The sequence below is a fragment of the Nasonia vitripennis genome (assembly GCF_009193385.2).
Source record: "Nasonia vitripennis strain AsymCx chromosome 1 unlocalized genomic scaffold, Nvit_psr_1.1 chr1_random0015, whole genome shotgun sequence".
NCBI classification, from domain to species: domain Eukaryota; kingdom Metazoa; phylum Arthropoda; class Insecta; order Hymenoptera; family Pteromalidae; genus Nasonia; species Nasonia vitripennis.
The window spans coordinates 14816-302483 of NW_022279604.1; the positions used below are offsets into that span (position 1 = coordinate 14816).

At 36.4% G+C, this 287668-nt stretch overlaps 10 protein-coding genes across 39 annotated transcripts; 2 read left to right on the forward strand and 8 right to left on the reverse strand.

The window, feature by feature from the left end:
- Window positions 1–24208: 24208 nt before the first annotated feature.
- Window positions 24209–186633, reverse strand: LOC100114823 (basement membrane-specific heparan sulfate proteoglycan core protein). Of its 11 annotated transcripts, XM_031922419.2 has the most exons (44): window positions 186236–186633; window positions 179745–179895; window positions 179464–179588; window positions 179146–179359; window positions 178818–178983; window positions 178573–178733; window positions 176700–176816; window positions 133961–134068; window positions 130837–130950; window positions 124995–125102; window positions 119490–119606; window positions 119137–119301; window positions 106366–106473; window positions 103002–103157; window positions 102098–102172; window positions 95457–95681; window positions 95239–95382; window positions 94188–94433; window positions 93253–94111; window positions 90422–90540; window positions 90087–90264; window positions 82494–82704; window positions 81942–82082; window positions 81568–81861; window positions 81292–81494; window positions 80983–81208; window positions 80534–80904; window positions 80177–80459; window positions 79656–80088; window positions 79403–79563; window positions 79151–79331; window positions 79008–79037; window positions 66526–66795; window positions 59204–59764; window positions 58712–59132; window positions 58411–58624; window positions 58052–58340; window positions 57717–57977; window positions 57350–57619; window positions 57104–57264; window positions 56544–56851; window positions 55975–56444; window positions 33042–33207; window positions 24209–24231 (listed from the first exon to the last, which is right to left on the reverse strand). In XM_031922419.2, exons 1-44 carry the CDS (start codon window positions 186317–186319, stop codon window positions 24222–24224), a joined length of 9675 nt encoding a protein of 3224 aa, XP_031778279.1. In that variant the 5' UTR covers window positions 186320–186633; the 3' UTR covers window positions 24209–24221. The 11 variants fall into 11 exon arrangements, with proteins under 11 accessions (XP_031778279.1, XP_031778281.1, XP_031778280.1 ...); XM_031922421.2 differs by lacking the exon at window positions 106366–106473; XM_031922420.2 differs by lacking the exon at window positions 79008–79037.
- LOC103316735 lies at window positions 29398–33035 on the reverse strand. The gene has a single exon (XM_008212026.3). It carries the CDS (start codon window positions 30428–30430, stop codon window positions 29876–29878), a length of 555 nt encoding a protein of 184 aa, XP_008210248.1. The 5' UTR covers window positions 30431–33035; the 3' UTR covers window positions 29398–29875.
- A 5833-nt stretch (window positions 186634–192466) lies between the features above and the next one.
- Window positions 192467–243258, reverse strand: LOC100113493 (regucalcin). 13 transcript variants are annotated; one of them, XM_032601458.1, is made up of 9 exons: window positions 234338–234547; window positions 232843–233033; window positions 231580–231693; window positions 195884–196071; window positions 195526–195692; window positions 193719–193928; window positions 193425–193637; window positions 193234–193346; window positions 192467–192775 (listed from the first exon to the last, which is right to left on the reverse strand). In XM_032601458.1, the coding sequence occupies exons 5-9, from the start codon at window positions 195680–195682 to the stop codon at window positions 192539–192541; spliced, it is 930 nt and encodes a 309-aa protein (XP_032457349.1). In that variant the 5' UTR covers window positions 195683–195692; window positions 195884–196071; window positions 231580–231693; window positions 232843–233033; window positions 234338–234547; the 3' UTR covers window positions 192467–192538. The 13 variants fall into 13 exon arrangements, with proteins under 13 accessions (XP_032457349.1, XP_032457350.1, XP_032457353.1 ...); XM_032601459.1 differs by lacking the exon at window positions 232843–233033; XM_032601462.1 differs by lacking the exon at window positions 195884–196071.
- On the reverse strand, window positions 212977–216024 carry LOC116416062. 2 transcript variants are annotated; one of them, XM_031922408.2, is made up of 8 exons: window positions 215836–216024; window positions 215327–215595; window positions 215039–215239; window positions 214744–214932; window positions 214327–214665; window positions 213999–214243; window positions 213758–213926; window positions 212977–213680 (listed from the first exon to the last, which is right to left on the reverse strand). In XM_031922408.2, exons 2-8 carry the CDS (start codon window positions 215589–215591, stop codon window positions 213118–213120), a joined length of 1971 nt encoding a protein of 656 aa, XP_031778268.1. In that variant the 5' UTR covers window positions 215592–215595; window positions 215836–216024; the 3' UTR covers window positions 212977–213117. The 2 variants fall into 2 exon arrangements, with proteins under 2 accessions (XP_031778268.1, XP_031778270.1); XM_031922410.2 differs by having other exon boundaries at window positions 214744–214929; window positions 215836–215953.
- Window positions 215914–218720, reverse strand: LOC103316061. Its single transcript, XM_008207665.3, has 2 exons — window positions 216298–218720; window positions 215914–216029 (listed from the first exon to the last, which is right to left on the reverse strand). Exon 1 carries the CDS (start codon window positions 218474–218476, stop codon window positions 216323–216325), a length of 2154 nt encoding a protein of 717 aa, XP_008205887.2. The 5' UTR covers window positions 218477–218720; the 3' UTR covers window positions 215914–216029; window positions 216298–216322.
- On the forward strand, window positions 242781–247279 carry LOC100114637 (integrator complex subunit 5). The gene is made up of 12 exons (XM_008212025.3): window positions 242781–242897; window positions 242966–243364; window positions 243500–243629; window positions 243703–244121; window positions 244203–244338; window positions 244420–245086; window positions 245154–245401; window positions 245475–245680; window positions 245767–245913; window positions 246189–246329; window positions 246429–246689; window positions 246778–247279. Exons 2-12 carry the CDS (start codon window positions 243137–243139, stop codon window positions 246997–246999), a joined length of 2805 nt encoding a protein of 934 aa, XP_008210247.1. The 5' UTR covers window positions 242781–242897; window positions 242966–243136; the 3' UTR covers window positions 247000–247279.
- LOC100114600 (protein transport protein Sec61 subunit alpha) lies at window positions 247013–251795 on the reverse strand. The gene is made up of 7 exons (XM_031922411.2): window positions 251443–251795; window positions 251247–251314; window positions 250929–250994; window positions 250633–250843; window positions 250141–250565; window positions 249571–249960; window positions 247013–249488 (listed from the first exon to the last, which is right to left on the reverse strand). Exons 1-7 carry the CDS (start codon window positions 251447–251449, stop codon window positions 249225–249227), a joined length of 1431 nt encoding a protein of 476 aa, XP_031778271.1. The 5' UTR covers window positions 251450–251795; the 3' UTR covers window positions 247013–249224.
- A 1036-nt stretch (window positions 251796–252831) lies between these two features.
- On the reverse strand, window positions 252832–254374 carry LOC107981807 (protein MANBAL). Of its 4 annotated transcripts, XM_031922414.2 has the most exons (4): window positions 253797–254281; window positions 253687–253706; window positions 253223–253395; window positions 252867–253142 (listed from the first exon to the last, which is right to left on the reverse strand). In XM_031922414.2, coding segments are annotated over exons 1-4 (294 nt in total). In that variant the 5' UTR covers window positions 253799–254281; the 3' UTR covers window positions 252867–253043. The 4 variants fall into 4 exon arrangements, with proteins under 4 accessions (XP_031778275.1, XP_032457357.1, XP_031778274.1 ...); XM_031922415.2 differs by lacking the exon at window positions 253687–253706 and having other exon boundaries at window positions 252832–253142; window positions 254030–254374; XM_032601466.1 differs by lacking the exon at window positions 253797–254281 and having other exon boundaries at window positions 252832–253142; window positions 253522–253698.
- Window positions 254375–254499: 125 nt separating this feature from the next.
- Window positions 254500–271781, forward strand: LOC100114564 (mucin-5AC). 4 transcript variants are annotated; one of them, XM_031922404.2, is made up of 14 exons: window positions 254500–254955; window positions 258254–258407; window positions 258483–260507; window positions 260589–260700; window positions 260852–261005; window positions 261089–261260; window positions 261328–261375; window positions 261462–262239; window positions 262540–263030; window positions 263193–264846; window positions 265811–267562; window positions 267646–267886; window positions 268028–268165; window positions 268625–271781. In XM_031922404.2, the coding sequence occupies exons 3-14, from the start codon at window positions 259027–259029 to the stop codon at window positions 269239–269241; spliced, it is 7638 nt and encodes a 2545-aa protein (XP_031778264.1). In that variant the 5' UTR covers window positions 254500–254955; window positions 258254–258407; window positions 258483–259026; the 3' UTR covers window positions 269242–271781. The 4 variants fall into 4 exon arrangements, with proteins under 4 accessions (XP_031778264.1, XP_032457348.1, XP_031778265.1 ...); XM_032601457.1 differs by lacking the exon at window positions 258254–258407 and having other exon boundaries at window positions 254500–254720; window positions 254802–254955; XM_031922405.2 differs by lacking the exon at window positions 258254–258407 and having other exon boundaries at window positions 261116–261260.
- A 4893-nt stretch (window positions 271782–276674) lies between these two features.
- On the reverse strand, window positions 276675–278256 carry LOC100679646. The gene is made up of 2 exons (XM_003423770.5): window positions 277745–278256; window positions 276675–277121 (listed from the first exon to the last, which is right to left on the reverse strand). Exons 1-2 carry the CDS (start codon window positions 277956–277958, stop codon window positions 276907–276909), a joined length of 429 nt encoding a protein of 142 aa, XP_003423818.1. The 5' UTR covers window positions 277959–278256; the 3' UTR covers window positions 276675–276906.
- Window positions 278257–287668: the final 9412 nt, after the last annotated feature.

Sequence of the window (287668 nt, forward strand, 5' to 3'; positions counted from 1 at the left end):
GTGTGGAATTGTTAACGGATACCTTGTAGGCCCATACTTTTTCGATGAAAATGTAAATGGCCATAATTTTTTACAGTTCCTGAGAGAACGTCTTCCAGTACTTCTTGAAGAAGTAGATTTATACACAAGAGCATGAATGTGGATTCAATTAGACGGAGCTCCTGCGCAGTATGCTCGAATAGTTAGACAATATCTTAATCAAAATTACCGTGACAGGTGGATCGGACGCACTGGACATGGAGATTTGGGTGTTCGATGGCCACCGAGATCTGCAGATATGACATCACCCGATTTCTATTTGTGGGGGTATTTGAAAGATGTTGTGTATGAACATGAAACTACAACAAGGGAAGATATGATCCACAGAATTCAAACCGCTTGTGAAAACATCCCAAGAGCTGTATTACTCAGAACAGTAGAACATTTTCAGCAGCGAATTGAATTGTGTATCCAACAAAATGGTGGTGTCTTTGAGCACCTGCGTTGAATTTTGAGCAAAAGTGAGAGGCAAGGGGACTCACTCTAATCAAGCACCCTAAAGGGAACACAATCCTATTACGTCCACGTCGTTGTTCCTGGGTAACGCTAAAGTTAGGATATAAATATGGACTTCACATAACATTTGATATTGCATTTTTGCACTTTTGACCTTACATAATAGCTTTAAAGTCAGCAAAGCATAATCACATTTTAAGTCAATTATTCTCTTAATGTTTATTACAATACAAAATGATAATTCTACGAAAAAATTGAAGGGAAAACAATCTTAGGCTGATACTTCTTATTTGACCTTGAATTGACCTTCTCAAGGTCACCAAAGCAAACTTAAAATATCCTTTGCGACGTAATTTTTTCCGCTCTATCCGATTCCAAGGTCTAAAATAGAGGTTCCTATTTAAAAAAATCACAATTACCCTCAAATGACCATGAAAATCGAGTTCAAGGTCATAGGTGTTTGTGTCATTCGATGGCCCCCTTTACTCCCTTCAACTTTTGTTAAGGTAATTTTTCGTTAAAATTAGTTTTTCCATGGTTTTATGTCGTGGTCGGATTAAAATGAAACACCCTGTATATACGGGGTGGACCATTTTAATCTATTATGGGAAATATCTCAGATTTATGGTTGGATACAGAAAAATGTTTTAGACAAAAGTTGTGGGGGTCAAAGGGGGTAAACCTTTGGTACCAACAACTGTGACCTTGAACTTGTTTTTGAAGGTCATTTCAAGGTCGAGATCATTTTTTTAAATAGGAAGACCTACTTTTGACTCCGGATTTGAAAAGTGCAGAAAATTTTACGTTCCAAATGATATTTTGAAAAAGCTCACGGAAGGTCATATGAAGGTCAAATTTACGAAAATTGTTAAATAATGCGTGTTAGCTCGGAATAACGGTAGGAAACATCAAAATGTTTTTAAAAAACGTTGTCAAGGGTGGAGAGTTTCACTTTGTGGTTGCAATAACCTTGACCTTGAATTTGGTCTCAAGGTTATGTCAAGGTCAAAGTGATTTTTCAAGCGAGAACACCTGCTTTTGATCTCCGATTTGGTAAAAATAAGAGAATGCCCATTGGAAATGCTAATCAAGGTCATGGTAAGGTCGTGTCAAAGCCAATTTACTGTGCACTTCAAATGTTAAAAAGAAATATTTGAAGGTCAAAAGACATCAAAGACCTTAAACATCTGTCTAATTTTGAGGTAAAATTAGCCTAAAATATCAAAAAATTACATGAAATCCATTTATTTTTTAAGACAAATCTTTTTCACTTGGTATTTTACATTTTTTAAAAGATAGAAAATCAGCCAAGTACCTATGACTTTCTCAAAACTTTTTACTTCCTATTTTTAACGTTACCCAGAAACAACGACGTGGACGTAATAGGATTATGTTTCCTTTGGGGTGCTTTATTACAGTGAGTTCCCCTTGCCTCTCACTAGGGTGCTTATTTAACGTGAGTCCCCTTGCCTCTCACTGGGGTGCTTGTTTAACGTGAGTCCCCTTGCCTCTCACTTCCAACCATTTAGTATGTGCTCAAACTGATGACCGTTTGCGTCGATACAAAGTTGAATTCTTCTAAAAAAATGTCTTACCGCAGAAAGCAAGACATTTCTTGGAATTTCTGCACAAGCTGTTCGTATGCGTTCCATCATGTCTTCTCGTGTCGTTGGTTGCTGTTCGTAACAAGTGTTTTTCAAATATCCCCAAAGGTAAAAGTCAGGTGAAGTTAGGTCAGGCGAGTTAGGAGGCCATGCAACTGGACCTCCACATCCAATCCTTTGGTTTGGGTACCGTTCGTTAAGAAAGGTTCTTACAATCCGTGCAAAATGTGGTGGTGCACCATCCAATTGCACCCACATTCTTTCCTGGTCTCTAAATCGACATCTTCAAGCGAGCCAGGTAAATGGTCTCTCAAAAATTGTGTTGGTTGACATTACCGTTAAAAAAATAAGGACCAATTACATATCCATTTACAACCACCTGAAGATCTTATGTAATACTTGAAAATTGATAAGGTTGAATATAATTATAAAAGATATCAAAAATTTGATACTTTTGTTTGTAGTCACCTCTGTCTAAAATTTGTATGCGATCGACTTGGTGACGCAGAAGATTTTCGTCTATATAAGAAGTATGTATGTAAGATCGATAAACTATTAATATCTTACTTCCATTCAAAATGATTGAATCGCTAACTTTGAGCCTGTCAGGCACTTCGTTTGTTCTGGAAACTCAATATTTTAAACCGATTGACATGATTTAGATAAAATGTACGTTCTTGAATTGGTTGATTTACTAAATTTTAAATCTATACTTAATGTGGACTTCAAAAGCAATAAATTTTATGTTGAACAAGAAATCATTGAATTACCAACTAGTCGCTATGGAATAGAAGATATCGAACGTACTCTGCAGGAAATTCTCATCCTAAAACATATCACACTAAGTATTAAACCTGATAATAATACATTGAGAAGTGTCATTACATGTTGTCATGAAGTAGACATTCGCCCCAAAGACTCGATAGATCGACTACTGGGTTTTACTCCACAACTGCTGAAACCCTATATAACTCACAACTCTGACTTGCCTGTAGCCATTCTAAAAGTGAATGCCCTGCGAGAAGAGTGTAATTCCACCAAGTTATAAAATAATTGAAGTTGTTTATGTACGTTTCGAGTTTAAAACGAAAAAAATATACCTGCTGATACATCAGTATATTGTTTACTTATGCATGATTGCATTGTCAAGTATAATTCTATAAGTGGAGATGTTAAGACAATTATTTAATTAAAAAACTTTTCCCCACCGTCTTTTTCTCTATATAAAGCTGTGCAAATAACCATAAGATCCTAGTATGAATACGACTTTCTCCAAAATGAGTTGATATAAAGCTTCATATACATCTCTGGTTAAAGATAAGAATGCTAGAAAAGTACAAGATGATAAACAATGTAATACATATCGAGGCGAGCCTTGCTCTAAGCCTGCTGATGTAAGCTAAGAATCGAAAATATGTTTCGCAAGTATTCCAGCAACACGAATTCTATGCCAGAACATCAAGGTTACAAGAGGTTCTGAGATAACTGTTACGTCCAGCGCATCCGCTAAACGTAATTTCTAACCGAACGGTTACCCTCAACTGGGATTAACACCGGAGGTCAAATGGATACTATATTATCTATATATATTATCTACAACATGATTATCGTCGTGCCGATAACCAGCAACTTCCTCTACAACTCCGCTATGGGGTGAATCGCCTAAAACACCCCTGGAAAGACAGGTGTCAAGAGCCATCAAAACGACTCTAATGGCGGGTCGCAAAACACCGAAAAGGAACCTCCCTCGTAACAATACACCTATCCCATAAAAATCCCATTGGCTTAACCCTTGTCCCTAGATAACTAGCTAAGGGCGTACACCGAAAAGCAGACTGCATAAATAGGACCTGGAACATACCGAGGTATGCTCTTTTCTCGCGATTCTCTTAGACAGCAAAGCTCCGTCTGTCAATAATTGTCTTGTATTGAATTTCGTAATAAACTCTTTTTGGCTTATTCGTGCTTATATTCATTTGTAACTCTGCTTCCGCCCTTATGATTACAATTACTAATTTATTATTGATTGTTGAGGAAACTAACTTAATTCAATACCTAATAGGGTACGACTGCTCGACTTTCGTTCGCTATCTACAGGTACATGAGAACAAATCGATTCTTTGGCGGTGCGAGACTCTCTTACTACCTTTGGTCCCTTTGCGATCTCGACCTGGCCTGACGAGCATGCTCTCGGCCAGTAGGAAGCAAAGTTGCTAAGAAATAAATTTATTTAATATTTTTAACGGAAAGGGTACGACAACGAAAGTTTAATTACTTCTCGAGTATCATATTCTGAGTCTGAACTTGCAACAGCAGTATCTAGCCACCAGTGCTGGAGAAGGGAGCCGAGACTACATCCTACATGCCTGCTCCGAAAATCCGGGTCAGGCGCCTCATATTTTAATTTTTGTAGCTACGCAGGTGAGCAGCAAGCTTCGTAAACAGGCGCTTGGTGATGTGGTAACGCCTACTTTCGCATCACACTAACCAGCTTGCATAATTTAATAAATAATACGCATCAGACAAGTACATCACATGTTGTTCTCGTTTATATATGTATTTTCTTCTCCGGCTAATGTAAAATCACTATCGCGTCCTGTCATAGACTATATTGGCTCTTCGTTGCAATATATTAATAATCTTTGGTTTAAATCGTATAAGACCTGTTTGAATACCAGGCATACACTTGTATCGCAGGCAACATCTAACATTGAATTATAACGGAAATTCTCTTTAGCGCAATACGCTTTGTAAATTTAACTTTCATCGCGTCAATGTACTAACATAATCGTAATTCTCTTATATTCATGACCAGAAATGCCAGTTCATATCTAGCAGGGCACAACGTATATACGCACTGCGTATCTCTACCTCTTTGTACTCGCGCCCTTCAGGTCACCTTTCGCAAGGAGCAAATAGTGTGACCGGTCGGTATTTGAATTGAATAAGCCTATTTGTAAATCTTGTCCATTAACTGACTAATAGTTTGATGTAATCTCGCACATTGGTATTCTAATCATCCAGGTCAATAAAATAAATAAAGGCTCTGTGCCACTATATATTGTTAAATATAAAAAAAGGAATTATAATTTTAATTTCGCCCTACCCTACTATCCTGCTCTGTACCACAAGTTACCCAATTAATTATTAAATTATTAAATAAATTCTATGACACAATAAATCCAATATTTTGCCTAGTTTTCAAATACACAGTAACTGATAAATTTCAAAATACATAGCCATCAGCTTGATATACACCTTAGTTCATCCGTTATATTAATGATATCTTAGAAAGGCAAAATAAATAAACTTGCAAACTTAATTCAAATTTACCCCCGTTGGCACCAGTCAGTAACAACCGGTCACGGACACGCAGACTCAGCGACGTCCACAGCATTTATTAAACAAAGTAAGTGACAAATAATAACGATAGCTTGTACTAATCTGCGCGTCGTCTGAATTAAGCACGGTATCCCTTCCTTGGCCTAGCCGCAATAGAGACAATAAAAAACATCACACTAATACGACGTAACATAATATAATACATATCGGTTACAAATAATGCTCGTATTGGGTTATAATTATTAATAATCTTTTTTTTGTTTTTTCAAAATAATTTTGCATAAATTTATTTATTATTTCTTTCATTCATGTTTTCATAATTCTTATAAGTAGTATAAGTCTTACTTATTTATTTAAACTTTCTCTATACGTATACATAAGCAGATAATTATTCACAAAAAAAAAATTATATTTTATCATATGTGTGCATCCTATGGTAGAATCGGTAACCCACTTAATGGTATCCTTTTCAGCCTGTAAATCTAAGAACAATCTGTTTTCATTACCATTATGCCTCATGTCTCGTTCTTCGAACACTAAGTAGTACCGCTAGTGTAGGCAGATGTCGCCACAAGCTTCAGCGTCTCTAATTTTTTTAACTCACGGTGCGCTCGGTTGCCGGCTCATGCTCCCGTCGCGCTCGTCATACCCCCCCCCCCCCCCCAGCCTACGAATTTTGGATATATATATATATATAAATAAAAATACGTATAGATGTATTTTTAATAGCACTTCTCAAAAATATTAATTATATAAATAGCACCCCCGTAGTTTATAAATAAAAAATAGGTAAAGATCGTGCATCTTATAACCTCGATATCTCTTCAGATACCTACAATTCGTTACTTCTTATAGTCTAAAAAAAACTGCACCATAGCTAAAAATCCATAAAACGCAATATTAATTGCAAAAAGTTAATAAAACCCAATTTATCTATCGCCGAACTGCACGGCGTCTTGGCGCATGCGCGTCGTATATATTCTAGGGTTTTTATTTTGGGATCATTGTTACCAATGCTGTCTTGAAACTGATCGAGAGAGAAAGAAATGGAGAAACAATAAACACAAGATTAGTTAGTGAAGTTATTAATTGTTATGTAGAACAAGGCCTAAATGAAGAAGATCCAGGTGCTAATAACATGCTCAAAGTGTCCGAGTACTGTTGGAATCAAGGAATTTATCATACAAGATATTATTTTCTCCAAAGATTCTATGATCTGGATTTAAATATGACACTGCAAGAAATTTCAAAAAACAAGACTATAATAGAGGTTACAGTAATTTACGTAGCTGTTAAAGATCATTGAGATACATAGGAATAATGGAGATATTTATATATACCAGATTATAACGAATAAGAAAAATGTAATAATGACGACTGCAAAGAGCTTTTAATATTTATTTATGAATTTTTATTCTAAATACATTATTTTTCATGGCTACAAGATCGAACTTTTAATAAATACTTTAACATCAAATTAAATTCATTATAATACATAGTCTATTGGTTTCTCTTTTAAAGACATTGTAATCACTTCCCCTCAAAACATTGACACTACACATTCTCCTAAAATTAATTTTAAAATAAGCTAGTATAGTAGCATTTATAAGCTTGTTGACGAGGAGCTTAAGCTCACTGCTAAGCTGTTTTTCGTTACAAATCTGCAGTTCCTCGATGCTCTCCACACTGATGCTGTCAATTATGAATTTGAGGATACGTGGATGTAGCAGCAGGTAGCAGCAGCTTAACCGTACTGTAATACAAGAGATATATGCATTTCTAAAACAAGAGATATTTATGTTAAAATTTACTACCCACCACGTATAATGAATCCTTGAGACTGTTCCTAATATCCTAGCATCTAAAACATCAGTTTTTAGCTACTTTTTTGCATCGGGAGCACTTTTTTGAATCCACGATTTCAAGTTTATCAAAATCATAAGTTTTAATTACAATTTGGGCCATACTTTTTGTATGCTTTATATCTTTTGAAAGCAGAGTTTAAGCTTGATGTTCAGCAAATGAAAAATTCAGCAATCCTTGAGACTGTTCCTTATATCCTTAGGTGGGATAAGTCCCAGCCACACCTTGGCAATCGCCTCCTTTTTAACCAGTGGTTGTCTCATGATACATATAATACATATCCAGTTTCCAAAAGTGCAGAACTATAAGGGAATGATCAGATCACAGTTCCAAGTATATGCTTCCTGTTGCCTCAGGTGTTGTATGGCTCATTGATGCATAACAATAGTTTTATCTTGATGTGTTTTAGCCTGCTATAATGACTGCAAGACCATGCGTACGACTGTTGCTCTCTGATTCACGTAAAATGAAAATATAATATTTAATTATGACACGTTTATAATACGGCAAAGTATACAATTATAAACGAATAAAATGTATTAACTATAGAAAGTTTTAAAAATAACGTTGTTAATATAATTACCATTGTATGTGCATCCATTGTTAACTTTAAGTTTTATTTATTTATATTCACTATTATTATTTATTTAAAAAGAAAAATGTATAAGTTAACTTCTTATACAATTTTTAATCATCTGCGGGACTGCGGGATTCGCTTTAGCTCCCAAAATAAAAACCCTAGATTCTAGAATATCTGCGCCGTGCATGCGCCAAGACGCCGTGCAGTTCGGCGATAGATAAATTGGGTTTTATTAACTTTTCGCAATTAATATTGCATTTTATGGATTTTTAGCTATGGTGCAATTAGATTCACGCATGGTGCTGTTTTTTTAGACTATAAAAAGTAACGAATTGTAGGTATCTGAAGAGATATCGAGGTTATAAGATGCGCGATCTTTACCTATTTTTTATTTATAAACTACGGGGGTGCTATTTATATAATTAATATTTTTGAGAAGTGCTATTAAAAATACATCTATACGTATTTTTATTTATATATATATATCCAAAATTCGTAGGCTGGGGTAGGGGGGTGCTCATCATAACGCTTTTTGTGCGCGAAGCAAATGGACACAGCCCAGCACGTGAGAAGTTTTTGAGGTTATCAATGGGAAAGACCGAAGAAGGAAAGAATAATAGGAGAAAGACGTTGAACGAAAGAAGTTAAACGCTCAGTTAAAGGAGGTCCAGGAGAATATTGCAAAAAAATTAAAGAATGATGTCCTAGAGCCTAATGTCGGTGTAAGTGAGAATGCGGAATTAATCAACGCATTACTCGAGGATGAGCCCGAGGAGCCGCAACCTCTGGCGGGAGATGATTATGATTCAGGTAAGCTAAATAATGCTCAGAGGCATTTTGTTAGTGAAGGCGATGAGCTCACACGAGAGGTGAGACATATCGTACAGTTTGCCGACGAGCCCGCACACAATGTGAGATAATTATGACATTTACACTCGGCTTTCGTAATAACCATGTTGTTGATGTTGGAATAGTGGTTTAAACAATAACACTGAGGTTAGATAATAAGTAATGATAATATATTGAAGTGATAAAGTTATGACAAAAGCCAAGTCGGCACATCCGTCTACATCGGAATCTTACAGTAGTGAGAGTATACAGTGTAGTGTGCGCTTAGAGTATATACGCGAGGCATGCGCACTAAGCTCGTGTTCGCTTGAGCTAATCTCGTTGCACGAAATGGTTGTCAACCAGTAGATGGCGCGACGTGTATCCTTTTGTATATTACGACTGTGTAAATTCACATTAGATCTAGAGGAGGACGAAAAGGACAAAGAGACTCGTCGAATGCAGTGGAGGTAGACGAAACGCTCGAGGAGTCAGACAAAGGAAATAAGATTGATTTGAATCCTAAGCTAGCCACCACTTGGCGGAAAATTTTATTAAAAGGTTTGAAGAAAGAGAAAAAGATGGCGCTGCTGGACAAATCCCCGAAAACGGGAAAATGCCCCTTCCAGACACGCCAGCTCAACACTGAGGTTGCAGCGAGTATCAAAGAGCCCAGCTTTAAGAGAGATACATTTTTCGCAGCTGATTTGGATTTGTGTGGTTCTAGCCTGCCAACCTTGGGATCTGCAATGTCTATGATATTCAATGGCTCGATACAAGAAATAGACACCAAGGAAGTTTTAGCAAGACTAATTGATGCAGGCAAATTGATGTGCTAGTTGCACAATCAATTAATAAACGTACGAAAAGCCTTTCTCTACCCGAGTATTGAAAAGAAAGCTCGGCTGGCCTTAGATAAAACACAGTCTGGAGAATTCTTATTCGGCGCTGATTCATCACAGAAAATCAAAACTGCCAAAGCTGTAGAAAAGTTGGGATTGTCATTAAAACAACCACTAACAGAGAACAAGCAGACGTTTGAAGCATCGTCATCTTTAAACTGGCGGGGCCCGCCTGCACGAGGCCGAGGCAAGGCGTGAGTCAGGCGCTTCAACCCTCAGAGAAGCTTCGGCCAGTACGGATACAGCGGGGCGCTCGCCAAACGAACTACTCGCAGAGAAAACCAGACACAGCAGAATACAACCAGCACGTTGAACTTCAAGAAGAAGAAGCGATAGGTTGTATAGCGGGACGATTAAAACAGTTTGTGCCTGGTCTAATATAACAAATGACTCATTTAATTTGCAATGCCTGAAAGGGTATAAATTAAAGTTTAGTTCGAAACCTTCTTGAAAGAGAATTCCGAGATGTAATTGTTTGAATAAAAATGATGAACCCCTTATGGGAGAAGCTATATCGAATTTATTAAAGTTAGGATCAATTAAAAAGGTTTTAAACTCAAATAAACGATTCGTTTCATCGTATTTTTTAGTGCCGAAGGCTAATAAGAAAATGAGATTTACGTTGAATTTGAAAGAGTTAAATATGTTTATTCTTTTAAGATCATTTTAAAATAGAAGATTTTAGGACAGCTGCAAAATTAATTTCAGAGAGATGATTTATGGGATCTATAACCTAAACAACGCTTATTTGCTAATTCCATTGCATAAAGCAAGTCAGAAATATGTATACTTTGAATGGAATAATGCTAGATACGAATGCAAGTTTATCCCTTTTAGACTGTATATAGCCACCTGGTAATATACAAAAATTATGAAACCAGTAGTAAATTTTTTGAGAAGCAAGAATTTGTTATTAGTAGTGCATTTAGACGATTAGTTGTATTTTGGAGATACATATAATAATTGTTTACAAAACTTGAATTTTACTGTATGAACGTTAGAGTCGTTGGGATTTATTATTAATAAGCTGAAAAGTAGTTTGATTCCACAGAATAGGTGCCAATTTCTAGGCTTGATTTTAGATTCAATAAATATTGTTATGATCAGGTTCGGGTAATGAGAATAATAAGTCGTATTTATAGAAAAGCACACTTGAACTCGCACTCTTTAATTCAAACGTAAACACAACTGTTTTTAACAGCTGATAGAACCAGACTGAACATAAACAATAACATTCGCGACGCCGTTGTTCACGTTGCTAAGGGTCGCTATGCGCGATTCTTGGCGTTTGAATCGTGCAACATTCAGGCTTGGTCACAACAATATGTCTATCGAATTACCGGAGATTAAAAGAAAGCAAATTGTCGGTTTAATAAGAGGACTAAGAGCTAGGAGAAGTTATTCTACAAGAGAGTTTTGCGAGACTAGTCGGATGTATTGTCGCTGCGTGTCCAGCTATACAGTACGGATTGCTCTATTCTAAAAAGTTAGAAAGGATAAAATATCAGCCATGATGGTTATCCTGTAGTCCTTATCAGTGGATTTGGATTGGCGGGAAGAGAAAATTTCGTTAGAAAGCAATAGAATCCTCAAAAATAAATTCGAGCTAGAGATATTCTCTGATACTTCAAGCTCAGGCTGGGGCATCGCTTGCAACGCAAAAGTTGCGTTCGGTTCATGGAATAAGGAGAAAATTTAAAATCACATTAATTATCTCGAATCATTGGCTGCATTCATAGGATTGCAAATTTTTTGTAGAGACAGATGGGATTACGAATTACTTCTTCGGATTGACAATACTGCAGCAATCTCTTATATAAACGGAATGGGCGGCATTCAGTACCCAAGATTAAATCAAATAGCAAGACAAAATTTGTAATTTTGCGAACTAAGAAATATTTAGATTTTTGCGTCTTACATCGCGTCTAAAGAAAACGTCAAGGCGGATTTAGCATGGCGAGCAAATAAGGTACATACAGAGCAGAAGCTAGCACAATGAGCAGTCGACATTATTACTGAGAAAGGCTATAGCCGGGTTACTATGGTGAAATGGCCCCCTTGGAAAATGTATATATGTTATATACCATTCGATGGGGGATAAAAAAAAACTCCCATAGCCAAATTTTTAGCTCTCTGCCTAGTGCGCATGCGCAGTAACGTCGATAAACGTGTTTTTTTGATTTTATTTTTTTCTGAAGTCCCTATAGGATAAAAATTTTTTTAAAAATTCACATTGGTGTATTTTTATGTCATGAATAACTGCAATTTTTTTGGGATTACATAACCTCAAATATCGGATCTAAAAAAATTATTAAAGTTTTCAATCGATATTTTGACCCCCTTGTTTTTGAGGTGCAACTTTTTAAGTAGACTTTTTTTGTGTACTTTTTCCCGTTCTTTACGATGGCACTAACGTTTTTTCCTTAAAAATGGTGGCACAACTCGATTTGAGCCAAAAACTGATTTTTTTGCCATTTTTTCACGTTTTTAGCTGGTTATGTTACAATTTAGTTACTAAAGTGACTCCTTTTGAGTAGTTTTGCATATCTTCCCATGAAAACATAATAAAAATGAAATATTTTGTTCGCTCCAAGCCGTATTTTTTATATTATCTTACGTTTTCAATGATGGTCTTATCAGAATTGTGATATCACCTTATTATAAAACTGATGGCTAATGTTATGTTCTTTTTAAACGTTCTGTGATTGGTCGAAAGTATTGTCTCTGTCGCACTTTTTTGTTTATTGTTTATTTTTATTTACAATAAAAGGTTATGCTTGGCCGCGCGGTTGACGCGGCGGCTGCAATGCAGACGATCTGCGTAGTGAATGGTCAATCATAAAATTAAGAATTATCAGGAGCATAAACAAATAAAGTATTTTGATTTCTTAATTAATTAAACGATGCGCAAACCAATGGCCAACATTGTTTTTTTCAAAACTAATTTTTTTTTTTCTTACAATTGTCTATATAAGGGAGAAAGTACAATACGTCCCGTCCCGTCCCGTACCGACCCCGGGACATACCGTCTGAAATAAGTCACTTTTATATTATTGGCTAATTCTGTTCGATAACCCAATCGACGGTACAGAATTAGCCAATCCCGTAAAAACAGCTTATTTCAGACGGTATGTCCCGAGGTCGGTACGGGACGAGGGACTCAATTGTACTTTCTCCATAATATACTAATACAAGTGAATTTTGAAAACGCTGTTAGTATAAGTTTATAACTTTTAAAGTAAATTAAAATCTAGCAAATAAAAATTGTTTCGATTTTTCTTTTTACTATTTCGGCTTTTGACTGATAATTGATAGCAATACTAGAAAAAATAATAAAGTAGTTAAGTATTTATTTTCAAATACATTGGAGTTAGTTGGAACCGAAGGCTGACGCGGCTACTTTAAATCTTTCTGCTGTTTACTTCAAAACTAACAATCTTGTATATTTAAAGTGAGTACTATATATTTTACATATCTTTTAAAAAAATGAAGATTTAACAAAGTTTTTCAAAAGTTTTGACATCACAGATTATATGCTTTGATATTAGGGTTATATGTATTTCTAATACATATTACACAATAAATTAATATTTTGTTAAATAACTTCTTTAAAATCAAAACCTATTATTAATATCTAAAATGTTATTTTTATGCCGACACTTAGAGTTTTGAAAAAAATACTGTAACCAACCTACTGATAAATAAAAAATCTCCCATGTATTTATAATAAATACACTTGTATTTTACCGGTATATGCAGAGTAAGACTTATTAATGGGTAGAAAAATAAAATTTTTATTATAAATTCTGTAGTATTAAGAGTAATTGTATCAAAAATAATGACAGATAATATAGTAATATAATAATATGATATAATAATATAATAATATAATATAATAATGTAATAATAATAACAGATAATTATTAGACCTTTTTATATGCTAAATAAGAAAAACATGTTGTGTACGTTATTAAATTCTTGCATAAAATCAAAAGTTTAAACCAACATTAAATTATAAACTGTTTTAGTACTCGCATAAAGATCCGATCTTATCCTAAAACAAAAATAGCAATCAGATTTTAAATCAATAAGCTAACAAAAAAGTAATTAATAAAAATGAATCTTCAATCCTATAGATATAGATATACGTACAATGCATGTAAGGGGAACGAGTCTTTATCTATTTAACTTAACCAATTTAGGCTAATCACATAAAGTAAAATGAGAAATTAGTTAAACATAAAGTTGTTGAAACTATTAACTAAATAAAATTAAGAAGGAAAAACATTTGAATAAAATATGACAATAAACTTTTGCTAGAAACGGATTTGACGATTGATGAGTTGCATGTTTTGATGTAATGCGGTATATTAATTATACAAGTATGATTAAATTGATAAAATATAGAAAGTCTTGAACAATAATTAATTTGTTTATGTATAAAATACTGTCAAATTAATAAAAAATGCACATAAATATCTGCATATGACTATATATGATGTGATTTTTACTATAGTTAATTATTATGAGATGAGAAAAAATATTTGGTTTTACATAAAAACAATACATGAGAAATAATAAAAATGAAAAATAGAACTAATAGGATGCGAACTTATTAATTGTCAATTAACTTTTAAGTTAAAAAAATGTAAAATGAATAAAGTAAACACAAGCTAACCTATGCTTTAAACACATACGTATATGAAACATCATTAAAAACAACATTATTTATTTATTTTAAAATACACTATTATTCATGTCTAGATACAAGAACATATTTTTACAAAAAAAACAAATTGAATATAATAATTTCATAGGTTTGTTGATTTTATAAAATCACTAGGTGCAAGCACTTCAATACAGTTATGACAAAAAAAAATTATTTGCTTAAAAAACTTATAAATGAAATACAACTTATTTCACTTTTACTAGGCAATATTATTTTTTTACTTTTCATGTAAAGCTACTGAGAAAACTGGATTATACAAGAACTTAGATTATAATATTTTTGTAATATTTATTATTCATTCTAGTTTTTAATTTAAAAAAAGGCAAACAATTTTTTTAGATTTTTAAAAACTAACTAACAGCATTTTTAAATGTATTGTAAAATATTTATATTTTATTATTTCAGAAGTGATCTTCTTGTCTAATGGTTAAATAAATATGGCATCTAATAGTAATGAAGAGTCAGATAACATCAGGAAACGCGATGATCGAAGATGTGCCATGTGTAATATTTATATTAGAAAATCAATTGGTCGAGAAAAGGAAATCGAATCTGAAGTTGAAATCGAATATGCTAAACAATTATCAAATAAAGATATTTACATCCATGATGTAATTTGTGATTCATGTAGAAAGCGATTAGCCAAATACATATCAAGCTCTAAACCTAAAAAGGTTAATGTTCCAGCAACTGCTTCGTCTCAAGATTCAAATGTTTCTGAATCATTTTCTCAGCTAACTGCCACTTCATCATCTCAGGAAAGTACACAATCATCTGTATACACAATAAAGGAACAAAAAGTACGAGCAACCACGGAATTACTTATTCAAAGGACGATTGCGACACATAAATATTGCTTTGTTTGTGGGTACCAAAAACAGACTAATAATATATTAGTTCCTTTAGAGGCCCGAATTCAAGTTTATAGTAAAATGAATGTTTTTATTCCACATGGCAATAGATGCTGTTGCACACATTTAATTAAAAAAAGATTTTATGAAGATGAACTAAATAAAATTAATATTTTTTCCACTACAAGTACGGTATATATTGATGAATTACTACAATTTTTGAGTCAATTATCAATGAAAGCAGACGAAACTTTATTAGATACAGTAGCTGAATTTTCCATGCCTGAAAAAAAATTGAAAGTTTTTACGGGATTAACGTGGGAAAATATTAATTATCTTAAAGATCAACTCACTTCTCTGAAGAATTCCTGTGTAAGGACAGCGACACAAGCCATTGTCGTATTTTTATTCAAAATGCGCTCTGGGAATTCTAACTCGCTCATCTCTACAATATTTGACATTGAAAGCGAACAACAAGTATCTCGTTTTTGTCAATCAGTATTATTATCTTTCGAAAAAGATTTACTACCAAAACACTTTGGATTAGAAAATGTAGACAGAAATGAAATGATTGAAAATCAAACTTCTAATATGGCAAAGAAATTACATCCTGGTAAACAACTTATTTTGATTGCTGATGGTACTTATATAAGGCATGAAAAAAGCTCTAATAACGAGTACCAAAGAAAATCTTATTCAGGCCAAAAAAAAGTTCCTCTGACTAAACCATTTACTATATGTACTACTAATGGTTATGTTGTTGACCAGTTAGGTCCATATCTTGCAAATAAAAATGATGCTACAATACTGATTGAAATATTGGAAGAGAAGCAGAATATTTTACAGAAACTTCTTCGCCAAGGGGACATTTTTATACTGGATAGAGGTTTCAGGGACATTAAACAAAAATTAGAAAATATGGGTTATATTGTTTTGATGCCTGCACTCAAAGGTTCAAAATCTCAACTTTCTACGCAAGAATCAAATGAAACAAGATTCACGACAAAACTGCGATGGGTTGTTGAAGCAGTGCACGGAGTTCAAAAGAAAAAATATAGGTTATTAGATCACAAACTTGATAATAAAATGGTGAAAAATACTGGATCTTATTGTAAAATTTCTTGCTACTTAAATAACTTGTTTGGCAAACGCCTAGATTCTGATGAAGACATGCAAGATGAAATATTTAGTGCTATGCAATCTAGAAAAAATGTTGAAAATACATTAGCAGTTTTAGTAGCAGACAAAAGATGGAGTCGTCGGAAACTACCATTTAAAATAATAACTTCGGATGATTTACCAGACTTTCCTGAATTAACAATAAAAGATTTGAAAATTCTGTTTACAGGAACATATCAGCTTAAACAGACAATATCTTACTTAGCGGAAATGCTTGACGCAGATAATAATTTGAAGATTGGATATTCAAAAGAGACTAACAATATTCTCAAACTTGAAGTGCAATCCAGGCATATTAACAGAAAACAATACAAATGTTTCGTTGAGTATAAACCAAATGGTATTGGTTATTCTAGCATCTTAAGACACTGTTGTGATTGTGCTAGCGGTAACCGTACTATAGGATGTTGTGCGCATATTGCTGCCATAATCTATTATCTTTCACATGGAAGATATTTATCAAAAATCATACGACCAGCTGAAATTCTGTCTAAAATGTTTCTTAATGATCAAATTGAAGTGTGTATTGATGAAGATAGTGACAATGATGAGTGAATCATTTTTTCTATTGTGAACATTCGTTATTTTTAAAAAGCTACTTGTATACGTTCCATAATTTATTTTAAATAGCCTATGAAGATAATAAATTATACTTTGTACGAATTGAACATACTTAACTTCAATTCCTTTTTACCTGATAATTATTACTGTCAATAGATTTTGAATAATCAATTAAGTAGAGGCAGATAAGCCAAATATGGCCTTTTTAAGACCACAAGACGCCAAAAGTACCCTCAAACGATCGATTTCAAGGCTATGTTTAGCTAAAAACAGGCTTTTTTGCGTGAAAACCCTTGCATTATGACATTTTTAGGTTAGTTTTGGGTTACATGGTACCAAAAATGGCCTTTTTCGGCGTTAAATCACTCAAATGAGGGCATTTTTAGGTTAAAGAGAAAAGCAGACACTGACAGCGGCGATATTCTTTTTATATATAGAGAGAAACCCTTTATTACCTCAAATTCTGATAAGACCATCATTGAAAACGTAAGATAATATAAAAAATACGGCTTGGAGCGAACAAAATATTTCATTTGATTATGTTTTCATGGGAAGATATGCAAAACTACTCAAAAGGAGTCACTTTAGTAACTAAATTGTAACATAACCAGCTAAAAACGTGAAAAAATGGCAAAAAAATCAGTTTTTGGCTCAAATCGAGTTGTGCCACCATTTTTAAGGAAAAAACGTTAGTGCCATCGTAAAGAACGGGAAAAAGTACACAAAAAAAGTCTACTTAAAAAGTTGCACCTCAAAAACAAGGGGGTCAAAATATCGATTGAAAACTTTAATAATTTTTTTAGATCCGATATTTGAGGTTATGTAATCCCAAAAAAATTGCAGTTATTCATGACATAAAAATACACCAATGTGAATTTTTAAAAAAATTTTTATCCTATAGGGACTTCAGAAAAAAATAAAATCAAAAAAACACGTTTATCGACGTTACTGCGCATGCGCACTAGGCAGAGAGCTAAAAATTTGGCTATGGGAGTTTTTTTTATCCCCCATCGAATGGTATATAACATATATACATTTTCCAAGGGGGCCATTTCACCATAGTAACCCGGCTATAGCCTTTGGTGAAATGAATATAGGCCTATTTGCGCCTAAGACAAATAAAAAATGCGATCGGTATTGCTCGCAGGCATTTTGCGTAGACGCGTTCACAATAGACTAGAGAGATAAACAAATTTTCGCATTTCCTCCAGTAGCGCTTATTTTAAAAATCACTCAGAAAATAAAGAATGACAAGGCTATTACGTCATAAGTTAAATAAGAAACTAAGAAAAATTTAAATAAAATAAAATAACGACGCAGCTGCATGCAAAACAAAAAAAAAATATTTTCCGTAGAACTTAAGAGCAGGCGAGCGTCCGGACAGCGCAACTAGGCAGACCGAAAAAATAGCCATTAAAAGTGTGCGTAGGTACAGCGATCAGGATTAGTATACCCCAGCTGGGAAAAATCCAAGCGTCTGGAGAAATTGCGAGCGAAAATCTGGTGCCTCGAACTTTGTTTGTGCTGTGTCGCAGAATACGAAGCCGTGCAAAGCACATTTAGAATTTTTAAAGTAGAATATGTTTAATAAATAAAATAGAAAATTAGATTCATATGAAGTATAGACAGTTTGAAAGTATTAAGTTGCAACTGTTGCAACGTGTAGCCTGTGCGGCTACACGCGTACACGAGCACAACACTAATTGTGCCACACAATGTTGTTCTCTGCTGCATTTATGCATGCAGCAGAGGAACAACAACACTGTTTTTCTTTGCGCCGAGGAAGCTAACCTCACCTGGCAGCTGCATGGAGCAACGGTGGCTCCCCTGCAGGCTCGGCAGGTGACTATGCCCTCACTGTAGCGCCTCCGCGGATCGCCAGGTGTTGTCGTACAGCGCTGTACCGACGCAGCCGACATGCACCTACTCCTGCTCGCACCAGGAATCGCGTCGTGAACCGTAGAAGCGAGATCGAGACATAGGCGAGAGAGAGAGCGAGAGAGAGAGAGAGAAAGAGAGAGAGAGAGGCTCGCGCGCGAAGCCCGCATGCCGACGCGGAGGCAGCGCGTACACCACTAGCGCGCACCACTAACTGAGCCATACCACCGCACTGGCGCAGTCTAGTGCACTAGCGGGAGTCCCGTGCACCACAATTGCACGGTGACTTCAACTTAACTATCGCGCCAGATAACGCGTCAGAGCAAGCTGACGTGTTCGCGCTATCTCTCTCTCGCATATTAGGCGTTGATGGAAGAGACGTTCGTGCGGTTGACGCTAGCGGTGTCGCGCCGCCAGCGATTAATATAGACAGCGCCGATTCGGGTCTCCGGGTACGCGCAGGACCTCGAGGACGAGAGAGACATCATCCTCGTTTAGAATAGTCTCAACCTTCCGAGCGAGTAGACGCCTCTAACCAGCCCAGAGCAACCACCGATTCTCAAAGTACCAGAGAGTAAGAGAGAGAGTAGACAAGCTTGGAAAGGAGAGTTGAAGTTCCGAAGAAGAAAATAAAGTAAGTCGTCGCATATTCGGCACGGTTGCCAATAATTCGTGTATCAAATTTGGTTTTGGGAATAATTTAATTTATTTAATTTAAAATAATAAGATTTAAAATTTTAAATATTAAGTTATAATAAATTTGAAATTGATCACAATAGTAAATTAGAATTATAGTTGATAATTGTTATTATATATAAGCAAATAATGTAAAATTTACAAATAATCATTACATAACAAATAGGAAAGTTGAAAATGGTACAAGGAGGGCCATCTAGCGGGAAATTGGCAAGGCCAGGAAAATAGCGTGGGTGGGTCCGAAGGTGAAGCGGAAGAAGATCGGAAGAGGCAGTAGCTAAGCGCAAAGGAGCGATGCAATAGGTCGATGACTGATAAAGAGAGACTGATGCGGACCCAAAGGGATGGGCCTGTGAGAAAAACCGGTTTGGAAAGGGAAAAGATTCGACGCGGGCGTGAAGGTAGGAAAAGCGTGCGGAGAAAAGTCTAGTAGAGAAGTCTCGTCGAGGAGTTCAGCCGAGGTGGCTGCTCCCAAGTAACATCTAAGTTTAAAATTTTGTATTACAAGCCGTGGTGGCTGAAGTGTGGACAACGATTTTTAGTGATTTCAAAAATATATACATTACCTAAACATACTTGTAGTGAAGTTTATTTAATTATTTTTTGGGACATACATCAATCACTAGAAAAGTAAGTGAAAATTATTTAAATTAGGTAGGCAAATATTTAAGGGTGGTAATTTTTCGCTGCCACTCATTTTACAAAAATAATTTTGGGAGAACTTGTCGAGTTGCCTGGAGGGTTGACTGGACTTCGCTTGTCGGAGACCTTTTGACCTACAGACCAACGAGACCTGTTTGTTAATTTGGGTAGGGAATCATAATAAATTCACGCGGGTTGTCAAAATAAACAAGGGAGCGACCGAGTTCAGCGGAAGCTATCTCAAAACGGAGAATTTTAGATTGTGCACCGACGTTCGGACGTAACAAGGCACACAAACGTGCGCGCGCGCGATTCCTCTAATCGAGCCACGCGCAGCTCTTAGTCAGATCGGCGATCCGGCTACGATTTCCTGACGCTCGCGATTCACACTTATCCACGGCACCGCTAATGACGTTCTCTCTAGCTGTGTCCACAATCACCTAAATTCGGTCAAACGAACGTATACGGTAGCGAATTTGCTAGTGCTGCCAACCTAATTCGTTTTTTGCAAGCGGGGTGTACCTAACCTCAAAATCTAAAATAGTTTGGCAGCACTGTCTAAAGAGCTACCGTCTACGAATACGTTAACGAATTCGGCCAATTGCGGACACAGCCTCTCGCTCTTACTCACTCGCTCAACTTCTCGCACTCGCGTACGGGCTCTCCCGAAACACTCGCGACCTCAACACTCTAGAAACTCGCGATGTAACAATGGAAAACTGCGTGCGACTGTCACTCAGAATATATGCGTCTCATGCAACGGTCAAACAAGAAGTGGCGCGCCGCGCCGGCCACCGCGGCGATGCGTGCTTTCTCCGCTCCAGCTCGGCCAATCAGCGCTCGCGAATCAGCCAGTTTTCACGGCCGCGCTCAACTCGCTCCCCGACTAGCCTGAAATCGGGCGAGTCGCCGTCGATGCGGCCACTTTCTCCGATGGCTCGACTCTCCGCTCACGCTTGACTCGCAACCAGCAATATGCTCCCCTGTGACGCTCGACTCGCTTTCCCGCACATACACGCTCATGATTTCGGCGAATTCTCTGGACGCAGCCGGAGTTACAAGCTTCCGCGAAGTCTCTTGCACACTCAGTTTTCTTATTCCCGAATTCTTCGCTTCCTCGAATCCCCGTCGTGGCTTCTTGTTTCTCCAGCTTCTTGGACTTCTCTCATAGGCACTTGCGCGAAAATAAGAAAACACGAGTTAGAAATAAGTCGCACACATAATCGAGCACACCCTCGTCGCAAATGGTATTTATAATAATAAATTAGCAAAGCCCAAATACAATAGAATATATGATCTAGATCCTGTGTTATTAAACTAAGAGAAACTATATCTCTTGGAGAGTTTGAGTCTATCAGAGTTGACTGATAAATTAGTTGTCTTGTTAGCATTAATCACTGCACATAGAAAACAAATCTCATTGATCTCAATAACAAATATAATGAGAAAAGTTGCAGGGTATGAAATAGAGATACCACAAAGAGTTAAGAATTCTAGATTAGGAACTATTCAACCGTTACTTCTTTTACCAGAGTTTACGGAGAAACCCGAGTTATGCGTTGTTAAAACTCTAAATAGATATTTGGAAGTTACAAAAGAATTGCGTAAAAAGTGCGATAACTAAATTATTAAAACAAGAAAACCTTACAAAAAGCAATTCAAATATACCCTAAGTAGAATAAATTCAAATATACCGTAAATAGAACCTTTTTAGAATACGGAATAGGCAAAGAGTGTGCCCCGCACAGGTCTGATAGGTCTAATCTTTTCAAAAGTTTTTATAACAGACCAATTGTATCCGATAGAAACGCATTTGCGGAGACAGTAATATTAAGAAGAGAATCAATAACAAAAAATAGCTTGTACTTAAAGGTACAAAAGTTTGTCAAAAATCTGTTCGATGATAAAAAAAAATGGATTTTTTAATTGTACGAACGTTTTCTGAACATATATCTAGTTATCAAAGAACAAGACACAAAGCATAATAGATGGATCAAGCAAGCCTGCCGAAGGTGGGCGAAGCTTGATCACGATTATGCTGACGGTCTCGTTCAAAAGATCCCTCCCACCCTTGAAAACATAAATCAAGTATATGCATACACAAAAAAAAAAATTTTCTTTTTACCCAAGATAAGATTAGCAATAATAACGTCTGCAAGCATAAAAACTCTGAACTCATGACGAGCGCTCGCAGGAGCATGAGCTTGCAAGCCGCCGTAAGTTGAAAAAATTAAAGATGCTGAAGCGACATCTGCGTACACTAGCGGTACTACCTAGTGATCTTTTAAACGAGACCCTCAGCATAATTGTACCTTCGGCAAGCTCGCTTGATCCATCCATTTCTTAGACAGGCTGAAACGCCTTTTAACCTACTTAATTAGTGGTTCTTGTATTCAATCTACTTACCTTGTTGCTGAGTACAAATTGCCATTTACAGTTCGTGGAGTAACGCAAATAATTACACGTACCTTACCGGGGTTTAAGGTTAAGATAGGAAAATCGTTGCTACACGGAGAAAAATGGTTGGTTATGGTAACCACGTACTTGATTGGGATAACCACATTCCTTGGGGAAATACGCACCAACTAGAATATGTGTAAGTCTATCCAAGTAGACTTAGTTAAATAATATTGATCACTGAAATCAAGCACATGGTAAAATTTCCTTCGTGACTTCGTAAAGACAACAAACACATTTAATTCTCCTAACAAAGTAAATAGTTTTTTTTACGAGATTTCTCGGGCTTGCTGTCTGTGTGCAAAAGACTAGATTTTTTAACTAGTGCGCGAAACAAATAATATGGCGCAAAACATGCCGTTGCTATGGAAACGTTGTTTCGCATACGCTACACGAAAAACGAGCTCCGTGAAAACCGCGTTTTTCACGCACGTCGTGTTAAATAATATAGTATCATACAAGTGTCAAAATATACTATTTTATTCTCGCAAATAAAAAAAAAATGTTTGTTCGTTCATCTGCGCATTTATTTAATTCTTGTTATATGATGTTATTTATTTATTTATTATATACCTACACGGACAGATCGCGTCTTTTAGGGTATTTTTACAATTTTTCACAATTTTATTCGCACGCTTACAAGTTAACAAATATACATATATAAAGAAAAAACTCTTCCTCGGCCAATAGAACCCACGTCCTTCAGATCCACAAGCGAAGACTCTGTCGTCGCGCTAGCGTTATAGTTGGTAAATAAGAAAACTTTTTGGATATATAAGCTGCAACTTGAATTGACCAAAAAACTTGGGAGACCATTATAAAATGGTGCATTTGACCAACTTCGAGGCCAACTTTAACAATCAATTGGTTCTAAAAATAATAAATCTTTGCCACTGTGAAAATTGATTTAATGATAATTCCATGAAATATATTTCTCTTCCATAAAAAATGGATAGTTATTAATAAGTTTAGGGCACAGAAATGTGAACTGTTTTATTTATTTTAAGTGCCCAGTTCTTAGGTTATTGTCCATTCTAAATCAGCGCATTTTTACTAGAGTACTTTTGTGTTTTAATAATGTTCATTATTCGAAATTAAGAATTGTACAGAAACAACTTTCTTTACTTAATTATATTACTTAATTCAATAAGATTTGAATATATATTTAAATGTAAAATAATTTATGCTGTAAGAGATGTGTAAATGTGTCTGGTGCAAGTATGTATTAGTGTACTTTTATGTAAGTACATCTAATGTATACCTAATAATTATAAATATTGATAATAAATACAAAATATTTAGAAATTATAACAAAAATGGATTTATATATATATATATATATATATATATATATATATATATATATATATATATATATATATATATATATATATATATATATATATATATATATATATATATATATATACAATATTCGATAATAAGTGCATATATAATAACTCTCATTCTCAAAGGCACAATTTTTAAATAGAGTTTGTATCTTGCAAATTGTGAAATTGGGTAGTGATTTTGATATCCAATCTGAAACTTTAAGCAACTTCACGTGCAATTACTATAGTACATGCTTCGTTTTTATTTTCTTTTTGTAGTTGTTTATCCAGTCCTGAAAATAATTTTTTATTTAACTTTAATAAAAGGAAAAAACTTAAACAAATAAAAAGTAAATTAATCAACTAATAACTAATAAATTAATAATAAGTAAAATGAAAAACTATAATATGCATACTTTAAACGTCGATTATGACAAAGTTTGAAAATACCGCAATATTTGGCTTTTTATTGCCATGACCCTGTTGAAAAAAATGGTGTCATTAAATGACGTTATTGGGCGTGTCACAAATTGCAACAAAAAATGGCGTTATTTAATAACGTCATATACTAAGAAATTACGTTATTTTGTTCAAAAAGAGCCATCTTTCTTTAATCTTAAAATAACGTAATTTTTTGTCATTTCACGTGTCAAAAATTTAAGCAAAAAACAGCGTCATATTTTTACTGTTTGTTCTAACCTAAAAACTACGAGAATGACGTCATTCTCTGAGGAAGCTAATCCTATTAAAAATTAAGACATACAATTAATATACTAGTAGTAGTGTTCGAATATTAGTTTAATATGCAAAGAGAGTGTATCTAAAAAAGCATAAAATTGCCTACATTTTCCCGCAAGATTTTCCAGATTGACCGTTCCGTACAATCTTTAGACACGACCGCGACACGGAAGTGTGTGAAAAATGTGTGAGATGCGATATCCAATAAAATTTTGGAAGGAGTATCCTCTAGTACAAACCTGAAAACTAATTTTTTTTATCCTGATGGTCTACGTTTTTTTAAAATACGGACACAATTTGTTCAAATTTTGCGTGTTTTTTTAATAAAAATTTTGGTGTCACACGATTATCTCTGAGATACTTTTAACAATCAGGTTAAAAATTTGTTTGCAAACTCCCCTCGTAATAGTAAGGTGACGAATTTATTTGGGGCTTGATCCTGCATGTATACGCAGAATGTGGTCACATCCAAAAATCGTTAAAAACAGTTTTTTGCTGTAACTCAAATTCTATGCATTCTACAAACAAAAAAAAAGTTAAATAGAAAAGTTATAGATCTCAAGGAAAAAAACTCTTTCCTCTAGACACTTAAGCGTGAAAATGCTTTTAATTCGAGTTAACAGGGCAAAATCGATTTTGTTATAGGAATAAACTAGTATACATTTTACATAAAAACCTTAAACGTAAAAGTTGTAGATAATTTGAAAACACAACTTTTTACCATGACAAACATGTGTTCAAAACGCTTATACATAAACAACAACCCTAGAAACGATTTTTGGTACATATAATTGAATAACAATTTCGGTGTGACACGCCCCATTTGGCCCAAAAGCTTTAATTGATTACCTCACGTTCGAGCGGAGTGCGACCATCAGGCAATATCGAGGCGAGCGCCGGTAAGGCCGTGTGTCGCGCGCTAGTTATGATTAAAAAGGTGATGTAAAAAAAAATGTAATATAGAATTTGATGTTTTAGGTATGGAAGCAGGTGTGCGAAGCCAGGTAAAATAAAGTCACTCACTATCTCTTAAGAATATATTATCTTTAATGAATTTGCGACTCAATTACACTATGAGTATTAGGCGATCGTCCGAACGCTTCGGTGGTTATCCGGGAAGAGAGAGAGAGAGAGAGTAAGAATTTAACGCGTTCTACCGTACCTATGATTAGACGCGTTACAACTACTCTGATCAATAGAGAATCTAAGCGGCAATTCGAAAGCTCGAATAGACAATTATATTAGTTGTTTCTACAGAATTACATCACGCTCCTCTCAACTAAATAATTGTCATTCGCAGTACAATATCACAATTACTAATACTCGGACAATTACATTATAAAAATTTTTTTTTTTAAAGGTTCAATCGAATAAAATATACATTTATAATCTATCTTCAGTCTTGATCACTTGTTATGACCTTGAGATTTCTTCTGCTCTTGATTTGTCTTGAGTCCCACTGCACCGACAAAATCTTGAATTTTCCTGGGAGTAGCTGCCTTCGTTAGAGAATCAGCTAGAATATGAGATGAACTCGCGAATCTTACCCTTATCTGTTTGGTTTGAATGATCTCTTTTATAAAATGGTGTCTCACGTTTATATGCTTGGTACGTGGACTAAAACGAGAATTGTTGGAGAGATCGATTGCACCTTTGTTGTCACAGTAAACCAAAAAGGCTCTTCAGGCTGAATCGACAATTCTATACTGAGTCTTCTCAACCACATTGCTTCTTGAGTCGCTGCAGACAGAGATAAGTATTCTGCTTCTGTACTTGAAAGTGCCACAGTGGCTTGCCTTCTGCTGTTCCAGCTGATCGCACTCCCTTGACAGGTAAAAACATAGCCAGATGTATATCTTGAGTCATCTGGGTCCGTAGCCCAGCTGGCATCGCAGTAGCCTATAATACTTGGATTATCTTGCTTGCTGTACCTAAATCTTAAGTCCTTGGTGCCTTGGATGTATCTAAAAATCCTTTTGACCACATTCCAATGTGACTCATTAAAGTTTTGGTTGTACTTACTTATAGTGCTGACAGCGTAGGCCAGGTCTGGCCTCGTAGCTTGTGCCAGATACAGAAGCGATCCCACAGCATTCTGGTAAGGAATTTGGTTCACTGGGAGCGATTCTTCAGAAAAACTATTTTGAGCTTGAGTATGGTTGCTGTCCATGGGAGTGGTAGTTGGTCTACATTCGTCCACGCCAAAATTCTCCAGAAGTGTGGCGATGTAGTCCTTTTGGGCCAACTCAATTACACCCAGGGTCCTCTCATGGTGAATATTGATTCCAAGGCATCTACGGACAGGTCCCAAGTCCTTTATTGTGCAGACACTCTTCAATCCATCCTTGAGTATGTTGAAGAAATCTGTGCTGTCTGTAAAAACTAAAATATCATCGACAAACAATGCCACTATAATGGATTTATTTACTGTTTTATATGTATAAACACATGAATCATAGTTGGATTGAACGAGGTTGAGACTTTTGAAAGCACTGTCCAGCTTCAAATTCCAGTTTCTGCTTCCTTGTTTTAGACCATACATAGCTTTCTTCAATCTGCATACCTTAGTTTCGTGTCCTCTCTTAATAAATCCCTGGGGCTGCTGAAGAAAAACCGTCTTCCCCATCTCACCGTGCAAGAAGGCTGTCTCCACGTCCAAGTGAAAGATGTCGAAGTCCCTTCTGGCTGCATAGGCAAAGAGCAGTCTCAGTGATGTGTAACGCACCACTGGAGAGTAGGTCTCATCGTAGTTTATTCCTCTCACCTGGGAGAAACCTCGTGCCACAAGTCTAGCTTTATATGTTGTAGTTAAAATCCATTTGGATCCGATGACTGGTTGTCCATGAGGTAAATCACATAATTCCCATGTAGAATTCTTTATAATTGACTGGTATTCTTCTCTCATGGCATTTATTCACTGCTCAACCTCGGGTCCATTGATTTCTTGTTGATAACTCTGTGGTTCTCCTGTCTCGCTAATAGCTGAATATGTCACAAACTCATCCAGATGTTTTGGCTTAAGCTTCCTGCGCATAGATTTGCGAATAGGTACTGATGAGAAGTCTTCATCGGAGCTTCCTTCATCCACTGACTTTGCCTGTCTACCAGCTGATCTGGTGTTTGGTCTTTGTGTGCTTCTGCTACACTTTTCTGCTGCGGGATTCAAGGTTAGGATGTCACTGTCAGTCTGCTTAGTCCTCTTGATCACTGGTTCTGAGCTGTGATTTAGCCCTTGCGAGTCTCTCTTTCTATTTTCTTTTTCAGGTACACATCTAGTTTCCTCTGATTCTTCCACAGGTACATTCTTACATATAATTTTATTTACAGGTTCAACAATTTTCTTCTTTACATGTTCGACAATTTTCTTCTTTACGGGTTCCACAGCAGGTTCTACATCTTTCTTATTTACAGGTTCAACAATTTTCTTCTTTACAGGTAAGTCTACATCAATTGTCTCCTTTTCAGGTTCAACAACATTCTGCGGTATCGTGCTTTCATCTAAGTTCTCTGACTCTACAGGGAAGTATACTGATTTAGACTTCTGGGCTATGCCGTGTGGCTCTTCAAAAAATTGAACGTTGCAAGAGGTAAAAACTTTTCTTTCTGACTCATTCCAGAGTCTGTAGCCCTTTTGATCTTCGCAATAGCCTAGTAGAATAGCTGGTTTAGATGTGAGATCAATTTTTGATCTCTGATAGCTTGGCACGTAGGCCCTGGCACGACATCCGAATACTCTGAGAGACGACAAGTCTGTCTGGCTTCCTGGCCAAACTTCTTCAGGCGTACGTCCGTTCAAGCATCTTCTGGGGCTTCTGTTAGAAATATAACAAGCTGTAGAGATAGCTTCTGCCCAAAACATCTTTGATAGCTTGGCCTCTGCCAACATGCACCTCATTTTTTCTAATAGGGTCCTGTTGACCCTCTCTGCTCTCCCATTTTGCTGAGGAACATACGGTATGGAGGTCTCGTGTTTAACACCGAGCTGCTCCAATGCTGCTTTCAGTCTCTGGTTGACATACTCTTTACCGTTGTCGCTTCTAAATATCTTGACTTTCTTCTGGGTTTGATTGTTGACTAGTTTAATAAAATTTTGTACCACTGCTGGAACCTCATCTTTAGTTTTTAAAAAATAAACAAACGTCTTTCTCGAAAGATCATCTAGGAATGTAATAATATACTTGGCCTTGCCCATTGACAGGTGATCTACTGGACAGACATCACTATGCACAAGGTCCAATATACTGTTGGTACTTTTATTGTTTTGATGAAAAGGCTTTTGCACGAGCGTTCCTGTGACACAAATTTCACACTTGCCAACCTGGCTCTTATCAAAGTCAATACCTGTGGTTACCTGGCGAAGCTGATTTAAATATTACTGATTTAAATGCGCCATTCTTCTGTGCCACAGATCTATGCTACACTTTTCAGTGACCTTGAGAGCTATTACTGACTTGGTTGCTTCCTGGTGTGAATTTGGTCTAAGGTTTATCTTGTAGATGTTGTTGTTTGTTAGTTGGCCTTGGAGCACAACCACGTTGTTCTTGCCTATCACCTCACACTTAGTATCTTTAAATAAAACTCTAAATCCTTTCTTGACTAGGGCACTGACTGATATCAGATTTGATGTTATGTCAGGTACGCAAAGCACATTCTCAAGACGCACTTTGGAGTATTTGTTGTCATCATAATACTGTAAGACCAATTCACCTTCTGCTTTTACTGGCACCTTAGCTTTGTTAGCTGCTGTAACTGTAGCAGTCTTTGGTTTTCGCACGTTAGACATATGCGCGTCACTTCAACACATGTGGATTGACGCGTCGGAGTCTAAAATCCATTCTGATTTGCTTGCATTACTCACTAGATCCACTACAAACAACGTCTCCACAGGTATCGTGGTTTGGGCTTCAGCATCGGCAAGAACAGTGTCGACGACGGCTGAGTGAGTATCACGCATGGTTAACGTGGTCACACAGTGTCCTCACATTCGCTCTCGTCAGCTGATGTAGCTACTGTGCAAGCTTTTTGGGATTTGCGATTCTGGACTGTACATCTATTCGCCAAGTGACCATACTGATTACGCTGCTTTTGCTTGGATGGGTGGCGCCCTCTGTTGTTCGAATTTCGAGACTGGAAGCTTGAGTGATGCGACTGGTGCGTGTAGAGTCCGAGCGTTTCGGAGTCGCTTTCACGGACGCCATTTTAGTTTTCTTCTAATAATTTGTTTTTGACCAAATCGGCCGTTATTTCTGCTCCGGAGCTTCCAAGCGCCATTATCATAGGCTGATATGATGACGGTAAACCCGACAGCAAAAGCGCACCCACTAAATCTTCTTGCAATTTTGTGCCACTTGCGCTGAGCTTTTTAGTAGCAGAAATAATATTTGATACGTACTCTTCCATACATCTGCAATTTTTCAGTCTAGTCGTGGTAGTTGCTTGTAGAAGCGATACTTTTCTGGTCAGTCCCTTATCATCATAAGTTTTTGCCAACTCATTCCAGACCTCTTGCGGTGATGTCGTATTTTCGATGTACGCGTATACTTCGGATTCCACTGCAAGAATTATGCGCCCACGCGTTTTCTGCATCTTTTTCGGATCTGTAGACAGGGTGCCGTCTGTGCGAGCTTCTATGGTGTCCCATAGATCTTCGACTTCCAAGTAAGCCCTCATGGCTACTGACCACTGTCTATAATTTTCACGGCCAACTAATTTGTCGATGAGTTGGTATGTACCGTTTGAACTGCGACTCGCCATTTTCAAATTCTGCACTCTAACTGTAGTGTTGCGTAATTCGCTATATTTATAGCCGGCACTGTTCGACCTCGGTTTCGCACATATCACGGCAAAGAAAACTTTTTCGGAGTTCTTTGAATGGGGCAGGGCCCATAACCTGATGCTTTAGGTATGGAAGCAGGTGTGTGAAGCCAGGTAAAATAAAGTCACTCACTATCTCTTAAGAATATATTATCTTTAATGAATTTGCAACTCAATTACACTATGAGTGTTAGAAAAAAAGTTAAATAGAAAAGTTATAGATCTCAAGGAAAAAAACTCTTTCCTCTAGACACTTAAGCGTGAAAATGCTTTTAATTCGAGTTAACAGGGCAAAATCGATTTTGTTATAGGAATAAACTAGTATACATTTTACATAAAAACCTTAAACGTAAAAGTTGTAGATAATTTGAAAACACAACTTTTTACCCATGACAAACATGTGTTCAAAACGCTTATACATAAACAACAACCCTAGAAACGATTTTTGGTACATATAATTGAATAACAATTTCGGTGTGACACGCCCCATTTGGCCCAAAAGCTTTAATTGATTACCTCACGCTCGAGCGGAGTGCGACCATCAGGCAATATCGAGGCGAGCGCCGGTAAGGCCGCGTGTCGCGCGCTAGTTATGATTAAAAAGGTGATGTAAAAAAAATTTAATATAGAATTTGATGCTTTAGGTATGGAAGCAGGTGTGCGAAGCCAGGTAAAATAAAGTCACTCACTATCTCTTAAGAATATATTATCTTTAATGAATTTGCAACTCAATTACACTATGAGTGTTAGGCGATCGTCCGAACGCTTCGGCGGTTGTCCGGGAAGAGAGAGAGAGAGAGAGAGAGAGAGAGTAAGAATTGAACGCGTTCTACCGTACCTATGATTAGACGCGTTACAACTACTCTGATCAATAGAGAATCTAAGCGGCAATTCAAAAGCTCGAATAGACAATTATATTAGTTGTTTCTACAGAATTACATCAGAATTTATGAAAAAATTCTGAAATAATTCATGAGATCCTTGGAACACTTCGGGAATACATTCCCACAGTTTCAAGATAAGACAATATGTATACTTGAACAACATTTTATGTATTGGAACAATATTGTATTTATAGGAATTATAAATTTGTTGGAGGAAGCAACGTGCCAAAGAATTGACAGCGGTTTTAGACATTTTTCCACCTAGACCTATAGTAACATGGCTATTTGTCGATACCTTACTATTAATCGCAAATACTTGGCATAGAAAATATTTTTTTTGCCAAAAAACTAAGTCCGCTCTATTTAACTCCCTTTAATCGCTAGGATGGTGACACGACGTTGATTAGCTATAACTATGGACTCCTCCCCGGTATCAGATCCCAATAGCTGAAGGCTACACGTATACTAATACTGAGATTGCATAGTCACGCATAAATACTGTATAGGACAATAAACTAGATAGTAACGGTCAACAAAGAGCACTAGAAAAGTAAAATTATGTAGCAACGAGTACTGAGAAGTTTGCAATAATAATATAAATTTCACATAATTTAATAGATAAATACGATCATAATGTTATTATATTGTAAATATGATATTACTATAAAATTAGAATGAAATTGACTAAATTAAGTAGTAACTAATTATTGGTAAAAAATTTCACAGATATATTTTCCTAACTTTACAATACCATTTAATTTATGTGTCATTAATGGAAGACAGTATACATTAAACTTTTCAAATGTAGATTTACGAGAATAAAAAAAATTTTTATGAAATAATAAAGAGGCTATATTTTTAAAGTTTTGTACGGTTATTTTGTATACCATTGTTAGAAAAATTTAAAAATCTGACACGATGGCAAATACAAGAGTCAATATACTTAGAACTATATTCATTATCAGTTACAATATTTTTCATAACACGTGCATCGAAAATACGTGCGCACACGACTTCACCGTACCGAATGAATTCCTAACCTCGAAATCCGTCATCGCCCCCTAACACCGCCACCGAACCGACGAACCGATGCCGCGACCGTAGAATTCCGATTGTAGCGAAATCATAAAGCCGTACTTGAAATTTGTTAACCGCGTTAGTTTAAACAATACCATTTGTAAAGGCAAAATATTCTTAACAAAGCCCGTAATTGATTTCTGTTTCAGACGGGATTTAACAACTTACTTCCAATACTTTTGTTTTGTTACCAAATCTACTTTATGATTGTTAAAATATAGAAACAGACTCATTAATTTTCCTTTCCCTTATCCAGATCCTGGAACCGACTGACTATCCAGTCTCTCGGGGAAAGTCGTACCGTTTGTGTTGTGTACAAAGAAATATTTTAATATTTTACTATATAATTAAAAAAAAAAAATTATATAATCTTTATCATTCTTATAAAACATATTTATACAAACAAATATATTTTATAAATTTTTACTTTTTTATAACATGCTTCGCAACAAAACATGTTAACTACGAGCGAAGCGAGCGTTTTTTGCTAGTTAAATGTATTAAAGTTTTTAAAATATCATCTTCTAAATAACTAGATAAGCATAAATTAATAAAACAATTGTTCGAATGGAATTAATGGATTACTTTACCTTCTTAATGATTTCGGCGTTGGGTATGCAAGATATGACTTAGGATGACTCAGTTTTGGCGAACGAATCATTTGAGAATATTGACAATTTGGACCTGTTTTTCCGACAGGACAGTTGCAGACATATCCATCATCTGTTTCACTACAATGTCCATCTCCACAGATTCCTGAAATAATATCACAGACTCTCTACAAAACAGTAATAACATCAAAAGAAAGATTTCTTAAATTAAAATCTATTCTCTTAAATGTGACAAGTGAGAAACGCTTATGAGGTAACGTTGTAAACTCGTTATCATCTCCCAAGCATATATGTAGGAGGAGTAGATGTATTTACAGAGAGAGAGAGAGAGAGAGAGAGAGAGAGAGAGAGAGAGAGAGAGAGAGAGAGAGAGATTGGTAATGTTTATTAACGCCAAGGTCAAGGACCGTATGGCGAACTCGAAGTACATACAGAAAAATACAGGTGTTAGGGCGAAGAACGTACATAGTATAAAATGATAGCATAGAATATACAGAGTATGAGACTATTTTGCTCTCTCTCTTTCGCATGTAGAGACAGAAAAAGTACAATAAAAATGACGGCAAGAAATTACAGGAAAAACCAAATGTTATCAGATGAAATCGTGAGTAGTAATACAAATGAACACGCTAACTAAACGCTTAACGCTTATCCTACATAGTGTTGTTCGAGGCTTAATAGATACTCGTATAAGCGAACTTTAAAGGTTTCGACGGTGTTTCATAATTTAATTGAGAGAGAGAGAGAGAGAGAGAGAGAGAGAGAGAGAGAGAGAGAGTCTGCGAGGGACGGATATAACGAAACTCGATCGCCACGTGGTCGAGTAAACCTAACCTACACAGCCACTTAAATTCATGCACTAATCACTCACACTGCCGGCGCTAATTATCTGACAACTACCACGATATTTAACGCACAATAATAATGGAAAAATTAAATTTCTAGTAATTAGATAACTATATACACAAAAATTACACTAAGCATATGAGCTGATATAAGGTCAGCATGTATTTTGCGCAAAGTTAATTTAGAGCCACTTCACAACACACAAACTTGAGACTAGGGTAGGCAGGATCGCTGGACGATGCTGGGACAGGAAGAGCATCAAACAATCCTGGTCGCAAACACGATAGCAATCAGTCCAGGAAGAAAATGCCACGATGTCGAGTGAAGCGAAGATGGCCGCTAGAGTCTCACTCGCTGCTACCTTGCTGATGCGAATAATCAAATCGAGTTCTCTCAGCAAGCACCGATCCCAGGCCAATAAATAATAGCACACTCGGAAGCTTGCAAAAAAGCGCATGCAAGGGTCTGCAGAAAAAACGCCCGGAGGCAAATAAAGGCAGACAAAATCTAAGCTTTAGGAAGAGAGAGAGAGAGAGAGAGAGAGAGAGAGAGAGAGAGAGAGAGAGAGAGAGAGAGAGAGAGAGATAGTCTACGAGGGACGGTTGTGAGCACGAGGATTAGAGCGTGGGACGGATTAAAACCATAAAGCAAACGGTTCGAGCGAGAGGTTTTATGAGTGAACGCCGGGCGAACGTTTTATAGGTTTATGGCATTAATGACGGTCTGAGAGAGCATGTCCGAGAACATGGTGTACACGTGGTGAAGATGTGAGGCCCAACTGAGTCCCGAGAGCGCACGAGTGAGGGGTGAGTGAGGGCAAGTGGGAGGGTCAGGTATAGCCGTGTATGCTGACCGGCAGCCCCGAGAAGCGCCAGATCTAAGTCCGCCACCGTAGTGAAGTCACTCACCTGAAAGACGAAAGAAGCCAACGACGAAACCAACGTCGAAGACGCAGGAAGCCTTGGACGAGTGCGACCTTGAAGACGAAAAACCAAGCCGAAGACGCGTGTAGCTCAAGACGAGGGCCACACACTCAAGACGTAAGAAGGCGTGAATACGCAGCCGAAGATGACAAGACGAAGCCGAGGAAGACGCTGAGACGACGCACAGAGACGCTGCTTAATCAATGACGCTAAGATGAAACCACAACGACGTAAAGTAAAGGCGAGTAGACGTGAAGAAGTTAGCCATTTAAGACGTTTCAAAATAATTCAAGACGGAGACTTCCAAAGAAGCGCGCTTATGTAAGAAGATCCCGAAGCTACCGACGCGACAGCAACCGGTAAGAGCTGGAAATAATACAGTAGAAAATAAGATTTCCGAAAGGTCTACTAGACGAAAGACCGTAGAGATGACGAAGAATAGCGAGACGGCAGTAGGAGACGAACTAAATGAGACGGTTGTCAAACAAACGATGGCTTCACAACTCGAGGATATGCGGAAGCAACTTGAGAAGATGAAGCGAGCAATGAGCACCGCGCGAGCCGCAAGCTCCGCGAGCAACAGCATAGCCGACGACATAATACCTTCCCCGTAGCTAGCTCCTAATGCTGACAATGAACTGCTACGGCGTGAATTAGAAATAACTCGACGAGAGTTAGCATTCGCCAATGGCCAAAGACGTAAAAAGCCAAGAGCGTACAAACAAAATACTATTGCGAGACGTAGAGGGAACGCTGCCACGATTCTCTGGCAAAGATTTGGCGTGCCCCGTGTCGATGTGGGCAAGTAGCATGGATCAGTTGGCCACAGTGTATGGATGCCCTATTGAAAAACTTTAGATGAAAATCAGAGGAGAATCAAATGTTTTTTTGGCGTGATTTTTAGATGAGAGTCAAGTGAGTCTCGTTTGATTCTCACTTGATTCTCATATTCTCATCTAATTCTTATTTGATTCTCATCTTACCGAAATGTCGAATAAGTCGAATGTTATTTTGTTAAATCTTGATTTAGATTGGTAAGGAATTCGTGAGGATTTATAAGGTTAGTAAAAAACAAATGATGATGAGAATTGGATGAGAATCGAATAAGAATCAGATAAGAATTAGATGAGAATGTGAGAATCATATGAGACTCACTTGATTCTCATGTCGAAATGACGCCAAAATCACTTTTGATAATCATCTGAGATTTTTCAATAAGATGGACACATCTAGAAACTCTCGTAGCCGCGAAGAAGTTGCTGAACGGCCCGGCGAAGATCTGGCCAAAGAGGCATGGCCCTGTTTCTCGGGTTGACTGACGAGCTTGCGACCAAGCTTGATCGCTGCAAAAACGCCGCAATGCGATTCGTTGAGGGGATTAAACGACATTATCACATCTCGCCCACTTACAAGAAATACGGGATTGCATCGTACAAGTGCAGGCTCTGATTCTTAACCTTGAACCTGTTGGCTACCACCTTGAGATCAAATACTCCTTTTTATCTACGTAATCACTTTAAATTCCGGGACACAGAGTGCCCTGGTTCCGAAAGAGCCAGTGCACTTGACCTCTGTATTCTGAAATTCGACACGGAGACGTTTGCCAACCCTTTTCGTGTTGGAGCGGCGCAGCTATGGAACGAACTACCCAAGGAAATCCGCGAGTTGCATAAAGCTAAATACCCTCCGTCTACCTGTAAAGCGCATCTAGCTAAACGCTCTACCCTTGCCGATCCTCGACTTCAATAGTCGATCGTAGCTCTAATAAATTTTTCTTTTAGCAGCCTGCGCCTATCTGAACACGTGTCTATTTTTCTCCGTCTATGTCTATATTTTATTCGTTTATACTACTAAAATATTTTATTTTACCTGTACATACGTGCAGTCTTCGATATTATTTGTAAATAATAGAAATGCGCAATTTTTATTTATTATTTATTGACTATTTTAATCTCTCGTTTTAAGTTTAATTTTAAACACTCTGTATTCTCTCACATTCCGTCAAACTTTGTAAGGACCTTAACGCTGGTCCACCTCGGCAGCTCTTCCAGAGCATATTATATCATATTGTATCACTGACTATAACGGACCCTGAGTCCCTAGTCGCTTTGTGAAAATAAACTCTACTCTACTCTCTCTCTCTCTCTCTCTCTCTTTCTCTCTCTCTCTCTCTCTCTCTCTCTCTCTCTCTCTCTCTCTCTCTCTCTCTCTCAATGTCATATTGCGTTATTATTGTATACTGTATATTTTATCAGCAAGTAGAAAAAAGAAAAAAATTTGTCGGGTATAGGACTCGAACCCGAGTGCATAAAATAAAAGATAACGACGTAGACCGCGCCGCCACAATCATCGTTCCTATAGAAAAACTGAAAGCATATATTTATCGGAAGGCTAGGGCGACTTATTAGTTTATTTTAATTTTGTTTAAGCTTAAGCTTAATTTTTTCGTTTCAATGTGATTGTGAAAACGTTATCGTACTAATACAATAATGTAAATTTATTTAAAATTGTATTTTTTCGTTACGCATAAAACTATAAACAATGGTAGTTACTGAGACGGCGGGCCCACCTGACAGGTAAGAGAGCAGCAACGGATAACTTGCCGATATCGGCAAGTTACCGACCATGTGGCGCTAGCGTCGACTATGTATTAATCTACCTGAGTGCAGGTAGATAGCGTGCGAATATAAAGCATTGAGGAGAGGCATAGCCCCGGGTATTTAAGGAGCTCCGCTGCGTTGGCGGAGTCATTCGCTCTCTGATGCAGCAATCAGGCCGTTAGTATGAACTGCGGATCTTATCTATCGATCAATCGTCCGGATGCTTAGTATGTAACGAGCATAGTGCTCTCGAAAGGTTATCCGGAGGATTATCCCTCTCTCCTAGTGGTATATCAGATTGCGATCTTCTGTACAGTATGCTTAAATACATGAATGATTATCTTCTTCAATTGAAATCTGTTCAACCTTATTTTATCCACCTTCCACCACCTCATCTTTCTCTTTCATGGACAGGACTGCGGATCCCTGCCTTGACTGAGCCGGTACTAACTAGATGTGGAAGTGAGATAGTGGTTCCTACTGAAGCATCTCCTAATTGCGTAGACCACTGATCATCACCCGTAGTATCGCCAGAGATTAGAGGAGAGATTGCCGATGAGCATAGGCGAAAGCGTGCCGTGCGATATGCAGTCGTAAGCTAGCGCCGCCCTGCGGTTTTCGCTCCGAACTATACGCATCTAGAAGCAGCGGAGGATAAGTAGGGGCGGCCGTACGCAACTAGCTTCCCCACCAGCAGCAGCGGCGAAGAGGGAAGTAGAGAGTACACAATCACATCGCGGCGCGGCAGAGCATAGAGGAGAAATGACATAAGCGGCGGTAACTGTCAAGGATTCGCGCTTATGCGGTGAATATGATTCATAAACAATGATATATTTATAACCAATCATCGGAAAACTCTATTACAGACTAAACTCTAAGCCCTTAATGTCAGTGGCCATGATCGTCTTTATAAAATCAACCCTCATAATTGAAAACTTTAATTTTTTAGAGGGATTATGGTTAAACCGACACAAACAAGTTAAGCTTAAGCTTAAACAAAGCTAAATTGAACTAACAAGCCACCTCAGCCTTCCAATAAACATGCTACTTTCAGTTTTCATACACCAACGACGATTGTGGCGGCGCAGTCTACGTAGTTGCTTGGTATTTATATGCACTTGAGTTCAAGTCCGACTCTCGGCTAATTTTTTTCTTTTTTTTATTTGCTTATAAAATGTTTATAATGCGTAAAAACAATAAGAAATATATATTATTATTCTTTTGGTACGTAGGGGACGTGCAATGTGTAACTATCATTATTTATAGTTTTATGGGTAACAAATTTACATTATTTTATTAGTACGATAACGTTTTCACAGTCACATTGAAACGAAAAAATTAAGCTTAAGCTTAAACAAAATTAAATTAAACTAAAAAGCCACCCCAGCCTCCCGATAAACATATGCTACTTTCAGTTTTATCAACGATAATCGATAATTGTGGCGGCGCGGTCTACGTTGTTACTTGGTATTCTTATGCACTCGGGTTCGAGTCCAAGTCACAGCAAATCTTTTTTTTTCTACTTGCTGATAAAATATACAGTATACAATAATAACGCAATATGCCATTCTGCTTCTGCAATTATATTTCAATTTAGGTAGTTATACGGTGGGCCTGCAATAAATATAGGTATAATTTACTTCTTAATAGTTTATGAAAAAAAAAGTATATTAGGAATACAAATTAATAATTTTTTTTTTAATATCAATGTAATTAATAAAACGTTATCGTACTAATAAGATGATTTAAATTTATTTAAAATTGTATTTTTTCGTTACCCATAAAACTATAAATAATGATAGTTACACATTGCACGTCCCCTAAGTACCGTATACTTACCTAAATTGAAATATAATCGCAGATGCAGAATGACATATTGCGTTATTATTGTATACTATATATTTTATCAGCAAGTAGAAAAAAAATTTGATGAGACTTGGTCTCGAACCCGAGTGCATAAGAATAACAAGCAACAACGTAGACCGCGCCGCCACGATCGTCGTTAGCATATGAAAACTGAAAGTAGCATATGTTTATCCGGAGACTGGGGTGGCTTATTAGTTTAATTTAGCTTTGTTTAAGCGTAAGCTTAACTTGTTTGTGTCGGTTTAACCATAATCCCTCTAACAAATTAAAGTTTTCAATCATGAGTTTTCAAAAGTTTTAGGTTCTAATTTTTTTACACTTATGTTGTTGTTTACTGTTACAATGCCGCTACCCTAAGCGGGTCTTGGGCGTTGTCGTCCAGATCGGACGGGTGGGTGCCTATCACTACACAGCGCGTCCTCAGATTGCGGATAGAGGAACAGCCCCTGAGAAAAAGGTTAGCTCCTAATAAATTGAATAAGCAGTCGCGGACAGCCGATAGGAACAGGCGCACAGTGGTCTCAAAATCAAAAAAATGGGACAAATTCAGTCTTAGATCGAGTATTCAGTAAAATTCATTTTAAAAAATTGAAAACATATCTTGATTTACCTAGGAATGAAATAGGATACCGCTTTTTTTTATTATAAACCCGCGTATAAGGTTAAAAAATCGATAAGGTAATCAAAAATGTAATTATTATTTCCGCAATTTATAAAATGATTGAAAACAAAAACTAACTCTCCAAATAAGTGCAGATATATGTTTTCGGTGTATTTTTTGACGCTGAACCCGAATCCGATGTCGGAGATGCAGTAAATATAAAATCAGCCCCTAAAATACGGCAAAAACCGCCCTGTTTTCCATAATATCGACTTATTTTCGAGAGGCGAGTAAAGATACGGGTTTTCGATGTACTTTTCGACGCTGAATTCGAAAATGCAATAAATTCACAATCAGCCCATCAAATAGAAAGCTTACTGTTAAATTATTTAATAGTTGTTTCAGTATGCAGTATTTATTATAATTTTTGTTATCACGAATCAATTAAATTAATTTTATGCAGTGATCATTAAATTAAGTAATCATGAAATCAAGGCGGTTTTTGCCGTATTTTAGGGACTGATTTTTTATTTACTGCATTTCCGACATCGGAATCGGATTCAGAATCGAAAAATACATTGAAAACCCGTATCTCTACTCACCTCTCGAAAATAAGTCGATATTACATGAAATCAGGCCGTTTTTGGCCCTACTTTATGGGCTGTTTTTTTATTTACTGCATTTCCGATATCGGATTCGGGTTCAGCGTCAAAAAATACATCGAAAACCCGTATCTCTACTCACCTTTCGAAAATAAGTCGATATTACATGAAATCAGGGCGTTTTTGGCCCTACTTTATGGGCTGCTTTTTTATTTACTGCATTTCCCATATCGGATTCGGGTTCAGCGTCAAAAAATACAACGAAAACCCGTATCTTTACTCACCTCTCGAAAATAAGTCGATATTACATGAAATCAAGGTGTTTTTGGCCCTACTTTAGGGGCTGTTTTTTTATTTACTGCATTTCCGATATCGGATTCGGGTTCAGCGTCAAAAAATACAACGAAAACCCGTATCTTTAGTCACCTCTCGAAAATAAGTCGATATTACATGAAATCAAGGCGTTTTTGGCCCTACTTTAGGGGCTGTTTTTTTATTTACTGCATTTCCGACATCGGATTCGGGTTCAGCGTCGAAAAGTACATCGAAAACCCGTATCTTTACTCGCCTCTCGAAAATAAGTCGATATTACATGAAATCAGGGCGTTTTTGGCCCTACTTTAGGGGCTGTTTTTTTATTTACTGCATTTCCGACATCGGATTCGGGTTCAGCGTCGAAAAGTACATCGAAAACCCGTATCTTTACTCACCTCTCGAAAATAAGTCGATATTACATGAAATCAAGGTGTTTTTGGCCCTACTTTAGGGGCTGTTTTTTTATTTACTGCATTTCCGATATCGGATTCGGGTTCAGCGTCAAAAAATACAACGAAAACCCGTATCTTTAGTCACCTCTCGAAAATAAGTCGATATTACATGAAATCAAGGCGTTTTTGGCCCTACTTTAGGGGCTGTTTTTTTATTTACTGCATTTCCGACATCGGATTCGGGTTCAGCGTCGAAAAGTACATCGAAAACCCGTATCTTTACTCGCCTCTCGAAAATAAGTCGATATTACATGAAATCAGGGCGTTTTTGGCCCTACTTTAGGGGCTGTTTTTTTATTTACTGCATTTCCGACATCGGATTCGGGTTCAGCGTCGAAAAGTACATCGAAAACCCGTATCTTTACTCGCCTCTCGAAAATAAGTCGATATTACATGAAATCAGGGCGTTTTTGGCCCTACTTTAGGGGCTGTTTTTTTTTATGATTCGGCACCTGGTCTAATGCGGTAACGATGCCACTGAAGGCACGCTGCTTTGCAGGGGGGCGTTAGGATGCGAGAATGGAACCGTAGTGTGTCTAACGACGAGTATTATTATTGTATTTATTAATGTGCACTGTCCTATGGAGGACAAAGCAAAAGAAGCTAAAGATCTCTATTACGAAACTTTACAGCAGGTAATCGATCAGTTCGCGTCTTACGATACAAGAATAGTATTAGGCGATTTGAATGCTAAAATAGGTAGGGAGGAAATGTTTAGGCCTACTATAGGTATTAGGGTCATAAATTTCGCGGCAGGAAAAGATCTTATAATCAAAAATACGTGTTTTAAGCACAAGGACATACACAAAGCATCGTGGACATCGCCGGACGGGGCCACACAGAACCAAATTGATCATTTTCTCATTGAAAAAAGACGCCATACTAACGTTCTCGACGTAAGGGCTCATAGAAGGGCAGATAGCGACTCGGATCACTTCCTAGTAGTAGCCAAATTAAGAGCTAGATTAGTAGCGAATCAGAATAGTAAGCGAACAAACAAGGTAGAAAGCTTCGATATTGAAAAGCTACGAGATAGAACAGAGCGAATTAGGTACCAGATAGAAATTAAAAACAGGTTTCAGGCTCTTGAAGAAGCAAACACATCGCCGGAGGGGAATGACGAACCGAATAGCTTATGGGGGGACGTCGAAAAAATGGTAAAAGAGGCCGCGAACAAAGTACTGGGTAAAAAGAAAAAGCCAAAGAGCAAACCATGGTTTGACGAAGAGTGCGAACTCTGGTTTGAAAGGCGAAAAAATGCTAAATTAGATAGCTTATACCATAGAAGCGATAGGACCGTAGAAGAGTATTCTAACGTAAGGAAACAGGCGGGCGCGATCTACAGAAATAAGAAGCGGGAGTATCAAAAGAATCTTATTAGGAGAATAGAAACTAACAGTAAGGAAAATAACCCCCGCGAAATGTACAGAGCGATTAACGCCATCAGAAAGGGTTTTAGGAGTAGAGCGCAATTGATGAAGGGCAAAAACGGCGACCTCGTAACAAATGACAACGAATTACTGTCGCTGTGGAAAAACTATTTCGATAAATTATTAAACGTACACGAAAATAGCGAAGAATTAGGGAACGAAATTCACACTGCCGAACTCCACGTGGAGGAACCGAGCTACCAAGAAGTAGAGACCGCGATTAAAAAACTAAAAAACAACAAAGCAGCGGAAATGACTCTATACCAGCTGAGTTACTTAAATATGGGGGCGTCGAGCTTACTTTTAAAATCTATAAACTAGTATGTGCCATCTGGAAAAAACACTATTGCCTCAGCAGTACCGATCGCAATTTCACTAGGATTTAAAATTGAATTAGCGTAACACAACTGACTTGCTAGTATCGAACACGTGGCTAGTCTCACCTAACCTCAAACCGTGCAGTTACACTATAAGCAGTTGCACTAGAACAGTTTATAAACTAAAAGCCAATTGCAAAACTGACATCAAATCGCATTAAACAAACTATTACACTCATCACGCATCACACATCACTCAAATTCACACATAGGCCAGTCAATAGAGATTTTTTGTTTGACAAAAATATGTTCAGCAATCTGCCTATGCGATCATTTAAAATACAGTCCGTAGATGTTTGCTGATGTAATTTTTAACTCGCAACTCGCAGTAATAAGTTTGTTATTAACAATTTAGTGAAAAAACGCGTTTTTTTGAATTTTTTGCTTATAAAACGAAAACTACTTGATCAGTATAAATTTTATGAAGAAAAAAGTTGTAGAGTATTAAATTACGAAGAGAATGAGACGTCGAACAATCCGATCGGTTGATTAAAACCGAAAAAATTCCGGAAAACCGGAAAATTCAGTATTTTTTTCAAAAATTCGTAACTGCCATTTATAAAGATTAAGAGCTGAAATATGGCACAAAAGTAGATAGTTATATTAACTTCAAGTATGCAAAAGGCAGGCACTGTCGGACCAATAGTTTTTGCGCAATTGCAATTTCAATTTTTTTATGCATTTTTTTGTCGGGAGCCTTCTTGCGTTACAAATGGTCAGATTTTAATTCTAATACCGGCATTCAAAAGTATAAGTGAAGTACTAAAAGATGTATAATCCAAGTTTTTGTAGAAATGAATCGAAATGGTCGAAACATGCAGTTGAAAATCGGCGAAAGCGGTCGGGCACGCGCCAGCGTGCGAGGAGTAGGGGGAATGAGGAGAAGCGCGCCTATGTAGATATACAGGCGCGCTGGGCCAGAGATTAGAGGAGAGATTGCCGATGAGCATGGGCGAAAATGTATCATGCGATATCAGAGATTAGAGGAGATATTGCCGATGCCGTGTTAAAAATGCGTGGCGAATTCGATCATGACGCCAGTTGCGGCCTGCCATCGAACATTACGCATCTAGAAAAGGAGCGTAGGGGAAGTATACGCATCCAGCGGCAGGAGAGGCGATATATATTCTTAGGACCACCGCGCCTGACGCTGCAGAGGAAAAGTGACATACGGCGACTGTCGAATTTGCGCATCCACACCTCGTGGTAGTTTCAACCATCGCCAAATAACTATTCGGGCATATTATTGGACTAAAAAGAATGTTTAAACAATATTTTTTTTTTAATGGCATTTGGAACTTGAAAGTTCATCGCCTTATCTACGCAAGCCTTCCACGCTGCCCTGTCTTGTGTCAATCCCACCCAAGATGCACCCCTCCGTCGACACCCACCTGTGCTATTTCTACTAGATCCGCTTTTACGTTGTCCTCCCATCTGCGTCTAGGTCTACCTAGAGGTCGCGTTACCATCGGCCTGCCTTTCATAACACGCGCTGCCGTAGGGTCGTCTCCCATTCTTGCTACGTGCCCTGCCCATCCCAATCTGCGTGATTTTATTATTCTGTTAATATTTGGTGATGCGTACAGATTGTGTAACTCATCATTGTGTAGTCTCCTCCATTCCCCGGTTTCCTCATCTTTCTTCGGTCCGTATATTTTCGCAAGACTTTATTTTCAAATACCCTAAAACGGTTGTCCGCCTGCTTAGTGAGAGCCCACGTTTCGCACCCGTACAGAAACACCGGCAGTATTACTGTCCTGTATATTCTTATTTTAACGTTTTTAGACAAGAGCCTCGACTTAAGTAAATTACTCACGGCGTAGAAGCTAGCATTACCCGAATGGAGTCTCTTGTTTATTTCGACATTAATCTCGTTTCTATCATTTATGGTCGTACCCAGATACCTGAATTCGCTAACCTTTTCAAAAGTAAAATTCTCAGTATATCCAAATCATCTGCGTAGCCTAGTATCTGCATTGTTCCATTAAGTGTTGCGCCCAGCTGGCTAACCTGCATTTTTCTAACGACATACTCTAACGTTAAGTTGAACAGCACCATAGAGAGCCCATCCCCTTGTTTTAAACCATCGCGTATCGTGAAGGGTTCTGATACATTACCGCCTACTCGGACCTTTTCCGTGCTTCCGTTCAGACATATTTGAATCAATCTCACGAGTTTTTTTGGTACACTGAGAAGTACTAGAATTATATGTGCCATCTGGTGGAAGGACACACAGATCCCAGGTGCAGTTTCGGTATATTGAGTCCATCTCGCTGTCCATGGCTTGGCTCCATAAATGTGAATCCGGGCCATCTGTGACCTGAGTATAATCCTTGGGCTCTAACAATTTGCCCTTGAATTTCTTCTCAGGAACCTCTATGGAGTCTGCCAGTAGTGCTGTGCGAGAGTTTTGCTTTCTGTTTTGGAGGTACTCCTCGTATTTTGGCGTTGGTTTCGCTACTCTTGGTGTTCTTCGTGTCTCCCTTGCATGTACATGCTCAGTGCTTGGTGGTGCTTGGCCTTCCTTGTTACTTTGTAGTAATTTGATGGTACTGGTTGTGATGCCTTGGTCGATTTCCATATCTGAGTCATAAATAGACGTATTCTCTTCTGGTTGCTCTTCTGCGCTCTCATCTGAGCTATCTATAAGTGGGGGGCTAGAGGTGTTCCTTGTTTTTTCTTTTGGAGCTACTGGTGAGTCGCAGTTTTCATAGAAGGTCACGTCTCTGCTGACTGTGACCTTTCTTGCTGACGGGTCCCATACTCTATAGCCTTTTCTGTCAGAGAAATAGCCGATGAATATGCACTGGGTAGCCTTCGCGTTCATCTTATCTCTCTTTGTCTGTGGTATGTGTACCATAGTTTTGCAGCCAAAAATCCTTAGGTGTGATAAGTCTGGTTTGTTGCCTGTCCATAGTTCGTGTGGAGTCTTGTCGCCTATGCAGCGTTTTGGAGTGCGATTATTGATGTAGGCAGCGGTTGCGACGGCTTCAGCCCAGAAGGTTTTTGGTAGTCCTGCATCCAAGATCATGCACCGAGCCTTTTCTTTCTTTTAGGGTCCTATTAATCCTCTCAGCTCTTCCGTTTTGCTGAGGGTAGCCTGGTATGCTGAGTCTCTGTTGGATACCTGAATTCTCCAACAGCTGCTTCATCCTCGAATTTTGGTACTCCGTTCCGTTATCGCTCTGGAGATACTTTATCTTCTTTCCCGTCTCGTTCTCAACGTAGTTTTTGAAATGTACGAAGCTCTTGTATACTTCGTCTTTACTCTTCAAGAAATAGACAAAAACTCTTCTGCTGTAGTCGTCCAAAAACGTTAGGAAGTATGTGGCATTTCCGTTCGATTTTGGGGTTATGTAACACAGGTCGGTATGCACTAACTCCAATATCTCACTTGCTCTCTTCTCGTTTTCTCTGAACGTCTTTTTACACATTTTTGCCAACGCACATACATCGCACTGTTTGGTTGTTCCGGGTTCTATTTTTATGCCGAATGCCGCTCCGTAGCTGAGTTACTTTACACTGTTGAAATTTAAATGCGCTAGACGCCTGTGCCATAGGCGCATGTTTTGAGTTCTATCAGGTATTACTAGTGCCACCTGGTGGTTGCAGGGGGAACTCAGCTTTTTGTTCGGCTGCCTCTCTTCTTTATCGACTGTCGGGTTGTTTCGAACGTAGGGCACCTTATACACGCCGTTTTTCATTTCTGCGTTTAGGATCACTTTTCCTTTATTGGTCTTGATTTTACATCCGGATAGCGTGAAGTCGGCGCTATACCCATTTTTGTGTATTGCACTGACGGAGATGAGGTTTGCGGCGATGTCGGGGATGAATAAGACATTTAGTAGTCTTATCGGTGTTCCGTCCTTCAACTTCATGACTACATCGCCTTCACCCTTTACAGTGACCTTCTCTCTATTTGCCACGGTTATACTTGCCAGATGCGAGTTTCTAATTTTTACAAACGCACTGCGATCGTGGCACATGTGACGAGAGGCTCCGGAGTCGGCGATCCAATCGTCTAGACTTAATTGATTTTTTGCGGTAAGTCCGACAAAGGCAAAAGCTGCAACTTGGTCGTCGTGCTCGTCGCAGCTATCCTGGTCGTCATCATGGCTCGCGTGATTTGCGTGATGGTTATTTTGCTGGCGCTTATCTGGCAAGGTACAGTTCCTTGAAATGTGGCCACGTTGATTACAGCGATAACAGCGTACATTGCTAAATTGGGATTTTGAATTCGTTTCTCTCCTATATTGACTGCCTCTGCGGTAAGCGTGTTTGTTTTGATTGTGGGTATAGAGTCCTACCTCTTCGGGTTTAGCTTCTTCGTTTTACCACTTGACCTTGAGAAGTATTTTTGCCTTGACATTTTCCGTTGTGATTTCTGATTCTGGGAGGCTTTCCATGGCCATCCGCATAGGCTCGTACTCTTCGGGAAGTCCTCCGAGCATTATGCAGGCTGCGAAGTCGTCCCCTAGATCTTTTCCAATGTCTTTCAGCTTCTGATGTACTGTTGTTATACGGTCGATGTATTGCTCCGTGGAGCTACAGTCTTCTAAACGGATCTTTGTGTATTCAATTATCAAGCTGGTTTTTCGGTATAAGCTTTTGCTCGCGTAGGTCCTTTTCAGCGTCTCCCAAATTTGCTTCGGACATTCCAGATTCTCTATTTGACTTAATACCACACGATCCACCGAGAGAATGATTTTTGTTCGCGCGAGTCTTTTCCTAGTAGCGTCGGTGCTGAGAGTGCTGCCAGCAGGTGCCACTATTACATCGAACAGATCCTCGTGCTCCAGGTAAACCTTCATCAGAACTGCCCAGTCGTGATATTTTTCTGCACCGGATAGGCGTTCAATGCTCTGGAGCAAGGCCAAATTTTGACCTCTGTTGGCCGCCATTTCGGTCGCACTTGTGTTCGAATCTTGAGTGCTTTTCGCAACGGTTCTGCCACTGTCGGTTCCACTTACGAACGCTCAAAAACTGCGTTTTATTCGTAAACTAGCGGTACACCCTGTTTAGTCGTTGGGACCCTGGGCCCATAACCTGTTGTATTATTATTGGAGGGTGTAAGTGGAAAGGGCGAGAAATAAAGACACTCGTATATACAATTATATCTGGTATATTTAATGTTCTCTCTATTAGGTGCGAACGGATACTCATAGAGAATCGCGCGCGTCGTGCGCTTTAATACCTCGCGCTCATAGCACCACACACACACTCATACGTAATATATATATATATATATATATATATATATATATATATACATGTATACGTGTATTTAAACACTGTTGCAACAGTTACTTTATTGTCTAAAATTCAATACATAAAGATATTTTTCAAGTATTAAGGTCTATATATATTTAGGCAAGTTTCTATTAGTTTCCAATAGTAGGTTACGATACCTGTGATTTAAATGGTTCTTTTTTACACGACGCGTAATTAGCATCCGAACGAGCGAGAGCGTTTAGCGCCGTGTAAAACTAAACCATTTGAGTCACAGGTATCGTATGAAATTTTATAGCACAGACTGCTAAAGTTCGCAAGTCACGCCTATTAGTTTATCACACTCACTAAGCTTGTGCGCTAACCTCACGGTGCAAATATGGATTACCTTAGTCACAGATAGGCGTGACTTAACAGCGGATGTTAGCCACACTGTGTCATAAAATCGAGGAGAGTGGGGTAAGAGGGTTTAAACATTTTTTCTTGACGTTTTTAGATTACACATGTTATTCAATGTTATATTATGTTATGTACAAATGTTATATTATGTATGAATTCATATCTGAGGCAAAAGTAAAATTGACATTTATATAACAAATGTAAAAATAATTAGCTTTAGAGAAGGGAATGAAAATATAATTTAAAGCATGTATTTTCCAACTGCACATATCTATCCAAAATTATGTAGAATATAATATAATATAACTTTATTGCAAATTTCACGAAAAACGCACACTTTTTACTTTTCAAAGGTTAAAATTACAATATCGTTGTTAAATTTTGGCGTTTAAAGATTAGATTCAAAATGTACTTTGAAAAATTTTGTTATAAATATGTCCATAATATGCTGAATTTTCTACAAGCTTGTGCTTTTCTAAATAATATTTAAAATTATTAACTGTACATCTTTTTCAGAGTCGAAACTAATACAGATATGTTTCAAAGATTATTCTTGAACTCTGATCCATATTTGTCTCTCATTAATTTATCTTCAAGTAAGAAGTCGAAAAAGTTGAACATCAGTATGAAAAGACTCCTTATTATTGATTCAACTGAGGAAGAAAGCGATGACAGCAATAGTGAAAGTAAAAGCGAGAGGGATAATGGGGGTGACAGTGAACTAGACTAATTTTTTCCTTATTAATTGTCTTACTGCTACTTATTTACATTTGTGTGTGTATATATATATATATATATATATATATATATATATACACACACACAAATATATATATATATATATATATATATATATATATATATATATATATTTCATTGATTTATTCGCTTCTTTATTTTATTATTTGTTTCTTATTTATATATTTGTTTGTTTGTACAAATTTTTTATGTCTTTATACGTTATTGACATTGTCTTGTTATTTACCTATATTTAATATAATTTAATTAATTATGTATGAATTTCGAATTCATTTAATTTTCATTTTTTAATTTATTAATATAAAAAGGCCATTTCCTTGGTAGTCTATACTTCAGAAAACGTATGATACCACATGAAAGAAATCGAGACTTGAAAATTTGTAGATTGAATTTCTTGTGTACATATATTATTGCAATAGAAAAGTATTTACGCTAAAAATAGAGTAAATATTATAGAAATAAAAAATGAATATCATATTAAATATTATAAAAAGCAGTAAAGAAAGTAAAAAAAAAAGATTGTTTTTAGAGATTGTTAAACAAATATTTTAAATTTATTCGAATTTCTACGCAAATTTCTAAGATATAGAGATATACCTGTTAGTGACTATTTCTAAATCACAACAAAGGGTACGGATTATTTAAATATGCCATAATACCATTCAAGCCACAACTACGTGTTATAATTTAAAAACACCTATTAAAAATAATTATACTTTGTAAATGGCTTATCTATTAATGTATATGATTTAATGTATGTGTAAATGTTCGTTCCCGTTTCTATATTAACAATATTATAATAATTTCTTCTTGTAACTATTGTAATCAGCATTTTGCAAGTATTTTCGGATCAGCAAATTTTTTTACCAATATTTTTCACGGGAAAAATTGACCAAACATAATCATTCATTGTTTCCAAATTATTCAACTACTCTATTGGGAAAAAAATCAAAGCATCGTAAAAAAACCGCAAAAAATCTCAGATTTACAATTTAAGGTACACATTGCTGAAATCAAATGTTTTAGTCAAAAGTTATCAGCAATTTTTAATTTTTGTATGTTTACGAAAAATTGTTAAAATTTATACGTTTTTTTTCGCTTAGCCGTTTTTTTATTAGAATCGGTATCACCGTGAGGGACTTGGATTCGTAAAATACATACAAAAATAAACATTTTTACCGTTTTTGAAGTTATTGTAAGTGCAACCACTCTTCAAGCAAGACTTTTTTTTTTCATTTTTTTTTTCCATTTTTTTTTTGGATTCGGTCCCACTGTGCGCCGTCGCTCCGCCTTGGCCTCCGGCGCACCGTACCTTGTCAAGACATGTTTACTTTCGTATAATAGAGATGGTTTAACTGTAAATGTGCAAGTTTTTGAATTGTCGGGGTATCGATGCGATTTTAAAAGTTTGATGCTAATACTAAATGAACTGTTACCGAAGTCATTAATCATTAATCATATAAAAACGCTGTTTATTAAAAATCACATTGATGATGATGTTGATTTAACTCAGAAGATATTTTGCCAGCTGAATTCTAAAATTAAGATGCCTCTCAGAAATGCTATGAGAGATGAAATAATGAGAGAATTTCCAAAAATGGAAATAATCTTATAAAAAGTTTTACAAGAAAATAACTCTAAGTTTTCATTTACAGTTGACGCTGCCACTGTAAAGAATAGTTGCTCATATTATGGCATAACAATTCACTTCATTGATAACAATTTTTATACTCAAGCTTTGAGTTTAGATTTAGTAGCTTCTGATGCTAAACACGCAGGAAAAGACATCGCAGAACTTTTTTATTAAACCGTACGCTACGGTATACAACACAAGATTCAGGGAATCACAGTTGATAACGTGGCGTCGAATACCACGTTTATAAAAGAACTCTCTATTATATTAAAAAAAGACGATATTGCATTCGATGCCGAAGATCAACACTTCAGGTGTTTTGCGCATATCCTTAATTTAGGCGTACAGGACATCTTGAGTATGATAAAAGTGAATGTTAATCCGGATAAGCCCTTGAAATCTATGATCGATAAAACATATAAAGAAGAAAATTTAGACGATGTTTCTGAAAGTGAAGATGAAAATTTTAATGATGAGCAAACCATCTCAGAAAGTCTTGTTAAACTCCGATCCATTTGCAAAAAAATTCATTGCGCTTAAAAGTTAAACATTCACTTGAAGTTATGTTGTACTGGTGTAAATGAAAAATATGTTAAAGTAGTATTAGATGTGAGAACGCGCTGGAACTCTACTTATGACATGTTGAACGCAGCTTTTAAAATGAAGAAAGCTTTAACGAAGCTCTGTGAAACCTTTCCGGGACTAGAAAATTATAGGCTTGAAGAAGAAGAATGGGATTTTTTAGAACTTATTAAAAAATCATTAGGATATTTCAAATATGTTTGTGTAATTGTCTCTTCTGAGAATGAATGCACATTACCTTCTGCTGTAATATCGTTCAATATGCTCCTTGACAAAATAGAACAGATCATTTTTCAGCTGGATGATAAAATTGATAGAAATTACAACGATGAAAAGTTACTCTTCGCTATTCAGAACGGTCGCGATAAAATACTAAAACGTTATAAGATGTGTAATTGGGTTTATTGCGTATCGCTGATATTCGATCCAAGACATAAACTTTCAGGATTCGACTTAACAACTTGGAGTACAGCAATGAAAGAAGAATCGCTGAAAAAATTTGAGGAAATATATCAACGAGATTATTTTGTTCAGTTACGGCCAATTTCAGAAAAACCTAAACAGATGTCAAAATCAGTTGAAGATTCTTTCGACATTGAGTCTCTTTTCGATGAAAATGAGAATGAGGAGGCTGAGCAATAGCGAAAAGAAATCAGCAAATATTTAGGATCGCCAAAAGAGCCGAAAAGTACCAACGTTCTAGATTGGTGGAAGACTAACTGTCACATCTATCCAACATTAACCAGGTTTGCTCGCAATGTACTGTGTACACAAGCATCCTCAGTTTCTGTGGAGAGATTTTTTTCTGAGAGCAATCTCGTTATGACAAACAAAAGAGCATCACTGAAAAGCGATATTTTTAAAGCCCTTGTATTGATTAATTCGTGGATGAAATCAAAGTTGAGAGTCGAAATTTGTGAAATCAATTTTTAATTGAAAAAGTTTTATGGAATTGTTATTTAAAATCCTATTTATAATTAAGAAATTAATGATAATATAATTTATACTAGGATAATGTATAATTCTTTTTAACTAGTTCATTTTTCTGAATAATCATCTGATACGTATAAAATTGTTTTTATTTAAATATTAAATCTTTTACTTAAGTTATTACGATATGTTGTACATGAATTCGAGATAGATAATATCGAAAATCTTGTACCAAAAATATCGATATCGTCTACATTTTTTTTGCTGAATATCGTATCGATATCGTCTAGAAAATCGATACGATATGATACGATATCGATATTATATCGTAATATCATGAAGCTCCAGAAAAGTCTCCTTAGTTCCGGTTACACCGGCACACAAAATAAAAAAAGATGTCTGTACAAAAAATCAGACCCATGTATCCTTATGTTTTTCGAGTCGCTAAATCCAAATCCGGGGTCAGTTTGACCCGATCACGTCATGGTCAAGGTCAGTTCGAGGTCAAATTGAGAATAAACGGTTAAAAAATGAAAATACCATATATTTATGTTTTTTTGGTCGCTGAATCCGAATCCGGGATCAGTCTGGCCCCATCACGTTAGGGTCAAGGCCAGTTCAATATCAAACTGAGAAGAAACAGTTTAAACCGATAAAAATGTGATATAAAACTTTCCAAAAATGGAAAAAGATACCAAAAATTGTAAAAAGTCTTATTCAAGAGATTTGATCACTTAATATCTTCCGTGTGTACAGAGCAAAGTTGCTTTCGTTTATATTTTTTTCTTATTTTTTTTTCCATTAGTTTAGTAATTGTCGATGTCTTTCTTTACTCCTTTTTTCTCTTGTAACGAACTCTTTTCTCTTTAAATGACCTATGCAATGGGTTTCTTTTTCTCTTTTTGTTATTTGTTTTAATGTCTCTCTTCAGCGTCCAGCAAAAATCTGCCATCATGTTGACATTCCATCTTCCTTGGTATCGATTCTCCATAACACTTATATCTTGATGAAATTTTATAACTCATCAAGCAACCCAAATTTTTGAAATTCTCCAACATTTGTGCAACTAGTTCCTGATAGTTCTAACTCTTTTTATTTCCTAAAAAGTTCTCACGAACAGTTTTGAAACTTTGACATGCAGCTTTTTCTGTGTCGTTCATTTTTGTAATAAATGTTTCGTCTTCAAATAGAGTACGAATTTGAGGACCATCAAAAATACCTTCTTTTAATTTAGCATCACTTATTGCGGGAAACTTTTCTCCTAAATACTGGAAACAATCGCCATCTTTATCCAGAGCTTTGACGAACTGCTTCATGAGGCCAAGTTTGATATGAAGTGGTGGTAGCAGATAGTTTGATGGGTCAATCAATGGCGTACGTATAATGTTCCTCGATCCTGGTTCAAAATGTGTTATAGTTGGCCATACTTTCTTAACGTAGTGATTTACCCTTCTCTACTATCTCATAAACACAAGAAGCAGGGATTTTTAGTAAAACCTGATTGTTGTCCTAAGATCATGGTTGCAATTTTAAGATCACCACAAATTTTCCATTGATGTTCCAAGTACTTTATTTTTTCTAATACAATTTCTAAATTTTCATAAGTTTCTTTCAGCTTAGTCGAGTGAGCTATGGGAATAGATGCAAACCTGTTTCCGTTATGAAGCAGAACAGCTTTCAGAATTCGTTTTGACGAATCAATAAAAAGTCTCCATTTCTCGTCTTTATACGTATTCGGTTTTAATGCATCGACTATCGGATTTGAACCTTGACCTCCAGCTTGACAGTCGAGTACACTAACCACTCATCCAAACAGGACTCATGTGTACACAGACTTTCGGATCGAATATATCAACTACTTTACATATTAACTAAAGTTCCGATATAATATAACATCCGATTATTATAGATAAGTCAATTTATACCTTTTAAATTTACATTATTCTCCGTGCGACATCACTCCAACATCGAGTGATTAAGAGCAGGAAAATTTTATCAATCGATTACTTTGAGTCATATAGCTAGAGTGATAGAAAACCGTTCTATAAGAGTGATTTGGATCATGTTATAACTCAAACTTGAGTGATCTTACTGATCACTTCTTTTTAGAGTGAAAAAATCACTCTTGGAAATTTAAAGAGGAATTCCCATAAGAGACTTTCTACTGCCTCGCAAAAAAGTTTGGCAAGCGATCGGCGATGCACGCGGGTATTTTCTCACTTCAGATGGCCCAAAAAACCAAAAAAAGTTGGTCTAGCATTCAAGTCGCGCGCAATAGTTATTTTTTGTGTTTCAAATTGAATTTTAAAGAATTTATAAAATTTGAAAATACTTAAAAGACACTTATTTATAGCGAGGAAAAATGGCCTATTTTGGCCTATGCGAGCAAACAAACGCCCGCCGGGCAAAAAAAAATTAATAACGCCCGCTAAAATTTTTTAAAGAAAATGGTCAGTAGTTTACATCAAATATGTGTGTGTTTATATGATTATGTACATATATGTGTGTACGTGTGCGTAGACGCGGAAATCAGTACATGCGAGGGTGAGATGTTCAGGACTAGTCGGAGTCAAGGGCGCCGAAGGCGCTCGAGACATATACGAGTGCTAAAAACACATCACCCGAGTCCGAAATAGCCTTTTTTCCCATGGTACACACCGTATTCTTACAACGAGAACATGAACGGGCCTTTTTAATGTCAGAAAGTAGCTTAGGTAATCGTGCATTTCAAATCGTGCACAATAGAGTTGTTATTTTTTGTCTTTCAAGTTCAATTTTAAAAAATTTAGAAAATTTGTAAAAACAAAAAACCCGTATTAATAGTGGGGAAAAATGGCCTATTTTTCCTTGCTTGAGTTCGAGCTTTTTTACACGCGCTTGGAATGAACGATTTTCTACGATACTTTTTGGCATAAAAAGAGGTCCATTTCTGGTCTATTAAGCGGGACTGCAGTAACTTTTTTTCAGACCGGGGGACAAAAAAAAATGCAAAACACCCGCTGCTCGAGTATTGAAAATTTTTCGATATATATACACACTAAGACTGTTGTTCCGCATCTGAAAAAAGTTGCGTCAATCCCACTCAATATGTCAAAAAAAAAAAAAAAACGCATAAATCCATACTTGTGTTACACAAAATATGGTGTACACCAAGGGCTAAGTGGGCTTTTTGACCTTGTGTTGTTGTGGTACTCGTCTGCGGCTCGCAAACCACGTGACGCGCAGCTCTATTCTTTTAGGCGTTGGTATTCCCCTATTTTTTTTTTTCAGTGTATATATACTACTTATTTTGACCCTAAGATTAAAAACTACTATTCCTATTTATAGTACAATAATAACTATCATACAAAATAAAATATTCAATTTACCTGGTTGGCACGATTGTTTAGTATTTTCACATCGACTGCCGGTATAACCAATATTACATAGGCACTCATAGCCATCCTTTGCAGTAGATTCTTGACAAACTCCATTTGCGCAAGGATTATCAAGGTGTTCACATATTTCACAATTTGTAATCGATTGGCTCATAACCATATTATTCATTAGATTTATTGATCGGCCTCCTATTAGTAGCCTATTTATGCATCCGACGAAACCAATATTTAAACCAGCACTTTCTGGAAGTTGGATATTTTCTGATATACCACCAACGTAAAGAGGAGCGTTAACATCGAGCCCATCCTTTTTGCCTCTCGAAGTGGATGAATAGGAGCCTGTTTCATCAACTAACATTGTTCCTTCCTTACGACTTCTTTGAATGATAATCGTGTGCCACTCACGAAGTGTAATATTTTTATCTGCTTTAATCACAGTAGTACCCGATCCAAGATCGAAGCTATAAAACAAGTTACTCACATAAGTTTATCATTCAACCTTACTATATTTCGTATGAATACATTATTGTAAAATAAATAGCTACTGCAAAAACTTTTACCTAAATACTGGGTAAGCATCTTCCAAGGCCAATTGAACGAAGTCACCAGTTTCTTTTGTTTTTTCACCAGTGTAAAGAAGAATTCCATTAGGACTTTCTGGTCTAAATGAAATTTCAATATCAAATTTCAAATAAGCATCCATAAGCGGTGCAAGTTCAATAAAACTTAAAGGTGCTTGGCTGAAATATGGAACTAATCCAGTAACAACTACAGTAGTTAATGTTTCAGATGTATCTTCTTCATTGTTTCCTCGGCATGAATATACACCAGCTGCATCTTCCTCAACTTCGATTAATCGCAATATATTCTAAACAAGAAATACAATGAAGTGATTTAATATAACTGCCAAAACAACATCCAAAGAAAATATATACATGTTATTATTAAAGCAATAAAAAACGATCAAAAGATTAAGAATTATAAAACTTGTTCTTCACGACAAATCTAACTATGGCTTAGCCACAACCAATTTAATGATTTACAACAAATATAATTGTGATCATTTTTGCAAAATTGTCCTGAATAAACACTATTTAATGAAGAAATAATTTCAACTTACGTAAATTGTTTCATGTCTAATAGGTAAAGAGCCATTAATTTTAGTCCATCTATATCTTCCCGGTTGTTGTAAACTTTCGCGACAAGAAAGTTCTACATTTTTTCCTAGAGGTACATGTTTTACTTCAGTTTCTAACGGCTCCTCAGTTGACGCTTCATCTTCTGAAAATTGCATGTTATTGCGGTTAAATAAAACATTCATTACAATTTATTTATTGGATGCTAAATTAAAATTTTACATGGTTACCTAAAACATGAAGATCAATATCATTTTCTGCAATACCTTCGTCGGAGTCAATGGCACATCTGTATATACCTTTGTTACCGGTATTTATTTCTGTTATACTCAGAATGTTACCATTTTCTCTTGCATTCCATGGTAATTGAATTTCATAAGGTCTGCTCCAAACATAACGAGGATTGACAATTCCTGATGCAACGCAGTGCAAATCAATAGAATCTCCTATATTAACTGGATTTTTCGATGCCTGCACTCTCACTATTGGTGTTGAAGATGCTTTATTTGCACATAAAAATGAATATGTTAAATCAAAATTTCATGTTGCAGTATTACTTGTGAAATAAATTTAAAAAATTTTGAATAAATTTCCTACCTTCAACGGAAACTTCGGCTACAGATTCTGCCGTGCCCAATTCGTTCCATGCTTTACACACGTACTTTCCAGCATCAGAGAAATCTATTCCTTGGAACTGTAAGACACCATGTGATTGGCTGACTGACGTTGGTAGTGGCCGACCGACAGCTTCCCATTCGACATTCAACGGCTGCTCCCCAGTTGCGATGCAATGTATAGCTGGATTTTCACCAGGCCTGACTGTTTGCTTTATCGGTCTTAATTCAACTTTAGGAAAATCTGTAAACAAGGGTATATAATGTTCGTTATTTCGAGTTAGTTTCAAATATTTATTTTTAAGTTTTTATACTTACCAACAACATGGAGTTGAGTTTTTGCAGAAAATACTTGTTTGCCATAAGCGTCCACGCCGAAACATGTGTATTCGCCAGAATCTTCTTTTTTGAGATCGTTAATATATAGAATGCCATCACTAACTGTACTTTCTTGAGGCATTAGTCGACCATCTTCTCGCTTCCAGTCTAAATAAATATTCTTATCTTCAGGATAGGGAAATAATTGGCAGCGCATAGAGACTTTGCCACCAGATGGAATATTTGACAATCGATCTACAAGAAGTCCACTATGTTTGCTTGGTTTTTCCTAAATAAAAGTTTCGAAAATGTATAATTAAAACACATTTTTAAAAAACAAAAACTTATGTAATAGATACCTCTGTTGGAACGTATCCACATGCTGTATCACCTCGGCAAATTTCCGACGACTCTACTGAATTTATATCGTCTTCTATTCTTATTTGCACATAGTCATCGACTATCCCTGCACTGTTACTTGCTCTACAAACGTAAGTACCTTCATCTTCTCTCGATACAGAATTGATATCAATAGTAGCTGATGGGCCAAATTTGCTTGACTTGTACGGATCTCTGGAAAAAGGCATTGATTTTAATTTTTGCATAAAAAATGCTAACCAACCCTATGAAAAAACGTAGACTTTGAAAATTACAACTTACATGACTGGCTCCTCATTATGATCTTTACTCCAAGACACAACAGGCTGGGGATATCCTATAGCACTGCAAATTAAATGTAATTTTTCGCCTGACCTTAAATTGAGCACACCGCTTTGAGGAGAGATCCTTATACTAGGAAATGAATGCACTTTTAAGCTAGTTGTAGCACTTGTAACACCAACTGAATTTTCAGCAACACAAACGTAGGATCCTGCATCTGAACTAGTTACGTTATTAATTCTCAACATTCCTCCAGGGTATATTTGTGAATCTGGACTAAGAGGTCTGTTATCTTGACGTGACCATTTGATTTCTGGAGATGGAATGCCAGCTATTGCACGGCAATGGAAATCGGCAGTGCCGCCTTCTAAGACTGTTTGTGATTCCATCGGGTGAAGTTGCAAAACTGGCATCTCTCGTGCTATGCAACAAAGAATGCGATACATAATCGAATATTAACAAGCATATTTCATACAATCGTACGATACTTACGTTCAACTTCAATGATTGCACTAGCTTCGTAGCTTTCTTGTTCATTGGGACTGATTCGACAAGTGTATATACCTCTATTCGATACTTGTATGTTTGTGATGCGTAGTATATTACCTATTGTTTGAACATTCGACCCGAGAGTGGATTCTCGATTTTTAACCCATCTTATATTTGATTCGTCGCCGTCAGCTCTGCAATGTATCGTTGCGGTTGAACCTTGAGGTACTTTTTGTCTTTGTGGGTCTATTAAGACCATGGGCATGTCATGCCGAGGACTGATTGATATTGAAGTTGTGGTGCTTTTTTCTGATCCATCGTGCAACGTTGCCGTGCAAATATACCAACCAGCATCGCTCAGAGAAGGATTTGAAATAGTTAACACGCCATTACTTTGTGTGGCTGTTGTAGGTAATAGTAAACGGTCTGTCCTACTCCATATTATCTTCTGTACAGGCTGTGACGTGTTACAAATTAATCTAACAGTATCCCCACTGTATCCAGACCATTTTGATGGAGAAATAAGAGCTATGATGTCTGGTTGATTAGGATCATATTTTGCTGCTGCAAACGAAATTATAAATTATTTGCAACTAGTGTACTAATTATAAATTTTATAATATTTACTAATTATATATAACCAAATGGTTAATTTTCTACCAGGGTACCATAGTTTGTTTCTAATATTTTCTCTTTGACCTTTACTCAAAGCATTTCCAAGTTAAAATTGATATTATTAGTAATTCTAAATATTTTCAAGTGTTAAATTCAAACGTTAAATAATCAGCATAGCGCAATCTTATAGTAAAACACATTTTATACAGGAAAAAATGGCTAGATCTGTATTGAGACGAAGGGTCCATTTACTTAAGGTGATACGGCAAAATAATGTAAAATATTTCCCTAACTTGTTAAACTCATTGAACTTATCTGCGCGCGAACTGGCAAGAAACAAATATCTATCGACACCGACAAAAAGTGAAAATACCTTGGTAGGGGATTGCCTATAAGTAATGTGGTGTCTAGAATAGCTGATAACGGAGTCCAGGTAGTACGCAACGTACTTCTTGGTGCGAAAATGTTCAAATCACATATACGTGGTGTCCATGTTCACGGGGTCAAGGTAGTGCGCTTCGTAACATTTAGTTTTTGAGTTTAAAAACTGATTCTAGACACTAAAAGTTGTGGAGAGCACTAGCGATCAGAATCAGTTTTTATTCTTAAACCTGGACCCGTCATCGGCGACCCTATGCACTTATACACAAAGGTGGGCCGGAAAAAAAAACTTTTAATCTAGCCTTTTCTCTGAGCGATTTTCTGTTTCTACACATGAAATAAGAAGTTTCTTGCAAGGAAGGGTATTTTAAATCATAATTTTTTTAAGTTTGAAAGATTATTTTGAATGACTTCTTCAGTTCGACTTATATTCACTATAAAATAACTTGAGATCATTTGTAATTAATGCTTGTCATTTTTTACTCCAAGTATATATCAAAAACAATGTACTTATCTATTACCAAGCCTTAAGAAACATTTGCGCTAAGGGCAAATGTAACTCTCACAAAATACGTAAACATCGACGCATCTCCAATTACAACTATAAAAAAATGATTTTAACATATCAGAATATTACAGATAGTTTAGACAACATAACGAATGAAATAATAAATACCTGCATGGTCAAAACTACAAAAAATAAAGCAAATATAAAATTCATTAATTTCGTAAAAGCAACTGCAAATGAATGGGATGATAACAAAAACGTAAACACTGAAAAATACAAACCAATAGAAATGGTCCTCTCTATGATAGATGAAATGGCTGAAGAAAATAGCAACAAAGCAAGGAGTAGAGAAGCGACAGCCACACCGGGCCTAAAAATCACAGAATCAGCCAGTCTCAGAATGACGTATGGCGATATCAACTATCTAGGATTCAAAAAAGCTTTTTTCTATTTTGATAGAGGAATACGAGGAAAACAGCTTTTTAAGAACTCAGTGTCCTCACTTAAATTACAATCACCCTACAAAGACATAGTAATCATAGATGATATTGTTTTTACATCAGACTGTAAATGTGACTCATCTAATCAGCACAAAGAAATGTTTCCACACTATAGAGTTACATGTGCTGTCGGACTCACATGCCCGGCTAGGCTCACCTCTACAGAGAAACTGTCATACATAAGAGAAAAAAATTCAACAACGGACAGTTTTATGACAGCAAGACAAATGTTAGTTCGGAACTGGTGAAATTGTGAAAGCTGTGAAAAGTGCCATGATACAAAGTAGAAATTTTAATCTTTAAATGTTTTTACCGTTAAACAACATCAAATTATAACACAAAAATATAGATTCTTAGAATCGTGCAGTATAATCTTATTTAATGTGATATTTAATGTCGTCGTAGCATTACTGGTTTAAAAGACAAAAATATAGAATCATTTACGAACACTTTAGAAAATACCAACTAATAACTTATTTTTTTATATACAACTGTTAAATTGATTATATGTCATTGTTAATTTTTTATGTAAATACTAATATTATATACTGTTATCAGAGTTGGGCGAATAGAGTCCAGGGACTCCTGTAACCCAACCTAGGTTAAGTGTGAATGAAAAGGATGGTATGATCTGCGTCTGGAAGTCCGACAAGGATTTATGCTATTCCTACGTATGAATGGAGGCTGGACTGTATGTAGTATGACTGGAGGTTATTGCTGTAAAGGAAAAAGAGGAAACTACTGCTTTTATTCCAAGAATTATTTTAGACACCGGTGAATATACATCTTTGCCTTTCGTATTATTCCGTCGACAATTTCCTCCAATTTTGTCTTTTGCCATGACTATACATAAATCGCAAGGACAAAGTTTTGACACAGTTGGTATATATATTCATAAGCCACTTTTTTCTCACGGTCAGTTGTATCTTGCCCTTTCTAGTTGTAAAAATGAAAATCAATTGTTTATTCAAAATGAAACTGATGATACCCAACTTATAAAAAATATTGTTTGGTCAGAAGCGTTTAAATAAGTGCAAATGTCTGTTCTCCGATGATAATATCCACTTTAGTAATTGTCATTTCACAGAAATTTTTTTTTAGTATACTTAACATCTTTATAAATTTGAACACAATGTTATGAGTATGAAAAATATAAGTATGAAAAAATACATGCAAACTTGTTCAAACTTATAAGTTTAAACATTTTTAGATTCATTATTTTTATGCATATTGTGGATATTGTCTTACAAAAATTCGAGATTGCTAAACAAAATTTAACATACTAAGTTTTGTTTTCAAATCCCAATTGGAAGTTTTTATTCATTCAACAAAAAAGGGAATCAGATCCTCTTCAAAATCAAGAAGACTCACATAGGATTTAATACATTTGTAGAATTTGTGATTCGAGATTTAATTTCAAGAAAAATTATTTAGGGCACATAAGAAAGCATGCAGCCATTAAGAACATGCCACACTCCTGTTTTATCGACCTACCAACCTAAATTCAATTTCACTTTTTGGCAAAACAGTTGTTCGGAATGAATTTTCCTTTTGGAAATCGCATTCTGAGGGCGTTGGTCGCGGTTGCCATGTTGGTTACTATGGAAAACAATAAAAATACCGGTTTGCTCATTTGTATTCAGCAATAAATTTACTTTTTGGCAAACAAATAGCATCACAGCAGTTCTCCGCCCTTTATTAGACCCTCAGAAAATGTTTCTCAAAAGAAAAATTCATTCTGAGCAGCCGTTTCGTCGAAAAGTGGAATCTAAGTTAGGGTCGATAAAACAGGACTGTGGCATGCCCTTAAAATCTTTCTTTGTCACAAATGCGGGATATTATTCAAAAAACATAATCACCTTATTCGTCACTTACTTTTACATGGTAAAAATATACAAATATGTAATTATTGTAACAAAAGATTTTATAGAGATGACAATTTAGGAAGACATATGAAATTACATAAGTAAAATTGTGCTGTAATCATGTTATTACTATATTTATATTGATGTATCTAATTTTTTTTTAAATTATAAAGTAGTATGCTCATATAGGTCCATAGAAAAGTAATATATATAAAACATGATCAAAAAATGTACATACATGATTTCATATTGGACAAATATGAGAAAGGTTTTTTTTTTTTGAACAAAAGTATATTTTAAATGCAAGCAAAAGTTTTATAATGCAAATTATGAGAGTCTAATAGGTCTACTGGGGATATCACTTTTTTTGTTAATAAACGTTAATAACAAAAATTAAATAAATTTGATACTAAAAAACATTTTACTCTAATAATAAGTCTAATAAACATTGAAGAAAAACACAAATTAAATGTGAAAATATAAATATAAAGAGACTTATAAAAGACTAATAAATGTTAGTAATGATATTTAAGAAAAACACATTGTTGATGTTTATTAAAAGCATATTATAAAAAAAACGCACTAACAGCATACTGCACTAAATTTACAGTATGTTCATGGCAGTACCCCTTGGGTGGTGTGGAAATCTGTCAGTACTTTCTGAATTGCATATTCAGTAAATTAATAGATAATAATTAATCATAGAATATTATATCCAAATAAGTTTAAATCGGAACAAATGTAGGAGGATAACCCTTGGTTTTTCAGAAAATAAACACACAAACTATTAATGTATAAACATTGGCAACGTTTCGTCCAGGGTACGTAACGTTTCGACTGAGAAAAAGTATACGACTATCGAGACGCTTTCGTCTCGGTTTGTGATATTATATAGTTTATTATTATGGCTTGAAGAGGTCCTCGCCCTGGACGAAACGTTGCCAATGTTTATACATTAATAGTTTGTGTGTTTATTTTCTGAAAAACCAAGGGTTATCCTCCTACATTTATTTCTATTTAAACTAATTTTACATTATGGAGAGGAGTTCTAATATTTATATCCAAATAAGGCATTGGCGAGCGAAGCGAAAAAGAGTAAATTATATATCATGGGCCGCCCAAATAAGGGGAAGTTATAATAAAGACAAGCCAAAATGAAAGAGAGGCCCAATGAGGGGGCGCCAAAATGAGGGGGAGCTACTAACCAAAAATAAGAGGGAACCAGAAACAGTAAAATTACGTAAAAATCATTCATTATTAACCCAATAACGAAAGTTAGGTTTTTTAATAAGATGAAAAGGCATAATTTTAACCCAATAACCCAAATTGAGGAGGAGCTTATTTCTGAAACGGCGAAGATTTTTTATTAATATAGAGAGATAATATCATGTATTCAGCTTCCAATAACAGATAGAGCTACTTTAGGTCAGTTTTTTCGTATATGTTTGTGGTCTAATGAACATACTTATGTACCGTTATTTTAAATTCATTACAGCAAAAGTTAAAAGGAAAATAAGAAAATATGGATTTCAAAAGTGTAAAGAGTTATTTCACTTGTACTTTTTATATTGATGTCGCGAATTAACTATTGCACAAAACATCGAATCGGGAAAATTCCTAATAAATAGTTACAGCCGAAATAGTTAAAATTATCCATATACATACTGGGCGCATGTTTTCGAGATCTCGTAAATTGCACTTTTTATTGTAACGCGGATACATTTTTTTAGTGGCGACTTTGACTGGCACCCGCCCAGTTCCTCGTAGAAAATGGAATAGAGAACACGGTGAATTCGAATATTTATTGCGTCGTTTAAAAGTTATGTCCGAAATAGCTAAGGGTATCCGTACTGGGCGCATTTCTCTTAAACATTTATTATTTTTTTTAGAGCCTGCTTCCGAGTTCTATTATACTATAACAAAAATCAGAGTAAATAGAGTACAAAAAACTTTTAATTAAAAATTATTTTTCTATGTAATATATAATTTTGTCAAGTTTTGTCAAATGTCTAAGAATGTTTGTAAGTGTGTGTGCGTATGTGATGTTGTTATCGCGTTGATAATAATTCTGGTTATTGTTTATTACAATAACTTGCAACTTTATTAATATCAACAGCTACTCGCAGTATATAAGGACACAATTGTCCATGAATTGTAACAAGTGTTCGTGGTCGAATGGTAAAGTGCCAGCCTGCTAACCGAAAGGTTCAGGGTTCGATCCCCGCTCGGGTATAATTTTTTTCTTTTTTCTTAATTTAAGTGCCGGCACGATGCTGGCACCGCGACATCATGTTATCGGGGCGGGGTTATCGGGGACAACATGACACAGTTTGGCACAGTGTGGAAAATTTTGGCACAATGTGGCACACTATAGCACAATTTCCATTTTCACTAGTGATGGTCTAGTTTATGTAACAAAACAGTTAGCGACATTATGGTGCGAAAACTGAATTTTACGGTAGTATTTTCGACGATTTTTTCGGAAAATAAGTAAAAAAACGGGTAAAATTTGGGACAAATAAGTCCATATCTTAGCGAAAAAAATTTCTTAAGGCTTGGTAATGGATAAGTACATTGTTTTTAATATATACTTTCAGTAAAAAATGACAAGCATTAATTATAAGTGATCTTAAATTATTTTATAGTGAATATAAGTACCCAACTGAAGAAGTCATATAGAAAAACCTTTTTTGAGGAAAACTTCTTATTTCATGTGTAGAAACAGAAAATCGCCCAGGGAAAAGGCTAGATTAGAGTTTTTTTGCCCACCCTTATACTATCCATGAGAGATATTGATATTCCCTTATGCACTACCTGAACCCTATCATCGGCGACTCTAGACACCTAGACACTATCCATAATCGATGTTGAGCGATATATCTATTACGGAGAGCACGTTCCTGGACCACGTTATCGGCGAGTTCTATACTTGATTCTCACACCTAGAGGATAAGAGATACAAAAAAACACTTTACAGACGCTATTATATTAGCGTTGTTAGAGTATAATAAACAACTTATTATTCCTTAACGATAATCTACCAAGAACGCCATACAAAATGCATATGACCACTCATGGGGTTTATACCCAGATTTGAAACTCAGAATCTACCGATATTTGAAAAATGTTATCGGTTTCTACTGATAAACCCGGCAATTTTTCTACTAGAGTAAATCTTTTCCTATAACTTTTTTTCCGCTATAACAATACTTAAGACTTCCAAGTATAACTTTTGAAATGTGAAAGATCAGAAACTAATGGTTTATACTCGAAAACGTTCCGCGGTGAGCTTATTATCTCTATAAGCACAGTGTTACATGGTACACCAGTATCCCGTAGTTGAGTTTCTCGAGGGTTCCTAACGATTCACTCATGTAAATCTTATAAAACTCTACGAATCTCTGTTAAACACTATCGCATCGGTTTCTCATACTTTAAACGATGTAATACTCTTACCCTTAACGTGCAATAGTGCTGATTTTTCAGTAGAGCTATTGTCACGTGTAACTATACATTTATATTCAGCAGCGTCAGTACGCGAAACAGATGGTATTCTTAAAATTCCACCACTAAATGTTGCGTTTGAATTCATATTGCCATTAGGTCGAATCCATTCTACTAACGAATTTGGTGATCCGATTGCTTCACATTGAAATTCAGCAGGTTCTCCTTCAGTGACTTTCAAATACGGTGGATTTATATTAATTATTGGCGTTACATCAGAGTCTGAAATAAAATATAGAAAACTTTAGAACAAAATTTTCATAAAATGTCTGAAGGAAGATGGTACATTGAAAAGTAGCACCTATAAACAGTTTTTTGAAAAGTAGTACCTATAAACAGTTTGATTATATACTATTTCACTTTATTACGAAAAAATGATAACATAAAAATATATATATTTGTTTATAAAAAAATAAAATGTTTACTTTTTTATTAAAAACTGATTTATATGTAACTGTGTGTAATGTAATGTTTGTTAAAAAAACTCTTTTACTAATGGATTAAGTTACCCGATCTAATTATTGATACTTGTTAATTATTACGTAGTAGAATCTTTATCTGACATAGTTAGATTTGAAAAAGCAATTATTCATATTTGTTCTTATTTAATTAAACGTTTCATTTTTCAAATTAGGTTCTAGTTATGAATATTTTCAATCTCTAAACTTTTGCTTCCTCCCAGAGGAAGCTTTGTAATAGTAAAATTTTCAGTTTCGTTAAAACTCCATAGAAACGCATTTGTAGGTGTTTAGAGTTCGAATCAAGCGTTTTTAGAAAATGTCCGTGTGGATGGATGTGTGTGTGTGTATGTGTGCGTATGTACGTATACCGTTATGATTCTGGAACTACGCGACTGATCGTAATAAAATTTGACATGCATATATGTTTTCTGATTCTGAATTCAGTAAACATTTTTTTTATGATTCTGGCCATTATATGGTCGTATTGTAGTCATTTTTCGATTTTTGAACAAATATTTTTGCTTTTTTTTATGATATGATTTATACAATATATTCAACAATAGTGTATCTAAAAAAGCATAAAATTGCCTACTCTTTCCCGCAAGTTCTTCCAGATTGACTGTTCCGTTCATTTTTTATGATAAAAAAGGTGATTTAAAAAAAAATTTCATATCTCCAAAACTAAATTGTCAAACGTTTTGAAAAAATGTATGACAATAAGAAACGATAATATCTATTTGCTGTACAAATTTTAAACCATTTTGATAACTAGTTTTCGAGCTAAAAATTGAAAACTGAAATATATGGGGTTTCTATGTCGTACGATTACGGGAGTAAAAAGGCTTTATTTAAGTTAAAATTTTGGGGAGAAAACGATCTTTTGATCATCTCGTCTAACCCGTTAACTAAAGTTCAGAATGTTTTGAGAAAATTCATGATTTTATGAGGTTATGAGGACTCTATGGTATTTAAAATGAGGTTTACATTCTTTCATGAAAATTATATGATTTGATATTGTGACGGGAGATCCTTCAGTAAAATAATTGAGATTGAAAGTATTTGAAAAATCATTAATATACTGTATATTTGAACAATATTATATCTATTGGAATTATAAATTTTATTGGAGGAAGCTACGTGCCAAAGAATTGACAGCGGATTTTTTTTCTTTCTTAATGAGTCATCGGCTCCAAGCTATATACTAAAAGTCTCTAAACTTCTTGGAAATTTGAAGTTGTAATGCAACACTAGCGGCCACTAAGAGAAGTAAAAAAACATGGCGTCAACAAGGTCTATTTGCATTAGTAGTACATGGGAACGCAGTATGTTTAATTAATATTTAAATAATAATTATTGAAAATATGAATTCAATTAATCTAATTCTAGATAAATTCTAGATTCAAAACATGTTAACTATTATCTACGGAAAAATAGATTTTTAATATAACTAGCAAAGTCCAGTTTTGTTGCCCAGTTCGTTACTTGACCTCTAAAACTTTACTTAAAATTCTTCAATCCTAAAAAAGTGATACGGGAAAAGTAAAGTCGCTGAAAATGCTAAATTCAAATTTCTGATTCAGAATGATTTGAAAATAATGATTTTATTGTTATAATTGAAATTACATTTTAAATTTTGGCACCATTTAACACAGACGTCGCTTCATAACCAATAAACCCTGGCAACCAATCAGAATCACGTATTAAATGCTTCACAATGAATGCTTCAAAACATAGACCATTACTTTTTTCAGAGGGGAATACAAAAAGCACAATATTATTTTTTGGGAAAACTAAGTTTAACTATAAGAGTGCTCCACACCTCAAGTGACCCACCACCTAACGGAGAAAATCTTTTATGTTTATTATAATCAATTGACTAACTTTATCACCGTCAATCTTTCAGCACTTGCAATAAATATTAAGAGTGCTCCACCTTTATGCTGGAAGTTTGAATTTTTAGCAGTGCCTTCACGTTACACCTGAAGAATCCTTAATTATTTACAGGCTTAACAGTAAAAAAAATGGGTGTAAGTAAGTTTCAGCAAGTGTAGTAGGTATCAAAGAATATTACAAAATTTAGTTTCTTAGATAAAAGTTTAAATTAACATTTTATTTCGTAGGACAAATTTTAAGAAGCAGTAGCCATTTTGCAAACTACAATTTTACTTTTTACGACGAAATACGTCGTTATTAATTAATACTCTACTCAGATGCCATAAAGTACTCTAGACCAACTCAGAAAAAAGTTCCTAAAATATCCGTAACAGAAAACAACAACAATATAGATGTCATGAAGTCAGTTATTGAATGTCTTACAGCTGAAAAAAACATCCAAACAAAAAACATCTACGTCAATGACAACGAAGAAGTCATTATAATCTGTCTTAATGATAATAGTGCGGTATTGATAGAGACGGTACTAAAAGAAAAACCAATGTAACGTCATGAAAAATGAACTCAACAATCCGAAAATCAAGATAGTAGGTATAGATAATCACTCAAACATGGAAATCAAGGATATTGAAAAGGACATCAACGAAAGGAACTTCAGTAGTTTTGAAAAGGGAGGACAAGTTTTACACATGTATAAGAATAATCATAACAACCTGAGTACGGTCCTAATGGAAGTCCCAGCTGATATCTACAAGCATATAAGAGAAAATAAACGTTTGCCTATGTTTCAAGTGCGGTAGATTTGGACACGGTGCCAGGAAATGCCAAAATGAGATTCTGTGTTTGAAATGTTCTGGAAAGCATAATACGAGTAATTGTGATAAAGATTATGTTAAGTGCATTAACTGTCACTATAGTAACACAAAATACAAGTCAAAGTTAGACACAAAACGTCATACTTATGACTCAAACTCGTGCAGCATCTTGAGAAAGAAAATTGATAGATATATGGACTTTATCGATTACCCGATAAAACCTACTCTACCTGCAACTGAATCGATGTACCACAGCATGGAAGAATTAGCAAACAGTCGTAAAGTACCCACTGAGGCTAATAATGCCGTAGCTAGTGAACAATAGGAAAATGACACTCCACGTAACAAAACAAAGCCAGAAACTGAACACAACCGAAAACCACTCACAAGACGTAATCTACAAATTCCACTGAACCATCTGAAGCCGCATCGTGCATCGTCTCTGCATCGTCACCAGTCAACAAGAGTGATAAAAACAAGATCAAGAAATAGGTAAAAATGAATATTTTTTATTATTTGGATAGGTTTCAAAATGAATCGATGCAAAAAGAAAGAACATGCGGTAATATTGAAAATTTTAACAAAGCTATAAACAATAATAAAGATTTAATCATGCATGTAAACATTCGAAGTATGAATGCAAATTTCGATAAAATAAAAATCTTAATAAAAACTTTAGCTATCAAACCAGCGATTGTAATATGTTCAGAAGCTTTTGAGCAAGTTAATTATAATTTGTATCAACTGAACGGTACAAATTGTGAATATAAAACTTATTATAACGAAAATAGGATAAACAGGAATGATGGAGTCTTTGTTTTTGTTAATATCAAATCTACGATAACCTTAAATGATAAAAGCGGTCTTGAAATATTAGCCTTATATAGGTCACATGGGATACCGAAAACAGAGTTTATACGAGATCTTAATAAGTATTTAATTTATAAGAAAAATGTAAAGAATCACTTAGTCATAGATGATTTTAATATTGACCTGCTAGACTGTGATCACTATAGTCAAGATTTTCTATGTAATTTACTTGATAAGGGATTTATTCCGGGTTTTGTTGGTATTACAAAGCCAGCTATCGGTAGAGCTAAAGGATCATGTATCGACAACATTTTCATTAAATCTCATAACATTAACACAACCACATACAAGCTTAAGCATGATTTAACGGATCATTACCCGATTATCATTGCAGTAAATAAGCTGAAGACAGTAACTAAAGAACCGTATGTTTTCTTAAACTACAAAAAACTAATAAATAATGATAATTTTAGAAACTGGGATGAAATTAGGTCGATACCTGATCCAAATTTGGCTGTAGATAAATTGTTAAGTTTGATCAACCTATGCGTAAAATTGTCAAAAACAACAAATAAGGCTAAAAGACAAAATGGGAGCAGAAACTGAATTACAGACACAATAATAAGATCATGTGAAACCAAAGAACTTTTGTATAATATATAGCAACTAGATGTGCAGAATCAACAGCTAAAAATACAGTATAAAACCTATGCTAAAATCTTGCATAAGGTAATTACCGATGCCAAAATGGAATATGAATTAAACCTAGTGCAAAATAATTCCAATAACCCAAAAAAAACTATAGAAAATAATAAATACAAAAATCGAGAAAGTTAAAAAATCTAATGATGCCATAAATTACATAAAAGTTAATGATAAGAGAATTACAGACAAAATCGAAATAGCACAAAACATGAATACTTTCTTTCGCGAAATTGGGAGAAAACTAAGTACAAATATCGCGAATCCTGTAAACGCAGAACTTAGGCTGCATGACATGAACCCTATGTCGATTTTCTTAAAGCCAACCAGTATGCCAGAAATAATAACTATAATCAATACGCTAAAACTGAAAAATGGGGGCGTTGATAAGATAAATGCCAAGGCTTTAAAACTGCTATGTAATCATATAGTAGGTCCTCTGACCCATATTTTCAATATGTGTATTGAAAAAGCGGTATGGCCTGATGTTCTAAAGAGTGTCAAAGTATAGTGCCGATTTATAAATCAGGCGAGAAACATAACATCACGAATTATCAACCTATCTCTCTCATATCCAATGTTGCAAACATTCTTGAGCAAATTATGTATAATAGAATTAATGATTTTGTAGAAAAGAGCAATATAATTTTCAAGCAACAATTTGGTTTTATGAGATGGATTGGTACGAAGGATGCTTTGAACTACTTAACCAATGTATTATATAATAATATTGATAAGAGTAAGCCTACGATAATAACCTTTCTTGACCTGGCGAAAGCTTTTAATACTGTTGACCACAGTATACTCTTGCCAAACTATATTGTATTAGAATCGGGGGTCAAGCGTTGGATCTCCTTTCCAGCTGCCTAAATGACAGATATCAAGTAGTCAAAATAGACGTAATGAAAGTGATAGAATTTTAGTTAACACCGGAGTCCCACAAGGAACGATTTTAGGACCGCTACTTTTTATCCTGTATATAAATGATATCTTGAAGGAGGTCCTCCCTAAGTCCATAATTTCTTATGCATATGATACTGCTATCATAGCTACAGGTAATGACTGGATAGAAGCCCAAGTTACCATGAACAATTTTTTAAGTATGATTGCCGAGTGGCTGGCAGTAAACAAGTTGTCCTTAAATGTAGAAAAAACAGTGTGCATGACTTTTGTAAGTAGTATTGGAAGCGTACCAGCTCAGATAAATGTCAAAATTCTTGATAAAAGTATAACTAAGGTTGAAAACTTTAAATATTTAGGTGTTGTTTTTGATAGTAATCTAAAGTGGGATAACCACATGCAATATATAATTGGAAAAACTAAATACCTAGTATATATTTTTTATAAAATCTCTAAATCAATGCCAATAGAGACACTCAGAATAATATACTACGCATTTTTTCATAGCATTATAACCTATGGCATCATCGCTTGGGGCGGTGCATATAGAAATAGTCGAAACCAAGTTCAAAAACTACAAAACAAAATTTTAAAAATCATCAATAAAAATAACTTTTTATTACAAGACAATCCATTAAATATAGGACAACTGTTTGCTTTCGAAGCTCTAAAACTACACTACCATGATCTCAAAGAAATAATCTTAGCGTCAGATAGTGTTACTAAGGATATAAGTATTATTATAACAAAAACAAATAAGAGAACTAGCAATAAGAACAGCTATATGAAAGCAATTAATGTATGTAATGCGTTTTCTAGTCATAAAAGACTGGATACAATCCAACTGTTAAACAAAACAAAACAAAAATTCTTTATGCAATACACGCAAAATTGTTATTAGATACTAATCTTAAATGTATATATCTTAGTTTTAAATTTTAATTTTAAGTTTATATTTTTCTATTTCTTCGTTGTAACCAGACTGCAAACAGGTAATTTCATTTACCTCTGCGGGTTTCCAGATATGAAATACATACCTTGTAAATTTCTTCTGGTAATAATAAAAATTTTAATCGCTTAATTTTTTTTCAAACCTTCCTTAATACTTATTGCAAGCGCTGAAACTCGATTTACAGTGATAAAGTTAATCAATTAATTATAATAAAGAAAAAACGTTTTCTCCGTTAGGAGGTGCGTCACTCGAGGTGTGGAGCACTCTTAAGGAGGTTCTACCAGTACTGATCTTGTCAAAATGTATGACTTTTTTATTTAAGAGTAATGATTATTGAGGTGTAACGTAGGGGCGCTGCTAAAGATTCAAATTTCCAGTTAAACAAAATAATTATTATACATTCCATTTATACAATTGTATTTATCCTAATTATTTATGAACAGTTCCATACGGACGCAGATTTGACAAATTTTTTTAGGTTAAATATATGATTTTTATATTTAATGAACTTCTACTATATGTCAGAGCCTCTGCAAAATATTTTTGAGGAATGAATAACACAGCCCCACAATAAAAAAAAATTGTAAGTCCCAAAAACTTGACCACGGTACTTATATGTTTTTGGGATCGCTGAATCCGAATCCAGGGTCAGGATAGTCCCATAAGGTTATATTTATGTTCAGTTCAAGGTTAGTTCAAGGTCATGGACGTAAAGAGAGTGAAAAAAAATAGTTATAAACTGAAACAATGCAAAAGGTAATGTAAACCATAAAGCAAAGAACAATATATATGCAAGTACAATCGTATCCTTTAAAACTATATCATAGTTTGCTGCTCCTTCATTTGCTTTAAATTTGTTAGAAGTATATGCAATTCAATAAAATACCCGTAAAAATATTAAGCCCATTACTCTTTTTTATGGTAACGAACTATTTTATTATCAAATGATCTAAGAAGTGGATTACGCTTCCGCTTCTCCGATGTTGATCTTCCTGCTTCCTGATCTCCCTGCTCTTCGCTGGAATCACCTAGGTTTTCTGGAAACTCATCAACATGCGAATATAAAAAGTGTAATTTTAAATTCATTAGGCAGTCTTGATTTTTGTAACTATTTACTAAATTTAAAACTATTTGTTCGTAATTTGGGCTCTTATGATTTCCAAGAAAATTTTTAATTACGTCCTCTAAACATAACCATGCTTCTCTCTGTATGATTCATTTTCGTAACAAAAATTTCATCATTAATCATCTTACGAATCTGAGGGCCATCGAAAATTCCTTCATTTACTTTAGCATCACTTAATTTGGGAAACTGATTTCGCAGATACTTAAAGCAGCTACCATCTTTGTCTAAAGATTTTACCCATTGTTTCATAAGTCCCAATTTAATGTGCAGAGGTGGTATAAGAATTTTTGATGGATCAACAAGTGGCTTTTCTTTTATATTCTTAGAACCCGGTTCGAACTTTTGTCTAAGGGGCCAGACACTCTTTATGTAATGATTCTTTCTATCCCTACTATCCCATTCACATAAATAGCAAGGATATTTTATGAATCCCGATTGTTGCCTCAGAAGTATTGTTATGATTTTAAAATCCCCACATATTTGCCATTTCTAATCATTGTATTTTATTCGGTCTAATATTACTTTCATGTTACAGTACTCTTCATTCAGTATTACCGAATATCCTATGGGAATGGCTGCATAAACATTTGTATTGTGTAACAGAACGGCTTTTAAACTTCTCGTCGACGAATCGATGAACAATCCACTCGTTGGGGTTGTAACATCCATGTTTAAAGCAATTCATCAACCCAACTATATCTTTGCAGTAAACTAAGGAAAATTCTTCATCTTTAGCGAAATAATCACGATATTTCTTATCTCTGTCTCGGTAATAAGAAACTTGAATTTTTCCAGCTTCATTAGTATTTTCTTTTAGCCATGAAGCCAAGTACTCCGCCCCATCCTTTGGTAGGCCCAAATCGCGTATGAGATCATTCACTTTTTCTTGTGTAAGTGGACCTTTCTCCTTCTTAGCATTATAGGGGTATTCCTCGTCACTTGTATCACTTGTACTAGCGATGTCATTGTCTTCATCAGACGATTTTTCTTCTTCCGCAATAACATCTCCTTCCTCCATTTCTTCTTCTATCATTTCATCTTTATCATGTCTTTCTAAATTTTCCTCAAGATCCATACTTCCACTTACGTACGTACCCAGTGGATCTTCTCTTTTATCAATTGACGATTCATATATAGGTTTCGCGACACTTTCAACGTTAGCGTAATTAATGTGCGACTTGATTTTACTATTAACTCCATGCAAATTCGTATTACAAAAATAACAGTCTTCTTTCCTTAAAGGTTCCATATCGTAGGCACTTTCATTTTTACTTCAGTTTTACCATTTATGCCTTTCTGTAGCATTTTCCTACATATTCCGCATATGATTTTAGGAACCTAATCAAATTCGTCAGTTTTCATGTCTAAGTCAAACATGTTCTTGTACTGCTCTTTAATATTTTGATTGATTTTTCTTCTATTTTTTGGGGTCTCATACTTGCCACAAATGTAACAAAAACTATCCCGTTTTGCTATAAGGCATTCTTAGTCACCAGACCTCAAGTGATAAATTCTTGTAGTATTATACTCTTCAAAAGCCAAGTTTCCCACTAACAAAGAGCTGCGGTCGCTCGATGACGACGCCTGCGGACCCGCTTGCTCACCCTGACCAGCCGCCGATACTGGGGTTCCGAATCCCTGCATCGTAATTTTTTGCTGTTTGTCTGCCATAACGGCTGTAAAGCCTTCACCCAGGGGTTTAGCCGACCGAAAAAAAGAATCGGTCGTTTCCCACCGTCACCACATGGAGGTACCCTGGGGGCAAACAAACAGCATATTCATATCCGTTCGTATAAAGTAGGAAATACAAGTGATACAAGTGAGATGAAGATTACTGTAACATGACTTTGGAAACCTTTTGGGAAAGAAGACCTTAACACAAACCCAAGATAGTCAACATCAATCGTCTTGGGACTTACACTGAGAGAGACACCCGATAATGAAGACTGCCTAATGAATCTAAAATTACACTTTTTATATTCGCATGTTGATGAGTTTCCAGAAAACCTAGGTGATTACAGCGAAGAGCAGGGAGAGAGATTTCACCAAGATATCAAGGAAATGGAGCGCAGGTACCAAGGAAGATGGGACGTAAATATGTTAGCAGATTACTGTTGGTCGTTAAAAAGAGATCTACCATCAACATCGGAGAAGCGGAAGCGTAATGTCATGGTATGATTTTACTTTTTATGAATCTTTATGATTTGACCTTCAACTGACCTTGACCATGACCTGATAGGGTTGTAATAAGCCCGGATTCGGATTCAGCGCCCGAAAAAATCACAAGATACCATGGTTTTAGTGTATTTTTCATGTATTTCGATAATTTGACCTTCAACTGGCCTTGAGAAAGTTCTGATGGGGTTAAACTGACCCCGGATTCGCATTCAGCGACCCCGAAAACCCCAAGATACCATGGTTACGACTGGTTACTGGTTTAGTCTTTCCTTAATGTATTTTGATAATTTGACCCCTATTTGACCTTGACTTAAGATCTGATGGGGTTAAAATGACCCTGGATTCGGATTCAGCGATCCCAAAAACATATAAGTACCGTGGTCAAGTTTTTTGGACTTACATTTTTTTTTATTGTGGGGCTGTGTAATGTTTCTTATGCCTTTATTTACAAGTACGATAAATTTAACCTATATGCTCTGTAGTCTTCTGAAAATTTATATGGGCGTTTCTGAAATCTATACCAACCTGTATACGAAATTTCAATAATATCTCATTTTTAATTTTATTACCGGTAGGCGGTAGAACCTCTTTAATGCGTATAGAAAAAAAAAAAACATTAACTTGACATTTTTTTTAGAAATTTAACTACTTTTATTAGTCTTCGTTCTTGCTAAGGTTTTTACTATTATTAAAAGTCTTTTCAGAGAAATTCAAATTAACATTAACAACTTTACAATTCTATTCACGCACTTTCTAATTAATAAATCCAAATGTATTTAAACAATTGTAGAAATATCTAAAAGCAACCCGTCCATGTAGGTGCCTAATAAATAAATAAATAAATAAAAGAACATAACAGTAATAATTGATTAAATAAACAATAAAGAAAGAAATAATAAAAATTAAAAAAAATAAAAGAATCATTGATCGAAAAATGAATTTTGATCTTGACGTAAAAATGGATTATTTTCAGTATAATACCGCTAAACATATCTGCATTTGCAAGTAAGTATTTTTATGCTCTATAGAAACATATTTTCCTACACACATATATTCAACACGAATATTCTACTACACTGCAACACTCTACACAAACGTATAACCTATTGTCGTAACAATGGCACAACAATAAGTTATGTAGAGTACTATTGTATATTTTGTTGCAGTGTAATAAAATGATAAAAAAACAAATATAGGGAATATTCATGTACAAAACATCTGTGTAGGAAAATTAATTTGTGTAGGGTATTTTTGTGTGCAGTATGTTCGGTGTCGACTAAAACGTATATATTTACTTCAAAATAAAATTTTATATAAGCATAATCTGGCTTAATTTATATTAAAAATAAAGTATAGTAGAGAAAGTTATTTATTTGAAAAGCATTTGTTTACACGAAAAATAACATCGAATTTAGTTCTACTTACAGTTAAATTATCCTTTAATTCATGTTCGAAATTTTCATTAAACGATAATATTCTTAGATTCTTTTCGTATTATTTCAAAAATGTATCATAAAAATTAGAGATCTTCTTTCAAACATTTACATCTGGATTTAGCCCTTCTTTACTCCGTTAATACGATGTATGTACTCTCTTAAACAAAATCAGTGAATTTTCCACTAATTTATGTAGTAAATCTTTTTTTATAACACGTGCATAAAAAAGACCATTTTCGGCGCCTATAAAGTGGACAGAAAATAGGGTTTTCCGAGCGTCAGGCAAAATGTAGAGCAAGAGTCCCTGGTCATAATACATGTATAAATTAATCCATTTTCGCTCCCTATAAGGTAGAACGAGCCTAAAATAATTTGAGAATCGGAAATCGAGAGGAGCGAGAAAGGTCGTTTTCGCTCCTAGGGGCGAAAACGACCATTTTCGCTCCTCTCGATCTATCTTTTTCCATCTCCTTACTAAAGCTTTAAATCGTTAAAAACTTTTGAAACAATTTCCAAAATTTTCCAAAATTTTCCAAATTTATATATATATATATATATATATATATATATATGCATCTATACACGCACACCGTAGTGGACGACTCGAAAAACTCTATTCTCGATCTAATTCATAGGCGACAAAAATGATCTTCCTTATACACTTGTTATAAAAAGCACGGTGAACAACGAGGGGCGAATGTGCTTTTCCAGACTCGGATGATGTTTGAGCACTCGTGCTCAAAGATCATCCTCGCTTGGAAAAGCCCATTTTCGCCCCTTGTTGTACAATGTACTATTAACTCGTAAAATAGAGAAATATTTACTGTCAGAATAATGAAAAGGAATTTCTTTATCCAGTGAATAGTCATTATTCGAAAAGTGAATAATTCACTATTTTAGAATTCCACTCATTTATCCAGTGAGTAGTCACTATTTGAACTTTAAGACTAATTTATTAAAACAGTAAGTTTTTTTCACTAGATTATCTAGTGAATAATCACCATTTCCTAGTGACATACTTTTGACTCGTTAAATGATAAATATTCACTGTGAAATACTTTTCTCTGATTATTTTATGAGAGTACATGTACTCAAAAGCTTAAACAAGGACACGCATTTAAAAAAGTGTTTTTTGGTAAAACGATTATTATAAATACTTACATTTTATAGGGATTACTGACTGAGGAAATGCTGCATCCAAGTATTTCATAAGTTTTGTTAAGTGTTAGTATATAATACATATATGTATAAATAGTATTAGTATTAAATTTTGCAATATTATAACTCTTTTAAATTCAACATACCTCCAACGTGAAGAGTAATTTTTTCTCTAACAACATGGACGCCATCAGTGAGAATGCAAATATAATTTCCACTGTCAGAAACTCTTACTTCTTTTATGATTAATACGCCATCCGAATCGTCAACGTGCCTCCCAGGAATTAGATACCCTCCCTCCTTTTCCCACTTTACGTCAATTCGTTTCTAAAAGAAAAGGAAACGCTAAATTAACTGTTCATAATAGCAGTAAAAGTTTCAACTTTTGAAAGACTTACATTATTTAATGATTTACCAGCGCAATGATATTGAACATTATCACCAATCTTTACAATTTGAATTTTTGGTTCTTTAATTGTTGCAACGATTGGTATTGTTGGATCGGGTTCGATGGCTGTCCAAGTCGGAACTGACGTAGTAGGAGGCTGAGTATTATCCACTGTAAAATTTAATTTATGCAATCACTTGTATGTTTTCGTTGCGGTCATGCAAATTTAATTTTTATGGTAATAAAGCTACGTTAACAGCTACCTGGATCTTGGCAGGAACGACCAGTGTATTGAGGGAGACAATTACATTTTAGTTGACCCGACCAATCTAACTCACAACTCTGTTCATTTCCACTGCATAAACAAGGATTGCATGATCCTAATATACTAACAGTTTGGTCGTTAACATTTCTATAATATCCTGGAGCACATGTTTCACACGAAGTTCCAGCGTACCCAGCGGGACATCTGCAAGCCTCAACTTGGTCGGCGCGAGGAGTTCCAGCCATTTCTACAGCAGTATCCAGACTAACATCGCTTATGTACGTAGCCATCATTTCATCACAATATGATGCTCTGACTAAAATTGCATCCACATTCGCAAGAACTCTCAATAAATCTGATCGAGTTGCAACTCGGAGACCACTAGAGGAAATGTGCCGCCATTCAGTTTCTTTTAGCGGAACTGCATACTTCTACATAATAACATAATATTGTCTATAATTGATAAAAATAATTTATACGTCAATAAAAACTATAGTACTTAAAATTCATGAAACTCACCAAACTTGAGCCTGGATTAAATTTTTTTAGATTTGTCCAATAAAGAGTTAATCCGTTTCCAATTATAATAATGTCTTGATCTGGACGACAATTTGAGTTTGGGCGGGCTTCGATATGTTGAGTGAGTTTTAAGTAACCACCATAACTTTTAATTTTGTTTCCTGTAAATGCACTTGGCAAGGACCAGAATAATCTCATGTTACGATCACTAGAATAGTGGTAACCGATTTCATTTACAGGTACATTCAGTTCAAATCCATTACTAATGACTATGCGTCGAGACCTAATTCATCATATCAATGCTTATTATAAATTAACAAAACTGGTAAAAATGCAATCTCAAAAATTTTTACTTACGAATCAGTAAGCGTGAATCCATGATTATCGTCCAATAAAAGCAATGGTATTTCTTGGATATATAAAGAACTTTCATGACATTGATTGGTTACGCCACTGCAGAAACATTCATTACAGCCATCTGGATTATTCTTTGATAACCCAAAGGTTGAGGGCCGACAACGGTTACATTCGGGTCCTTCGACATTTTTTTTACAATAACACTGACCATTACTGCAGTTACTAGATGAAGATCCAAGTGGATTGCAATGGCATGGAATGATGGAACCACTTTTGACTCGACAATCATAAGGAGTACCACGAGTGGCATTGCCTTCGTACCCAGATTCACAAATTTCACAATTGTCACCCGTTGTATGATCGGCACAATTCTGGAATGTATAAAAGTCAAATCAATAACAAAGTTATACTAAGTTTAACGTTATTTTATCAATTTTTTAATTACTTACCTCACATATACCAGTTTCCGGGTCGCATTGGTGAGAATGACTGTTGCATTTACATGGTTCACATATACCAAGGTACAAGCCTTCTTCTGCTCTGGTATAACCAACAGCGCAGTCTTCACAAGAAAGGCCTTGATAGCCAGGTGGACAGCTGCACTTTTCAACTTCAATGGCACGCTGTTTTCCAGTATTATATTCTTCCGCAATGTCCAGAGACACAGATGATAATCTATCCAATTAAAAACAAATTTTTGACGTAATAGAATTTTATCGAAAAATAATTAAGCCTATATTTAAAAAAACAAGACTTACGCAGCTACGTAAGTATGTGTTGTGTAGGTTGCTTTGATCCGAATCGCCTTCACGTCCGCAAGAGCCATCAAAAGATGCTCTCTATCGGCTTTAGTCCCATCAGATCTTTGCCAGTATTGTTCTAATAAGGGAACTATAAATGTCTTAGGAGTGTTCGGTTCTGGAAATTCTTTTGAATAATATAGAAGAGTAATATCATTTGACTGAAAAATAAAAAAAAATATGAAATTAATTATTGAATAATATTATTACAAAAATATAGTTTAGAAAACTTACGCTTATTAATTCAACATCTGCTGCGCTATTTCTTGACGTTAATCCGCCCGGAGAAGGAACATATCTTACGACATATTTTAAGTTACCTCCGTATGCTGATATTTGATTACCCAAAAACAAGCTCGGTACTAACCAATAATAGACATTACCAGCACCTCGGTCAGGGAAGTCATTAAACACGATTTCTCGGCTCTTAGGTTTTAAATTAATACCAGATGTAATGATTTTGCTATCTTGAACGTTAGAACCAACAAGACTAAATTCTCGTATTGAATTAGTAAACGAAACACGAATCTATAATTAATATTTTTTACATAAATTATCAATATTAAATTTGTATAACAAAATGAAAGAAGCAAGCTGAAAGAACATACTTCACTTCTATACCAGTTGGATGATACACAAGTACTGGTGGTACCCATGCAGAAGCAGCGTATACATCCAAATTGATTTGTAAATGCTAAGCTAAATGTATTAGCTTTACACTGATTGCAAGTTGGTCCTGTAACATATTCCTGAAAAAAGTCATGATTTTCGCGTGTTTGACAATCTCTTTTATGTCTATTCTAATTAAAGTATGCTTGCGAAAATACGCACAAATTTTTGCAATGGTTGATTTCTTGTATAACGCTACGTTTTTTAACTTTCTGAGTATAAGATATTTCAATTAAACATGTACACCCAGCGGTAAAAATAAATTTGAATTTATCTTAAGACCTTTCTGATTTCATGATCGTGTGAACTGAATGTTACGTTAAAATAAGCCGCGAACAAAAAAGGAACAAACAATTTTTATGCTACAATGCTTTAAAAAAACTATTACGTTCTTTCGTGTGTCTATCAGCATCTTTTTAATAATATTGTAATATTTTTCCGGGTATCACCTAACAGAAAAAGAACTTTAAAAAACAAGATTTATGTTTTACCTTACACTCACATCTTCTGGTATAAGGATTAAGTTCAGAACTCAGACTGCCACTACGATCACATTGATCATAAGGTATGCATTCATCGCCTAACATAGGATTGCCTCGATAGCCTTCTGCACATCTTTCACATCGTTTGCCTTCGTAACCAGGCGGGCATTCGCATTTTGCATTTCTGCCATCAGTATCAAGATAGCAAGTACGATCGGATCTGAAATCGCATTTAAAAAATAAATGTTTAATCCATTAAAATATGTCTTTACGAGCTGTTTTAAGGGCCTTCGGGAACATAGAAGTAGATAGAATTTATGTACATAGTAAACGAGACAAATAGGGGTTCCTTGCATCCCAACTTGTAAATCAACCGCTGCACCGATTCCGCTGAAAATGATTTATCTCATTGTTTGATACACCTTTTCTGCGGGGAAGCGAGTTTACAAACCTTCGTGAGCCCGGTCAATCAAAAATGAACATTAAAATTTTTCTAAAATATGCCTTTCAGATCGAGCTGTCCCATCTTCAAATGTTTACTATTCTACCTGTAACCCCAAAAGGAAGTAGAAATCGCTCGTTGACTGTGGCACGCTTACCGGTTAGAGAGCATGAATAATATTTTATCGTTATAATATTGCTGCAAATTTGAGTATACAGATTCTACAACTTAAAATAGATAATATAATAAACTTAATCAACACAATAGCGAAATTGTAATATAATACTTGTTCATACAATATTGAATGCGTCTATCTGCATAGCAATTGAACCAATAACCGTGCATTCACGCAACAAACATTTCTTTTACAAAACTAAAAACCACGCATGACAATAATAGTATATTGTGCAACTAAGGGGGAAACGGGCTCAAATCCCACCCGAGGTAGAAATTGCCCCCTCTCCTTGTTACACACTGTACTTTTTTGACAAGTGCCTGTAAGGACTCGTTTTCATGCATATAGATTGAATGGTAAGTTGCGCATTTTGAGTCGTAAGCCACTCTCTTTCAAAAATTTTCAAAAATTTTCCAAAAATTTGATTAATTTTGAGTGTTTTTGTGTAGCGGGAGGGAATAGCCATTGCTGCAGCGGGAGAGAATGATTCCTTCCCGCTGCAACAGGAGGGAATGGTCTTTTTCATGCACGTGTTAAGAAAATGTGTTTATTCACAAAGAAATTGTGGGCAGTTTAAATTCTCTTATGGGAATTTAACACGGGGAAAATTATCGAAAACAAGCCACGATTCAACTTTACCTACTACACTCAGTGTATGAAGGTGCAATCCAAAAATGTCTATTACTAGGATCGAAGTATCAGGAGAGAGCTTTAATCTGAGGGCTGGTGAGTTAGAAATGGTTGCCTAGGGAAAAAATTGTCTAGACTTGAAAATAGCGAAAAATCATGAATTCTTGGATTTTTTACTATAATCGGCGATTTTTATTTATTTAGTTTTTTAAATCCTTATAACTTTTGATCCCAGAAGTCAATTTCGACCATCTGGGGCTCAAATTGTAGCTCTTTCCTTCTGCTTTCGCTTTCAAATAAGATTCGCTTTAAAATAAGATTAACATTTTTATTTTGCGATCAGCCATATATATGCCCATCAATTATGGCTGTTTTTTTATATTTTTCATTGCCATATATATAGCTGATAAACCAGTAAAATGTTTAATCTGAATTTTGAAAGCGAAAGAGAAAGAAAAGAACTACAATTTGCCGGGTGGCCGAAATTGGCTGCTGGGATCAAAAGTTATAAGGATTTTAAAAAAATAAGAAAAATCGTTGATTTTCGTAAAAAATCGAGAAATTGGTGATTTTTTGTCATTTTCAAGCCTAGACAACTTTTGACCTAGGCAACCATTTTTAACCCACCAGCCCTCAAATCAATTCTTTTTTTTTACTTTTAATACTTCGATTCTATTGAAACACATTTTTAAATTGCGCCTCCAGACAAAAAGTGGCATTTTCCTGATTTTCGTTAATTTTCCCCATGTTAAATTCCCATAAGAGAATTTAAACTGTTCGGCAAAAAATAGATATTTTTTAATCTTGGGAACCAAAGGTTTTTCGGGTTCTATATGACCTAAAGAACGAAAAAAAAAGTGGTCGGGTAGGTGTGCTCTCAAATTTCAAATTTGTTCACTCAGACCTCCTGAAGTGTCTGGTTTTCTGTGGATTTGCACATATGGTCCCAAGGCCTTAAGGACATAAAATTGGTCTTATTTGCGGCGAAAATTTTGCGGCTACTACTTTATCAAAAATAATAGTTTTGTTCCACACTCAACCAAAATGGCCACTGTTTGCGGCTGAAATACGGGGCGAAAGTAGAATATTTTTCCTGCAAATTCTTCATATTTCATAGAGACGAAAGTGGATTTTCCCTCGGCTGATTGCTGCCCTTATGAGAATATTTTTCCCTCGGGAAAAACACACACCCTCGCGAAATATCTACTCGCTCGAGCAGTAAACCCACCCGCGGGAAAAATATGCTACTTTCACCCCTTGTTGCATAATGTACTATAGCTTTGTGTGTAAAGCCGTATACAGGGTGTCCCAATTTGAATGCCCACCCCATATATGACAAAAGTTATAGGATATCGAGGGCAAAGTCAATTAGTGACCTTGGATTTGACCTTGAATTTGATTTTGACCGAAAACAAATGGAGAATTGAGGACTTTACAGTGTATCCAAAAAAATTACATTTTAACGTTGTTTTAACATTTTTCAAAATTTTTTAACATTTTTTAACATTTTGTAACAATTTTCAACATTTTACTACGCTCCGTGAAAAAATCGAGTTTTTATTAATTTTTCTTGCATGAAAATAGGGCCTTTTTTATGCACACTTTGGAAAACCTTCAAAATACATAAAATTATACTTTCGAAATTTATAACAATTTTACTTATATTTGCGTACCATTTAACTAGTATTTTATCATACATAAAAAGGTTTGCACTTTCGAAAATTCGTCCATAGATTTATCAAATGTCTGTATAATGAAAATAACGTCGATTAAATCGTCATTCGAAAATATGATATTCGAATAAATCAATTTCTATAATTTGACAATGAGTTATTCATGGCGATCATACACGGAAAAAAATGGTTGGTAAAGGTACCTAAGTAAAACTTGGTTAACTCCGAAATGGTTGTGACAACCAACCGTAATATAAATCTGACTACCCCGGCTTTGTTATATTGTTAATTAATTACATTGTTAATCAACTTTTATCGGAGGCACAAATTTTATGAGTTAATTGGTAGCATCAAAAACGAGTATTAGTTAATGGAAGTTTTATAATGGTTTACTAAAAATTTTGGTAAAGTTACGCAGTTTTTTGGTCAATGCAATGCCTGGTCGGGGAAGAGTTTTTTCATTAAATATGTTTAAATTTGTTTCCGCGAAAATGAAAAAAAAAACTAAATTTTTAGTTGAAAAAACGAATTATTTAACATTTTACCATAGACTTGGTTTCAGTGACCAATATTTTTTAACTAAGACTACTTGGTAAAAAGTACTAATAAAATAGTTGGCGCTTATTTTCCCCAGCAATGTGGTTATCCCAAACAAGTACTTACTACAAGTATGCGCCATCTAATTAAATTTTAAAGAAAATATGAAATTCGATAAATAATAAGTCGTACACGGAAAAAATGGTTGGTTGTGAGAACCAAGTACTTGGTTGGGATAACCAAATTGCTTGAGAAAATACGCACCAACTATTTTGTTGGTATCATTTATCAATTGTACTTAGTTAAGAAAAATTGGTAACCATAACCAACTGTATGGTGATATTTTGTGTAGTCGCGAGGCGACAAACACTATTTAATCTTGGTTATCTCAATCAATATATTGGTTTGTAATACTAAAAAAATATATCAACAATGATAATTTTTACATTTAATTTACATGTTTACAATTTTATAATATAATTAATATTTCTGAAAAAAATGTCTCCTTCACTGGGTATTGAACTCGGGTCCTTCAGGTCCAAAGGCGGAGACTCTGTCGTCGCGCTAGCAATGCAGTTGGTAAATGAGAATTTTTGAAAATATAAGCTGCAATTCGGATTCCAACTAATATCTTGGTAATTACAACAAAAAGTTTGGTTAACCCACTATAAAAACAGTGATGTACCAGAAAAATTGTTGTCCTTACCATGTAAATTGGTTAGTAACCCATAAAGTTGACTTTTTCATTGTAAAAAAATTGGCTTGGTTAAATTAACCAAGCACATAGTTCTCATAACCAATTTTTCACTAACCAATTATCACTTGTTTACCACAACTAACCATTTTGCTTCCTCCTAGAGGAAGCTTTTTAATAGTAAAATTTTGAGTTTCGTCAAAACTTCTAGAAAATACTTTTTGGTGTGTTAGAAGTTCAAATCAAATGTTTTTAGAAAATGTCCTTATGGATGTGTGTGTGTTTGTGGGTGGGTGAATGAAAGGTGAACGAAAGGTAAAATTTTAAGTCCCAGAATATTGGAAAGATATAATTTTGAAAATCTATATTTGGAAATTCCTAAAAATATCGCTTTTGCAATATTTTAACTACAAATATCACCTTTCGCAATATTTCAATACAACATTTTTGTTTTATAAATTTTTTAATTTCAAAATCTCAGTTTATAAATTTTGAATTTGTAATCTTTACCCTTTCTAATTTTTGTCTTGGTAAGGTTAACCAAAAATATAGTTGGTGCGTATTTTGCCAAGCACTTTGTTACCGTTACCAAAAATTTTTTCCTGTGTGCAGTATACATTAGAAAGTTACGTTCAAATTCATAGTAAACTATCTATTTATTGGACCCCCCCCCCTTACTAAAAATATCCCTTTCGCAATATTACAATTCACCATTTTTGCTTTATGAATTTTTTCATTTCAAAATCTCAGTTTATAAATTTTTAATTCCTAATCTTTGCCCTTTTTAATTTTTAATTTTTCAAAATGTTACCCTTAATCACTTGCGTCCTGATTAATAGGTACAAAATTAAAAACGGTACGGTGTGCAAAAAGGGACGAATGACATTTTTAGACACAGGTGATGTTTTGCAAATATACTATTATTGCCCGCTTTTATAACTTTTTCTTCCTATGTTTAAAAAAATGTTGAACTCATTATATACTTGTTATATATTCCAACAAGAGAGTGGTTGTCATGTAAAAAATAGTCACGTCAGACTCGCGTAATAAATACAAAAAACGCGAAAATACGTTCACGCGTTATATAAGGGCTGAGTGAGCTTTATGACCTCGTGTAGTTGCAGTACCAAGGCGTAAAGTAGGCTTAGGGGTGAGGGCAAAAATTTTGAAAAAAAAAAAATTATAAATTCAAAATTTATAAACTGACGTTTTGAGATGAAAAAATTTATAAAACAAAAATGTTGAATTGAAATACTGCGAAAGATGATATTTGTAGTTAAAATATTGCGCAAGGGATATTTTTAAGAATTTCAAAATTATACCTTTCTAATATTTTGGAACTTAAAATTTTACATTTTATTATAAATCAATTGGTAATTTTCTCCTTTCAAATCTTTATTTTTTAAAATTGTTACCCTCACCCGCTTTTTAGACCGAGTGTAGAGTTTGCAGTACGAATTGAAGGCAAATGCGTCTCGGAGTCGAAGATAAGTGCTGGAAACCACAAGAGATCCAAAAGACTATCCATAGATCCAAATAGCCCTTTGTGCACACCTTAATTTTTGTCACGCATATATCGTCGGTCCCTACGAAGAGTAGTAGATTTCAGATCTCGCGTCGAAGACTAGCACTTTTCACTTGTCGCCGCGAAGAGTAGCACGTTTCATGGCTCAAACTAATACTCTTTATAGTATGAGAAAAACGTATGATAATTTAATAATTTTGGTACTAGCCGTCTCTTTGCATGTGAATGTAACTATGTACCACTTTGGCGTTCATAAATATCATCAATTGTTGAAGCAGTTAAAGCCCCGAAACCGCAAGGGTTTTCGTAAAATGTGCTAGTCTTCGCAGCAAAGACGTGAAACGTGCTAGTCTTCGCGGCAAACGAGTGAAAAGTGCTAGTCTTCGCGGCGAAAAATGAAAAGTACTACTCTTCCAGAGGGATTTGGGACGTGCTAATCTTCGTAGGGACCGACGATATGAACTAAAAAGTAAAAAAATGTTTAAATTTTCGAAATTTTTTTAAATATGACACAAAAACTAAAAATTTGCAGTTTACGACAAAATTTGGTCAGTAGACAACAAAAATTTTACGGTCGCTGATTGTGCCCTCTTCGGTTTAAAATTTTTGAACGCTTTGCAAAATATGATAAACGTAAACCAATATTATTTTTTGCATAACTACTACGAGTTTTGCAAAATCCAAGGCATTTTCAGCATCCGTACACTGAGAGAAAAGAATCCTTGACACAAAGAAGAATTCTTAACTGTTAAGAAAATTGGATTAAAATTTAAAAAAAAATTAAGCAATTAAAATTAAATAATAACGACGTATTTCGTCAGAAAAAGTCAAATTGTAGTTTGCAAAATGACCACTGCTTCTTAAAATGTGTCCGACGAAATAAAATGTTAATTTAAACTTTTATCTAAGAAACTTAATTTTGTCATATTCTTTGATACCCACTACACATGCTGAAACTCACTTACAATCACTTTTTGACTGTTAAGCTTGTTTAAATCATTAATGATTCTTGTGGTATAACGCGGAGGCACTGCTAAAAATTCAAACTTCCAGCATGAAGGTAGAACACTCTTAAACAAGTATTATTACTGAACAAATTGTTTATTATAAGATCATAAACATTCATGCAATGTGATATTAGCCCTAGTGGAAATAATTAGGTGTGCGAAAGGCATATAAACTACATCTGGCTTGATTATAATACGTCCTTTTTCTATTTTTCTCAATTAATAACGCAAAAAATATTAAACAGTTATTTAGGAATTTTAATAATTAAATGACTTTTAAATGCATCATAAACAATTAGCTATGTTAAGGGGCGCCAACGCTTCCTCAGTATAAGCAATAGCTGACAAAGCTATAAACCTTGTGTACCCTCAAGATAGAGATTTAAAAAAAGTGCTTTGAAGGTTGAAGCCAGCTATACACCCAAATATATATATATATATATATATATATATATATATATATATATATATATTGAAAACACATAAAGATCATTTTTTGCTATTAGTTATTAAGTCCTTTTTACTTTTTTTTATACAATGGTGATTATATAACATTATCCGATTAACGAGTTTAAACTACGTGGAGGGTACACAAAGTTTCTAACTTAGTAAAAATAAATAAAAGTTTCGTCAAAGGCGCGCGCCTGATGTCCCTAGCTAAGGCTAAAATGAGAGAGGCAGAGGCAATTTAGACTGTGAGTGTGCTGCGAGAGGTGTTGCATTATTTTTCATAACTCAACACTCTCTTGCCTCTAACGTATCCAGTAATACAATTCATTGTTGCAAGATGAGTTTTGCAGCAATATCCAAGCACGAGTGATTTAAATATATTCAAAATTAGAAAGAACAATTTTGATAGGAAGGTTATTTTTTTCCGAATCAAGCAACAAATTTAAATTAATATGCTAATTCTACTAACTGATTTGGAAGAGGACAGGGGCATCGTTCGCAAGGGATTCCACGTGACGGATCGCCGTAAAATCCTCGTGGACAAACCTCTGGTGGTGTAACTTCTTTGTAACACTGTCCAAGCCATCGACCACTCTTGCGTCTCGCATATCCAGAAGCACATTTGTCACAGGACAAACCAGTGTATCCTAAAAAAGCAACAAAATATTAACAAAAATCTTTGATAAACAAGACATTTTTTATAAGTATGTAGAGTGTATGTAAGTGTGAGAAAATCAGGGATTAATTTGAAGAGAGAAGGAGGAAAGAGCTTCTAGAACAATTAAAACTATACTTTATTTTTACCTGATGGGCAACGGCACTCCTCTACGAATGGCGCTAAATCTGCCCCACTTTTGTCAGCTGAATCCAACATAACGTTTGTTATGGAAATATTTAATGGCGTCTCGTTTTCATATTGTGCTCTAAAAAAATAATCAAATTACCACTACCAGACTTTGTAAATGTAAAATTAATAATACTAGTGACTTCTTGTTAGAACAACGCAAAATTGACTAAATTATTTAACACCGAACAAACTGTACACATAATACATTTTTAAAATTTTCAAAATTTTCAATATACTATATTGTTTTACTTCGGAAAGTCCTCGAATTTCCCATTCCTTCCATATGCATGATAAGTGACCTATTCGTGCACTTATCATAAAAAGTACGGTGTGCAACAAGGGGGTAGTGGCTTTTTCTAGCGAGGGTGATGTTTTGAGCACGAGTGGGAGTCGAGGGCGCCGTGGGCGCCAATTTTCCCCCCTAGTTGCACAATATACTATTTCTACACGAAAAAATTCTACACGGATATTTTCTATATATTTTTTTCTGTATATTGCGTCTTTTGCGTGGCGGTCAAAGCGGAACTGAAGTGTCGAGTCTCGTCAGTTTGTTCGTGTCCAGAGATAAGAAGAAAGATTGTGAGAGTTTTCCTAAAATTTGTAATGAGGTTTTTCGTTGGCCGAAGTGTATCGTAGGCGTAGGTGGAAAGGGATGCAGGGGGCGTACTTTTGAAAATGAGTAATTAGGCGGAGAACTAGGCACGAAAAGAGACGCAGGAAATGTTTGCGTCAATAAAACGATTAAAGAGGGTCTGGAATAGTGTCATTAATGAGAGCGTGCATAGGTTCGCGTGTCCGGGCTTATAGTAATAAAGTGTCGCACGCGTCTAATGCTTAATAGCGGTCCATATTGGTTTCAGTCTCATATGCTGGTATGTCTGTAGGTCGTTATTACGAGTACCGTTGGGGAAAACCCAGGTGAAAATGTCCGCGCGGCAGACGTACAAAGCAATCAATGGTACTGTATAAGAGGCTCTGTATAAGATCATTAGATTTTTTCGGCCTGTTCTGAGGGTTATAAATTCTACGGAGCCGCTGCTAATATACTGTACTAATCTGAGCGTGAAAAATGATATTTGCGCAAATACATGCTAACTTATTCGAGAAATGTACAGAAAAATATTAATCGTATAAAATTTAAATAAAAATTATAACTATACACGTCATTGCGGCATAACAGTATTTATGTGTAGAGTTTTTTCAGTGTCAATTATTTTCTTAGTTTTTGTTTAATAGATACTTTTCTTACAACCATAAATACTGGGAGAACTTTTTTGAAAACAGCTAATATTGATGATTTTTAAGATTGCACGGTTAAAGACATTATCGGAATTTAGTGAGATATGGCCTTTTGCATAGATTTTTGTGATGCCAACATTATTCATGCAAGTTTTTCGCTATACATAATACTTTTTTGAAGCGAGTCAAAAAAACATTTTTCACAATTTTGAGATTTAATTGTAAAAATATGCCGAACTTTTTATTTGTTGCTTTTGGGTTTTATCTCCAACACCTTTTTGAACAATATTCCGCAGTGATATATATTCATTCAATAACTTTCGGGAAAAAAAGCTCTAATGACTAGACAACAAGAAATTCATCTTTATCAAAGATATTCGAAAAAAAAATAAACAAAAGCTTTATTTTCTCAACACTGGTTAAACCTGGTTTTAAGCACGACCGCGACACGGAAGTGCCTTATAGTTTTGTCATCGAAAAATGTGTGAGATGCGATATCTCACGCAATTTTCGACCGATCAGGCTGAAATTTTGGGAGGAGTCTCCTCTCGCACAAACCTAAAAACTAATTTTTTTTTATCCCGATCGTCTACGTTTTTTTAAAATGTGGGCACAATTTGTTCAATTTTTGCGTGTTTTTTTAATAAAAATTTTGGTGTAACGCGATTATCTCTGAGAGACTTTTATCGATCGGGCTAAAAATTTGTGTGCGAACTCCCCTCGTAATAATAAGGTGCCAAATTTATTTTGGGCTTGATCCTGCATGTATACGCAGAATGCGGTCACATCCAAAAATCGCTGAAAACGGTTTTTCGGCTCTAACTCGAATTCTATGCATTCTACAAAAAAAGTTAAAGAGAAAAGTTATAGGTCTCAAAAAATACCACTTTTTTCTATTCAGACTTAAGCGTGAAAATGCTTTTAATTCGAGTTAACAGGCCAAAATCGATTTTTTTATAGCAATAAACCACTATTTATCATAAAACTTTGAGGCTATACATTTTACATAAAAACCTTCAATGTAAAAGTTGGAGATATTTTGAAAACACAACTTTTTACCGTAACAAACATTTTTTCAAAACGCTTAAACATAAACAACAACCATAGAAACGATTTTTGGTACATATAATTGAATAACAATTTCGGTGTGACACGCCCTATCAGGCCCAAAAGCGTTAATTGCGAAGCGCGAGCATTAGCGCATATCAGGCAATATCAAGGTGAGCGCGGAGCGCGAGCGTCAGCGGTCGTGCCTTACACGCAAATCGCGAAGCGATGCAAGGCGACAAGCCACCGCGGTCGTCAGGCCGCGCGTGGCGCGCTAGTTTGTCCTGCATTGATGATAGTAATTTTCTGCTGAATAATTATTACAACTAATTTTTAAGATTTTCCAATAATATTATTCAAAATATGTCGAACGCATTTGTCGCCATTTAAACAATTTTGATTTTTGAGATTTGTAAATCAATTTTGTTTTTACAGAACTGATTTACATCCTTAGCATTATAGAATAAAGTTACTGCATTCAAATTTAGTCTAATAAACGTACTTGATGAGAATGTTATCGATGTTTTGCAAAACCATCATAATATCCTCTCTTGATGCTAAAGTTGGTCCTCTGCGATTGTTTTTATACCATTCTCCGTAGATTAACCGAACTCTTTGTTTTGATTCTTGATTTGGTAAAATTTGTGGCCCATTGTGAAAAAGTAGACGCTGATTTCCACTAATTATTACAGTCGGAGCATCGTTATTTATTCCGTTTCCATCGTATCTGACGTCATAGGATAAGTAACCACCATAAGATTTAAGTTGATTTCCGTTAAAATGTTCGGGAAGACCAAAAAAAATAACGTTATTTTTATTGACTTCATTGTTCGGATTGTGAATGTTAATTCCGTCATTCTCTACAAATACATCTGAGAAGTTTGCTTCAGTTCGTATTCTTATATCAGGTCTTATTTCTACTGGTATAACTTTGTAACGATCTATTGGTAGTGGAATTTGATAAGTATATAAATTCGCACTCGTGCATTCAGTTGCTACGCCAAAGCAAAAACAAGAAATGCATTCTTCAGGTCTTTTAGCCTCCGAATTGAATCTTCCAAGTGGGCAAATACTATTATTTTTAACGACCAGAATTGTATCGGGGACAGCAATGACGAAACCCATAATATTAATTCCTTCGCACGAGTATGCACCTTGATCTTCCAACTGAACATCAGGGCAGTTTAATGTTCCAGTTCCGTTGATTGAAGTAGTCGAACACTTATTTGATATGTGACCCCAGTTCAACCGCCAATTAACTTCAGGTATCGGTACACCAATCGCTGTACACGTCAAGGATAAAGTATCGCCTGGATCTAGTACCACCATTGGTGGTGGTGGTTTCACAATGTAAACAGGTACTGTGAAAATAACAAATGTAAGATAAGTAGTTTAGTAATATAGAACGGCAAATAAAAGAAAAGTTCTTTTACTTACAACAACCAATTTCATCGCTGCCATCAAGACAATCGCGTTCATGATCACAATGATAACTCTTTGGAATACATTGATTATTGCCACACTTAAATTCCCCATAGTTGCATGGCGCATTGTATGGCAAGGAAGAGCAGCCTTCTTCGTCACTTCCATCTGAACAATCCTTATCTCCATCACAGCGCCAAACTTTGCTTACGCACTGCTTATTCGCACAACGGAATTCATTTGGTTCGCATCCATGATGACCTTAAAATGAATATTTTTCAAAAATAATTCAACAAATTTGATACTATAACTAGAAGCATCTATACAATCTTAAAGATCTACAGGTTTTGAGCGGGATATTCATATTTTTCATTTTATAAGCATAGAATCTTTGAAACTGAATAGTTTTCTCTAAAAGTTAAAATAAATGCCTAAAATAAATAAAAAATTCTGCTTAACTTTGATACGACTCATCATACGATCAGTATAGTGAAAACTCTATTAATTTTTTGAAAGAATATTTCTAGTTCTAATTCAGACGTGTGTTTTCTTTTACCAAAAAGCCATTTGAGAAAATAAGTAAAAAATATTAACCATAATTATGAACATTTTTCAAAATAACAAATTGCAATTTCTTTTAACGTACTTGACCAAGCAGAAATTATAGGAATACCATATGTTACTCATGTATGTATATATAACAGAGCGAAACGATTTGCACAGAAAATTAGTCTATTAAGATAACCCGCGTAAAAAGAGGTAATGCGTCGATAGAAACAGCAACATTTTGTAGCGGTTCACTGATACGATATTTACATGAATTTAATGGATGTCCCACGTATAGGCATTGAGTAGACAACATAAGTACGTTTTCGATATACAATACATTCCACATTCATGTTGTATCAACTTATAACTTGAGTGATTTGATATATCAAAATATATTATTAATAATAAAATTGTCAAACGGTTGCTACTGTAAGTTAATCGGAGCAATTACGATAATGGTCTGAAAAATGTTTTCATTCTTTTTGAGATATGCTAAATAAAACTCAAAATAGCTTACCACATCGCAATTCATCTGATCCATCAGAGCAATCAGATTTACCATCGCAGACATAATGTTTAGAAATACATTCTTCATTGCTGCACGTTGCTTCGTGTTCATTGCAAATTCCTGAAGATGTCGACTTTAGCCATGACTGATCAGCTGAAAAATTCAGCTTATTAGTTTTTAAATGTAGTGTCATGAAATTCAAAGACAATGTACAACATCGATTATACTTTTTTCAACTGTGAGTAAAGCGGTGACTTGAGATCCAGGTAAATGGGAATAATTTTCAGTCTCACATACGTAGCTCCCTGAATGTTCTAACTGAATGTTGGGTATTTCTAGACGTCCATTTACAATACGACTGTTTGGAGGAAGCGGATGACCATTATCTCGTAACCACTTCACCTGTGCCCGAAGAGGTCCTTCATCGCGACATTGAAACACTACTTCAGATCCTAATATTAAACATGATATAATAAGTATCAGATTATATTCAATAAATCTATGTATATATAAGTGTGTGTGCGTGTAGGCTTTTAGGCTCTTGCGCCATAGAAGCTTGGTTTTCTTCTCTTTATCAAATCAAGCCCTGGTAAACCAATTATACAGTGTTTATCGTAAACGGAACAAAAATAGTTAGTTATCGTAACCTAGTACTTGGTTGTGATAACCAAACCCCTTGGAAAAATACGCACCAACCATAGTATTAGTGAGTTTTATCAAGTGGACTTAGTTTCAGTGATCAATATTTTTTTAACTAACTGGAGACTTTGTTTCAGTGATCTACATTTTTTAACTAAGTCTATGGTAAAGTTTCCTTCTCCACTTGGTGAAGACAACTAATATATTTCATTCTCCCAACAAAGTAATTAGATTTTACAACTACAAATGTTGTCCTTTTTATTCTTGCGAATAAAACAAAAATTTTTGTTTCGTTTACCTGTTCATTTATTTAATTATTGTTATATTATTTTATTAAGTTAACAAATTGAAATATATTTAATGAAAAAAAACTCTTCCTTGGTTAGGAATCGAACCCGCGTCCTTCTGATCCAATAGTAGAGACTCAGTCATCGCGCTAACATTGTAGTTAGTAAATAACAAAATTTGGTACAGTTGGTAATCACAACCACTGAGTTAACAAAATTTCACTTGCCCTGGTATAGCGTTAATGGGTTTCATCCGTTAACTTATTAAAAATTAGCTAGAAACAGTAGCTAATGGTAGCTAGAATTGTATTATACTAGAAACAGTAGCTAATGGTAGCTACAATTGTATTATACTAGAAACAGTAGCTAACGGTAACTATTATTTAATATGACGTTCAATACTAATTAGTAAAGTTGTATTCTCATTCGCGCCGGTGTGCTGCCCGACACAACGCAACGTGCTCTCTCTCTCTCTCTCTCCCCTTCTTCTCCCCCCCCCCTCTCCCTCACACTTACACGCACATACACGTGGCATTGCCTCCCACTGTTTTTTTAAGGGGTCAATCCTGAGTTAAATCCGCCAAAAAATGTGTGATTTGATGTAATTTGAAAAAAAAAATTCTATTGAAAATATATAAAATATACACAATTTTTATCGAAAAAAAAACATGTATATAGCTTGTAAAATCATTGACCAAAATTCATGACATTTCACTATATAAATAAGTGTTTTTAGTCACTTGCTACGGCTTTTTGAAAGATCCGGACCGTCTTCTTTACTCTATCTCTAAAAAATATAAATCAAATACTGCTGGCAACAAATTTTATTATCTAAAAAATATCAATTAAACATTGCTAGCAACAAAATTTGTTGCTAGCAGTATTTGATTTATATTTTTTAGCAATGTCTCTCGATCGGTCCGAGGGGGCATGTTTAAGGTACATTTTAAGCCCGGATAGATCAGTAAAGAAGACGGTCCGGATCTTTCAAAAAGCCGTGGCAAGTGACTAAAAACACTTATTTATATGAATTTTGGTCAATGATTTTACAAGGTATATACATGTTTTTTTATTCGATAAAAATGGTGTATATTTTATATATTTTCAATAGAATTTTTTTTTCAAATTGCATCAAATCAAAAATTTTTTGGTAAGAAGAATATCTTTTTGTTTTTTTTTGCAGGATTTAACCCAGGCTTGACCGCTTAATGTTATAATGTTTTTGTAACACATGCACGATTTCTGAGTTTTTTAGACCTAAAAAGCAGCCCTAAAGTGCCCTTTTTTGCCCGTTCTTTGAAAAATTCGTAAAAATAATTAAAACCTGCAATAACACATATAAATATAGGTAATATACATCATATACATGCGTTACAAAAACTATGGTGTGCACCAAAGGCTATGCTAGTCCGATCAAAAAAGCTATTTATGGTTACCAAAATTCCAACAAGAAGGGTTAAGGGGCTAAATGGTTCGGAAAAGAGTATGGAACAATAATTTAACAATGGCAACCAAAAATTTTGTAAAGTAAATTAATTATTAACAATTAAAATCATATTTCAGCATATTTTCTGGTATCTAACTCTGCGGTTTAAAAAAGTAATGATTTTAGCGGAAAAAAGTTAAGCAGGCTGCTTGACCTTGTGTGGATATTGCAGTAATCGTCTGCGGTTCGTAAACAGTGCGGGTACTCGTCTCGGCTCATACTGCAATTTCCACACTCCATCTAAAAAAGCGCTTTACGCTCTTGGTACACAATATACTGTTTTTGAAGATTTATTAAACGCTAATGATATTAGAATGCCCTGGAAAAGAGAGAAACTTAGATTAAGTATATGAATCGGAAACTTGTACACACATCGGGAGGTTAGATCAGGCATCTACGCTGTCGCTGTGTTTCGCGCACGGCACATGCGCCGTATACTTATATTTCAGTATTAGCAGGTTTCACAGGCTTTAAATAACTCACTTTCATTAGCATGTTTCTAGCTCAAAACCCATTAAAATGGTCTCTCTGTAAACAGATTTTAGCTACTTTATGTTAATTTTTAACGGATCTCGCATATTTCTAGCTGGAAACCCGTTAACATCTCTACTAGGGTGGTTACTTTTCCAAGGAAAAAAATAGTTTGTTTTGGTAACCAAGTGATAATTGGTTAATCAAAAATTGGTTATCAGAACTAAGTGCTTGGTTAATTCAACCAAGCCGACATTTTTACAATGAAAAAGTCGACTTTATAGGTTACTAACCAATTTCCTTGGTAAGGACAACAATTTTTCTAGTACATCACTGTTTTCATAGTGGGTTAACCAAACTTTTTGTTGTAATTACCAAGATATTAGTTGAAATCCGAGTTGCAACTTATATTTTCAAAAATTTTCTTATATATTAACTGCATCGCTAGCGTGACGACAGAGTCTCCGCCTTTGGACTTGAAGGACTCAGTGAGGGAGAAATTTTTTCAGATATATTAATTGTATTATAAAATTGTAAACATGTAAATTAAATGTAAAAATTATCATTGTCGATATATTTTGTTAGCATTACAAACCAATATATTGATTAAGATTAAATAGTGTTTGTCGCCTCGCGACTACATAAAATATCGCCATACAGTTGGTTATGGTTACCAATTTTTCTTAACTAAGTATGATTGGTTAATGATACCAACAAAATAGTTGGTGCGTATTTCCCCAAGCAATTTGGTTATCTTAACCACGTACTTGGTTATCACAACTAATCATTTTTTTCCGTGTACCGACCGTCTCAAACAGTGAGTCTATCTCGTCCCGGGATCCCGCGCGTGCGCAGTAGCCCGCTTCATTGCCGCGCGCCTATTGGTTCCCCGTGCTCCCGCTCCGTTCAAACAAGATGAGGGGAGGCAGCTCGGAGAATCGATATTGCAGAGAGTCGGGGTTCAAATCCCGTTCACGGAATTTTTTTTTTTTCACTTTAATTGTAAGATTATGATTTATTAAGTGTAATAAATCATATCTTATACAAAAAGTTAATTATACCGTTTTTTTTTTTTAAACAAAAGTGAAGAAATTAGGACAAAAACTAGAGTAACATCTAAAACTAAAATTCTAAAACACATCTACCCCACGCACCGCAATTTTTAATAAAAATATATTTATTAATAAATAAATACTATGACAAATTGGAGTACGGCAAGCGAAAGCAAGTAACAAATCGAAAATCAAAATGCATAAACCGAACTGCCTCACGCGTAGCAACATGAATAATAAAATACCTCGGCAAATCGGAGGAAGGCGAGCGAAAGCGAGAAATAAATAAAAAAAAATGAGGAAACCGAACTGCCCCACGCGTAGCAACATGAATAATAAAATACCTCGGCACATCAGAGGAAGGCGAGCGAAAGCGAGTAATAAATAAAAAAAAAATGCGGAAACCGAACTACCCCACGCGTAGCGACATAAATAATAAAATATCTTGACACATCAGAGGAAGGCGAGCGAAAGCGAGTGAAAAATCAAAAACGTAAATGCTCAAACCCAACTACCCTACGCGTATAGCAAGTAAATAATAAATACGTCGGCACATCGGAGGAAGGGGAGCGATAGATCAAAAACAAAAATGCGTAAGCCTACCTACCCCACACGCAGAAAATTAATGAGAAAATACTCTGGCACATCGAAGGAAGGCGAGCGAAGCGAGGATCAAATCCAAAACGAAAGTGCGTAGGCCCAACTACCCCACGCTCCCCGAGTTTTACAATTGATTTAAACTACTACCCGGCAAATCGGAGAAAGGCAAGCAAAAGCGTGACAAACCAAAAACGAAAATGCTCAAACCCAACTACCCTACGCGCCGTAATTACTAATGAGAAAATATTTATTAAAAAAAAACTTTGGCACATCGGAAAAGGCGAACGACGGTGAGCCAAAAAACTAAAAACAAAAATGCCTTAACCGAACTACCCCACGCGCAGCAATAATTAAATAATAAAATACTACGTCACATCGGAGGAAGGCGAGCAAAAGTGTGTGTCAAATCAAATGTCAGTTTTTTGATCAGTGCAAGTTGCAGCATATATATCCAAAAATGTTGTTATTTACTAACTGCAAAGTTAGCGCGACGACAGTCTCTGCTTTTCGATCTAAAGAACGCGGGTTCAATTCCTGTCTGGGGAAGAGTTTTTTTCGTTAAATATATTTCAATTAGTCAATTTGTAAATTAACTTAGTTACAAAAAAACTTGATCACCAAAACTAAGTCTCTATAGTAAATTTACCAGTAATCACTTGATAAAGACATCCAACATATACTTCTTAAAAATTAATTAGTTTTTTAACTACAAAATGTTGTCCTTTTTATTCTAATAAATCTTTTTTTTACTCTATCACTTATTTATTTATTTAATTACTTTTTTCATGTTTATTTACTTATTTGTTTATTAAGTATCTACATCGGTACATCGCATCTTTTAGATATTTTTACAATATTCTACGCGGAAAAAAATGGTTGGTAAAGGTAACCAAGTGAAACTTGGTTAACTCCGAAATGGTTGTGATAACCAACCGCATTATGAATCCTACTACCCCGGCTTTGTTATGGTAACTAAGCCAACATTGTTAATCAACTTTTATCTGAGGCACACATTTTATAAATTAATTAGTAGCATCAACAACGAGTTAATGGAAGTTTTATAATGGCTTACCATAAATTTTGGTAAAGTTACCAAATTTTTTAGTCAATGCGGCTTTTGCAAGTTGCAGCTTATAATTTCAAAAATTTTCTTAGACACCATTTGCAACGCTAGCGCGACGACAGAGTCTCTGCATTGGAATCAGAAAGAAGCAAGTTCAATTCCTGGTCGGGCAAATTTTTGTTTTCATGTAATGTATTTAAATTTGTTATCTTGTAAGAGGGCGAATAAAATTGTAAAAATATCTAAACGACGTGATATGTCCGTGTAGGTACTTAATATATAAATAAAATAATATAAATAATATGATTAAATGAATAAACAGGTGAATAAACAAATTTTTTTTCATTCGCGAAAATGAAAAAAAGAACTAAATTTTTAGTTAAAAAAACTAATTATTTGGTCGGGAGAATGAAATATGTATTCAATTAAAAACTTTTTTGTAACACATGCACGATTTTCGCGTTTTTTTTACCTAAAATTATGGACAAAGGTAGTCGTTTTCCGACCAGCGGTCACAAAAGTACTTTTGCGCCCGCTACTCAATTCATTGGAAAATCTTCTAAACTCGCATGAAATTCAACAAGTGCAGTTTGAAACGCGAAAATCAGTACATGCGTTACAAAAAATATGCTGTGCACCAAGGGCTAAGCGGGCTTTTTGGCCTTGTGTGGTTGCAGTATCCGTCTGCGGCTCGTAAACGCCCTCGCCTTCGACTCGGGCTAACTCGCCCTGACGCGTACTGCAAACTCCACATTCGGCCTAAAAAAGCCCACTTTACGCCCTTGGTACACAATATACTATTTCTTGCCGGGAATTGAATCTGTGTCCTTTTAATCCAAAAGCAGGGACTTTGTCTTTGAGCGAGAGTTGCTGTTGGTAACTAATTGAAAGAAAATTTTTGAAAACATAAACTTTAACGCAAATTTACCAAAAATTTTTGTAAACCATAATAAAAACGTTATTTGTCTAACTTGGACGGCAACTGTAGCAAATCAATTAGTTCGAATAATAACAAATGTTTGTTGCTGCTACCAAGTAATACATTGTTCAAACAAGCAATACTAATTGCTGCTGCTTCTATTTAATTTATAAAATTTGCGCAGCTTTCAATAATAGTCGATCAACATCATTGGCTTAATTACTACAACAAAGCAGGGTTTGTCGGATTTATAAAGCAGTTAGTTGGTGCCCTTCACCAACCATTTTTTTTATCTATTTTTATAATCTCTCTACTTAAATAAATATACGATATGAACGTTAAAATGCTTACTTTCTTTAATTATTTGCTCACTCGGATAAACTTTAATATTAAAGTTAGGCCTCCTATTACTATCTTCACCTCGATCTGAAACATAAATAAATTTAAAGAGAAATAGAATACATCGTTATGAATACTTTCATACAATATATACATGTATAGCAGTGCTTGCCGCAAATTCGCTCATACCACACGCTTTGCCGTTGCGTGAGTAACGCAGCGCAGACGACAATTCTGCTAGGTAACACGCGCGTATTTCACACTGGTGAAGTACTATGTGTACTTTTAAACACGATAATCTACTAAACAAGTAGATATGTTAATGAAATATGATTATATTATAGTAATATTAGATGAAAATACTTATAAAGTAACAAAGATATGTAGGGTATTAGTATAAGCAATAAATCAGAATTTTAGGCCAAGTTTTTATACTACGAGATATTGGATCTTCTGAACACACTGATCTGGAATTTGGCATGGAGGTTTATTTCATTTAAAAATACAATAAAAAAACACTCTGAATAAAGTGTTCTAACCTAATTTCGGTTAACGACGGAAATGATGCCAAAACTGTTCTGATGCCGCTGAAAATATTTTTTGAATTCAAATAGCAGGTGCAATAAAAAAAACTTTTCAGACAATCAAAAAAAGATTTGACGTCTATCGTATTTTAATTTTTTTTTTTTTGCGAATTTACGTCACGTACTATAAAATAGTATACGATACGCGCGGCGTAAGCGACACTTAAGGCACAGCGCCATCGCTACGCTCGAGTGCTAACCTCGCCGTGCCAAAAAGTTTCACTTACGCCACTTGTATCGTAATGTAGTATTTCATTCAAACGAGTGTGCGTAGCGCGCCTTAAGTCTGTAGTATATTAAACTGTAAAATCAACTGCAGGTGCTAAACTTACGGACTTGTGGAGGACAACTTCTTTCATCGCTTCCATCTGGACAATCTGGTCGACCGTTACATACATCCAATTGATTTATACAGTTTCCAATTGAACATTCAAATTGATTTCTTCTACAGCCTGCATAACTTCCTTGTGAAGGAGCACTTTCCAGAACTGCAACCATGAGAAAATTATTGAACGCTACTTATATGCAGACGTTTAGAAAATCCACAATTATAATACGATTTCGCACAAAATAAAAATAAAATTGCTTTTTCATTTCTTGATGCATAAGAAATCATTTTGATGGTAATAATACCTTAATTCGATCAAGAAATAGTATATTGTGCAACTAAGGGGGGGGGGGGAAGGGCGATTTCTAACGAGGGTGAGATTTGAGCACGAGTTGGAGTCGAGGGCGCCGAAAGCGCCCGAGACTGAGACGAGTGCTCAAATTTCACCCGAGGTAGAAATTGCCCTCCCCCCCTTTGTTGCACACTGTACTTTTTTTGACAAGTGCCTGTAAAGACCCGTTTTCATGCTTATAGAGTGAATGGTAAGTTGCGCATTTTGAATCGTAAACCACCCTCTTTCAAAAAATATCAATATTTTTCAAAAATTTTCAAAAATTTTCAAAAATTTGATTTTTTGAGTGTTTTTGAGTGTTTATGAGTAGCGGGAGGGAATAGATTCCCTCCCGCACGCTCGACATGAGCGGCTTACCATTCACTTTAGAGGTATGGAAACGGGTCTTTTTCATGCACGTGTTAAGAAATAGTATATTGTACAACTAGGTGAAAAGGGGATGGCCATTCCTAGCGTGGGTGAGATTTGAGAGCAAGTTTTGAATCGTGCACACAACTCTTTTCAAAATTTCAATCGCGATACAAAAATACAAAATCTGTGAATATTTAATTAATTTTAACTAGCGTGAAAGAATTATTACCTCCTTAAGGAGGAAATAGCCATTCCCTTCCACGAAAAAGGGTATACTTAGTGCAAGTGTTAAAAAATATAGCTTAAGAGGGACCGTAAAGCAATTCAAATCTAGATTTCGCGCCTCAAAATAAAAGACAAAAGCCAAAACTAATTTGCTTATATTAAATAATAAAATAGTATATTGTGCAACTAGGGGGGGGGGGGGCGGGCTATTTCTAACGAGGGTGAGATTTGAGCGAAAGTTAGAGTCGTGTTCTCAAAAATAAAATCGTATCCTCCTCTTAATAAACTAAACTTTGCCAAGACAAGATCAATATTTGTACCTGTAGAGTCTTACGAAAGCCTTAATTTAAAAATCATAAATATTAGTTGCACGTACGAAATTCAACACATACGAATATTTTTATCATGCAGCAATGCTATAAGCTATATGTGCGCGCGCGCGTGTGAGTGTGTGTGTGTGTACTCGTATAAGTACTCGATAGTATTGTGTTTAAAAATATGAGTTTTTAATTTATTTAAAAGATCTTGGAAAATAGTTGCTTATACAAAAAACTTTCTGTGTCCAAAAAAAAGAGAAAAATATATTCATGCGAGCAGTAATTTAGAATGAACGCTTATCGTTTTATATACATTTTTTCATTTGTAATAATTTTATTATAAAGTAATAATTAACGTAAATGAAACGAACTTCAATCTAAGACGTGATTCTTATATTAAAGATTATGTTAATTGGTATATTGTGTACCAAAAACGTAAAATGAACATTTTTAAAGAGAGTGTTGAGTTTGCAATACGAGCCGAAAGCAAGTGCGTATCTGAACCGAAGACGAATATACTGCAAATCACATAAGATGAATAACCCCACTTAGCCCTTGGTGCACACCATAGTTTTTGCCTCGCATGTGTGAATTTTAAGTTTTAATATTTAAAATTCTTTAAATTGTTTAAATACAACACGCGAAAAACACGAAAATAGTACATAATATGTTTCAAAAAAATATTGGACAACATGACGCAAGTGAACAGATTTAGTACAGGTTGGAATGCTTACACGACATTTTTCATAATGTTTCCATGATCCGATCTACAATACTAATAAAAGAGTAGTAGCTAGTCTTTTTTCGAAAATTCTAAATCATCTGTCATTATCTGAGAATAACACATATATACCCTGGTAGAAAGTTCGCCAGATTTTCTGGCCGCGTCAATTAGTGCCCAGAAACTTCTGGCGACAGATAGTGTGCAGAATTCTGGCATACTTCTGGCAAAGGTAGAAGGAGGTTAAAAACATATTGATTTGCGATAACTACATTTATTTCATAATTTCTGCTAATAAATCATCGATTCCATCAGTTTCATTTATTTAATACATCCCTACTCTACAATAACTACACATATTAAGTGATGCGCATACAACTACACTCTATTCCAACTATAAGTGAACCAAATTATCAACTTTTATTGATAAGTCATGCTATCTGATTTATTAGCAGAAATTATGAATAAATCTAGTTATCGAATTTTTAAAAAATCAATAAGTGCCTTGTTATCCTAAACTCTTAACCTCAAATGGCCTCTTTCTATCTCTGCCAGAATTTTCGCCCGAATTCTGGGCAATATAGACTCAATTGTCTACCAGGGCAATCACACATATATTTATGGACTAATAGATGTGACAACCAATAGAATATACATAGAGTAAGTAACATGACTGATTCCTATTGCAGTTATCCAATTGTGGAATAATTAAACAACAAAAGCAAAATAAAAACATGAAATGGAATTACAGAAGTAATTTGCGGTAAAACATATTTGAAATATGAGATTGTTTTTAATGTTCTTACTATAAAAAGAGTTCGACAACATTAACTTATACAACAATAGGTTTCCAAAAATTGTATTCGTTTTAACAAATTTGTGAGCCCTTAAATGTCCATATCCCTGCTACAAAAAGTCAATATAGATCGATTAAATTATCAACGAATTCTATACTAATTCTGAATCCCATTTTTTCTATAAAAATTCGATTAAAACTGATTTCAATACGGTAAACAACAATTAAAAATGATGGTTAATACCAAATATTCGTTTTTATTAACTTTCCTAGTCCTATTTTGTATGGTATTTCATCGATTCCTATCGATTTTTATCAAGTTCTTATGCAAAAAAATGGGATTTAGATATAGCTTAGAATTCAATTAATAATTTAATCTATCTCTATTGACTATTTTTAAAAGGGATATGTTATATACAAAATAAAACATTAGCAAACTTTTAAAAATGAGTTCAAGCTAAATACCATAGCTGCGTGCTCGAATTATACAATATAAAAAATTGTCGATCGTGCTTAGACATTATTTTACTAGTCTAAAAGATGAATAAAAATCAATTATGAATAAATAATGCAACTTGCTAAGGAATTATTAAAATTTAGTCATACTGCAATTTTGCTCATCGCTGTTATCTAAACAATCTTTGTTTCCATCACAGAAAAAGTCTTTGCTAATACAAACTCCATTTTCACACGGCTTTCCTCCAGGTCCGCATTCTGTAAAATATTTGTAAAATAATTAAGCGTATGAAGTATTTGAAATACAGTTACGTTAAGCTATTAGAAAATGTTTGATACCATTATTTGATTTGATTCTTTTTCGTAGTCATGAGAGAAAGATTTTTATAAACGATAAAAAGACTGCAATAACCAACCATGCACGCAATATTGTGCATATGTGCATTTATATAAATAAATAAAAAACAATAATTGAATTTGATATAAGTACAAGTAAAATCGTGTTTAAAATGTTTAATAGAAATATAGTTGTATAGATTATAGATGTACTTCTATAGATCATAGATAGCATTCATTATGTGAATCATGCAGTTATAAATCTTAATTATATTTACATAATAGTTACATAATAGTTACAGAATACGTTATAGAAAGAATATTTGGAGTCCTCTGGACACTAAAACTAAGTTCAAACATTCTGCGTATTAAGAAGTCATCATAATACTTCTTTGTCAATAAAATCTCTGTAACGATTGCAATCTTCCACAAGACTTCCGTATTCTAATTTCCTTAGTAGAAGATTAACGGGCTTCAGATACGTTGAATTATTAAATATTAAACAAAAACTCCAATAAATACCATGTACTATTTGAAGTTGCAGCTTATATTTTCAAAAATTTTCTTAGTTACCAACTGCAACACTAGCGCGACGACAGAGCCTCCTCTTTTGGATCAGAAGGAAGCGAGTACAATTCCTGGCCAAGGAAGAGTTTTTTGTATTAAATATATTTAAATTTGTTAAGTTCTAAGCGTGCGAACAAAATTGTAAAATATTTTTAAAATATCTAAAAGATCGATATGTCCGCGTAAGGTAATATATAAATAAAATAATATAAATAACATACATTAAATAAATAAACAGATGAACGAACAAAAATTTTTTTCATTCGTGAGAATAAAAAAGAAATAATTTTTAGTTGAAAAAACTTTGTTGAAATTACTTGGTTGAGAGAATGAAAAATATATTGGTCGTCACAAAGTGACAGAGGCAGTTTTACCACAGACTTGGTTTAAGTGACCAATATTTTTTAACTAGTCCACTTGGTAAAACTTACTAATAAAATAGTTAGTACGAATTTTATTAAGGAATGTGATTATCTCAACCAAGTACTTAGTTACCATAACCAACCATTTTTTCCGTGTACTTTCTGTATGAATATCAAGTTGTTTCACTAATTATTACCTCAGAGAAAAACCGAAAACTAAAAATAATTTCGTTAGTACTATATACATAGTTGGCATGGTGAGTACTTTCGCCCCTAGGGAAAAAACACTTTCGCCTCAGATATATGTATATGTGTACAACAGAGGAGCCAACGACTCGACAGGACGCTCAAGTAACGGCACGTGCATCATAAGGCGTCGTACGCAGATGGCGGAACCCTGTTATAAATGATAACGTTAGCCTGCGGCGCCCTCGACTCCCACTCGTGCTCAATCATCATCCTCGCTTGAAAAGACAACTAGTTGTGTAATGTACTATTGTTTGTTCAGCTATTTGTTCATTTAATTTTTGTTATATTATTTTATTTATTATATTAAGTTCCTTATATACGTTTCCTTATATTTTTCACAATTATATTCGCACGCTTACAAGTTAACAAATTTAAATATATATTTAATTTAAAAAACTCTTCCCCAGCCAGGATTCGAAGCTATATAAGCTACAACTTGCATTAACCAAAAAACTTGGTAAATTTACCAAAAATGTTAGTAAACCATTATAAAAACGTCCATTCGTCCGACTTCGAAGGCAATTTTGACAAATCAATTGGTTCTAATAATAATAAACCTTTGTGACTGTCACCAAGTTATAGAGTTGCTCGAGCAACATATACTCGTTGTTGATGCTACCAATTAATTTATAAAATGTGTGTCTCCGATAAAAGTTGATTAACATTGTTGGCTTAGTTACTACAACGAAGCCGGGGCAGTCTATATGCCGGAAGAATGAGGTCAGGCGAGGGTGGCATTCCTGTCCAAACCAGGTAAGACACACAGTCGCAAGGGACTTCAGGCCAATCAGCATGACCTCGTTTTTACTCAAAACTCTGGAAAGGCATGTTGACAGATATATTAAAGAGTTATCACTGGTAGAAGCGCCGCTGCACAGTAAGCAGCATGCCTACCAGACAGGGAAGTCGGTGAACACAGCGCTGGTGGACGCGGTTTACTTCATTCAAAAGGGCATGAAAAACAGGGGTTTGGTATTGGTGGCTTTCCTAGACATCAAGGGGGCTTTCAATTACACGATCGGCGAGGCGGTTTCGGCAGGCATGGAGGAGCACGCAGTACCAGCAACTGTCGCTAGGTGGATCAGCTTTATGTTGAGAATCAGGACGATAGTGGCAACCTGGGGAACGTACTCTAGCAAAGGAGTGGTGAGGAAGAGATGCCCACATGGAGGGGTGCTGTCACCGACACTATGGTGCCTGGTGGTGGACAGCCTGCTCCGTATCCTGAACAAGGCGGACATAAACGCACAGGCATATGCAGACGACATCGTCATCCTGATTAGGAGAGACGACAAGGACGTGCTAGCAGGCCTAATGCAATTCGCACTGGATCTGGTGGAGATATGGTCTAATCAAGTAAAACTGGGGGTTAACCCCAACAAAGTCAGTATACTGAGAAAACTACATATTAAAATTTACTACTTATGCAGGAAAAATTACTATATTATATAGTAACGGGCGGTCATACTTGCTTTATATTAAATTTTACTATCTCAGATAGTAATTTTTATACTGAAATGAAACTAAAAAAACTTAACCAAAGTAAAAAGGTTAGGCGCGTTTGAGATTTTGCGTATCATCATGAATGACAATAATTATTTTTACTGTGAAATTACAAATTAAAAAACAACTGAAATCAATGAAAACAAGTCAAGTTTACAATCATATTATTTTATTTATAATACGACTAACAAAAAATCATTATGTTTAATTAACTGTGAAATTACAAATTAAAAAACAACTGAAATCAATGAAAACAAGTCAAGTTTACAATCATATTATTTTATTTATAATACGACTAACAAAAAATTATTATGTTTAATTAAGGGCTCAGTCAAATGATTAGTAATTTAAACTTAAGTAATATATTTATCAATTACAAACAACTCTCAAGATACTTGTTATGTAACTTTGCCATGCCACTTACATTTTGTTCATGGTGTTGTCTAATTGTAACTATCCGCATATTTCATTTGTGTACATAAACTTATAAAATTGTTATTTCAATAAAATTAAATATTTTAAATGTAAAAGTATGTACCATGAACAAAATACCAATCATTTGACTGAGCCCTTAATTAAACAATGATTTTTTGTTAGTCGTATTATAAATAAAATAATATGATTGTAAACTTGACTTGTTTTCATTGATCTCAGTTGTTTTTTAATTTGTATTTTCACAGTAAAAATAATTATTGTCATTCATGATGATACGCAAAACCTCAAACGCGCCTAACCTTTTTACTTTGGTTGTTTTTTTTTAGAGATTTCATATCTTTTTAAGAGAACTTATTGAAGTATGTACCTTAAATTTGTTCTGAAAATAAAATATGTGATGATGGGGTTCGGGTAGTGCACACTGAAATTTGTATTACAAGAATATCGATATCTCTCGTGGATGGTATCCAGGTGCATGGGGTCGCCGATGACAGGGTCTTGTTGATGCGCTTCATAGCTTTTGATGTCTAAAATCAGTTTTTACACTTAGACAATGAAAGCTATGGAACGTACAGCCTCGATCGCGTCATTGTCGACCGCATGTACCTGGACAGTAAATATAACTGATTTGAACATTTTTGCACCAAGAAGTACAGTGCGCAATGACTACATTATCGGTCACCCTAGACCGCATTCATGGCCGATATTGACACGTGAATACAAAAATCTACGGCGTGCAATATTTATCGACAGCCTCGTCATCGAAGACCCTTGGCACCTAGACATCGAGCATGACCGGCTACCGTGAAACGATATTTGCATGTATGCACAAAAAGTCACGAAATCAACTTCCTGGGCCCCGTCATCAGTGACCCCGAATACTCAGAAAGTTTGTGCAGCGACAGTGCGGCAGCTGATCAAAAAAATAACATTAAATTCAAGCGGACAATGTAAACACATTTACTCTGCGCAACTTATAGAAATCTGTGGGAAAGCAATACCCTACTGTATTCGCAAATTAAGGCGCCGCAAGAGGGTGCTGTCGTCGGCTCTGAAAGTTATACCTTATCACGTAATCTTTAGAGGCAGGTTTGAACATGATTTTACTAGTTTAAAGATATAGAAGTTAAGAACTAAAATATTATGTAGCGTAATGGTTTATATAGTAGACATTTTTTAATTAATGTCCTATATTAATGGGGGTACGAGATCTTTTGAAAACGGAAGCAGAATTGTTAATTCTAATCACATATTATTATTTGGACATTGTGGAATCAAGCAAAATCCACAATCTGACAAATATTTTGAAACAGTAATAAATGTAAACACATTGTAGGAGTACTGTTAATTTTAAATAGGTTCATATGTATATATATTTATATATATATATATATATATATATATATATATATATATATATATATATATATATATATATACACATACCTTTTCGAAGACTAATATATGAATAATAAATATTGATTTAATATTTATGATTAGGAACACAAAAGATTCTATAGAAATATTAGGATGTACTGATTTACGCCAACAGTGGGGTCAGATCAAAGAAATGACTGTATCATTGCGAGGTTATGATCACTTGTTTTGGTATAACTTTCAGAGCTTCCGAATATATCCGCCAGGTGTGCCACTTTTGCCTTAACTTGCGAATTACTTATATAAATCTGTGGGAAAGCGATACCCAACTGTATTACTTATAGAAATCTGTGGGAAAGCGATACCCTACTGTATTACACATATTAGCTTGTGCGGCCAACTTCACGGTCCTACCACTTTTAGGCAAGAAAGTCAACTTCACGGTCCTACCACACTGGAGAAAAAAGTAGAGATACTGTTTTGAGAATTCGTGATATATAAACTCATTTATTATTAAACGAAACGGCTTTTTAACAAATATTTTCATTGTAAACCATAGTTTAGCTTAGAAAACATACTGATAAGCCAAAAAAACTCACGAACAGTAACGATAAGCATTCTTTTCTGTATCATGAAAAATCCGAACACCAATATAGAAGTAAATAGTGTCACAGGCGCCGCGGCTTCGTCTGCTTCTTAAACTTGCCTTCGCGGAGCTACCGCGCTACTTGATATTTTTAAATTTAATTTTTTTCTTTGCTGGTCAATTTTACGCGCTTATTCGATTATTATTATTATTATAATTATTATTGATATTAAAATGTTATAAAGTGAAAGAAATAAATGAAAGAAAGAAATTTTTTCGCGGTGACGGCAATTGAACCTGGACCTCAGCCATGGGAGTCGAGCGCGTTGACCACTTACCCAAACAATACTGTTATGTACCGAATTTCAAATCCGATATATTAATCACATTTACTCATGAGTTAATATTAATAATTTACCAACATTAATAAACAATAGCAGCGAATGATATTTTATCACTTAATAATACCAGATAAACAAAAGATTATAGATTTTGGACTCTGATTACTGCTTAAATCAACTTTATAACCTCAAATTCTGGCACACGGAGAAATTCTTAAAATAATTTTTACTATATAATGTAGTAATTTCTAATAAACATGTAACAATTTTTAATATAAGTCTAACAACTATTACTATGAATATAATAAAAATCGTCATGGAGCAAGTATGACCTGCGGTCACTATATAATATAGTAATTTTTCCTACATATTTAGTAAATTTTAATATATAGTTTTCTCAGTGTATCATGCTGTGTACGAACAGCTGAATCACTGCGTGATTTTCAAATACGACTTTACAAGGCATAAAAGTAGCATAGTTTAGAAATGCCGCCAAGGGTAGCACAACTCACGCATTTCCCGCAAAGACTAGCACAACTCGTGACTTTATATTACTTAAAATGTGAGTATTTTACATTTTTATTGGGTTATTGAGTTGGTTAAGTTCATGAAAACCTTGGACAAAGACAGACAAACCTCAGAGTTTTGAAAATTTTCGGAAATTTCTAAAAAAAATTCTTGTAAAAAATTATTGTATTTGTGAAAGCAATTTTAAATTCGGTAAAAAGTTGTAATTGTGAATATTTAAAATGTTCATTAGGGATAGTTTTGCAAAAATCGGGAAATTTTTATAGAAAATCGTTGTTGAAAGTTTGAGTTGTGCTAGTTTTCGCAGCAAATGCGCGAGTTGTGCTAAGTCTAGCGTGCGTCAAATGAAGTGTGCTACTTATGACGGGAAATTTGAACAGTGCTACTCTTCGTAGGGAGCGACGATATAAGCATTGGCAATGAAAAATAAGTAATTCTGATTTTCTTCAGAATTTTTTACGCGCATTTTATGCCTTGTAAAGTCGTATTTGAAAATCACGCAGTACTGCCACTAGAAAATTTGAGAAAATAAAATCTCGTTTGAAATAGGTCCTTATCGGAGAGGTGGCCGGGATAGGGCGTTTTCGGAGCAGCGGCCAAGATAGGTCCTTATTTGAGAGGCGTCCGGAATAAGGCGAATTCAAAGCGGCAGCCGGGATAGGTCCTTGTCGGAGCGGTGCCCGAGATAGGTCCTTCTGCCTGGGAGCCGTCGATACGATCTTACATGAATCAGAATTATTTTAATTTTTCAGTAAGCTAACTGTTATACAATATGATTGCATATGTCCTTACATGAATACACGTGTTTATATATCTTCATATCGTCGCTCCTAACGATAAGTAGTACATTTCAGATTTCCCCCAAAGACTAGTACATTTCATTTTTGCCGCGAAGACTAGTTCATTTCAGATCTTTCCACATGAAAATATCCAACTGTTTTGAAGAAAAGCAAATAGTTATTTTGATTAAAACTAATAAAATTGCAATATTTTTAAAGTTGCCAAATAATTTTTCAAAAATTTCAAAATTTAAAAAGTTGTGAGATTTAATATTGATTTTTTTTTTAATTAAAGTTTTTAATAAAAATTTTTTTAATTTCGATTAATTTTTGAAAAATTATTTGGCAACTTTAAAAATATTGCAATTTTATTAGTTTTAACCAAAATAACTATGTATTTTTCTTCAAAACAGTTGGATATTTTCATTTGGAAAGATCTGAAATGTACTAGTCTTCGCGGCAAAAATGAAATGTACTAGTCTTCTTAACAAATCTGAACTATACTACTTTTTGTTAGGAGCGACGATATGTAATCAAGTTACAGATCATACACTGAGAAAAATGATATAATAAAAATTAAAATAACTTGAATAGAAATTGCTATAATCTTAAGTAATAACGGGACATACTTGCACATAAAAATTAGTAACTGAGAAAACTATATATTAAAATTTATTGAGAGAATTAACTTCATTGAGAGAAAGGGTCTTGAGTTCTGAAAAGAGCATCTTGAGTAGAATTTGAGAACTGATGACCTCTTTACCTTATGATATTCAAATAATACCAACAGATTTTTACGAGTGGGATAATCACCGAGTGCGGAATCGATCTTAGTTAAATTCCCTCAGTTCCGACTCGATATACTACTAATGCGATATACTTATTAAGTGAGGAAAACTACGGTCTTGTTACTCCATTGATTGTCGGCAAACATTTACGAACTCAGGTTTTAATTTAATATTTCCTCAATTTAATAGAACAAATTTTTAAAATACATAAATATTGATTGATCAACAAAGTTAGCTGTCATCATAAAATAGCTACCAACACGGCAAACTTAGCTTCGTTTTTAATCGGCTTTTTGTAATCGTCGTATAAATTTTCTATCGTGCTTGAATTTAAGTCAATTAGTTATATGTTAATACAATGCATCAAAAAAGTTGAAAACGCATATACTTCTAATTTCATACATGCAAGCAAATAAAAACTGTCAATCTTTTTTTACAAATATCATGTAATCGATACTATATTGAAAAATTCTATCAATCTGAGAAATTGTTAATAAAAGAAAAGGCTTTTTCGTACAATTTAACATGAACTGTTTACTCTATCTCGAATCTTCGGGTGGATTAAAAGGGTTCTCCTTACGTAATTGTCGGTCATGTAGAAATAATTTTACCATTAAAAAAAAATGAATCATAATTTAATTTATAAAAGAAAATAAATTACTTAAAAGTTCAGTGTAATAAATTGTATTACACATACCTTAATATGTGCCTATGCTATGAACATATGCAACCGTGTCAAAAATGTTATGCATAATAATTGAACTAGTTTTGCATATTGTAATTTCATTAAAGTTATATAACGATGTTATATTATGTACGATTCAATTTAAGCTTAGAGACTTTTTTACGTGAATTATATATGAAATTTGCTTTATCTTGAATCTTCGGGTGGATTAAAAGGGTTCTCCTTACGTAATCGTCGGACATGTAGAAACCAATATTTCCAGTTGTGAATTTTTAACTCTGAAGATAAATAAATTTATGGTACGCAGTTCTTATGAGGAAATATCGACACAATTCTTTTCATAAGATATGCTGTTTGATTTTAAAAATGTGAGTTTTTTAAAAAAAATTCTTTTACATAATAACAATCTACTAATTCAGTTCCAAAGCCCTGGTAACTGATTTCAACATTTTTTACAAGAAAACTTAAAAAACTACTAGTAAAAAGTTTCTTTCAGGTGAAAGCAAAACAGTCGGACAAGAGTAAAAAATAGTATCGACCGTACATGACTGATTAAACTGACAAATTGATGAACCTCAGACAAGTAATTTCTAATTACTCTGATCGTAGATGTATCAACAATGAATGTGTAGGTCCCACTTTTCGAGACAATAAAGTGGCTACACAATTAAGTCGTAAATAAAGTTCTATATGCAACACGGAACTAAAGTAAATCATTCCCTCGGGTGATTACACGGAAAAAAATGGTTAGTTGTGATAACCAAGTACTTGGTTGGGATAACCAAATTGCTTGGGAAAATACGCACCAACTATTTCGTTGGTATCATTAACCAAGTGCACTTAGTTAAGAAAAATTGGTAACCATAACCAACTTTATGGTTGTATTTTGTGTAGTCGCGAGGCGACAAACACTATTTAATCTTGGTTATCTTAATCAACATATTGGTTTGTAGTACAAACAAAATATATCGACAATGATGATTAATTTGTCAGTACAACCAAGATAATTATTGGTTCAAGAAATAATTTAGTTCTGATTACTGAAAAAAATAGTCAAGTTTGTTTCCAGAATGATGAAGAAAAAAATTTGTTTCTGTTTTTTTTTACTTTTTTTTTATTTATTATTTATTGTTTATTCATTTATTATTAATTATTGTTATTTATTTATACATGCAGATTAATTTATAGACCCGTTTCAAGTGTGCTATTATTTTTTACATTTAATTTACATATTTACAATTATATAATACAATTAATATATCTGAAAAAAATTTCTTCCTCACTGGGGATCGAACTGGGGTCCTTCAAGTCCAAAGGTGGAGACTCTGTCGTCGTGCTAGCGATGCTGTTGGTAAATAAGAAAATTTTTGAAAATATAAACTGCAACTCGGATTTCAACTTTATAGGTTACTAACCAATTTACTTGGTAAGGACAACAATTTTTCTGGTACATCACTGTTTTCATAGTGGGTCAACCAACATTTTTGTTGTAATTACCAAGATATTAGTGGAAATTCGAGTTGCAGCTTATATTTTCAAAAATTTCTTATTTACCAACAGCATCGCTAGCACGACGACAGAGTCTCCGCCTTTGGACTTAAAGGACCCGAGTTCGATCCCCAGTGAGGTAGAAATATTTTTCAGCTATATCAATTGTATTATAAAATTGTAAACATGTAAATTAAATGTAAAAAATAAGAGCACACTTGTAAACGGGTCTATAAATTAATCTGCATGTATAAATAAATAACAATAATTAATAATAAATGAATAAACAATAAATAATAAATTTAAAAAAGTAAAAAAAAACAGAAACAAATTTTTTTCTTCATCATTCTGGAAACAAACTTATTAAACAGACTATTTTTTTCAGTAATCAGAACTAAATTATTTCTTGAACCAATAATTATCTTGTTTGTACTGACAAATTAATCATCATTATCGATATATTTTGTTTGTACTACAAACCAATATGTTGATTAAGATAACCAAGATTAAATAGTGTTTGTCGCCTCGCGACTACATAAAATATCACCATACAGTTGGTTATGGTTACCAATTTATCTTAACTAAGTCCACTTGGTTAATGATACCAACAAAATAGTTGGTGCGTATTTTCCCAAGCAATTTGGTTATCCCAACCAAGTACTCGGTTATCACAACTAACCATTTTTTTCCGTGCACGCTTACAACTTAACAAATTAAAATATATTTAATAAAAAATACTCTTCCCTGGCAAGGAATCGAACTCCCTTCTTTCTGATCCAAAAGCGGAGACTGTCGTCACCCTACCGTTGCAGTTGGTAATTAAGAAAATTTTTGAAAATATAAGCTGCAACTTGAATTGACCAAAAAACTTGGTAAATTTACCAAAAATGTTAGTAAACCATTATAAAAATTCCATTTGTCCAACTTCAAGGCTTCGAGTTGATTACCATTGTTGGCTTAGTTACTATGACAAAGCCGGAGTAGGCAGATTTACGAAACAGTTGGTTGTAACAACCATTTCGCAGTTCACCAAGTTCAACTTGGTTACCTTTACCAACCATTTTTTCCGTGTAATGAAAAAAACTCTTCGACCAGGAATCGAACTTGCTTCCTTCTGATCCGAAAGCTGAGACTGTCGTCGTGCTAGCGTCGCAGTTGCTAACTAAGAAAATTTATGAAAATATAAGCTGCAACTTACATTGACCAAAAAACTTGGTACATTACATGCATGATCTTGGTAGAATGCGATGCATTTATCTGCAATGGTCATCGTTCGAGTTATTGTATACAGTTTTATATATTTTAACATAATGACTAATCCAGAATTCCTATGCAAATCAAGTTCTAAAGCACAATCATATTTAGTAATGAGAGTAGTATCAAATTAGAACTGTTTACTACTCCGATTAGGATAAACATTGGGTTTAACCTCAAAAACGCTACACTGAAAAAAAACTTAGCCATTTTAACTGAAATCGCACCAGTAATCCGTCATTGTACGAAGACTCGCCAAAATTACCGTAGAGTTCAGTAGTTTTAAAGAATCAGTTCGGTCGTCTTTGTTGGTGTCCCGCGTAAGCGAGCAATTTTACGAGTCGCGACTCGCCAAAACTACCAGTAGCACACCGTTGTTCTTACTGAACAGTCGTTACGGTGACAGAACGGTTAAAACTACCGGACTTTACAGCAGCAATGACTGTGTTTTTTTCAGTGTATACACTATAGCTTATTATTGTACTTAGTCACATCTGCAAAAATCATACGAAGTTACTTTTGGAGGTCACGTGACCGGATGATCACTTAAAAGAGAAGAAATGGACACTCTGAACGAAAAGTAATATATCAAGCTGAATTTCAACCCGCAATATTTTACTAATAAACTAATATTTATAGAATGAGTCTTTTTCTTCAAGAAAGATTAGGTGAATAGCTTTTAACTAGATAGCGAGAAAACAGATATAGGTGCAACAATAATAATATAAATGCATTTAGAAAATGTTCGTTAAGGTTAGACAGGCAAGTTTCAAAGTACATAAGGGCCACGATCCGAGCCGTCACCGTGTCGTATACTTCGTATACTTTTATTTGCCAACGCAGCTCTATCCCCCCTTGATAAGTTAATGCTTTACATGAGCACTTGAAGAAGAAATAATGAATCATAATTTAATTTATAAAAAAAAAATAAATTACTTAAAAATTCAGTGTAATACATTGTGTTGCACATACCTTAATATGTGCCTATATACTATTACTATGAAGTTTTACAATAAATGCAACAGTGTAAAAAATGTTATGCATAATAATTGAACTAGTTTTGCATATTGTAATTTCATTAAAGTTATATAACGATGTTATATTATGTAGGATTCAATTTAAGCTTAGACACTTTTTTACGTGAATTATATACGAAATTTATGTCTACAATTAATTAAAATTATAAAAAAGCTCAACAGAGTGAAATATATAAAAAAAAGGATTCCACTTGATCTACAAAGTGGTGTTCATTTTTGCACTACACAAAGTAATAAATTTGTTTAATTACTTTTTATTTATAGCAAGATAAACATATAAGAATAAAATGTGCGTATATAATAAAATATTAAATGTTGAAAGTTAAATGATAGAACAGAATCTAGAAGTAAAGACTGAGAATATAATATATACACTGCTAGTTTTGGAATTTACAGCGTCTGAGATTAGACATATACATGTTAATACATGCAAGTCAAGATAGTAAAATCGACGTTATTATTTTTCAATAATAGAGATTTCATGCTATTAGTTCGAGCAGAATAGTATAATTTATGCATACGTGTAAGTACTAAAGTTTAAATATAATCTTGTTAATCATTAAGAAAGTATTTTGAAAAAGAAAAACAAACGAAGTTATGCCATACTAGTTCTTAACGGCGTTTCGAGTTTTATAGATCCGTTTGAAAATCCATCGTAACAATCTTCATCACTCCTATCAGGACAGTCTGGGTGTCCATCGCATCTGTAGATGCGCTCTATACATTTGTTTCCACTCACACATTTGAATTGGATTGGCGTACAGTTTTTTGCTAATCAAAAATGTAGAATTAAACTAGATGAATTAAAAAAATTACATTCATAAAAGGTTCCACTCTAATACATATTCCAACAATTAGTTTGACAATTAGTACTGACATTAATGAAAGAGAATTAAAGTATTGAGAGTCATATCGAAATTTCTAAACGTAAATATTAATTTGCATGAATAAGTATGTACCACATTCAAGCTCATCTTCTGCCCCCAAACAGTGGTCTATTCCATCACATACTAATTTCTTAGGTATACAAGAACCATCACCGCAAGTAAACTCCGTAGAAGGACAAGGGGCAATGTCTAAGAATTAAAAAGTATAAGGTAAATTAGCAGATAAAAATATATTAAAAAATTCTTAAATCATTTATACTATAGAAACTGCTTTTAAAACAAAGATGATTTCACGCTTTCCTTACGAAACAAATTTTCAGTTAACTCTATAGCCTGGCATGCATATTTTCTCCATACTTTTTGCAGAACTTTCCTATAGACTTGCAACATTTCTACAGCTTTTCCTTCAGCGCTTATGTAGACTTTTCACGTCTGCTGAAGCGGACTTAAGTTTTGGATACGAAAGTAAATATCATAGTATAGCGTTTACTGTTACTGCTGCATGCTGTTTACTTGTAAAATGCGAATGTAGAATGGTTATTAGGGCTCTAGTAGTATGTACATTGCAATACATGTGATCTAAATGGCACTTTATTACACCGCGCATAGTTAGTTAGCAGCGATACCACAGCGCCGTAAAAATGCCGACTTAGGTTACAAGTATCGCATACTATTTTACAGCACCAACCTGCCCTAAGTCCTATCACGTTTATCTTTGACATGGTGGACTTGGGGCAAGCAGATGCTATAAAATTTTATTTGATTAAATATGTAGGCGAACACATTGAAAACACCTTAAGGGGATGGGAGCTGAAAACACTGTTTTTCTGTTCCATATATAACTTTTTAAATAAAGCTTTCAATAAAAACCAAGACCAGAGCGCCATAGTGTTGAGTTTAGTGAATCATTCTGTCGAAAAAAAATACCAATCGGACTTTTGGTTTTTGTAAAAGTTGTGTAATACAAGCGGGTGTTTACGCGTGTTCATGCGATTACAGCACCAACCTCAAATACCAATTTCACTTATTAACTTTTTTTAATTTGAAACTTCATCAAGATAATGAGCAGAGCGCCATAGGTTTGAGATAAGTGAATCATTCTACCGATAAAAAATGTCAATACGGCTTTTAGTTTTTTTGGCATTTGAAATACTAAATACCCCGTGGCGAATTTGCGAAGCTATAGTTCCCACCTCCCCTTAAGGCTGTGATGTGTAACTCAATGCCGCTGATTACGGGCTTCTGGATGCTGCCCAAAAACGCGCAACGTTGTACATGTCTACGCACGCACTGTATTCGGGAGTTCAAGCTCCGTTAGAGGGCGCTGATACGAGCGCTAAGAGTTATACCGAAGTCACATGATATGCAGTAGGAAATTTAATCTTCTAAGAAAAAATATAAAAATTTTGCTAAACTTGATAGAAAATTATTTTTTTGTTTTTTTTATTAGATTCTAGACAAAATATTACACACAAATATAATATTGTTTCATTTTACTATTGTATACCCTGTGAAATAAAAAATTAGTATTTACCGGAATACTGAAGGGGTAAATGACAATGTGCAAGACGGTTCTCAAGATTAGTATATATGTGTATAGGTAAACGTGGCGGTGCGTTTTTTCCCGGCTGATGTGAAACGGACGCACTGATGAGTTGTCGAGACCTAAAACCGCGCACAATAAACCCTATGTGCACCAAAATTTAGTAGTAAAAAAATTATTACCTAATATACTGTATTCGGGAGAGGTAAGTAAACAGATGTACACACAAGAATGGTTTTAGAGGTACTGATTTTATTCGCTCTTCGTTTATGTGGCTTAAGGGGGTGTCGTCCCAAAAAACACTGTTTTTCTATTACATAAAACTTTTTGAATAAAGTTTGCAAATGAAAAACCGAATCTGTTGGGCCGTAGTGTTAAGTTTAATGAATCGTTCTATCGAAAGAAAATTTTGATCGATCTTTTTGTTTTTCTAAAATCTTGGAAATGCGAACAGATGTTTACGCGTACTTCGTCGTACTCATGCGATTGCAGCGCCAATCTTAAAATCTAATTTTACATAAAACTTTTTAAATAAAGCTTGCAAATGAAAAACCGAGTCTGTAGCGCCATAGTGTTAAGTTTAATGAATTATTCTACCGAAAGAAAAATTCGATCGGAAAAATCGACAGAAAGCTGTTTTTCTAGAAGTTTGGAAATACAAAATCCCGTAGGCCGTGGTGCATTTACGAAGCTTTTGGAACGACATCCCTTAAGAGTTCTCCACTCCTCGAGTGACCCACCACCTAGCGGGGAAAACTTTTTTTGTTTATTATAATTAATTAACTAACCTTATCACCGGAAATCGAGTTTCAGCACTTGCAATAAGTATTAAGGAATGTTTAAAAAAAAATTAAGCAATTAAAATTAAATAATAGCGACGTATTTCGTCGGAAAAAGTCAAATTGTAGTTAGCAAAATGGCCACTGCTTCTTAAAATTTGTCCGACAAAATAAAATGTTAATTTAAACTTTTATCTAAGAAACTTAATTTTGTTATATTCTTTGATACCTACTACACGTGCTGAAATTCCCTAATACCCACTTTTTGACCGTTAAGCCTATTTAAGTAATTAATGATTATTGAGGTGTAACGTGTGGGCGCTGGTAAAAATTCAAACTTCCAGCATAAAGGTGGAGCACTTTTAAAATAGGGTTTGTTTACGGTATACTCTCAGCAGTACCGAGCTCAACCGCTAGGTGTGCCACTTTTGCTTCAACGCCCAGATGTGCATTGTTCTTCGAAGAATTTCAGCGATTTCGGGCTGCTGAGTGCTGGAGTCTGATACTCGTGACTCCGCTGCATGAAAATCTAGGGGGCACTGGATGCCCGTCAATCGTGCAGGTTATGCCCTGAGGTGTTTTTAGTGCATTTATGCAGTTTACCTCATGAAATAAAAGTAAAGACTTTTACTAACTATAACAACATGAAAATCCAATGCTTATGATCATGATTAACTGGCCAATGTAGTATAAATTGTAATCGCTATGTGACTGTATAGTCCATACTGCATTTGTACTTGTACATTTTACTCGGTGAGTTCAAGTTAAAACAAGAAAAACAAAAATAAATAATTGAGTAACTCATTAAAAATTTAGTGATCCAAACATAACGTCATTTGGAACGCGCAAACAAACGTGGGTAAGGGTAAAAATTTTGAAGAATAAAAATTATAAAGGGTGAATATTAGAATTTTAAAATTTATAAACTGAGGCTTTAAATGAAAAAATTTATAAAATAAAAATGTTGAATCGAAATATTGTGAAAGGGATATTTTTAGTAACTTCAAAATTTAATTTTTCAAAATTCTACATTTCAAATATTTTAGGACTTAAAATTTTATTGTTCGTTATAAATCAATTCGTAAATTCTCCTTCCAAATCTTTATTTTTCAAAATTTACATAATTTTAATATTTAATTTTAGAATTAATTGAAAAAATGTATGTATGTTCCCTATTATAGGGAAGATGCACCCAATGTGGAACTACTTAGCGAATTTTACTATAACTTTTCCTCTTTTCCACTTTTCCTCAAGGAAATTCCACGTTATAAACAATACTTTTTTGGCTATTGTAAGCGTTTGAAAGTCTTACATTGAAATATCAAACAATCCGCATGACCTACTCACAATCTCATGCTAAAACACGCCCGGCTGAAAATAACCATGCGAAAATTGTATGAGTACTCATATAAGACTTATATTATACTCTCAATCGAATCCTCATATGAAAATCATATAAATGCCATATGATATATCGCGAACTCTCATAAAAATAAAGAATTATACTACATGCTCTTCCGTTATCTGAACGTGGACTCGTGGAGATTTTAACCCAGAATCTCAAGATTATGAAGTAAGCCTTTTACTACCGAGTCATCGTGACCTTTTATGTCGATTACTTTAGTATAGTAATTATAGCTTACACGTTCTTGTATGTTTTATTTATTATTACTCAATTACAATCAGTGTGTCTCAATAATAGTACATTATAGCACAGCCTACCTAAGCCCGATGTCACACTTATCCGTGTCATAAGCAGTCCTATTTTGCACCGTGACTTTAGAGCACGAGCGTAGTAAGTGTGATTAACTCGGTGCAAAAAAGGATTACTTAGGTCACGAATAGGCGTGACTAAAAGGCGGACTTAGGTTACAGTGTGCTATAATAATGAATAAAGCATACAAAGATGTGTTTGTTAAAAAACGATTATTTCATTCTACTAAATTTTTATTTCATATTAATATTAATATTTTATTTAATTCTACTAAAGTGATCGAATTGGGTGGTAACAACTGGGGAGTCCGGATTTTTTCAATGCAATATTTATGTAAAAATAATTTTCTCGATATATCTTAACAAATTAAGAGTCCAGAGAGAGAGAGAGAGAGAGAGAGAGAGAGAGAAAGCAATTTAAATAAGTATCAGGATAGCGTTATAGGGTATGTAGCATGATATGTATGCATATTTTTATGAGAGTTCGCAATATAGTATATGAAAATAGTATATAGGAATTCGGTCAAGAGTATCATATGACCCTCATATGGGCACTTTTACGATTCTCATTTAAGTACTCATACGATTTTCATACGATTACTTTCAGCCGGGCGATCCATACTGGAGATAAATGCTTTGTTTCAACAAAATCAAACGTGTGATTACGCCTTGTTGTTCTTCGATCGAACGATGCAGGATAAAGGGCTAACTCCAGACTTTTTCGAAAGTTCAAAGTTCAAACTATTCTTCTATGAAGGTAAAATTCATTGAACTTGCCTAATATTGATTTTCCAAAGAAGTGAAAATTATCTTTTAGCAGCTTTAAAAATGAGAAAAACAATACTTTCCAATCAACTTTGTTCCTCTCGCTCGAGTAACACGGCCTTGAATCCGACTTTTAAAACGTTAAAAACTACGGACCTACCTACAGAAGCTGGCAACTAATGGCATTCCACGCTAGTTAATGTGCATCTCCCCTATTTATTTTTCTCCCTCTGATAATATTATTCATAAATAATAATTTATACTACATAACTTAAAAATCACACATTTAAATTGAGTTTTAGATTCTCGTAGTATGAAATACGTTTCTCGACTGATGCGTAAGGTGATTTTCACCTCATTTGACTTTTCTTACTCGCTACGCTGGTGTGAAAAACGTCGCATGAGGCAAATAATCACCTTCCACACCCGTATCGAAATGTACTATACACGTGCCATTAGTTATTCTTCATGGCACTCCCTACGGTAGGGTGCTTATACACGCCGTGCTGTAAAGTATGACTTATGCCATTAGTATCGTAATGCATTATTATACTATTATAATAAAGCTGCAGACATTCTGTAAAGATAATACTGCAAAAAGTATAATGTAGAAAATATGCATGTCATTCTGCAACTGCGATTGCAGACTCTTTCATAAGGGTAAAGATTTCCTTGAATTAATATTCCAGCAAAGTCAAACAAAATTATTTATCGTGAAAAAATGATTCATTTAAGAATTACTACATAAATCACTACTTTCGGTGATAATATAATTACCACAATCTCTTTCATCAGAACCATCTCTGCAGTCTTGAATTCCATTGCATAAAGAACTATAGGAAACACAGTTTCCATCTTCGCAATAGAAATCGTCAGGTCTGCAATCTATTTCATGTAAGAAATAAATGTTAATGAATTTTGATGAAATATTATTTGAGAAAAAAATTCACGTATGAAACATTTCAAGTTAATCAAATCGTTTAATAGCAACCAACGCATTCACATTTAACTCTATCTCACCTTTCCCCCTCTCGCATATCCGCATATATATATGTAAGTGTGTGTGCGTGTGTGTGTGCCCCTCTCCTAGCGTTGATAAATTTTACATCACCAAAGATATTTTTTATATCATTCTTCAAAATGATTACTTAAAAATATATTTATTTATATGCACGAAAGCAATTTAAATTTTAATCTTTTTTTCTTGCAACGCGTGCTCTGTCAATTCTGCTTCTTTAATTTGAAGTACGTAACAGATAATCATTACATAGTTGTGCAACGTAACAGATACGCTAACACTTACATTTTTTTTAAAAATACTATTTTATTTCTAACCACTTGGAAATGCATCCCTTTTTGTTTTTAATTCGGGCGTCCAAGCAAAATTGGCACACCTAGCGGTAGAATTTAGAAGCACTGAGAGTTATACCAAAACAATCATCAATGTAGGTACCTTAACCTCTTTCACAAATAAAAAGCAACTTTTCAATTTCAATTAAATGCATCAATTTCCCATTTACTTACCGATTTAGAAGTAAAAAAACACCTACAATGTGTTTGCACTGCCCAGAATTTCCTGCCTGACAACTACAATGAGCGTTCAGGGTCTTACTGTTACCATTATTAGTGGTGATTTGAATATTCATTTCATGTAAGTATTCATCCACTTGCACATTTTGAACATTTGAAGTACTACAAAGCCCACATAATAGAATATGATTAGAATTTAAGATTCTGCAACCTTCCTCAAATGATCTACTTCCCCCATTGATATATTTCATTAACTCAAAAATTTCAACAATTGCACTGGTCATTGCGAAATAACTAACGAATTGCAACTAAATAAAGAAAATGATAAATAGAAACGTGACGTGACTTTGGTATAACTCTCAGCTGCGACACCAGAGCCATCTCACGGGGCTTGGACGCCCAAATTATACTTAATTATTTTTACTCGCAGTACACTCCGAGGGGCACTAAGGGGAAGAATCTTAAAAAAAGTGATGACCAGATGTTTTGAAGTCATTAATAAGGCAATTTGATTGGTTAAGAAACAAATATTCGGTCTGAATACGATTCTAAGAAAATTGAGCGCATGAAGCGCGCGCTAGATTCAGTTAGTAAACTTTAAATATTCTGGTCCGCCAGCCATGAGACTTTTCGGCAGTGTTAACTGGATTGCGCACAAAATTATTTACAACCCAGTAAGCTCTGCGAAAAAAATGTCATGACGGGTGGACCAGGATATATAGAAGGATTTTGTCCCTCGAGTGTACATCAAGCTTCCTCAAGAACTATGCGAAAATCGGATCCTTTATTATCAGAGATCTTAAAGGGTTCCCAAAGTCAATTAAAAATTCAAATTTCTCGCTACAAAATGGCAGACTGAAAAACCATTAATTTACTGATAACAATTAATAAAAAAAATTACGAAAAACCAAGATGTAGTTGCTTTCCGTTATGTAATGACCGATCATTTTCCGAAGTTTCAAGTTATTTCAACAAAATGTCGTCGAGAAAACCTTGAAAAATGCAATTTTTTAAATATTTTTCAAAGTTTGGACTTTGGGACCTCCTTAAAAGTTCTTATAGCTAGCTAGCTAGCTTTATATCTTCTAAATTAAAAGACAAACATTAATTTTAGAAGACTTTACACATATCTACGTTGATTCGAGGAGGTGTGCGTGTGTGTCTAATGTGTGCACTGAGAAAAATGATCTAATAAAAGTTATTATAAGTTCAGGAAAAATTACTATAATACATAGTGACGGCGGGATATACTTGTATTATATTAAATTTTACTATATGTAACGTAGTAATTTTTGAGGCTCATGAAATATTTTGAAAATTTTTATTTTAACCCCTTTTACCCTTTCTTAGTCGCGTATTTATACCCTGGTAGAAATTTCCCCAACCAAAATGGCCAATACACCAATTATTCGCCAATTTTTTACACCAATATGCTTGGCGAAAGTTTAGCCAACAAAAGAGCAACGGTTGGCGAATTCTATATTAATGTTATATTATTTATATCCCGATTGTAGCTTATGTCAGCAATATAGTTTTCGGTGCTTAGATGCGAATACCGACATTGTCAATGACGATGTCTGGGATGTTTACTTGGCCGTTTTTTGTGCGTAAATGTAAATATCGGTTTGAAATAGTTTCTATAGGTGTATATGGGGAATTCTACGAGGAAAATGCCATTTTCTCATTGCAGAAGCGGAAAAAGACAAAGTGCCTTGTAACACTGTTTTATAGGCCCCTAAAGTTTGTCGAAAAATAGCCATTATTCAATGGCATGTACCTAATGCATAAGGGCACAAACAGAAAATGTATTAGGGTAGAATGAACGAACGGGAAAAGAGCTTCAATAAAAAAAAAAAAATGCGTTAAAAATGCTTGATTTTGTCAAAATTTATGCACAATTGAAAATGCGGAAAAATCATGAAAAAAGATGCAAATTTCTCGGCTTTTTTTTAGATTTAAGCTCTTTTCCCGTTCTTTCATTCAAGAAATGTCCTACCTAATAATATGGCACATATATAAACATTCTTTTATGTTTCTTACATTATACCTGAATATATTTAATAGTTTAATTCATTTTTTAAACAATTTAGGAAAAATATAAATAAAAAATTGAATTTTTCATTTTTTGACAATTTAAGGTGTATCCGTCCCCTTAATCAAAATTATTAAGAAAACGTAATCTCAGAAGTATATTTTGAAATCCTCCATATTCGTTGGGCAATAAATGCTGAAATCCGTGGCGAAATACGGGGTCTTATTGGGAAACCGATACTTAAAAGGGGGAAAGCTTTTTGAATTTCGCCAAGTGATGGCAAATAAATGGGGAACGTTTCTACCAGGGTGTATTAGAATAAATTAATGAAGAAATTAATTTTTTTTTCGGCGGTGACGGGAATCGAACCAGAATTTCCGGGATGGCAGTTAAATGACCACTTACCTAAACAAAACTGTTATGTACCAAATTTCAGATCTGACATATTCAGCACCCTCACTTATGGGTTAACATTAATAATAATAGAACAAAAATTAATAAATATTAGCAGCAAAAAGTAAATAATGGTTCGTTAATATTATATACACGTAAAATAATTGAGTTTAAGAAACATCGATTACCATAAATTAGGTTTAGGAAGACATATAACCTCAAACTGGGACGCAGGAAAGAATTCCTGTATAGTATAAATAGAGACAACCATTTTTACTATGTTACATATTAAATTTTACTGAAGCCAAATCCATACTATGTACTATAGTAATTTTTTTCACAAATTCGTAAGAATTTTTACTATGTACATAATAAAAATTACTAACATATAGTAAAAATCTTCAGAATGCAAGTATATCCCGCCATTACTAGAAATCATCGTAATTTTTTCTGAACTTATAGCAACTTTTATTACATAATTTTTCTCAGTGCGTGTGCGTGTGCATATAAGCTTCAAAAATAAGGTAAACAAATTTTTCCTCTCATTTGATTGAGTAAAAAAGTTCTATATCATTCTACTGATAGTAGAATCAAAAATAAGAGGTGTACAAAATCCACGTATGAATAGTTTGATCTACATAGGATAAAAATGGCTTTGAAAGTTAATTAAAATGAACATTATGCATAATGCCCTACCCTGGTAGAAAATAAACGAGACCTGCTGGCTAAGACATTGAGTAATCGATTATTTCATATAAAAGAATTTCAACTCAAACATGCCTGATTTCAGGCTGAAAACAGACTCATAGCTCTTTGCCCGTATCTGCCGATACATATAAGAAACGTGATCGACCGAGATTATAAACATATGTTAAAGTTACTGCTGGTAAAAAGAAAAGTCTTACGAAATATTAACACTTCCGTCTAAGTTAAGTACTAGACGCGAAAAGAAACTTGTAGGCGACGCAGCTCGGCATGGAAAGTTAAGCTGCAGTTCCCGTCGCACACGTTTACTCCCGACCGGCGCATGAGTACTAGAAAATCGCGCAAAATAATTAGGTTAACCACGTATTAACCAGTTCTTAAGTAGAAAACGTCACCAGGTGTCGAGATTCTTCGCTAATTTCTTATCCATAATCTAAAAAGCTTTTTATTATACTGTGTAATAATAAGAATTTACTTAAATTACAGGCCCATAGTAAACTACAATAAACACTAAAAACATTTGAGGTATATGTTTTTATTGATGCAAATAAAAGAAAGATGTAAATGCCCCTGAAAATATCCTCGAAGAAAAAACTTCTTCTTATCATTTCAATATTCATAAGTTTAGTTCAAATACAGTTGTAGAATTTGAATATTAATTGATTAAGACATCTTATTTCGTTAAATCATAATTATATTAATTCTTATTAAATTAGATAATAGTTTAAAATTATTTACAGAAATTGTACGTATTACTCTCCATGTTGATCAAAATAATAGTATATTGTGCAACTAGGGGGGAAAATTGGATTTTTCTAGCGAGGGTAATGTTTTAAGCACGAGTGGGAGTTGAGGGTGCCGTAGACGCCCGAGACGGACACGAGTGATCAAAACATCACCCGAGTCTGAAAAAGCCACTCCCCCCTTGTTGCACACCGTACTTTTTATGATAAGTGCAGGAATAGGCCACTTATCATGCATATGCAAGGAATAGGAAATTCGAGGACTTTTCAAAGTAAAACAATAGTATACTGAAAATTTTTAAAATTTTTAAAATTCTTATATAGACACACACATTCATCGGATAGGCTGTAGGGTGAGGAAACAATTCTCCCTTGGGAGAAAAAAGTTTTTTCCTCCCAAGGGAGTAGTTTTTTTCCTGCTGCTGAGAAAAACTCGATTTTCCATTCATTCTACATGCATGGAAAGTGGCCTTTTCAGTGCACGTATCATGAAAAATTATTTAATAAAGTGTATTGGTTTGAAATTGTTTTTTCAATTATTTAATAAGAAAATACGTTTTTGTAATTTATTTAAAACTGAGTTTTTTAGGCCCTTGCTTTTCCCCATATTTATTATTTAATGCAATAAACATTGCAAATTGATAATGCAGGGTTTATGTCACACGGGCTATAAAATAGTATATATCGTGATATACTATAACGATGTTTGGACTAATCCTAAAATTATTCAATAAATACTTAAGAACTGGTTAACATTTCTACCAGAGTAATGAAAAATCTTTATAGGAAAGATATTATGCCAAAATCTCAGCGATTGCAAACTGCAGTAAAATTAGTTTAAATGCGTCCTTATACGATTCTTTTAGCGATTTAAAGGTACGATTTAAACTTTTATGATTGCAGATAATATTTTAAAAGAAAAATTCGCTCATACTTTAAATTAAAAAAATCTCAACTGACTAGAGTTTTTACAATTTTTTTTTATCATATGAAGTTTTGGCATAGGGCCTAATCTGATTTTTCAGTAAAGCACCGTAAAAGACTTAAATGTTTTCGTCAGTCTCGTAGTCACGAAAAAAAATGACTTTGAAATGATATTTTACCTTGATGTCAAACTGATGTGTATTAATATCAAGATTAAAATATTCACCATAGCTTCGAAAATTCAGTTTTATGATTATTTGTGATAAATGCCAAGATAAAAAAGTATATTTACCACATGAATCTTCATCATCGCCGTTTCTGCAGTCAGCATATCCATTGCATCTTTTATCAATACTGATGCAAATGCCTTCCAAACATCGATACTCATCACTACTGCAAGTCGTTACTATAAACAAGAGAATAACATATAGTAAAAATCTGTAAAATTCTGCTAGTAGCGTACAAAAAATTTGTTATATTGAAGTTAAGTTGAAATCTCATCTGGCTCTTTCTATTCCTCTTGTTTCGCAACTCTCCTCCATTCCCAAGGTAGTACTACCAAAAGTGATTTAACATTCAGATTTTTCAGGCTTTATTATAAAATATTATACGATATGCGTGTCTCCAGTGACATTTTCTGGCATGGCGTAAGCGCTACGCTCGGGGGTTTGACTTGCCGTACCAGAAAATACTATTTGTAAATAATCGCAGTTAATAGAATTGCTTACAAGAACCCCCCCCCCCCCTCCTAACCCGACCTCATCGATTTTAATAAATTTTTTATATATTGTAGTATTCAAAAAATAAGGGTCACGTATTTTTTTTATGTGCCGACATCCACTTTAAAGGGGTGAAAACCACCTCCAAATTTAACTGATTTTTCATGATTTTCATGCGCTTTATTACTTTAAGGAGTAGTTTGCAGTATTTGGGAATAGTTGCAAAAAAAATTCTAAAACACGTCAACTAAAATATTTAATAAAGTATACGAAACGCTTTTCTTTATTTTTTTGAGCTCATATCGTCGCTCCCTACGAAGACTAGCACAGTTCAAATTTTCGAACGAAAATTAGAACAACCCACGATTTGCCGCGAAGAGTAGCACAGTTTAGAAATGCCGCCAAGGGTAGCATAACTCACGCATTTCCCGCGAAGACTAGCACAACTCGTGACTTAAAATGTGAGTATTTTACATTTTTACTGGGTTATTGAATTGGTTAAGTTCATGAAAACTTTGGACAAAGACAGACAAACCTCAAAGTTATGAAAATTTTCGGAAATTTCTAAAAAAAGTGAATAATTTAAAAAAATTCTTGTAAAAATTATTATATTTGTGAAAACAATTTTAAATTCGGTAAAAAGTTGTAAATTGTGAATATTTAAAAATGTTCATTAGGGACAGTTTCGCAAAAAATGGAGAAACTGGTTGTTTAAAGTTTGAGTTGTGCTAGTTTCCGCGGCAAATGGGCGCCGAGTTGTGCTGCTCTTCGCGGTAATCTAATCTCTGGTGTGTGTTAGTCTAGCGTGCGTCAAATGAGTTGTGCTACTTATGACGGGAAATTTGAACAATGCTACTTTTCTTAGGGAGCGACGATATATGAGAAATTCTAGGGGATATTATTTATATCCCGATTGTAGCTTATGTCAACAATATAGTTTTCGATGCTTAAATGCGAATACCGACATTGTCAATGACGATTTCTGGGATGTTTACTTGGCAGTTTTTTGTGCGTAAATGTAAATATCGTTTTGAAATAGTTTCTATAAGTGTATATGAGGAATTCTACGAGAAAAATGCCATTTTCTGGTTGGAGAAACCGAAAAACCAAATGTTGGGGCACGCGCCCGCAACATTTTTTTTTATTGTACATATTCAGAACAATGCAAATTTAGAAAATTTTCGGTCGCACAATTCATGAAATAAGGCTTTTCAATGTATTCTATTGTTCAGGCGGTTGATTTTGTTAATTTATTCACCGGACTTTGTTCGTTGTCAATTTTCGCTACTCATATTATTATGACTACTCTTTTATAACTACCGAATTTATAGCAGCCTGCAGGTTTCGCGCCTATACACGAAATAAGCGGCGAATATCGATGTTGTTATCGCGTTGATAATAATTCTGGTTATTGTTTATTACGATTACTTGCTACTTTGTTAATATTAACAGCTACTCGCAGTATATAAGGACACAATTGTCCATGACTTGTAACAAGTGTTCGTGGTCGAGTGGTAAAGTGCCAGCCTGCTAACCCCGAAAGGTTCAGGGTTCGATCCCCGCTCGGGTATAATTTTTTTCTTTTTTCTTAATTTAAGTGCCGGCACGATGCTGGCACCGCGTGCCAGAATTGTGCTGAGCACAATGCCGTCATTTCCGTGTCCCGGAGCAGGGGTACCTGGATATATGTCACGCGTGGCCCATTCCGGAATATGGGCCACGCGTGACGTCCAGGTACCCCTGCTCTATGACCCGGAAATGACTGCATTGTGCTGAGCACAATGCCGGCACGCGGTGCAAGCATCGTGTCATAATAATATAATTAATAAAAATTGGCAAGGAACAAAGTCCGGTGGATAAATAATAGCCCAAATTAACAAAATTAACAGCCTGAAAATATAATACATTAAAAAGCCTTATTTCGTGAATTGCGCGGCTGAAAATTTTCTAAGTTTCGCAGCCAAAAAAGCCAGCATTCTGCGGGAATTTCGTTCCGACAGAATACTGTCATGGCGAGCAGCACTCCCAGCAGGCATTCTGCTAGCACTCTGACAGCGCCAAATGTTAATGGGGCGGGGATATTATGTATAGCTTTGCCTTCTTATGACAAATATTTTCCACTTTGTTTTATTATAAAATATTAATTAAAAGTAGAGATAGGGTAAAAAACGCTTTTTAGGGATAAAATTTGCCGGTAGTTTCCACTCCTTTAAAGTGGATGTTGGCACAAAAAATAAGAGTCCCTTATTTTTTTTAGTGCTACAACATATCAAAAACTTATTAATATCGGTGAGGTCAGGTTGGAGGCATTTCTTTGTTAGTAGGAAAGCACAATCATTATCTCGCTGGTCCGTACAGAGTGTAGCACTGTTTAAGCTTTACTAGTTTTGTTATAGCATCGTGAATATGTGAATGTTATACAGATTGCATTACAAGACACAGTACAAGATTGATGTTTTCGTTATCTTCGCTACACTTGCATCTAGGAGAGTCAATAAGGTTTATTTGCACCAGCAGTAAGCTAAGTTGTAGTATGGTTTGCTCTAATTCGGTTTATAGAAACAATAAAATATCTAGAGAGATTTTTGTGATAGGGCCTCCTTAATTTAGGGACAATAGATATTATGTGTCTGTGTGCGTACGTTTGTGCATACATACCTGTGTATTATAAAAAAGTTCAAAACTTCTAATACTTACAGCAGTTGATTTCATCGGAATTGTCTTCACAATCTGGATGATTATCGCAAAATTGACTATCTTTGATGCACTGACCGTTGTTGCATATGAAGTCATCTGGCGCACAAGCTAGAACAAATATGTTATTTATTCATATTACCTTCGAAGCATTTTAATTATACTGGAGCAATATATGAGCAAATTCTACGAGAAGTCAGACACTTCTCGGTCTTTAAATCAAGGCCTTGTCTTTTTGAGAGCACACTCACTGAACCAAGTTTTCTACAAAAATGCGAAAATCTGGCGAAAAATGAAAATTGCAACGTTTGAGTCATTTTTTTGCTTTCTCAACGAACTTCAACCTATTTTAAGTGCTCCACATTTATGCTGGCAGTTTCAATTTTTAGCAGCGCCCCCACGTTACACCTCAATAATCATTAATGATTTAAACAGGCTTAACAGTAAAAAATGGGTGTTAGTGAGTTTCAGCACGCGTAGTACACGGAGAGAAATGTATCACTAAATATTCCTACAATTTTCATAAAAAATTACTATACTGTATAGTAACGAGGAGACAAAAAAAGTTACTTAGTAAACATACATGAAGATGAACATTTTTTAAGACAGATAATTCCTAAGTTGCAACAGTTTTATTTTTGTTATTTCTTAACGCTATTATACGTAAATAATCAAAATAATCAGAAAAGCCAAAGTAATGCAAAGAAACAAAATAACCATCAAAATAATGAAAACAATTTTAACAATAACATTGATCAAGAAAATAACCAAAACCGAGCAAATTGATTTTAAAAATCAAGTAATATTGTACTTTAAATTATTTATTTGAAAAATTTTAATTTTAATGACAAATATTTATAAAAGTTTATATTTATTCTCAAAATTTAATGTAACTTGTCAAACAAAAGTTAAATTTTTGCAATGTTCATATATTACTGTAATATAAAATAAATGTTTTAGAATAAAATTCTAATGCCGTATTTTTATCATTTATTCAAATTAATTAAAATAAATTCATTTTTATTTGTATTTAACACTGAACACGAATATCGTGACGGAAATACTCTCAGAAGTACCTGGTGCCCAGGGTAGACAGTATTAATGTCGTCACCTGGAGTTTTGTTAGAATTTGTAACACAATTAGTCGAAACTTGTTACTCGGGGGTTTTCGAGGTCGCTAAATACGAATATCGTGACGGCAACGCTCCCTGGGGTACCTGGTGCCCAGGGTAGGTAGTATCAACGTCGTCTCCTGGAGTTTCATGGAAAATTAATAACATATTTCGTTGAGACTCGCTGAATGTAGCGACGTCAACGCTCCCTGAGGTACCTGGTGCCCAGGGTGAATAGTAACAACGTTCTCTCCTGGAGTTTCGTGGGAATTTGATAGTTATTGAGTTAAATACGTTACTCAGGAATTTCTCGGGCCACGGAACATGGATATGGTGTTCTACTCAAGATAATTCTAGGAGACGACATTGATACTGTCTATCCTGGGCACCAGGTACCCCGAAGGACCTTGTCGCTGCGATATTTGTGTTCAGCAACCTCGAAAACCCCCGATTAACGAGTCTCAACCAAATATGTTGTTAATTTCCTGTAAAACTCTCGGGGGCGACGTTGATACTGGCCACCCTGGGCACCAGGTACCTCGGGGAGCGTTGCCGTCGCTATATTCGTGTTCAGCGACCTCGAAAACCCCCGAGTAACGAGTCTCAACCAAATATGTTGTTAATTTCCTGTAAAACTCTCGGGGGCGACGTTGATACTGGCCACCAGGTACCTCGGGGAGCGTTGCCGTTACGATATCCGTGTTCTGCGACCTCAAAAACCCCCAATCAGCGAGTCTCGACGAAATATGTTATTAATTTTCCATGAAACTCTTGGAGACGACATTGATACTGCCTACCCTGGGCACCAGGTACCTCGGGGAGCGTTGCCGTCGCTACATTCGTGTTCAGCGACCTCGAAAACCCCCGAGTTAAGAGTCTCGACGAAATATGTTTTAAATTCTATCGAACCTCCAGGAGGAAACTCGTTTTAATTAATGTATAACCTCAAAATCGTTACTATTATTTCGCTCGCCACCAGATTCTGGCCGAGTACCGTCGCCACTGGGAGTAGATGCTGCCCAGATTCTCCAAGATATTCTGGCCACCCAGCATAAAATTCGCCAGATTCTGCGCAGATATGGGGCAAATTTTCTACCAGAGAAGATCTTTTATTAAAACATATTATACTCTAAAATCTCGATGCGTGAAGTAGATGGGTTTTTGCTTTAGATTTATTCCACGCATTCACGCTAGCCTTCGCCCGATGTGCAGACGTATTTTTTAAATAAATATTCTATCACATTAAATAGCGACGCGTGGGATAGGTGAGTTTACGGCTTTTGCTTTTAGATTTATTTCCCGCTTTCGCTAGCCTTCTTATTCCGGTGTGCCGACGTCTTTTTTAAATAAATATTCTGTCATTTAAAATCTCGACGCGTAGGGAAGCTGGGTTTGAGAGTTATCATTTTAATTTTTTTCTTTGCTTTCCCTTGCCTTATTATTCTTCGATGTGCCGATGTATTTTCTAAATTAAGCTTCTTTCATTAAGAATCGCGACGCCTTGGGTAGCTGGGTTTAAGCATTTCGGTTTTAGATTTATTCTTCGATTTCGCTCACCTTATTATTCTTCGATGTGCCGACGTATTTTCTAAATTAAGCTTCTCTCATTAAGAATCGCGACGCCTTGGGTAGCTGGGTTCAAGCATTTCAGTTTTAGATTTATTCCTTGATTTCGCTCGCCCTCCTCCGATGCGCCGGTTGCATATAAAAACTTAATTGATAACCATGACCGATATGTTACCGACTAAGCTGCACTCTGTTACCGTCAGAACGCAAGAAACTAGACTGACGCGCCGCGGTGGTCGGGGTGCTTACTAACTCTCGGGGTGCCTCACTTTAGGATGGAGCTTTGCACTTCTATTAAAAACGCACTGCTCTTACTGTTCTCGTAACTGCAGTTGTGAATCCCAGTTAGAAAAGCGCGCTACATTTATGCTCGTCCGCGAGACGGCCTATTTTCAGGGTTACACTGTAAAAAATTTTGTCGTAATATTACGAACTCAGTAGTAAACCAATCCGTCCTACGCCCAACACAGTAAATTTACAACAGTACAAGTAAATTTACAACGGTATATAGTAATTTTACTATTTTGCGCGCTGTAAATATACAAAGGCGGTAGTATTTTCACACTAAACGCGAGAATCATACACTGAGAAAACTAGATATTAAAATTTACTACATATGCAGGAAAAATTACTAGATTATATAGTAACGGGCGGTCATACTTGCTTTATATTAAATTTTACTATCTCAGATAGTAATTTCTATACTGAAATGAAATTTTTAAAAATTTTATTTTTTTTTTTTTGCTGGCCAATTTTACGCGCTTATTCGAATATTATTTATTATTATTATTGATAGTTAATGCTGTCAAGTGAAAGAAATAAATGTAAGAAAGAAATTTTTTGCGGCGACGTGAATCGAACCTGGACCTCCGGCATGGAAGTCGAGCGCGCTGACCACTTACCCAAACAGTACTGTTATGTACAAAATTACAAATCTGATATATTAATCACACTTACTCCTGAGTTAATATTAATAATAAATTGACCAAACTTAATAAATAATAGCAGCGAAGGATATTTTATCACTTAATAATACCAGATACACAAAAAATTATAGATTTTCGTCTCTGATTACTGCATAAATCAACTTTATAACCTCAAATTCTGGCACACGGAGAAATTCTTAAAATAGTTTTTACTATATAATGTAGTAATTTCTAGTAAACACGTAACAAATTTTAATATAAGTCTAACAATTTTTACTATGAATATAGTAAAAATCGTTATGAAGCAAGTATGACCTGCCGTTACTATCTAATATAGTAATTTTTCCTACATATGTAGTAAATTTTAATATATAGTTCTCTCAGTGTACCCCTGTAAAATTACTACGCTAATAGTAGTAAACTAATCTGACCTACGCTGGGCGGAGCAATTTTACTACATGAATAGTAAAATTGCTAGATTTTTGTAAATTTACGTAGCTGAGAGTAATAAAATTGCTATACGTGGGGTTGGAACCTCATGTAATTTTACTACATTTAAGTTTAAAAAATCATTTTTTGTAACACATGCACGATTTTCGCGTTTATTTTTACCTAAAATTATGGACTAAAGTAGTCGCTTTTCGACCAGCGGGCGAAAAAATGCAGCAGCGGGTGTAAAAGTACTTTTATGCCCGCTAATTTCGAGTAGCGGGCGTATAAGTACTTTTTCGATACAGCGTGCGTAAAATGCACTTTTACGCACGCTCCGCGTTCAAGCACATTTTCCGCCTCTGTATAAAAAAATAACTTTCGATACACGTGCGAAAAGTTGTATCAAAATATATTATTGCGCCCACTACTCAATTCATTGGCAAATCTTCTAAAAACGCGAAAATCAGTGCATCCCTAGTGGAAAAAAATGTAATAAATTGTAATAAATTGTAATAAAACGTAAAAAAATGTAAGAAAATGTAAGAAAATGTAAGAAACTGTACCTTTTTGTTGGTTTTCGGATCTTTTTTCTCATACGTTTTTGTACATTTTCAGATTTGTTAACTTTTTTTTACATTTTATTACATTTTATTACATTTTATTACATTTAATATTTTATTACATTTTATTACATATGTTATTTTACCGCCTAATATAGTCAATATATTTTTTTTAATTATTAATTTTATAATAAAATGTAACAATGCATAAGAAATTGTAAGAAAAAGTAAAAGAATGTAAGCAGAAGTAAGAAAATAAAGTCGCCATTTTCTTATATAATATTACGCTTACAGACAATCTTTTACATTTTGTTATACTTTTTTACGTATTGTTCCATTTATCATTTCAAAGAAGAGACCCCCATGAAATCCTGGATCAATGGATTTGTAATAAATTGTAATAAAACGTAACAAAATGTAGCAAACTATAATAAAACGTAAAAAAGGTCCGAAATCCAACAAAAACGTACAAAATGGTACGATTTGTTACATTTTCTTATATTTTATTACACTTTATTACATTTTTTATTTTTACTAGGGTTGCGTTACAAAAAATATGGTGTGCACCAAGGCTGTTGCTAAGCAGGCTTTTTGGCCTCGTGTGGTTGCAGTACTATATTATATAGTAATTTTTATGCTGAGATGAAATTTTAAAAAATTTAATTTTTTTTCTTGGTTTATACATTTTACACGCTGATGATATCAAGTGGCGCGGTAGCGCCACGAAGGCGAGTTTCAGAAGCAGACGAAGCCGCGGCGCCCGTGACACTATTTACTTATTGGTGTTCGGATTTTTCATTATAAAAAAAAAAAATACTTATCATTACTGTTGATAAGGTTTTTGGGCTCATTAGAATGTTTTCTGAGCTAAACTATGATTTCCAACAAAAATATTAGTGAAAAGGCTGCTTATTTTTATAATATGTGAGTGTATAATCCACAAATGCTAAAATCATCTCTTTCTTCTTCAGCCCGAAAAGTGAAAGGACCGTTAAGTTAGCCGCAAGAAGTATTAGGACCGTGAAGTTGGCCGCAAAGCTATATACAGATGAGGATTGCTTTCTCAAGAAAATATAATACTTAATATATTACGATATTTAGAATTAAGAGGTTGCCGGTGCATACTCTGCGTTCCGGAGCTGTAACAGTAACTAGCTTGCCAGGGTAGCCGATGACAAGGTTCAGGATGTTTTCAGTTGGTATAAAAATCATTCAAGTACTGTGTCTAGGTGTACAGGGTGGCCGATGACAAGGTCTAGGAGGCGTGCTCCGTGGTTTTTTGTGTCTAAGTGTAAAAATCATTTGAACGTAGTGTCCAGGTATACAGGGTGGCCGATGACGAGGTCTAGGTGGTACGCTCCGTGGTTTTTGGTGTCTAGGTGTAAAAATCATTCAAGGGCGGTGTCTAGGTGGTGCGCTCCGTGATTTTTTATGTCCAGGTAAATACATCATTCGAGGGCGGTGTCTAGATGTACAGGGTGGCCGATGACGACGTCTAGGTGCTGCGCTTCATGGTTTTTGGTGTCTAGGTAAATAAATCATACGATGGCAGTGTCTAGGTGTACAGGATGGCCGATGACGAGGTCTAGGTGGTGCGCTCCGTGGTTTTTGGTGTCTAGGTGTAAAAATCATTCAAGGGCAGTGTCTATGTGTATAAGGTGGACGATGACGAGGTCTAGGTGGAGCGCTCCGTGGTTTTTGGTGTCTAGGTAAATGAATCATACGAGGACAGCGTCTAGGTGTACAGGGTCGCCGATGACTAGGTCTGGGTAGTTCGCACCGTGGTTTTTGGTGTCTAGGTGTAGAAATAATTCGAGGGTGGTGTATATCAGAACAATCAGTGATTTCATGTTAGTGATAAAAATGTTACCAAAAAGCTGTGGTCGAAAGGTGCTAAAGATGCTTATATTTTATTTTTACTACATTGAATATGAAATACTCAAAAAAATGTACTAAAAAGGATTGAAATCTCTAAAAAAAATTAACTTTTAAAAAAGTAAAAGGTTAGGCGAGTTTGATATATTCCGCAACAAAATTACAGATAGAAAAGAACTGAGATCAATCAAACAAAGTCAAGTTTATTATATTTAATCGTAATTAAGCAAGGAACAACTCTCAAGATAATTACTACGTCACTTGCCATGCCCGTTTCATTCTGTTTATTGGTGAACAACTAAAATTTTCTTTTTACATGTTAGAACGTCATACAAACACCATAAGTACAATGAAACGGGCATTTTTAGAGATATTATTATTTTATTATTATTGTTATTTTGTTTAATAGTATATAGTGAAAGAAATAAATGAAAGATAGAAATTTTTGCGGCAACGGGAATCGAACCTGGACCTCTGGCGTGGGAGTCGAGCGCGCTGACCACTTACCTAAATAGAACTGTTATGTATCGAATTTCAAATCTGATATATTAATCACTTTTACTTGTAAGTTAACATTAATAATAATTTAACGGAAATCAATAAATAATATATTATGACTTGATAATATCAGATAAACGAAAAATAATATATTTTGAACTCTAATTACTGCATAAACTAACTTTCATAAAGACACATAACCTCAAATTCTGACACCTGGAGGAATTCTTAAAATGATTTTTACTATATAATGTAGCAATTTTTAATGTACGTATAACAATTTTTAACACGCGTCTAACAATTTTTATGACCAAGGATGTTAAAAAAATTAAACTTATAATAAAATATCTCATAGAGCCAGTATGTCCCGCCATTACTCAAGATTATAGTAATTTTTATTTATCTATTTGAAATATATTAACCTAATCTTTCATCTTTGGAAGGATTCATTCGAAAATATTACGTTATTAACTTAATATTGCAAGTTGAAAATTTGCTCGGTGAATTTCTTTTAGTCAGAGTTTCCTCTCCCGATATTTTGCTAGTCAGTGACACGCGATTGTATTATTATATATTATGTACATATAATAATGCTATACGATTATATGCGCGATGGGATCAATGTCTAAAACAATAGTAGCTTATTGTCTATCGAATAGATCAAGATTTCAAGGAGAATATGCTTTGTAAAATATGTGAAATCTCCCCCAAAAAAAAACTTTTTTCAAAAGTAAAAACCTTGGCAAGAAAAATTAGTGAAATCTAGAAATATAAAAATATCAAGTAAATGTTTGTTGTGCTATACGCATTTGGATATTTTTTGGGAAAGCTGATTTTAACTTTAGTATTATCTTAGCGCGTATAGCAAACAAAACACCATTTACTTAATATTTTTATATTTCTAGATTTCACTACTTTTTCTTGCCAAGGTTTTTGCTTTTCAAAAAAGTTTTTTATTCAAATATGTTTATTCTTTTAGCTATGATTTATAAAATGATTGTTTGGTTTGCAGATATTTTAGCTTTTGATCGATATTATTATATTTTCTAATTGTAATATACATAAAATACATTGTAATCTACATTTTTTTTAATAATGCCACTACTTATGTTTAATTGGTCAATGTACTACTTTTTATAGAGGAATTCACTGATCGCGTCCTGGATTTTACTAGCCCTGCAAAGGGCTAGTAAAATCTGTAATATGAAAGTTTTGCTACTTGATAACTGAACTACTGATTTGTCGATTGACTAGGAGCACACTTAAATTTTATAAAATGTAGTAGTTCGACATGACCGGCAGGCACACATTCTCTTAAATAGCGTGACAAAAATTTGTGAATTATATTAAGAAGAATTATATCAACGTTAGCGTTTATGCACACATTACACATATGTGCATACACCCACAACTCTTACGACTGCCAGTGAATCCTGACTTCTGTAGGATCTCAAGTAAACATTCTATGACACAAAATTTGATAAATTTAAATTTGCTCTTTGAGAAAACAAAATGTAACAAATTTGACTTACCATATATTAATATGCTCACAATGAAAAATCAGATTTAAAAACAAAAAATTAAAAGAATTAAAAAGCACTTTATGCTTTGTAACCTTCATTATTGGAAAATATGACATATACGAGAGGATATTACTCGTATTTACGTATAAATACAGGGAGGAAGGATGTTTCATATCAATCAAGAACGGACAGATGAGGGGCTGTGCCGATGTGTTGTAGAAAGCCGATTATACATGACTTAGGCATTGAAATTTACGGCTTTATTGGTTTTTTCACACTCATAATTACAATCAATATTATATTATAAAAATAAAACGAATATAGTATTCTATAAATATATTTAATTATTTTGTAAACAATCTACATCCTAGATGTCCGACGAAAGCGACGGCTTGATGCCACGTCCAAAGAAAATTGTTTACAAATGTCATCCAGAGCAAAAAGTTAAAACCGTCATGTGTTTAAGAGTACTCCACACCTCGAGTGGCCTACCACTTAGCGGAGAAAACGTTTTTTGTTTATTATAATTAATTAACTAACTTTATCACCGGAAATCGAGTTTCAGCACTTTCAATAAGTGTTAAGGGGGATGTCGTCCCAAAAGCTTCGCAAATCCGCCACGGGGGATTTTGTATTTCCAAATTTCTAGAAAAACAGAAAGTCCGATCGAATTTTTCTTTCGGTAGAACGATTCATTAAGCTTAATACTACGGTGCTACAGACTCGGTTTTTCATTTGCAAGCTTTATTTAAAAAGTTTTATGTAAAATTAGATTTTAAGGTTGGCGCTGCAATCGTATGAGTACGACAAAGTACGCGTAATCATCTGTTCATATTTCCAAGATTTTAGAAAAACAAAAAGCCCGATCGAAATTTTCTTTCGGTAGAACGATTTATTAAACTTAACACTACGGCGCTACAGACTCAGTTTTTCATTTGCAAACTTTACTCAAAAAGTTTTATGTAATAGAAAAACAGTATTTTTTGGGACGACATCCCCTTAAGGAATGTTTGAAAAAAAATTAAGCAATTAAAGTTAAATAATAACGACGTATTTCGTCGGAAAAAGTCAAACTGTAGTTTGCAAAATGGCCACTGCTTCTTAAAATTTGTCCAATGAAATAAAATGTTAATTTAAATTTTTGTCTAAGAAACTTAACTTTGTAATATTCTTTGATACCTACTACACGTGCTGAAAATCACTAACGCCCACTTTTTGACTGTTGAGCCTGTTTTAATTATTAATGATTATTGAAGTGTAACGTGGGGCGCTGCTAAAAATTCAAACTTCCAGCATAAAGATGGAGCGCTCTTAATATGTGAAAGCGTGTATAGAATTTGAAAAAACTAAAGGTGTAAAGTGAAGTGCTAAGAATCTGTTTGGAACATGGGGACCTAAACGCAGGGTAATGAGGTAAAGTTTATAATTACTTAAGTCAAGTCTTCCGAATAACAAAAATTATGACGTCAAGTATTAGAAGAATTCGATAATGAACTCAACGAGAATAAAAATGAGATTCTAGATGGTAGCTTGCAACAAGAGAATGCAATATTAAGAGAATTAAACAAGAAACTGACAAAAAAAATAATCTACTAAGAGAACTATTAGAAAAACAGAAGAACGCGAAGCTGTTTGTTAAAACAAAAACTTTTGCAGAAGTTACTTCTAATGACAAAAATTACAATAAACCAAAACGTGTACCTAAGATCATAATAAAAAAGAATGCAGAAGATCAGACCATCGAAAATGTGAATCAAATGATCAAATGATCAAAAACGTAATCTAATTATAAATTGCTCAAACGAAGAAAATGTCAGTAAAGCACATAAATTTAAAACTACCAGATATATGTGAAGTGAATAAAAAGCAAATAGTAAACCCGAAAGTTAAAGCAGTGGGACTAAATAATCATGAATATATGGACGTCTGCAGAAGTATCGAAAATGACATCAATGATAGGAAATTCAGCAGTTTAAAAAAAGCCCTATTTTGAACTCCTACGAGAATCGTAGGACTAACCTGCAGAGAATAATATTACACTGAGAGAAATTTATAGTAAATTTTACTATACTGGATAGGAAATTTTAATAAAAAGTTTGGTAATCCACTCACAGACTGACAGTCTAGTAATTTTTACTAAACTGTATAGTAAATTTTATAAAACTATAAATTTTACTGAGTAGTAATTTTTACCCTGACTAAATTAAATATAAAAATGCACATAGTGGAAAAATTATTGTCAATTATTATATGGCTCTAAATTTTTATGGTTATGGAGGGTTACTCTTCTAACGCACTTCATTCAGAGAACATTATCGATTCACTCGCCGCAGTTGATTTTTAGAGACATTAAACTAACCTAGATACATTTCCTACAACTAAACGCTTAATTATTATACATATTCGCAATTCGCAGTACATATGCTTATACGCTCGCAATTGTTACAACAGGGTTGCTAAACGGACTTATATACTAACTGAGCTAACTTCTTACCGCTTGCGGGTTTTATTTCCCGTGCACCCCCTAGCGGCAGCACACCAAACAGCCATGTTTGCTAAACGCGCATGCGCATAACGCGTCAATACGCATCAGTTCCGATTTGCAGGTGAAAAGTACTATACGTTCTATTAAAAATTACTATACTGTCAGGTAAAAATTCATACATTGGCGATTTTCACTATAGTTTCTGTTAATTTTTCCTATTGAGTATGGTAAATTTTATATGGAAGTTTAGTAAAAATTGATATAAATCTAGTAAAAAGGTCAGTTTTGTCAGTCTGTGACGAGATTACCAAACTTTCCAGTAAATTGTCATGAACATATAGTAAAATTTACGCACTATTTCTCTCAGTGTACTGTAACCACTGGTGTATAATACCAAATATACTCACCGGAAGTCACGTGACCGGAGGAGACGAAAAATATCGGGAGAGGATGGAAACTCTGAACGAAATGAAATATACCGAGCAAATTTTCAACTTGCAATATTAAGTTAATAACTTAATATTCTTGAATGAACATTTATACATGAAAAATTAGGATAATATATTTAAGTAGATACCAATAGATTGCGCATACGCGCAATAATAATGATTTGAATGCAATCGAGATTTGTTTTAAGGTTAGCAACACCTAATTTCAAAGTATATAAGGTCGCGCCGTCGACAAATCGTACTTCGTACTTTTTCTTGCCAAAGCGGGGCTACCGCGCCCCTTGATTACTGTAATATCAGACCTTGCTATAATTGTAGTAGGTTTGGCCACAAGGGAGTATCAATATACTAAAATTAAATATCCTGTAGCTTTGCCTTTAGTAATAGCAAATATAGCTCGATTACGCCAGCGCCTCATGGTACAGTTTCCGATCGAGGTTTCCTGTTCTAACCATATTTCATTCGATTCATTATGAAAAAACACATCTGTCAATACTTCTTTATAAATAAAAAGCCATATAATTATTTACAAAAACTACACAGAAAAAAGAAAACAATAATTCAAATCTGAGACATTGGCACGCTTGCGCGTAATCAAACCCTAGTGGAGACAAAAAAGGTTGAGTTTTAGGTTCTCGTTGTATAAAATACGGTTCGATACTGGTGTGTAAGGTGATTTTCTTAACACGTGCATGAAAAAGACCCATTTCCATGCATCCACAGTGAATGGCAAGCTGTTGATTTCGAGTTCAAATTTCGATTCAAAATTAATCAAATTTTTGAAAATTTTTAAAAGAGAGTTAAACTTGTAAAAAAAAGTACAGTGTGTAACAAGGGGGGAGGACAATTTCTAACGAGGGTGAGATTTGAGCACTCGTCTCCGACTCGGGAGCCCTCGACTCCAACTCGAGCTTAAATGTCACCCTCGTTAGAAATAGCCCTTTTCCCTCTTAGTTGCACAATATACTATTTTACCTCGTGTGACTTTGCTCACTCGCTTCGCTCGTGCAAAAAGCGTCACATTAAGTAAATAATCACCTTCCACACCCGTAAGTAAAAATAGTATATTGTGTACATATTGGCGTAAAGTGGACTTTTTTATACGGAGTGTGGAATTTGCAGTACGAATCGGAGGCGAGCTAGCACGAGCCGAAGACAAGCGTTAGTGAGCCGACGACGAGTACTGCAACCACACGAGGTAAAACAGTCCACTAAGCGCTAAGTGCACACCATATTTTTTGTAACGCATGTATGAGAAATGCATTTTTTGTGGCTACAAGCGGCATTAAGGTGACCTTTTTGAAAGTGCTTTTCCCAGTATTCTATACATATATACAAACATTATTATTAAATATGCTTTCACATATATATGGGTGGTTCTCTGTGAAATCAAAGATGAAAATTTTAATTTTTGCCAAAACTGTGTATATGTATATATATATATGTGTGTGTGTGTGTGTGTGTGTGTGATCTATATGTTGTACCTGACTTCCAAAAAAAATTTCAGCGAGATTCTTTCATTTGGCTTCGAGTTCTTCCTAGTCAACGTTGAGGTTTCAAGCAATTTTTGCATTTTTTGCCTATTTTCAATAATTTGTAGCTCATAAGGGATGCATTTTTAACTAAAACTACCCAGATACTTTTTTTGTGAAATTTTCTGAATTTTTTAATAAAAATACTTTGAAAGCCCTATATATATATATATATATATATATATATATATATATATATATATATATATATATATATATATATATATATATATATATATATATATATATATATACGTGTGTGTGTGTGTGTGTGTTAAGGCTACCTTATTTTCATTTTAAATCTTAAAATTTGAAAATCTGAATGTTCGATCCGGACTCCGACCACCTCAATACAGTATAAAAATACCTTTCTATAGTAAAAAAGTAGCTGCAAGTTTCAGAATGGGCCTGACCATTTCATGTCTACCGATACGTATACCCGATACGTATCGGTAGACATGAAATGTACTTTACGTTTATGATTACAGTTATATTGCGGGTTCATTCTCCTGATTGTATAATAAGAAGAGTTTCATTAAATGTGTTTGAAGTTTAAAATTTAGGATGACAGTTTTCCACACCACCTAAGAGGTTACAGTCAGAAGCACACTATATTAGAATCATAGTACAATGTAACTTTATGCGGGTTGATTTTTTTTTGTTGTTTTATTTTTATTTTATTGTATAAAGTCACCAATAATTTCATATAATTTTATGACATGATCAAATTTTATAAAATTATGGTTATTGACAAAAATAAATGTTGTTCTAAAGTTTACGGAATTTCTAAACGAAAAGATTTTATCTCTGATCCATTTTTATCCCTATTGAAAAATCTCACGTGAGATTACCCCAGTAGAAATAATTGCGTGTGCCATTATATTCCACAATGTGCCAAAGTGTGCTAAAATGTGGCAAAGTACACTGAGAAAAATTTGACAGTAAAAATTACTATCTCGGATAATAATTTGCTAACAGACTCGGAAGCTAGTAATTTTTACTATCTTTTATAGTAACTTTAGACTTTGAAACCGTCAACCAAAATTGCATGGCAACCAGAAAAGTTGAGTTGATTGGCAACCAGTGAAATTTATTCACAAGAAGATCTTCAAAAACTACAGCAGCATATAATGTTTCCGATGGAAAGAGCATCCTTACTTAACACGATAGCCAAAGGAATGCAAGGAGAAGTAACAGTTCAAGGAGGTTTAATAGCCAATCTATTAACCGAAAATACGTTGATGAATATTGCTGAAAGCACCTGGAATCGATTTATAGACAAACTGGTCAAATTTGGATCAATCAGCTCAGCAATAATAATGATATTTATTATCATCTATATCTGCAAATTGACAATAGATATTATAATACGAAGATATACATTACATGCAATGTACGGATGGACGCTTCATCTGCTAGGAGCTATATTCAGCTCTATTACACATTTATTAATTGTAATGAAAAAAAAAACGATAGAATACTAAATGACGATAAAAAGCGGACACCAACGACAAATTCTCAAGATATCCAGCTACAAGAAATAGTGGTGAAAAATCCTATTAGCCTGAAGAAAGAAATATCCCCACCTATTCCTATCCATCCACCCAATTCAAAGACCTATACAAATCAACCAATAGAATCAAAAGTATAATCCAAACCAGAATCGAATATATCATTATTTTCATTAAAGCCATTCTAGAATAGGCAGCTGTAATTATAATTGGTAAATATTCAAACCCTTTACTGTTATTCTACATAAAAATTATGACATCTATATTAATGTTTGATATATTTATATCGCTAGGATTTTAGGTAATAGATTAGGGTATAATATAAATTTCATTTCTAATTTAAAATAAACTAATGTTGTTTTTAATTCAAGTTATGTAATCACTAAGAATAGTAGATTTAATAATGTTAATGTAAATGAAATTCTAGAATATCCATACAAGTTGATAATAAAGTAAATAAAATAATACGAGCAGAAACAACCACGTCAGAATTCAAATAGAATATTCTAGGATTTTATGAAAATTAAAGGCTGTTGCTAAAAACTAAATAAGTTGGGTATTTAAATAATCAAAATTGTTTGTTAATCTATTGTATAATTAAGTTGCTATTGTACGTTGCATTGCCAATACAAATTCAGTTGCAAAATTTTAGCCCTATAGGTATGATAGTTTTCAAATGAGAGTGGAAATTTGATTTTGCTCTCATTTGAAAACTATCATACCTAGAGGACTGAAATTTTGTATCATAATTTGTATTAACATGTTGAGTAAAATTCATTATAGTTGAATTCATTATATCATTATTATTGAATTCATTATATTGAGTTGAATTCATTATAGCTGATATGAATTCAACTTTCATGTATAGAGCTACCTGCATTTTTTGACGCCGAAGCCATAGGGTTCAAGGTGATAAGCCCAACCAAGACTGTTAAGTAAAAACTGATATATCAGTCTGTTTCTAAATAATTGAACAAGACTTAACGCAAAAGAAGAGACATCCACCTTCAATATCATGGTTTTAGCATGATTATGAGAGATTCGGTGGTTGAGAGTAACTGGCTCACATACTGATGAGATTGAAATACCTGTGCAAACCTTATTATTGGTGACTTTGAGCACATCGATGACACTTTCTACACAGTAATTGCACTTTAACATCACAAAGTCAGCCAGTACAGCATGCTTGTACACACTGTCATGTATGAGAGTATGCATGTGTAGGGTTAGGTTTTCACTCTTAATGGGCACTTTGAAAATCATATTTCCCTTTCAAAAAACATTCTAGATGAATTTATAAGGTATTTATCATTCAACATTGACTGAAACTGTGAGAACTGTAGTTCTGGTCTGCTATCCTATTCTGCTGTATAACATAGCAGACAGCCTCTACAATACGCGTCAAATACTTCTTATAGTATATTTCTCGACGGATTCTGAGTTTCATTTCTACCGAGTCGCTAGGGAACGGGCCAGAACTTATCGGCTATTTACTCAGGATGTGATTTATTAATTTTTATTTCGAAAGCTAATATAATTGGAAATTGTTTTCTATAAAGAGTAAATGGAAATAAAGAATTCTCTCCAGTATCTAAAGTGATTATGGGTATAAAGACTTTATTTTCTATATTTTCTCTTGTTATTACTGCTTCGATATTGTATTCATATAATTTAACGATTTTTAAACGAGTGCCATAGCATAGACCATCTATTATACTTCAATTTTATCAACATTAAATCAACATTGTTGTTGCATTTAATTTCAAGTATAATTTGTGAGGTGGAAGACCTTCTCTTATTTCGTTTAACATTTCACCGGATAATTCAGATGAATATTTTTGTCGGTTTGATCTACACCCTTATGTGTTGCGTAATCTATGCTGTAATATGTATTTGAATCGCCAAATAACAATTTTAATACTTCGTATCGTCATTATAAGGAGCTAAAATAACAGAATTTATGAACATATTTTAATTAATACTAGCGTGATTCACCTCACTCCTATAACGTCGCTCTGTTAAAATATATATTGCAATAGTGATAAAATTCGAGTTTTAAGATCTTTTTTCGCAATGTCAATTCCTGACAGGAGGGAAGGGGGGAAAGTAAAAATTTTAAATAATAAAGATTTGAAACACGAAAATGACGCATTGACTTATAATAAAAAGTAAAATTTTGAAACTGGAAATATTAAAAAACTATGAGTTAAAAAAATAAATTTTAAATTCTAAATTTGAAACAAAAATACTCTAAACTCTTGTTATTTTATATTTTCTAATATTTCAATTCACCATTTTCGTTTTAGAAATTGTTTAATTTCATAATTTCAGTTTTACAATTTTTGCCTTTCATGCTTCAATTTATTTAAATTTTTATTTTTCTAAATTTTTGCCTCCAAGTTAAATTGATTATTCAATCACTGATTCGTGAAAACAAAGACGCTAAAATTTTAGTAAACAAATAGAAAAATATAATGTTTCAGTATTATTAGGAAGCAACGTGAAATTTTTATGTTATTTTATATAAAATTTTATAGTTTTCTACGTCAATTCGTCACTGTCGATGTGACATAATAAGAAAAATTTATACTGAAAATCACTTAAACCAATTAATTAGTTCAGAAATATCTGATAAAAATGAAAATAAAAAATAGATTATTTGCTGTTGTACGGCAATTTATATTACATTAATTATACTATAGATGTACTTATTTTAAAAGGAATTGGAAATTAATCTAATTCTAAAAGTCAATTAAATGATAACCATATCCTTGAATTCAACAACATTTTAAAATTTTACTCGATTTTTTATATGCAATCTACAGCTAATTTTTATAGTTTGTCTAATATTCAACCTATTGATAGACATAAAGAATATATCCAAATACTTTGTTCTTGTTTAAGTACAAACAGACACTGGATTTGTTTGTGGTACAAAGACAATGTAATACGAATTTTTGATAGTATTAACAAAAAATGTCTTGATGATGATCATAAAATTTGTACTGATAGGCTGTTTCAAAATAAAGATTATTTACGCATATCTTTTGAACAAGTACAGTACATAACTAATTTTTATGATTCGGTGTTTTTGTTATAGCATTTGCAGTCGCTATTGTATTTAATATTTGCCCATGCAATGTTCAATTTAATATTAGTAAAATGCAAGAGCATTTGATTAGAATATTAAATTTATCATTTTTTCCAATTTCAAAAGATTATCAAAATAAAATTTATTTTCAAACAATTGCTGAAATTCCAATTATAAGAAACATTACTTACGCAATAAAATTTACGCAATACATTATTACTCACGCAATAAAATTTGATGAATTTAAATTAGATTTTTTTAAATTAATATTAAGGAACTTAAGGTATTATACACAGCAATTCTTGCCTATTTTCAATGATTTGTAGCTCATAAGGGATGCATTTTTAACTAAAACTACCCAGATAATTTTTTTGTTAAATTTTCTGAATTTTTTAATAAAAATACTTTTAAAGCCCTATATGTATGTGTGTGTGTGTGTGTGTCAAGGCTACCTTATTTTCATTTTAAACCTTAAAATTTGAAAATCTGAATGTTCGATCCGGATTCCGACCACCTCAATACAGTAAAAAGATACCTTTTTATAGTAAAAAAGTAGCTGTAAAGTTTCAGAATGGGCCTGACCTTCTACTAGAAGTTATGTAGAAAACAAACATGATATAATGGCTAATAAGTGGTTTTACATGCAAATCTGACACTTATAACCTAGTACATTTCATGTATACCGATACGTATACCCGATATATATATATATATATATATATATATATATATATATATATATATATATATATATATATATATATAATTTTTTTTTTCTTCAACCCACGGTAAAGATGTTTCAGAAACAGTTTCCAATATAACACTTATAACCTAGTACATGTCATATATACCGATACATATATATATATATATATATATATATATATATATATATATAACATTTGGGTGGGTGTGCGTGTGTATTTTACATGCAAGATTATTTTTCAAATAGATTTCCCTTGTTATTATTTGCGGTGTCTTAAAAGCGGAATTTCAGTCTTGTGTGAGAATTTAACGTGAATGATCGTTAAAGCTTTACCATCGTATCGGGTTAACTAAACGAGCAAGTATGCTTTGATACGAGAAGCTGCAATATAACGATACTACTTGACACCGGCATGTCACCCATCACGCACAAAACCAACAAATTCTACAACACAATAGAAATTCCTTTTGACTTTTAAAATCTGAATATCACCTTTATCTACTTTCGTTTTGTATTTTTATTTCTAATAAAACACTCGCATATTAGTTATAAAAACTCTGTAAACAAGTATTACTTTACTTATTCTTTTACTTTCTTATAAAATCTATGTAATGTTTGGACTGATATTAAGATTCTTTCAAGAAAATGAATTTGTTTACCAATGTAAACTATAAGTATACAGTGTATATACTTTGAGGTACCGTGTCAAAAAAGGTCACCTTACTTCCGCTTATAGGCACAAAACACGCGAAAATCAATACATGCGTTACAAAAGCTATGGTGTGCACCAAGGACCAAGCAGGCTTTTTGACCTCGTCTAGATATTGTAGTACTCGTCTGCGGTTCGTAAACGCCCTCTCCTTCGGTTTGGGCTATCCGCCTCGACTTGTACTGCAATCTCCACACTCGGTCTAAAAAAGCCTACTTTACGCTCTTGGTACACAATATACTGTGTTATACAATGCTGGCAAAGATAACTGCTTTGGATAAAAGCGTACGAATTAGCGCTGCGATCATCTACTTATTTATACTTTCGAAAAACTATATGCAGACTCATTTGTAACATTTTTTTTGTTTTTAATATTATTCGCGCATATTTTATTTATTTATTATTATGAAATGCAACTTAATGTACAACGTGAAAATGATTAGCATAACAAAAACCACGCATCAAATTGTCGGTCTTAAAAGCAAACACGAAAAAAAGTAAGCATCGCCGGCTAAATCGTCCGTGCAAGCTTCTAATGGACTGCACCACGCAAAAATATTGTCGACTACGAGATATAAGATTTTCCACTGCTTACGCCTTTTACTTTCCATTCTCTACTTTCGTTACGTAGATCATAAATTTACCCCAACCTTTTTATTCTTCTAAAAAGCAAAGCTTTGTGCAATTTTTACTAATAGATTAAGCATCGGTCAGCCTTATTCACTGCGCAAATAAACATCTGTGAATATACCTGTAGATCAAAGCTCTATATTTAAAAAAAAATGTTTCTATCTAAAATAATTTTTTTATAGTTATTTTTCCATACGCTGTTATAATAACTCAACTTGAAATTTGACCAAAAAAAAAACATTATTTAAATTTTTTATTTCGTTCGAAATCGAAATTCTTAATCTATCTTTGAAATTTTGGAATCTACGAAACTCGTCCTCGCAATTGATGTAATGAATAAGCAGATTTAAGATTTATAAAAAATGAAAAGTGATTTTGTAAACAGTACCTGAAGATCTGCGCTTGTGACGCAGCGAGCATAAACCAACCAAAGGAAAAAGCATTTGGTCGCTGAAGAATATTAATAAAGAAAAAATAATAAAAATGATACTGATACTCTTCAATTCTCGCAATAAATTTTATAATTGGTCAAACTTTCTTCTCGTTCAATTTATGACAACCGGAGAGTAATAGCGTGTACAGTAGGGGCTATCCTTTCGTATCGTCCAGAACATACTTGCTCAGACGGGAAGTGGTACGTCATTGCTGGCTTGTACATCCGGTTTGTACTTGAATAGCCGCTTTGACCCGCCTTTATAGAGGAATCGATAAATTAATATTTCGATACATCCAAACCGATTCGAAGAAAGCTTTGAGCCTTATTCACCAAACAATTACTCACAATGTTGCATTTCTAATGTATACAAATAAATGCAATACATTATCTTTACGAAATAGTGATTGCTAAGCAAACAATCTATTAAAAAAGATTAAATTTAAGCATGGATTCGATTTCTGAAGATAATAATTGCTTATCAAGCGTAGATTGTGCAATATAATTATAAAGAAACGAAAATTTTGGCTTGAAAAATTGTAGAGCTTGATTAAAAATTGTAATCGTCCGTTCCATAAAATGATGTCGGTCAAGAATAACCCCTGATAAAAGCCAAGTTAAAGAGGCAACTAATAAGCAAAATTTCATTCATCAGAAAGATGTTGAGAAAAATACTTGTCATAGTTCGCAAACGGTGCTATGCGTTGCGTTCGGAAATTATAATGTATACAAAATTTCAATTCGACGTGTAAGATGTAGATTTATCAGGGGCCATATACATATCGACAATATATACTGTTCTATTTAATACCATAATTATTAATAAAAAGTTTTTAACGGAATATGTTTTCACTCGTTATTTTGATGTTAGTTATTTATAACATTTTCCCAGCGATCCGAAGCTTCATCGAATTTTAATCGACGAGTCTTTCTTTACATATCTACCTGGTAAATCTCTTTGGTACAGTACACGTACTACCTTAAGGGGTCAAGCCTGGGTTAAATTCTGCAAAAAAACAAAAACATATTCTTCTTACCAAGAAATATTTGATTTGATGTAATTTGAAAAAAAAATTCTATTGAAAATATATAAAATATACACTATTTTTATCGAAAAAACATGTATATATCTTGTAAAATCATTGACCAAAATTCATGACATTTCACTATATAAAAAACAAATTTTGATATCTAAAAAATATCAATTAAACATTGCTAGCAACAAAATTTGTTGCTAACTATATTTAAGTCATATTTTTTAGAAATGTCTCTCGATCGGTCCGAGGGTGCATGTTTAAGGTACATTTTAAGCCCGGATAGAGTAAAGAAGACGGTCCGGATCTTTCAAAAAGCCGTGGCAAGTGACTGAAAACACTTATTTATATAGTGAAATGTCATGAATTTTGGTCAATGATTTTACAAGGTATATATGTACATGTTTTTTTTCGATAAAAATGGTGTTTATTTTATATATTTTCAATAGAATTTTTTTTTCAAATTACACCAAATCAAAAATTTTTTGGTAGGAAGAATATCTTTTTGTTTTTTTGCAGGATTTAACCCAGGCTTGACCCCTTAAAATGCACGAATAAAAAATGCTTGAACTACATTTACCATTTAATTATTAGCAATTAATTTTAGTATCTGGCGGAAGCCGATTTGACTCATTTTTTGAGATTACAAGTGTGCCTTTTTTAAATTTCATTTGTTTATAACTGTACGCTTATATATAGGCTCCGAATTCTTGCCTATAAGCACTTAAACTATTTGTTAGTTGTTCAATTAATAACTACAAATGTAGTTGTATTGTTTAATTAAACCTACAAAATCTCCATACAAAGTCTTCATTCTAAATGCCCAACAATTTCATTAATTTCATTCTCTCACTACGATCTACTTGTATATACCGAATTTCAGGTATTTCTGGACCGTCAATCACTTTGGTGTGTAGTACTCCCTTAAAAGTAGATAATGCGCAGTTTAAGTATACTGAAACGTTTAATATATGCGTTCGTAAATAAATCTAATTGCAATCATGATCGTGTAGAAATATATTCAATCAGCTCCTTCCCCTATATTATATTGTATGCATGTATGCCATCAACAAATTAACAGCAATTTTTTTATTTATCACACGAATTAAGAAATGGTTTTTTGATTAGCCTCTGTGCCAATTGCTTACCATTTTACATTTCATCAGGTCCTTTCGACCTAAAATTGAAATATTTACAAGGATTCCAGTCATCCTTGGGTAGATAATACAATAAAAAATAATTAGTTTATTTTTCAGAATTGACATTTTATGCACTCGTATAGAATTTATTTTTAAATTGCATACATGCCATAATTTTAATTTATAGAAACCCTAAACTATAAATAATAGAACCGTGCGGACTTATAATACAAAACTTTTTCGATTATTTTATATCATCCTGATTCCTGATGATGATAAAAAACTTCGATTGCAACGCAAACTCGAATGACGACCCGCTTTGGCGGTGGTCACATATCAATTATTATGTCTATATTCACGAAAAGTATATAAGCTTTTCATCAACGGCATGCATGTACATTGTACATAGATATACATACTTAATTAATTTAAGGTCAGGTGCAGGGTTAAAAGTTGTTGCATAGATCAAAAGTTGCAGGTCTACCTGTGAAAAAATCAAAAAATCACAAGAAATCTTGATGCTGGAAATCAAGCTCGAAGACCAGCATTTTTTCAATATATTTTTAAAATTCCTGCAAATATATGTGACTATCATGGGTATATAATGGTAAATAAGCATCTCTCTCTCTCTCTCTCTCTCCTTCTCTCAAAATGATTAGCTCTACTGTCTCGGCGTCATGAATGTTCACAGTATAAATATCAATATCTTGAAATATAGTGTTATACTGTGTTTCAAGATATTGACATTTATACTGCGTATATAATAGCCACCAAGACAAGATTCACGAGTAGAGAGAGCATTTACTATGGAATAGTGTAAGTAATTATTAAGTTCAGCCGTAAACATTTACTATAATGCTTATATAAATGATGGGGCATACTTGCGGATTCTGATGACTGTCTGCTATCTATAATAGTAATGTTCATTCTATGAAAATGGTAAAAATTGTTAAAAATCTGTCTTGAAAATTTCTGCAATACGCAGTGAAAATTTGGTTTTAGCAAAACTTAATATGTATAAAATCAAGTAAATCGAAGTAAACTAATTCTACAGTATCTAATATGCAGTATGAAAATTGAAGAACCAAAATGTATGTTTGATATAAAATAAAATGTAAATCGAACAAATACGCAGATACATGTATGGCATGCGGCGCAGTGAGTAAAAAGTCACCTTTATGCACTGCAAGTGTGAGATATACTACATCTATAATTAAATTGATGCGTCTATAGCAGTAATGCTCGCGGAAAGCCAAGAGACATTCCGCATATTGACAAACGCTACAGTACGACACATAATGCCATTAAGTACTCAAGCATAAACTGGATTTTATTTTTGATAAAACATCACTTCAATATAATTCCGCTTTTGCATAGATAAATTCTATATCAGCCCTCCTGCCGACTATATTCGTGCAGATTTTTTAGGCATACTCGAAATAAATCAAAGAGCGATATAAATATCATGTTATTGTTATGTATCGACGGAGAAAGACATTTTCATGTGTCCTGAATATCAATTTTCGTCTAAACGTTCATTTCTTGGTCGACTGCTTCACTAGCCACTGCTTCGCGTATAGCCGCTCGTGTGGAACAGCTATATGAGAAATGTATGCGCCCGTTATACACACACACACACGCGCGCGCGCGCGCGCGCACACACACACACACACACACACAAATACGTATATGTACAATGTACATGGGCATAAATAAGTAAATAAATAAGTAAATAAATAACTGAATAAATGTGTGTATGTATAAACGAAATACGCATGATGCGGCTTCTCGTACATTATTGTTGTCATTTGTTTGCCATTCGCAGAGAGCATAATAGAATGATATTGTGCACCCGCAGCTATTTATAGTCGCGTGTCATCTGCGCGTCGGAAACAAAATGAATTTTCTACCACACGATGAACAAAGAATGAAATTAAATTTCCAGCGCAGAGGTGATGTTATTCGCATAGGTATATAATGTGTGTGACATGTTTATAAATACCTCGCTCGTCGTACGTTCCTCTATCGGCGTAGGTTTCGCTGATGACGATCGTGAAGAGGAGCGAAAGCGCCAGCAGTCGCAGCCCTGGGCATCTCATCTTGATTCGAATAGATCTGCAGTCGTTTCGACGAGATGCGTGTGTAGGTAATTAGTTATGTATGCGCGTATGGGTATAATGCCGCGAGCCTCGCGGTCACAGTTGGCCAGCCGAATTCGTGCCGAGTATTCGAATTACATAGACGCGGCGCGTGCACACGATAGAAATGTTATTCTTGACATGCCGATGCCGCCTATGGGGGCAAGTCGCGAGCGCATCCGGCTATTTATTTTATTTATTTTTGACGCCGCGGTGCGCGCTGCTGCAGTGCAGCCCGCAAGTACGCAGGAGCAGCTGTATAGTGTGCGGGCGCGCGAACGAAAAATAAAAGCAAGCGCGGGAAACCGGCGGCGCGCACGGAGCCTGCTTCGATTCCGAAGAAAGGCGAAACATATTCGGCTGCGCTCATTTCGAGGCGCGCCAGCTTAACCAATCAGACTTGGCTTATCTGCTCTTCACGGAATCCTGCACAAAGTGAAAACCAATGATGGCTCCGCTCGCTGCTGAAAGTTCGGCGCTGCCGAGAGCAGTGTTTCCTTACATGCGCGCAGATAAATGGCCGGGCTCACGCGAACTTCTGTGACTAACTGGATGCGCCCGCGGGCCGCGAGGAAGAATTAATGCAACCGCAAGAATTGAATATAGCCGTAGCCATGCGATACAGGTCCCGCGCGTCCCGCGGAAGCATGAAAAAATCGAATCGCTCGCGAGAGTCGGAAGCTTCGAAATGTTATTATACAGTCCGACCGGGCGGCGCGGCGGGAGCGCGATTCCATTGTGCGAAAAATTAAAGGCCCTTTTCACGCGGCGCATAATACAGGCTTTTGTGCGCGCGGCGGGCAGCTCGACAGGCTCGGGGCGAGGGAGGAAAAAATTGCCGCCTCGTCGTGCGATCTATAGAGCGCCGAGTCGGGCCTCGAAACGAGTTTCGATTGTTTTCCCGTACACAGGGCGCACGGCCGCGGGTCTTGGCCGCAGCTGCAGCGCGCGGGAATACGAAACGGAGCGCGTGGCGAGCTACGTACGCCAAGCGGCGGCTCTCGCGGCAAGCAGGAGCGATGATAAAAGGCTTTACCTCGAAAGATAGAGAGCGCGTCGGGAGAGAAGGCGGCGGCGCGCTTCGCTATTCGAAAAAATGCCGGCAGCTGAGTCGATTACCAACTCTTTTCGTGCTACATAAGTGTGTTACCGAAGAGCGCCGCGGCGGCGCCTCTTTTATGGCTCGGCCGGGTAAAAGCGTCGGCTGTCCTCTTATTCCCTGGCTGCGTGGATGCTGGTGGCTAAAAGCGTGCGCGCCCGCCTGCCTGGCTGCTCTCTGTCCCTCTTTCCCTCGACGAGGAGAAATAAATCGTTGTCGCGCAGCCCGCTTACACGGACGAACTGGTGTACTGGCTGCTGCTGCTGCTGCTGCTGCTGCTGCTGCTGTTGCGCGTGGACGACTAAGTATCGCCCCACCTTCGCCCGAGCTCCGAGCTGTGCGAGCCGCGCGCGCTGTCAACGGACCGGCAGCACCGGCGTGGGAGGCAGCGAGCCGCCGCGCGCCGAGCTCCCGACTTCTCTTGCCTGCGTAGCTGTTTTTCAATTCCTTTATTTCCTTTTCTTCGCTCTGTGTTCGCTTAACCGACTCACTCGAGTCTCGGCGAACTCCGCCAATTAACCCGCGCCGCTAAATTAATGGCGCGCGTCTGCTGCTTTCGAAAATTCGAAACTGCGGCCGGCGGCGTTTGTTTATTTGCGGTAAGAGCCCAGTGAATTTTTCGCTGGCAAGTATAATGAGGGCTCGAGCGCGCCATTGCAGAGCCATTCCTGCCGACACGTGCTTCCTCAGCGAGCCACCGCGCTGACTGCAGCGTCCCCGCTGCAGGCGCGGCGCTACTTATTACGCGCTAATGGCCGACGCGAATCCTGATCCTGAAACGATCGAGGAGGCAGCGTCGAGTGTGAGGCAGGTGCCACTCTCGCTCGGTCGGCATATCAGTGCAACGGAGTGGGAAGGCCGTTTGGCCGCGCTGACTTTCCGCGAATTTTAACGAACGGATCGCCGAACAGCTGCGTTGCTTCCCGGCGGCGCGGGGCGAATGCAGCGCGGAACACGCCGGACCGTAATCGCGTTATCGAATAATATGCGCGACACGTGGACGAAAAATCCCGGCAATTCGATTAACTGTCCGCGCCGCTCGCTCTCTTCTCGCATGAGGCAATGAGGCATGCGGAGATCGAGCGCATTTATTTTCCAGCCTTATTGATCTGTTGCTCCAGTTGTCGCAGTCTGCAGGACTTCTTTGGAATTTCGAGCGTGCATGTGCCTGTTATACTTAGTTATGCGACGCGGCGCGAGCTTCATTATTGTATCCATCCCTCTCGTCATGCAATCGAAATCGATCGAACGTACGAATAGCGCGGATGCCATATTTATAGTTACAATCGCCGCGGCTCTGTTGCGGCAGCTATTAAACCGCGATTCAAATTTCAATGCGGATGCGATAACTAGTTTAGCGCGCAATTATTTAAAAGCCATCGCGCTTACAATGGACTCGGTGTAACGCGCGCGTAAACTTCGAGCGTGCGGGCGAGTCGAGTAATTTGCCGCCGTAATAATACTTTATCTTTACTCCTCGTAAAAATGTCATCGGGCCGCGGTCGCGCGCCTCGAATATTAGCTGAGAGAATTTCCGAAATGGAGAATCGACTGACGCAGGCGACAACAACATGTGCCTATATCCAACTAAGAGAGGGCAACTAAGCGCGCTCGCGGCCGCAGAGTCAGAGGCGGCACTGAGATCGTGATACAGACATCAGAGAGCGACAGAGTTGTCAGTGTGTTGAAAAGCTACGCCCGCGGCACCGCGAGCGCCCTCGAGATTCGGATTACCCTGCTGACGCGGAAATATGCCGCTCTGTAAGTGCTTATGCTCGCGAGTCGCGAAACGAAACGGAGAGCCGAAGACAAGAAGCCGTTGTATTCAAGAGCCCGTCCGATAGACGAGCGGTCGGCCGGCGGTTTCTGCGACGCTCGCAATCGTTATCTTCCCTCGCGCGCAGGAGTACGCGATACCATTGGACGCAATGTAGCAACGTATGGCAATTAGCGAGCGTGTACAGATGAGGCCGCGCGCAGGCGCGCGAACGAGACGAGATTCGATGACCCAAGCGCCGCACTGCGATGCCAGCTTATTCTCTCCTCTTATACTCGTGGCGCGCGCCTTCATTCCCGGCATGTAAATCTTCGTCGACCCCCGAATCCCCGTTGCACTTGTATTATAACATTACGAGCAATTCCTATTCCAGTGCGCAGAATGGAATGGCACGGAACGGAATAGGGACCGTGCGTTTGACCTTTGACCGATCGGCCACGACTCGCCGATGGTTAACGCATTCAATAAAATCAAACGGCGCGACTCGCCGCCGCAGCGAGCGGGCCGAGAGAGCGCTGAGTTGGGTCGGGTATTAAAAATAGGAGGCCGCCGCGGCGCGACGATTTACTGCTGCAGCGGGACTTCCACGAATCCATAAGGAGCGCTTTTACGGCGCCCGCAATGAGAAGATCGGCCGAAAGTCGAACCGGCAGAGGGAATTACAAGGCCAAAGAGCCCAACGTCAGCTCGGAATAGCTCGCTGCGCCTGCGATGCGGATCTCGCAAAATCGTCAAGCAATAGCGGAGGCAAGCATAGCTAGAACTATATTCTATATAGTAACATGGCCGATGGCGACGCGGCGCGGTTGCTCTCTATATTAATCAAGCCGGCCCGCGCCGCGGCTGGTATATGTAAGTATAAAAAGCCGTCTAAAAGCAGTCGCGCGGAGTCTTCGAAATCCGCTGAGAAAGCTTATCTAGCTAGCGGACGTGGAAAATGAAGTAAGTGACAATTGGATACAGTTGACGTTTGCATAATTGCGTTTGCCCTTTTAAATATAGAGCCCGCTCGCGCGCGCTCTAATGAGTCTCTCGGAATAAGCGTTGTCTGTCGCTCTCGTACTCTTGAAATAAATATCTCTGATGATGCGCTCTCCTATATACTCACACACAAAGTCCGCAAAGCCTGTTTATAAAGTCGACTGCCCCAGACTTGAGTCTCGAGAAACTTATTTACAGCCGCCGTATGGCGAGCTGTCAAGGATCAATTAATATCAATTGGATCGAATGGATAGCCTAAAATTCTTCCAGTTTAAACGGGGTTGTTATTATACAAGCGCGCGCTCTCGTGTGATGGCCATGAATTTAAAAAGAAATATTGTGGAAACGAGCATAACGATAGCGTTACTCTTATACTGTATACGTTTTATTTGATATAGGGGCCTGATCTATGCTACGCCAACTCTATATGTAGAATTGATATTTATATTGTAAACGAGAAAAACGAGGCCGTCTTATTGCGCCATCGGATTTCCCTATTGGAGGCGTTTTTGCACATGCTGGGGATTAAAAAAATACGAGGCAATGCTTTAGCGCACGCGTTTGGCTGAGAAGTGGGCTCAAGTCGCTCGATCCTCCCTGTTGTTTCTCGATAAAAACTCGTTGAAAATTGTTCAACGTTCATTTTCCCTGCTCGAGCCACAAGAAAACATTTGAAGTCGCGTCACCGATATAGATGTAGTAGCTATGTTATGCAAACGTCGATAAAATTGAAGGTTACGTGTCTCAAAGTCGTATGTTGCATTGATCTCGATTGTTTTCAACGGCATGAGTGGATGAAATGTTTGCAATTCTGAAGGGTGTTTTTTATAGGAAAAGCGCAGGCATGAGCGACTTGAGCCCACTTTCCAGCCAAACGCAGGTACAAACGTCGGTGTAGCGGCCCATTAATTTTTCAGTATACAATTAGAGAGTGGAGGGTATTGTTTTGAGATACGAAAAAAATCCGCCATGTAAGAACAGCAGCGCTTTGGAATAAATCATCGCTATTAATGAAAGTTACGCATCATTTGCACTGGTAGAATAATCAAAGAAACACTGCAGTCATTGGCAGCAGTGTATTCTGCTTCCGCCTTCGTAGCTTCGCTTTGCTCAATCGACGTTATTCCACCGCCAATAGGTTTACAAAATTAATAACCATTTAAAATTCGTCGGAGGAATGAGCATATAGCGGACTAAATCTTACTAAGTATAGAGAAGAGTCCCGCACAGAATATATGACTATTTATGCGTTCCCGGCGGCAAGCAGAGTGTGACTTTGCCAAGGTGATCTGACGTAAATATAGTTTGGTATCGATTTTTTTAAATTTTTTTTAAAAAACGGATGAGGGTAAACATTTTTAAAAATAAAGATTTGAATGGAGAAAATTACGAATAAGGTCAAATTTTATATTTCGATTCAACATTGTCGTTTTATACATTTTTTCATTTCAAAATCTAGCAGTTTATTCTGAATTTTGAATTTCTAAGATATCTTTACACCCTTTGTAATTATTGTAGCGCTTCAAAAATTAAGCATATAGTTACATTAGACATGCAAACTTCACACCATCATCATGCGCGAGTAATAAGGACGCGATAGAAATCCCGATCTATTATTATATATCATACTTTTTTCCCGCAATTTTTCTCATTTTTTCCCTTAATTTCGGCCGAGTGTGGAAAAAAATTCCCAAATTATATTGACTTTTTTCTTTCCAAGAAGGTCTTCAAGCCGATGAAGCAGCTCAGTTTGCTAAACTCGAAAAAATAATAATTTCCAAGAACTATTAATAACTGTTAGTAACAGATTAGCCTACCGCCATCGGACATTCTACCCTCTCTCGAAAATCGCGTTCAGGAGGAAATAACGCATAGAAATACCTTGGTGCGATCTCGAAAAATGCATTATATATATATAGGAAGCTTTTTCCCTCAATTTGCAGCTTTACCCTAACGAGTGGGAAACAGGCCACTTCTGTGCAATTTGTGCATTGCAATTAACGGGCTAAAAAGAGTCTCGTTTAGAACTGTTATTGCAGCAGTTGTTAATTGTCGCCGGTTTTATTAGAACATATTCATAAAAAATGAACTGATGCGCATATCGACCGCAGCTTTGTCTCTGGCCTCTTTATGTATATCAGCGGAGCGTTCAGCTGTGTTCCACAAGATTCGCAGCTTGCTATTATTTTCATTAGATTCGGATTAGAGTAGAAGTTCGGACCGGATAAGAGCATGCAGAGGAGGGGGAAATGATCGCCGGGTATCGAGAGGTCAATCTTCGCGGCCGCACGAAGCTCAGACTCGAAGAGACGTGCGTGCGCGAGAGCATTGGAGAAAAAGACTTTATTAGCATGGTGATGCGATGCGCGAGTTTTGCCTGAATAAATAAATGCCGGCAGTGGCGCGCATCTCTGCAGTCGCCTCGAAATTACTTTCTCGTTGGCGGCGTCGCCTGCAGGCCTGAAGCACAAGGCCGCGAGCGCGCGCGGTCACGGTGTACCGTGCACACCACTACACAATATACACACTAGCATCGCGTCGCGCCATTCGAAACTTATTTTATTCCAACTTTTCTGATTTGCAGCCGCGCGCGGCGCTACAAGCTGATATCATAAGGTGTAAACTGTAAGCAGCGCGCGTCAAAGCTCGCGATCAGCCGCGTGCGCCCTGATGTGCGAAAACTACGACTAAACTACGCCTGTATATAGGTAGGCGCGTATAATGTATAGTTGGAGCACAGCGACGGATAGGGCGCAGTCTCGCGAAGATTAAAAAAATTCCAAAGATCCGGATAAAAGCCGTCGGCGCAAAAAGCAGCGCGCGCTCAATAATGCAGGGCCGCGGCGACGAGGAGAATCGCCGGATCGCGGAAAATTCGCCCGCGCGCAAATTGCAAAAAATCAGTAATAACAACGCAAGCCAGGCAGCGTAACGGGGATTAAGGGGATGCGCCCGAGCCGGCCGGTCGCGCCGCGCCAACTGCAGCTGTACGTGTGTAAGCCTGTACACAAGCCGCAAGAGCCAGTAACGCCCACCAATCTGCCTTTTACTCTCGCCTCCCGGTGTCATTCCCGCGGCAAGTTCTAAATATTCCGGCGCTCCCCCTCTGCGCGTACTCTACGCAGGGCGTACGGGTATACATACATATAGGTATCGCGCCTCTATCATAATTATATATATATATATATATACACACACACACACACACACACGCGCGCGCGCGCAAAAATAAAAATTCAATTCGTATTCGAGATTATCGGCTCTGCTAATGAGAAACCTTTCGTATTAGACCGGGTACAACTCCGAAGTGAGCCTCGTCGTCGACGACAATTTTCACTCGCCGCGCACACACACACCGATCCGATTTCTTGTTAAAGGATAATAAGCTACTCTCTCGTCTGCTCGTTCTCTCTATTGTCGTCTGCGGGTATACGGTCTCGATCCCTCACTGCCAAGTCGTGCATTCTAATATTTATTTCACTGAGCCGCAGCGCGCAAGTATATAAGCGGGAAATCCAGTATTCGCGCGAATGCGAGTAACGAAAGCCAACGGGAAAATCTCAAAACGGACTTTCGAGCCCTGATGCACTTTTCAACGTGCGCCTGATAAAACATTTGGTTTGCGAGTTATCTTTGAAATTCAGTCTACATTCAACGAGTTCAAAACAAGCATGTTCCATGGCTTGTGGTAATCGAAAATAGTGGCATGAAACGCCAGGGTCGTCCGTGCTAGGCGCATCTCCCGCGCATATATATTAGGGTATCCCAAAGAACACGAACTTTCGAGTAGCAAAAATCTTGATACAGTTTTACATTCCGGTATAGCAATAAGTTGGTCTGCATTTTTTTTTTCAAAATTTTAAATTATTTTTAGGCGGCGCTTAAGCTGTTCAAAAGTTGGTGAAAGTTTGTACACTTGAGCCTTCAGCTAAGCAAGTGTTTTCAGGTGACGGCAATAATCACCTTCTCCTAATCCGACCCTTGGAATGAGTCTTCGGCTCTACCGTGTACAAATAATTTACGGCCACTCACTCCTTTTCCAACCTCCTCTCTAGTCGACAAGCCAAAATAAGATCTTTAATTCTCGTATTTTATTTTTTTTTTAACTAAATTATAACAAAGATATTTTTACTTTTACTATTTTACTTTTCTTGATACCGATCTTTTACCGATACTAGGAATGAATTAGGCGCGCTTCGCGCGCTCTTGATTCTATCTCTGTCTAATAACACTGGTAGAAAATCTACCATAAGTGTTGGGCGGCACACTAACGTCTGCTAATATTTTATAAGCATGTAACATGTTACTAAATCCCTCAAAACTATTTTTTAATAAATATATTAATAATGCTCAATGTCGTCATCATTGGTTTGAATAGTGAATTTGAAGAAAAGTTCAGTATAAGAGTCAGTGGGTTTGTCTATCATTACAATGCCATTTATTTGCATTATAAAAAAGCTATACAACTGAAATTTTACACAGATACTTACTATGCTACCTAGAAAACATGTAACCTACATGATTATGATTTAACTGTTTTCATTCATATTTTCACATCGAGGCCCATATGAATTTTTTAATTTAGCGTATCAAATTTTGCTTGTAGACGGTTACACAGAAACTACCATCTCTAGCACATTGTATTTCTGATTTCCAGTATATTTTTACATGAAGAAAGTGATAAGCATTTTAGCTTTTTTATCAAGGCATTAATTAGAATTTTGACTTTTAACAGTTGTGAGAGATTTTGAGACCGATACCTGTTTCTCCATTTTTGCATTTTTTCTCATTCGAAAACTAACAGGTCTAGAAAGCTCATATTTTGCATATAGATTTCTTTTGTGATTGTGGAAAGATATTTAAAGTTGAATCAACGTTAACTGAAATACTTTTGTGTTCGACTACAACACCCATGATAATTATTTAGTCGTATAGCATGAGTTTGCATTCACATCAGTGTCAAAATCTCTCACAACTATTAAAAGTAAAAATTCTAATTACCTAATACCTTGATAAAAAAGCCAAAACATTTATCACTTTCTCCATGTAAAAATATGCTAGAAACCAGAAATACAATGTGCTAGAGATAGTAGTTTCTGCGTAACTGGATATAAGTAAAATTTGACCTGCTCAATTAAAAAATTCACATGAGCCTGGATGTGAAAATATGAACGAAAACAGTTAAATCAGAATCATCTAGGTTACATATTTCTAGGTAACATGTCTAGTAGCCTTTTTACAATTCAAAGAGCATTGTATAATGATAGACTTCAACTTACTGACTCGGATACTGAACTTTTCTTTAAATTCACCTCTCAAACCTCGCCGAGGGCGACTTTAGGCACAGAGACACAGTATATCTTCAAACTCTTTATTCTTTTAATTGAACTTCTCACTGACATTTAAAAAAAACTAAATAATATTCATACACTTTATTACTACTTCAAATAGGGTTAGGGTGCCACGTTTCAGTACAAATGTTGTAATACTACACACTCTTGGTAATGATTAATTTTTACTAAAATTTCTTGCTAGTTATATTACATATATTTTATCTGTTAACAAGGTTTCCACATCTCATTTTAAACACCTCAAACATTTCTACTAGGGTTATGAGTTATGACTGTTTTGAGGGTTATGAATTTAAAGCGCGGTTCTGATCTCGTTGCCTAGGTAACCAACCAGCAACCAATCAGAATCACGTATTAAATGCTTCACAACAAAGGTCATCATTTTTTTAAGAGAGGATTATCTTGATGCCGATCCACAATTTTGGAATGAAAGAGATGATCTGAGAAACCATCATTTTTGGGGACACCCTAATATATGTGCAAATCCAGAAAAAACCGGACACTTCAGGGAGTCTGAGTGAACAAATTTGAAATTTGGGAGCACACCTACCCGACCACTTTTTTTCGTTCTTTAGGTCATATAGAACCTGAAAAACCTTGGGTTCCCAAGATTACAAAATACCTATTTTTTGCCGGGCAGTTTAAATTCTCTTATGGGAATTCAACACGTGGAAAATAACAGAGAATCAGAAAATTGCCACTTTTTGTCTGGAGGCGCAATACAAAAATTTGTTTTAATCGAATCATCAGAGTATTAAAGAAAAGAATAAATTTGAGGGCTAGTGGGTTAAAAATAGCTGCCCAGGTCAAAAGATGTCTAGGCTTGAAAATGTAAAAAATCACCGATTTTTTACGAAAATTGACGATTTTTCTTATTTTTATAATCCTTATAACTTTTGATTCGAGCGGTCAATTTCGACCATCAGGGGCTCAAATTGTAGCTCTTGTCTTCCGTTTTCGGTTTGAAAATTTACGATGAAAACGGCCAAAAAAAACGGCCATAATTGATAGGCATATACATTGCTGATCGTAAAATTAAAATGTTAATCCAATTTTGTAAACGAAAATAGAAGAAAAGAGCTTTAATTTGAGCCCTTGATGATTAAAATTGTCTGCTCGGATCAAAAGTTATAAGAATTTTAAGAATAAGAGAAAGATTGCTGATTTTCGTAAAACATCTTACTCTTCGTGACTATTTATTATTTTCAAGCCTAGACAAATTTTTGCTCAGGCAACCATTTTTAACTCACCAGCCATTAAATTGAAGCTCTCTTCTGATACTTCGATCCAAGTAACACACGTTTTTGGATTGCACCTTCGTACACTGAGTGGGTAAAGTTGAATCGTGGCTTGTTTTCGATAATTTTCCCCGTGTTAAATTCCCATAAGAAAATTTAAACTGTCCGGCAAAAAAATAGCTATTTTTTAATCTTGGGAACCCAAGGTTTTTCGAGTTCTATATGACCTAAGGAACGAAAAAAAAGTGGTCGGGTAGGTGTGCTCCCAAATTTCAAATTCAGACCTCCTAAAGTGTCCGGTTTTTTCTGGATTTGCGCATATGTATGGGGAATTCTACGGGAAAAATGCCATTTTCTGGTTTGCGAAACCGAAAAAAACAAATGTTGGGGCACACTCCCGCAACTTTTTTTTCTTATTGTACATGTTTAGAACCATGCAAAACCACGTTCCAACATGGAAAAAGTGCCTTGTGACACTGTTTTCTAGGCTCTTCAAATTCGTCGAAAAATAGCCATTTTTCAACGGCATGTACCTAAAGGATTAAGGCACAAACAGATAATGTATTACGGTAGGAAGAGAGCTCGGGAAAAGAGCTTGTATTTAAAAACAATGCGTTAGAAATGCTTCATTTGGTAAAAAGTTACGCACAATTAAAAATGCGAAAAAATCATGAAAAAAAGATACAAATTTCTTGCCTTTGAAAAATCCTGCAATTTTCATGATTTTTCCGCATTGTCAATTGTGCGTAACTTTTGACCAAATCGAGCATTTATAACGAATTTTTTTTTTTAATTGAAGCTCTTTTCCCGTTCTTTCATTCTACCGTAATACATTTTCTGTTTGTGCCCTAATGCATTAGGTGCATGCCGTTAAACAATGGCTATTTTTCGACGAATTTGAAGGGTTTCGAAAACAGTGTCACAAGGCACTTTTTCGATGTTGAAACGTGGTTTTGCATGGTTCTAAACATATACAATAATAAAAAAAAAGTTGCGGGAGTGTGCCCCAACATTTGTTTTTTTCGGTTTCTCCAACCAGAAAATGGCATTTTTCCCGTAGAATTCCCCATATACTTACGCAGTAAAGGCACTTTACGGTGGTACGAGAACTGACGGGAGCTATAGGGGAGAGGGAGGAGAACTTGAACGCTTTTTTTGTCACTTAATATTTTAAAACTATTAAAAGAAAATTAACAATCAATCAATTAGGTTTCAAGTACTTGAATTAAAGTTATTATTCAAAATTTTTCAGCTACCTAAAAGGCCACTGTAAAAATCCGTCTACAACTTTAACGAAGCATAACTTTTATAAAATTGCCCCAGGGGTGGGGCAATCCTATAACGGTCTCGGGACAATATTATACAGATTTAATTTAAATATAGAATGGGGTGAACATATTAATCAGAAAATTGTACACATAATGTTTCAAACTTTATTTTTTTATTTTTGTATGTGCTGTGACGGAGATGAAGCTTTTCTATCATATTGGCGACCTATGTCGCTACTATAGTAGTATGACTTATAAGTCAGTCATCCCTTACCACAGCTTATGCGGCATTTGACAGCATTTTTGAGCATACCGCATTTTTACTTATCTTTTTTTAGAATCTAAGAACCATTTTAAGCTATAATTAAAATATTAAAGGCATGTTTTTATAACACGTGCATAAAAAAGACCATTTTCGGCGCCTATAAAGTGGACCGAAAATAAGGTTTTCCGAGCGTCAGACAAAATGTAGAGCAAGAGTCCCTGGTCATAATACATGTATAAATTAATCTACTTTCGCTCCCTATAAGGTAGAACGAGCCTAAAATAATTTGAGAATCGGAAATCGAGATCTATTTTTTTTCCATCTCCTTACTAAAGCTTTAAATCGTTAAAAACTTTTGAAACAATTTCCAAAATTTTCAAACTTTTGATTTATATATATATATATATATATCCAAATATATATATATATATATATATATATATTTGGAAACTGTTGTTCCTATTCTTGTCTTTGACGCGCGTAGAGGAAGGTAGAGCCGGGTTAAAATAACTTCTCCGAGGATGTTGCGAATCGAGAAAGTAACTTTATTAAAGTGCCTAATTAGGCCTAAGATTACAGTGCGACTAGAAAGTTCGGCGGCCGAGCCCAGAATGACGAACAGGTGCGCGCTACCTGCTCGCCACGGTGTGGCATCGGCCTGGTGGCGCTCTCAGCTCGATGACGGCCAGACTCGTTACGAGAAGTCGGGCCTGGGCTGGAGCGTCTGTTTGCGCCGGCGCCGATGCTGCCCAGCGCTAACCGCCACACACACACACACACATATATATATATATATATATATATATATATATATATATATATATATACTTTACAAAAAAATATATGTATATGCATCTATACACGCGCACCGTAGTGGACGACTCGAAAAACTCTATTCTCGATCTATTTCATAGGCGACAAAAATGGTCTTCCTTATACACTTGTTGTAAAAAGCACGGTGAACAACGAGGGGCGAATGTGCTTTTCCAGACTCGGATGATGTTTGAGCACTCGTGCACAAACATCATCCTCGCTTGGAAAAGCCCATTTTCGCCCCTTGTTGTACAGTGTACTATTATAAAAAATGGATTTCGAGTCCATATTCTTCTATGTTAATATTATGTACAGTATATTGCCCCGTACCTGATGTACAAACTAGCCCCCAGGATTTTGAAAAATTTAATTGTCAATATCTAGCCTCAAAACTTACGTACAGCAAGCGACCCGGCGTCAAAATCACCCTTTTAACGTGTACTTTTTCATCTCACAGGCCGAAAATATTAATTTTTAGACACACTGGCGTGTTCACACTTTTCCTGGCTTTTAAAAGTTACAGTGTTAAAGTGTTCAAGAATTTTTGATTCGCTGGCCCTGCACGCACAACCGCTGCTTACAGAAAAGTCCGACGGTCCAAATGTTGGTTCTGATGAGATATGACATATATGTTACCGGGGGAGCGTAGGTGTGCTTTACTCAAAAGTTATACTATTGCCCCGCGCTCAAGTTCGCCCCCCCTCTCCCCTAGAGATGTGTATTTGTTTAATTTTTTTTTTTTTTACCAAAATAACAAAATGCAAATACAATCAAAAATTTCAGGATTTTTCGAAATTAAGAAATTTGTACATTTTTTCTTGATTTTTCCACATTTTCAATTGCAGATAACTTTTGACCAAATCGAGCATTCTTAACGCATTTTTTTTTTTAATTAAAGCTCTTTTCCCGAACTTTCATTTCACTGGTACACATTTTTCGTTTGCGCCTTCATAGATTCAGGACAGACTGTCGAACAATGGCCAGTTTTCGACGAATTCGAGGGGCCGAGAAAAGAGTGTCACAAGGCACTTTTTCAGTGTTGGGACGTGGTTTTGCATCGTTTTAAACATGTACTATTAGAAACTAAGTGCTCCGGGCGCGTGCCTCAACATTTTTTTTACCGTTTTGGGAATTCAAGAAATTGTCATTTTCCCGTAGAATTCCCCATTATATCATCGCTCCCTACGAAGAGTAGCACTGTTGATGCATTTCCCGTCATAAGTAGCACAACTTATTTTACGCACGCTAGACTAGTACAACTCAAAATTTCCCGCTGAGACTAGCAGAGCTTAAGCTTTAAACAACGAATTTCTATACAAATTTCCCGATTTTTGCGAAAATGTCCCTGATGAACATTTTTAAATATTCACAATTTACAACTTTTTACCGAATTTAAAATTGTTTTCACAAATACAATAATTTTTTACAAACATTTTTTTAAATTATTCACTTTTTTTAGAAACCTTCCGAAGATTTCCGAAACCTTTTTAAACGTTGAGGTTTCTCTGTCTTTGTCCAAGGTTTTCATGAACTTAACCAACAAAATAACCCAATAAAAACGTAAAATACTCACTGACCGCATTTCTGAACTGTGCTACTCTTCGCGGCAAATCATGAGTTTCGCTAGTTTTCGTTTGAAAATTTGAACTGTGCTAGTCTTTCGTACGGAGCGACGATATAGAGTGCATCAGTAACTTTTCCTTTTATGATGTCATTTACGGAACGTAATAGACTCTTCAAAAGCTGCCTTTCTTATAATACATAGTTAAGCGGTGCGGCGAGCGTTGCCACAATGACAATGCCATGAACTAGTTCGACATTAGTCGAGGAATCCCGGACAATGAGTGACAATAGTTTCAACCAATCCGTCACTTTGTACTCTCCATTTAATGGAAAATCTTCCAGCTCGAATTGATCTCATCGAAAATTCATAAAAATGGTCATGGTTCACATAAAAATGAAGCTATAGAACGCTAATCTCCCTTGCATGACTAGCTTATTTACATAGCTTTACACCTCCCTATCGTATACCACATGACTTATTCCGACTGTAATCTACCGTATATTTATATTTCCGTGCAGTATTAATACTACATACACGTGTTTTTCATGTGGGATTTTTTTTAAATAGACTATTTTCACGCAAGTTAACAAATGTTTGGAAATGAATATATAAATGCGCGCGCGCGTGTGTGTGTATGTGTGTGTGCATCGTACAACAAAATCACCAAGGTATTAGATTGCACGCACACTTGAAAAAATATACGGTACAGAATGAAAAAAAGTTCAACAACACTGGCATATTCTCAATGTTGAATTCAAAAGTTGCTATTTAAAATAATATCTATTATTTATTGGGCGAGGGCTAGCCTAATAGGTGGTTCGGAAGGCCGTAAAGACTGAAATTTTCAGGTTGAACGAACCCTTGACCCATTAGACATTTGGGATATTAATTAGACAAGTACGGATGTCGCGAAAAGCTCAACGTCTTATCGATCGGAGTTGTGCACAACACACGATCGTTAGATATTATAGCTTTTAAGACTCGGTGCGTGACGACTGAAATTTATAAATGTAGGGGAGAAAAACTTCCGCGGATCATGAATTTCTCTTGACAAACAGAATAATGCACTAAATAACAAATTCATCACTATTCAACTTTTAATGTGTCAAATTTAATGAAGTATACTAAATATCAAGATTAAAAAATCAAAAAATCTTTCGTGGCATATTATTATTTATATTTCTTTTAAATAAACGAAGCAACTTGGCATTCACAAGATTCTTTTTCACGCGTAGAAAACTGAGAGGGGTCGGCACATAATGCAGATCGATCGACTTCAAAAAAAGAGATACTCTAGCGTCGTTTGCCACATCTTTTACAGCAGCGGCAGCTGCATGGAACCGTAGATGAGGACAAGATTGACAAAAAGCTCTCGACATTTTTGAATATTCATTAGAGTCTGCATTCTATGCGCAGACTGCTGCTGACCTTATTTTTCGCATAATGCAGATATCAACTAATAAAGTTACACTCTTGCATAATGCATAATAATTTTGTTTATTTTTCATATACAACCCATTTTTTCGTAAAATCATTATACTTATAATTTTTAAGTATTTAAGCAATTTTTGCACATGTCTGCAAATACGTGCTTTCATTGGTCGTATGATTTATATACATATTTTACTTTATTATTATTGTGGCCATTTATTGAAAATACCTTTGGAAAAAATTTGCGATGGTCAAGGCAATATCTCACACACACACACACACACACACACACACTCACGCGCGCGCGCGCGATAACGACTACTTCTTCAATTATTATACTGTTTTTACATGCGTGAATATATGATTTAATTATAAATATTTAGCATTTCATGAACTGTATAATATAACCTCGACGATAAAAGTAACATATAATGCTGGCAACGCTACGGCCGAAGATCATCCCCACGAGCTACGTTATTTCTGGAAATAGAAACTATAAACAGACTATTCTAGTTCCGACAGCTACTTAGGCATGTCAGCAACCTCTACGCTTTTAACAAAAAACACGAGTATCATTAGATAAGCTACATGATAATAAATAAAGAAATTATTGATTTGTGCTGCTGTAATCTCAAAATAGAAAATTCTAATCACACGAAAAATAATTTTCAATTCAATTTTTTTTAATCATACTTCGTTCTGCAATCTAATAGTTTATATTAATATTTATTTGTTTGTTTTATTGCAATTATGAACATTTGCTGCAAGTTTTAGATCATACGATAGCACTGTTTAATGCCTTCAAAGATATAAGAATAAAACTCAATAACAACAAGAAAACAGCGCATAAATTATTTTGTAAAATATTTTGGCACTTGTAAATGAGTAAAATCTACACTGTTTTCCATGTTACATTCGATACATAACGCTATCAATGTCTAATCGATTGTAACTCTTGTCTATTTGAAATATGTATAGTGCCCTACAATATTTTATAATATTTTGTAAAATTCCGGTAATTTAAAAATCACGTATCAATAATAAGAAAATCGCTTTAATGAAAGTTGTCGGCGTTTTCTTGGTATCGGCTAATGAATTTCCTACGTTATCGAAGAAGAAAATCAATTTTCGGCTGCCTGAGGGTAATCGCTACGTTACCGACCATCTATCTGCATCATCCGTCGCTGGTACAGTTTGATCATTTTTGCTACAACAGTTTATGGATAACGCAAAATTTGGAAAACATTTTCTTTTTTTTTTGTGAACGAATCCAGCTTATATACCGTCGGTCCCTACGAAGAGTAGTACGGTTCAGATTTGCCACGAAGACTAGTACGGTTCAGATTTGCCGCGAAGACTAGTACATTTCAGATCACACATGAAAAAATCCAATTGTTTTGGAGATAAACAAAAAGTTGTTTTGGTTCAAACTAATAAAATTGCAATATTTTTAAAGTTGCCAAAAAATTTTTAAAAAATTTTGAAATTTAAAAAGTTGTTATGAAATTCAATTTTATTTATTTTTTTTTTTAATTGAAGTTTTCAATAAAAAATTTTTAAATTTCGAAACTTTTGAAATTTTTTTGGCAACTTTAAAAATATTGCAATTTTATTAGTTTGAACCAAAATAATTATTTGTTTTTCTCCAAAACAATTGGATTTTTCATGTGGGAAAGATCTAAAATGTATGTATGTATGTTTGTTTGTTTATTGCACCTTTGGGTTGAATCCCATCTGGTGTGAGGAAAAATAATACAAGAGATAAGTATATAAGTCACCGATAAACAATTTAGTCCGGGGGTCCACAACACCTGCCGTGGCCATTTCGAGCCCGCCTCGAGCACCAAGGTTTTTTATGTATATATTTATAAATTGTTAATGACTTTTTTCTGACCACTTTTCAGCAGATGAAAATACATAAAAAGACCTTGCTGTTCGAGGCGGGCTCGAAATGGCCACGGCAGGTATTGTGGACCCCCGGACTAATTGATTATAGCGGAGATAGATACGGTGATAGACAGTAGTGTTACAAATTTGGTTGAAGTACATAGATTTTAGATCGGAATAGATTCGATTTGATAGATCGTTGACGTATAATCGAGACAATAAGATGGCTAGACGCGTAAGTAGGCCCTCTCGCTCGATGCGCTGATTCCAGTCTTCAATGTCACGCAGGACGAGTGAGTTTCGCAGAGAATCTTTGAAGGAACCTAGGAGCGGGGCCGAGTAGTTCGAATGTACTAGTCTTCGCGGCAAATCTGAACCGTACTAGACGTACTAGTCTTTGTAGCAAATCTGAACCGTACTACACTTCGTAGGGACCGACGATAAGACCTCTACCTTGGGAAATAATGTTAAATTGCAGACTTCACATAATAGTTAAGAACTAAATATGGCCCGCGACTGAAAGCTTTTCAGTAAAATCTACTGAAACGCTGGCATACGTGCGTCCATTAATCTATACTGCAGCAGACAAAAACAATCTATTTCGATTCAAAACATTATAAAGAGCCTTTCTAATAAATACATACTCCACCGTTACTGGCAAGATGTGCTTTCGATACTTATTATTATATATTACTAAAAAAATCAACAACGTTTCTTACCAGGATATTTGCAACCAGCTTCATCGCTGCCATCCTCGCAATCAGATTTGAAATCACACTTTTGGGTTTGCAAAATACACCTCGAAACGTCACAAGCAATTTCCCCGGCTTGGCATTCTAAAAAATAAAAAGTTTTGTAATTTTACAAGATATTGTTATTTTTTGTTCTATTTAAATTATATTAAAATTATGAGAAAGTGCCATTTACGTAAAATGGGCAGAATTTGTTTGAAAAAAGTTTACGAACATTCAACTTACATCTCGCGATAAAATATAAAGCATGATAAGATATCCGAATATGATGTAAGAGTTATAATGATTGAAAAAAAGGAACCGAGCTTGTGACATATCTAAACTTAGGTAATCGAATTCAATGATATCGGAGAAAGAAGAACAAATAATTTTTTTTTTATTTCAAGCATACTTGTAAGTATTTTTGGTTTAAAAATTCTAAAAAGGGGCAATGATTCTCCGATTAATGAAGCTAATGCATTATATTTAAAGCCGCAAAGATTAACACGTCTGAACTTTCTTTTTTCGCACAGAACATTTCACGCCCCTCTTAAAAAAAAATGTTGTGAAGCCGTTAATAAAGCTTTTTGATTGGTTGAGAAACAAATATCTGATTTGAATAGAGTTACAATGTTGAACTTCAATCACAACCTCAAGAAAATTGAGCACGCGCGTAGCTAGTATCCATATGGAAAAAATCCATACATACATATATAAGGGTGCATCGAATTTTTGTACGCACTTTGGCGACTCGCAATGGTGCGGAAATTTTAGTAATAATAGAACGTCTGTAAAATTTGGGCGCATAAGGTCAATCGCTTCCGCTCTGTCTGAAGTCGACAAGTCCAAAATTACCACATTTCCGCCTAAAATTTCTTTTTTTTTTAATTCTTCAAACAAATTTAAAAGGAAAATGTTCTAATACGTTTTTTTGTGAACATGCATTGCTTCTTGTTGATAAATTATTGAAGTTTCGGAAATTTATAAGTTGAAAATATTGAATTCAACACTACAATGATGTCTCAACAAAAAGGAATGCATTTTAAAAAATGTATAAGAACATTTTTCTCTTAAATTTGTATGAAGAATCGAAAAAATTTTTTTTCAAACGTAAATGTGGTAATTTTAAAAAATTCATCATCCTTGGCGACCTTATATCGTCGCTCCCTAAGAAGAGTAGCACTGTTCAAATTTCCCGTCATAAGTATTTTTGCGAAAATGTCCCTGATGAACATTTTTAAATACAATTTACAACTTTTTACCGAATTTAAAATTGTTTTCACAAATACAATAATTTTTTACAAACATTTTTTTAAATTATTCACTTTTTTTAGAAACCTTCCGAAGATTTCCGAAACCTTTTTAAACTTTGAGGTTTGTCTGTCTTTGTCCAAGGTTTTCATGAACTTAACCAACCAAATAACCCAATAAAAACGTAAAATACTCACATTTTAAGTAATATAAAGTCGCGAGTTGTGCTACTCTTGACCGAATTTCTGAACTGTGCTACAGTTTGCGGCAAATCGTGAGTTGTGCTAGTTTTCGTTTGAAAATTTGAACTGTGCTAATCTTTCGTACGGAGCGACGATATACATCCATACATATACACACACACGCACACACGCACGCACGCACACACAAACAAACATACATACATATATATATATATATATATATATATATATATATATATGTGTGTGTGTGTGTATTTGCCGAGAAGCGCGCGCTATAAATAAATAAAGTAATATCAGTCGTCGTGCGGCCATCATCAGAGCTGCATTCAAATCTCGCGCGTATTACCTGCACACGCGTGTTAAAAAAGAAAACGGCTGTAATATGTATTTTACGAATTATTGCTCACCTAGAACAGCTCGCAACGTGAATGTGTTGGGATTGACCGTGAATTTTCCAAGGGAGTAGTAAGTATTTAGATGGTTTTCCAGAATTTCACGAACATCCGTTTCGCTGCTCATTGTGTGTATATCAAGATGAACGTGCGATTCGAATGGATCTGGAGCGTTCCTGCGAAACAGTGTCAACGTATATTTCCATTATTGATTAAATAATGAAATAATCTCAGGTATACTAGCAAAAAATATTACTCACTCCATTTTGACAAATGTAACATGATGATCCCTTCGTAAGTGTTTGTTTAAAATATCTTCGACGCTCCTCGTAAGGTTTTCCGCGAATTTCTGAAATTTCTCACCTTCCCGTCTTTCAAACTCTTCTCGGTATGGCTCCTTGATGGTTACCGATACCCTGAAAACATCTAAAATGAAAGAAAAAATCATTTGGAGTGGTTCCGATTTGAAAAGTGCAGCATATAGCCATATATACCCAGTTAACCACTATTATACGCATGGTCAATTCGCCATTGTCAATATATCAAGAGCGTCGAGAATATTGATAGAAAATAAGAGCATGTACATACTTTGTTCGTCGAGATCGACAGGTTTGTCTACCATATTGGATTCAGTGGTGGGATTTGTAGTGCTAATGCTCGAAGAATGACTACTGTACAAGTCGACACTATTCGCAAGACCGTCCGAGCCTCTGTCCGATTCAGGTTCCCCAGAACCTACATCATCTTCATCATCGCCCTGTCGGTATTTCCGGGATAATTGTGGCTGCAATGAACTGTCAGCCTGCGAGGACAATTCATCGTAGATGAAACGGTGTGTCAGAGTTAAACATAATATGAGTTCGGCATTTCGAGGATTGCACTTGATTGAAAAAAAATTCTGCTTGCCTTTTTTGAGAATTTCATTGATTTATATGCGTCGTCGCTAGTGATTTCGTTGTTTCCTTTCACTTCCCTTTTCTTCCGAGCATCAGATGCCGATACCGAATTCGGATCCGCTAGTTGAGATTTACCTGAGGCATAAGCAGTAGGCATGTAGCAGTTGGTATGAGAACGGGATCATGAGGAATTGTTTTGATTAAAAAATTTCCAATCGTTTCAACGATGCAATAAATAGTATAATAATAATAGTAATGCGGTTTTTGCAATTTTCAATATATGTAATGTACCTGCCGATCGATGTGGGGACGATGAAAAAATATCTGCGTCAAGCTTGAACCAACTCCAAAAGCTGTGGAGCAGGGATTCTCGGTGTTCTAGCTCTGCGGATGAGTCTGCGGCGGATACTCTACTGTCATGGTCAAAGACCAAGTCGTCATTCTGAAAGCATTGAACGCAAGTTAGCACTCCGGGCGCATTTGCGAAGTTGGTCATTTGTTAAGTAAGTCTGGTTTTGGACTTTGGTCGAGCTTTTAGATTTTGTCGCCGCGGAAAAACGGTAAAAAAGCAAGAGGCGCGGCTTTCATCTATTTTTACGGCGGAAAGTTAGTCGTACATTATACAGAGAGAGAGAGAGAGAGAGAGAGGGGGGGGGGTGGGGGGGGGGGGCTGAGCAGCAGCGAATGCCGTTAAAATGCAAAGACGACGTTAAACGAGGTCTTTTTCGAGAGATTTGGCGATAGATCGTTAGTATTCCGTCGACGCGGCCTGCTCTCCTCTCTTCGTTGTTCGTACTTGTAACATGTTCTTCACATTAATATACCCTCGAGGCTTAGGACAAAAGACGATCGCCAGCGCCGACACAGGCGGCGCTTCTCTCGCCTCTTTTCTCCCTCTTCTTTTTCACGCCCTCGCACTTCTTCATCCCAACAGGCTCCACGAGACTAGCGTATATTTTCGTTACGTTGACGCACTCGAGAAGTGCCTTAAATAGAGGATTATTCTATGTCTTTTTCCTCCTTTGCTGCCCGATAATAGCTCGCGAGAGGAATGGGCGCCACGATTCGCTCCGTCGAAGAGATTCGCGTCCAAGTGGAGGAGCTGCGATGAAATTTTCATAACGGTAAATAAAAGCCAAGGCCCGAATGAAGGAAAAAACGAAACGAGGAGGGGAAATCTGAAAGACGGGAAGCTGCAGGAGCGCATACACGTTGGGCGGGCAGTATGCGGACAGTCACGGAGCGCGGATTACGCTGGAGATCTGCACTGCAGAATGGTGCTCTGATCCTGAATTTATATGGTGTATTAGATAAGAATTGCTTCTTTATGAGTCAAACGTGAGGTTACTAGAGAAAGGCCGAGAAAAAGGCCAGGCGCGAGCTATCGTGCACCGCGGTACATACGCGATTGGCTCGCGAGTAGTTGGCAGTCAACCCATGCCCCCGGCAGCTCGGCCCGCGCGCAGGGCTTAACACTTGTTGTTCGTATATTAAACTGTTATGGACTTGCCGCCCGCGTCGTGCATTTTGATAGCGAGCGAAGCACGACGGCCGCTAAACGGCTGCTCCCCCGCCCCAATCAATAGCCCTGTCAACGCTGCCCGAAAGCAGCGTTTCTCCGGTGACATCCACGCGTCACGGCGTCCGCACGGCGTCTTCCGCTCTCGCACAGCGCCGCGGGCATCGCATGCGCTCAATGCGCTTCCGATTCGACCGAATCTCCCGCGATTGCGTGCGCCGACAGCTGCTCTCCCTCTCGAGGACTTTCGAGCGCGCGCTCAAAACTGCGATACATGTATCTCGATCGCGATCGCTGAATCGCTCATCCAGCTTATAAGCTCCAAACTATAAGTAAATTGCGCCGATAGTCGTTTAATAGGGGCTGCCGATGCTCGCCGCCTGGGCATCGAAGCACCGAATGTATCGGATGCGCCGAAAGTACGCGCATAATTGGAGCGTAATTGGTAACCCGACGCGCAGCACGTATCAAATTCATTCCGGGAAGGGAGCCTCGAGGATACGTTAATGCGTGCGAGAGAAGCGCAGCGAGAATGCTCCGAGTCTTATAATTGCCGGCTTTCGCCGAAGAAAGCCTTTTCTGCTGTAGCAATTTGAAGGAGAAAACACTCCGACAGCGATCGAGGTCCGTTCCGTTTGCAAAATTAACGCGAGATGCGAGCGTCGAGAATTTGCCAGCCTCGGCATGCAAAAGCTCGCGCGTACTCGCAATCGGCGGCTGCAAAGCTTCTGAAAGAAATCCGCTCGCATTGAGCAAACTGCGCGTTCTCGCGCGCATGTCGCCGCGCTGCACAGTAGACGCAGCGAGTGAAAAGGGCGGCAGACGCTCGTTTCTCGTGTCTCGCTTGCTTCTGGCTGGCAAGCGGCTCGTTTAAAATGTGCTCCAAGTATAAAGGCCAACGCTCGCACTGTGCGCTTATTACTCATCATTGTGAATGAGCATGCCTCGCTTCAGCTTTAGAAATGCGCGCGCAAAAACGCGTGCGGATAACTGTGCAGCGCTGCGAATTCGAATCGAATCCGTCATGACGAACCATATATAGGTGAGCGCGCGCGCGCGCGCGCGAGACCGGCTTGAAATTAGACCGGCTTTGACGAGCCTGTCCCCGAATTTGAGGGTGCTGAAACGAGTCTGAAATCGTATGTATGTATGTATGCATGTATGCCTGTATGCGCGTGTGTGCGTGCGTGCGCGCGCGCGCACGTGTGTGTGTGTGTGTGTGTATATAGGGCAAGAGAAAAATCAATCGCCGAGATGGCGAGGAAAAGTCAGTGCAGCGAGGCTTTGCCGCTCGAGTCGCAGACAATAGACTATTAGGACCAGTTCGAGCAAGAGGGGGAGAGGTGCTTCACTTGATCCTTCCTCTGTCTGCGCCGCGAAATCTGCAGCGCGCAAAAGAGCTTGAAGCTGCAATGGCTGCGCGGGCGGGCCGCGAGTCGCGACGGATCTGCATGCTTGCGAGCACTGATGGAAAATTAAGAAAGAGTTCACACGCCAGAGGAAGCACGAGGCAAGAATTGCAGTTAGCGCACATAATAAGTAGCTATAATAAGAGGAGAGCCCGCTCGGTGAGTCGGCCGGGCGCGCGAGCGGTAAGAGGAGCTTTACTACAATTCAGAGCGGATGATCTCTCAGATGAACTTTCACATCTCCGCTTGCTCGCTCGCAGCGGTCAAATAATACCCTGGCAGCCAATCCTCGGAGCCGGAGCCGGAGCCGGAGTCTCGGCCTATAGCAAATTGAGGAAGCGACTATACACCTCGCGGCGCACACGCGCAATATCGCGCCTTTTTGACCTCCCGAGCTCGCGTCAGTCGATAAGTCGTTTCTTCTCGTCTGCGCGCGAATCCGTTGCGCAAGCGACGATGACGGAACCGTATCTATACGCGAGTCCGGAGCTGAAGAGCGAGCGATCTTCGAGGCGCGCAAACAGAGCCAGGGGAACATAATACATCTCTACGGAGAAATTCGAGACGCGACGAGTGCGGCAGAGTCAACAAATTGGGATGTCCGATCGCTTGACGAGAAGAGCGCCGCTTTTTTCCAGCCGAACGGCAAACATGGGCCTTGCTCAAAGATTGACTCGCTGCCTGCGGGCTGCGGCATTTGTGCAGTTTCCGCGCGCATCCCTATGCGTATTACGCGCGCCGCCTTTTAATAAAAGCCACAGCCAAAGCCGCCGATCGGCCGTGTTATATCTTAACTGCCCCAATCTTGCTCGGCGGTGCCGGTTTATTATGAGCCTTGATAGAGCCGCGCGCGAATGGCGATTCGCGCGGTCCGAATCTTCGTTCCGAGGCTCACTCGTAATCTCCGAGCTCTTTTTATTGGGTCATCGCCGCGTCCTTATAAAAACGCGCGTTGCGTCAACAGCACGAGCGATAGGCATTATCGAGCAACCGTCCGCTGCTGCTTGAGCTTCGTATACATGCGTGCCGGCGCAATATACATATATATATATATATATGTGTGTGTGTGCGTGTGTGCAAACGCACAACGCACACACGCACAAGTATAACTCTGTCTCTCTCGGGCCTCGGCTCGCTCTTTCATTCGCCGCGCCATCCTGCCGAGGCCCAACGCGAGAAGCCGAAGCGTGCGGCAAATTAACGGCCCGATATATAAGCGCGCGGCAGAGATGAAGAAAATTCGAAGAAGCTGCCGAGGGAGGCAGCGAGGCTGCGGGCCGATAAGCGAGCATCGGCGCGGATGACGGAATTTCCGACGGCGGCCTATATTATATTGCACTCGGACGTAGCGAGTGTGCACTTTGTTCCCGATCAGGATCGCGATCGCGATCGCGGCATCGTGCCGCGCAGAGAGTGGCGAGTTTGAGGAATCATGTTGCGTTTCGCGCGCGCTCCAGCACTGCACATATATTACGTATGCAGGGTACATGGGCCTCGGTGCAGGCCTCGTCTCGTCGCCTCGTCGCTGCCCGAGCGATAATGCCGCGTATGCTTGACTGGGCCCGTAAAGCCAGTTCAGGAATTTATGAGAAAAAGATAAAGAAGAAGGATTCGCCCGGCCGGCCCCTCTCCCCTTGTGCGTATTTTTCTTCCTGCCAACTCTGCCGCTATAGGTTGCGCGCGCGTGTCTGTGTGCTGCGCGAGCATAACGCCCGCACGTACGCGGCGCCCGGCTAATTCATAATTGTGCGGCCGGTAAACTCATGCGCGCTATGGAAAATGCACGATCGCTCGTGATCGAGGCTCAGCTGTTTCTGCAGAGAGGCGGCAACGCCCATTTTGAACGCGTGTCCAGCACAGGTGTGCGCGAAAGAAACAATGTCCCGCGGGCGCGCGCTAAGACGGCTGCACCGTACCCGACCGGGCGTCGAAATTCCTCGCGGAAAATTATCGAAATCCTCGCGGCTCGGCTAGCTCGTATCGCAGTCTATGTGTATGCGGGCGTACACTGTATAGTGTATACTATAGACTGTATACGTATAAGGCAGACGCGGGCGTAAAAGAAGCCGGCCTTCATAACCGAAAATTGCGCCGCGGACTTAGCTCACTTTCATCCCCGCGCGCTCGTTAGTTTCATGCTCCGGCGAACAATCGATTATCAGATTAATTCATTAAAAGCGCGGGATGCGCTTCGAAAGAGTTGCCGCTCGCTGCCCACTTTCTACGTATCCCCTTCTGCTCGCACCGACTCGTCCGAAATTTCAATTCCGAATTACTTATACGAGGAACTATAAATAGACGACGGCTCACGCCTCATCGCGACTTGCTTGTGCGCGCTATGTATATTGTAATATTCACGCCGTGCTCAACCTGACTAATAGTCTACTCGATTTATGTCTCTGTTTACGTATTAAAGGAGGAGCTAATTGCATCCACGTCACCGGCAGCAAGACGGCCACGCGAATCCAATTGTCAGACTATTCGTTCGACGTCCCAATCAATGAGAAACGCGGCGCTTCCTAAATTTACACGGATTATAACGCACCAGCTGACGTTTTAACCGAACGTACGAGAGAAATTGACTGGCGTCAATCAGCTTCTCATGCCGATTTATAACAGTCTCGTGATTGCGCAGTTCATATTCTATGCGTCGTTGCACGTTTACTTATAATCCGCCGCGGTCTGCTTATAGGTATATATACTCGATTAAATCGAGATTAAGGCCACCGAACCCGCCGCTGGCTTCACAACAACGAAATTCACGCGCAAGTGGAATTAGCGATTCTTGAAAGTATAGGAAACAGCATTAACGTTTTCCGCTGGGAACGAGACGAGAGATCGGTATCGAGTGCGAGGCAAACGGCTAGCAGAATAGAATAGAATAGAATAGAATGGAATGGAATAGAACAGAATAGAATAGAGCAGAGCAGAGCAGGAGCGCGCGCTCAAGTGACCTGATGAGCCCCAAGCTAGACTTTTTCCGTTAAGATTTTTACCTCGATTTTCGCGGCGCGGCACGCACAACATCCATATACTATAGTCACCGTAACGCTGCGGCCAAACAAGTGAGGAGGCCGAGAGACTCGCGATTGAAGAAGCTTTAAAACCGCACGCGGAAACTCGAAATTACTTGTTTGACTGATATATCCAATGACGCGACACCGCGGCTCTGCGTGCCGGGCGAAGCTAATTAAAATTCGCAACCCTGCAAATGTGTGTGCGCGCGTGTGTGTGTGTGTGTGTGTATATATATATATATATATGCGTATAACCACCTGCGAAAAGCGAGGCGCCAGATTGTCCAGGAGGAATAAGCAATTATCCAAATTGAAAGGCAACGATATATCGCGATAATATCAACGATGGGACCCGAGTAATCACTCTGCAGTTCGCAAGATGCATAATCCATGTGCAGCGGAACTGCGGCTGACGAGCGACGCGTTGTGTTCGCTCGCGATAATGGAAAGCGCGTAATCCAGTGTCCGGTGCGCCTCATTATTAGCTGGATTACGCGCACAAGTACGAGGATGCTGGCATTAGCGTCGCTGCGGACAGGAAAGAATAGGCAAGACGCAGGGGGACTGCAGGGTGAGGGCGCGTTATTGGAGTACACGGCGAGAGGCGATAGCGGCAGTTATCTGGCAGAGAGAGAGAGAGAGAGAGAGAGAGAGAGAGAGAGAGAGAGAGAGAGCCGAGGCGGTGCGAAGCGGATCTCGCTATCTGCGGATCGCTGCGGGAAAAGTGACGATCCAGGCGGCCGCGCGACACTCGATAAGCCTGATGAGTCAATGTTTCGAGAAAAATAATGGAATGTCTCGCATTCCTGCCGGCGGCGTTCCGCGAAGCGCGCTTACCTCCAGGCCGGCTACGAGGGCTGCGCCGACGACGACGCAGGCGAGCAGCGGCAGCAGCATCCACGACGTCCTCTTCTCGGCCATGACGCCGCTCGCGCTCTCGTCGGATCGGTGCGGTAGCGGCGATGCGTGCGGAGTTGCTGATCGGACGATGAGGATGGCTCTCAGCGAGTGGCGGCGCACATGTGCTCGCTTGGCTGCGCTTCGAGAAGTGTACTGGTACCGCTCCCGGCGAATCTGCGATCGCGCGAAAAAATCGTCGCCGGCTCTCGCAGCGAGCCCCTCTCTCTCTCTCTCTCTCTCTCTCTCTCTCTCTCTCTCTCTCTCTCGCTCGCTCGCTCGCCCGCCTGTGTGCGTGTGCGTGTGCGCGCGATACACCTCGGGACGGTGTTCGGTAGCGTCTGACTCTGAGAGGCCGGGCGTGCCGGTAAGATAAAACTTTTTCAAAAGCCCCGTGCTTTTCCCTCTCCGCTGCTTTCCTCCGCATCCCTACTCCTCGTGCATTTCTCCCGCGCGCCGATCCCTTCCGCAGCAGCGACGATATCTCGCGCTCTCCGCGCGGGCGCGCATGCTTTCTCTCTCGCTCGCTCTCGGCTCGCTCCCCCCCCCCCCCCCCCCCCCCAGTCTCCCGCGCGCCGCTCGCCGAGCATCGGCCAACTCTTTCTTTCTCTCCGCAACGGCAGCAGGGGCAGCAGCCCAGCATAGGCAGGTCTCCCCCCGCGTCTGCCGCTGCATCTGTGTACGCGCGTGTGCGTGATGCAGCGATCTGCCTGCCTCGTCCTCCGACCGACGTCTCCGAATCGAATCGCGTCGACTACTTCACACTTGTATACCTATACAGTCTTGCGAGTTGCACGACACGCCGCGCGCTCGCACCCGAATTCATTGTATTTATTGCTAGCCGTCGCCACTTGCTCAGCATAGATTTCAGTGCAATCGTCTCGCTTCGCGCGAATTGATAATTGAAAGCGGCCGGTCAATTCTAATCAATTGAGTGATTCGCGAAAGACCGACTCGTCGCTGACACATTTTTACTTTCCAATGTCGTACGTGGCGCGGCTGCAGTACAATCATTGGTTGCCTCTTATACGTACGATGACGTCGATCATTATACACTGCTCGCGAAAAAATAGCAAGCTCCCGAGATATAATGAACATCGTCGCAATCGAATCAAATACTTATTATGGCTAATTATCGGCCCAAGATGCCTATATAAATTCATCGTTTATTTCCATACATCGACGAAGTTATCGACTAATAAACAAAAGACCAAATAACCATTATGCATTTATACTCTCACGGCCGAATATTTCGTATATAAGAAATTCATACACACCGCAACTCCAAACTCGGATACCTGCAAGTATTCGCGTGAATTTGCCATGAGTCAAAACCTAACACGACGTAATATTCGTATATACTATATCGCATTATGCTGCGGCATGCGTTGTAAATTAGTGGCAGCGCCGTACTCTTTTGACACGATTCTTTTTCAACTTCAATGCTGCGCCTCGTTACGCAACGCACTACTTATAACTTTCAGTGTGCGGCTAATCTTCTACTTTTGACGCTACCGGATCTCCGAGTTTTCGGGGGATTTCATAACTGATGCTCCTTGCTCATATCGACAGAAGACATATAGGATGTCGCGTTTTCGGCTTGATGCAACTTGAAGGCGAACCGCTGATTCTGTCCTCGGCGAATAAATCATGCACATTTTCGAGGCGTTATTCTGTTTCCAAATAATCCGTCAAACTACGCGTGACATCTAGAGGAATAAACTTTTTTTTTGTAACACGTGCATAAAAAAGACCATTTTCGGAAGCCTATAAACTGGGCCGAAAAATGAGGTTTTCCGAGCGTCACACAAAAAGTAGAGCGAGAGTCCCTGATTACAATACATGTATCAATTAATCCATTTTCGCCCCCTATATAGGTAGAACGAGCCTACAATAATCGGAGAATCGGAAATCGCCTCTAGAGGCGAAAACGACCATTTTCGGTCCGCTCGATTCATTTTTTTTTTGTTCATCTCCTTACTAAAGCTTTAAATCGTTAAAAACTGTTGAAACAATTTCCAAAATGTTCAAATTTGCCAAAATTTTCAAAATTTGCAGTTTATTAAAATTTTGATTTACTAAATTTTAAAAGCTTTACTAAAAATATATTTAAATAAATAAAATATATATATATACACAGAGATATATGAATCTATACACGCCCACCGTAGCGGACGACTCGACAAACTCCATTCTCGATCCACTTCATAGGCGACCCAATATGTCTTCCTTATACACTTGTTATAAAAAGCACGGTGAACAACGAGGGGCGAATGTGCTTTTCCAGACTCGGATGATTTTTGAACACTCGTGTCCGTGTGAGAAAAAAAAACATCACCCTCGCTTGGAAAAGCCCATTTTCGCCCCTTGTTGTACAATGTACTATTATTTCGCCGCTTTAATGCTGTATCTGAATTATTATATTTTGTGCCAAGGGCGTAAAGTGGCCTTTCTAGACCGAGTGTGGCGTTTACGAGCCGAAGACGCGAGTACTGCGAACACGCAAGGTCAAAAAGCCCGCACTCAGCCATTGGTGCACACACCATTGTTTTTGTAACGCATCTATGAATTTTCGCGTTTTTCATCACTACAAGCGGGAAATTTCAAAATTTTTAAAATATAACCCATAAACTCAAAATTAACAGTTTCCCCATTATACACAAAAAGAGCCTATTTTTCTTACCGCTGTTAAAAAAACTACGGTATGCAACAAGGGGCGATGGCTTTTTCAGACTCGGGTGTACGGCACTCTCGACTGATCACTCGTGGTCAAATCATCACCCTCGCTAGAAAAAGTCAATTTTTCTCCCTAGCTGCACAATATGTACTATTTTTGCCCGCTACCAAATTTTTTTTGCCCACCGGTAAAAAACACTAGTAGTTTTTGCCCGCTTAATAGGTACGAAAAACGTGAAAATCATGCAGGCGAAAATCGTTCGTGTGTCATAAAAAAGACTCTTTTAGACTGCATTTGGAAAAATTTTTAATTTATTGTATAGCGGAGATGCGCCCAGTATGAAACTACTTAGCGAATTCGACCATAATTTTCGATTACGTCAAACCGTAAAAGCTAATTTTTTTTGGATATCGAAAAAGTGTCGCCCATAATGGAATTGATACTTACAATAATCACGATACGTATGCGCATTGTAAACGCTCAGAAACTATTGAAATTGTTTGCTTCATGTGAAGAAATTTCGTTTGAGTCGATTCACCCTTGTTTGCCGTCGATTTTATCAATATTTTCAAAATTTATCCAAATCGATCGCAATTTTTCTTCGACCTTCCCACAAGGCATTTCGAGGCTAAGCAATGCTTTTTTAAAGCTATTGTAAGCATTTGAAAGTCTTACATTAGAAAGTCTAAAAATCACCGTAGCAATCCTATGCTAACCTATAGGTTCCATTATACTAGGAAAACATGTCTCGGTCCATATTGGGAAAAAAGTGCGGTCATTAAATTCACAATTAAACTTGCCTAACATTGATCTGACATTTAGAAGCGGAAATTATCTTTTGACAATTCCAGAAACAACAATGCGAAAAACAGTATAGTTTTCAATCAACTTTTTTCCCTCTCGCTCGAACAATACAGCCTCAGAGTACGACTTTCAAAAGGTCACAAACTACTAACCTACCGGACGGCAAGTACCGTAATTTCACGCATCTCCCCTATGTGTGATATATATTCCAACAAGAGCGTGGTTGCCGTGTCGAAAAATATTCACGTCAGACCTGCTTAATAAATAAAAAAAAAAACATGCGACAATACGCCTACACGTTATTTAAAATATGGTGTGCGCCGAGGGCTAAGTGGGCTCTTTGATATCGTGTGGTTGCAGTACTCGTCTGCAAATCGTAAACGCCCTCGCCTTGACTCGTACTGCAAACTCCACACTCGGCCTAAAAACGTCCTATAGCAATATTTCAAAAGTCAACACGCAACAACAAATTTTTTTCTTTATAACAAAAGGTAAAACCTTTCAGTTGTTTATATACGTCATTGCGCTGAATATTGAGCCTGAAATAGTCAACTGATGATTAATATTCTGTCGCTTCTGGTTATCTGCTGCCGGTGGAATTTGGATTCCATCGAAGGCTGCATTGCATCATAGCTTATTAGCACTTAACAAAATTAAACTAGCAAAAAAGAGCTTGTGCGTATAAAAAAACTGCTGCCAATTCTTGGGCACGTAGTTTCCGCCAACTAAATATATAGTTGCAATAGATCATACATTGCTCAAATATACAGTATATTAATGTTTTTTTAATATTTTCAATCTTAATTATTTTACTGAAGGAGCAATTTCAATTTACATTATTTTAAATACCATAGGGTCCTTATAACCTCATAAAACCATGGATTTTCTCAACACATTCTGAACTTTAGTTAGCGAGTTATAAAAGGTTTAAGAAAAATAGAAATTTTCAGTTATGCAGGGTATACAGGGTGAGAGACAAAAAATTTGAATCTTAATTTTTTTAACTGATCGGTTTCATAGGCTGTAAAAATAACTTAGCCGAGGTAAGCAAAAGATCTATCTTTTCCCCAAATTTCAACTTAATTAAAGTCTTTTTACTTCCGTAATCCTACGACATCAAAAACCCATTTTTTTTTCGATTTTAAGCTCAAAAACTAGCCGCCAAAATGGCTTAAAATTTTTCAGCAGATAGATATTATCGTTTTTTATTGTCATACATTTTTTCAAAACGTTTGACAATTTATTATTGGAGATATTAAATATTTTTTAAAAATCATCTTTTTTATCATAACAATTGAACGGAACGGTCAACCTTGAAAATCTTGCCGGAAAAAGTAGGCCATTTAATGTCCTTTTAGAAACACTATTGCTGAATTTATTGTATAAATCATATATTAAAAAAAAAGAAAATATTTTTTTTTTAATTGAAAAATGGCCATAAAATGGTTATTTAACGGCCATTTTCATCATAAAAAGAAATTTTTCCCGAATTTAGAATCAGAAAATATATATGCATGTCAAATTTTATTACAATCAGTCGCGTGCTCCCAGAATTATGACAGTACACACACATCCATCCGCACGGACACTTTTTAAAAACGTATGATTTGAACTCCAATAAACACCTGCAAATACGTTTTTATGAAATTTTAGAAAGCACAATAGTTGTTTCAAACAGTTTTGATTGCTGAGATCGATGAATCTTGTATGGATTGTAATTGCATAAATATCGTTATGCAGCTGACAGCCAAAATGATACATAATCCACTTTTCGTTTTTTCGAAAAAAAAAACAGGTTTATAACGTTGAGACTTATATAAAATGTAAGATTGTATACAAGTAATTTCACACACTCATTACACATATTTGTTACTTTATGCAATATGGCAAAAGTATTGAGTTATGTCGTTACGTCGGAAACTTATGTCTATGTAAGACTATTTTGCAAGGTCATCGGCACGTTATCCATGCATTATTATACTCAATCCAAATAATAAATTTCGAGCCTACAAATCCATGACTCCAAAACTAAAGGACATAAGTCCATTATTGTTTTTTTTTTCAAAGTATTTACAGGAATCAGATCAATCATTGGTTGTTTTTCCGAAGTAACCTCTGGAACGTCTAGAAACGGGATTAAGGAATATATTTTATTGCCAAAACAAATTATTAACAAAGCCAAGTCCCAGTTGAGATGGTACTAGCGCATACAAAGCTCATTTGGAATGAACTCGTGCCGTTATTATGTCGAGCATAAAATCTAAAAACCACAGACTTATCAACTTATTTTTTGGCGCATCCTTGCTTTAAAGCAACGTCCAACGACATTTTTGTATGGAAAAGGCCTATTTGAAGTTATATAATCCATATAGTTGTTTTTAATTTACACGAAAAGAGTACATTTGGTAGATAGATTATAAGATTTCGACCTAGTTCACCCAGTCGATAAAAGCTGACTTTGATAATATGGATTGTAAAAATTACATTTCAGAGATTTATGATTTATAATGAGAAATATATTCTCGCATATATATAAGACAAAGGTATAACTTGCATACAGCCTAACACACAGGAATCATTAAATTATTGCAAACGCTTCTAAAAATTATCTAATGATTGTTTCTACAAAGTTGTTCCAATAAACCTCTTCTTAACATAAAAAATCATTGACGAAAAAAATAACTCGCAGGTTAGGCTGAACTTATTTTTCTTTATTAAAGAGTACATATATATGTACAGATAATGTTAATAACAAATATTTGTCAATAACTATATTTGAAATTTGTTGGAGGACAACCTTTAACACCAAGACCTTTAATTGCATAAAGACTTCCAGAGTTTGGCTTACTTTTTTTCTCTTCAGCAGTCATACCAACATGTGCAGTAGTTACATATAATGTATCAAACTGAGGATCCCCGAACGCGACACTGGTAATCCTGTCAACTGGTAATTCGACCTTTCGCAATAGCTTACCATTTTTTGGATCTATTTGAATTACCTGCAAAGTAAAGTTTTATTATTGATCAGATCGACATTTCGAAACTTGCTCATATGTATACAACTTGAATAATGAAATTTAATTAAATTACGATGAATGAAAAACGTACTCTAATGATTATTTTAAATTAGTATTCACAACTTTTTCAAACAATTTTTTCTAGTATTAATAAATAGAAAACTTCGATAATAGTACGAAAATGTAATTTAACCTTGTGTGAACGTTTGTGAAAATGCCAAAATCAAATATTCTTGCACATATGTATATCAAACGGCATGTGCCCATGCTTTTATCGTTTATGCTACATTTATCGTTTTATGAATTTTATTCAAACAATATGGTTTATTATAAAATCAATAATTGCTGGTTCAGATAAATAAATTAAATTTCAATATTGCATACGATTACGAAGAATTAGATTTTTTTAATTTTTGCATAAATAATTAATTTAAACTTACAGCGCCTCCATTAAACAAAGCAACCCATAGATTACCATCAGCATCTATCGTCATTCCGTCAGGTAATCCATTAATATTGTTTTTCTTCAAATCGAAAATAACTCTCTTATTATCTAAAATTTAGAAAATGGAATAAAGTTCACATAAGAGGCATCTATAAGTATAATTGTTAGATCAACGCAAATATTCACTTATTGCTCCGTCTTTGTGATTATAATCGTAAGCCCAAATTTGATACGACATTGAATCAATATAGTACATAACATCGTTTTGTAAACTCCAGGCCAATCCGTTACTAATGGAAACTGGAGAAATAATCTTCCTTAAATTCAGATCTTGATCCACTGCATAAAAAGTGCCGCGGTCGGGTTCAATAGCATCATTTACTTCTAGCGCCATTGTGCCTAAAAATAAAATTTCCAATGATGAATAATTAAAATTATTTTCAAAATATGCGATTAATCAGATATTGGTAAAAAACAAACCCAGCCAAAAGCGACCAGCGGGATCACATTTCCCATCATTTATTCTTGTGTCCGTGCGGTCAGTATCTAAAGATAAAAGCTTTTTGACCGGAGGACTAGTTGTATCATTTTCTCCGTCCCAAGTTACCAAAACTACGTCTCTGCCGCATCCTACAACTAGTTTATCCGTAGTACCCTCCACTGGAATAACGACACCGACTGGCCCATCCTCTGAAAAAATGGACACACGCGGTATTAATCAAAAATATCAATCATATCATAGAGGACATATTTATAAATCGCAAGTTGTTTGTCTATAGTAATTTATTGACATGAGACATGGAAATCCAAGCGAGTATTTGAAGAGAAGAAATGGGTATTATGATGAAACTGTTACATAAAAATGGAAAAAATGTGACTTTCATATAATAATACAGTGAGCTTTGTTGTAGTTGGAACATTTTTTAATACTTTTATCACATTTTATCGGTTCGTTTGCATCATTATTGTAACACTCGATCCATGTTAACATATTACTTAAAGCAAAAATCTAATTTTAATTATTATACCCTATAGATTCATAATCTTTTGAAAAAAGTGTTATCAAATTGTATGCAAGTGTTACGGAAGTTTTAATAGTTATATTATTCAACAGGTACAGAAAGTCTGCACTTTCAAAACGAGTTTTAAAAATGTAATCTTTATGCACGCGTTACATACCATGTTTTATACCACGAGAGCCGAAAATTCACATTAAAGATATGATTTTGATGTTAGAGTGGTGTAAAAAAAATTATTTTTAGGTGTCATAAATCGCAGATCATACATTCCCTTCGTAATTTTATACATTTTTAGTAAAATTGGTAGTGGTAAACCACCTGACTCACACACAAAGGGTCGTGGGTTCGAATCTCATCATCGTGATCTGATTTTTTCAGATTCGATAAAAAACGTTCGTCACCGTCTTTGAGAAGGGTCTTGGTTTGATAAGCCTACCCAGGAAACTTTCGAAAGCTAGAATTCATGCTAAATCCTTCTCCAACCCTGACCAGGCTAGTTTGCTGCGGCCCAAAGAGTTTAGCCTTGGCTTGGTAGCGCAAATAAGATCATTTTCAAGCTTTAGTCAGGGTCGGGACAGGGTGTCTGGCTGCTAGACACTTTCACTCTAAACTTGCGAACGCACAATTTTGTTCTTAAATGTTTTCTCATTTGTTTTTCCATTCTCGCACTTTCTGAAATGATTGTCATAGCACGGTGTGGCTAAAATCCGCTTTTAAGTCACGCCAATCTGCGACTAAAGTAGTGCTTTCTTGCGCCGTGTTTATCGCTCTCGCTACGCTCGTGCGCTAACCTCACAGTGCAAAAAAGACTATAGTTATTTAGACACAGATAAGCGTGACTTGCGGTTTTTAGCAGTCTGTGCTGTACAATTTTATGCGATACGTGTGACTTAAATGGTTCAGTCTTGCACGGCGCTTAGCTCCTGTGTAAGACTAAATGTAACTAAAATGTACTATAATCTTATAGTTCATAAAAAAGGTTACAATGACTGCATAATTGTTCAAATAATTAAACAGGAATAAATCATAAAGTTATAATCGTGATCTGTTGAGCATATGGCTACACGTACATCCAATAAGCTTTACACGTCTGGCCAATTAAGCCTGGCCAGGCACCCCTTGGGCAGGCCCTAATGTAACGTAAGGGAAGCCGTAGGACTTTTTACTCGGGAACTTTCGAGTTCGGAAAGGCCACTCATTTATTTTTATTTATTTTCTCGCGTAAAAAACAAGCGAAAATATAGCATTTTCTTGAAATTGTAACTCACTCAAATAAGCGGATGTGATATTTCCAGTGACAGGATCTAGTCTCAAAATTTTTTGAGCATTTATATCTACGTAATACAATTTATTGGTTTTAACATCCCAATGAGGACCTTCGCCAAGTTCAATAGCTGGAGCAACTTTTTCCACCTTTACTGACATCTTCGATCGTCTAAAAAATAAGTAAAAGCAATATAAATGTTGTGTAAGCATAATGTAAATAATTAAACTGATCAGTTTAAACTTTTAATTGTGGAATTCGCATGCAATGGAAATATCATGAATTATTCGTAAATTTAAATGCTTATTTTTTATAATACACATGAAGTATTGTGAAAGAAGAAAAGCGTATAGCGTACGCACTTCTAAGCTGTGATGTTAGCAAGGCAGTAGTTCTGTTAAGACTGGTCGGTTTCTTGCCAATGACACAGACACAGGCAGTATTGTGCGTGCACGCGTGCCGGATAAGACATTAATTTGAATCAACGCCAGCTCTGTTTGCTTCTGAGCATGCCAGATAAACTGCAAGGGACGCCTTGGCGATACTAGAACTATATAATATTCTTCACATTGACTTTTATATTATAATAACAAGCGATAAACGATTATCTTTAGATAATAGTATTAAAGTGTATATGTTTCTTTCGAAGGCTGCGTGATAGTTAGAGGTAAGTTAACAATAATAGTTGCAAATTATTTTTTCCGCGCAGTCAGTATAAATGTTTGTTATTGAAATTCAGCAATTTGATCAATACTTAATAAAAAATATACCATTATTTAATAATAGCTTCGACGTAAATAAAATATATATAATACGCGATATATGACAATTTTGTGGAAAATAAAAAGATTCGACAAGCAGACAGCGAAAACCATTATAAACTTCAGCTTGGTCGATCCACGCATTTCTCTGAAATATCTCTCACGAATTTCGCTGGAATGAGAAGTCATCGAATCCTCTACGTATCAAACATTGATACCTTCAAGGTTATTTAAAAATCCGAGTACATTGTTGAAATATCTTTTACTATCAAGGTTTTTCAATCATATCGCACAAAAAAATATGCCGTGACAATTTAAAGAAAAAAGTGTAGCGTTATAAACATGCAAACACACACGCACACAAACGCGCGTAAATAAGCTTGAATAAGCTTATTGCAAAGCGTTACAGTACATAATATGGAGCAATAAATATCTGAACAAAAATTATTTTACGCGTCACTCATAGCGATAAGAGCAGATATTTCAATATAATCAAGTACCTGCATCAACAACAAAAAAATTAGTGATATCCATTATCGAATAAAACTTGTGCACTACTACACCTTCATGAATTTTATACATAATATTTATAATGCATGCGTTACAAAATTTTCCAAGAGCTGCTTTGCCGGTTAATTTGATAAAACAGTTATATTTTATTGATATGATTGATGTAAATGTAAGTTTTATTAAAAGATCCAAAAACTTTGTCTGAGAAATTTCGCGTTTGCACGGAAAAAAATGGTTGGTTGTGATAACCAAGTACTTGGTTGGGATAACTAAATTGTTTGGAAAAATACGCACCAACTATTTTGTTGGTATCATTTACCAAGTGGACTTGTTAAGAAAAATTGGTAACCATAACCAACTGTACGGTTGTATTTTGTGTAGTCGCGAGACGACAAACACTACTTAATCTTGGTTATCTTAATCAACACGGAAAAAATGGTTGGTAACGGTAACAAACCGCTTGGCAAAATACGCACCAACTATTTCTTTGGTTAACCGTACCAATAACTTGATAAATGTTACCAAAAAAGCAGGTAACTTACCAATTATTTTATTATACTTACCAAGTTACTTGGTAAGGTTAACAAATAGTTGGTGCGTATTTTGCCAAGCGGTTTGTTACTGTTACCAACCATTTTCTTCCGTAAAGGAGTAGATTTCCTAGTATAATACAATTGATATTTCTGAAAAAATATTTCTCCCTCACTGGGGATCGAACTCGGGTCCTTCAGGTCCAAAGGCGGAGACTCTGTCGTCGCGCTAGTGATGCAGTTGGTAAATAAGAAAACTTTTGAAAATATAAGCTGCAACTCGAATTTCAACCAATATCTTGGTAATTACAACAAAAATGTTGGTTAAACGACTATAACAACAGTGATGTACCAGAAAAATTGTCCTTACCAAGTAAATTGGTTAGTAACCTATAAAGTTGACTTTTTCATTGTAAAAAAATCGGCTTGGTTAAATTAACAAAGCAGTTAGTTCACATAACCGATTTTTGATTAACCAATTATCACTTGGTTACCGCAACTAACCATTTTCTCTGTGTGGCTTTATATCTTACATTATATTATAGAATCGGATGGAATTGGATTTCTAAGGCAATAATTGTATCATGTGAGAAAAAAGAACAATTATATATTAAAATGAAAAAGGAACCAAATAATGATAAAATAAAACTAGAATATAAAAACTACGTAAAGCATCTTGATAAAGTGATTGATGAGGCAAAAATGAATTATGAAAGAAAACTATTTAAGAAGAACATGAGCAATTCAAAAGAACTTTGGAAATACATAAAAAATAAAATGGGAAATAATTTGCGAACTGAAAATACTATAAGTAAAATTGAAATAAGTAATGATAATATAATAGATAACCCAGTTCAAATTGCTAATAACATGAATTCCTATTTTTGTAAAATTGGACAAAACTTCCCTGGTAGAATCGGTAACCCATTTAATTGAACGATCAAACAAACTTACTTGTAAGTGAAGTTCGATCGCAATTATATGAAGAAGCCTCGTTCGAAGAGATTACATATGTAGTACGCCTTCCGTGCCGCCAAAGGTCACTACGTTTAGAGTAAAGGACGAAAAACGGAACCCGAAGGGGCTCGGTGTTCCCGCTCATTTCTCCAAGTCTCATATTTTCAAAGAAGATATTTAAAATTGCAATTATTATGGGTGGGAAAAGAAAAGGAAATTTTAATTTCTTACAGGGTGGGGTTGTAATCTCTTCGAACGAGGCTTCTTCATATAATTGCGATCGAACTTCACTTACAGGTAAGTTCGTTTGATCGTTCAATTATATTTCATTCGCCTCGTTCTCGAGATTACATATGTAGTTGTTTAAAGACAATGGCAATTTTAAATATGTATCGCATCACATCATTAATATTCAAAGAACTTTATTAACCAATGGAACATAAATAATGAACAGTTTTATCACTTAGAACTATTAATAATTGCTTCAGCAAATTCGTAATTATTAGACTGTATTGGTCTGTTATAGAACTTAGCGAAGGTTTGCGAGCTTTCGGACCAACCTGCTGTCCTTCTAATCGTCGCTAAATCAACTCCCTTAAGAGCCGCTGCAGACGTGGCAGCGTGTCTCGTAGAATGTCCCGAAAAGACTGACGTGTCTATTCCGCTCTTTGACAAAACACTTTTTACCCATCTACTGATCGATTGAGATCCTACCGGACTATGTGGTTTCCTTAATGCTAAAAATAATTTATTAGACTTTTCCCTTAAACTACTAGTTGCGTTTAAATAAGTAGATAAAACCGTCGCTACACATAGAGTAGGTCGGTCATTAAACTTCGGTAGTACTAATAATGGCTAATATCTGTTTGGACCTGAAATCTTAATTATGTCCGGAATTTTGATCTCTATGCCTCTATTCGTAAACGTAATGTTATTAATCTCAATAGATGCTAACGTCTGTGCTCTATGCGCAGTAGTTAAAGCTAACAATGTAACTGCTAACAATGTAAAGCTTTCTAGTGGATGTAACTTACTCAAGTAAGATAATACTACCGCAATATCCCAAGTCTGATTGTACTTGGGCTTCGTAGGTTTACACCTAAAGACTCCTTTCATAAATCGCGAGACCACTAAATCCTCACCTATTTTATTATCCGAAATTAGTGAAATCGCTGATCTGTATGCATTTAATGTACCATATGACGCCTTCTCATTGAAACATCTTGTTAAAAAACTAATGACTCTATTCCTTGTAGGATTATAAAAATCACAGCGGTCTTCTTCACAGAATAGCCACCATGCTTTTAGGGCCGATTCGTACTGCTTTTTGGTGCTAGCTGCTAAAGACGATAAAACAATGTCTAATGCTGATGCAGGGACGTCTTTCTTTAGGAAAGCTTTCTTGATACTCTCGCTGCTATCAAACGCAAGTGGCTTGCTTGTGGATGAGTGAACGACCTACAGGGAGACAGTAAAAGATCACTTCTCGGTTCAAATACAATTGGTGTATCAGTCATTAACTCTAGTAATAATGGATACCACGTCTGACTAGGCCAACAAGGCACTATAACTATACCTGAGCTCTATCTCTCTTTATTTTAACAAGCATTTTTAAGATTAAATTAAACGGTGGAAACGCGTAGAATTTAAGATCTGTCCAGTTTACCGTAAACGCATCTACACTTAAAGCTCCTTGAGATGGCATCCAGGAGAAAAATCTTATACATTTGGCATTGTTTTCCGACGCAAAGAGATCTATTTCCGGAATACCAAACCTTTGTGTGACAATATTATAAGCTATTCCGTTTATCTCCCACTCAGTGTCACTGTCTTTTAACCTGGATAAAAAATCAGCGTCCTTGTTATCCTCAGAAGATATGTAAGATGCCAGTAAAAAGATTTTTCTCTTCTCTGCCCATTGCCAAATTTCCCTAGATAGATTGTTGTATACCGAGAAACGAACACCACCCATTTTATTTATATAAGACAGAGCCGTGGTATTATCAATTCTTAAAAGTATTTGACAGTCATAAAATTCATTCCCTAATGCAAATAAGCTTAATTTTACAGCGAGTAATTCCTTATAATTGATACGGTACCTCCTCTGCATATCATCCCAAAATCCATAGACTCTATTCCGACCATCTGAACCACCCCATCCTGTATTCGATGCATCCGTAAAAATTTCTGCTGCAAAATCAGTCGTCTTAATACAATTCATAGCACCCGGTAAATTATCTAACCACCATTCGAGATCTGGTCTAATGGACCTTGGCAATGACATCCTCTTCTCATAACAATCATTGTTAAGTCGTAATGCCACTCTTTTTTCTTTTTCCAAGATCTTAGTATATAAAAAACCGTATTGTACCCCCGGACAAGCTGAAACTAATTTTCCTATTAATTCAGCGAACTCCTTAATAGAACAAGATTTCTTTTTTAAAAAGGATGTTATAAATTGTATCAGTCTCTCTCTCTCTCTCTCTCTCTCTCTCTCTCTCTCTCTCTCTCTCTCTCTCTCTCTCTCTCTCTCTCTCTCTCTCTCTCTCTCTTCTCAGTCGTTAATTCTACTGCATATTTCTTAGAGTCTAACATGAAGCCTAAGTACTGGCATCTTGTTGACGGAATTAGACAACTTTTCTTATAATTTATTAAAAAACCTAATTTTTCTAAAATTAAAATTGTTTCATTAACATTTTTACTACAACTTTCATAGTCTTTCCCAATACATAGAATATCGTCCAGATAAATTACCGACATGAAACCCCTCGATCTTAGATAGTTTACTACCGGCTTCAAAAGCTTTGTATAGATGTATGGCCAAACAAAGGCCAAATGGCAAACACGTAAATTGATAAAGTGAACTTAAAAATTCAAATCTCAAATATTTCCGATACGACTTGTGAATTGGCACCAAATAAAAGGCATCTTGTAAATCAAGCTTACACATGAAGTAACCCGGGAACAATAATTTTGAAGCTGTTCGAATGTCCTCAATCTTAAAGTGATTATTACTAATAAATTCATTCAAGTCTTTTAAATTCAAAATTAACCGGTCGGATCCGTCAGCTTTAGGAATTAGAAAATAACTGGATAGGAATTGGTGTTTTCTCGGCATACAACGTTCGACTGCACCCTTCTTAGACAATTTTTCAATTGCTTCCTTACACCTATTAATCTCCCCTTGTGATTCAAACTTTACCTTTGGACATCGTCCTTGAACTACTTTAGTACAAAACTTTAATTTATAGCCCTCAATACAACCTAATATAAACTTGTCTGAAGTGATTTCTTTCCAACTCTCTAAAAAATATTTCAGCCTGTCTGCGTTGACACCTACTTCTATCTGAATCTCGACTGGTTCCTTCCTCTGTTGTTGTTGTACCCTTGAAATTGGCCCTTCTGGTTGAATCCCTGATAGGGGCCTCTGTTGCTGTTGTTGTATCCTTGATATGGAGCTCTGTTGTTGAATGGTTGCTTTGTCCGGAAAGTCAGTCGTTGTCTGTTTTGGCCTTGATATTGGTATCCTTGATTTGAATAGCCTGCTTGGTTGGAAAACGGCTTCTTTCCTGGCAGGCTTACGCAGTTTAAAGCTGGCTTAAATGGCTTCTTAATGGAACTGGCTACTTTTTCTATCGTTTGAGCTTGCTTGAACTTCTCAGATAGATCTCCGCCGAAAAGGAACTCTTCTGGCTTGGTGTCCTCTAGGACGCCTTTGGAGTCTTTATCTAGTCCAGCAATAATAAAAGCCGCTCTTGATTTGTTTTGACTATTCATCATTTCCACAATTAACTTCCCTACGTCGTGTAGTTTCTCCATCATCTCAACCCTATCAATACTCTCTTTCTCTTCTATCAAAGCTGTCATGACTGACCCTATTGCTGTTAAGGCAGAGCCCGCCAACTCTTGTCGTTTGCACATGTGAGAATCTCTAGATTTCGAATGACTCGGTAATTTTCGCAGAATTTCTAGATTGAGTTTTGGTACATTTAAGCCCTCTGGGTTGTTATATCTTACTAATAAATTCTCCTTATCGTCTTTATCGATACCATTCTGAAACCAATATTTCCATCTATTATGAATACTAGAGTGCAATCTTATCTCCAGAGCTTTAGAAGCCTGAGGATCGTCCCCTACAACTTCAGCCAATTCCGCATCAATTTCAGCTTCATTTTCTACATTGGCAGCTAATCCTTCTGCCTCCTTCTGTTTCTTGGCCGACTCTTTCTTTTTTGCCTCATCTTCTATTTCTGAAAATTATCGAAATAGACTAATATACTCTCTTTGTCTAACCATTTGAATATATGTGCTCTAAAAATATGGCCGCCTAACGGACCAGATCTATCAAGTGACAACAAGTACAGCGAGCAGCAACACGAGCGTCATCTGCACGAGTGTAGAAATCTCCGCCGGTATGCATGCACCCATATATATGTATATGAGCGGCGAACGACATGAGGCGAGACAAAGGAACTGTGGCCTGTATTCGAGCTTTTTAAGCTTTAAGCTTTTGTCTAAGCGTCGTGCGAGCGCTTATTTTTGCGGTTTGTGTATGTCATGTTATGCAAGCAAGATCCATATACACAAACCGAAAACCCCGTCCTGCGAGCGGGCAAAAGGAAAACTTCCTCTTTCTCCTTACGTCAACTCTTTCTCTAGTCCGTCGTGCGAGCGGACCATCTAAGGTTACTTTCCTATTCAATTTCCTGAATCAGACTCCTCCGTTGACGATGGTACTCCCCTGGGACTCCCTTCGCCTGACCCGGACTTTCCATCCTCCGTCGATGCCTCGTCGCTCGCTTGTTTGTCCGCATCCCTTGAGTTCGATTCTAACCTTGCTTTCTTTATATTAACCATGTCAAGATTGTCCCAAATGAAATCGCGTAATCCTTCAACTACCTCTGATAATTCTTTTATCTTTACCGCCTTCTCTCTACCTCTCTTACCCATCTTACTTCTCAACTCGTAACCAGGTAGAAAAAACGTGTTACCTCCAGCGCACTACGAAAGAATATGAGACTTGGAGAAATGAGCGGGAACACCGAGCCCCTTCGGGTTCCGTTTTTCGTCCTTTACTCTAAACGTAGTGACCTCTGGCAGCACGGAAGGCGTATTACATATGTAATCTCGAGAACGAGGCGAATGAAATATAATGGCCAGTTCTTGGAATGGAATCTAAGAACTAGGCAGTTTTCTTTGTCATTTCTTAGGCAGAATGTAACGCTTTTTCTCCAACTTAATGGGCAGTTCTTGGATTCAATCTGCTTACCTTGTTCTTAAGTACAAACTGCCCATTATAGTTGGTCGAGTAACACAGCTGGGTTACACGTGTTTATCACAGTTTGAGGTTAGAAATGGAAAATGGTATCTAGCAGGCTTGGATTCGAGTTTTTAGTTCAAAGGAAAGTATAGAATAATGTTTTGCATCAGAAAAAATTCTGTCTGACCGGAGACTTGAACCCACACCCTGCACGAGGCCAAATAAGTACTGCCGTGCGCCTTAGCCGACTGAGCCACGCAGACGTTGTTCCACACAAGCCCTACGAGCTTCGCCATATGTTTGAATTATTCAAATTATTCAGCTTACGCCTAAATATTAATAATTTTGTATTTTACATCCGAAAAATTAATTGATTTATTGATATTTTCATGAAATATAATTCTCAGCCATAAAAAATGCCCAAGATATCACTACTTTTAGGAAATTTAAAATGTCCAGTTTTTTCACATTTTACTTAGCCAGTTTTTGCCTTTACAGCTATTTTAAATGGGTGATTCTCTACCAGGGTTAAGTGATAAAATAATAAACCCACAGGGTAAACATTTAAAATTGCCACCTATTAACACACACTCTATATTTATAGAACCGACTAGTAATTAAAAGATACTCCAAATAATTGAAAATATGAAATTAAAGAAGGGGGATTGATAATATTACAACCAAATCCCTGAAAACAATATCATATATTATTGTTAATGCACTGTCTCAAATTTTTAACTTATATCTTGAAAAATCTGTATGGCTCTAAAAACAACAGAAGTGGTTCCAATCTATAAATCTGGCGCTAAAACTAAAATATCAAACTATAGACCGATATCGTTAATATCTAATCTAGCTAAAATTTGTGAGAAAATTATCTATGCAAGACTTCACTCATTCTTTGATAAATATAAAATATTAGCACAGAATCAATTTGGTTTCATGAAAAATAAAGGCACTAAAGATGCGCTTAGCTATATAATGAATCTACTGTATAGCAAATTAGATAAAAGTAAACCAACAGCCATTACTTTCCTTGATCTGGCAAAAGCTTTTGACACTGTTAATCATTCGATTCCGTCTGATAAATTATATAATTATGGTGTCCAAGGGGAAGCCCATGAACTAATATCAAGCTACCTAAACAATAGAAGGCAAAAAGTAAGGATAGGAACGACTGAAAGTTGTTATGAAAGTATAACTACGGGTGTACCTCAAGGCCCTATTTTGGGACTACTCCTGTTCATTATTTTTGTCAATGACTTATTAACTGATCAGAACGAAAGTAATATCTCATACGCTGATGATACAGCTATTATTGCAACTGGTGACACTTGGGAGAAGGTTGAAAGTAAAATGAATAAGTACTTAGAGAATATAACTACTTGGCTGGAACTTAATAAATTATCTTTGAATGTAACAAAAACTATATATATATATATATATATATATATATATATATAAAACATTTGGTAATTATAAAGATAGTGTTCCAGTTGATCTGGATATTTATATACAGGGTAATAGATTAAGCAGGGTCGAATCGTGTAAATATCTGGGTATTATATTTGATTATAATTTAAGATAGGATAAACATATTGAGTATCTAATAAAGAAAACCAGATATATAATATATATATATATATATATATAATGTATAAAATGTCGAAATATATGCAAACCGATACTCAAAATGATATATTATGCATTCTTCCATAGCATCATAAGCTATGGAAACATAGCATGGGGTGGTGCTTATAAAAATAAGCTCGACCTACTACAAAGGGCACAGAAAAGTATTTTAAAACTTGTAAACAAGAATAAATTCGATGAAGAAAATCCTTTGAATGTGAAACAAATTTTTGCATATGAGTGCGTAATATACCACTATGTTGACCTCAAGAAATTATATGTAATGTCTAGCAGTGTAACTAGAAACAAACCGCCTAAGAGCTCTAAAGCAGTTAGTGATAAAAATAACTACATAAGAGCGATACAAGTATACAATTGTCTTTCAAAGAACAAAATTAATCTTAAAGTCCTAGATATTAGCAAAAAATATAATAAGAACAGAATTAAAAAATGGATTAAGACAAATATATTATAGAATTAATAGTACATTACAAGCAATATTTCAATAATTGAATTATAATCTGTTATGGTTTTGGGTTTTGTTAAAATTGTTAATTCTGTTCAAGATTTTTTGAAGATCTTGGAATCTAGTTTTAAGTAGTTCTTAAGTAGTTTTAAGTAGTTTGTATCATACTGGACCTATGTACAGGTAGCTGTGTCTACCTCTATCGGATGTTTTAGCTGCCTCGGATATATCAAGTACGTCCGAAGGTTAGCAAACATGAATTACCTGTATTAGTCAATACTCATGTATTACTTGTATTACTCTGGTAAATAAATGAATAAAATAAATATATAAATGGAAATAATTATTGTATATGTTATCGAAGAGTATACAGAAAGGAAAGATAAAAAAGCTTATCAACAATAAAGATACTAATTAAATTATACACCAGAATCAATAAGGTTAAAGTAAGTTTAAGTATAGTACACCAAAGAATTCTTACTTTTGACTGCAAAAAACTTGATGGAGAAATGGGCACCACAATATAAATAGAGTAGAGAAGATGCTCCCAGTATGGAACTACTTATAGCGAATTTGACTAGAAATTTCTATTACGGTCATATAAATTGCTCAAACTGGAGGTTTTGCTTGCTGTTATAAGGGCTTATAAGGGCAAAATAACCAAATGGGAAGCCAAACCGTAGAAACTAATTTTTTTGGATATCGAAAAAGCGTCGCCCAGTATGGAACGCCATTGATATTTACAATAATTACGATACATTCTGACGTTCTTATACGTTCATGCAAAATAAATGAGCTTCTAAAATTTCCTCAAAATCTATCCATACACTGGGCATTTTACTTTAGTAAAAAATCCTCTTGAGAAAGATGTGTTTAAGTATGTGAATCCCCACGCGCGCGCGCGCGCGCGTGTGTTAATATATGCACACCTAGATACAAAGATACAGCTCAACATAATCGACATCCGACGTTTTTGAGCTCCAAGTATTTTTTTATTACTAGGAAATATAAGTCTGCTCCTCGCACTCTAATCATGTCATCACTAGATGCTGAGCACTAACAGCAAGCAAATCATGCAGGTTGTGCGATTTTCATCGGTTAATCAAAAGTTATAGTCAAATTCGCTAAGTAGTTTCATACTGGGCGCATTTCTCCTCTACCATGCCATATTATGGTAAAACCTGCTACAGCCGTGGTAAAAAAATTGATCCTATTTCTGGGAAGAATTTCTGGTCAAAATTTGTCTAAATAAAGTACTTTTAGAAATTCGTTTCAGAGTATTTCGAGTAATTTCAGATAAACCTTATTTTAACACGCGTTGGCTAGAATCCGGCATAGAAATAGGGCCAATTTTTCACCAAATTATTTTATTTTTGATTTTAATTTTATATTTTACCAAAATGTGTGAAACTGTGTCATACTGTGTCAAATTGTGCAACAATGTACCAAACTGTGCAATATTATGCTAAACTGTACCAAAACTTAAACAGAACGAAAAAAACAATATTTTTATTTTGAATAATTAGAATTGTACCACTCTGTGCCAGGCTGTGCCATAACTATGCCAAGCTGTGCCAATCCGTGTCAAATTATTAGCAAGTGTTCGAATGGGTATGTGGCACAGTGTGGCACAGCTTGGAACAATCTTGTACAGTTTCGGCAATGTACGGCACAGTATGGCACAATTTCCATTTTCACTAAGACAGCGTATAACCAGTCATTTTTTCTGTGCATTGTCTCCTGCTTGCGCTATCCAAATTCTTTTCTTTCTATAAGTTCGTAATACATGTACTACTACATATATAATTTTATAGCACTGCGTGGCATAAATCCGCATTTATGTCACGCCTACACTGAGAAAAACGTTACAATAAAGATTAAAATAACTTGAATAAAAATTACTATAATCTTGAGTAATGGCGGGACATACTCGCTCTATGAGATATTTTCATATAAGTTTATTTTTTTTAATATTCCTCGGTCATAAAAATTGTTAGACGTGTATTAAAAATTGCTACATTATATAGTAAAAATCATTTTGAGAATTCCTCCGGGTATCAGAATTTGAGATTGTGTGTCTTTATGCTAGTTTATGTTAGTTTATGTTAGTTTATGCAGTAATTAGACCCTGGTAGAAATGTTCAGTAGTTTATTAGCAGTCACTGCCCAGTTCAGATTGAACTGGCCAGTGCATTCAGCAGTGACTCGCCAGTCGCTGTGCCTATTTCGTCAGATTTTTGACACAGTCACTGGCCAAGGACTGGGGAATCAGACTTGAAAATAGAACTAATAACAATTGTGCGTTTCTTACTATTTTTAGCATTGGAAATTAATAAAAATGACTTAGAATCAAAAGAAATAATCAAAAATATGTTTTTTGACAATTTTTCAATGTCAACTTTTAGTATAAAAGGTATGTGTCAAAAGGGTCAACCTAACCCTACCGATGCATACACTCATATATGAAAGTATGTACAAGTATGCAGTACTGACTGACTTTGTGTTGTGTAAGTGCAAGTACTGTGTAAAAAGTGTCATCGATGTGCTCAAAGTCACCAACGATGAAGTTTGAACAGATATTTCAACCTCATCAGTATGCGAGCCAGTTTCTGTCAATGTCCAAATACTATCATTATCATGCTAAATCCATGATATCAAAGTTGGATGTCTGTTCTTTTGTGTGAAGACTTGTTAAATTATTAAAAAACTGACTGTCATGTCAGTTTTTACTTGACTGTCTTGGTTCGGCTTTTCACCTCGAACCTTATGACTTTGGCGTCAAAAAATACAGGTGGGCTCATACATGAAAGTCGAATTCATATCAGCTAGAATGAATTCAACTCAATATATTGTTTGAACATGCCAATACAAATTAAGTTGCAAAATTTTAGCCCTCTAGGTATGATAGTTTTCAAATGAGAGTGGAAATTATTTTCTACCAGGGGAGTTCATAATCTTTTTTTTTTTTTTTTTGTTTATCTAATATTATAAACTTATAATATATTATTCGCTGGTATTATTTATTGATTTCCGTTAAATTATTATTAATGTTAACTTATAAGTAAAGGTGATCAATATATCAGATCTGAAATTCGGTACATAACAGTTCTGTTTAGGTAAGTGGTCAGCGCGCTCGACTCCCATCTCAGAGGTCCAGGTTTGATTCCCGTCGCCGCAAATAAATGTCTTTCTTTCATTTCTTTCTTTCACTATATTGTATTAAATAAAATAACAATAATATAATAATAACATCCAAAAATGGTGTAAAATGGATAAACCAAGAAAAAAATTAATTTTTTAAAAATTTCATCTCAGCATAAAAATTACTATATTATATAGTAATTTTTATAACAGTGCAAGTATGTCCCGCTATTACTTAAGATTATAGCAATTTTTATTCAAATTTTTTAAATTTTTATTGCATCGTTTTTCTCAGTGTATGAGTGGCATAAGTAGTCCTTTATTGCACCGTGCATATCGCCCTCACTATAAAATTATATATAAGTACATGTATTACGAACTTATAGAAAGAAAAGAATTTGGATAGCGCAAGCAGGAGATAATGCACAGAAAAAAAGACTGATTATACGCTGTCTTAGTGGAAATGGAAATTGTGCCATACTGTGCCGTACATTGCCGAAACTGTACAAGATTGTTCCAAGCTGTGCCACACTGTGCTACATACCTACCAATTCGAACACTTGCGCGGGGCTAATAATTTGGCACGGATTGACACAGCTTGGCAAAGTTATGGCACAGCCTGGCACAGAGTGGTACAACTCTAATTATTCAAAATAAAAATATTGGTTGTTTCGTTCTGTTTAAATTTTGGTACAGTTTAGCATAATATTGCACAGTTTGGTACATTGTTGCATAATTTGGCACGGTGCGATATAGTTTGGCACAATTTGACACAGTATGGAACAGTTTCACACATTTTAGTAAAATATAAAATTAAAATCAAAAATAACATATTTTTATTTTTACGAAATCAAACACACCCTGGTGGAAAATTGACCCTATTCCCTATGCCGAATTCTAGCCAACGCATGTTAAAATGAGGTTTATCTGAAATTACTCCAAATACTCTGAATCGAATTTCTAAAAGTACTTTACTTAGACAAATTTTGACCAGAAATTCTGCCCAGAAATAGGATCAATTTTTTACCACGGTTGTGGCAGATTTTACCATAATATAGCATGGTATAGGGGAGATGCGCCCAGTATGAAACTACTTAGCGAATTTGACTATAACTTTCGATTAGCCGGTGAAAATCGCACAACCTGCAGGATTTGCTTGCTGTTAGTGCTCAGCATCTAGTGATAACATGATTAGAGTGCGCGAAGCAGGCTTATATTTTCTAGTAATAAAAAAATACGAAGAGATTTGGAGCTCAAAAGCGTCGGATGTCAATTATGTTGTATCTCGTGACCTAACTCACACATGCAAGAGCGTGTCCGTGTGCATATATATATATATATATATACATTTAACACGGGTTTGGGGGTGGGAAAAAAGACGCCCTCTGGGCTGAGCTTGCATGTCAATATTCTTAATTGGTTTATTGCAGTATCTGCAGCGTTAGCTCGAAATAGGATTTCGAGAAAAGGAGTATATTTTAGCAATGGAGGAGTATATTTCAAATCAGATTTGAAACTTATTATATAAATAAAATTATAGAAATGAATAGAATTATAGCAATAATAAAATAATTAAAATCGGAACAAATAAAACATTATTATTTCCTGAAATTTCAGTAATGCGTATGCAATTGAATGAATTGATAAATGCCCTGGTATAAATTCGAATATTTAAAATGGGCTGGAAACTATGAAATGGCTATGAGAAATAGCCTAGGCATAACTTGTGATGAAACGCTTTTTCTCCCATTTCTTGAGCATTTGTTGGAATCAACATAACCTTAAATCTTTCGCATTGATATTAGTCTTTGTGTCGTACACTATTTACGGATTTTAATCGATTTCCAAACGGTTTACACAATTAACAGTCAATTAGAGTTATACAAGCACGACATACGAAGATATTGGTGATTTTCTTATTTTTTCACTTTTTTGACCCGACTTATTTTGCGTAGTACTTTCGTAGCCATCAACTAGCTATCACCTGTGTTTGGCTTTAGGCAATGAAATCTATTTTTACAAGCTTGAAAATTCCTTGTAATACGGCATGACTCTATTCTTACTCCGATAAATTGCGCAAAAAATGTCCGAAAAAGCGTTTCATCGCTGGTCGAAAAATTGACCTATTTTTTGCCCATCTCTAGTAGTAATACGTGGTATGTTGTAGCTTAACTGATATAGATTTCTACCAAGGTGTATATAAGCATTTTATTCTACAAAAACGAGAAATAAACACGTTTTGAAAAATATTGTTAAGTCAATAAATAAATTAATTGGTTCTTTTTATTGAAAGTAATTAATCAAAATAGTTAAATATTTTTCTGTCTTTTATTCGTCGGTTCCAACGAAGACTATAGCACGTCTCAAAATACTCACAAAAAGTACGTAGCACATTTCATTTCCCGCCGCAAGGACTAGATCAGTACAAGCTTCTGCCGCAAAGACTAGCACTTGTCAGAAAACACTAGATAAGAAATATTTACACGGAAAAAAATATCCTGCAAAAATTACTAAACTGGCTAGTAATGCGAGGACAAACTCGACAAACATATGATTTTTCTTATACTTTTAGCAAACTTTACTTAACTTTCTAGAAAAATTTACCACACGTTTAGCAAAAAATGTCATTATCAATTTTTACAATTTAAAAGAAAATTTACTAAAAAGTATAGTAAAAATCCTCTTGAGAAAGATGTGTTTACGTCTGTGATTCTTTGTCAAAGTTATCTGACGGTTATAACTATGTATTTAAAAATTGGTAAATAAATTGAATTTTGAGTTCCAAATCTCTTCATATTTTTTTATTATTACGATGGAGCACTCGCTAGAATTTGGTTCACCCGCCAGATAGGGTGACAATAATTATTTAAATAATTCATAAAGGTTATATTAATTTTACAAAACGTAACAACATTTTGAGTAGCGGAAAGATTAGTACCTTTTACCAACGTAGATGGCTCCAGCGACAGACGCGCTCCCGTAAGTGGTGAGAATTCAGTTCGGTTTCATAAGACCAACGAGAAGATAAGCTTCACAACAAATTGTATCATAGCGTGCAGGTTAGGTCAGCGTATAGGGAATTGCGAATGCGTAAATGCGGCGGTAACAACTGTACTTATGTTCATAAAATCGTCCGGAACTATACGGAAATATAGAGGTGGATATCTATATGAATGCTTCATGTGGATAATCCATATGGATTATCCATATGGATAACCATCTAGTTTTTTGAAAATTTCAAAGTTTTAAAAATTACTTATGCGCCTTTTATGTACTTTTATCTGACCATTAATGGAATTACCATCCGGATGATAACACCAAAACTGGGGTTGTGAGCTCCAAAATTTTCATTTTCTAATTAGTTTATAGAGATAAAAGTTTTTTTTATGTCGAAAGAATCAAGCTTTTGGAGCTCATAGGCCCAGTTTTGGTATTATCATCTAGTGATTCTGGTGGACCATCCGATGGTAATTCCATTGATGGTCAGATAACCTGCATATAATAGCCCTGGTAGAAATCCATTTCATTTTCTCGCCATTTACTACCAAGTGCACTCTTGTGCAAGCTATGAACAAGCCAGCGTCAGTAGTCAGTTCTTAACCCCCGATGAAACGCTTTTTAACACCTTTTTTACCCATTATTTAGGTACAGTATTCATAGATATTTCATAACTATTTCTTAGACAGTAAAGTTAGATACAGACAAACGTAAATTTAAAAAGACCATAAAAACAAGGTAGAAAATTGCTAGTTTTAATATATTAGGATAAGTGTCCAAGTAATATCTTTTTTTTGGATATTTCATTACTATGAAATGAATAGTTATTAGGCATGTTTTGGAATGGAATACGCGCTGTACATATATATATATATATATATATATATATATATATATATATATATATATATATATATATATATATATATATATATATATATACACACACACACACACACACACACACACACACACACACACACACACACACACACACACACACACACACACACACACATACACACTGTATTTTAGTTGCAGGAGATTTGCAAGTTATATTAATCAAATTATTATGAAGTGTTAACAACACTATAATTTTGTATTTTTTGTATCAGTGAGACGAATAGTGATAGTTACTGTTAACACTTCATAATAACTTGATTAATATAACTTACAATAATAATAAATTATAATTCTTAAATTTACATAAATTATTATGATTCTTTATTTATCAAAACGTGGCCTAGAGGTAAGTTTTTATAAACATTATATAAAACTACAAAAGCAATGAAATTATAAATCCATACTATCAATTTGAACCTTTAAACAGTAGTACAAAATTTTACTTTTGAAATAAATAATTTTCATCAAATTCATCTTCGTAAAGTGAATCTTTGTAAATCTCTATCCCAGCAGTAGAAAAAAGAGGATCAGTATGGTCAATTCCTAGATCGACTAGTGGATTTTTCTCTTGTAAAAGACTTGGATCCACTTCAATTATCGGCGATGACTGGCCATCGTCATTCAAGGTATTATTAGGTACGTTTAATGGAAATGAGAATCGTGACCTTTTGAATGCTGGCTCGTCGTTATTTTCGGAATCTTGTGATGCTACACTGCTCTCATCATCTACTTTCTCATAAGATTTTTGATGTTTTGAGAAGACGCCACCAGTCTCATGTGATTCATGATCGGAATCAGTCAAGCGGTCACTTTCTTCATTCTCTTTTGGCATTTTATTTTTCCTAGATTTTTGTCTAGGTCTCTTTGACGAAGTACTCGAGGTATCAGATTTTCTTGATGTATACCAGCTTCCAGAATTGCTCAAAACAGCGCTCAGAGCACTTATCACGTCTTTATCTGGTGTATCCATGTTGTATATCAAACGTCGTTCTTTGATAAGGCCTGAAAAGTAAATAAATATTTAATTTAGTGTATATTGTTGTGAACGCAGTATCATTCAATATACTGAATAGTGATACCTTCAATACACTGAAAAAAAGGGGTATTTTTCATGACTTTTTTATCCTTTCTGATTTTTACGGCTACATATTGAGCAGCTACTGTCTTTGTTAAGAATAATTTTAACATATTCACAATGGATCTCGACATGACTAAAGTAGGATCCAGACCAGTTTGTAGCACAGTAGACTACACAAAAATATAAGAATTTACATATAATAATAATTATCATCAAATTTCCATCCAAAATTGTTGTCTTACCACTGCTTCGTGTAACGCTTCGTCTTGTTTCAATTTAATGTTGAAATCCTCAAATTCTTCTACAGTTTCAAACGGTATTTTGAACTTAAATTTATTACAGAGCTGCTGGATAGTTCCAACAAAATCTTTTGCACCAATTATTTTATTTTTTATCAGAGCATTTTTTAGAGTTTCAATGTCACTTTTCATTTGTTTAACATCGTTCTTCATATCTGAAATATCACTTCTTATATTTTTCAATTGATCTGAAATAATTACAATTATAATTATAATGAAGAAAAATACATAAATTTCAATAAAAACAAACAACTAATAAAGTAAGTATTACCTAGTAGCATTTGATAAAGACTAACTTTAACGTTTCTCTGGGCTGAATCAGAAGTTTGTTGAAGATTGTCAGGAATGTTCGGTGAGCCAATATTTGTTTCAGTCGATTGCTTTGATCCTCTATGCAGATCAACATTTTCTGTACGAAGGTCTTCCAATGAATCTTGTATCGGTGCAGTATTTTCATCCACCAGAGCCTCGGGTGATGATGCACTCACTTTTGATACAGAAGTACCAGATCCAGTTTCATTCGGTGAAGAAGTGTCATTATTCATCAACGGAATCCCAGTGCGAATTCCTTTATTTTGATATGTACGAGGATTTCTTTGTTCTTGAATAGCTATAATAGAAATAAGCCCATTAGTCATATAAATAGAGTCACAACTAAAATGGTGTAAAATAGTATTGTTCAGCTTACCCTTTGGTGATTCAGATGAATCAGAATGATTTTCTTTGCCTTTAGCTTTAGTGTTTGTAATTCTTGTACTGTTACTAATTCCTGTAGAAGGCTGTGTAGTTTTATTAAGAGAATGGTTACTCTTAAGGATTTTTAAAATAGGTGTTTTGTGCATTTCCAACATACTTGTAGATTGTTGGAGTTGACCTGCTAATAATACAAAATTAAAAATTTGAATGAAATTCACATGAGCAAGTTGGAGAAACAAAAATTTACTGGGCATAGTATGATGGTTATTCAATTTAATAACAGTTACCTTTCTCATTAATTTGGCTGGATGGAGGAGACTCTGACAAGGCAGACATAAATGAAAAAGCTTCTTTTCGTAGTCTATGTTGGCGTAACAGTTCTGTACCTTTCTTCTCAACTTCTGCACAACTGTCATTCGAATCCATCGTATAAGCTGTTTCTTCATCCTTCAACAAGTTCAATTTTATGAAAGCTTCTTTTAGATTTCCTATAATGAAAGATAAATAATTAATTATTTATTCCTTGCTTGCGATAAAATATTAAAAGTTGGTTTATCTATATAGTGTACACATACTCGCTTTTCCTTTTAGGTGAATAGTATAAGTTTGCCATAAACTTGGAGCATCCGATAAGTGATTCAAGGCTGCGTCCAACTCATTGCGAGTAGTACTTGTGTACGGTGGTGGTGGGTACTTGACAAAAAGTTTCTTCTTTTTGTCATCAACAATGATCCACTTTGATGCCACAACATCCACATTGCGTACTTTAGGCTTCTTTCCAGGATGAATAAACTCCACAACATGATACGGGTAAAGCTCCTCCAATGATGAAGTGGCCATCGCACTATAACAATAAAACCAAATCAGGAATAAGATGTGTGTATAGTTTTTATATATTAACAAGTATAAATAAAATCTCTTTATTGACACCCATTATTTACAACTAACCTAACCTCTAAACAACTAGACTCGAGAATTTGTATGAAAATTTAACAAAATTAACTTGTATATACACACAGAAATTGATCATAAAGTAAATTTACCTTGCCAGCAAATAAGTAAATAAAAATTTCATAGTTCATACCTGTTACAATAAACAATTTCTCTCGTCCCGATTACAGATGTCAATCTTCTTTCAAAGTCCAACAAGTTCTAATGGAAAATCATTGATAGTCATCCCATATCTATTTCTTGACCATTTTTCATGGTTTGAATTTCGCGGAAAACGATCTTTTTGTTTCCATTTTCTGTACAGAAAATAGATAACCTATATTTAGACTGCAATAAACAAAGGTAAACAAATCTTTTGTTAATAATATAACATTATTTTTTACAATAATTTTTACATAAAATTTTATAAAAAATTTATAAATTTCGATTTGATCAAAAATATACTCATTAGAATTAATTTTTTAAGGTTAAGTTTAAATGTAATTTGAAAAAGTTTTATTTTTGTTTAAAATAAGTTCAAATAAAAAAAAAAAAATAACCAAGTAATTAAAATATTGTGTAATTACAATACTTTTATCTTTATTATTTTACTTACATTTGTTGAAAAGGTTATATGTTCTTTAGTGGAGCAGTGGTACCATAAAGCTCCGTTCTCTATCCTCTGGAGAATAATTCACTGATATCTTGACTAATTTACATAAAACTTTTTCAAGTTGTACAATTTTCAAATTAGGATGCGCAGTCTCACTTTCTATTTCACATATATTCAGCATGGAAGACTCACAAGGCTGTGTATACACTGGTTTTTTAATTCTATACTTTTTAACTGTTAGAAAAATTTTGTCCTCTTTTGAAATCATCTTCACTATTTGTACAACATCTCCATTTTCCAGTAATGCTGAATTGTCTGGATGTTTTGTACTGAAAAACTGTTGTTTATAATTCAAGCATGTAATATTTTCCTTATATTTTTTAAGAATAACTACTTCTTTCGGTAAGCACGCCACTTGATCAAGTATTTCTCTCTCCTCATGAACACGTCGACAATACTGTGCTATTGTCCTGTTGGGAGATAGTAAAATGTTTTTTATTTTACCTAATTCACTTTCATAAGGGAAAGCTGAAATGTCATTTAAATTACACTGCATGTTCTCCACGTCGTCTGCTAGGTGAGATAGATTGTGAATATTTAAAGAAACAAATGTTGGCCCATACAATGCTTTCGCATCTTTCACAAACTTTGTTAAATAGTCTCTTGATAAACGTATAAAAGACACTGCTCTCTTGCTTGATAACATACGACAAGCCACATGAAAGAGTAAGAAGTGATTATACAAATCTTGATTTAGAAGCTTCTTTAAAACAATTGGCCCGCAATACAAGACAAAAAATCTGTGTTCAACAGCTTTATATTTGTCATAATAATTGGTTGACCTCATCTTTCTAGCAAATTCTCTTGGTATATCTTCTTTTAACTTTGATGTGCGACGGTTCAATTCACTTTTTTGTGTAGCACTTAGTTTCACATTGAGATCTCCAGTCATCCAGTTCTCAAATAACCGTAACATTGCACCTAAATATAATAAATGCATTGAATCCAGAATAAACTGATCAATAAAATTTATTTCTGGTACAATGGCAAGTAGAGGAGATGCTTCATTATGATGATCCACGTCACTGAAAGCTCTGAAATCTGCATTCGTTCTTTTTTGTCCATATTCTGTATACACTGTCACACCATCAGTTTTATGAGCAACCACATCACATCTTTCACAACCGTTAAAACTTGCGTGTGACTTAGTACCTTTTACTTGTGATCTTGCAGGTGTATCACAGATCAAACTTCTTATGACGATTCTAAATTGATGTGATTTAATAGAGACTCCATTCAGCAAAAGATTATTCACCTCACGCACAAAAGGTTTAAAAAATTCAAAGTTGTTCTTAGGTTTTCCATTACCATAAAACACTGATACTGCAAAAGGCTTATAAATTTTTGGTATCGGCTTGTAATACACTTTACACAGAATAGGCCACATAGTTTTAGGGCTTGATTTTTTTATCTTCACACCATCAATATTAAAATCAAGTTCAATTATTTTATCTTCATGTAATGCAGGATTAATGCACGCTTGAAGTCCTTTTTCAACTCCTAAGTAAGAAAATTCTGCTTGCAATCCATCCGCATCCAACATTTTATTAATTTTGTATTGCGCAGCTGAAGTGAACAACAAAGTTTTTGAACACTGTGGTATTTGCGGGATAAGTCTTTTTTTCAAGATTTTTAATAACTTATCCAGATGTATTGCAGGGCATCTCGACTCGACAGCCCAGATTCGTAATTCATGAACTTCTGGAACTTCATCAATCTGTTTACCATCACATCTAGCATCTTCATTATCAGCATCAGCATCAGATTCATAATTCTCATCGTTAACAGCAGCAAAATCTTCATGATCGACTAATTCATCCCATTCATAATCACTACTCATTACGTTGTCACTTAATTCGTTGTCACTACACCTTACACTCACATCAAGATCAACATCCTCATGCAGATCATGACTGATATTGCAATCATGAAATGAATTACTAAAATCATTTGATGATACTTCTTGATTTTCTGCTGAAGTAGAGGAATGACTTGGCACATTCACAGTCACATTATCAAACAGAAAGTCTAACGAATCATCAAGATTTGCATCTAATGTTTTTTTCATTAGATGATTTAAACGATGCTTACGTACGCGCCTGGTGCTTCTACACTTACTCATTGTTAATAATATTATAAATAATCAACAAATTGTTACAGCGGTTACTCTATGTTTTGGAGCAGCCTCACGCATTTCGGAGTCGATTTGAGAGGTTATGATTCTACCTATAGTCAAGCTGATACTAGCAGACTATTTCCTGTCCACTAAATAGAGCGCGGGCTTTTTTAAATGTATATTTTTTTGTTTTACACCGTATTGTAAATAAAACCCAGTCATATAAACATTTAGTGATAACATAAACAAAATCATATAGTCATTTGATGATTTCATAAAAATATAATACTTTTTATTGTAAATAATCAAACCCCAAATCATGTAAATTGTAATAATTTACTGACTAGCTACTAGCTAAGAAATAGTACCGTACTTATATAAATTCTCTTGTTTGTCAAATCTATGAACCATTTATGAACTGACAATTTTGTGGATTATACGGCAACGTACATATCATTAAATTATGTTTCCATAATTCATAGATAAATACACGACATTTCCTGGATATGAAAAATGTACACAGTCCTATCTATTTTTCATAGCTAGTTCCTAGTTTTTTGGCCATTAAAAATATTTGGATTTCTACCAGGGAGGCGCATAAGAAATTTTTAAAACTTTGAAATTTTCAAAAAACTAGATGGTTATCCATATGGATAATCCATATAGAATATCCACATGACATCCATATGGATTATCCACATGGATCATCCATATGGATATCCAGCTATATATTTTTAACAGGATGTATACGGGTTATTGTGGACGCAGCATAAGTATACGTTAGTACCTACGTTGTATCCATTCGGTTAAAAGTTTCAAATCCGTCAATGATAGACTCTCGTACATAATCATCAAAGGTGAATGGTATAGATACGTATTTATTAATGTACACTGTCCTACGGAGGACAAAGAAGAAGAAGCTAAGGATCTCTATTACGAAACTTTAGAGTATTAGGCGATTTCAATGATAAAATAGGTAGGGAGGAAATGTTTAGGCCTACTATAGGGAAGGAAAGCCTGCACGAAGCCAGCAACGATAACGGTATTAGGGTCATAAATTTCGCGGCAGCAAAAGATCTTATAATCAAAACTACGTGTTTTAAGCACAAGGACATACACAAAGCAACGTGGACATCGCCGGACGGGGCCACACAGAACCAAATTGATCATTTTCTCATTGAAAAAAGACATCATAATAACGTTCTCGACGTAAGGGCTCATAGAGGGGCAGATAGCGACTCGGACCACTTCCTAGTAGTAGCCAAATTAAGAGCTAGATTAGTAGCGAATCAAAATAGTAAGCGAACAAACAAGGTAGAAGTCTTCGATATTGAAAAGCTACGAGATAAAACAGAGCGAATTAGGTACCAGATAGAAATTAATAACAGGTTTCAGGCACTTGAAGAAGCAAACACCAAAGTGTACCAAAAAAACTCGTGCGATTGATTCAAATATGTCTGAACGGAAGCACGGGAAAGGTCCGAGTAGGCGGTAATGTATCAGAACCCTTCACGATACGCGATGGTTTAAAACAAGGGGGTGGGCTCTCTACGGTACTGTTCAACTTAACGTTAGAGTATGTCGTTAGAAAAATGCAGGTTAGCCAGCTAGGCGCAACGCTTAATGGAACAACGCAGATACTAGGCTACGCAGATGATTTGGATATACTGGGGGATTGTAGAGAAACGGTAGCAAGAAACGCGGAAATCCTCATAAAAGCGGCGGAGTAAACAGGGTTAGAAGTGAGTGAATCAAAAACAAAGTACATGATTATGGATAAACTAGGCATCTGCAGAGTGGAGGGAGAACTCAGAGTTGGGAATTTTGCTTTTGAAAAGGTTAGCGAATTCAGGTATCTGGGTACGACCATAAATGATAGAAACGAGATTAATGTCGAAATAAACAAGAGACTTCATTCGGGTAATGCTTGCTTCTACGCCGTGAGTAATTTACTTAAGTCGAGGCTGTTGTCTAAAAACGTTAAAATAAGAATATACAGGACAATAATACTACCGGTGGTTCTGTACGGGTGCGAAACGTGGGTTCTCACTAAGCAGGCGGACAACCGTTTTAGGGTATTTGAAAATAAAGTCTTGCGAAAAATATACGGGCCGAAGAAAGATGAGGAAACCGGGGAATGGAGGAGACTACACAATGATGAGTTACACAATCTGTACTCGTCACCAAATATTAACAGAATAATAAAATCACGCAGATTGGGATGGTCAGGGCACGTAGCGAGAATGGGAGATGACCGTACGGCAGCGCGTGTCATGAAGGGCAGATGAGAGGACAACGTAAAAGCGGATCTAGTAGAAATAAGACGGTTGGGTGTCGATCGGAGGGGTTGACACAAGACAGGGCAACGTGGAAGGCTTGCGTAGATGAGGCGATGAACTTTCGAGTTCCAAATTCCACTTAAAAAAAAAAGGTTAAGTAGAGTTTTTAAATACGTATGCATTAACACACGCGTAAACGACTTATTCAGAAGAATGAGGTGCAGACTATCCTTTTTGGTATAAAAGTGAAATTTTTATTTGCTCAGAGGTTCTTTGTGGTTAGAAATTTATATATCCAAGTTTCGTAGGTTATGTCATGCACTACCTGAAGTCGTAAAATTCTAAATATCAGTAACTGTTTGAATATAATAAGATACCATCCTAATATCTCATTTTATTGCAAGTATTATTGCTTTACTTATAGAATTTTAAATATAAAATCGAATTCGAAATCGAATATCAAACGCGTCCTTTTTTAAGGGGATGATGGCGCAAATCCGCCACGGGGTATTTTGTATTTCCAAACTTCTAGAAAAACAGAAAGTCCGATCGAATTTTTCTTCCGGTAGAACGATTCATTAAACTCAACACTACGTCGCTACAGACTCGGTTTTTCATTTGCAAGCTTTATTTAAAAAGTTTTATGTAAAATTAGATTTTAAGGTTGGTGCTGCAATCGGATGAGTACGACGAAGTACGAGTAAACATCTGTTTGTATTTCTAAGATTTTAGAAAAACAAAAAGTCCGATCGAAATTTTCTCATGGTAGAACGATTCATTCAACTTAACACTACGGCGCTACAGACTCGGTTTTTCATTTGCAAACTTCATTCAAAAAGTTTTATGTAATAGAAAAACAGTTTTTTTTGGAACGACATCCCCTTAACTGACCTATCAGACGACAAATAGAACTCCTTCAAGGTGGAGGGATCGCAATTTTTAGGTAGGATTTTACCGGCGTTTTTAGTAGTGAAGTGTATAAGTATTCGCAGTTTGAAATGCAGAACCAAATCAATGCAATGACTTCCGATATCGGGGGGCATACTATCAAACCTACAGACTTTGTAAATTATAATTATAAAACATTTTAAAAATTTGAAAACCTTATAAAATTTTGAAAATTTTGTGAAATTTTTTTTATTGACTATATACACTGTAATATCCCCAATTTCCCATTCGTTTTCGATGAACAGGAAAGAGCCAATTCATGCCCTCATTGAAAAAAGCACGGTGAGCAACAAGGGGGGATCGGATTTTTCAGACTCGGATGATGTTTTGATCATCATCCTCGCTTGAAAAATCCAATTTTCCCTCCTAGTTACACAATGTACTATTACTTCAGTTGTAAGTTGATTGTTGTATCTTTAGAAGGCCTTTTTAGTGTTCTTGTGTATATATGTACATATAAACACACCCAAACTCACACAGAGCAAATCCACGAGCGAGTGGAAACAACTTGGGTGTTGGAAGTTGAAAATTTCAAATTGAGGGCACACCTACCAGACCAACTTTTTTTGATTCTTTGGGCCGTCTGGAGTGAGAATATGCCCGAGTGCATGGCCGATCGCTTGCCAAACTTTTTTGCGGGGAAATTGAAATTCTCTTATGGGAATTTAACACGGGGAAAATTAACGAAAACTAGCCACGATTCAACTTTACCCACTCAGTGTTTGAAGGTGCAATCCAAAAACGTGTGTTACTTGGATCGAAGTATCAGAAGACAGCTTCAATTTGAGGGCTGATGGGTTAAAAATAGTTGCCTAGGGCCCTTTCTTTGTGCTGTTTACAATAGGTACTAGAGTTTGAACAGCGCACAGGATCCGGTCATGACTTTTTTATAGGTACTAGACGTGGCGCAGTGCGCTGCGCGCACTGTAGTAGACTATAATTTCATTAATTTATTAAATGGAATATAAATACTTGATTGATATTTTTAATATTTGTTTTCTATCACGGAAATATATCAAACTTTACAATATATGATTCATTTCGCGCTCATATAAATTTCAAAATTGCCGCGGTTTCGTCGCCAACTTCCTTTTAAAATTTTAAGGTTATGTCCAGAGAGTAGAATGTCTCTAGAATATTATAAATACACAAATTATAATTTGATATGTATTATAGTATTATATTACATTTTTAATATTAGAATCAATTTTAGAAATCAAAAAATTCTAACGATACTTTTGACGCATGCGCACTACAAGAACCAATCATATTGACGCATTCTTGGCTTCACTTCATCCGGTCATGACTTTTTTATATATACTAGGAATGAAGGCGCGCTTCGCGCGCTCCTTATTCTATCTATGTCTAATAACCCTGGTAGAAAAAACAACATAAGTTTTGGGTACACTAATTTCTGCTAATATTTTTACCATATTACCTACCATATGTTACCATATTCTGTAATACTTTTAATATAAATATATTAACAACGCCCAAAGTCGTTGTCGTTAAGGTCTGAGAAGTGAATTTGAAGAAAAGTTCAGTAGAAGAGTCAGTGAGTATAAGCCTATTATTACAACCCTATTCATTTGCATTGTAAAAAAGCTAGGCAATTGAAATTTTACACAGATACTTGATATGCTACCTATAAAAACATGTAATCCAGATGATTTTAATTTAACTGTTTTCATTCATATTTTCACATTGAGGCACATGTGAATTTTTTAATTTGGCGGGTCACATTTTGCTTATAGGCAATTACGCAGTAAATACTATCTCTAGCACATTGTATTTTTGGTTTTCAGTGTATTTTTACATGAAGAAAGTGATAAATATTTTGCCTTTCTTGTCAAGACATTAATAAGAATTTTAACTCTTAACAGTCGTGAGAGATTTTGAGATCGATGCCTATTTCTCTATTTTTGCATTTGCTCTCATTCGAAAACTAACGGGTCTAGAGAGCGCATATTTTACATATAGATTTATTTTGTGTCAATGAAACAATATACAAAGTTCAATTAACCTTAACTGAAATACTTTTTATTTCGATTCCGACACTGATGTGAATAACTTATACGACTAAATAATTATCATGGGTGTTGAAGTCGAAATCAAAAGTATTTCAGTTAAGGTCAATTCAACTTTAAATATTTTCACAACTAAAACAGAAATATATATGCAAAAAATGAGCTCTCTAGAAATTAGTTTTTAAATGAGAGCAAATGCAATGCAATGGAAAAATCTCAAAATCTCTCACAACTATTAAAAGTAAATATTCTCATTAATGCCTTAACAAAACAGCCAAAATATTTATCATTTTCTCCAGGTAATAATACACTGGAAACCGGAAATACAATGTGCTAGAGATAGTAGTTACTGCGTGACTGTCTATAAGCAAAATGTGAGCCGCTAAATTAAAAAATTCACATTGCCGTTGGTATGAAAATATGAATGAAAACAGTTCAATTATCTAGATTACATATTTTAAAATTTAAAGGGCATTGTAGTGATAAACTCAAATTCACTGACTCGGATACTGAACTTTTCTTTAAATTCACTTCTTAAACCTCACCGTGGGCGACTTTGGGCACGGAGACACAATATATCTTTATACTTTTTATTCTTTTAATTGCACTTCTCACTTATATTTAAAAAAAAAAACTAAATAACATACACACACACATTATTACCTACTTCAAATAGGGTTAGGGTGACACTTTTCAATGCACATGTTTCAATACTACACTTTTGGTAATGATTAATTTATCAAGATTTCTTGTTGGTAATATTGCATATATTTTTTTCTGAATCCGCTATTCAGATTTCATACTATTTAACCTCATTTCATTTTATTTTAAACACCTGAAAAATTTCTACCAGGGTTATGACTGTTATGAGGGTTATGAATTTAAAGCGTGCGGGTTCTCATCTGTTACCTAGGCAACCGACCATAGCAACCAATCAGAATCACGTATTAAAGGCTTCACAACCAAGTCCATCATTTTTTTAAGAGAGGATAATAATAACAAAAAATAAATAGTCCAGTAAAATTAGCTGTGAAATCGCCCTGCGGTAGAAATGGCTGCATTTTGGATATTTGGTAAATCGGGGTCGGAAAAGCCAATTCTGACATTTGCAGCTTCCTAGAACGAGGGGTTCTATGCAAAAACAGCGTGCGAAAGTTATTTTTGCTTATATCTCGAGATCGGCTTGACCTATGAAAAAATGGCTGGCATCAATGGAAAGAGCGTTAAATTTTGCATTGGAAACGATTTTTTACTCGATTCCGATGAGCGCAAAGTTCCGAGATAATTAATGAAAAAGAAATTTGCTTGGTGTAGAGGCAGGGGAGGGGAGCGCTCAGACGACATGGCCGCCGCCGCTTTCTCCGCGCGCAGCGGCGGGACGGCGGGAACCGAGCCACGTTTGAATGCGTCATGCGAAAATATAATTTTTGATTTCGCGGCGACATCCGGAAAACTTATTGTATGAACTTTTTATTAATATTATCGAAATTAGCTATATAATTATTAAGTATGTATAGTTAATAATGAATTAAATAAGTAATAAATGTTCTCGACAATATAGCTATCCAATGAGCGGAAAAATGGCATTACCTTGCATCCCAAATTTGATTTAACCGGTGCACCAATGACGCTGAAAAAATGAAATAGTCATATTTCATATACTTTTGTATGCGCGGAAGCAATTTCTTTAGTTTCAGTGACCCATAGTACATTACGATACAAGTGTCGTATGAGGCACATCCGGGCACGGCGAGGTTAAGCGCCCGAGCGTAGCGAGGGTGCTTACGCCGTGCTGGAAAGTGAACATACGACTCGAGTATCGTACAATATTTTATAGCACTGCTTGATTAAATCCGCCAAGTCACGCAAATCCGTGGCGTAAGTAGCCCTTTCTGGCAGCGTGATATACACAGTGCCAGAAAGGGCTACTTACGCCACGGATTTGCGTGATTTAAATGCGGATTTAAGCCACCCAGTGTTATAAAAATTATTATTTGAATTTGTGTTTTTTTTTACCTGTAAATAAATTATTGTTGAAAAATTTACGATAGCATTTTTTAATGTTATTATGAAGCAACATCAATAAGACAAGGATAAAACTGTCAAAATATAAATAAATATGATTATTCTAAAAATTTAATATATAATAAAATGGTTATATTATTCTAGTAAATAGAATTGACAGAATTTTTCAGCAAAATTTTTTAATTTTCAGTTTGTGATTCATCAACTTCTTCTTCTTGTAAATCATTTATTTCATCATTCCACAGATTTTCATTATCTTCTATATCATCTATATGATCTTGTCGCTCTGCTGTATCACTCTCAAATATGACCTTATGCAAATTTGAAGCATTTCCACAGCTTTGGCCATTGCAATTTTTACAACTGTAACTACATTTTATTCCTGTTACAATGCCGCTACCCTAAGCGGGTCTTGGGCGTTATCGTCCAGATCGGACGGGTGGGTGCCTATATCACCACTACACAGCGCGTCCTTAGGTTGCGGATAGAGGAACAGCCCCTGAGAAAGAGGTTAGCTGCGAATAAATTGAATAAGCAGCCGCGGACAGCCGATAGGAACAGGCGTGGGTGTGATGAGCCCACACTGTCGAACGCATTCATCTAGAAACACTACGCAAGCACCACAACAACAAAAACACTTCACATTATCTCTTATCTCTCAATCTATCTCTTTCATCACACATTACAAAAATGGGCAAAAATCCTGCTGCCGAGGAGGATGCGGGAGCGATGACAACTGCCCCGAAAGGGGATGTGTAGAATGATTCGTCACCTGGTCTTACGCGGTAACGATGTCAGCGAAGGCGCGCTGCCTTGCAAGAGGGCGTTAGGATGCGAGAATGAAACCGTAGTGTGTCTGACGACGAGTTGACACTGTCCTCGTCAAAGTCGGAAAGCTCTCATACTTACAAGGAAAGGTACCCAACCCGAACTCACCGATTTTGATGATTTTCATATATGTTGTAGAACATAAAAAAATAAGAGACACGTATTTTTTTTTATCGGCTAATTTTCACTTTTAAGGGGTAAAAACCTCCCCTAAAGTTAACCCCCAAAAAGCGTTTTTTTTAAATATCTCGGCTTAAAATTAATATTTTTCAATGAAACAAATTGGAGGTTATTTCTTACAAAAAGAGCAAGTATTTCATGGTGATTTGAAGAGTAAGGGTAGCATCCCCTATTTTTTAGGGGTTGAAAACATATATTTTTTGGCATAATTTTATAATAAAAATGTTTAAACCGACTAAAAAAAATTGGAAAAAATGTTTAAACATCCTTAATAACAAAATTTAGTTGACGTCTTTCGGTGTTTTCATAAATATTACCCCTAAGGGGGTAAACCACCCCTAACACAAAATAACTGAAAATATGTAATTCAGTACATAATATTTCGTAGAAAGTTTGTATATAGAGGTTTTCGAGGTCGCTGATTACAAATCTGTTATCAGATTTTGAAAATTCAAAATGGCGGATCCAATATGGTGGACGGAAATATCGAAAAAAAATTTTAACTTTCAAAAAAACTTGTTTACAAATGTGTGATCTTTGTAGCCTGTACATGTGAACTAAAGAGCCTTAAACCCTAAACCCCTAAAGAACAAATAGGCTAAATGGTTGTGCATTTTAACCAAACCACCTCAAATTCCTAAATTTGTAAACAAGAAAATTCTGTGTGTGAAGCAGTTTTATAATTTCCGTAGAAATTGTTATCAGAATGTTATTGAAATTCCTTTATTGTAAATTCAACTTATAATGTATTTTTGTTTATAATATTAGAGTATAATAATAATCTACAATCTTTTATCTTTTGCAATAGTGCATTTTTTGTATTGAGCATAAAATATATTATTTTACGATGTTTTTACAATAATGGTAGTCCTCATAAAAGTGTTTAAAGCACAATGCTTTTTTGCACCAACCACATCGTACAATTGCAATGTTTGTGCACCCTTCTATTTCACAATGTGTTGCATAAGACTTTTCAAAACTGAAATCTATAGGATTATCAAATTTATCTGGTTTTTCATTGACGTAACCGCTTTTATACCAGGAATATTTAAACAAATCTATATATCTCGGTGAAGACAGTTGGTTGTGAACCAATGATTGAAGTTTAATTATATTATTTCTCACATGTAAATTCATATCATGATCCATTAACATTACATTATCAGAAAATGTTCGGACAAAGTTTTTCCAAATACGGAATCCATAGACATCAAGTGGTTGTATTTTTCCTGTGGTTCCAGTTGGAATTTTTTTATGTTAATAATTTTATTTTGTGGCATTGTTTCTTCTATAACTTTGTCACAATGACCACTCCAAGAATCAAGTAATAGTATTGAGTGATGGCCTACATAGGGATAAAATATTTTTTCCAACCAGATTTTGAAGTGATCTGCAATTAAACGACTTACTAATTAACTGATCAACGATATTACAATGTAAAAATTGTTATTAGTTCCCTTACTTGTTGTTAATTTTCCAAATTTGGATGCTTCCACGTACACGTTTTCTGGTCTAAATATGTTTTGTTCTACAATAGGGCCAAACTTGCCACTTGGTTCCTTTAAAACAAGAAATAGCGGTGACAACAGTTGTCTAGTAGCTGATATTAGTGGCTGTATAGTATAACTATGCGTTGTTGCTGAAATTGACTGTACCAGACATTGCACTTGCTTTTCTCCTTCTACTGCTAATGTTCTTCCAGAATGCATTTCTAGCTCAAATTCATTAAATCGTATCAAATAGTATTATTATGGAATTCCAGACTGTAAATATTTTACTATAGATACAATAATCATTACTTCGAGAATTCATCTAAAAAACGTTTGGCTTACGAAATAATTGTAACAATGAAAAACTCCCAAGTTTGACAACATTAAATTTTATTACAAAACGCAAAACAGTTTGATAAACTAATTTTATTAACCTATGTTTTTTCATTTGCAAAAAAGTGTGGACTTTTTGAATTTATAAAATTATATAGTTATGCAATTTATGAAATACTTTATAATTTATGAAATTACTTTTGAAATTATGCTAATTTATAAAAGCAGAAAAATAAATAATCTTTGATTGAAACATAAAACGAGACGTTATTTATTACATACAAAATGATAGAATAAAATATCGGTAATATGTCTATACTCGTGTCTACGGTAAAGCATAGGCCTTCGGCTTGTCTGGAGGTTAGGGGTTTGGAGTCGTTTGGTTAAAATGCATAACCATTTAGCCTATTTGTTCTTTAGAGGTTTAGGGTTTAAGGCTCTTTAGTTCACATGTACAGGCTACAAAGATCACACATTTGTAAACAAGTTTTTTTGAAAGTTAAAATTTTTTTTCGATATTTCCGTCCACCATATTGGATCCGCCATTTTGAATTTTCAAAATCTGATAACAGATTTGTAATCAGCGACCTCGAAAACCTCTATATACAAACTTTCTACGAAATATTATGTATTGAATTACATATTTACAGTTATTTTGTGTTAGGGGTGGTTTACCCCCTTAGGGGTAATATTTATGAAAACACCGAAAGACGTCAACTAAATTTTGTTATTAAGGATGTTTAAACATTTTTTCCAATTTTTTTTAGTCGGTTTAAACATTTTTATTATAAAATTATGCCAAAAAATATATGTTTTCAACCCCTAAAAAATAGGGGATGCTACCCTTACTCTTCAAATCACCATGAAATACTTGCTCTTTTTGTAAGAAATAACCTCCAATTTGTTTCATTGAAAAATATTAATTTTAAGCCGAGATATTTAAAAAAAACGCTTTTTGGGGGTTAACTTTAGGGGAGGTTTTTACCCCTTAAAAGTGAAAATTAGCCGATAAAAAAAATACGTGTCTCTTATTTTTTTATGTTCTACAACATATATGAAAATCATCAAAATCGGTGAGTTCGGGTTGGGTACCTTTCCTTGTTAGTTCTAGAGAGGTATGGGGGTTATCACCTCTAGAACGGTGGACTTACCTGCGATCGGAACAGGATCCGAAGCGCGCGGGTTTAACATAACATCATGGCTCAAAAAAATCAAATCCGAACCAAAAGGGACTTAAGGGTCGGAACTTGGAATGTTCGCAGTCTATACAGAGCAGGTGCGTTTAAAGAACTCGCAAAGGAAGCTGATAGGTAAAATCTAGATTTGGTAGCAATACAGGAATCGCGGTGGCCAGATGGCGGAGTACTAGCATCGGGTAACTTCACGTACCTGTATGGGGCCGAGAGTGGGGGATCTCTAGCAACGTGCTACGTGCTACAAAGTTCTGTCAAACGTAATACTAGCTAGACTCACTCCATTCGCGGAAGATATAGTAGGAGATTATCAGTGCGGATTTCGGCGCAACAGATCGACGAGCGATCAAATGTTTACCATAAGACAGTTGTTAGAGAAAAAGTGGGAATTTTGCGAAACCATACACCAACTATTTATAGATTTTAAAAAAGCGTACGACTCTATTAAGCGAAGCAAAATGTATCAAATTCTAGTACTTCTCGGTGTACCGAAAAAACTCGTGAGATTAATTCAAATATGTCTGAACGGAAGCACGGGAAAGGTCCGAGTAGGCAGTAATGTATCAGAACCCTTCATGATACGCGATGGTTTAAAACAAGGGGATGGGCTCTCTACGGTGCTGTTCAACTTAACGTTAGAGTATGCCGTTAGAAAAATGCAGGTTAGCCAGCTGGGCGCAACGCTTAATGGAACAACGCAGATACTAGGCTACGCAGATGATTTGGATATACTGGGGGATTGTAGGGAAACGGTAGCAAGAAACGCGGAAATCCTCATAAAAGCGGTGGAGTATACAAGGTTAGAAGTGAGTGAATCAAAAACAAAGTACATGATTGTGGATAAGCTAGGCATCTGCAGAGGGGAGGAAGATTTCAGAGTTGGGAATTTTGCTTTTGAAAAGGTTAGCGAATTCAGGTATCTGGGTACGACCATAAATGATAGAAACGAGATTAATGTCGAAATAAATAAGAGACTCCATTCGGGTAATGCTTGCTTCTACGCCGTGAGTAATTTACTTAAGTCGAGGCTGTTGTCTAAAAACGTTAAAATAAGAATATACAGGACAATAATACTGCCGGTGGTTCTGTACGGGTGCGAAACGTGGGCTCTCACTAAGCAGGCGGACAACCGTTTTAGGGTATTTGAAAATAAAGTCTTGCGAAAAATATACGGGCCGAAGAAAGATGAGGAAACCGGGGAATGGAGGAGACTACACAATGATGAGTTACACAATCTGTACTCGTCACCAAATATTAACAGAATAATAAAATCACGCAGATTGGGATGGTCAGGGCACGTAGCGAGAATGGGAGACGACCGTACGGCAGCGCGTGTCATGAAGGGCAGGCCGATGGTAACGCGACCTCTAGGTAGACTTAGACGTAGATAGGAGGACAACGTAAAAGCGGATCTAGTAGAAATAAGACGGGTGGGTGTCGATCGGAGAGGTGCATCTTGGGTGGGGTTGACACAAGATAGGGCAGCGTGGAAGGCTTGCGTAGATGAGGCGATGAAATTTCGAGTTCCAAATGCCATGTAAAAAAAAAAAAACTACATTTTATTCCAGCCTTTTTGCACGAACATCGGGATGTGTTACAGTTTGTTATACACCCACAGAATATCTGAAAATCAAGTTAATTATTTTTTCTTATCACAGTAAATATTAAAATAGAAAATATCGAATAGTTCACTAAAATAAATATTAAATACGTCATTTGGAAATTATTTTCAAAGAAAAATTAGACAATTTCATATAATATATTTTAGGATAACATATAATACTCATCTCACTCATAATAACTCACCATCTCTAGTAATTCGATTGGTGCAACTGGTTTAGGATTCATAATAGGTAGTAGTATATTACTCGTTCTCTTCCATCCCCATAATACTGGATCTAAATCGAATCCAAGCCAAATCTGCATTTGGTAATATACTCTTTTAGCATGCTCTCTTAATACCGAATCGGTAGGCGGTAAAGACGATAAAGATAATTCTTTTTATGTAACACGCGAACGATTTTCGCGTTTTTCGTACCTATTAATAGGGACTAAAGTGACTCTTTTTTGACCGGCGGGTAAAAAAGTTATTTTAGCAGGCAATAAAAACCTTTATTGCCCGCATATTCAAACAGCAGGCAATAATGGCCTTTATTGGCAGATAAAAAGTCTTTATTGCCCGCAAAATTTTTTTTTGTAATTTAAAAAACAAGTTGATTTTGATAAATTTGCATTATTTATTATTAAATAAAAAATGTACAAACTGTTATGTTCTTGAACAATATATAATTTATAACTAAATATAAATTAACATTGTCGAAATTTCTTATTTTTTTCATTAAAACCCTTTACATAATACTTTATTTCATTTTTCTCCAATTTTCTCATTATAAATTCGGTACTGTTAAAATCAATTATTTATTTACAAAAAAAAAAAAAAATGAATTTGACTTTTATATAATGTTTGAACAAGACAAGAGCACGGTTGCCGTGTCAAAAAATAGTCACATCAGTCCCTCTTAACACGTACGAAAAAACGCGAAAATACGTCCGCGCATTACGTAAAATATGGTGTGCACCAAGGGCGTAAAGTGGGCTTTTTTAGGCCGAGTGTGGATTTTGCAATTGCTGTAGATGTGCAAAATGTTTTATATCTTAATTCATGTAGAGTCAGTTTTTGGTCATCTGCACCATACATTCTTATCATAAGTTTTTCAGCAACTGTATATATATCGTCGACATTTTGGAATGGCTTATAAAATATAGATATCAATTGTTGCAAGTCTTCATTTTTTTGTAATAATGTTATAATACTTTTTTTACCTTTATTATATATAGCACTTGTTGAATCACATCCAGCAAACGCATGAGCAAATAAAATTGTTCCGACTAATATAGTTAATAAAATAACCCTCTTTTTTCTCTTTTCTTACCGCTTAAGGAGATTAAAGAATCAATTTTTTGTTGAATTGAATAAAGACTTTTATACATATTATCTAACTCTATTCCGTAAACGCACGATTTAAATTTAGAACATTGATTTCGAAGATCTTGTAATGTTGTATTCACCTCATTTGCATGGCTTTCAAACTCAAGTATGTCGACAAAATGGATCGTCGTCCAAATCTCATGGTAAAGTTTGGCTTGAAACAGCTCTTCTCGTAATATTGGTGTCGCTATAGGTATTAATTCATAGGGTGAATTTTCATCTCCACGTATATGTAATAGAAAAGCTATAGTGCAAATATCAAGCGAAACATCTGAAACCATGAAATTTCAATTTTTTTTACAGATTTTTATTCGTCGCAAATTTTTTACTTGTTTTGCAATTATTAAATTTTTAACATATCCTACATTAAAAACATTTGAGAATGTTCTACGGCTTTTTACACATTTTAATTCAAATTTTTATACGAATTTTCTTTTACACATAAGCTTTTTTATTGAACATAAATAGATAATTAGTACTGAACATTTAATACAATAATATTGTACACAATGTTATTGTGTACAAAATGTAATATTAATCATTTCTTTGTGTTCAATGTAAAAACATACGTGTAGAAAGAATTCATATAAAAATTCGTGTTAAATTTTTGTGTATAAAACGAACCCTACCAACGAATGTTAAGAGTATGTAATGTGAAACTTAGAAGATATATTCGTCTAGTGTATACAAAATTCTCGTTTTTCTCAATATTGGTTACCGAACATATTTCCATAATTTTCGATTCCAAAGTTGGCAGGTTAATATGAAGCGAGGTCAAAAATAGTCGATGAACATGTAAGACAGCCATGTTTTTAAAGTTTAGGGAATAAAATAAAAAACTACAATATACTCGTTATAATATTAAGAAGACCTACGCAAAATTTGAGCTTTCACGTAAAAATTTCTAAGAAAACAAGCGTAATATAAATATAATCCAAATCGCATAGGCTGCTATAAATAAAAGTATTACAAATCAAAATAAAAAGAATCAAGTACTTGTACGTGGTGCAATTGAACTCGCTAACCATGCATTAATATAAAGTATAAAATGTACTACATTTTGCCGTGGGAGTGCGAAATGTATGTACACTCGACACGTAAAGTATCTGATTCGAGCTATTTAAATTTAACATCGTGTAATATGGACATTTTTGAAAATGAGCTTGATTTTACCTCTTATCACTCAATCTCGACTTTGATTTCGGCAAAGCCCATATTACACGATGCAAAATTCAAATAGTTCGAATCAGATATCTTGCGCAAAAGAGCGTAATAATGTACTATCTTCGTTGCGAAAATGCAAATAATATTTTCATATCTAACGCATACACTAACTTAACACTTTTACTTGTACTATTTAAAATGAAAAAGTATTTGACATAAATCTACTGCAGTGCATTATTTGAATAATGTCATTATGTAGTGCGGACACTATTTTATTGCATTACAAACCTAGCATGTTTTTTCAATAAATATTTATTTTCTTTGCCATAAAGTTTTTAAATGTCAATCGTATTCAAATATTTAATCTAAATTTCTAGCATTTATATGAATAAATAAAATATGTGTACATACCGTAATTCTGAATAAATTCTTCGAAAATAATAAAATATTCTTCTAGGATTCAGAAACCAATCAATAAGCTGGTATAACAAATTAAAAAACTGTCAAGGCACACACTCAAAAAACAATAATTTTGTGATTTCTAATGGATTTTTAGTTAATAATGACTCTGGAATACACTCTTTAGAGCACGATGTTACTTCGATGAGATACCAAAGTGTTCTGACGTATGATTAACCAGCTCGAGTAATGAATTGAGAATGTGGCGTTGACTTTCATAATTTATAAACATTTAGTATGTGGTGACAGGACGTTGGGATGAGTTCGGTTATATGATACGTCGCGAATGATTTTTTCCAGAGTGCGTTTGAGACACTGGTATTTATATCGCACTAAATAATCTGAATTAAAAAATTTTTCTCGAAATTCCATTTCGAGATTACCAAAAATTTAGTAGTAATTACGTTTCATATTTTTCATACTTTCGTAAAATAAAGAACATCAAATAGTATAGTATAGCTATGATTTTGAAAATACTAATACCTTGTATTATATAGAAAAATCAAGAACCATAAAAGGAGTTATAAAAATAATTATATTTCGAAACGGAGTTGTTAATAAACACAGAGAAAAAAAATTAAATAAGTTGCGATAGTCAGGATCATTTATAACTTTGTATAAAAAGGTCAACTTTAAATTAACATTTTTATCTTTCTATTATTTACCCGTTGTGTTGTGTAATAGCCACATTTAAAAATGGTATCCCAATATTTTCATAAATTATTCACAAGAGTAATTTTAATAAGAAGAATTGTATGTACATACTACTTGTGATTACCTTTACTTCCTTAAAAAATAGGTCTAACAAAAAAATTTTATTCAAGTAATTTACATAGTTTTCCGGGTGTCGCCGCGAAGTCAAAAATTATATTTTCGCATGACGCATTCAAACGCAGCTCGATTCCCGCCGTCCCGCCGCTGCGCGCGGAGAGAGCGGCGGCGGCCATGTCGTCTAAGCGCTCCCCTCCCCTGCCTCTACACCAAGCAAATTTCTTTTTCATTAATTATCTCGGAACTTTGCGCTCATCGGAATCGAGTAAAAAATCGTTTCCAATGCAAAATTTAACGCTCTTTCCATTGATGCCAGCCATTTTTTCATAGGTCAAGCCGATCTCGAGATATAAGCAAAAATAACTTCCACACGCTGTTTTCGCATAGAACCCCTCGTTCTAGGAAGCTGCAAATTTCAGAATCGGCTTTTCCGACCCCGATTTACCAAATATCCAAAATGCAGCCATTTCTACCGCAGGGCGATTTCACAGCTAATTTTACTGGACTAATAGGGATAGGGATATATATATATATATATATATATATATATATATATATATATATTATATATATATATATATATATATATATATATATATATATATATATATATATATATATATATATATATATATATATATATATACAGGGTGAGTCATTTTAATCTTTAATCTCAATTATCTCGTTGGCAAAGCATGCCAGCGAAAAATTTTTCGGATAAAAGTTTTAGGATTTTTCCCTGGCTATCTGATGATGACCTTGACAATGTCATTGAGCGTGACCTTCAAGGTCATTTGAAGGTCAAGTCGATTTTTTCAAATAGAAACCCCTACTTTTGGCACCAGAAATGGAAAGAGCGGGAAATTTTACGTTTGAATATGACCTTGCCTTGACCTTGAATTCAATGGTCAAGGTCATTGGTCATGCCGATAACAGTACAACTGGTTAGCTGAACTCGAATGCATTCAAGGAGAAAATGTTACCCACAAAAGTTTTCAGTTTTCTCCCCGGCTGACGAATGGTCATCTTGACCCTGTCGTTAAACAGGATCTTCAAGGGCATTTCAAGGTCAAGTTGATTTTTTGAAATGGAAACCCCTACTTTTAGCCCCATAAATGAAAAGAGAGTGACATGCGTTCAAAAATGAAAAAATTTTCAATATTTCCAGAAATTTTCAATATTTTCTAAAATTTTCGTAATTTTTTCAGTTTTCAAAAATTTTCAAAGTCATTCCATTATTTTGTATTAGTGTCAATTTTCAAAATTCTTGATGTAGTTAAGTCATTCCATTATTTTGTATTAGTGTCAATTTTTGAGAGTGAACTACTCTTAACAGTTATGTAGATAGCAATTTAGTGCAGAAAAGCTTAATCGTGTTTTTTACTTCTTGTAAATCGATAATTATTATTGAAAAAAATCTGTTTCCCTGTTTACTGGTCTGTAACAAATTATTTTGATTTTGATCATGGCTGATTATGGTCCCAACGAAATCGTTGATATGATCATGATTTTGGGAGAAAGTCAAAATAATTATGCAGCAGCTGCCAGACTTTATGCTGAACGCTATCCCAATAGGAGACACCCAAGTAATGTTACTATTCAAACCTTAACTCAGAGAGCTCGAAATGGAGCTTTTGTTCGTCAACGCCATGAATACGACGAAAACGATCCTTTTGTTATTACCATTCTAGCGATTATTCATCTTGATCCTCACATTAGTACTCGACAAATAGAAAGAGAAATAGGTATACCTCAATCAACAGCATCCCGAATATTGAGAGCGAGAAGATATCATCCTTATCACATAACATTAACACAACAGTTAACTCCAAATGATATGATTTTGCGAGTACGTTTTTGTCGATGGGCAATACGAATGAACAAGATCAAGACTTTTTCAGGCACGTTCTTTTTTCAGATGAATCAACATTCAGAAACACTGGAGAATTGAATAGACATAATTGCCATTATTGGTCAGATGAAAATCCTCATTGGTTCAGGCCCATAGGCAATCAACACTGCTGGAGTGTTATGGTCTGGTGTGGAATCATCAATGGCTATTTGATTGGTCCTTATTTCTTTGAAGAGAACGTGAATGGGGTAAACTTTTTGAGATTACTTCGAGACATTTTACCTGAATTACTAGAAAATGTAGACCTAGCCACAAGGCTAAGAATGTGGATCCAATTAGATGGAGCACCACCACATTATGCACGCATTGTTCGTGATTATTTAAACACCCGCTACAATGGCAGGTGGATTGGGCGAGGTGGCCCAGTTGCCTGGCCCCCTCGTTCACCTGATTTAACCCCTCCCGATTTTTACTTATGGGGATATCTTAAGAATGTTGTTTATGCTCAACGGCCAACAACGCGAGATAATATGATCGAACGCATTCGTACAGCTTGTGCAGCAATCCCTCGAGATGTTCTACTTAAAACCATAAGACAATTCAGAGCTCGACTTGATCTTTGCACCAACAAAACGGCGGTAATTTCGAACAATTAATCAATGGTTAACTCCAGTTAACATTCCATAAAAATACCAAAAAAATAACAAAAAGGGAAAAAACAAAAAAAAACAAATAAAAAAAATACAAAAAAAAAATAAAACAAAAAACAAAAAATGGGATGCTAAATCCTTTTGACAACCTCCTCGATGGTGCATCCTGGGTTCGGCTGATGTCAAAGGTAATTTCCGCACAAAAGATGATTTGTTTCCAAAATCACATGTTCAAACGTAAAATTTCCCGCTCTTTCCATTTCTGGTGCCAAAAGTAGGGGTTTCTATTTGAAAAAATCGACTTAACCTTCAAATGACCTTGAAGGTCATGCTCAATGACATTGTCAAGGTCATCATCAGATAGCCAGGGAAAAATCCTAAAACTTTTACCCGAAACTTTTTTCGCTGGCATGCTTTGCCAACGAGATAATTGAGATTAAAGATTAAAATGACTCACCCTGTATATATACAGGGTGTTTCATTTTAATCCGACCACGACAAAAAACCATTTAAAAACTAATTTTAACGAAAAATGACCTTAACAAAAGTTGAAGGGGGTAAAGGGGGCCATCGAATGACACAAACACCTATGACCTTGAACTCGATTTTCAAGGACATTTGAGGGTAATTGTGATTTTTTTAAATAGGAACCTCTATTTTAGACCTTGGAATCGGATAGAGCGGAAAAAATTACGTCGCAAAGGATATTTTAAGTTTGCTTTGGTGACCTTGAGAAGGTCAATTCAAGGTCAAATATCAAAAAATCTGCTAAACAGCTGTTTGTCTGGTTTTATTTTACTGATGTCGAAAGATGATCTTGACAAAAGTTGAAGGCAGCAAAAGGGGCCATCTAATGACACCAACACCTTTGACCTTGAACTCGATTTTCAAGGTTATTTGAAGGTCATTGTATTTTTTTAACGGCAACCCCTATTTTTGACCTCGGAATACGGAGCAGCGGAAAAAATTACTCGGAAATGACATTTCAAGTTTGCCTTAGTGACCTTGAGAAGGTCAATTCAAGGTCAAATAAGAAGTATCAGCCTAAGATTGTTTTCCTTTCAATTTTTTCGTAGAATTATCATTTTGTTATTATAATAAACATTAAGAGAATAATTGACTTAAAATGTGATTATGCTTTGCTGACTTCAAAGCCATTTTTAACGTCAAAAGTGCAAAAATGCAATATAAAATGTTATGTGGAGTCCATATTTATATCCTAACTTTAGTGTTGCCCAGGAACAACGACGTGGATGTAATAGGATTGTGTTCCCTTTGGGGTGCTTGATTAGAGTGAGTCTCCTTGCCTCTTACTTTTATTATGTACAGATTTGAATGTAGATGCCCAAAGACACCACCATTTTTTTGGATTCTATTCAGTTCTTGGGATGTTTTCGTAAGCGAATTTTTATCCTATCTTTAGCGTTACTCAGGAACGACGTGGGCACAATTGGCTACTAATTTTCCTCATCGAATTTTGCCTGAATTTATTGTTGAAATAAATAATTTATTTTGTAAAGATGATTTTTCATGTTGAATTTTCCCGCGACTCATTGTTGAAATAGACAATTTTTCTAATAAGAGATCTCTTTTCATATGAATTTATCCTCTACTCATTGTTACTTACACTTAGTATTCAATAGTTTACTAGTTATTGAATAGTTATTGATTAGCCAAACTAATCAAATATCATTTGTTTAACATTTTCTCTTTTTCATTCATTGACCTTTATTTTTTCTATTAAAATTTATTACTCATCGAAAGCTATCTAATTTGTTCAGTTTGGTAAAAACAAAATTTTTTATTGAACTTGTTATAAATTTTTAACAATGGCTGATTATCCAGCCGCTGAAAGGGTTGATATTTTATTGATTCTTGGTGAATATAGACGTAATTATCGACAAGCTGCAGCCTTGTATCGAATTCTATATCCCGATAGAAGACATCCAAGTCATACAACCATTCGTGAGATTTACCGTAGAGCTCAACAAGGGCAACTAGCACGGGTTAGAGAACGTCGTAATTACAACGAAGATGATCTTCGTGTAATGGTCATTTTAGCAATGGTTCATTTGAATCCCCACGTTAGTACCCGTGAAATTCAAAGGCAAAGTGGTATACCTATGGCTACTGCTTGGAGAATACTGAGAAGTCAACGTTATCATCCATATCATATTACTTTGACTCAGGATCTCACACCTGCTGATATGAGGTTAAGGCTACAGTTTTGCCAATGGGCACGACAAATGATTGCTAATGATCGTCACTTCTTTCAATACGTAATGTTTTCTGATGAAGCAAAATTCAAAAGCAATGGAGAGCTTAACCGACACAACTGTCATTATTGGTCGAATGTTAATCCGCATTGGTACAGGCAGATAGATAACCAAAATCGTTGGAGTCTAGATGTTTGGTGTGGAATTGTTAACGGATACCTTGGAGGCCCATACTTTCTCGATGAAAATGTAAATGGCCATAATTTTTTACAGTTCCTGAGAGAACGTCTTCCAGTACTTCTTGAAGAAGTAGATTTATACACAAGAGCAAGAATGTGGATTCAATTAGATGGAGCTCCTGCGCACTATGCTCGAATAGTTAGACAATATCTTAATCAAAATTACCGTGACAGGTGGATTGGACGCACTGGACGTGGAGATTTGGGTTTTCGATGGCCACCGAGATCTCCAGATATGACATCACCCGATTTCTATTTGTGGGGGTATTTGAAAGATGTTGTTTATGAACATGAATCTACAACAAGGGAAGATATAATCAGTAGAACATTTTCAGCAGCGAATTGAATTGTGTATCCAACAAAATGGTGGTGTCTTTGAGCACCTGCGTTGAATTTTGAGCAAAAGTGAGAGGCAAGGGGGCTCACTCTAATTAAGCACCCCGAAAAGTGAGAAGCAAGGGGACTCATTTTAATCAAGCACCCCAAAGGGAACACAATGCTATTACGTCCACGTCGTTGTTCCTGGGTAACGCTAAAGTTAGGATATAAATATGGACTCCACATAACATTTGATATTGCATTTTTGCACTTTTGACGTTAAAAATGGCTTTGAAGTCAGCAAAGCATAATCACATTTTAAGTCAATTATTCTCTTAATGTTTATTACAATAACAAAATGATAATTCTACGAAAAAATTGAAAGGAAAACAATCTTAGGCTGATACTTCTTATTTGACCTTGAATTGACCTTCTCAAGGTCACTAAGGCAAACTTGAAATGTCATTTCCGATGTAATTTTTTCCGCTGCTCCGTATTCCGAGGTCAAAAATAGGGGTTCCCGTTAAAAAAATACAATGACATTCAAATGACCTTGAAAATCGAGTTCAAGGTCAAAGGTATTGGTGTCATTAGATGGCCCCCTTTACCCCCTTCAACTTTTGTTAAGGTCATTTTTCGTTAAAATTAGTTTTTCCATGGTTTTTTGTCGTGGTCGGATTAAAATGAAACACCCTGTATATATCAGAAGATCATCGGAACCAGTCAGTCTCGAATCTCGAAGATATTAAAGTTCAAAAATTTGGTTTTTCACCCTGTATACTCTGTTTAACTGAAAACTGCATCATTTCTATCTCAGCTTCTATAAAATGAATTTTAATCTACCGAGGTTCTCGTTTTTTTCTGTTTTCTTTTTATTAATTCATGAAAAACAAGATTTTAAGTCTTGCATATGCGTTTCTATCATGGCGATATTTCGTTTAACGCAGCCATTAATTAATTATAGCTCGGCGAGCGAGAGAGAAAGAATAATACAAATTTTAGGTTATTTTAAATGATTTCATTTATTTAATCCCGAGAAATAGATCAAATATACTGAAATACACGCTTACACGTGTATATTTTCAGTATTTGCACGTGTTACACGCCCTATTGAAAAATCTCACCTGTGATCTCACGTGAGATTTTTCATTAGGGCGGTAACTGAAAAATTTTTTTTCCCACTCGCCCTCTTATGTGCAGCACTTGTTAAATAATTTAATCCATCAAAGAGCAAAGTACAAAAACTGTGTAATTATGTGTGAATTAAAAACAATTTTGATATTAAAGCAATACATAATTTTGAAGGAAGCTACGTGCGACAAAGAATTGGCAGCGGTTTTTTATTACATCACTGCATAGAGCCAAACGTACAATTAATGCATACATACATACACACGTGTGCGCTTAATGCCGAATCTTCATTTGTTCTAATGAAGTGTTATACTTATATGATTATCTGCGCATATACACTTTCAATCTCGACGTCAATGACGCTCATTCTTGGAATGTAAATATTATTTACTCATTAAACATCGCGTAAAACCATAATTGGCGCATCAGCGTTTGAATTTCAGATTTTGATGTTGTTGAACTCTCTGATGAAGTTGCTCCCTATTTCCACTGTATAGCCCACTACCCACTGATGAAATCTTTCGATAACGGCTGAATTGGCTCTATAGCTTCAATTCGATACTAATCGCTATCTCCTTTTTGTAGATGGATTGATATAAAGTCCCTGATGCTATATAATACCGAAATCAGTTGGAATGCTGATCTCAGCTGATTTTGAATGCATGCAGGCTAATCGGGACGGGTGTACTGTACACACAACACGTATAGCTGTATCCTATCTACAGCAGCCAAGCGCCGGCAGTCTGTCTTGGAGAGTGCGGTAGCGAGGCGCAATACCTATAGAATAAGTTGTACAGGGTATAAAAGAAGGAAAATAATAAAACGAAGCGTTTTCCAACGAATGAAAACAATTTTAAGTTTTCTGTTCGCACTTCGCAGTGTGGCATTTTTACAACGTGTATACATAGCTAACGTAGCTCATGCAGAGACTATGTCTCGGGTTATGTCCACAGACTGTCAACAACTTGTCCAAATAATAAGCATTATGGGAGCTTGAATTAGTGACTTGGATCTGCGATCGCAGAGTACTTAGTATTTTCTGCTACTTACCAGTGATATATCCTGATAAAGTGCTCGTACAAAAGTGCGTATGGATACGGTATGACTGAAATGGAAAACTTTTACCAGCACCTGTGTCGCTCTCACGCGGTATCCGCATATACGATCAGTGGACTCCGTGGTGCTGTGGTGCATAATATACTATAGATATACTACACCATGCACGTTATATTACTTATATATATTATCTCGCGCATTAGTAGCGCGCTGTCTATACATACAGTATACAGTCTACGCCCTCTACTACAAGGCTAAACATACTACAATCTGCAATACGTACATACGATATATCTATATATACACCTACCTTATAGCTAGTTTATACCTATATTGTGTTTAAGTAGGTATATCGCGCCCGCAGACTGCGGAGACGCGGACAATACAAGGGACAACTTGCTCTGATCACTGGTGCAAGCGCGGTGGCGGCAGGCGGCTAATGCGGCTATATATATATATATATATATATACACACACACACAGACCTAATATAAGCTCAGTAGTCAGTTTGAGCCGAGATGCTGCACCTTACGGACACCGTGCTTCCACCGCAGGACATCATGCTCGAGGTTAGGAAGTTTATTTCCATTACTACCGCGCGAAACTCTCAAAGCTCAAACACGCTCGAGGTCACGAGAACTGCTCTTGGGCTTCTCAAGAATGTTCCGGCCACGAGGGAAGCCGTACTCGAGTACTTCTGCTCCGTCTTCTTTGCTGCTGTCAACAAACACATGCGCCAAATCGAGGTATCTTGCTTTTTCTTTATGCCCGACTCCTTTCTTTTTTACAACAAGCGTATGTAAGCACATACTAGTTCTCAATACGAGCCAGTTTCATTCTCAATATTTCGCCGATTTCATTCATCATTTTCTCTATTTCAGATGAGGCAGAATGTACCCATTAGTGAGGAAAACATAATTTCCGAAATACACCTTGTCCTCAGTAGTTTTATCAACGGCAACCCAGAGGCCTGGGCTCCCATCATATCAGCATGGTCTCTTGATCTTCTTGGTGAGCCATCAGTTAAAACATCCTCTATACCGCTGCAGACTCTTAATCATTAATCAACCCCCTATCCTTGCAGGTAAATTATCCACCAACCATTCCAAGCACATCAATTTGTCAGGTAGTGCAGGAATTAACGATTGCCTTCAGCAATGGATGTCCTGCCGAGCTACTAGAACCCTCATAGACATCACAGCACAATGTTTACAGTGTCTAATGCACGCTGATACCGAATCTTGTATAAAAGCCTTGCTGGACACAAGTGTAATGCACAGCCCACATTTTGACTGGGTTGTCGCTCATGTAGGTAGTTGTTTTCCAAATGTAGTCATAACTAGGGTACTCTCGTGTGGCTTGAAAGATTTCTGTGCTCTGAAAAACAGCGAGCGTAAAGACAAAAAAATGGATCAAAAATTAAATTCGGTCGTCGGAATTCTCACTCATTTGGCAGGCAGTCACTTTTATGATATCAGGACTGCATTGTTAGACTTGTTTATGGTAAGCTACATTATTTTTTACCTCTTTAACAATGTATACCATTTTAATACGAATATAAGTCGTCATCGCTTTATTTTTTAGTGGAGTTTAGATGAAAACGTTAATGTAAACGAAGACACAAAAGTACAAAGGTTAGCCACTGTTCCATTTTTATTAAATCTGGCATCGCTTTCATCAATGTTACTGAAAGCTCTCACAAATGATTTATCACAAATATGTAAGTATATAAAAATGTTAAATGAATTTACAATGAAGGAATTATGAATTTATCTATAGCTTATAAAATTGTTATGATTAGTGACGCCGGATGTGATACCAAGGTTAGCATTATTTTCTACGGACTGGGTGAAATATTTTAAAAATGATGCCACAAGTTTGATAAACATAGCAGTGCACTTGGCACTTGGATGTGATCAAGGAGCCCTGCAAATTATAAATATTCTCTTGGACACGAGTTTAAATCCTAGCAATGTAGGCTACCACAGTGTGAATGCTGCACAAAATGCAAAAAACGTTTGTCGCGAAATTCTCGAATTGATTTTAGAAGAAATCGAGCTCACTATTAGAACAGATCATTGTAGATCAACTAACATACCATTGCTAACATCTATCAAACAAGACTTACCTACTGTCATACCTCTTCTATTGAACTCGCAACCATTAAAAGTTAAAACTGCAGTCAAGTTATTATCTTTATTAGGAAATCAAAATTCCAATGTATTAATATCAGCAGCAACATACGTTCTTCACAAAGCACAAACGAATTTTCACTTGGCCGTATTAGTGCGCCTTATTACAGATAACGCCAATTTTTTTTCCAAAAAATATAAAAATGAAAATGCCATTTTGGATTATGGATATTTCACTCAGGTAGTAGAGCAAGCTATAAGGGAAGTACAGTACTCAAATGTCACAGATAATCAGGCTATTAGGCAACTATTTCAAAATTTGACTGTACTATTAAAGTGAGTACATTTTACATATGTTATATCCATGATAATAACATAGTTATTAAACGTTCATAATTTATAGATGGGAAAATTCTGGTAAAGTACCAAACTTAAAATCCAATTTCATAACAAGAGCCATTAGAGTTAATTTACTGCAAATGGCAATATGCCTTATGAAAACAAATAACTTTGATCTAGCAAGTGATATTGCTGAATTGTTAAATTGTCTTAATCCACCAGACAGTACCAATTTTCCAGCAAATGTTGAACTGACTCTAAGATTAACTAAAGCTATTATTCGCTATTTTTTTATATGCATAGCAGAAGATGGTGGGTATACAATTTTAAAATGATACACGTTTGATATATGAATAATCACATGCTCTCTCAATCTGATTTGTAGATATTATAAAAAAGCAACGAGGAGTTAAGATAGTGTGTCGGTTTCTCAAAGGCTTGACGACGTATTCGCAATATGCTAGAGTATTGGCACTGAGAGAAATTTTAGAAATAGCGATATTTGGCGATCCTGCAAAATATTTTGGTGCTAAAGAAAAATTCAAATTCAATGCCACAGAAGTACTTCTTTTGCAACAAAATCACAAACAGGTATTTTATCAAATAAATAACTTATTTCTACATGCTGCGTCACGTCAAAGCAGAAATTATTCTTTCAACTCTTTATTTTATACTAGGGAACTGGAGCCATTCTAGCTCAAAGACACTCATCCGTATTCCATGCAGGAATCATTGGACAAGGTCCAAGAAAACTTGCTCCAGACAATAATATAGACAAAGAAATTATAAAATTAAACAACACTCTATTGACTGACGTTATTAAGGTATTAAAATAATTTTCACTGTGGAATAAATAGTACATTACGGTACGTGTGACTTAAAAAAAAACTGATCCATTTAAGTCAAGAGTATCGTATAAAATTTTATATCGCAGATTGCTAATGTCCGCAAGTCTCGCCTACTCGATACGCTCGTGCGCTAACCTCACGGTGCAAATAAGGACTACTTTAGTCACAGATAGGCGTGACTTAACAGCTGATTTTAGCCACACTGTGCTATAAATGATTATATAACTTATCAATTGTTAATTTCATAACAGGCGTGCTGCAGCAACCGAGATTCCGCGCAATATTTAGTAAACATCGATGCTTTAACACTGGTCAGTTTACTGTTGGTTGAACTAATATCTCCAGATGTTATGTACAATGGATTACCATGGCCTGATGAGGAATTTACAAAGGTATGTAAAATTTGATGGATTAACATCTTTATGGTTATACATGAACTAATTATAATTCCATTTACTATTCTTTACCCAAATGAAATTGTTATTTATCAGGTGACTGTTGAAAGAGATTTGCAAATTCGGAGATCATTCAAAGATGCACCTGTACTATGGACATTGTTACATTTGACGGCATGGTACAGACCAACTTTAGCTTATTGTTCAGTGCTTTTAAGAGCTATTGTTGCTACAGTTTTAGCAAATTGGAATCTCAATAAAGGTGTTATGATAACTAATGTTATGGCTCTTGGACAATTGCTTCCGCCACCGCTTACAACCATTACTGATGTTCTGCCTGTGTTTGAACCACATCAGGTATTAATCAATTTTCATTTTTCGATTCTTGTCAACATAAATCTACTTGTGTGTGTGTGTGTTTAGCATGACAATTTGTCTATTTCAGATTACTACTGTTATGCGTGAATGCGTATGGATGTACATGCATGAAAACATCCCATCACCAATGTTGTTTACGCGAAGCGAAGGTGCAAGTATTGCCTGGCGGGATACAGATACCTCGACACCGAACATACGGTTCACGGAAACTTTAAGACTCATATTTTTAGCAAACATTCACATTTTAGGTTCATTGTACTCTAACATATTTTTTAATGAGCACAAATAAATGCGAACAAAAATTAATTTTGAATAAATATAATATAACATTAAAATTGTTATACAGATAACTTTTTGTAAAGTGTATATTATAATAATACCAGAGTTAAAGAAAAAATCAATTCTGGAAACTTTGTAAATATGTTTTATACAATATTATATTTCCAAACTTGAAAATATTGAATAAATTAACAAGTAAAACTATATATAAACACCCACAGAATCATACAAAATAAGCTTTCTGACATTGCACCCAGAAAAATATTTTTAATAAAATAATTTAAAATGCACTAAACGTCTAAGAGTGTTACGTCTTTTTATACCTACAATAAACATAATTTAGACAAAATCTTATAGTAACAAATGTTTAAGACAATATTAATTGTATACAATTATTGATAGATATTATTCATCAGTTTTGGTCCATATTAAAAACACTTTCTAATATTTTTGCTGTCTCTGCTTGTTTTTTACAATTTTGGATATAGGTGTATAGGTAGCTTATCAAATACTTAACATCTCATTCAAGCTTAGTATTTACTAAAATAGTTTCTTTTAATAAATTGTTCATAGTCTTTTATTGCGTTACAATATAAATCTCCATTTGTATTGTAATTTTGAATAAATAATTTCTATTCGAAGCATTTTTCAAGCTACACATTTAGTAGAAAAATAAATACAAATAAAGTACGCTCAAAAAAAACAAAGTAAAAAAAAGATTTTGCTTAAGGGGCTGTACATAGGAGTCTGAAAAAATTACCGGTTATAGTTTTTAATACCTACTTTGCGCGGAAGCGAGCTGGACAGCATTTATCAACAGACTCCCAGGGGAAAAGGATACTTAAGATATACTTTCCAGATATGTCAAATATTTTGGTTTAGATCAGATCGATCGTTTATTGTTTATTATATATATATGGGGCTGAGGTTAGGCGCTCGGAAGGAAAGGGTACTCTAAAGCATCTTTTTCTCTAGGATCCCGTTGACGGCTGCTATCCGACTCGCTTCCGCGCAAAGACGGTATCAAAAACTATAACCAGTAATTTTTTCAGACTTCTATGTAAAGCCATTTTTCTAAAAGTTGGGAGCAAAGGAGCGCGTCAACTTAAAACGGTTAGTATATCTATATAACTGGTGTGGTGGCCCCTTAAAACAAATTTCTAATTGAGTTTCTGGTACTTATTAAAAATGATATATAGGAATGATTTTTTTACAGAGAACATAATGTTACTGTTATTGCATGCATGTAACCCAGGTGGGCTCTTTGTCCAATAAAAAAATGCTGTGCAAACATTTTAACTATTGATTATGAAAACCAAGCTTTCATCATTCATCAATATTCAAGCACTACTTACATTTTTAAAAACTACTCAAAGCCTTAGAAAAAATGTTGAAAACTGCTGCACATTTTTTTGAAGCATTGCTTCTAGTTCTAGTAAGCTGAAACAGCTTCTTTAATAAATTGTGCTTTTTATTTGCTTATATAATATGATATCCAATTAGATAAACAACATTGTTTTTGTACAATCGTAATTAAATTGTAGAAATTAGCTATGCTTACAAATTCTTATAATACATAATCTAATTGGATATCCTAGTGGCACTTTCTGTTATAAAACTTTCAAAGAGTGAAGTTATATTTCTTTGTTATAAAATATTGATTAGTGAAAAAATATAGAAAGCTGAATCGGAAGTATTAATATCGTACAATTGATTCGCACTTTACTCTGATGTAAAATCAAGTTGACATTGTAATCAATGTCAAGTATACGTATTTTTTATTTCATTAGTCTATGTAACACCTAAGCAAAAATTGATATGGGAAATGACTTTTAAGATCAAAATCACTTTTATAAAATACTCTATACAACTATAGAAGTCATCAGTGCAATCATCCATAAAATAAAATATTGTTGTGACCGAGCCAGAACGTTTGAACACCCCTAGTAGCGACAGCAAGAACGTCGCAAATGTTATTGTTTATGTTCAATCAGATCGTGATGAGCTTCAACGTGTTCCCGTGTTTGAATAAAGTCTGAGTTTGAGTTCCGTTTCATAAATAAGGTGTTGTTACTTACGTTCACTTGAACCCAGTCATAACAATATCATTCGTGATGCCTCAGAGTTCTTTTTCCCATTACCTTTGGCTTAGACTTTGAAAGACTATTATTTTATTAATTGTCAGTTCTTAATTCTCAATGATTGACTTTGAGTGAATAGAGTCAATTTTAAATTTTAGAAAAGCAATGTACCCATTCCACCCATTTCATTTTGCTCCTTAACAAAGATTTCAAAGTATTGATATATGATCGTCACAGCAAGTAAGATTCCAGTTCCTGAACCAATTGCTCCAAGAAAATCAGCTAAAACCGAAAGAGCACCAATACAGAGACCTCCAAATGCTGCTGCAGTAGGGATGTAGCGATTCAGTTCATGAATCAATGACTTTTCTCTGTGACCTTGCATCACCATCTGAGAATCTTTTAATTGTTTAGCAACCTTTGAAAATAGTTAAAAAAAAATGTATTAATGATTTATGTTTTTAGTAAACTTTTATAAAAGTAGCACGAAGCATACATACATCTTTAGCAGAACTTCCAGAGATTTCAATCCAACTCTTGGAGAAGAAGGCGCAAGATCCCAACATGAATAGAATGTAAAGGAAGGCATGGACAGGATCTTGCACAATGTGTCCCACAGATTCTGGGGGGGAAAGGTAATAGCAAAGTCCACCTACTGGGTAAGACCGAGCAGGACCCCCACCCCCAACATCAGACCATACACCCAGTAAGTTGACGATGATGTTGCCATGGAATTTTACAGCCAGCATTTGAGAAATGACATACAGGTTCGAAACCAATGCAGATTGTAAAATGATTGGAATATTGCTGGTGTAAAACAGTTTTATAGGGTAACTGCTCTGCTGTCCACGGTATCTGGCAGATTTGATTGGAAGATCCACTCGGAAGCCCTAATAGGAAAAAGAAAATATTCATGAATGAGAATGTTTAAATTTTTATTAAGCTTATTGTTTGAATAAAATATTGTGCTGTCAAAAATGTTTATTGTAAAATGTATGTAAAGACAAAGAAATTAAATGTATATAAAGAGTGGAAAGGCATTGTAAGACTCTAAAATTGCTTGTATTTACCTGGAAGTATATGACTATGGCAAAGACCAGAATGGTGGCCAATAAATTCATCAAGTTGGGAAGGTTCTGCCTGTAGAAAGCCTCTCGAAGCGCACGGACCTTGTCTTGTCTGGTAGCTAAGAGATGGAACAGAGCAATAACAGCACCTTCGAATTCAGTACCACGTCCGGTATTGACAGTCGCTGGAGAGAATGCTTTCCAGACAATGGTTTCGCAGATGTTGGTAGCAATGAAGAGCGAGATACCGCTTCCCAAACCGTATCCCTTCTGGAGTAGCTCGTCCAACAGCAAGACGATCAGTCCAGCAACAAACAGCTGGATGATAATTAAGAGACAAACTCCAGCACCGATTTCAGCAGGATCGCCATACATTCCAGTCATGACATAGACAATGGCTTGCCCAACAGTGATGATCATACCAAATACTGAAAGAGATGATGCATTGAGTAATATTAAGCATAAATCAAAGAAAAATATTTTTTCATGACTAACATTTTTGAGCTCCATTAAACAGAGCCCTATCTTTAGCTGTATCGCCAACTTCAATAATCTTGGCGCCGGCCAAAAGCTGCATAATAAGACCAGATGTGACGATTGGAGAAATACCCAACTCCATTAGGGTTCCCCGATTGGAAGCCAAAATGACACGAATCCAGTAGAAGGGATCTGCACTATCTGATGACATGATTCCAAATAGTGGAATCTAGAGTAAATGAAGTACAGTGTTTTAGTGAAAATTCTTGCAGAATAGAATAGGAAATGTGAAAACAGGAAATTTCAGCACTCACCTGGCAGCAAACTAGGAAGATGAATAGCGTTATAGCTGTCCATAGTACTTTTTCTCTGAATTGAATCTGCAAAGAAAAGAGAAGAGTAGTAAAGAGCGAACATCTGTCAATGTTAAAAGAAGATCAGGTAGCGATGCTGAATCGCATCATCCAGGCAGAAAACAACAAAATCGCAATCGCGATAATCTGCGAACTCGTGAAATACAGTTAATATATTTATTATGAAGAGTATGAAAAGCAATGGAGAAGCTGAAAAGGCGCACGCGGGAGAGCAAGTCAGCCGTGGCGACGATCCTAAAATAGCCTAGCAAAACTCACCTTGCGCTGGGGTTTTCCTATTTCCGGCAGAATGCTGCAGAAGGGCTTGATCACCTCAAGGAATTTGACTGCAAAGCAGAAAGAGTCCCAGTCAGAAATAAGTACTAAGTAGCAATATGTTGCTAGACGGAGGAGGTTGGAGTGCATCTGGTGTCATTAGGTTTATTCAGATTTGATAAAAAAATCTTGTACTCACTGCCCATTTTGCTGTTGGTGCTGTTGCACCACTTCTTGAACGCTGCCGAGCAAAGTTACGAGGTGCAGCAACAACTACAAAAGGCGATCGAATCCCGGGCTTGTTTCGTCCTACCGCAAGCGCGCCCGAGAGAAAAGCAAAGACACGACACCGCACTAATCGCTATATGGCTCAGCCGAAATCAATGTATACCTGTATATACATATATATGTCTCGCTCTTTCTTGCTCTCTAGCCGGCAACATAACGCGCTTCGTTTTTCTTCTCTCTCTCTCTCTGTCTCTCTCTATCTCTCTCTCTCTATCTCTCTCACTTCATGCGCCGATGCGCATAACCACGACACGTTAGAGAAGTAATATAGTAGTTTAGTATATAGGTAGTGCGAGGAGCACTTGTGAATCGACGGAGAAAGGGATGGAGAGAGAGAGAGAGAGAGAGAGAGAGAGAGAGAGAGAGAGAGAGAGAGAGAGAGAGAGAGAGAGAGAGAGAGAGAGAGAGAGAGAGAGAGAGAGAGAGAGAGAGAGAGAGAGAGAGAGAGAGAGAGAGCGTCAACTATCGAGCGATGTTATGCGATCACGTGATCTGATGACGTTGCTTGCCCGAGCTGCCGCTATACCTATACTAAATAGCCGCATATCCAAACGACTGCGATTGTATGTTTTTTCTGTATAATTTAGACTTATCTTAATCTTATACAAAAGCTATGCATTGATAAAATGATAAAAAAACTCACGCATGTGCAACCAATGCGTTGGTAAATACCTTATTTCACATAGGTTTCTCTACAAGCAATTTTATACAGGCGGTTTCGAATCTTTGATTTATAAGTGCACGCATAATATTCAAGTTTTTGATACACCTAATGATTAATCACTTGATGGATCATAATATCCAGCAATGTAGTTGTTGATATTTCATAACACTTACTATTTTATTATAATTATTGCTAATTCTTTTTTAAATATAAAAATAATACGTGCGCTGATATTACTGCTTTAATTACAAGAAAAAGCAGGACCTAGTTTTTGGTACAATCTTTGCGTGGAAGTAAGCTGGACAGCATTTATGAACAGAATCCCAGGAAAAAGAATACTTAAAATATACTTTCCAGATATGTCATATATTTTTGGTCACATCAGACCGATCATTGATTATTTATTTTGGTCAAGGTTAGACGCTCGCAACGAAAGCGTACTTTGAAGTATCTTTTTTTCCAGGATCCCATTGGCGCATGATGTCCAGTTCACTTCTGCGCAAAGATTGTACCGACATGTCTATGTCCTGTTATTTTTTTAAAGTCATGAAAGCCTTCGTTTTTCCAGAAGTTAGGAGCAAATGGTCACGTAAATTAACATTGGCAGTATATCTATATAAAAAGTGTGGTGGCCCCTTAATTGAAGAATCTTTAATATAAAGAAAAACAAGTGCATTAAGTATGGTATAATCAAAATACTGTAACATTATATATTGAGTCTATAGTTTTTCTTAATTGCACATAGAACATTTTTGTACATACAAAATACTGTATAGAAATCTTATAATATTTTTTATCTCAAGATAAATTGATGAAATGTAAAATATCAATCCTTTGATCGGCAAGCCTCAACGCCTTTTCTTTTTCTCCTGCTTTCTAGGTCTGTGAGGTCTTCTTGGAGTTACTTGAGGACTATTTTCTGAGCATTCTATGTCACTTGGATCATCCTAAAAATTATACACAGTTCTCAAACAAACTATTCTTCAATACAGTTGAAAACATAAGTTTTACACATTTTATAACATACCTTTAGGGCAGCTATGCTATCGGAGGAACTTCCATGATAAATAACTATGGCCAATAAACAAGCCACTTGAAAAACTGCCCCAACGTACAATCCATACCTAATAAGTACTTCAAAGAAAGACTCCTCTGGTGGCAATAACAACCTTTTTAACTGTGGATCATAGTCTGCCATACCTAAAACATTCCAATCCACAACAATTTAGCAATAGAAATAATTTTTGTTTAAGGAAAAGGGTGCTTTTAACACAGCTTTGATTTGACTACTGACAACATTGATGTTTCATTTAATATAATACATACAAACTAAAGAAAATAAAAATAAGCTTGAAAGATGCTAATGTAATAGTTTTATATTCCAGATAATACATAAACACTCGGAATGAAAACTACTGAAGCACACGCATTTGTACTTTTGTAGTGAGTGTTTGAACTTATACAGAAGAACCACAAGCAAGTCGAACTCACTGAACTCTCGTTGGAATTTCCTTAGAGATCATGAAAAAGAAATAAGTATGCATCAGGTTTCCATGGTTCTAGAGTTAAGTTCCACAATCCACAGTACTTATTGTATATACATCGTTTAGTAGCGCAGAGCATTGGTGTATATATGTGTATACATTTATGTTCAATAATCCTCGATCGCAGCGGCATAGACTCCTAGTCTCCTAGAGAGAAAGAGAGAGAGAGAGAGAGAGAGAGAGAGAGAGAGAGAGAGAGAGAGAGAGAGAGAGAGAGAGAGAGCTGCGTATTGCAGTCGACGACTCCATTTTGTGCGAAATTAGCTCAGGAAATATAGGTAGCTGCCAACCGCATTAGTAAATACATGCTCGCGCGCAATCCTAGTCTGTCCAGCGAGTCTTCGAAGCCAAATGTATCGGATCGCCCGGATCCCAGTTCCAAGCGAAAACGAGCACTAGGTGCGGCTGCCTGGTCCCTGGACCTCCCTGGACTTCCGAGCCCCGGCCGATGGCTGCGCCGTGGACTTGGCAGTTGGCAGTGGATACTGATCTCTGGGGACAGCTAATAGCTATAGACACTTTGCCGCGCTTCAGTTGGCAATGAACTGCTTCGACGGCTGGCCGCTGCCCGCTGGGGAGACAAGTTCCTTGTATATATTTGATATGCGATGCGAGCATGCGAGAACGCACTATGCTATATAGGTGAGAGCCAGCCAGCGCGAGTCGAAAACGAACATCGCGACGTCTAGCGCCGCAGCCGCGTATCCTACTCGCGACCAAGCTGATTTGTTTTTTCGACGAAACACGAACAATCGATATGAAAATTCACGAGGAAACGGTTGAGCCTGGTCAAGTGGCTAGTGGACAAGAATCGGGCAATGACGAGACCCGCGGTTTGGCCAAGCGATCGCGAGTAATCGGCCGGTTGAAAAAGGCCATTCGAATTCGGCGGGCCGCCGACAGCGCCGGAAATCGACTCGACTGGTGGCTCGCTCGCGTTGCTTGGGAGTCCGTGGACGTGAACCTTTGTTTTGTCGAGAAGTATGGCTGCCATCTTAACTCTCCGATGGATGTTTTTCAAAGAGTTCGCGGATTCTCGTGTTTATTACGCTATTTAATAAGGTGATTCGCAGAGAGAGACCGGTGCAAGGCCTCTCGCGATGTAACGACTCTCATCGTGCCAGTTATTCGAGCTGCCCTGCTGTCACGCGGACGAAATCATGCTTGTGTTTACATCCGAGTTCTCCCAGAGCTTCTGTATTTCTGTCATATTGAGGTAAGAGACGCTTTAGCCTGGCTTCCGAGGCTCGCTCGAGCTGGAGTCGCGGCGCGCGAGACCGCCTCGACGACGCCACTTCCTGGAGCTCGGGCCCTCCGCTCCAGCTCGGGAATCCGCGCCCGCCTCCCCCCTCCCCGCGGCCCAGTGCTCCCGGGACCGCCTCACCACGTCCGCCCGCGCTCCTCTTGGCCCCCGACAACCGTCCGCTTCTCGACGCCGTCGCGACATTCGCGATAATCGCGATTTTTCCCTCCTTGCCGCCTACAACATAACCAAGCTCTTGGGCGTCCCGAGTTGCGCCTCCCCGTCGCGGGGAGGCTGCGAGCTCGTCGTCGTCGGCGAGTTCTCTTCCTGTCTCGGGGCACGAGTTCCCTCGTCCTCTGTCTCTAATTCTCCCATTTGTTGTTCGATTCAGTGACTCCCACATCTGTCTACTCTCTCTTCCATTCTCTCTCTCTCTCTCTCTCTCACTCACTCACTCACTCACTCACACTGCAACTGATTGTTCTGGAATATGTACATTTTTTCATAATCCACAACGGCAGCTTTTAGGTTGGTCTGATTTTGTAGACTCTTTCAAATGCCTCTGTTTGACTGCTGCAGCAGAAATCTGGTACAGACTTTGTATTTGGAGGCTCAGGTCGTTGAGACAGCTGGACATTTTGTTTTGACAAACTATCGACTGTGACTGCAACAACTGGTTCGAGGCTGCTAATCAAGACAGGATAGAGTGTTGGAAGCTGATTGACTGGAGGCTGCTGAACTCGGAGCAAAAAGTAAATCTACTCAGCATGGAGTAGTGGGAATGCAACAAACGTGCAGCTGAGAATCTTTGTGAATGGAGTGATGGTCGACAGGCTTGTGGAGTATCAGAGAGCCCTGGTTGGAGCAGTGGGACTCATTGGAATTGCGGCGGGTGCACACCTCCTGTCACTGCAGGGTCCAAACTATCCAGCAAGCAGTGCTTGGTCAACTTTGCATCCTGGGAGTCACAAGAAGGTTGCGTAGAATTGTCAATACAGGATGACCAGCAGACAGAGGGAGAGAGGAGAAGAGAGGAAAGAAGCACAGCCAGCGCCGCAAGCTAGGTTAATTTTTGTAATGGGTCGCAGTGAACGAGCGGATATAGTGCTCTCAGCTGGGCTGCATAGGCTGCAGACCATATAACCTCGCGCGGCGCTGGGCCAGTCTGTGTGCATCGGCGGTACAACGTATTACGTCGTCTCGGCGAAGCTCGGGCTCGTGTCAGTGCTCGGCTCTGGGTGAGGGGGCAGAGAGAGAGAGAGAGAGAGAAAGAGATGGTGTGTGTGTGTGTGTGTGTGTGTGGTATAAAAATGCGCAGCCAGGCGGCGCTAGGAGGCCGTCGGCCATCTTGGTTCGAGTAGTTCGTAGTGTCGCTGCCCCCCGTGCGTCTCTCCGCCCCCGCAGCGCCCGGCTGGCTTGGTTCTCTTCTGTGCCACCAGCTCACCCTCCGCCCCCGGCTCCTCCCTGTACACATTCGTGTCTATTCTACATTTCTATTTCTCTCCTCCGGCCTCCTACTCTCTCTCTCTCTCTCTCTCTCTCAGTCCCTCATCGCGAACTCTATATACTCTATAATGCTTGTACTTGCGCGCTCGTCGCGACGACACCGGACACACAGCTGATCCAGCGCAGGCGCGCCTGTATACACTCGCGTGTTCAATCAGCTCTCCTCTGTGCGTGTGTGTGTGTGTGTGTAGGCGCAGCTCAAAAGCATCGATTTTTCCCAGTCTCGACAATACGACTCGGAGTTCTCTCGCCGATGTATTTTTGCCATGCCCACGTCGATCAAAGGGAAGATCGCGGGCCGCGGGTCATCCCATTGATCCCATGCGATTGTGATCGCGACCGCAGCGGCAGCAACAAGTGCTCGGCCCTCGCCGCATCTATAGCTGCGCTTATGCCCGTGCGCGGGGCTTCGGTAAACAGCTTATCGTTCGTCGACCGCGCGCAACCGGCAGACTCCGAAGGCTCGCGAAAAGAGCGCACGCGAGATCAATAGGTATAAGCAGCCTGCACGGTACGGCCGTGTGTGTGGGGGCGGGGAAGAGGGAGAGCGAGCGAGCGAACGCTATAGCTAGCTACCCTCGCGAAGTCGCTAGCAGTTCGTCGGTCGTTCCCAATCCCCATTGGCGCGCGCGGCCTTGACGTCAGAGCGACGCGCCGTCACGGATGACCCTACATACCTACGTACGGACACCTCATGTACCCGCAGCCATTGCTATTATTCTTGCCGTCGTTTCAGCCTACACGGCTTTTTCTGCGCGGCTAAACATATATACGCTTCTCTTCGGAGTCGCGCGCGGAATCGTCGACCGCTCGTGCGTCTATTCTTTTTCCTCCTCTCGTTTTTGCATTATGATAATCATTATCCTCGTTGAATATTGATGCATGCGGGTAAATTTTCCATCGTCGAGCGCGCTCTCGAAAGCCACTGTGCCGCACCACAATAACGCCCGCGCTTGAGAAGAATTCATTCGGGTGAAATCCCCCTACGCGCCCAGCGCTCGCTGCGCAATTAGTAGTAAAAGTTACCGCACTTCTGCTGCAGAAAATGTGTGTGCACCGTAGCTCCCGTATGAAAGAGGGAGAGAGAGAAAGAGCGGCGGCGCTGTTGCGATTTCGCGCATTCTAACCTTGGACTCAATGGCGCGCGCTGCTTATCCGCTCCGGCGGACGTCGAGTCTCTCTCACTCTCTCTCTAGTATGCAGCGCCGGCGATCGGCATTCCGCGAGCCGCTTCATCGCGCCGGTTCTCGAACGGAGTCGGAAGGGCTCTCTTCTGCGCGCGCGCGCGCGAGAGAGAGAGAGAGAGAGAGAGAGAGAGAGAGAGAGAGAGAGAGCGATCAGAGGGAGAAGGGGGGAGGGAGAGCGGGCGTGCTAGAGTGGTGCGAAATAAATGCTTCAGAACTCGGATCCGCGGGGGGAGGCGGAGAAGGCAGAAAAGGAGGACGGTTGGGAGAATAGAGCGCTAGAGCGACGTATAGGTACCGCGTACTAGCCGTGCGGAGCAAGTCGACTCTCTCGCAGCGATGCGCGATACTCGGCCGCCGCGCGTCGTTTTATCGCCCTGCTGATGCACAACCTAGCTGGCGCACTCGTGCCCTCCGCGAGCGCGCGCTTATTTCGGTTCAGCCGCTGGCGGCTGGCGCTGCACTGTGCAGCTCGAATCGAATCAATGGCGCGAAGGGTCGAGGTACGCCAAGTAGGGCGGCTGCCCGCGCGACGACGGAGGCCAATCTCTCATGCTCGGGCCCGTACTCTCTCTTCCCAGGTCGATCCCATTGGCGAGCGGTAACCGAGACCGATGCCCCCGCTGCGCGAGGATGCGAGTTGCAAGCTGCGAGCTGCGAGCCGATCTCGCAGATATTCCGGGAAGCCGAGGACGCGGTACGGCCCCCGCTGCACCGCCGACCGCCCGCCAGAAAGTCCGTTCCAACTGATCCGCCGCGGACACAAGCTTCTCTACTGCCGACCCTAACCCGCGCCGCTTCTCATTTCAGCAATCGACGACATCGGAGCCTCAAATAGTCGCCGCCGTCCTCGGAGAGGAAGGAGCCGCAAGCCGCAGCCGCAGCGCAGCGCTGACCCAGCAGAGCCAGTCCAGCCTCCGAAAGCAACGAGACAGAGCTAGCCGCCAAGCTGTCCGCTCACCCGGCGCGGCGAGCACGCAAGGCCTTCAAGACGTCGACCCCGTCGGTCATCAAGTTATCCGGGGCTGGCGGCGGCGGTAGCGGCGGCGGCGGCGGCTGCAAGTCAGCTGCTGTGGACCAGGTTTCCCCGGGTCCCGAACATGAGCCCCCGCCGGCCAGCCTCGAGCCCGCAGCGGCCAGTCCCGAGGGCGAGGCCGCGAGCGTCAAGCTGCTGCGCCAGCAGGTCTCCCAGGAGCTCGCGACCCTCAGGCCCCTGGCCGGCAGCGGCAAGCCGTCCGCTCCCAAGAGCGTCAGCCAGCAGAGCCTAGCCCACCTCTCGCCCATCCCCAGCGCGTACAACAGCTACCGGGTCAAAGCTCCGGCTAGCATCTACCCCCTGTCAGCGGCTCCCAAGATGCAGGTACTCGCCGAGGCGGCCAGTCGCGAGGCCGAGCTCCAGGCCAAGTCCCAGCCGCAGCCGAAGCCCGCCCCGCTGAGGCGCATCGGAGCCAAGCAGGCCGCCGGCCTCGCGGCGAGCAAGCAGCAGCAGCCACCGCAACAGTCGCCGGGCTCGCCGATGCCGCGGATACACACGCTGAGCAAAGCCCAGGTAGCCGGGCTCAATCAGCTCACTAGCAAGCAGGCCTTCGCCGGCCAGAAGATCGTCTCCCAGCAGCAGCAGAACCTCTTCAACCACAAGATCCAGCAGAAAGGCGGCCCGCATAAAGCGCTGCAGCAGGCCGCCGCTGCGACGGCGACCACGTCGTCTGCTGCGCCTGCGCCTGCCTCCCAGAACCACCTGCAGCAGACCTTCAAGCAGATGCAGCAAAAGCAACAGAAGCAGCAGAAGGCCATGGCCAACGCTAACGTACTCAAAAGCAGCAGTTTGCCCAACATCCCCAACATGGCAAAGCTTCCGGCCAGCTCGAACCTCGTCGCCGCTGGCAAGCAGCAGCAACAGCAACAGCCGCAGCAACAGACTAGCGCACCTCAGCAGATCCAGAGGAGTCAGAGCGCGGTCATCGGGAGGGCTCAGCAACTGATCAACGCCAAATCCCAGCAAGTCATTGCCAAGCCGCAGTCGGCAACTCCTGCAACCGCTGCCGTTGCTGTTGCTACAAAGAGCCAGCAACAGCTGGCCAAGGCGCAACAGCACATAGCCAAGTTGCAGCAACAGCAGCTGTCCAGTGCCAAGCTGCAGCAGCAGCAACAGGTGCTGCTCAAAATTGCCGCGCAAAACAAGAGCTCGACATCTGGAAACGCTAAAAACACCCCGTCGAAAGCCACGAGTACAGCCACGAAAGCGGCAAACCAGCAACCCCAGCAAACTGTCATTCAGCAGACCGTGCAGCGAAATCAAATTATGGCTCAGAATCTGGCGATGGCTCAGCAGCAGCAGCAACAGCAACCACAGCCGATCCAAACGCAAATACAGCACCAGCATGTCGTCGTGGGCCCTCAAAACACCCCGAAACAACCAGGTTGCATCAAGACAATCGCGCCTCAAAAGCCCAGCCAGAAAAATCATGCGGCGAAGAACGCGAGCATCAAAACCTCTCTCAACACAAATCTGAGTACTATGAAGACCAACGCTAATCTTGCTACGACGGCACCGGTGAACGCACCGATGACCAGCTCTACGCAGCAAAAGAGTGGCGTCAAGACGATATTACCCCAGCAGCCGGGTGGGAACGCTGGCGCTTCAGCAGCTACTTCAATTCACAAAGTTGCCGGCCAACCATTGAAAATCCAGCCACAGCCTGTGAAACAACAAAAACAAATCATTGTGACCACGCCTGTCGCTCAGTATAATACGACTATCAGGCCACAACCCGGTCAAATTAAAACTTTGATGTCCGTTAATGTTGCCGATTCACGTAAAGACAATGAACTCAAGTGAGTCAATATTTGTTATTAATGATGATTTCAACCATTTGAATTATTCTTTAATAACTCCGATGAACATTTCTATTACAGAATCGAAATTAAAACGGAGCTCAAGCAAGAGAATGAAGTTATAACTCCAACTTTGGCATCGTCATCTCAGATTCCTCAGTCACCACAACGAAGGTTGCCGCTTCCATACGAGGTAGCTAAAAACAAGTTTTACGTTTTACTCAATAATATTTCTCTATTCTTATTTCGTTCTGCATGAATCTCTTCCGTTCATTTGCATTTTTTGCTGAATTTACAAACGCGCCTGCATGTCTGGTTTGAAAATTTTCCTCGTGTGATTGTAGTGTCTCCAGTTTGTTCTCCAAGATCACAACTATGGTGCTCCACCCCCGCGGACACCACCGCCACTATCACCTCCTCCGCACCCAAAACAACAGCCTGTCAATGGAGCTGGAAACTCATGCATAACTACTCAACACTCTTATATTTTCAACCAAGGTAAGACATAAAAAAAAAAGAAAAGAAATGATGAATAAAGGTTTTTTCTGAATGACTTGAACATATCAAAACGCTGATTGTAGAACTTGGCGATTCTTTGTGCATTCCAGCCGTAAGTAAAACGACGGTAGAGGATGATGCTGGTAGTGCTATAAGCAGCGAGGCTGGACGAGAAGTTGAACCAGAGGGTGAAGAAACTGAGACCGCACCGGAGGGCGAAGGCGATGATGAAGATAGCGTTACCCGTTGCATATGGTAAGTTTCTCAACCTTGCAATGATACTAGAAATTAGCTCGTTTTAACGATTCTGGATTCTCTGCAGTGATTTCGAGCATGACGATGGTTACATGATCTGCTGCGATCGATGTCTGTAAGTATCTAGACCAAAAAATTGTACGTTCGTCAAATAAATAGTAAATAAAGATGAGGAATTACAAACACCTCTTTGATTTGCAGAGTATGGCAACACGTAGACTGTATGGGCATTGATCGAGCCAACATTCCTGACGAATACTTGTGCGAAGTATGCAGACCTCGTCGAGTGGACCGAGCACGTGCACGTGCTTTGCAAATGCGTAAACGAGAGGAACTATTGAACTCTGACACGACATCGGACAGTTCGTCGACAAGTTCAGCCGATACTGACGTCGCCCATAACACTCCCGCTAAGAATAGAAAAGCTTCGCAACAGCAGCAGCAAACTGCTCTTCGAAGAAAATCCGATCCTCCACCTCAGGTGCGCCGCCTAAATAATAACAACAATAACAACAACAATAATGTTGCCAAAAGGCAGAGGCGAGATACACATCCACGACAAACGAGTACGGCTCGAACTAAAAAAGAGTCGACAGTTACAACGATGACGGCGACGACGGCGGCGACGACGACGACGACGACGACGACAGCTATGGCGACGGCAACCACTACAACGCAAGCAACCCAGGCAACGAAACAGCAGCGAGGAGGAGGACCCGGCAAAAGAAAGACCAAAAGGCGAACAAGTCTAGAAGACAAAGAAGATGAAACGCTGGACTCTTGGGGTTCTAATATGGCTCCGTTACGGCAATGGATTGAAAGATATGAAGAGGCAGTCACTAATCATTACAGTCCTGAACTAAGAGCGAGGATATCGAGTATTAAAGTCAACGGAACGCACAATGATTTACGACAAAGTAATATCGGTACTGCGGCCACGGGCAAGTGTCGCCTAAATGTGCAAAGCAACAGCCTTCGAGTAAGCACTACCAATGTATTTAGAAATACACAATTTGACAAATAGTAGCATTACTTTAATTTCGCAAAAATAAAACCGCATGCAAAAAGCCACGATTGATAACATCAATTGGAATACATAAGAAACAAGAAATTATGTTGTTATCGATTTATAACAGTTGATCGTGCTAATTTTGTATTATAAATTTATTATAAGAAACATACCAGTCGTTCATATTCGTTCGGGAAAAATTCAATAAATTATTTTAAACTTGAGAAGGTTCAAATTCTGAAAATAATTCTAACACACATTTGATTTTAGTTCCTGGTAGCTACAATGTATTTACCACCAAACACACCTGTGGTTGAACTTCGTGGAAAATATATGCTAAGTACGCAACATAGGCCATCTCATCCGCAGGGACGTCAGCACACGCAACGACCTGGTCCATTCGTCTTTTTCTACCGACTTCCACGCGACGGTACGGAGGTCTGTGTCGATACACGAACTTATGGCAACGACGCGCGCTTCGTTCGTCGCAGTTGCAAACCTAACGCAGAGGTTAAACATTGCATCGAGAAGGGAACACTCCATCTTTATATCGTGACGAATGTCGCCATAGAGAAAAATGCTGAAATTACAATTAAACATGATCAACACGATCTCATGCTGTCGCCTAATTCCAACAACTCAGGCATACCGATAATGTGCGCCTGCAATAATCCGAAAGACTGTCAAATAGCCTCTTTGATTCCCATGTCTACACCTACTAATAAAAAAGGAAACAACGGTCCTCTTGCTGAAAATGCCGAGTAAGTTCATTATTATGCATTATTTGCAACAAATGTTGTATGATTTTATTTTTAGGATTAGATAAACTATACTGAATATAATACTTGTGATAAAGTAGAACAAGCTGTAAAAAAGAAATACACTAACATATATATATATATATACACATTTCTTTTGTACAGTGGACGAGAGAGAAGGCGACGAGGTAGAAGAAACACGGTGAGTGAAGACGCTAATGACAGTTCAACGTCGGCTACAACTTCATCATCAACTAATCCCACAACGACTCATACGACTACAGTTGTTGCGGCAGCTACGCTAACTCAGGTAGCGCCCAAAAAGACCGTGACTATAAACACCAACGTAACAGTCAAAGAAATCGGAAGTGCTGGTAGTAGTATTATCAGCAGTATTAGCAACAACGACAAAAATACTGGTTCTAGCAGTTCTCCTATAACAGCTCGGCAGGCTGTAAGAGAAGAGCAACCACAATCTGCAGAAGTGGTGGCAGCAGCATCATCATCATCGTCACAAGCAACAGCAGTAGCGGCAACAGTGTCGACACCACCATCTCAACCTTCATCTACAACACCAAGCCAAACGTCCAGCAGCAGATCAATACCGACGGCGCATGTTCCTTCAACGACGACGCAAATAATAAATACCGAACCTAAGAAAGACAAAAAGAAAATGACGCGAGAGGAGCGCAAAATGGAGGCAATTATGAAGGCGTTCGAGCGCTTGGAAAAAGCTGAGCAACGTAAGCAAGAAGTACAAGCCCGCAACGCTCAGCGCAAAGAATCAGGAGGTGCACACAGCGACAACGATGACGGTGCCGCACATTCCACATCTAAATCTAGACAACGTGATCAACATCAGTCTTCGGACAAAGGACCACGTCGAAAGCGCAGAAAGGGTCGGACTAGGTCCACCAGCGGTTCGCAATCTCACGGAACGCGCCGGACACGACTCAATTCAGCAGAGTCCGACTTGACTTCTGGTGATGAAAGTAATTCTATGCAATCACCACCACCTCTTGCCAGTCAGAATTGCTCATACTCGCTACGCGTGCATGGTGGTAAAGAGAGCAACAACGGCATGGCCGTAAATTCTGCCGGCTCTCAGACAGGCATCCCCTCAGCTGCAGGTCTTCTGCTAGCTTTGGCCAATTCGAACACACTTGGTTCAAACTCACCGCCTCAACAGCACCAACCGCAACAACCAACGCCAGTTAAAAGTCCGAGTGGCGATAGCGGTGCCAGCAGCAGCTCCCAGAGCTCTACACCGTCGACTCCGTTGTCCTCAGCCTGCTTACTAGTAGCAGCAGCAGTGGGACCTTTGGCGCCAGGATTCAAGTTCCCGAAAACAAAGAAACTGCTGATGAATGAGTGGCTGAAGGAGGCGCCCGAGCCGCAAGGCCAAAACTCTGAGGCGCGAGCCGGTTCGGAGTTTGCCGAGCATTCATCCGCTGAATTCTTGTCGCAGAATTACGCCGCTAAAGGCTTAGCCACTCTCGTACAGGCGGCTCATTCAGTGGCAGGAATCTGCGATTCGCCGCCACAGCGGGCAACAGCTAGACAAGCCGCTGCTACTCCAACGCCTATTCTATCGACAGGCTCAGCAAAAAAACGTTGGCTGCGGCAAGCCATTTCCGAAGAGTGTGACTCGCCCAACAGCAGTAGTCGACCTGACAGTCCGCCGAGCGAAATGCTTGCTCCTCCCAAAAAGCGCAGGATCGCCCGAGAGAGCCTCTCCTCGGATAACTACACGCCGCCCACAACACCGACTATGATGCAGCAAGAGCACGGCCCCACGCATCGGCCGTCCATCAATGAGGTATACAAGCGATCGTTTATCTGTCGATTCATTTATCTACTTCAACACACCTTGCTTCTGTTTTTGACAACTTTTAAACAGCCTTATTTGTTTTTACGCTAAAATTAAATACATGGGAAAACTCCACTAAGCCTGCCCTTGTATGCAAATGTATTCAAGCTTATAGATTTGATGATATTAACGTTTTCTCCCATCTTTACGGTTTTTAACACGTTCGCTGCGTAAACGCTTATTATTTCTCCTATTATTAGTATGCGTTATGGTGACTTAATTATATAGTAAATTATAGTACCTAATAAATAGTTTTTGTTCTAAAATTTTAAGCACATCGTTTAATTAAGATTCACAATCTTTACAAAATGATCTGACGCTTTCGTTTATGTTACAGCTTTTATAGATGACAATCCAAGGTTTTTAAATTTTTCTTAAACTCTTCTCTTTTATCAACGAAGATACTACTCATTCTTAAAAAATGTAATTGCAATTTGTTTTTATAATTTGTTGTCTTAATTAGCAAAGTGATAAGGGTAAAATTTTTGTAATCGTGCACATATGTAAGTAGAAATGCAAAAAATATTCAACACGAAGAATAATATTCCAAAATTTAGTTTAAAAAATAGAAAAAGTATATTGAGTCATACGGTTCACTCAATTCGCAGCGAACATGTTCAGCAATAACTTTCGAACGTTTCAGTTAAAAATTTACTTCATACGTGGTATATTAAATCATTCAAGACTTTAGTAAATAATATCATTTTAAAAAATGTTGTGCATGAAATGTATATTTCACTTTTCAACAAATTAATACACATATACATGATATGCATAACCTATACATCAATATTTGTTTCATTGCACTTAACATTGTTTTTGTAACAAACGTTGATTCACTTTTTCACTAATTATTACGTTTTAATATGCCTGGGGCTAAGCAATTTGAAATATATTTTGTACTTTATTACAGGATGATTTTGTTGAGCATATGCCATCACCCAGCACAGAAGACCTTGGATCGCAAAATGAATATGATTCGGATCAAATAAAGGACGATATTAAACTTAAATATTCTATGATGGATGAGGTTGATGGGAAATGTAAAACAAACAGTCCAATTTCTCTGAATTCAGTAGTGATAAAAGAAGAAGTACAATGCCCTTTAGCATTAAAAATAAAAGAAGAATCAAAATCCGATGATGAAGATTCTTCTATAAATAATACTAGAAGAAGTTTAAAGCCTGAAAATGATATTGTAAAAGTTAAATGTGAATCGGAGTCTAGCGTCCCGATACCAATAAAAAATGAACCTCGTAATACTGGAACTGATCAATCTAAAGTAGAATATAAAACTATTAAATTTGAAGAGGTAATTGAAAAAGGTACCGTTGAAATAGTGGATCAAAATGAGCAAGATATTGAGACTGATGAACTTAGCTCTCCAATTGCAACAATGGAATCAGATGCTGAATTGAAAAAACGAGTAGCAGAATTGAGATTAGAATTTGGTGGTGGAATCGCAGTTCTTACTAACATTTGTAACGAAGCGAATAAATCTTTCGAAGACCAACCTCATCTCGTGCATGTAAAACATGAAGAAAATAATGATATGATTGACGAGTTGGATGTAGAAGCTCAAATGAAACAGATAACTGGTGACGATGGCGATGATTACAAAGAAAAAGTCGATATTAATCTAGAAAGAGATAAAAGTATGGATGGGATTGAAGGACTTATGGAGAGCTCTAAAGAAGATTCAGAATCTGAGCCTGAAAATCGGGATATGGAAGACTTCAGGGATTGTGACCAATTGTTTGAAAAATTCAACGAAAAACGGGAAAATCCTGAAGATTCGGAAAAAAGAGTTTTCAAGGAATTTGAGTGTAAAAACAGAATTTCGTCTGTTAAAGGTGAATTTGATAGAATAGAACAACAAACTTCCTCAACCAAGACTGGGAAACTGGAAATACTAACCGAATCAACACACTTAAAGAGCGTGGAATTGTTGGATTCAATTTCAAAACACATAGGAAACTTCGATAATGGAGCAACCTTAAAAGAGATCGATCAATCCCACGATAGCGAAGCTAAAAAGCAAGAATACAAATCAACAGCTATGATTCCTACTCCTGAAGAATCCATGATGGAGCTTGACTCAATGGAATTACCCTCCGAAGGTATCCTTGAAGAACCAGCCAAGATTTTTCCCTCGATCCCACCATTGAGTGAACGAATACGTAAAAAAGTTGACACGAATCCAGCTCCAAAATCTAAGTTGGAAATTGAGGCTTCAATTATCGAATCATCATTAGATATGGAAGTTGTGAACGATGCTCAAGATGTTCAAGAAAAAAAGATATTATCCACGGCTTTGCGAGAGTTATTGGAAGCTAAAATTGAGCCGGAAACTGAGCCAACCCCGGAACCTGTAAATAAAAATGTCATAGAAAATAGGGTTAACGCGACGTTAGAAACTAATCCAGTGGAACAGGCTTTAATAGAAGAAACAGTGGATGTATGTCTAGTAGTGACGCTGCCACCACCTGTAGCAAATGATCAAATCAACAGGAATATAGTAGATCCTACAGTAATGAAATTAGATCCTCCACCTCCCGAACCTGTAAAAGACCCAAGATTAAAGGATCCTAGAACTGTTGTGCCAAATAAAATTACTTCGCTAGCATCGGCAAAAGCGGAAGGCCCACCTCCTATTAAACGAAAGGTGAATTTACTTTCAGCAAACTAAATTTGATGATTCTAATAAAACTCGATAAATATAAATGGTTTTGAATGATATTATTTTAGCTCTCTATATCAGAATATCGTAAGCGCAAGCAACAGTCGACAGGTACGCCACCAGAGCCTGAGAACGCGGATACTTTAGTAACGGAAGGAAAGAGCGCCAGCCGGGGTCGCTCTGATAGTGCAAGCAGTGGTACGTCCAGCCTCAGCTCGGATGACGAAAGTGCGACGAAGGCTCCTCTCGATATACCTAGTCTTAGTACTTTACCCATGTTCGCCAATACTGAGGGTGACGAGAAGAAAGGTAACATACTTGCCTATAATGCTGCGAAATAATGCTTAAGATTTTTTGCTGTAACATTAAAATCAATATGAACTTGTCATAATTTTTTTTATCTGAAAGATTTTTTTAAATTGGATCAGTAACATTAAAATGTCTCAACAGCTGCTGAAGAGGGTGTTATGGGTTGGTCAGCCGCACCAACATTAGTTGAAAGACAGAGAGAAAATCTCACGGAAAGGCTGAAGCGTGAATTTGGATTGTTTTTGAACGATGACGAAGAGGAAAGGGCTCGCAAACAAGGTATACAAACAACTTATATTATTACGATTATTTATCAATGGTTAATATTAAAAAAAAATTATGATTATTATAATTAACGTGATTAATGAAAATTTCAAAAGCAACTAACACGTAAAATAAATATTTTCAAATAATTTACGCTGTTAAAAAGTTACTTAAATATAAATATTAATATTTTCGCTGATAAAGGGGAAGCTTTTTATTATCAGAAAATTTTTTTCTTTAATTAAAATACCACTAGTTTCCGCGTAAACATATGCTTATTTTTTTTATTATCGATTTGTTTGAGGTATTTTAGTTTTAACGACTTTTTTCTTTATTTTTATCAAAATAATCAACGTGTGGTTATCTGCTTTGTATTTTCTTAATTAAAAGTTAAATCATTCAAATCATTATTTTCTATTTATGTAATGTAATTTATGTAAATCAAATGTAATAGACGAGTTATCATTTTTGCAGGTTTGAGCGGCGAAGCACTTACAAAATCAGCAGGTATTACTGGGACTGTTGGTAGCACTGTGGTCAACAGCAGCACAGCTTACCCCGCAGCGCAATTGCCACCCCAGGCCTACATTCCACCACCGGGTTCTGCTTCAGTGCATTATACGCAATATTCAACTGTTAAGTCAAATGCTGGAGCACCAGTATTGCAGTATCCAAACTATTCGATACCACCACCTCCGCTTGGACCCGTCAACTATCCACCGCCGGCTATTTGCGGCAAGCCACCAACAACGATACCTCCGCCCGCAACGGTGTCGAGCAACTCACAGCAGCATCAACCGTTCACGATGCCACAAGCGCCTCCAGGCTCCAACCCTTATCCACCAGCGCAATTTCCAGTTGCAGTGACGGTGCCACCTCCGCCTCCGCCCGTTCCTCCGCCTGCACCTGTGCCACCACCAGCTAGTACAACTGTTTCTGTATCGCGTTTTCCAACAGTGGCTTCCTGTCCAAATCCAGCGCCAATCGGAGTCAGTGCGGTTCAACCTGTCGTCGCATATCCCTTGCCACCCCATCCATCTCAGGCTACTACTCACGGAGTTTTCTATAGTCATCCGACTCCGAAGTCTTAATTTGCTGTTGTTGTTATTACTTGATCTTCTTTTGACGTGCTCCAATGTTAGCAGTCCATTCGGCCTATTATTTAACGCGCTTCTCATTTCATCTCGTTTAAATCTCAACAACAAATTGATACAACAAGTGCGTCCAGAGCTTATTTGATTAGTTAAATGCTCAATGACAGGTTACAAAAAATACATAACAAGATCTACCGAGACTTTCTCAATGCAGAACTGTGAAATGATACACAGATGCAGCACTTGTAAATAAACAACATGCATTTTCTCGCAACGTAATAGGGTAAAAAGTAAGGTATTTGTTTTTAATCAACCACTTGATATAGGCTATCATATTTAGAGTTGCTCAATATCGTGGACTATAATCTTTTTCGCAATCATAACTAAATTTTCCAGAATTTTTTTTTTATGTTTTTTCTGTACAAAATTATTTTAACATAAACTACAAAATTATTAACTGTAAAAGTTGTCGCGTTAAAGACGAGAGAGCTTCGCTTCAGTGGAGTTAAACATGAATGTGCGTAAGATTGCACTTTGTAAAACAATTGTCCTCAAAGAGGCTTCAAAATCACCAATTTTAATGCGGTTTATAAGAATATAACGCAGAGCGTGGAATCATAATAATACATAAATAATTATGATTTATTATTTCTATTTAAAATATTCGAGCATTGGTGCTTCAAAAAAAAAATGGTTGATTTTTGTATTTGTTACTATTAGTTGCCAAGCGGTTTTCGATATCTGCGTTGAGCATTACAATTTTCTTGATATAAATATCAAGAAGAAATTGTTGTTCTAATTTTTTTTTTACTTTTTATAAATAGCAGTTGTATAGGTGTTAAGCAGTGTTCTCTGCCCGGGTGAGAGAAATCATTTTGTCATATTATATTGAGCTTCGTTTCAGCTCAAAATAATCGCAAGTACAAAACAAAGTACTCGGTGAGTTATGTAATCGTAATTGTTAAAGCATCGTTAACGCGTCATTTATCTTTTTACTTCTTAAGTGTTTTAAGTCGACACTTTTTCATTGAATGAGCGACAGAAGTGGAAAAATGAGAAATCGATGTACAAATTCCGTATTACGGTATTACCGATTTTCAGTGAAATATGATTTCACTTGATTTTTTTACTTTTGCACACGAATATTTCGTTAATTATAATAATACAACACTTGCTTAATAAATGATTTGATCTGATAAAATATAAAGACATTAATGGTGCATGGAGCATAATGATGGTATTAGGCTAGGCTACAATTGACATAATATGTAATGTTTTGAGAGAGTAAAAAATATCTGTAAATTTGTACATACCTAAAAATATATTTAATTAATTGTTCGTTTTTGAGTAAGTAAAGTTAGATAAAAGTCTCTTTCTCAAGTCGGATGAAGAGTATTTGAAAAGCTTTAGACTCGCGAGTTCTTTTTATTGAAAATGTAATGTTCAAATGAAGAAAGAAAGTAAAGGAGAAGTAATGGAAGGTTATTATAGACTGTCAAGGTTCTCCCTAATTCGATAAGGCAGTATTTCCACGACAGTATTTCCCTCGATTAGCGACAAAAGAGGTCAACGATATTTTTTGTACATTGTACGGGTATATCGTCTCGCCTAACTTTCTCATGCAGATGCGTTAAAGTAGAAATTACTAAACAATATAAATATTGTGTGCATATTTTCTTGAGCGTCGGACCCGGCTTTCGTCAACAGTCAAATTGTAAATATACTCTATATGTAAGATGATGTCGACGACAGCTGCGGAAGATCAAATTTTTCCGGACAGGCCCAGTATGCGAAAATGATAATTCTCGTCCTTTGTACCATTCATCTGTACTCTGCGCAGAGAAGTTTGACGCTACATCTTGTAATTAGAGACGCGCTGTACATGTTATACATAATAAATAAATAAATAAAAATATACATATATATATATATATGTGTGTGTGTGTGTGCGTGCGTGCGTGTGTGTGTGTGTGTGTAAGTGTGTTTGTGTATCTCTAAGCGGCGTATGAGAAAGAGGGGAGGTATTGAAGAAAGGAAATGATACATAAAAGTCAACGAATTCAAAGACAATTAAAATGTATTCAAAAGCTCAAGAAAATCGTCCTTTCTCTTTTTCTATGTATATATAAATATTTAAGTAGATAATACCCTTAGCTACTACTCTATAAATATAATGACTTATTATAAATACGTATAAATATATACATATATAAATATTCTATATAAACTCGCGCATTAACTACCTTATCCGTGTCGAGAATTGTACTACTTACCACCAGAACACATAATTTTTTTTTATTCGTAATTTGCTGTTATATGTATATGCCTAGCTATAGCCATGTTACATCACTTATATACATTGTATAATATAATTTGATTCATACATATATAATATTATATATGAATTAAATTTAACAAATTCTCCGACATCAATAATATTGATACACCTATAATTACGGCATACATTTTATGTAAAGAGCTGAATATTTAGGCATACATGAAATTTAATAAATCGGATACACTTTTATGAATTACAATTGGGCGTATTGATTTATACTGAAGAAGCAACCGTACCCATCCGTGTGCTGATTTAACCGTTTTGATCCATCGTCATGCAATAATTTTGCGTATAAAATCCAAACGCGATTTTCTTTAAGGGCGCGCTATCAAAGACGCGCCTCTCGAAAGAACCAATTGATAGATGATATATATATATATATATATATATATATATATATATATCATCAATCAATTCACCTACATCAATTCCAGCTCTCAAAGATAACATTGGACATGTAGTGAGTCATGAAGCGGTCTCTCAACTCAACTCTCAATCTCCGTCACTCGTGCTCATTCAGGCCTCAGACGCTGCGTAAATTGAAGTTTCGCAGCCAAAAACTGCAGAAGAATAATCGAATCGACTGCAAAATGAAGCTACGTTTTTCACAAGTCGCAATGATTTTAATCATTGCAGCGTTCGCAGCAGCAGGTTGTGTACACACTGGATTGGGAAAGCAGACAGGTCCTCGGAATAATCGAGGACATCGCCTACGACTGGCTCAACCGCCGCATCTACTTCCTCTTTCAACATGCCGTCGGGCTCGTCGATCTGAAGGCATCTGTGCAGCCGGCGAGAGCCCAAATTCTGTACGGGCGAACGAGTCGATCTACCGGAGTACCTATCCGGCAGTGCACCCAGAGCGAGGATACCTGTTCCTGCTGCAAAAAGCCTACGATAACGTCATCATTCGAACGAATCTCGAGGGCTCGGACCGAGTGGTCTTGGTCAACTTTACCGAGTTTTACAAACCGAATCATCAGTACGCGAGAATCGAGTCGATGGCCCTGGACGTCGAGGGGGACAGGCACTACTGGACGGTGAGCCCCTCGGCGGAGCTCGTCCGGAACTCGGCGCTCGACGGTAGCGACGAGAGAAGGATCGAGAGCACACCCATCTTCAACGCCGGTGCCATGGCCGTGGGCAAACAGTACGTCTACTAGAGTCACCCCGGTGTGATGAAAAGGTACGAAAAGAGGAGTGGCGCCGATGATTGGAGATTCGGCATCGAGAACGCCCACGACATTTCGGTGGCCATGCTCATACTGTCCGAGGAGGACCCGGTGGCTCCTGCCAGCCCTGCGACTGCCATTTAATGCCGTTTGCCCGGCAAACGAATCATCCGATTACGCGAAAAAGAAGGCCTCCACACCAGTTACATAGTAGATATAGAAACCGTGTTAAATTGACAATGGGATCCTATAGAGAAAAAGATACTTTAAACTACGCTTTCCTTCCGAGCGCCTAAAGTATATATCTTAAGTATCCTTTTCCCCTGGGAGTCTGTTGATAAATGCTCTCCAGCTCACTTCCGCGCAAAGATTGTGCCGACAACTACTTAGGTCCTGTCATTTTTTCAGAGTCATAATTAAAAGCTCTCGTTTTTCCAGAAGTTGGGAGCGTAAATTAACATTGGTAGTATACCTATATAACTGTATACTGATTCTCTTGTAAAATAAACTCAGTTCAACAGTTCAACTGATTTGGTTGAGTAAATCCTACTGGAAACATTTTCTGTATCTTTAATTATAATGTATTACCGCAAAAGATTAGTGCTAACTCGCTACGCTCGTGCGCTAACCTCACGGTGCAAATAAGGACTACTTTAGTCACGAATAGGCGAGACTCGCGGATTTTAGCAGTCTGTGCTATAAAATTTTATACGATACTCTTGACTTAAATGCTTCAGTTAAATCACACGTATCGTAATGTACTATTTTGACACGAGTATGAGATCATCTACGTTCTTAGCAGATGAGCGTGCGTGAAATTTCAGCTCTCGTGGTATAAAATATCGTATGTAACTTATACATAAAGACTGCAGTTTCAAAACTCGTCTTTCTGTACCCGTTGTATACTATACGATTCGCGCACTAGTGTGAAAATTAGGCATTTCGCACATGCTAAGCAGCTATGAGAAATCGAATTTCGTACAAGAGTGTCAAAAAACTGAAATGAATTAGTCTTTGAAGCAAATTCAAATGAGTCTTCGTTGAGTGCAAAGTACTAATCTACAAGGATACATTTAATTGTGACTTTTTTGATAAATTTTTATAATTTTGCTTCCTCCTAGAGGAAGCTTTGTCCCTATATAAAAAAGTCATGACCGGATGAAGTGAAGATGATCATGATTTTGGGAGAAAGTCGAAATAATTATGCAGCAGCTGCCAGACTTTATGCTGAACGCTATCCCAATAGGAGACACCCAAGTAATGTTACTATTCAAACCTTAACTCAGAGAGCTCGAAATGGAGCTTTTGTTCGTCAACGCCGTCATCATGAATACGACGAAAACGATCCTCGTGTTATTACCATTCTAGCGATTATTCATCTTAATCCTCACATTAGTACTCGACAAATAGAAAGAGAAAGAGGTATACCTCAATCAACAGCATCCCGAATATTGAGAGCGAGAAGATATCATCCTTATCACATAACATTAACACAACAGTTAACTCCAAATGATATGATTTTGCGAGTACGTTTTTGTCGATGGGCAATACGAATGAACAAGATCAAGACTTTTTCAGGCACGTTCTTTTTTCAGATGAATCAACATTCAGAAACACTGGAGAATTGAATAGACATAATTGCCATTATTGGTCAGATGAAAATCCTCATTGGTTCAGGCCCATAGGCAATCAACACTGCTGGAGTGTTATGGTCTGGTGTGGAATCATCAATGGCTATTTGATTGGTCCTTATTTCTTTGAAGAGAACGTGAATGGGGTAAACTTTTTGAGATTACTTCGAGACATTTTACCTGAATTACTAGAAAATGTAGACCTAGCCACAAGGCTAAGAATGTGGATCCAATTAGATGGAGCACCACCACATTATGCACGCATTGTTCGTGATTATTTAAACACCCGCTACAATGGCAGGTGGATTGGGCGAGGTGGCCCAGTTGCCTGGCCCCCTCGTTCACCTGATTTAACCCCTCCCGATTTTTACTTATGGGGATATCTTAAGAATGTTGTTTATGCTCAACGGCCAACAACGCGAGATAATATGATCGAACGCATTCGTACAGCTTGTGCAGCAATCCCTCGAGATGTTCTACTTAAAACCATAAGACAATTCAGAGCTCGACTTGATCTTTGCACCAACAAAACGGCGGTAATTTCGAACAATTAATCAATGGTTAACTCCAGTTAACATTCCATAAAAATACCAAAAAAATAACAAAAAGGGAAAAAACAAAAAAAAAACAAATAAAAAAAATACAAAAAAAAATAAAACAAAAAACAAAAAATGGGATGCTAAATCCTTTTGACAACCTCCTCGATGGTGCATCCTGGGTTCGGCTGATGTCAAAGGTAATTTCCGCACAAAAGATGATTTGTTTCCAAAATCACATGTTCGAACGTAAAATTTCCCGCTCTTTCCATTTCTGGTGCCAAAAGTAGGGGTTTCTATTTGAAAAAATCGACTAGACCTTCAAATGACCTTGAAGGTCATGCTCAATGACATTGTCAAGGTCATCATCAGATAGCCAGGGAAAAATCCTAAAACTTTTACCCGAAACTTTTTTCGCTGGCATGCTTTGCCAACGAGATAATTGAGATTAAAGATTAAAATGACTCACCCTGTATATGCGGCTGTCGCTATTGCCTCTGCCCAAAATTTTCTTGGTAGTTCTGACTCTTGAGGGTTATATGGTACAGAGGTTTGATGTTGAATACCCATAGATGAAAGATGAGATGCAAATTCCTTATTGACATCCTCGGTACCATTATCCGTCCTAAGAACCTTGAGTTTGTCTTCACATTGTGTTTCTACAAATTTAACGAAGTGCAAAAAACACTTCGTAACTTTGTCCTTCCTTTTTAGAAAATACACAAAAACTTTTCTGGTGTGATCGTCGACGAAGGTAAGAAAATATTTAGCTGAACTCAACGATAATTCAGGGACATAACAAACATCGCTATGTACTAATTCAAGTCGTTTGCCAGCCCGTTGAGTATTTAATTTGAATGTCTGTTTAGCCAACTTACCCTTCACGCATATGTCGCACGGAGAGATGCTTGATCCGTATGGGGAATATTTATTCCGATAGCTGATTGATTAAGCTGTTTCGTAAAGGCAAAATTCATATGCCCTAGCCTCCTATGCCACACGTCAATGTTGACAGGTGTATTCGATTTGGAGATTAATGCGGTGAGAGTTTCCTTGTTGTCGTTTTCGTTTGCTCGTAAATTAAGTATATACACATTGTTTTGATTTAGTTTTCCTTCTAGCAACGTACGACCGTCCTTGGTTGATATTCGACAGCCTTTGTCTATAAACATGACTTTATAACCGGATTGAACTAACGTACTTACTGATACAAGATTTGCGGTGAGCTGCGGTATATAGAGTACTCGGCGGAGGTGAAAAATTCTGTCCCTGGAATTTTGAGTGCTCGATAGGATAGCCTCCCGGTTGAAAGACACAAATAAAATACTATAAAAAAAATTGTATATATGCATCCATACGGCTTCTGCGCCAGGCATACCAGATAAAGAACTATAAAAGTAAGTATCTATAAGAATTTGGTAGGCATTTAGAATACATGCAAACACGTTTTTTATAAGATTTTACTAGCTCATGACAATTACCTTAATACCCTGATTTTCAAAATCAATTTAATCTTTTATTAAATAAGATTTTATCATCAAATGCTAATAAGATTAAAAATTCATAAAAATCAGTAGAAAATCTATATGAATCTATTAGGCTCACGGAACCAGTACTTGATTATTGAATAATTCTATACTTTTCTATCGTTATTTTCTATGCTAAGCTTTATTAGAACTTACTAAAATTTATAGCTGAACCGTCGAGCAAGTTCAATTGAATTTTATTGGATAATGTGTGTCAAGCGCAAAAATATGTTTTAGAATTTTATAACTGTTTACAGAAAAAGAATACAGACACAATACTTATTTATTAGATTAAATAAGTAAAGAACAATAGCTTATATGAATATTTATCACTTTTTGATCGTACATTAATATATAATGAAACGGCGCTAGATCTCGCTACTACCATCACTTGCACGTGTGTGCGCATTCGAAAGACAAGAGTTCGAGTTTCGAGACTACAGTCCTTTAGCGTGCTGATTATATTTGATTTGATTGATTATCCTCCTCAGCACTTTCAGATGAACTTTCATCTGTACTGACTTTATCATCATCTGTACCGTTTTTATCATCATCTGTTCCATCTTTATCATCACCACATTCGTCTTCTTCGCTGGCACTTTCTGTCGGTGTTCCTGTAGTCTCTGTTATTTCGGGAATTAGGATGTCGTTAATTCCATAATCCGATAACTCGGCTATAAACAATAAAATACAATAAACGTTAGTGGTACAGAATAATGTATTGTACAATAAATTACAATAAAGTATTGCAAGCGTACGTAAAAATTTCATAAAATCTTTTGAAAATATTATACGATCTTATAGTACATCACATATGAAATCGTGTAAAAAAAGAATAGCTGTACGGTGTGCGTTTACAGTTCACGCACATTACATAAAACAAAAATGCAGTCATTTTTTTAAATACGAAAACATTCCAAGTTTCCGAGAATCGGCAGACGCGATCGTTTGGTTATGCATTCGGAAATGAGGAGGGGAGGGAACAGCGCGGAGTATAGCCAAATGGATTTCGCTTTATGTTTTGTTCCATAAACAAACTTCTTCATATTTGCATGAACAAAAACTACTAGCATAATGTAACCCACAAACAAATACGAGTGCACGCACATTTCGTGAAACAAGAATGCAGTAATTTTTTTTAATTACGAAAAAAGTCCACGTTTCCGAGAATCGGTCGACGGGATCGTTTGTTTTTGTATTGGGCACGCGGAACACAAAACGTAAATAACCCGCATAAACACGCAGTAAATATTTGAAAAGTATAACGCAATGATATTAATAAATGTAATAAACTTACTGGGTTGACGAAGAATCGACGGGACATGCAGATTAAGATGACTTCCTCTGCAAGGAAGTCTAAACACGACGCCAGGGTGATGACAGGACACTGCGCTGCTGACACAATCACTCTTTGTTCCTTCATCACCAAAACGTGGCTGCACCGTTCGGAAGATGATGAGATACTGATGAAGTGATGACTCGACCGTGACCGATGCAAGCAAGAGAGACATAAAGCAAATCACTTCAAGCGGCTAACGAGCGCACGTGTGACGTGATGGCGCTAAGCGAGAGACTACAATCGCAGGGAGGAATAGCACCTATACTCACTCCCCACTCTCCCACTCCGGCCCTTTCTGACAAGATGCAAACAGTCGGCCAATTCTCCGAAACGCAGGAAATACTTTTCCATTTTCTAAAAAATAATATTTTATTTGATTTTATCTGCAGTTTCCAACATAGCTACTTTCAGTTCTTGCTTGCAATAATACATTCAACTTTTTATTTGTAAAAAAAATAAACTTAATAATCAAAAATTTAGTGCAGAAGATAACAGTAAAAACCACAGGATACACAATAAAGTTTAAACAAAAATTCTACAAAATGTATATAATGACATAGGACAAATTATAAACTTATACGTACTCATATGTTATAATTCAACGTACTTTGAATATTTATAAATCAAAAATTTCTCGACTGTATAAAAACGGTAAGAAACAACATTTGCTAGCAAAAATTACTGTAGTAAATTATAAAAGATAAAATTTAGTATTAAAAAAATCCAACGATACAAATTTTACCCAACAGCAGAGAAAAGTAAATATTTTTTGACCTTTAACACTACGCAGACCGGCATATAAATTTTCAATAGATCGAATAAAATACAATAAAATTTGTCTCACTATATGTGATAAAGAAACATTAATTATGTTAGCAAAGTTAAAAAAAAACTTTAAATAATAATTAATTCGTGCAAAATAACATAATCTGAAATATATAAAATTATCCTATTATATAATCTAATTAAATTCTATACAATTTAATATAATCTTATAGATTTTCTTGTTTAGTTGACTTAATAAATATCAATCATTTTGTCCTCTAAACTATTTAAAATCCAAATCTAAAAATAATTAAGTAATTGTATACTTACCGTGATAACATCTGCAGAGAAGTATATAATGCTTATATAACACTTCCTAAATAAAGCCAAAACAAGTGTGGATGCTACTTCGTTTACGAAACATATAGTTTGAGGATAATTTAAATATTATACACTAACCACGGAAATACCAATAATGCTAGCGCGACGTGCAAACATCTAATGCACAAAACAAAAACATTTTAAGAGACCCTAGATTTTTCCCTATAAAGTATGATACATTTATATACGTTTATATTTATAAAAAAAATTATTCCATTTATATGTTCCCCCCATCAACTACTATAAATATCAATTTTTATATGTTATCATACGGTTTGTGCACCAGGATTTTCTTATATGTGCGTATAAAATAGATATTATTAAGAAATTTATAAATAATTTTTCCTATTCTATATATTCTATTTAATGTGATAAATTTGGTATGAGTCAATTACAACAGTTGCTCATTCACGTACTTTTCCTCATAAAACTTATAAAATGTTTACATAGACAATAAGTACTTATATAAGTACGTAAGTACTTATATACATAATAAGTACTTACGTACTTTTCCTCATAAAAAATTATAAAATGTTTACATAGACAACCTTATAAATAACAATTATTTCAAGTACTAAAAAATCCTATAAAATTATTATAAGTTTAAGCTTATAAATGGTAATACAAAAAATCTATTATCCATAAACTATAAAAACTTGTTAAATTAAAAAGTAATAAGCCGTATATAATAATATAAAAATATAATCAGATAACTTACAGTACACTTTCTATACGTAAAGTCTTATAGAATACTTCAGTTTTTTTCACATTCATCTGGTTATTAGATTATTTCTATAGAATCAAGTAAAATAATTAGGCAGATAGAACCCGATAAAATTTTTTATTGGAGACCCAATAGAGAGTTTAAAATTTTTATTGGATTTTATCTGTGTCTGTTAACCGGGCTCTCCTTCTCCTTGCGCTGCAATCCTGTTCTGGTCAGCGGCAGTCACGGTTTTAATGCTGGACTTGGAGAGTTTGTGCAATAAATTTAAGTCGTTGCACATATGAACGGACGTTCCAGAGTCTAAAATCCAATCTTTATCTCGGATTTGAGTCGTGGCTGTCAAGGCCAAAAAGCCACATACAGGATTAGCTTCCTCGATTTCATCGAGATTTTCGAAATCCGGCTTTACAACATTAACTTTCGCATCATGTTTACAAGGAGCGGTACAATCGCGTGAATAGTGTCCAAAACGGTTGCAGTTGAAACATCTCGCTTTTTTGCGGCCGGTGCTGCTGCCAGTAGATTGATACTGCTGTTGTTTGGATGATCTCGTCCCATTATCAAAGTGACTCCGGTAGGTAAGAAAGCCTTGAGCCTCGCGTTCGTCATCCATTTTCGCTATGCGGCTTTCTTGAATGAGTTTCGTCTTGACGAGGTCACATGTAATGGGCTTACCTGCACTGCCAAGTGCCATGACCATCGGTCTCTATTCCTTCGGTAATCCAGCGAGTAGCAGTATGCCAATCCACTCATCTGATACGCTCATTCCAATACCATTTAATTGATGAGAGGCTCGAATAATTCGGTTGACGTAGTCTTCCATAGACTGACAATTTTCCAACTGGGTCGTTGCCACTTCTCGGAGCAAACCAACTCTTCTTTCTAAGCCGTCATCTTTGAAGGCTTTTGAAAGGTTTTCCCAAGCGTCCTTGGCGATGGTTGAGTTTGATATATGTATATATATATCATTGGGTCAACGGCCAAAATTAATTTCGCTCTAGCTTTACTTATCTTCTTTGTATCGGTCGAAATTGTTGCTCCATCTGGTACCTTTATCGTATCCCACAGTTCTTCCAATTCAAGATACGCCTGCATAGCGATAGACCACGAGTGGTAGTTCTCTCGCCCGGTGAGGCGCTCCACGGGAATATAATTCGGTGGGTAACTGCGGGAAGCCATACTGTCTTGTATCGATTCTCCAACGGATATTCAAGTGCAAAAAAAAAATTCTTTCGTTCAACCAGACGTCGGTTCTGGGCCCATAATCTGTTGTTAGAGTACGCAGGGTTGAACAAATTAAATGTATACTTGGAGAAAGAATATGACAAGATTTATTAAAGGTACAACAATTACGAGTTTACACTATTGTGGCTCACACGGAAGTGAAGCGAGTAGACATTCGGTTTACATATATAGGCGTTCGTTTGAATAAGTTTCGCGTCGCGTTTGTATATTAAACCACGCCCATAAATATATATATATAGCCAACGCATGGCGTCAATTTTGATTGTACTAACGTAGCAATTTCATCACTTTCTTCATGTGAAAATACACTGGAAATCAGAAATATAATGTGCTAGAGTTGGTAGTTTCTATGTAACCGTCTACAAGCAAAATTTGATACGCTAAATTAAAAAATTCATATGGGCCTCGATGTGAAAATATGAATGAAGACAGTTAAATCATAATCATCTAGGTTACATTTTTTCTAGGTAGCATAGTAAGTATCTGTGTAAAATTTCAGTTGTATAGCTTTTTTATAATGCAAATAAATGGCATTTTAATGATAGACAAACCCACTGACTCTTATACTGAACTTTTCTTCAAATTCACTATTCAAACCAATGATGACGACATTGAGCATTATTAATATATTTATTAAAAAATAGTTTTGAGGGATTTAGTAACATGTTACATGCTTATAAAATATTAGCAGACGTTAGTGTGCCGCCCAACACTTATGGTAGATTTTCTACCAGTGTTATTAGACAGAGATAGAACCAAGAGCGCGCGAAGCGCGCCTTCATTCTTAGTATCATAAAAAGCGCGCACTCGGCGAAGTACGCGCTCCTTCTTAATCCCTAATTGCCGTGTTTGTCGCACGTATTTTTCGTAGGCAACAAACAGACCGCGTCTTCGAGAAGCTTATCGTTATAAAACGGGCAGATGCGCTGCCGAGTTCAGCGACGGACTCGGCACGGCATCTGTTCTTGGGTTTTCCCAGCTACAATAAAAAGAATTGAATACTATTTCAAAATACTAAAACTAAGTTTTAACAAAAACTCCAACACAAGTAACAAATTTTACTTATTAAAAAAGATTCTACTGTGGACTCTAAAGGCATTTTTAGCTTCGTTTAGTTGTGTATTGACATGAATATTTAGTCTGAGAAGGTAGTCGAGTTGGACTCCTAGATATTTGACAACTTTTTGTGCTCGATTGTATATTTTGAATTATTTTGCTGAATGTTAACTTTAAAATTTTATATTTCAATTCGGATTTTAGAAGTAAGGAATCGGAAGGGTTTGTGAAAAAGAATGGTTTTGCATTTCGACGGATTTATACGGAGATTCCAAAGCGAATAGTGCTGATTTTATTTATTTACTAGATCTTCAAGTTTGGTTTCAACTACTGATGGGGATTTATCGGCAACAAGAATGATGAAATCATCCGCAAAAGCTACCGAGCGTGTGTTATCTTTATTGAGTCCGAATAGTATAGGGATGTTATATGTGAAAATGTTAAAGAGTTCTGGTGAGTTAACGGTGCCTTGCATAAGGCCTTCACTGAAAAAAAACACAGCCATTTTAACTGATCTCGCACCAGTAATCCGTCATTTTACGAGGACCCCAAAATTACCGTAGAGTTAAGCAGTTTTAAAGAATCAGTTCGGTCGTTTTTGCTGGTGTCCCGCGTAAGCGACCAATTCTACGAGTCGCGACTCGCCAAAACTACCAGTGGCACACCGTTGTTCTTACTGAACAGTCGTTACGGTGGTAGAACGGTTAAAACTACCGGACTTTACAGCAGAAACGACTGTGTTTTTTTCAGTGTTCAATTATATCAAAAAGAAGACTGGAAATTTTATCGCCATTGTACATGGTCACGAATTTGCGATTTATTGTCATGTGCCAAGTTAGTTGGATAAGGTCAGTAGGGAAATTAAGTTCCAATAGAATAAAAAGCATGCCGAATATCCAGACCGAATCAAAGGCTTTTTCAAGATCAACGAGGCAAGCACCGACGACGAGGCCGTTGTGGAGATGCGTGTTGATATCGTTAGTGACTTTATGCAGCGCGTGAGTAGTAGAGAGCTGATATCGGAATCCGAACTGATTCTCTGTTAGTACGTTGTTTCGTTCTGTGTATGTTTTGAGTGTGTGATTTATAACTATTTCAAAAACTTTACTTATGGCCGGGGTTAGGCCGGTAACTTGAGGCCTCGTTATCGGGTTTACCCTTTTTAAGTATCGGCAGGACTTTAGCTTTTTTCCATTCGTCTGGATAAAATTTATTATTTCGGCAATTATTGATGAGTACAGTGTAGTCTTTGATAATTTTGACAGGGAGATGTTTGAGTACGATAGGAGGGATATTATCGAGACCAGAAGATGTTTTGTTTGGCAAGTATTTGAAAATTAATTGGGTTTTATAGGTGTTAGTAAAGAAAAAGAGAGTCATCGGGTTGGGAAGGGTTATGCGCTAGGTTTGCTATATTGAAGTAAGTGATTTTTACATTATTAGATACGTTGTTTTCAAAAGTTCCAATAAGTTTAGTTATTATGTTATCGGCATGGGCCTTATGCTGGGTGTTGGTGTTAGTAAAGCTAGGAGAGTTAATTGTCTCATAATAAGCGCCAACGACGTTTAAGATATCTGTCGGATTTTCGACTCTTATGAGTTTATTGTTGATAGTAGGAAGATTATTAATATCGCACTGAGCTCACTGGAGCAGCGGGACGTCTTTCTGAGCAACTTCAAGTCTGTCAATTTTTAGTTGTGGTTTAGGTCGGAAAAATCTATTAACTTTGGGAACGAATGATTCAGGATTGCGGTGGTTGATGGCTTTAAATTGACAGTTCCAGTATTTATTATATGCAATCGAGTATTCGGCTTTGATATTTGTGTTGACTTCATTTATGAGTGATTTGATATAGTTAATGTGATTGTTAGTATTGACGGTAGGACTGTTGAGCCTGTATAGTTTATTAAGTGAGGAGATTAGAAAAGATTTAGATTTATGAAGCGATGATATTTTTCTGTTAATATAATAGAGCATATTATCCTGGGGTTTATATTTAGGAACTGTGTTTTCGATGATGTTCGTTATGGTATTTTGCAATTGGCTGAGGTAAACGTTGATTTCGGTATTAGTAAGATTTTTGTCGTCAGCAATTTGTACTTTATAATCATCTAATAATGATTTTTGCAGTTTATTCCAGTTAGTTTTTTTTTTTGTAAATAAAACGGTATGAACAAGAAGGGTCGATTTTTTGCACGACTTGGTTGAGAGAGACGGAAAATATGAGCGCTTTGTGGTCGCTGTTATAGTCGAATACATTGATCTTACCGTGCGTGGTGTCGGTTACTTGAAGTCTGTTGTCAAGTAAGCAGAGATCTAGATATATGAGTTTGCGGACGGAAAAGTTGGTGAGAGCGGGGGAATTAAATTGGCTTTGAAACCGATTCCTTCGTTATCTAGCCATTTTTTAAGTAGGATGCCTTTCTTTTTATCACTACAGTCGCCCCATGCAGTGTGACGCGCGTTGAAATCTCCAGCAATAATATAATAGTTATCTGCTAATTCGAGTTTAAGTTTATTGATTTCGCTAGTGAATTGAATGTTCACTTTGTTATTTGCGTATAGAGCAATTACGTAGAGGTTTAAACTCTTAAGTTTAATGTTTATGATCGTGTATTCGACTATTTGATTATTTTTGGATGAAGGACGAGGAGCGTATACGATATTGTAAGGAATGTTATTCTTAATTAGTATAGCGGTACCGCCGCCTTTTTGAGAATTAGGCCTGTCAACACGTATCAAATCATAGTGTGAAAATTGGATCTTATATCGTTGATTTAATTTCTTTTCGCATATGAGTGTTATGTCAAGGTCGTTCTCGGTAACGAAATTATATAGGTCGTTCGTTTACTAATCGATATAAGAGAGTTTACGTTTATAGAGGCTATTTTGAGAGTGTCGAAAGAGTTGGATAACTCTTGACTGTTGTGATCATTCAACAGGTGCAACAGGTGATTAGTCGTGCAATCCATTTTCGATATTTAGGGCTTCGCAAATGTAATTTATCCTTAAAGAGTTTGGCTTAACTATGTTAAGTTATAGGCTTTCTATCTGAGAATGAAGTGTGTTAAATAATTGAGCTTTAAAGTCAGCCAGGACCGATTCAAGATCAATGTTAGCTTGTGATATTGGTGGATATCTATTCACGGTTTCACGTTTCCATGCGTTATTGCTTACAGTGTGGCCGCGGCTAGGAGGGAGAACTGTTTGTTGAGTTTGCTTATTATAGTTTTGCTTGAGAGCATCATTATTATCCGCGTTTCGACGTGTATTCGTGCTAATTCGGTTTAGACGATCGTTGAGTGCATTACGATTTTGTACATTTTTGGCTTCATTTAGATCTTTCGCGAATTTAAAAAGTGGACATCCTCTATAGGAGGCAGGGTGTCCTATTTCTTCGCAGTTGACACAGTACAGCGAATGTTTGTCGGCCGTATCTTTAGGAATGGCACATTCACCCGGTTGGTGATCATCTTTACATTTGACGCATCTATAGCCCATAGCGCAATTAGCGCTTGAGTGTCCGAGACGCTGGCAGTTTTTACACTGGAAAATATCGCGTTTCCTGAGCATTTCCCATCTTATTTTTTGGTATGCTATCATTTTGACTTTGGTGAGATTTTGTACATTACTATCGCTAGAAAGCTGAATTAAGAAGTGGTAAAAATCTTTGTTAGTTTTATTAAAATTGACTTTAGATATTTTAACAATATTAACGTACTCTATGTTCAGCTCACTTAGTTCAGCTTTTACATCTTCTTCCGAGAAATTACCGCGAACTCCTTTCAGAACAATACTTTTATTTTTAAGACTCTTAGGAGTATAGGTAAATAATCTTACCGTAACTTACTAAGTTGCTCGCATACACAGTGTGGTTGAGCTCGTCGCCTTGCTTAACGTAAAAGTCATTCTTACCTAATTGTAGTTTTTTAAGATCGGAAATTAAAAGATCTAACTTAGTTGACGATGTGAAGATTGGCGATGGCTTAGACCGTTGGTTGTTTATATCGCTGTTGGGACGGGGCCGTGATGTATCATCAAAGCGCGGCGCTCCTATGCCGCTGCCCGATGTTGACATGATGGTGGTTTAGGTTTTGGGTATCGCGCCGCTGCTGTTCGAACCCTGGTAAAAATAACTTATTAAATCCGATTCAAAAGGTAATAGGTTGTAATTGGATTTCTTAATCGGAAATTATTCAATTAAAACCAATTTAATCGATTAAAATCTATTTAATCTGATTATAACTTTTAGTCGGTTTTAATCGGATTCAATCAGTTGTATTTTTCAACAAATATAACATTTTATTTAAAAACACAACATTGTTTAAATCCGATTAAGACCGACTAAAACTTATAATCAGATTAAATAGGTTTTATTATTATTCGATAATTTCCGATTAAGAAATCCAATTAAACCCTATTATCTTTCGAATCGGATTTAATAAGTTATTTTTACCAGGGAAGCTGCGCCGCTCCCGTTGTTGATGTCTGCGAGTGTGCGCAAGGGCCCGCTCGCTACAGGCTACTGTATGACGGCTGTTTGAAAGCTGACTCCTCGGTTGCTGGGTCGTGACTCGTGGCTGACGAACTAAGATTGAAGTCGGTCTGGTTGGTGTGTCTTGTTGGTAGCTGGCTCAGATTCTGGGAACTGGCCAGTTGTTGGCATTATGGTGTTCGGTTGCGCCACTAGATATTTGCATTAGTGATCGCTTTTTTGATGAGTTTGTCGAGTTAGGTGTCACTGGTGTACTATACTTTTGCAGTTCTTTTTTAGCTCGTTTGAACATCTTTTCAAGCGTAGTCAAATTATGACTTCTGCCAGAATTCGAAATGAATTTGCTGGGAACCAACGCTGATGGAGGTAGCGAGGAAAAATCATCCGTTGCCAGTCTGCTATCCTTTGTTTCATAGTTCGCGTTGTTGGGCGAAGAACCTCGTAGATCGGTGAGTGATGAACCAGCGTGCATTTCAAAATCTTGAACACTAGCGATGCTGTTTTGGCTACTCATCGTAACTAAATTGAAACTGTGTATATTCGACGCATTTGATCGAATTGCCAGCACTGATGCGCAGCTGCTTTCGTGACGATCGGTCTGATGTTGCGCCGCCGTGACGGTCGCCGCACGCCGATTCACTCCCCAGTAAAATGTGTACGTGTACCCGGCGAGCCTATAGAAGTATTCACTTCAAAATCACTATATTACAAAGCTTCCTTAGGAAGGAAGCAAAAGTCTTGGGTGGCTGGTTATTAACTCGCGCGCCGTGATGACTGCTTTTCAATCAAGCTGGCTCCAAGACATCTGCTTTCTGCTCCTCGAAAAAGGAATCTGGTTTTCGATAAAATTCTCTCGGCTACCTGCTTTTCGAAGCGATTTCTGAAGTAGCTGCTTTCTGACGCGCTTTCTGGACTAGCTGCTTTTTAAGTAGCTGCTTCTCATTCTCAACTGTCGATCTAGGAATTCCTGATCTGCCAACCCAGGTCAGCAGCATAATCCAGTGAATAAGTATAATGACCTGTTTTTTGAAATCTTTAAACATGTACATACATTACAGTAATCACAGAAGAAGTTGACGAAATGCCAAATAATTATGCAAGATCCGGCAACTTATCAGACCCTGTGTACTTCGGACGTAGACTTTCTCAGTCTGGTACGTTTTCAGAGCCCTGATTGCCCTGCACATGAAGGGAAAATCAAAAAGTTTGAGC

What these genes read in the sequence shown, in the direction of transcription:
- LOC103316061 (XM_008207665.3), bottom strand. Translation starts at nt 218,476, where the DNA reads ATGAGTAAGTGTAGAAGCACCAGGCGCGTACGTAAGCATCGTTTAAAT.
- LOC100114564 (XM_031922404.2), top strand. Translation starts at nt 259,027, where the DNA reads ATGCAGGTACTCGCCGAGGCGGCCAGTCGCGAGGCCGAGCTCCAGGCC. An exon ending in CGTAAAGACAATGAACTCAA is followed by an intron (nt 260,508 to 260,588) that starts GTGAGTCAATAT and finishes TTTCTATTACAG; the next exon opens with AATCGAAATTAAAACGGAGC. An exon ending in GGAAAGGGCTCGCAAACAAG is followed by an intron (nt 268,166 to 268,624) that starts GTATACAAACAA and finishes TCATTTTTGCAG; the next exon opens with GTTTGAGCGGCGAAGCACTT.
- LOC100113493 (XM_032601464.1), bottom strand. Translation starts at nt 195,682, where the DNA reads ATGTCAGTAAAGGTGGAAAAAGTTGCTCCAGCTATTGAACTTGGCGAA. An exon ending in CGCTGGTCGCTTTTGGCTGG is followed by an intron (nt 193,638 to 193,718) that starts GTTTGTTTTTTA and finishes TTTTATTTTTAG; the next exon opens with GCACAATGGCGCTAGAAGTA. An exon ending in CTTTGTTTAATGGAGGCGCT is followed by an intron (nt 192,776 to 193,233) that starts GTAAGTTTAAAT and finishes TTTACTTTGCAG; the next exon opens with GTAATTCAAATAGATCCAAA.
- LOC100114823 (XM_031922419.2), bottom strand. Translation starts at nt 186,319, where the DNA reads ATGGCCGAGAAGAGGACGTCGTGGATGCTGCTGCCGCTGCTCGCCTGC. An exon ending in TTCCGATGAAATCAACTGCT is followed by an intron (nt 130,951 to 133,960) that starts GTAAGTATTAGA and finishes TCTTGTTTATAG; the next exon opens with TAACGACTTGCAGTAGTGAT. An exon ending in TATTGATCTTCATGTTTTAG is followed by an intron (nt 57,265 to 57,349) that starts GTAACCATGTAA and finishes TGCAATTTTCAG; the next exon opens with AAGATGAAGCGTCAACTGAG.
- LOC116416062 (XM_031922408.2), bottom strand. Translation starts at nt 215,591, where the DNA reads ATGGCCACTTCATCATTGGAGGAGCTTTACCCGTATCATGTTGTGGAG. An exon ending in CAGCCAAATTAATGAGAAAG is followed by an intron (nt 214,933 to 215,038) that starts GTAACTGTTATT and finishes TTGTATTATTAG; the next exon opens with CAGGTCAACTCCAACAATCT. An exon ending in AAGCGTTACACGAAGCAGTG is followed by an intron (nt 213,927 to 213,998) that starts GTAAGACAACAA and finishes ATTTTTGTGTAG; the next exon opens with TCTACTGTGCTACAAACTGG.
- LOC100114600 (XM_031922411.2), bottom strand. An exon ending in TCTTCCTAGTTTGCTGCCAG is followed by an intron (nt 250,844 to 250,928) that starts GTGAGTGCTGAA and finishes CATTTACTCTAG; the next exon opens with ATTCCACTATTTGGAATCAT. An exon ending in GTTTAATGGAGCTCAAAAAT is followed by an intron (nt 250,566 to 250,632) that starts GTTAGTCATGAA and finishes CATCTCTTTCAG; the next exon opens with TATTTGGTATGATCATCACT.
- LOC100679646 (XM_003423770.5), bottom strand. Translation starts at nt 277,958, where the DNA reads ATGTCTCTCTTGCTTGCATCGGTCACGGTCGAGTCATCACTTCATCAG. An exon ending in GTCGATTCTTCGTCAACCCA is followed by an intron (nt 277,122 to 277,744) that starts GTAAGTTTATTA and finishes TATTGTTTATAG; the next exon opens with CCGAGTTATCGGATTATGGA.
- LOC100114637 (XM_008212025.3), top strand. Translation starts at nt 243,137, where the DNA reads ATGCTGCACCTTACGGACACCGTGCTTCCACCGCAGGACATCATGCTC. An exon ending in AATTTGACTGTACTATTAAA is followed by an intron (nt 245,087 to 245,153) that starts GTGAGTACATTT and finishes CATAATTTATAG; the next exon opens with ATGGGAAAATTCTGGTAAAG. An exon ending in TGCAACAAAATCACAAACAG is followed by an intron (nt 245,681 to 245,766) that starts GTATTTTATCAA and finishes ATTTTATACTAG; the next exon opens with GGAACTGGAGCCATTCTAGC.
- LOC103316735 (XM_008212026.3), bottom strand. Translation starts at nt 30,430, where the DNA reads ATGGCGAGTCGCAGTTCAAACGGTACATACCAACTCATCGACAAATTA.
- LOC107981807 (XM_031922414.2), bottom strand. An exon ending in GAAATTCCAACGAGAGTTCA is followed by an intron (nt 253,396 to 253,686) that starts GTGAGTTCGACT and finishes GGAATGTTTTAG; the next exon opens with GTATGGCAGACTATGATCCA. An exon ending in ATAGCATAGCTGCCCTAAAG is followed by an intron (nt 253,143 to 253,222) that starts GTATGTTATAAA and finishes TATAATTTTTAG; the next exon opens with GATGATCCAAGTGACATAGA.